Source organism: Gobio gobio (assembly GCF_949357685.1).
Source record: "Gobio gobio genome assembly, chromosome: 14".
Taxonomy (NCBI): domain Eukaryota; kingdom Metazoa; phylum Chordata; class Actinopteri; order Cypriniformes; family Gobionidae; genus Gobio; species Gobio gobio.
Genome location: NC_137107.1, coordinates 34,617,680 through 34,861,472, shown reverse-complemented (window position 1 = coordinate 34,861,472; position 243,793 = coordinate 34,617,680). Strand labels below are relative to the sequence as shown.

Here is a 243,793-nt window from a genome sequence, read left to right as displayed (position 1 = left end):
ACCTTAAATATATATGTATATGTATTTATATATATAGTATATAAGCATTTCTTCCCATATATGATCAGAGTGCACTCTCAGCAGCCCAGGATATGAGTCAAACATCTTCCCAGTCTAAGTATTTCTCAATGTCCTCAGCTCTGACTAGAAAAAAACCGTTGGAAAGACTGTAAGAAGACAAAAATAACTGTATAAACAAAGCTGTGAAATGTTTCTAGCTGTGGTGACCCGCCAGGCATTGTGAATCCAGCATCATGCATGAGAAACGGTAATGTCTATTACAAAAATACAGTCGACTGCAATCAGTAACTGTCATTGCTTCAGAGTGATGTGGTGTATAAACAGTCAGTATTGAAGATGGGTAAATATAATTGCTTAGAACAAGGCAGAATAATAAGAAAAAGATGCTAAGACATTGGGGATAGATGGATGAGAGAGGACAAGTAAGAGACGGTTACAATAAGAAACCCGTAGAATAAGTAAAGGATTACGCTTTTAGCAGAAAAAGTGCCAATAAAAATGAGTGACAGGATTCTTAAAGCACTTGGAGCGAGGGAAGGTTAAGGTTGTGACTCATGGTATCCCATGATGCCTCTGAACTGCAGGCAGCAGGAAGCCCTATTTGTGAGATTTCCACCACCTTCCTGGTATCAGCAATATTATTACTATCGCTATCATTATTATCTTTATCATCATTATCATTACTATTACTAGCTCAGGATATGCCTCAGAAACTGGTTACTTATCTCTTGAAATTCTGAAACAAAAAATTATTACATACTGTAAATTTGAAAAAATGAATGCTCATGTTTTGATTACTACTACCAATACATTTATATATATATAAATGATATTCAATACATGTGTGTGTGTACTGTGTATAATTATGTATATTTGAATACACACATACATAGATGTATATTTTAAGAAATATTTGCATGTATATACTGTATATATATTTATATAATTTATATTATATATACATTTTTTCTTATATACATGCATGTGTGTGTATTTATATATACATAATAATTATACTCAGTATACACACATATATTATGTAAACACAAACTTTTATTTTGGATGCGATTAATCGCGATTAATCGTTTGACAGCACTAAAATATATATATATTCTAATAAAAATGTTAGTGATGCTTGGCCGTGCAAAACACGCTGCCACAATGGCTGTTTAGACACATTTGTAGCATTTCTTATGGATGTATTCCAAATCACTGGATATTTTGGGTCCCAAATATGGCTCATATCCCTCCTGCAGGATTTTTTTGTTTGTTTTATTGTCGTAGGTATAAGAAAGTATCAGCACACCTCAATGAGTTGCATTTATGTCTGTAGCACAAATGGTGTGAGATAAATTATGTGCCAAAGTTTAATACTTGGGGTTAAGATAGCAACAGCAAGCATCACTAATAGTAATAATAATAATAATAATAATGGAATTTCCAGTTCCAAAAAGACAACAAAAAGCATCAACCTAAAAAAAAAAAAGTGATCCAATCCCTTTTTTGATTGAAGTGCTGAGTCCATTCCATCAGTCCGGTGCTGGCGAAAGGCTTTTTCAGAGCTTCTCATCACTCTCTTCACCCACAGGCTGCTGAATGTTCTGCTCCTTGAGTCTTTTTGAGTACAGGCCTGTGGCTCTGCCCTTATCAGAGAGGAGCAGAGGAGAGAGCGAGAGTCCAGAGTGGCGCTAACACCCAGGCGGGCGAGAGGGTCAGTCGCGACCCCAGCGGGGAGGCTGAGTCCGAAGTGCAGGAACAAACCTCGTAGCCATTTTCTGCATGGTCTGCGTGGTGCTGCCCGTGAAGCCTCGTGTTCGAGTTGTTCTGCATCTCCGGGGAGTCTGACTGCATTTCCGTGCACATCAGCCAGTCCTTGCCGATGGGACGCGGATAACCCACTTCAACCTCCATATCGCTGCCCGCCACGCGCCAGTACTCCTTTCCCTTGAAGAAATATGACGCACCTGGGTAGAAAGAGCAGAAAATACAAGGAAATAAAATACAATGGATTTTTCAGACTTGCTTTCATCTAGTATACAGATCATTATGGTTTCACTTTTTGCTCTATGGTTTTTGGCATCTCTATTTCCTGTTTCGAGACCACCAGGAACGATTCTAGGACTTGAGCCTTGGGGGGGCTTGACCCCCAATAATATTGTACAATGTGTTGAGCAGTGATTTTCACACTGTAGTCTCTGGACACTGGTGGTTTGTTTAAGATTCCTAGTTGATCTCTCTCTCGGTCTCACTCTGCAGTCGAATCTGGCCTTCAGTGCTGTCTATTTGAACAGGATACTGTTGCCAGCAGTTACACAGGCTTAATAGTTCCTCCTGTGGAGGCCAGGGACTGTCACTTTAGAGTGTGGCCTGCTCTCACTCCTCATTCAAAGCTCTTCCTGTGGGGCTAGCAAAGCCTCAGAGAACAACACCTGATGAGACAACTTCTCTGCCCCTCATCCTGCCTACAGAACAACTGCAGGGAAGAAAATCTGGTGCATCAAGTGGAGGGTCCGTTCACACCAAGAACGATAACTATAACAATCACTATATAAGCGTCCACACCAGTGGATGATGATTTCATTCTGTTTATTCTAAAGGCTTGTTCACACCGGGAAGATTATCGACGATGTTTAACGCCTTGTGACTAAACAAAGGGTGCCAATGTGAGTGTGCACACCGACACGCTAAACGACAGGCGTTCATAAATAAATAAATAAAAAAAAACGCCTGGTTCGTTTTTTTTGGGTTTGACAACAAGTTAAAAACTGTTTGACCAATGAGATTGCCGCTTTTGTTCACATGCCTGGAGCTGCTGAAGTTACAGTAAAACACGACTTGGTAGCGCTCAAACACAAAACGGTCTTGCTGAGCACACATTGATACTTGAAGAAGACGGCGAAGAGGAAGTAAGTAGACAAAGAAGATGCAACAAGGCAAGATGAATGTAGAGCTGCTGGTCTCTTTGGTGTCTGAACAAAATTAACTTTATGACAAACGCCACAGCAACTACAAAAATCTCGATAAGAGGGATTTGTTATAGAGAGAAATTGCGGATCAAATCAAAAACGACATATACACGTTCACTCGGCCCATCGCCAGTGAAAATCGCTTGGGTATGAACACAGATGCGTCGAAAAACTTCTAGGAAAACGCTGGCGATAAGCGCGCACGATAATCGTCCCAGTGTGCACGAGGCTTAAGAGCACTGCAGTTTTGTCGTCTGCCTCTTTAAATTCTTGAGTTCTTTAACGGAGTGTCTATTTACAGTAAGTCAAATAGCCTGCCTTGTTGGCAGAAGCTATTTACACTAACTCCGCCCACTGACGTCTGGTTGGGCCAGAAACAATTACGGAAGATGCTGGCTTTTTAACAAAGCAATAGTGTAGTGCGCAGAGGCATTTATTTTAAATGAAAATAAAGAAAATATTTGAAAATAAAGTGTCTAATGTGTGTTTAATAATAGTGTGTGTCGGTTAGGAGTAGGTAGGGCTTTATTGACCCAATAAGGCGGCATCCATTTAATAATTTTAATAAATATAATCATTTACATTGTTATTATTGCATACCGTTTAATGTACATCAACATTGGGGTGCAAATAGTATCTGCCACTATTTAGAAGTATAAATAGCATCTAACTACTATTTACACTTATTGCAAAGAAAATACTGCTATTTTTACGTAGTGTAAATAGCATATCGCTAAGAAATGCTGTTACTTTCACTTACTGTAAATAGAATCTATTGCTACTTGCACTTAGTGTAAATTAGAGCTTAGATCGGGCTCAAAAAAATCAAGCCTGACCCTACCCGAGCCCGTTGTGTCCGAGTCCGGCCCAACACATTAACTGTAATTATGAGCCCGAGCCCGATTTAAACCCGACCATTTTTTAATACGTGGGCGTTCTGAACTTCTGACGAGAACGAGCCTGTAATGAGTGAAGCGGTAAAATGACGTTCGCTCAAATCCCACTCAGACATGACATTTATCTGTACTGTAGCCTACTATACTTGTTGTAGCCATTAAACAATGTATTTTGTTTCATATTTATGTTTAAATATTATAATGTTATTTTTAAATTTCAACTGATTATGAAAAGTGCAAAGATGCGAGTGGGTCAGAAATGATTTTGATCTCTTCATTAAAGGATTAGTTCACTTTTAAATAAACTTTTGCTGATAATTTACTCACCCCCATGTCATCCAAGATGTCCATGTCTTTCTTTCTGCAGTCGAAAAGAAATTACGTTTTTTGATGAAAACATTCCAGGATTGTTCTCCATATAATGGACTTCAATGGGCTCCAAACGGTTCAAGGTCCAAATGACAGTTTCAGTACAGCTTCAAAGGGCTTTAAGCGATTCCAAACGATGAATAAGGGTCTTATCTAGTGAAACGATCCGTTCTGCAAGAAACCAAGCAGTATTTATGCTATTATTTTACCTCTTATCAGACGAACATGATCATCTCTGAGCTCTGGTATCGTTTAAAGCCCTTTGAAGCTGTACTGAAACTGTCATTTGGACCTTTAACCGTTTGGAGCCCATTGAAGTCCATTATAAGGAGAAAAATCCTGGAAAGTTTTCATCAAAAAACGTAATTTCTTTTCGACTGCAGAAAGAAAGACATGGACATCTTGGATGACATGGGGGTGAGTAAATTATCAGCAAAAGTTTATCTAAAAGTGAACTAATCCTTTAAGTTTTGTTTTGTAGAAAGCCTTTCTTTAAAGTGAATTTCGTTTTTTTTAAATTGCATCTTAATTTTAATCGATGTTTCATCTGCCAATTTCCTGGATTTAATAAATAAGAAGCAAATAGACTATAGCAGACAATAATCATGACATGGAGGCGCGGGAGTGATCACTTTCATTGCACATGAACTGGAGTTGCTGAAACTCAGCAGGCTACTTGCCTCACAGACATGAGAAATATGTGTATAGAAAGCTTGAAATGTCTACTTTTAAAACAAAACAATTTGAAATGAAAATAAATAGTTAAGCAAAGCACTCTGTTCACGCGAGCAGCTCATGACTGGCGTCTCAGAGCGTTTCTGTTCAGAATGCTGCGCTTTATCACTGCATGTGCTGTGAGTTTAACACACATTTTTAGACTAACCCTGACTTGTGCAACTTTGTACACATTTGTTTCTTAGTTGTAGTATTAGTTCTTACTTTGCTGAAAATATATATATTATTTCTGATTATGGCATAGCTTTCTGCCCACCCAATTAGGCTAATAAAGTAATGATAAAACCCCCCACAAATGTTTGATTAAGGGCCCGGCCCGGCCCTAGGATAGTAGCGGGAAATATCGGCCTGACCCGGCCGTGTAAATAGTATCTATAAATAGTGTCACGGAATGTCACGGATCTGTGAAGGATAGGACTCAAGCGCAGAATGAGTTTCACAAGTTTAATAACCAAACAGTTATTTAATGACAAATTAAAATCAGACAGGAAGAGTAGACAGATCTGAGGTCAATGGGCTGTATCTACTGATTCGAGTGGTGCTGATCCTCAGTGAAACCAGACAGAGAAATCCCACTCAAACAGGAACACAGACGGGAGACTGCTGTCGAAGTTTGCCGAGGATTACAGAGGATTCTGATAATCGAGTTCGCAACCCAAGTCTGAGGCACGTAGGTGACTTAGGCTACTGGAAATATGCTTATGACTACTGTTATTAAATAACATTGGTAAAAGTTTACACTACGGGTGTGCTAATATGCATTAATTCATGCTTAACTAATACACAGATTATTAATGTATGATAATGTATTAATTGTATGATAATGAGTTAATGTATGACTCATGAAGAAATAATGTGTAATGCCGTTTTCTGTACAGTAAATGCTTGCGCGCTCGCCTTCAATCATGCAATGCATCGGAATAACATGTTTCTTTGTTTCATAACTTAAGATTAATGTTGGGAAAGTTAACTTGTAGATACCCCTATTTGAGATTGATTGTATATGAATGCATCACAAAAAAATCCCGTGCTCTATGGGCACTGCCATTAATAGAGGACAAAGCGAAAATTGTTTTGCACTCCATGATAAAGGCAAATTTAAATATTTTGCGGGAAACATAAATCCGATCAGTTATCCAGATGGCGACAGCTTGATGTGAACAAATGTAAACTCGCCGTGTCCTGATTGACTGATGATCACGGTGATCGCATGTTAATGCCAAGTGTAAACGCAGCCAGAAGAAGTTACCTCTAGAGTAGATTATTTCTGATAACAAGCAAAATAAATAACAAGTAAATTACATAAGACATACAGTCTAAATTACATTAGACGCTGCTCTCGTATGACTGGATATTTATGAAGCATTTAAGGCTTTTTGGTGAGTCGCACTGTTTTTGCGCTGGTGTCATATTCTCTCTGCTTGATCGTTAATATTTATATCATGTTATCCAAGAATAGTACGTCAAAAATGTGTTTCTACAGAGTAGTGCGCCATACCCTTGCCAGACTGATAAACAAACACAGACCGGAAGTTAACTTCGGGCCAGGTGCGTAACCGTGGCAACGCGCGTGCGTCCGATGAAACCGTCTATAAGGACAATAAACAAGAGGCGTTTCTCAATGTCAAGGAAGGATCCTTGGAAGCCAGAATTCCGAGGATGCTACGTCATCGACGTCCGTCGAAGGGCTGTTCCAATGTCGAGGATCCTCGGAATTTCAACCAAGGTCTGAGTCCTTCGTTCGAAAAATATGCCATATACAGGAAAGGATGCATACGAGTAGACTTCGCGCACTTAGCGTTCTCAAATCACCCACAATCCTATGCGCGCAGCTTTGCTATCTTGTTCAAAAAATACAAAATATCGGACGTTGGCGGAGTCGGAGCGTTAACGGGGCAATATGCTTTCAAGTGTAAGTATTTACGTTACCAAACATTTGTTATAACCGTAGTAAATATAAGTAAAGTTTAACTTTTAAATGCCAGTACAAATTACAACCGTATTGATATTATACAAATTACGTTATTGATGGCTAACGGACCTTTTCACTGACGTAATGAGGCTGACGCGCACTTGCAAGCCTGTTCCATTTACTTGTTCTCCGAATGCTAAAGAGGAGCCTCGCCTAGCCTCTGAAGGAAGTGACTTGGAAGGACTAGTCCTGCAGAGGAAGGATCCTTGACATTGAGAAACACCTAAGGAGTTGGTTTACTTGTTCTATGGTATAAATATCTGCATTTGTTGATTAGTGCGCTGTAGTTGCGTAAATTTCAGTTGAATCCAGCGTGAAGGAAAAATAAATTAACTATTAACTATTCAATAATCAGCAACATGCACTCACGCAAATAACTATTTTCGACTGTTTCAATTTGCATTGACACAGATTACTTTATTTGAATGTTTCCTTGATATAACATGACACTAAGAAATGCATAAAAATGTAATCTATTAATCTGCTTTTTGTACCATGTTCACTGAGCCGAACTGTCCAAAAAGAACCGGTTCGCGGAAATTAATCAGACTTTGCATCACCAGATGAGAGAGATGACTGGTGGGAACAAACGACAAGACATGAACACCAAACAAAACAAATCCACTAAAGACTGTTCGGAAAGCAATTAAACAGTTGAGCACAAATAACACAGTTGCACATGACACAAGCAACGATCCAGCAAAGAAATGAAGGAAGCACAATATAACGGGAGGAAAACACGCGGGGACCTGGTGAGCACACTCAAGTTAACAAGGACTAAGGGAAACAAGGAGGCAGGACAACAGTAGCACATGGCCAACACAAACAAAGACAAAGCCACAAGCTCAAACACAAAACAAACATGAAGACATTAAACAAAGACAGGACAGACAGAGCTGTCAGGGCAGAACCCTAACAAATAGCTATTGCAAATATCTGCTGTTTAAATCAGGAAGGATTTTGACAGGCTGTCAATGTTTTTATTTTTCATCAGCTGGAAAAAATATTCTGAAAGTGATTCCAACAATACTGTTTCTTGGTGTCGTTATCATTATAGTTGTGGTGTGGACTCTGCTATTCTTTTATAACTATTTTTTATCATTATAATTATCCTAAAAACTGTTAAAACTGTGCTTTTAAGTGAACTAACAAAATGCAAAACGATACTCGGTTACTTAACGTAACCTCGGTTCTCTCTAGAAGAGGGAACGAGTATTGCGTAAGTTCCTTACGCTACGGGGAAAGTATTCTTTCTTCGAGATTTCTGAAAAACCCAAAATTATCCTTAATTTTGTAACATTGTCAACGCAGTGCGGCAGCCTGGCAGACCATAGCAGGCTATTCCAGCGTGCCATTGGCTGCTCTGCTGGCAACTGCAGCAGCCTATCGGTGAGCCCGCGTGACGTGGCGACCAATGAGGGCGCTTCGCGCCCACCTGGCTTCATTTGCCTACAGGTGGGGCGTGGCCACGTGTATATAAGCAGGGCTCACGGGCTGCATATTCGGTTTTCGTAGTTCTGAAGCGTAAAAGCCCGCGGGGCGCACGGCAAGGAACGCAATACTCGTTCCCTCTTCTAGAGAGAACCGAGGTTACGTTAAGTAACCGAGTATCGTTCTCTTACGAGAGGTTCTCTCGTATTGCGTAAGTTCCTTACGCTACGGGAACATATTGTCAACGCCGTGCGCGCCTCGCATACAGCATATGTATCCCAGGGAACCGGGGACCATAACACTGCTCGGGCAGGGTGGCCGGTAAAGGAAACGGGCCACCACATATACGGACACTTCGTTTGAACTGACGGGTGGTTACAACGGGTGGTTACAACACCCTGCCTTATGAATGAGGGAACGGCACCTGCCGGTCGCCTTCAAATTCACCACACCTTGTCTCATGAATGAGGGAACGGCAAGGCCGGTCGCCTTCAAATTCACAATATCTTGTCATATGAGTGAGGTAACGGCACCGCCGGTCACCTTCAAACTCACAATAGCTCTTTTCGTAAATGAGGGAACGGTACCGCCGGTCTCCTTCAAATTTACATAAGCCTTGTACCGAACTTACTACCAGTATGTGAGCTATGTCTGCGCAGAATCACCGGGCAGAACCAACAGCCTTATTGAACTGATAACACTTTCGCCTGTAAGGCAGGAACTTCCAGATTGTAAAATCTCACGAACGTAGACGGGGAGGCCCAGCCTGCCGCCACGCAAATATCGTGGATGGAAATCCCTCTGGCCCAAGCCCACGAAGAGGCCATGCCTCTGGTGGAGTGTGCTCTGACACCTAGCGGGCACTGCAGGTGTTTGGAAGCGTATGCAGTTGCAATCGCGTCCACTATCCACCTGGACAGGGTCTGTTTCGAGGAGGCGAGACCTTTAGCGCGCCCTCCAAACGAAACAAATAGCTGCTCAGAACGCCTGAAGGCGGCGGAGCGTGTGACATAAACCCTCAATGCCCTGACAGGGCAGAGGATATTGCCACCGTCCCCCTCGTCGGATGCTGGCAGAGCCGAGAGGGAGATAATCTGCGCCCTGAAAGGAGTGCCGATCGCTTTGGGGACATAACCATGCCTCGGTCTGAGAATGACCTTAGAGTCATTAGGACCGAACTCCATACACGTCGGGCTCACTGAGAGCGCGTGTAGATCCCCCACGCGTTTCACTGAAGCCAGAGCTATCAGGAACGCGGTTTTTAGCGAAAGGAACCTTGGTTCCACAGTCTCGAGCGGTTCAAAGGGATGAGCCTTCATGGCCTCTAGGACCAAGGCCAGATCCCAAATAGGAACCGATGGGAGCCGCGGGGGATTCATCCGTCTAGCTCCTCTGAGGAAACGGATGATGAGCTCGTTCCTTCCTAGCGTGCTGCCTAGCGTCGTCTGGGCGAACGCTGCTATAGCCGCTACATACACTTTGAGCGTGGAAGGGGACCTGCCCAGTTCCAAGAGCTCCTGGAGGAAGGAGAGCACCCGCTGGACCCCACATTGCTGCGGTTCCAATCCCTTGGAAGCACACCACTCAGTGAACACCGACCACTTAGAACTATATAACCGCCTCGTCGAGGGGGCTCTAGAGTGTGAGATCGTGTTCATAACCCCTTCGGGCAGGTCAACGGGTATCCGTTGGTCACCCATACATGCAGAGACCATCGCTCTGGATGGGGATGCCAAACTGACCCTCCTGCTTGAGAGAGGAGGTCTGCTCTCAGCGGAACTGGCCAGGGGGGTGAGTGCGACAGCTTCACCAGCTCTGGGTACCAAATCTGGTTCTCCCAGCGCGGCGCTATAAGGAGCACCGGGCGGCGCGTTTCCCTGATTTTCGCTATAACCTGGGTCAATAGGGAAATCGGCGGGAAAGCATACAGCGGGAGGCTGGGCCAAAGTTGGGACAGCGCATCCTCGCTTTTGGACAAGAACGTCGAGCAGCGGGCGTTCTCTTTTGTTGCAAAGAGGTCGAGCTCCGCTCTGCCGAATAGGCGCCATACCAGCTGGACTGTCTGGGGGTGCAGGGACAATTCTCCTGGGAGAATGAGGCCCCTGGACAGCTTGTCCGGGCCCACGTTGAGGTGGCCCGGAACGTGCGCCGCTCTCAGCGAGCGCAGCGAGCTGTGTGCCCACACGAGCAGGCGTTCCGTCAGATTGCCCAGACACCTGGACCTGACACCGCCCTGCCGGTTCACGTAGGACACCACCGTGGTATTGTCCGACCGGACCAACACATGGTGTCCCCGTATAAACGGGAGAAACTGCTTGAGCGCGTTCTCTACCGCTATCATCTCCAAACAGTTTATGTGTAGGAGTTTTTCTCCGCTCGACCAGAGGCCCGAGGCCGGTCTGCCCTCGAAAACGGCGCCCCAACCCGAGGTGGAGGCGTCCGTCGAGATGACTTTGCGGTGTGAGATGGCTCCCATTGTCACTCCCCGCTGGTACCAGTCGGCTACTAACCAGGGCTCTAGGGCTGCAACACAGCCCTGAGTCACTCTGATCCTGAAACCTCCGGCAGCCCAGGCTCTGTGAGGCACTCGGGCGTTTAACCAGCGTTGCAGCGGGCGCATGCGCATTAAGCCCAGCTGGAGCACAGCTGCAGCTGAGGCCATACGTCCCAGCATCCTCTGAAAAAGCTTGAGAGGTGCGATTTTGCCCGGCCGGAAGTACGCAGACATGCGCCGAACTTGGCGTGTGCGTTGTGGTGACAGGCGGGCAGACATAGCCACAGTGTCCAGATTCAAACCCAGAAATTAGGTTGATTGCGTGGGCACTAATGAGCTCTTGGTCCAGTTGACCGTGAGCCCCAGGCTGTCCAAATGGCTGAGCAGCATTGCCCTGTGGGCGAGGAGCTCGGCCTCTGACTGCGCCAGGATGAGCCAGTCGTCCAAGTAGTTCAATATTCGCATCCCCCGGTTTCTCAGGGGAGCGAGGGCCGCGTCCATGCACTTCGTAAATGTACGGGGTGCTAGTGACAGGCCGAACGGAAGGACGGTGTATTGATAAGCCTGGCCGTCGAAGGCGAATCGTAAGAATGGCCTGTGACGCGGCGTTATCTTGATTTGAAAATATGCGTCTTTCAAATCTAGGGAAATTAGCCAGTCTCTCGGGCGAATATGCGCGAGGATCTGCTTGGTCGTAAGCATCTTGAACGATCTCCTCAAAAGAGCTTTGTTCAGACGCCTCAGATCCAGAATCGGTCTGAGCGACCCGTCCCTTTTTGGCACGAGAAAATATCGGCTGTAAAAGCCTGACTCGCTCATAGAATGGGGAACCGGTTCTATAGCCCCTTTGCACAGCAGCGTGGCTATCTCCGCTCGAAGTAGATGTGCTACTTCTTCGCTCACTCTCGTCTCTATACGCGCACAGAAGCGCGGAGGGCGGCGAGCGAACTGCAGAGTGTAGCCGTGCTTCACTGTTCTCAGCACCCATTCTGATACACCTGGAATGGCTTCCCACGCTTTCGCGTGTGCCAAACGGGACAGAACGGCCTCTGGGCTCGAAACGCCGCGTTTCGCGGGTTTGACGGCCCGTATAAGAGGGGCGGGCGCGGTGCGCGCGCTCTCTGTGCTGTGGGCCAGCCGCTCGCTTTCGGTGGCTGGCCGCCTTACACACTGTGTCTCTACCGCTTTGAGCGGGGAATGTCTTGTGTGTGGCCCTACACTCATCGCTTCGGCCACCTTGGGCGGAAAACAAATGGTGTGTGGCGCGGCGTGTAGCGCCTGGGGCATAATGTTCGCGAAAATGTGTGAGCGCGTTTGAGCGGGCACAACTCTTACGCGTGGAACATGACCGGTTAAGAGTGGCTGTGTGACAGCGCGTGTGGTGGCTAGGCGTGGACGCAGACAAGCGGACACGTGACCTAACTCTAGCACTCGAGCAGCCGGAGGCCGCTTTATGTGAGTGGGGGACACGGGGTTTATAGTGCTTATGTGCAGGGGTGAACACAGAAAAGTGGGCACATTTACTGCATTTGAAACACATACGGCGTGAGCCGTGCAACCAGAAATAATGCAACTTTTGTGATTTCTCTGGTTCGCCGTAAAAACGGCGGTGGTTGACAGGCGAGAGGGCGTTTTTGCCGGCTCGTTGGCTGCGTGAAATTCCTCTGCAGCAGCCACAGTGGTGGGGGCTGACAGGAAAAAGAGTTTTGACGGTGGTCCGGCCGCAGCGGGACTTAACCGTCGTTTCTTGCCTCTGGCTAGGAGGGCTTTGGAGGCTCGGACTTCAGCACGATCCTAGGCCGGGGGCCCCGAGGGGGAGGCGGCTTACCGTGGCTGGAGGAGCGCGATCTGGGGCGGCCGCTCGGTCTTCGCTGAGACGAAGGGGGCCGCGCTGGGCGCTGCGCGGAGCTCGGTGCTGGCTGGTCGCGAGGACGGCGAGCAACGGAGCTACCGCTGGCGCCTGGGCGTCGAGGCAGGAAGAGGTTCATGGCCTGCGTCGTCTTCTGTACTTCGGAGAAACGGTCGACGATCCCCTTGACCGCTGGTCCGAAGAGCCCAGATGGAGAGAGCGGGGCGTTTAAGAAGGCCGCGCGCTCTGTTTCTCGCATGTCCGCGAGCGTGAGCCAGAGGTGGCGCTCAGCTACCGTGAGGGAGGCCATAGAGCGTCCGAGGGCCTGTGCTGCGGTCTTGGTAGCGCGGAGGGAGAGATCCGTCGCGCTTCGCAAATCCGTGATCAGCTCAGCGTCACAGCTCCTCTCGTCCAGATCACGGAGGAGATTGGCTTGGAGGATTTGCAGCACGGCCATAGAGTGCAGAGCAGACGCAGCTTGACCGGAGGCAGCGAAAGCGCGGCCGATCAGCGATGACGTCACTCTGCAGGCCTTAGACGGGAGGGCAGCCTTTGAGCGCCAACCAGAAGGCGGGCAAAGGTGCGCTGCGACCGCCTCTTCCACCGGAGGGATAGCGTTGTAGCCTTTCTCAGCCGCGCCGTCAACTTGTGAGAGCGTCGAAGAAGCCTGAGACGAGACCCTCGCGGAGAATGGCGCGTTCCAGGACTTCGCGAGCTCCTCGTGAAGCTCTGGCAGAAAGGGTGCAGTCCTGGCGGTGGGCGCACGGCGGCGACTGTTCAGGAAGCATCCGTCGAGCCGATTCGGCGCTGCCACCTTAGGCGGGGCCCATTCGAGGCCTAGCTGCTCGACAGCCCGGGTGAGAAGGCGCAACAGTTCGGCGTCCTCACCCGCTCGAGAGCGTCCGGAGGCTCGGACTGAAGAGGTCGCGGAAGACCATTCCTCGCTGTCGGAAGCCATGATGGAGCAGCTGTCGGCGCGTTCCGCGGCCGCATCCGCCTCATCCCCAGAGGCGGCAACAGAAATGGCGGCCTGGGGTGGGGGCGGGGAAGGCGAGAGTGAAGCGGGCGGGAAGGGTTCCGGCGAGCTTCTCTCGGCCAACTCCGGAGTCCGCTGCGAGCGGCGCTTTTTACTGCGCGGCTTAGCAGAGACTGGAGGGATGTCATCTTCGAACTGATCGAGTCGAGCCCGCAGGGTCGACATCGTTAGTTCTTCGCACTCCGGGCATCCGCCGGCGAGAAGTGCGGCGGCGGCGTGATCACGGCCCAGGCAGAGAGCGCAGATCACATGGCGGTCCCCGGAACTGAGCTGCGCGTGACACGAGCCGCAGGTGGAACGAGACATTTTTAGAAAAACGCTCGGCTCTTTTTGTGAAAGTGTGACGCAGCGGCGACAACACTGAGCAATAAAAGGATATAATGCTGCCGGATAGCAGAGCAGGCACGGATGGCTGAAGGTGGCGCGATGCTGCCGGCTTCTTCAGGCGCTGTCCTCTGCTTGCTCGTCTGCACGTTCAACGGCGGCGGGTTCCAGATCCAGCGATGCGAAGGGCTTCGCTGAAGAAAAGAAAATCGAATATGCAGCCTGTGAGCCCTGCTTATATACACGTGGCCACGCCCCACCTGTAGGCAAATGAAGCCAGGTGGGCGCGAAGCGCCCTCATTGGTCGCCACGTCACGCGGGCTCACCGATAGGCTGCTGCAGTTGCCAGCAGAGCAGCCAATGGCACGCTGGAATAGCCTGCTATGGTCTGCCAGGCTGCCGCACTGCGTTGACAATGTTACAAAATTAAGGATAATTTTGGGTTTTTCAGAAATCTCGAAGAAAGAATACTTTCCCCGTAGCGTAAGGAACTTACGCAATACGAGAGAACCTCTCGTAAGAGAACTGCAAAGATGATTTCTTAGAGGAAATAAAACCACAAACAAAAATTAAATGCGCCCTAATGGCTCCTAACTTGCCATTTTATATATTTGGCATGAGCCGATAAGGGAAAAACAGCGAGACATGACACAATGACCAAAAAAAACGGCCGGCTGCATGTCTTTATAGACAAACAGTATGCATAATATGCAAAATAACTGACCTTCACATTCATACAAATGAATGTCGTGGGTGACATTTCAAAAATGTTCAAAACGCTTCAATGCTAATTACAGGTGCTGGAAGTAATTACTTTGTTGGAATACCACACATAAAAAAGGATAAAATGATAAAATATATCACTGAAATATGTATCTTGATGCATCACACTCATCTATGTGACAGTCCTTAACTCTGGGGGGAGTGGCATGCACGTCTTTCCTATTAGAAATTAGCTTTCTACATGTCAAACATTTTGCATATTTGGATTTGCTAACATTGGTATGGTCAAATTGAATAAATGTGTTAAACATTTTGAATTATGTCATGCATTAACTCTAGCCCTAGTATAAATGCGAGAGACAAACAAGAAAAAAGAAAGCAAAGAAGGTGTGTTTTTAAATGAAAGAGCTTAGAAAGGTGCATTTGGAAGCATTGCGTTTATTTAACACAGGCTTCATGTGATCCACCACAACATTGCAATTGCCTGGTCTTCATCCTTGAGGACACCACGAGGAGCTCACTGTGCATTAGACACAATGCCGTGCATCAGGCATGACAGGACATTATGCCCCTTTCTCCATTCTGCTCACATAGACCTAGAAACTGCTGCTATGACAACTACACAATCAAAATACCTGCACAGCCATTTCTTCCAAGGCCGATTGGGGTTGTACAACTGTACACAGTGCCTTTATACGATGTATAAGGGCCCTATCATAGCAATGCTGCGCCAGGCCAGTATGTGTTTTTTGCTATTTCCAGCCCGATGCAGTTATTATTTTCACGTCCTGGGCCACGTTGTTTAAATAGCAAATGCACTCGCACCCATCTGTTCGCCCATAGGCGTGCAGGTGTGAAAACGAGGTGTGTTCAGGCGCATTGTTGGCGTGTTGCTATTTTGAGGCAACTGAAAACGACTGCGCCATTGACCTGGTCTAAAGTCAACAGTGCAGTATTTGTGTTATTTAGAGGGTACATCAGTAATATGTGCCAATAGGCGGATCCACAACTCTGCTTATTACACACACAGAGACGCGCAGCAACACACAAACTTTATTGTGGATTAAAATGTAAAAGTTATTATTATTGTAAAAATTTATTTATTATTGTGTACATAAATATAAAAATGCCTACATGTCATAATGGATAGTCATTGCATGTATCATAATTAGCCTACCTATTTGCAGTATAATGACGAGCAAGCAGGCGTCATTGGACGAGCAGATCAGTTTCCTCACTTTTTTTTCCCGCTGGCAAATTCCGCCATGTAAATAGCGATTCCGCCATGGTACAAGCACAACTGGCTTTTAAAGGGAATGGGAGATGAGACTCTGGTTTATTGCACGTTACGCCCAAAACACACCCATTACTCATTAAGAGAATAGGCACAACCCTTTAAGACCATGCGCAGGGCACGGCAAGCATTTCTTCCATCGTTAAACTAGCAAAAGAGGATTCGGACTTTAGACCATGTGCTTAGATCGTTAAAATAGCACCCTTTTGACGTATTGCACATGATGGAAGATATTAGAATCTATTTGAATTTTAGGAGCAAAGAGGTTAATTTAATGATTTTTTGAATGATGTAATGATTATTTCAGAATGTCTATTTACACCAAGTTCAAATAGGCCGCCTTGTTGGCAGAGGCTATTTACACAAAATCCACCCACCATTGTCTGATTGAGCCAGAAAAAAATTATAAAAGAAGCCCATCTGATAACAGGAGCAGTGGCGTGGAGAGTAAGATGCGTAGCGTTAGGTTTTGACATGCCGACCCGAGTTCGAACCCGTTTTTTTTTCGAACTCATTCTTCTCCCTTTTCCCATCAAATATCAGCTTGGGGTAGCGTTATTTTAAACTAAAAACTAAGGCCTGTTCCCAGCAGGCACACAACGTCATAAGATGTTGATATTTGGTTGCATTTTGGTTGCGACGTCAGGTGACCAAAATTCAACATCAGCTCAACGGGCCGGGCCCTATCTTGCACCCAGCGCAATTGACTTTGTACACCGACGCATGTGTCATTCCTATTTTGCACCCGCGCAAAGCGCGCTTTTCCCTCCACAGAAGCACGTCGCTAAACTAGTGAATGAACTTGCGCTCCCTGGGCGGTTCAGCGCAAAAAAGGAGGCGTGTTCCGGCGCAAACAATCCCTGGTGCTATTTTGCTGTTCCATTAAACAATTGCGCCACTGACCAGAAAAAACCTAGTCTAAAGTCAGTGGTGCGTTGCGCGTTGTTCAATATGCTATTTTAAGGGCGCATGCTTGACCATAATGTATAGCGTGGCCAACGCGCATACACTTTGCTCATGTAACCTACACAGATGCAACAGTTATTTTTGCAAATCATAAATTGTTACACTAAAAAAATATTAACACATGAGATGACGGAAATCATTGTGGTGTGCCACGAAGATGTGAAAAAATAGGCATAAATCTAGTGATTCAGGCTAATTGTAATAATTAAGGATAAGACCTGTTTGCCCAATAGTGGCAAGACATATATGTATATAAGGACATCTGACAAATTGGTTTGTCCGTCAAGAACCAGGAAAAAAAATCGACTAAAAAACTGAAAGACTGAAAAAAAAAAGACTGTGAAATCACCTTTACCACAATGTACAACATTACAACTTCACTTCTCTGTCTTTCACTGCTCTTACAAGAACATCAGTCTCCTCGGCTGTGAACCGCTCCTGGCGTGCGCCTGGTAAATACGCCATAATAATAGCAATCCATAATGGAACTTGTGCACCTGCTTTTAAAGGGAATGTTGGATGACGCTCGGATTGGTTTATTCACGTTACGCCCAAACCACACCTATGAATAATGAAGCTACTTCAGACCAACCCATTTTAGATTTGCGCCGGGCGCAAGAGCCATTTATCCCGCTGGGAAAATAGCAACAGCGCCGAGACCCGCCCACAAAGTTACTTGCGCTTCGCGCTTTGACACTTGCGTTTCAGATCGTTAAAATAGGGCCCATTGTCTCTAATGCCAATGTTAATTTGACGTCCAATACCAACGTCCGCTGATGTTGATATTTAGTTGTTTTTAGGTTGTGTTGTAAAGTAACCAAAATCCAACGTCGAGCCAACATCTCAAACCAACGTCATTTTGACGTCAGATATTGACATTTAGTCATGAGGTATGATGGCCAAAACCCAACGTCCACACAACGTCATAAAGGTAACGTCCACACAGCGTCAAATTCTAACATCATTAGACGTTGATATTTAGTTGGTTTTAGGTTGTGGTTTTAACAAATCAAAATCCAATGTTGAGCCAACGTCTCAAACCAACGTCAGATTGACATCAACATCCAACGTTGGACGGACGTTGCATTTTGGTTGAAAATGAAAATCGGGTTGAAGTCAGAACCCAACGTCAGTTTGACGTCAACATCCAATGTTGGACGGACGTTGCATTTTGGTTGAAAATGAAAATCGAGTTGATGTCATATTGACGTCGTCCGGTGCATGCTGGGTTGACATCAAGAACAATAACTATAAAAGATCACTATAATAGCTTCCACAGCAGCGGACAATATAGTTCTGTTAATTCTAAGCGCTTGTCTGATGCGTAAATGTTCAAGCTTGTTACAGCAGGATGGATTCTGATTGGCTGTCAATGTTTTTATCATTCATCAGCTGGATAAAATCATTCTGATGTCGTTTCTCTATATCGTAATCGTTACTGTGGTGTGAACTCTGCTATTCTTTAATGTAGAGAACGATTTTTAGAACCATATTTTTATAGTTATCTTTATAGTTATACTTGGTGTGAGCATGTTAAAGTGGAAATAAAGTGCCTAACGGGTATTTAATAGTGGGAATTAAGTGTTTAATGGATAGGTGTAGGGTCCATTTATGATTTTAATAAATATAATCATATACACCAAATATATCATTATTGCATACTGTTTTATGATATACTACAATACAGTGAGGTGCAAATAGTATCTTCCACTATATATACATAAACAGCATCTCACTACTATTTACACTTTTTGCAAAGAAAATGACAAAATATTAATAAATACTATTCTCAATTTCACCATTTACTCACCCTCATGTTGTTCCAAACCTGTACGAGTTTCTTTCTTCTGTTGAACATAAAAGAAAGATATTTTGAAGAATGTTGATGGACACCATTGACTTCCATGTATGGGAAAAACAAAATACTATGAAAGTCAATGGGGTCCATCAACTGTTTGGTTGTAGACATTATTTAAAGTATATATTTTTCTGTTCAGCAGAAGAAATAAATTCACACAGGTTTGGAACAACTTGAGGGTGAGTAAATGATGACAGAATTTTCATTTTAGGGTGAACTATCCCGGATACGGAAGATCATTCTTTTAAAAATCCTCAACAGTTTTTGGTTTGTCACAGCCTGGAAAAAAATATGATTTGCTACTTTCTTTTGCTAGTTTGAGGCATTTAAAAGCAGTAATTATTATTAATGAGACGCAATCAAAATATTTAATCTACTAAAAGTTTGTTTTGTCAACTTTTAGGAGTACATTTCGTATAGCTATGCTCTTCTACCTAGTTAACAGCTAACCGGTATGAACCAGCAAGGAAGAGAAACGATTCATTTTTGTGGCTCTAAAAAATAACATTCAGGAGAGCTGCTTAAAATTCAAGAGACATAATACGATTCACAATACTTACTGTCAGACCACCGCATGGCATCATCCAGTTGAGGTGGGATCCCTTTCCACAGCGCCGTGTCTTTTGGGTAGCCGAGGTCCATGCGACGCAGATGGTCATCGTAGCGCCAGTAACGGCTGTCTTTGAAGAAGTAGGTCTTCTCATTGTGCAGCCAAACAAATACTGCATCTACTCCTTCCGCGGGCAGCCCAAAGTCACTGACAGACCGCGGGTAGCCCTCTTCAACGTTATTGTCCTTGAACACCCAATATTTCCCTCCTAAAGAAGTGAGAACAACATATTGTGAGGTGGGAAAGTGGTAAAGGCTTTCTTTACTAGCAAACCAGATTAGAAAACACAGACCTGCTGTGAACTGCATTTTAATGCTTTAAAGGGTTAGTTCACCCAAAAATGAAAAGTATGTCATTAATTACTTACCCTCATGTCGTTCGACACCCGTAAGACCTCCGTTTATCTTCGGAACAGAAATGAAGATATTTTAGTTGAAATCTGATGGCTCTGAAAGGCCTCCATTGGCACAATGGTACGGTTTACTCTCAAGACCCTTAAAAGGTACTAAAGACGTCGTTACAAAGTCCATCTCACTACAGTGGTTCTAAAATAACTTTATAAATCGGTGAGAATAGCTTTTGTGCGCAAAAAAACCCTAAATAACGACTTACATAGTGATGACGATTTCAAAACAAGGCATCATGAAGCTTCGAAGCGTTATGAATCAATGAGCCAAATCATGATTCGGATCGCGTGTCAAACCGCCAAACTGCTGAAATTTGGCAATTCAAACTGCTGATTCGACTCGCTGATTCGTAACGCTTCGAAGCTTCATGATGCCTTGTTTTGAAATCGTCATCACTATGTAAGTCGTTATTTAGGGGTTTTTTGCGCACAAAAACTATTCTCGACGATTTATAAAGTTATTTTAGAACCACTGTAGTGAGATGGACTTTGTAACGACGTCTTTAGTACCTTTTAAGGGTCTTGAGAGTGAACCGTGCCATTGTGCCAATGGAGGCCTTTCAGAGCCATCAGATTTCAACTAAAATATCTTCATTTCTGTTCCGAAGATAAACGGAGGTCTTACGGGTGTCAAACGACATGAGGGTAAGTAATTAATAACAGAATTTTCATTTTTGGGTGAACTAACCCTTTAAATATACAACATTTTCTTTTTACCTCTGTGCTTTTTGAGCTTCAAAACACTCTTGCATTATATCTTTGAAGGACATTGCTCGCTTTATAGTCCAACTCCTTTTAAAAATGTCATTTACATAACTCGAGAGCTTCAAATTCCAATCATTTAGAGAATTTTTGTAAGAGAGAGTGTTTATGCTCTAGGGAACATTTAGCTTAAAATGTCTGGAATTAACTACACAATCAGAGGGTCTTTTTGAATCATTTTAAAGAGCCTTTGAGAGATGTTCTTGATCTCTAACTGTGAAATTACCACAGATTACTGACTGCCAAAAGCAACTAACACAGAGTAAAATTCTGCTATGTTTTCTGTTTAGAACATCACAACACCAAGGTGTTTTGTGGTTGCTATTTCTATCTATTATTTTCTATATATTTCAATTAAAATGAACAGCTGGCATAGCATACTAAATACAACTTATTTATTTTAATAAGATATAATTTCTCATATTATATAGTCAGTGTGTTGTATACCTTCATGTAGCCACCCACAGCCTAACCACAAGCACTACTCTTTAGCACAATGGTAACCACAAAAACTTCAACATAACATAAACTTATTTAAAGGTGCAATATGTAATATTTACAGCTAGCGGTGGAAATGAGTACTGCAGTCCAAATTCTAAATATTGGATAGAGTTGTTTCCCCCACTGACTCAACGCTCATGCAGGTTGTCAGATTGAGGACATGCAACAGGAACAAGCTCAATTGACAATGGAAAGCGACAAGCCTTACACTGGGAGTTGTTCAGCTAATGTATACGCTTGCAATGTTTTAATAGATGCTATTTATACTGAGGCTTTTTTCGGTTAAGTAGAATCTGCAATTTCTGACCCAATTAATTTGCTCGCTGCAATACACAACTTTCCATCAACTGTTGTGGAAATTCTATTGGGTTAACCGGCAGCGGGTGGGATCACACAGACCAAAACAATTCCAACACGGAACGCACATTTTATGTGCAATATGCGCAATCCCACGCTGAAAATTCAAGCCTTGTAACATCAACAATATTCATCTGGAGCAAATGAAATGAGTGAGTGAGGGGAGGCATGATTTTGTGTCAACTCGATGTTGGAGAGATGAGAGAGCGATTGTGTATCTATTCTGCAGAAAATGAGTATTGGAAGCTGTATTTCAGTATCAGAACGTTTCAAGAAAAATAATAATTTTGACAACACTACATTGCACTTATTTCAGATGCCTTTTAACAGACTACAATTGAAAAATATTTAGCCTTTATTATATATAAAATTCAACCCGCCAAAGTGGCTAGTAGGGGTGCGTTACACGCCACTGCTGAAATCCACCTGCATTTGGGGGGAATTAAATGTCAAGTACTGTTAAGGTGAGACAAACCAGTCAAAATGTAGTAACAATTATGCAAAAGGTTATATTGAAAAGGTTATATTAAATCATAATTTAATAGAAGGTTGAATCCAGGCATTTACCTTTAAAGAACACAATCTTATGGTCTCCAGGTCTCTCATATACAGCATCCACACTGTCCAGGTTGGCAGGCAGACCTCTCCAGAAGCGATGGATCTGAGCTGGCCTTAACGACACCAGGTGCTTTTCACGTGTCAGACGCCAAAAATACTTCCCTGACAAAAGGTTTGACAGTAAGAATGTGTGATTATTTGTGTGTTTATGTCAGCTTATTATGTGCTATCACATGATGTATAAAGGACATTGGTTAATAAAGCGAGGAATGCGTGCATACCCTGGGGCATTGAAGGGTGCCCAGCTGGCAGAACCAGCCAAACAAATACAACGCGCAAATGATAATTTATCAAAATGCAGACAGCGGTGGTCTGCAGACAGCACATTAATGGCTAAACAGGAAAACAAAACAAAGTTCCCCACAAAACCAATTTGAAGTTTGAAAAAATAATTATTTCTTTATCAAAATACTTCCAATATACATTTACTTAAGAAGCAAATATTCATTTAATAGAATCAAATAAAAAAAATAATATCTTGATAATATAATCTTGAATAGTTTTTTTCTTACCCCACTGGCAAACTTTTTCTTCCTTGTTTTAATAATTAACTCAAGTTCAAAAAAATAACCTCAAGATATGTTGCCTGACAACAAGTCGGAATATATTAATATCAATTTTAGTAATAATATTATCTTGTGCAATTATGCACTCTATTAAATACATTTTATTTGAACAATGTCAAAATATTAGAAAACCAGGCACAAACGCAGATTAAGACGTTTTTGTAGTTTATACACCCGAAAGGATGTATAACCTCATACATTGTCGATTGATAATATCTATTGATTTCACCCTGGACTTCTGCATGTTCTTACCTTTGAAAAAGAAGGCCTCTCCTCGAATCTGGGCAACAGCATCAAAGTGGCTAGTGCATCGGTCAGGTGCGTCACGGGCAGGTCTATAAGAAAGTACAAAGAAAAAGGAAATGGATAAACTTTGCAAGGAGTGTGAAGATAGAGCACAAGACGTTCACTATTAGAAGCATTTGTGTTTCTACATGAGTGAATCATTGGTTATGGAGGGAATCATTTCATTATTTAAAATGTATGCACATCCCAATGTGGTCATGCAATAAAATATTTCACTGCTGCATACTTTTAAATAATGACATGACCAGAGTCAAATATTTTGCCTACACAGTCATGGTCAGAATTATTGGCACCCTTGGTAAACATGGACAAAGAAGCCTGTGACAAAATAAATCTGCGTTGTTAATCCCTTTGACCTTTAATACATGTTTTTCTCTAATACACACTGGCCACAAATAATGGCAACCTTTTATTTGATACTTCTTGCAACCTCATTTTGCCAAGATAACAGCTCTGAGTCTCCTATAATGTCTGATGAGTTTGGAGAACAACTGACAAAATATCAGTGACCATTCCACCATACAGAATCTCTCAAAAATGTTGATACACTCTCCTCTTCAGTTTTAGGGTTCAGTTCAGGGGACTGGAATGGCCATGGCAGAACCTTCATTTTGTGCTCAGTGACCCATTTTTGTGTTGATTCTGATGTTTGTTTTATTGTCCTGATAGAAGACCCAACTACGGCCCATTATAAGATTTCTAGCAGAGACAGTCAGGTTTTGATTTTTTAATCTTTTGGTATTTGATAGAATACATGATGCAATGTGTTTGAACAAGATGTCCAGGACCTCCAGCAGAAAAATAGGCCCACAACATTAAAGATCCAGCAGTAGCCTATATTTAACAGCGGGCATGGGGTACTTTCCCATCTGGTAGGTTTACTCCCAAAAAGCTCTTTAAAAAAAAAAAAAATCATCTGACCATAGAACCAGGTCCTGTTTGAAGTACCAGTCATGTCTGACAACTAAATATGCTAGAGTTTGTTTTTGGATGACCAAGGAGTATTTTCCTCGAAACCCTCCCAAAAAACTTGTGGTGATGTATAGGTGCTGTTTGATATATTTTTTTTATATGTATATTTTCAGGCCAAGACTCAACTATTTTCTCCAGCTGTGATCCTTGGAGAGTCTTTGGCCACTCAAACTCTCCTCCTCGACTTGCATTAAAGGGATAGTTCACTTAAAAATGAAAATTCTGTCATAATTTACTCACCCTCAAGCCCTCAACCATTGACTACCATAGTAGGGGGAAAAAAATACTATGGTAGTCAATGGTTGCTCTATCTGCTTTGTTATAAACATTCTTCAAAATATCTTCTTTTGTGTTCAGCAGAACAAAGAAACTCATACAGGTATAGTAAATAATGACAAAATTTTCATTTTTGGGTGAACTATCCCTTTAAGACAGTCTAGATGCACATCCTCTTCCATGCAGATTTGTAACATCTTTAGTTGATTGGAACTTCTTAATTATTGCCCTGATGGTGGAAATTAGAAATGTCAATGCTTTAGCTATTTTCTTACAGCCACTTTCTATTTTGTGAAGCTCAACAATCTTTTACTGCACATCAGAACAATATACTTTGGTTTTACTCATTGTGATGGATGATTAAGGGAATTTGGCCTTTGTGTTACCTCATATTTATACTCTTGTGAAACAGGAAGTCATGGCCGGATAATTTCATGTTCCTACTCACCCTGGTGTGCTAAAGGGGAATATCCTTCAGAGATATTTTACTCATATGAATTTGAGTTTGAATGTTGAATGAATTACCATTAATTGTGGCCAAAGTGTATTAGAGAAAAACATTTATTTCATAATGTGATCCCCCACCCAGAGGACAGACATAATTGACAGAGATCAATTGCAGAGCGTAATTGAGAATGGAAAGCGACGAGCCTTACAGTATAAGTTGATCAGCTAATGTATAGGTTTACAATGTTATTATTGCAGAGGCATTTTAGGTCGGGTAGAATTTGCGGCCTCTGTCCCATTTCGTTTGCTGGCTTCCATCGCTGTGTTTTCCGCCAACTGGCAACCTAGGGTGTCGAAATACTATTGGGTAAACTGGCAGTGGCTGGGATCACACAGACCAAAACAAAAATGGACATTCCGACACAGAATGCACATTTCAAGGTAGAATAACTGGTTGTAGCATAGTTTTTCAGAGAAACAAGTATTTGAACTTCCTACATCTCTGGAAACATCTTTTTTTTTGATAGCGCACCTTTAAATATCCAGTAGATAAGTCAGAGTGCTCGGATATACTGTAAATGATGCATGCGGTGTTATTTTTTTTATACAGTTTTATGTTTTAGTCCTAATTTAATAATGTAGTCAATATCTGCTTTTTTTCTTTTAAAGCACTAGCCCTTCATATTTTATCGTAAGCCTGTATATGAATATTTTTTGCTAGCTATGTATATGTGCAACCAGTCCCAAATGTCCTTATTATGTGCTTGGTTTAAGATTGGGCAAATCAAAGATGATGTTATCACCTGCTTGCAACAGAATCTCTGAATGCGTTATCCCCTCGGCTAATGACTGACTTAGCACTTTGACGTGGCTGGGATGCTAATGATGGAGCAATTACGGTGACAGAGCTGCTTTTGTGAGCGGGAACTCGCCTGACACTTTATTAACAAAGATCTGCATTCACAGCTTATTAGCTGAGCTCTCTGAGAGGAATATATTACTGACCTTTGTCAAACTAAATCTACCTGTCTCGCGCGTCGGCCGTGAAGATAGAGAGAGAGAGGAAAATAGAGAGGTGCAGGCTGCTCTCGGAGAAGCTAAATGCTTGCTTACTTGGAGTCAGGTATTGAGTCTATAATTTGTGTCATTTTGGCATTTGCTTCAGGGAGGCTGAGTGTGGTTGTGGGTACATTATGAAGTCCATACATACTCTTCTCCTAAATGATGGATCACTACCTCTGCAATTCAAAACACTCGAGACACGGTGACCGGAGGAATGTGGGTTTTGTGGATGTGTGCTTGTTGACTCACGGTATTGTGGATCTGTTTGTGGGGAGGTCAAGCAGGACAGGAGGTTCGGCTGTTTGAGAGGGGTTACCTGTCTGCGGCGTGTGCGATACGGAGTCCCGAACACCTGACAAAACACAAGATAAGTTCAACTTGCACAAAAGCATTAAATGCGACACATCTCTGAGAGGAACACACACTAAGTGCATTCTTGACTTTTTGACAAACCTTATTAGGTAATCACTCAAAGATAGAGATAACAACCAGTCTCAGATTTGTAAAACAACTGCAGTAGGAAATTTATGTGCAAGTAAAAATTAAACTTATCTAATGAGCAAAATGTTTAATAACCAACAAAATGCACAAGTGTTTTCAGTTTATCATGTTCACTGTTATGTTTCTGAGTGTCATGTTCACTGTCTTGTTTCCTGGTCTTGTCATGTGACTCCCATGCCCTCATGTGATCTTGTGTCTTCTGTCATTGGTTCATTTTCTGATCATTGTTCACAGGTGTCCCTTGTCTTGTCATTAGTCCATGTGTATTTAAGCCCTCATGTTTGCCGTGTGTCTTTGTCTGTTATTGTATGTGTAACTGCTGATGGTGAGTTTTGTTATAGTGAAATCTCTTTATAGTTTGTTTTGCCAAGTCCTTGTTTTGATTTATGTTGGAATAAACGGCACTTGGGTTCTAAACTTGCCTCTCCAGTGGAAATCGTTACACTAACTTGGTTCCAAATCAAATAGAATTTATTTCAAAAGTATGCTATCTCTTTAAAGGGATAGTTCACCCAAAAATGAAAATTCTGTCATTTACTCACCCTCAAGTTGTCCCAAACCTGTATGAGTTTTTTGTTCTGCTGAACACAAAATAAGATATTTTGAAGAATGTTGGGAACTAAGCAGATAGAGCAATCATTGACTACCATAGTAGGGAAAAGGGGAAACAAATACTATGGTAGTCAATGGTTGCTCTATTTGCTTAGTTCCCAACATTCTTCAAAATATCTTTTGTGTTTAGCAGAACAAAGAAACTCATACAGGTTTGGAACAACTTGAGGGTGAGTAAATGATGACAATTTTAATTTTTGGATGAACTATCCCTTTAACTTTTAACCCTCATGTTCTGCTTGGGGACCCCAAGGCCCTTTTAATAGCTCAAAAACATACGCAATATACATACTTTGTGTCTGGTTGATGCTTAAAGGGTTAGTTCATCTAAAAATGTAAATTCTGTCATTAGCTAATTACTCACCCTCACCCGTAAGACCTTCAATCATCTTTGGAACACAAATGAAGATATTTTTGATGAAATCTGAGAGCTTTCTGACCCATCAATAGACTGCAGTTTACCACGTTCAAGGCCCAGAAAGGTATAGTAAAAACTTTGTTAAAATAGTCCATGAGACTCCAATAGTTCAATGATTTTATGAAGCGATTAGAATACTTTTTTTGCGCAAAAAACAAACAAAAATTAAGACTTTATTAAACAATTTCTTCTCGTCTGTGCCAGTCTCCTACGCTGTTGACGTAGTAAATACAATGCAGCACTTCCGAGTTCTAAGGCAGAATAGCGGCTCACCAATGGCCAGCTCCTGTGACCGCATCACACGCATACGTCGTGGTGCTCACGTGAACAGCATCGGCCATTGGTGAGCCGGCATTCTGACGTAGCGCTTCGAAAACGCTGTACTGTATTTATCACGTCAACAGCGTAGGAGACTGGCACAGAAATTGTTGAATAAAGTCATTATTTTTGTTTGTTTGCGCGCAAAAAGTATTCTTGTCGCTTCATAAAATTAAGGTTGAACCATTGGAGTCACATGGACTATTTTAACGATGTCTTTCCTACCTTTCTGGGCCTTTGAAAGTGTTAATTAAATTGCTGTCTATGGAGGGGTCAGAGAGCTCTCGGATTTCATCAAAAATATGTTAATTTGTGTTCCGAAGATGAAGGAAGGTCTTACAGGTTTGGAACGACATTAAGGTGAAGAATTAATGACACAATTTTCATTTTGGGGTGAACTAACCATTTAATGGGTTTTATAATCACATGAGAACTTATTATAAATGAGATTTTGCATTAAAAATGCACATGCAATGTCCTCCATATTTCTAATGTACACAGAAGAACACAACTGCCAATTCTTTGTTCACATCATACAAACAAGCAGTTAACATATATATATATATATATATATATATATATATATATATATATATATATATATATATATATATATATATATATATATATATATATTAAAAAAATGTTCTATAATATATGTAAAATATATGAAATAATTAATACTTTTTTCTCAGTTATCAGTTATGTCTCTTATTTATTAACTTTGTATCAGATATTTATCTTAACTAGAAGACACAAATTAGACTTTTTATAAATCAATTGTTAATATAAAAGTACTGAGCTATAAAATCGATGTGGATGGCATAGCTCAGATAATTTGGTCTCTGGAGAATGTTTAGTTCTGTTCATTCTGAAATGTCTGAACACAGCCTGAGGCATTATTGAGATCTTTACTGAAACACACGAGTAGACACTGAGATTACCGGGTTCTTTTTCTCAGGAGAAAAGAATTTGAATATAAAATTATAAAAAGGTTAATCACAAAATAGGCTACTATTATTATTATTATTATTATACGAGTAGCCTATAGTCACAGGGGTCTCTGGGCCTCAAAAATAAAGTTAATTTATTGGGGAAAAGGATTGGTATTTAACTTGGGGTGAGTGCGCTTTTATTATATTGCAGAAACTACACATGCATTTATTAAATGCTTGGCGCGTGTTCATCTACTCGAGTTCTGGCACTATTTGCTTGAGCCAATCTTGATCTTTCTATCCCTACCCCTAAATGTTTCTCTATCTCTTTGCTTCCCACCATTCTTGTTTGCAGCGCCGTGTGGCATTCTGCCTGTTGATTAGCAGGGTCCAAATCATGTTGATGACCAATTAATCCCTGTGCTCCTAGTCTGACTCAACACAGCCATGTAATTAAATCAATAGTGCCCCTTTACAAACCAAATCACTTCTGCTCTCTGTGCCACTCGTTTAGGGCTTGTTATTTGCTTGGTGGGATCACGCAAAAGGGCAGCCTGTAGAGGGGGCATGCAGTGCCAATCACTTTGTTTTTACAATTACAATGAGCACTTCATCTAAAACAAGATAATGGGAGTGGGGAGGGATGGAGGAAAAGCCGAGAACTGTTGAACCACTTTCATGTCTGAATGTGTAAGTCACTTTGTGAATGCACTCCTATAATTATTAATTTGATGAAAATTTATTAAAGTTGACAATAATAATAATATTGTATAATAATGTTGAAATAAAATTAAACTAAATATGTAATATATAATATATTTATATTATTATAATATGAATGCATTACAATAAAACTATAAAATACAATAATACGAATGTTTCAATATTTGTTTTAATTTTGCACACTCATTCCACCATCTTGCACTTTTAGTTTTTTTTACATAGTCAACTCTAATAATTTTTTTTTTAACAAAATAAATGAATATGACAACGAAATATTGACTTTTTTTTAAATTAGGACTAAAACAGAAAAATATAAAAATTAACACTTGCTGCATCATTTATATCCAAGCACTGAAATTACAGACTTATTTGTCCCATTTGCACCCCATTCTAGCTCTTTTAGTGAATACTAAAGTGACGGCGCTATCAGCAGGCACAACTCATTCTCAGTGTCATCCTCATGTGTTTCCTGTTGACAGATTACAGCATCTATCTGTCTGTATGTCTTGCAGAGAGACTGTGCCTTCAAGTTGTCGCTACTTGTCACTTTTTGCTTCTTCAACAATGCCAAGGCATCTGAGATTCAAACAGTGATAGCAGGGTGTCCGTGTTTGATTGAGCATCTTAGCTCACACAGCCTGCCACAGTGCCTGTTTTCAGTTAACTGATGGAGAGGGAGGAGGTACGGGAGGAAAAAAAGGAACCAGACGTGACCAAGGGGTGGACGTTCTTACCGTAAAGCTGCCAGACACGGACCTTGTCTTCGTACGGGAGGTTGTACTTGAGTGGGTCGCCCACTGGCCCCTGGTAGTAAGGGCGCATGATGGACTCAATGGCAGAGGTGTGTGCGAGCCCTATAGCATGGCCAAACTCATGCACCGCCACTGCGAAAAGGTCCATGCCATGGGAATCTAAAGAGAGAAAAAAACACAATAAAGAAGAAATGTTAGAGAGAAAAGTATTTTCTTCATAATAACAAACCAGTTCAATATAGTATTGCTTAGATCAAGGGTTTTCGAAATGGGGTCTGGATATAGGGGGCCACAGGAGAGTGAAAAGTTGAGAGAAATTAGACAAACAGACAGACCTTTCCACAAGGTTTAGGGGTGTGTTTATGGGAATATTTGACCTTTCTTCTAGAAGTGCATTTGTGAGGTCAGGCACTGATGTTGGACGCGAAGGCCTGGCTTCCGCTCTAATTCATCCCAAAGGTGTTCTATCGGGTTGAGGTCAGGACTCAAGTTTGGTCATCCATGTCCTTATGGACCTTGCTTTGTGCACTGGTGCACAGTCATGTTGGAACAGTAAGGGGCCATCCCCAAACTGTTCCCACAAAGTTGGGAGCATGAAATTGTCCAAAATGTCTTGGTATGCTGAAGCATTAAGAGTTCCTTTCGCTGGAACTAAGGGGCCAAGCCCAACCCCTGAAAAACAACCCCACACCATAATCCCCCCTCCACCAAACTTTACACTTGGCACAACACAGTCAGGCAAGTACTGTTCTCCTGGAAACCGCCAAACCCAGGCTTGACCATCGGATTGCTAGACAGAGAAGTGTAATTTGTCACTCCAGAGAACACGTCTCCACTGCTCTAGAGTCCAGTGGCGGCGTGCTTTACACCACTGCATCCGACACTTTGCATTGCACTTGGTGATGTAAGGCTTGGATGCAGCTGCTCGGCCATGGAAACCCATTCCATGAAGCTCTCTACGCACTGTTTTTGAGCTAATCTGAGGGCCACTAAAGTTTGGAGGTCTGTAGCTATTGACAAAATAAAGTTGGCAACTTCTGCGCACTGTACACCCGCTCTGTAATTTTACGTTGCCTACCACTTTGTTGTTGTTGTTCCTAATTGCTTCCACTTTGTTATAATACCACTAACAGTTGACCAGGGGATATTAAGTAGTGAGGAAATTCCACAAATGGACTTATTGCACAGGTGGCAACCTATCCCGGTAGAGTCTGCATGCCTAGGTGCTTGATTTTATACACCTTTGGCCATGGAAGTGATTGGAACACCTGAATTCAATGATTTGGAGGGGTGTCCCAATACTTTTGGCAATATAGTGCATCTATAAAACTAGCAGTTAGCAAATCGCACATCATTTTGTCTCTGAAGAATTTGATGAGATCTCTGATTCAGCAAATATGAGCGCAGTTTGAGGGATTATTGAGAAACAGACAAGGAGAACAATCTGAGAAGTAGAAGACCTCAGCATTTTGGGAATGTAAGATAGATATGAAACTAAAAACAGATTTCTTTTGTGATATTTCTGTCCTATTGAACATCAAATAACTTGCTTCGTTAGAATGAAGACATCCAGTGCAATTATGTCCTGGAAATCACTGATTAAATTGGGAATAGTTCAGGATGTCCACCCACATTGTCATTTTCAACACAATGAGCTTGTGATTGACAGGGAGGACTGCGCCATTAAACGTTACTCACCTTTTTTCATTATCTCGCTTTAGTACACCGACAGATCTGCGCGATGCAGCCAGCCATAAAATAACATTCACACATTTCTGTTAAATGGCCCTTAGAGATGGCAACAAAAATGCAGCTAGAGCCAGGAAAGTGTCATTGGATTATTTGGAATAGAGCGAGAGACAAATAGACAGGAAGAGATTTATAGATAGAAAGACAGAGAGAAAGGCGAGCAGGGCCCTGGGCTCTACAAACTGTGAAAATGCCAAAACGCATGACAGCTGCCTTGCGCTGCAGGTTTGTATAAGCAGAAGACAGCTAGTCAAGCTTCTCTGAGCAAAACCGAGGATTAAATCAGTGACTTGCTCATTAAGATTACGACTCAAAATGAGCCGTGTATCAATAACGGGGGCTCGACACCCTTATGTGGGTACCTGCTTTTCGCATTAGCATAATGCACTTCAAAGATTACACAAAACAAAAGAGGCTGGGACCTGGCGGATTTCCGCTTGGTGAGGAAACTCACTCAAGTTTTCAGCAGAACAATGCAAGCATAATCTTCAAGTGTGTGTCTTTCTCAAAATGTGTGTATGTTTTAAAGAAACAGCACACCTGAAAATGAAAATTCTGTCCTTTGCTACATTTACAGGCACACGTTTTGTCATATCTTTCCGATTGATGAATCTGAACGTAGTGTTACATGAACACTAAATAACGTGATCTGGGTTGATGTGAGTGTTTATGTCACAGGCTTCAAATCTGAATTGATCTTTTGGCTCCCCCTCCTTATCGCCAATGTTTTATCCTTTTATACGCCCTCAAGATGGAAAAGATTTGGTTCGCATTTTTGCTGAAAGTCTGGAGCCCTTTTCTGGAATATTTTAAGAAGACATACATCTTAAATAAATAAATAAATAAATAAATAAATATTTTTATTTATTTATTTATTTTACATTTTTAAATAATTTTGTATTATTTTTTTCTTTCTCCCTATTTTATTATTATTATTATTATTATTATTATTAATAGTTTTTTTGTGTGTATAACTATTCTTGCCTGGTGATTTCTTTTTTATTAATCTGAATTAATGTATGGTTGTATGTTATGTGTATATGTATCTATATTATTTATACTATATTACTATATTTAAGTTATTGTTACTTTCTGTCAGACCTAAGATGAACCAAATAAAAGCAAAACATTTTTTTTTGAATGTGCACACTTTATGAATATACAGAGTTTCCCTCTTTTGGCGCATACCAACCATCATCCTGCCATTGTTTATTTTCTTTGTTTTAAAAAACAGACTTAATATTTATCTATTTCATGTCCTGATTAGGAGACAATGAGCACATGAAGCTTTGTGCCGTGCTTCTTATACATTTATTAAAGTGCTCCTTTTATGCCATTTTAAAGGTTCAGAATTTTGTTTTAGAGGTCTCCTACAACAGGTGCATCAAAGGTCAAAAAACACTTTCCTCTTCTCATAATATACATTGCACATCACCACATTTTTCAATGATACTCAAACGACTCGTTGGATGAATCAGTCTCTCTAAATCCCTCCTTTCCACGAGCCTACTCTGCTCCTATTGGTCAGATGACCCAGTCTGTTGTGGTCTACAGCGCCTGTCGGAAGCTAAACACCCATTACCATAACTACACCAGTTTTGGAGGCCTTCCTCAGTGCTCAGCGATTGTACACACTAGGGCTTTGCGATAAATCGAAATCATAATAAAATCGCGATGTGAGCATGCGCAATTTCTAAACTGCAGAAAGCTTAATTTTTCCACGATCCCCCCACCATCCTGTCGCATCTAAAAACGTGTGGAAAACGCCGGCTGTGCCGCTTTCTTCTCCTTTAAAAAAAAAAAAGTGAATGGGAGCGTGTGCTTCCATCCCGTGGTGTCTGCCGTTGCTAAGCAATCATTTGTCGCATTCTCCATAGAAACGAGGATGTTTCTGCAACGGATAAATGGATTTACAGCCATTGAATGCGCTCTGCTACTAGATATATTTATGAAGATGAGGAACAAAACCCACCGTACAGCTATCATCAGCTGTTCGTCCATTTTGGCTGAGCTTTCAATGTTGTTACGGAAAGGGTGAAGCTGGTTCTTGACACATGACCTGCGGTGCGCTTGCGGCATTCTGAAAAGTTGAGATTTTTTTCATCTCACTGTGGTGCAGATAAAATGGGTACTGACTCATATTTCAAGAGCAAGCGTTTCGCGAATCCTGCGTTGTCAGTAAAATTACGTGTTTGAAGGCAGGTCAAATTGTTTGCGGGTGGACAACGTACAAGATGGGCATTATGCAAATGTCTTTTCCAGTGACGTAGAACCATCACGCATCACGTAAGATGTACAGACGACTCATTTAGGCGGTTCAGTGTCCATTTTCTCCTTTGGGAGTCAATAACTTTATTTATCGTGCACTTTTGACTTTACAACTTTGCAGCACTTTTACATTCACCAACAGCTCTATTACACACATATTCGAAAAAACGTAATTGGGGCACTTTATGCAGTAAAAATGCCAGTTCCAGCATCCAAAACAAGGCATTGACTATGGATGAGAGTCCAAAGCAAAGGACTGGTGGGACGTTGTCCTGCACCACTTCACAGACTATAAGTGGAAGTAGAATTTCTATGTCATTGCAGATGCACAGAACTTTCCAGTTTCAGTTTTCAATCTGATCAAGTGTTTGTTGAGCGGATTAGAAAAGGTTTAAACCACCCCTTACAATCCGAATGAAATTTTTATAGGAATTGGCCAATTCATTCCGAATGATTAGATCTGACTTTTTAATTGCGACTGTGCTACAAGTCTGATCACAAACAAATGATTAGGGCCCATGTAAACAAAGCATTTGTTTACTCACCCCTCATGTTGTTCCAAACCCTGTTTTTTACGCTGTTATTTTCCATACAACACCAATATGTTTGGAAGAAAGGCTTTGGGGGCACTGTCCCTTTAAGACAACACACATTCTGAGGAAGAATCATGACTGATGAGTTTCGCCTTGTGTCTGGTTAGCAACCGCCGTATCTAATTGCTAGAGGCTGATTTGTTTAGCACAAGCTAGCGATTCATCCAGATGAACTTTGCGCCGATCAGGGTCCAAAGGAGGAGACGCGGCGGATGACAGATGGATATGAAGCAATCTGATTAAGAACTTACGTACTGGAAACATCTGGTACATGGCAGCCTAAAGCAGAGAGCTAAAGGTGTCTGTCACAGATGACTGAAATAAATGAGTGTAAACTATTTTAAGACTGAAATTTAGCTTGTGCATGTTAACAACTTGGCCCTGGATTTCAAAAGCTTGTTTGAGTGAAGGCTATGGTATTAAAGTACCTTCTGTTCAGTAAACAAATACATGTGTTTAGGATTATCAGATCAGAATGGCTTTAATGGAATAGATCAACCGAAAATTTCAAATCTGTCATCAATTACTCACCCGCATGTCCTTCTCAACCTTCATGAGTTTCTTTCTTCTGTGGAAGTATTGTACTGGTCTGCTCTTTTGCATACAATTACAATGCATTTTGGTGGCTTTTTATATTAACTACCTTTTTGAAGCTTAAAAGCCACCAAAATATATTTTAATTGCACGAAAAAGAGCAGACCAGAACAATACTTCCACAGAAGAAAGAAACTCATGCAGGTTTAAAAGGACATGAGAGTGAGTAGTTGATGACAATCTTTTCAATTCATTGAAAAGATCTGTCTCAAAAGAATGAATACATCTCACTGATTTGTTCACAATTATGAGCCAATCATTTCATTTAATAATCACTCTCACTGTGGTAAGTTTCTGATTTAAAGCTTTCATAATGTTTTAGAAAGTATGAAATAGGGGTGAATTCAGGTTAATTGTGACACTTTGAATAGGGAAAGGCGTTCCAATCAACCTGAATTCCCCCCTATTTTTTAGAAACTTACATTATTCAATAAAATGATTGACTCTTAATTGTCAACAAGTCAGTGAGATTTATTCATTCTTTTGAGTCAGATCTTTTCAATGAATTGGTTAATCAGGAATGCAATTTCATTCATTTAGTTTTGCGTTCAACTCACGTTCAATTTTAATTAAGTTAATTTTCAATTCATTGGTTAATCCAGTTCACAAAACGTTCATGAATAATGTGGTCATGTGATTTCAGAAGACTTGAAATATAGCTGAAGAGTTACATAGACAATTTTATAATGGATTTACGCCCTATTGGAAGCTTTAAAAGCTCCAGTTCCCTTTCATTGCAACTGCATGTGAAAGAGTAGCCCCTAGACAGTTAATTGAACATTTCTCATTTTCTGTTATAGAGAAAAATAAATTCATACGGGTTTTGAAGGACATGAGGGTGAGTAAATAATGACAGTATTTTCACTTTTGGTTGAACTAATCCTTTAAAGTCACTGAAGCATAGGCAGAAAGTTGATGATTTCTTAAAATAACCTTCTTCATGAAGGTAAAGAGCACTCTCTCTCTCTTCCTCTCGCAGTGTGTTCGCAGAAAAGAAATCAACAATAGCCAATGCTAATGACTGGCGGCTCGGTAAAATGGACGATAATGGACCAGGGTCTTCTGCCTCATTTTGTCATACACACAAAAAGATGTGGACACGCACACAGACATTAAATTCAATGGTGAATCACAGGCTTGGGCCAAATTGGGAAAAGTTTTATCAAAAAACCACCTGCTTAATGAACCTTTTGTTTGGGCCACAACAATCAGTCTGCATTAGTGAGCAGCCAATGAAGGCATAATTAATAAAAGCAATCTGCCTGCTGTCATAACAACAGTTAGAGACGCTCCTGATTCCACTCTTCTGACCCATGGGAACATGGGACGCCTCCGCTGCTTTGCAACAAGTATGACGACACCCGCGATCTCAAATGGAGCATTTGAATTCTGTCTAGTCTCCATTAAGAGATAATTAATCTGTACACATAGCAGAACTTCCTCTTTCCTGTTTCTTTCCGCTGTTCCCTCACAGAGAAAGTTCTTGTTATGTCAAAAACAATATGCTTACAGTTCTCCAGACTGAGCCAGAGGGAGAGAGAAACAGGGAAAAGGGAAGTGCGTTTACTCACCCTCTGTTTGCATGATAACACTTGTCTTTTTTTAAACGGAGTTCAATCAGCTGAGCCTCTAAGATTTGTATTCAAAGATTTTTATCTTAAAAATAATTCATTTTAAAAGTTTCAATGTGAGAATGTTCATTTTTGTTTCTAATGCACAATGATTTAAGATTTAATTTGAATGAAACTTTCTAACTAAAGTGTCTAATATAGACTCAAATATACACTGAAGTTTTTATCTGTGGGTGCATTTCTATCTGGATCATATAAATTATTTACACCCTTTGGCGGGTACCCTGCTGTACAAACTACTAAACTCTCTTTCACGTTCTGCTGGCAGCTTAATAACAGGTTCACCCTCACCTCCGAAATAAAATATCCAGCTCTTTATTTTAGCATTACTCCATGTTTCGTCACTCTTAAAGGTATGGTAGGCAATGTTTTTTTTTTAAACACTTTTTGTTATACTGGTTGAAACTTTCTTCGCATCCTAGAAATCAATAATAGAAATTATCTAACCCACACATTTTCTTTAAGAATGAGCAGTGTTGATGAGTTTTTGGTTGGTATATGTAAAAAACAAATGTAACTGCACAAACTGAAAGATTAAAAGTTTTAGTTTTTTGTAAGGCTAAGTGTATTTGTAATACAAAGTCAGAATTGTGAGTTATGAAGTCAGAATTGTGAGATATAAAGTCAGAATTGCGTGATACAAAATCAGAATTGTGAGTTAAGAAGTCAGAATTGTATGTTATTAAGTCAGGATTGCGTGATACAAAGTCAGAATTGCATGTTATTAAGTCAGAATTGTATGTTATTAAGTCAGAATTGTGAGATATAAAGTCAGAATTGTGAGATATAAAGTCAAAATTTTGAGATATAAAGTCAGAATCGTGAGATAAAAAGTCAGAATTGCATGTCATTAAGTCAGAATTGTGAGATATAAAGTCTGAATTGCGTGATACAAAGTCAGAATTGTATGTTATTAAGTCAGAATTTTATGTTATTAAGTCAGAATTGTCTGTTATTAAGTCAGAATTGTCTGTTATTAAGTCAGAATTGTGAGATATAAAGTCAGAATTGTATGTTATTAAGTCAGAATTGTATGTTATTAAGTCAGAATTGTGAGATATAAAGTCAGAATTGTGAGATATAAAGTCAGAATTGTGAGTTATAAAGTCAGAATTGTGAGATATAAAGTCAGAATTGCATGATACAAAGTCAGAATTGCATGTTATTAAGTCAGAATTGTATGTTATTAAGTCAGAATTGTATGTTATTAAGTGTATGTTATTAAGTCAGAATTGTATTATTAAGTCAGAATTGTGAGATATAAAGTCAGAATTGTGAGATTTAAAGTCAGAATTGTGAGATATAAAGTCAGAATTGCGAGTTATAAAGTCAGAATTGCGAGTTATAAAGTCAGAATTGCGAGTTATAAAGTCAGAATTGCAAATTATAGTCAGAATTGTGAGCAATTCTGACCTTCTCGCAATTGCGAGTTCATATCTTGCAATTCTGACTTTATATGACACAATTCTGACATAGCAACATGCAATTCTGACTTTATATCTCGCAATTCTGACTATATAACTCGCAATTCTGACTTCTTTTTTCTCAGAATTGTGAGATATTAACTCGCAATTGCGAGTTATAAAGTCCAATACACAAAATACTTTTCCCCAGAATTTATATCTGATATCTAGCAATTGTGTGTTATGAAGTCAGAATTGTGAGAGGTAAACATTTAAAAAAGACATTTATAATGTTACAAAATATTTATATTTCAAGTAAATGCTGTTATTTTGAACTTTCTATTCATTAAAAATCTTTACAAAAATGGTTTCCCCAAAAATATTAAGCAGCACAACTGATTTCGACTTTGATAATAATAAGAAAAGTTTCTTGAGCACCAAATCAGGATCATGTGACACTGAAGATATTTTTTATATTCTTATGCTCACCTATGCAGGCCTTACCGACCCCAAACTTTTAAACAGTGGTGTATGAATATAAATTATTTTTATTTTTCTCATTAGATAGTCTCAGAGGGCAGATGGAAAGCCAAAAATAACACAGCAAATCAGAACATTTTTGGCTGATGTAGAAATCTTGGGCCTGTTACAACAGTCCATAATGAATAATGGCTGGTGATGACGAGTCAGGAATAATTGATGACCATATGGGAGGTCCAGGTGCAGGTGGTCATTAGATGGACAGCTAATGAAGTGAAAACATAGAAATGGCCGTGTTATGGTGAAGGGTCAGTTGAATACACACGAAGAGGTGGAGGGCTTGTCTTCAGCGGTACTGAGAAACGAAGGAGGGGTGCATCGCTCAGCTGTTTATATCGAGACGGTGTAAGTGGGTGGTGAAAGGCTTGTGATTTTTAAGTAGGACTTTTCCCTCTCTATTTCTCTCTCTCTCGTTCTCTCTCTCTTCATTCAATCCCTCATATTACATCCGCACCTGCCAAAGGCCTAAGCAAACAGCTGCTCATCTGATGGGGGGCCTAATTGGGGCAGACTCCACTGCTGTCCGTGAGCATATGGCCCATGGCCACAAGAGAGCAGAGTTGGGATGCAAAGGGTCGTTTGAACCAATCCTATTAGGGTTCACTCACTGGGCAGGCTGGTGTAATGGGAGCCCCACCTGCCCCCATGCTAATTATCAGCCTTGTGGTTAGCGCAGCCTCTCGGCAAACATGTGCACCTTTGGCTTGCAAGGAGGTGCATCATGGAGCTGGTCGAGCCAGGTTATGGCCCAAGAGAGAAGAATGAGGAACTGAGATAGACAACAGCATCTGTTGCTTTCAGACTGGCCTTGCCTCATGGGCTCCGGATCCCGTTTTGGAATACCACACAGAAAATATCTCTATTACCTGACAGAGTCAGACATCACTGAAAAGGTGTCCTGAGAAATAACACCTGCTTTCTGTGACAGCCCCAGACAAAAAAGAGTCAGGGGAGTGGAGATCACTCTTTTTTGCCTGCCAGACCCAATCAGAAACAATCTCTACCTGTCAACCTGTACATTTCACATCTTTGACATACTGTATAATACATATGATTTTTCATTACTCCAGTCTTCAGTGTCACATGATCCTTCAGAAATCATTCTAATATGCCAATTTATTATCAATGTTGGAAACAATTGTGCTGCTTAATAAATCTGGGATTTAAGAAAATATTTCCTAACAACATAAATCTTTACCATCACTTTTTTAAAATCAATTTAACAGATCCTTTCTAAATAAAAAATATTAATTTATTTAAAAAAAAAAAAAGAACGAACTAAATTACTGACCTCAAACTTTTGAACATTATTAGTGTATATTGTAACAAAAGATTTCAGTTTCTGTCAAACAAATGAATTGTATTTAAAGGGCATCTATATACAAAAAAAAACACTGTTGAGTAGAAAACAGGTATTTGAAGCTGCTTGTGTCTCTGAAATCTCAAGAACCTCTCCATGCAGGCTGGCAGTTGTGCGTAAAGTTGCATTTCAGACACCCCTAACCAAAGCTCACAAAGAGAAACAGAACATTGGGTTTAGAAATGTATTTTCAAACAGTTTTATTGCCGTGGTGTTCTCTCGGAATGGAATGGAATGCTTGAGCAATGAGAACGGTTTGGCCCGACGGTGGAAAAGCAGCTATTGTTACAAAAAAATATATTTCTATTAATGTTGTTCTTTTGCCCTTTCTATTCATTCAAAGAATCTTGAAAACAATTTCATGATTTCCACAAAAATATGATAATTTTCAACATTACAGGTTTTTATTTTATTTTATTTTTTACAATCTTTTTCAATACCTTCAACAATTTTCCTAAACTCTTAATGCAGCTAGCACAACATCTGTCTGTGTAGGCTATACAATTAACACATTTATTGTTGCTTTTAAATGCATATAGTTAACACACATTTAAAATGCTTGAACTTCTTTTACACACAAGCTCAACCAAGACCAAAACAATGGATTTTTACTGGCAAATTTACCAATGCTTTAACACTGCATGTCAGAACAGATAACACCATGTTCTAAACCTAACCTTACAGGCTAAAGTAAAAGTGAACAGCTGTTCATATTGTGAATTGAAACACAAATATATCCCCTGCAGTTATGCAAATATATAAATCACAGCTGATTCCCGTCTAGGAATTGTTCAGGTGTTCATGTTCTTTCAATCACATGGCCATATGGTATACAGTAAAAGAGGACATATTTGGGCTTATCTTGTGTGAAAAAGGAACAATATAGAGCAACACAAAGAAAGTCAGAAAAATGCCTGCAAGATGAGTACCAGGACAAGGGAGAGGATTGGGACAAGAGCAAGGGAGAGGAATGGTAGAGGTTGAGGAGTTAGAATACATGGTGGCGCTCAAAGAAGGGCCAGAATTAGGGTAACTGATGAAATAAGAGCTACTATCATTGACCCCGTCATAAACCACAGGCTATACAGAGAGGCTGGTGAACGAGTACAGCCAAATCTCAGCCGGGACACAGTGGCATCCATTATCCAGAATTTTCGAGAAACCAACAGGTAGACTATTGTACAAGGGCTTCTCCTACTGCAAAGTGTAAATACTTTTACCATGTATTACAGTGACTGTATGCCTCTGGTCTCTAATATGTAATATTTTGTCCATCTAAGGAATCAACAGCTACCTCCCTCAGGGGGCAGAGAAAAGCTCCTAAATGAAGAACAGGAACTTGCTATTGTCAACATGGTGATTGCTGATAATGAAATAAAACTGAAGGGCATTCTATAAAGCTACTCTGAGATGGGTCATTTCTTTTTTTGTATTGAATTTCTGCAGCAAAAGAAACAAAATGCATGCATTTACTAAACCAAACAAAACAAAAATGTGGAGAGGCTTCAAAAGACACTGTACTGTCCAGAAATATAATGTCTATTGTATAAGGGCAGACCTGGCACATACAATAATGCAGTTTCTGTAATTCCATCTAGTGTTAGTGTTTTTATGACAGTGTGCTATGATTGACTAAACGCTCCTGTTGGAAGAGAACACGTGTTAGTGTTTTGGTAGACATAGTGTATTGTGTTAGTGTATTGTTGTAAATTAGTGTTGGAGTTTAGTTTACAATGTGTGATTTTTTAGCATGAAATTAACCGTTTTGGCAATTGTGTGTTGTAGGTGTGTTAAGAGTTTAGAAAAACTGTTAAAAGTATTGAAAAAATTGTCATGGCGATTGTAAAAAACTATAATAATAAAAAGAAAAGTTTCGTGATCATCAAATGAGCATAGAAATATTTCTGAAGGAACATGTAGCACTAAAGAATGGCTGCTGAAAATTCAGCTTTGCCATAAAGGAATAATAATCAAAAAAAAAAAAAATGAACACAGAATAAAGACATTTTAAATTGTAATAATATTTCACAATAATATTATTGTATTTTTGAATACAATAAAACTAAAAATACATAAAAATCTTACCCACCGCAATATTTTGAACATTTGTGAATTGGTGTATATATTCGAAAACATCAACATTTATAAAATAAAAACAAAGATAGAGCTCCTAGGATAAGCACAAGGCAACAAACATTCCCACTCATTCACATATTCTATTGCAATCTTACCTGGCGACCTGAAGGTCCAGGCTTCATCATCATCAAAGTGTGTGTCGCCAGCTGTGAATCGTTCTCCAGGAAAGAAGGCGTGGGCTACTGTGCCACCAGGTCCATCGAAAGGGTATCCGTCATTATGGTCCGCTTTGGTAAAATCAATCTGAATGTCCGCCTCATTCCCCGCCACCTCATGGAAGTTGAGTGGCGCAATGTCACTCCACACTTTCAGAGCGTAGTACATGAGCGCCCGCACCGTATCTCGACCCAGCAAAACTGACTCCTTTGGAAACGTCCTTACCCTGTGAGAGCAGAAACATGAGTATATGTTTGAAACTATGGCTTGAAATAGACAAGAATCCCTTTGTTTGACCACCGACAGTGCAAGAAGATAAATTCAACACCGCTTTGACATTTGAACGCATAAATAGGACAAGCATGCAGCAGGTCGTCAAAAGGAGCTCTGAAATTCTGTCTCGTGGCTCTTTCTAACTCAGAGTTACTTCCACGGTAATACATTAAGGATACACAACAGTTACAACACTTCTTCCTATCTTCCTCTTTTCTGTTTCACTTAAGGCAATTCAGAAACAAGTAAGTGTGATTTGGGGGTCCACTACACCCCACAATCATAGTAATCACTTCTTCCAAGGGTAATTTGAGCCCTCTTTCCAAGTACAGACACAGATCGATGAGAAATTAATTTCAGAGAGCTGGCTCTGTAAGTGCCCACTATGAAGTGTGCCTTCTGCACAGAATACACTTATCCTTTCTGCACCGGGTTCAGGCATTCTATTAAATTTGCAGAACATTGGCTTTCCCAATGGAGTTATTTGGGCACTTTGGGTAATGGTAACGTATTTGCACTGGTTGCTCAAGGTCAGCATGTAAATTCAGTCAAGTTCTATGGCAGTTCAGGTGGTAACAGCTGGTTCTACAATAAGTTTACAGTCAGGTTGGTTCAAATGGAAAGGCAGGAGAGGCACAATAGTGCCGTGCCAAGGTCAACGCTACCCCCAGCTGCATTTACAATGAGCTAAGTGACCTCTTTGTGTGCTAACATTCTCCCTGTGATGTGCTACATGGTGTGTACCTTAATTCATCTCACCCTAAGGCTCTTCTGCTTGACTTGTGCTAGATATGCAGTTAAAACCCTAAGTATTTCACACTTTCACATTCAGCAAAGAATCATTTAAGGTGAAATAGTGTACAATTTAAGCTCATGTTCATGGTGTAGCCTAGAACCACACATACACACATGTGTGTTTATCAATTTAATCAATCAATAAAAAACTAAAAAAACTAATTGCACTTTTCTCTATTTAGTCGTGATTAATCAAGATTTTTGTTCTCAATTTCTGTGGATGAAATGAGTAATTATAGCCACTCAACATTACAGTATAATTGAAAGACATAATTTTTAACATTGAATTCATAACATTACATTTAAATGTACTTAAAACAATCTTCACATAAACTCATTAGAATAAATGTAATATTTAGCTGTGCCTTTAAAATAGCAGGACTCAACGATTTTTTTCTTGCTTAGAATTTTTTTTGTTGACCCATGCATCCTTGTATTTTAATAAATAAGTTTATGACGGCAACATTTTACATACCACAACAAAAACGATTAGCCTAACTAATATAAAGTTCAAACATTTTTAAAGACAAGTAAACAGCGATAGCACAAATAAATACAATAGAACAAACATCCAAATTATATAAACAGTGCTTTAAGATTTACAGGTATGTCTAACAGTAGCATTAGACTGGAGAAATGTAATAAAGTAACCAAATGTAAAATAATACTGCATAGTCTTCACTGTATAAATCAAATATAGATTAATCCTTATTAAAGGTACAAAAGTTATTCAGTCAAGAGCAGTGAGTGATTTTCTCTTTGTCTTTTGTTGTTTAATTAACATTACAGTTTTTTACAATCGCTATGACAATTTTTTCAATACTTTTACCAAATTTCCTCTAACCGAGCACAACATCTGTCTGTGTAGGCTATAATATTAACACACTTATTGTTGCTTTTTCACAAAATGCATACAGTTAACACAAATTTAAAATGCTTGAACTTCTTATACACACAAGCTCAACCAAGACCAAAACAATGGATTTTTACTGCCAAATTTACCAATGCTTTAACACTGCATGTCAGAACAGATAACACTATGTTCTAAACCCTAACCTTACAGGCTAAAGTAACAGTGAACAGCTGTTCATATTGTGAATTGAAACACAAATATATCCCCTGTATTTTATTCCATTCGTACTGAGAAATAGCCAATTGACGTTATGCAAATATATAAATCACAGCTGATTCCTGTCTAGGAATTGTTCAGGTGTTCATGTTCTTTCAATCACATGGCCATATGGTATACAGTAAAAGAGGACATCTTTGGGCTTATCTTGTGTGAAAAAGGAACAATATAGAGCAATACAAAGAAAGTCAGAAAAATGCCCTCATGAGGGAGAGGAAGATGAGTACCAGGACAAGGGAGAGGATTGGGACAAGGGCAAGGGAGAGGAATTCCTGGACAAGGGCAAGGTAGAGATTGAGGAGTTAGAATGCATGGTGGCGCTCAAAGAAGGGCCAGAATTAGGGTAACTGACGAAATAAGAGCTACTATCATAGACCATGTCATAAACCACCGGCTACCATACAGAGAGGCTGGTGAACGAGTACAGCCAAATCTCAGCCAGGACACAGTGGCATCCATTATCCAGATTTTTTCCAGAAACCACTACTCCTACTGCAAAGTGTAAATACTTTTACCATGTATTTCAGTGACTGTATGCCTCTGGTCTCTAATATGTAACTGTATTTCTAAGGATTCAACACCTCCCTCCCTCCCTCCCTCAGGGGGCAGAGGAAAGCTCCTAAATGAAGAACAGGAACTTGTTATTGTCAACATGGTGATTGCTGATAATGAAATAAAACTGAAGGGCATTCTATAAAGCTACTCTGAGATGGGTCATTTATTTTGTGTATTGAATTTCTGCAGCAAAAGAAACAAAATGCATGCATTTACTAAACCCAACAAAACAAAAATGTGGAGATACTTCAAAAGACACAGAATCTATGATCAATAAAATATACTGTCTATTGTATAAGGGCAGACCTGACACATACAATCATGCAGTTTCTGTAATTCCATCTAGTGTTAGTGTTTTTATGACATTGTGCTATGATTGACTAAATGTTCCTGTTGGAAGAGAACATGTGTTAGTGTTTTGGTAGACGTATTGAAAAAAATTGTAAAAAATACATTTACTTTTTTTTTATCCTCAAAAAGCCTAAACAGACACAATAATCGCACTGTTTTAATTTTCTGAGCAATATGATGTCATATTGACAGAATCATACCAACTTGTGGAAAATTATGTTTATTTAAGACTTTTCAACTCATTTAAAGTTGCAGTGTGTGAATTTGAGTGGCATCTAGCCGTGAGGTTGTGAATTGCAATCGACCAGTGCTAAGATGTGCTCTGTTTGACAGAAACCTGGCTAAAACCTGACGACTACATTACCTTAAATGAGTCCACCCCCCAAGATTATTGTTATAAACATGAGCCGCGTCTGAAAGGTAAAGGGGGAGGGGTTGCTGTAATTTATAATAATATCTTCAGTATTACTCAGAAGTCTAGTTTCAAATATAATTCCTTCGAAGTTTTGGTGCTTTATGTAACGCTATGAAGTGTACATGATAAAACCCGTTCAACATTTGTGTTAGCTACTGTTTACAGGCCACCAGGGCATAATACAGACTTTATCAAAGAATTTGCTGATTTTCTATCGGAGTTAGTACTGGCCGTAGATAAAGTACTAATTGTTGGTTATTTTAATATCCATGTAGACAACGGAAAAGACGTATTGGGATTAGCATTTAAAGACACACTAAACTCTATTGGAGTTAGGCAACACGTGTCAGGAGCCACTCATCGCCATAACCATACTTTAGACCTAATATTGTCACATGGAATAAATGTTGATACCGTTGAAATTCTGAAACAGAGCGATGACATCTCAGATCATTACTTAGTATCATGTATACTTAATTTAGCTAAGGTTGCAAAGCCGCCCCCTCGCTTTAAAAATGGCAGGACAATCACTGCCGCTACTAAAGATTGCTTTTTAAATAATCTCCCTCATCAGTATCATCTGCTCAGCATCCCAGATAGTATAGAAGAACTCGATGTTGCAACAGAAACTATTGACTCTCTCTTTTCCAGTACTTTAGACACAGTTGCTCCTCTGCGCTTAAAGAAGATTAAAGTCCCTGTAAAGGCAATTCTGAGATTTGTTTCTAAACACATTTTAAATGTTAGAAATGTATTGCTGAAACACATTACAAAGACTGTGAACTATGAAGTACTGAATTCAGAAGTTAGACCGTTAAACAGTTTTTCACTGTTGCTGTGTTCAGGATTTTCTGGGCGGGGCTAAAACGGTGGCTCGATGACGCACTGGAGCCACCGAGCCTGGCTCCTCCCCTAACACGATCATAACTAGAGCACATTCGCATCAGTTCGATCGCGAGTTACTGTTAGTACTGTTAGTTACTATAGTCAACAACTTACATAACAGCTTACAAAACAAAAACGATGAAGAGGTGGATTAATTTGTGAACAGCAACCTTGATGGAGAGCTGAGGATCATCACCGACACCTACCTCTGCAGTGACTTTACACCGGATCGTTTTACAAACTTTCACCGGAGACAACTGGGATTCACTGATAATCCGCTGCAGAACCGACTATCCCCCGCCCAGGTCTTCATCCTCCCGTCCCGCCGACATCTGGTGCGTCGTGATCATAGACGGTCGTGATCAGTGAGTGTTGTCTTGTTTTGCTACTGCCACTTTCCCGCGAGTGGGCGTGGTTTCGGCGCCGACAGCGGACACACCCCCAGTGTTTGAGAGCAGAGAATGCTGCTCATTTTTTCAGGTTTTTGATAAGCTATTTTATGTACTTCCCGGATTTTTTTATGATTCAAATTTGGCTGGGTGGTTAATAACACATTTATCTGTGGTGTGAGGAACTCAGAACACATGTTTAGTTTTGACTTTACAGGGACTTTAAAGAAAATAGTCAAACGCCGTGGTACAACGAGCACACCAGGGCCCTTAAAACAGCAGCCAGAAAAATGGAGCGCAGCTGGAAGAAAACAAAATTAGAGGTATTTCGTAATTCGTGGAAAGAGCACATGATCACATACAGAAAGGCCGTAAAAACTGCTAGATCTGCTTATTTCTCAACTCTCTTGGAAGAAAACAAACACAACCCAAGGTATTTATTCGATACAGTGGCTAAATTAACCAAAAATAAAGCTTCAACTTCTGATGATTGTAAACAGCACAGCAGTAATGACTTTATGAACTTCTTCACATGTAAGATTGATAATATTAGGAAAATTTTTTTAACCATGCAGCCGTCTAATACAGCATCACATCAGACAGAGCATTGTAGTGTCACTGAGGAAAAATTACACTCATTCACTGCTATAGGAGAAGAAGAATTGGCTAAACTCGTTAAATCATCAAAATCGACAACATGTATGCTCGACCCTATACCAACTAGGCTATTAAAAGAGATGCTACCAGAGGTCATAGATCCTCTTCTTAATATCATTAATTCATCTTTGTCATTAGGATATGTACCGAAAACTTTTAAGTTGGCTATTATTAAACCACTTATTAAAAAAACGCAACTTGATCCTACAGAATTAGTCAATTATAGACCAATCTCAAATCTACCCTTTCTGTCAAAAATACTTGAAAAGGCAGTGTCTTCACAATTATGTTCCTTTTTAGAAAGAAATGGTATCTGTGAGGATTTCCAGTCAGGATTTAGACCGTATCATAGCACTGAGACTGCTCTCGTCAGAGTTACAAATGATTTGCTCTTATCATCCGATCGTGGCTGTATCTCTCTATTAGTGTTACTCGATCTTAGCGCTGCATTTGATACTATCGACCACAACATTCTTTTGAATAGACTCGAAAATGATGTAGGTATTAGTGGAATTGCATTATCATGGTTTAAATCATACCTATGCGACCGTTATCAGTTTGTAGTAGTAAATGAAGATATGTCACACCGATCGCAAGTTCAGTATGGAGTACCACAAGGCTCAGTGCTAGGACCGCTACTCTTCACCCTGTACATGCTACCACTGGGAGATATCATTAGGAAGCATGGCGTTAGTTTTCATTGTTATGCTGACGATACTCAGCTCTATATTTCTTCACGCCCTGAAGAAACTTACCAATTCACAAGATTAACGGAATGCATAGCTGATATAAAACATTGGATGACCGGTAATTTCCTGCAACTCAATTCAGAAAAAAATGAATTTTTAATTATTGGACAAAAAAGCTCCACAAGTAATAACCTAGAATACTGTCTAACACTTGATGGCTGTTCTGTCAAGTCCTCGTCGTCAGTGAGGAACCTGGGTGTGCTCTTTGATACCAATCTTTCGTTTGAAAGCCACGTTTCTAGCATCTGTAAAACTGCTTTCTACCATCTTAAAAATATATCTAAATTACGGCACATGCTCTCAATGCAAAATGCTGAACAGTTAGTTCATGCGTTCATGACCTCAAGGTTAGATTATTGTAATGCTCTACTGGGTGGTTGCCCTGCTCGCTTAATAAATAAACTCCAGCTGGTCCAAAACGCAGCAGCTCGAGTTCTTACTAGAACCAGGAAGTATGACCATATTAGCCCAGTTCTGTCAACACTGCACTGGCTGCCTATTAAACATCGCATAAATTTTAAAATCTTACTTATTACTTACAAAGCACTAAATGGTTTAGCTCCCCAATACTTGAGCGAGCTCTTAACATATTATACTCCATCACGTCTACTGCGGTCTCAAAATTCTGGCCAGTTGATAATACCGAGAATATCCAAATCAACTGCAGGCGGTCGATCCTTTTCCTATTTAGCACCTAAACTCTGGAACAGTCTTACTAACATTGTTCGGGAAGCAGACACACTCTGTCAGTTTAAATCTAGACTAAAAACACATCTCTTTACTGTGACATACACATAAATCCAGTTCAGATGGTGGACCTGCGCCCAGAGAAGACCAACACAGGACCCCGAAGTGTCTGAGAGACCGTGATTAGACTCCCCCTGCAACTGCCTCATCGACACGGCATCTCAATAAACCCGTCTCCGGCGTGTTGACTCAGATTGTTCGAATATTACAATTAAATAATACTTAATTCGATATGTCATCCTCAATAAACCCGTCTCCAACGTGTTGCCTCCGATCATTCGAATATTGCACTTTAATAATTATTTAATCAACATCATCCTCAATAAACCCGTCTCCAGTATGTTGCCCCCGGTCCCTCGAATATTCTGATCTATTATGACCTCCGAGCTGTAAAACTGCCAGAATAATAATAATAATACGCTGTTTGTTAATTGGCCAGAGGAGAACTGGCACCCCGACTGAGCCTGGTTTCTCCCAAGGTTTATTTTTCTCCATTAGGTCACTTAATGGGGTTTTGGTTTCCTTGCCACTGTTGCCTCTGGCTTGGCGTGCTCAGTTGGGGACATTACATTTTTCAACTAAACATCAAAATACATCTAAATAATAAACTAAATTAACCATTTAAACTAAATTACTGATCAAATTATTGATCTAAAGCCCACACTGTCACTGTATGATACTTGAAATTTTTCCAGAATGGCTATACAGCTGAATAAAATTATGCTGCAATATTTTCCTGTTTAACACTGTAAAGCTGCTTTGAAACAATCTACATTTTTAAAAGCGCTATATAAATAAAGTTGACTTGACTTGACTTGACTTAAGGTAGCCAAAACAGGACAAAAATGTTGTCGTCGGAGAGAGCACAGAGTGACTAGCGCTCTGTAGAGCAGTTTGTCTGCTTAGGGCTACTGTAGACACATGACGGTGCAAAATGACGATTTCACTCTAAGGGGACCCGCAGTGTATGTAGATAGAAATGGCTCATTCTAAGGTAATAAAAACATAACGGTTCATTATGTAAGGTCTTTATACACCACTGAAAACATAGTTATGCATATTGCATTTCTGTCAATAGATCCTAATAAATACTACACACTGCACCTTTAAGACTGCTTATGAGGACCTGGTATTTTGTGTTTTTGTCTGTTCAGGTTTACATTCAGTAAGTTCATTCTGCCCTGTAAGTATATATACAATGGCCTAATGTGGTCACATGAAAATTGGGGAAGGGAGTATGAATTTCAAGTTCCATTTTCCATCCATTTTCACCATAATGTGCCCTCGACAGGATTTCAATAGACGGTCGGCATAAATTGGAGAATAATCAAGGCAGTTTTTTTTCTTCATGTCGTCTGGTTATTATACAGGCACTAGCAGTGGCAGCTAACCTGAAAGCCTGACAAATGCATCTGGGAAGATTGGCCATTCCAGCAGCATGTAAACGCTTAAATGTTGAAGTTTAATTTTCAGTCACAATCCCCTTTCTTTGTCTCCATGTGATACAAGACTGATTAGACAGACACGAGGGGAAAGGGATAAAAAGAGAGAAAATGGCAAATAGAAATCAGGAGGAGCAAGTTCAAAAGAACTAATTTCCTCTATTCTGTCATAATTCTCACAGCAGGTCTAACCCCTGCAGATCAGTGATCCAGACAGGACATTTACTGTATGGTCATAATCGCACATCAAATCAATCCTCACAACTAGGCTCTGAGAGTGATTCACAGTCAGACGGGTGTTTTAAAGCAATGATTCCTCAAATTCACATGGGGTTCTATATAGAACCCTAGGGTTCTTGACTCAATTTTAAAGAACCCATTATGCAAAAAGATTCTACATAGGGGAGATGTCTTATATAATTGCATAATACGTTCATGTTTAACAGGATATTTCAATTTATTCTAGTGATAAAGTATGTTTACGAGCTGTATAATTCATAAAATTTTAATTACAATTAAAAATGAATTAACAAAATGAATGAATTAAATCTAAATCCATAAAATGATCCCATGATGGGAATTTTTTTTTTTTTAAAGAAGTATCATTGTCCAATTCATCAATGAATAATTCAACCTTTTCAATGAATCAAATAATCCATTTTACAAAAATAATCAATTTCTTTTTTTTTTTCACAAATCAGACTGATTTGGTTCTTGACTCAATGATTCACAGTGGTTAAAAACTCACTGGAAGACAAGATTATAGGACTTCATGTAACCCCTCCTGTTCAAACCGCCCGCTGCAAGCAGGACTCGAACCCCGGTCCGCCGGCATGAGCGTCAAACACTCTAACAAGGAGGCTAAATGCTGCAACCCCTAGCGTCAATCGCTAAAGCGTCTCTTGACATCAGAGGAGTGAGGTTTACTCGCACAGAAACTACTAGCTGGCCTCCATTACATTCATATAGTTATATATTGATATTGGACAACTTTTATGATGCTTTTGCGTCCTTTTAGACGCTTGAAAGTTTTGTGCTCCATTTATTATAGCTGAAAATAATTTTGCCTTTTGTTTTTCACAAAAGAAAGCAAGTCATGCAGGTTTTGAACTACATGAGGGTGAACAATTGATAGCAATATTTTGACTTTTGAGTGCACTATCCTTTTAAAGATTCAGTGACATGGTTTTTAGTTACTCTCTCCAATCAAGCAGACACGCGCCATGAGGGATGAAAAGAAATTCAACCCTGACGGATTATCGTCATTCGAGCCCTTTGGACATGGGTGGGATTATCTAGCTAAACTACAGCGTGATGATTTACAACCTCCGCCCTCATTGTGAGCTGGCATCTGGGATAGATGCTCAAGCGAACACATAGATGCCCATGATACAGAAATCACACAACAGCTCCTTCACACTCTCATTGGGTATCGCCTGGAGCATATTGAGCAATTGTGAGAGATGTTCCCATTTTCAGCCGGCACGGAAAGGATTAGGAGCGTCAAGGGGTTTGATAGACAGAAATGTGATGGGAGTAATGGAGGGTGGTGAGGAAAGAGATGCTTATCATAAAGCCATTTCACTCTTCTCCCTACTAATCAGCTTGGGAAATCAACCCCATAGACACACAATGTGAGTCTGGGGGGGAAAACACATTGTCTTCAAAGCAATCACTCCTAATCTATTTGGGTAATTAATGAGAGTGTTAACGAGCAGGCGGTGGCCCTAGAGTATGGTGAGGGTCTAATGTGGAGTGATGGAGTCATGATGAGGGGCCGTTTCCACTTGTGACTGATGGTCCATGTGCTCCGAATACGTATGTAGACAGCTGGATCTCTGAACCTTGTTCTTACTGATCAATCATTTACTCATCAGCGTCCTGAGAGGCCATCCTACTGTCTGAACCAGAAAAATACAAAAAAAAGAATAATACTTTGTGCAAAGAAACTTTTTTAAGGTTTTGATGCCTGTGACTGTTCACCCAAAAATACAAATTCTTTCATCATCTACTCACCCTCATGTTGTTTAAAAAACGAAACCCAAAAATGAGGAATTTTTGAATGACTTTGTATGACTTTCTTTTGTGGGGAAAAAAAGAGATGTCTTAATCTCAATCAAATATATAGTGACTTTAATCATAAAATTAATCCACAGGATTCAAACATTACAGTTCAGGTCAAGAGCAACAGAACAAAATTGAGTCATTATTCACTGACAGTTTTTTTCCTCCACTGAGCTGTTAACCCAAGAACCCCTGAGAACAGACAACTGAGTCAGTGAGTTGAACTCTGTTTCATGAGCAAACCAGTTTGATTCAGGAATTAATCATTTAGTTTATCATTTATTGATTCTGATTGAGTCTCCTTAAAAGCATGAATCATTAATTGATTCAGTTCTCAAGTTCAACTCAATCCTTTGGTCATTAAGAACTGTGACTGCATGGGAAAAAAATCCTTTTGTTGCCAACATGACGGTGAGCAAAAAAGTATTTAAATGGAAGCTCAACACATAATTTATATGTTGTAAATGCCCATTTTTTGAGTGGAAGGAAAAACATGCTGTTTTCGTACATGTATCTTTAAATGCAAATCCAGAGCCAGTACAAGCTGTGCCTCTGTCCGAAACTCTTCCAAAAATGAACAACACATCTGTTTGGTTTTGATTATCATTGATTGACATTACAGTTCTTCGAGATCATGCAAGTTTTTTTATTTACATGCGTTTTAAAGCCATATCAGTTTAAACTTCTGATATACGATTTTCTGAGCGCACACACCTGAAGCACGCGCACAGAAAGCTGGCTGTCAGATGACGTGTCCCGTGAGTATTAAACTAATTTCTCTTTCGCATGTTATTGTGCTTAAACTATCAAATACACACAAGGATATTTCAAAAGTGAACAAAGTTCACAAACACAGTCAGTTATGTCTGTGAACATAAACAGCAGGAAAAGAAATTGCATGTTTATATGAGATCAGGGGTTTTCATGAACCCCCCTACGTTAATTTCACTCGCGCCCCCCTAACTCCCAAACAGTATGAACATCATTGATATATTACTTGATGGGTTCGGACATCATTGCTATATTACTTAATATGCTGCATATAGTGTCAAAATCATGTCTAAAATGGGTGTGACAAAGTGACCATTGCAAATCCATTTGTTCTTCATGTCAAAAGTTGAGCAGAAATAGAACGAGGCATCAGTTTGCTGTCAGTCAGGGATTTTGTGTGTTACATCGAACCGCTCGCGTCCCGTGTAGACAGGGTATTAGTTCAACTGAAACATTAAAAATATAAACAGCTTACCGAATTTTGTGTGACGGTTAAGTTTGTTTTTCATTCAATTTAACCGTTTTATGATCTCTTGTATTCTTGATTTTTTACAAGCCACCCGTCCATTTTGTTTTTAGTTGTTTTTGCTCAAATTCAAATCTGCTGTAACCATAGCATAGCCAATGATTAGCTGGGAGAAGAGTCAAATTGCCCCCTCTAGTGGATGACTAAAGATTTGCTAGTAAAATATCACATTTACAGCGGTTTCACTCAAGTGTATGCTTCTAAATTAACAGGTGCTCGCGCCCCCCTAGGAGCGCCCCACAGGTTGAAAACCCCTGTATTCGATCTGTGTATTAAGTGTGAGCAGTGTAATATACAGTACCTACTGCATATGCTGTTAAAATTAATCAAACAACAAAAGAAAAACATAAAATACTCACCGCTCTTGACTGAATAACTTGGTAGCTTAATACATTTCTTACTTGAATGCTGCTATTAAATACTCTGGTGGCGAGGAGATAAACATGGCGGGACTGGGTTTTTACAACAATAGGGTGGTTGTGTACACACACTGCAGACACATAAATATGTTAAAAAACTATATAAAAGTGAATTTTTCATTATAGACCCCCTTTAATTGTTAGTCAGAATATGATCTTAAAGGAAGTTTGCATTTGCAGTTGTTTTCATGTTTTACATTTAAATTGAACAAAATGTAATCTAATTGATGTTCATGCTTACATTTTTTCACAATGAATGTGAATTGAAAAGGCCTTTTCAAGGTTTTAAAAGGCCAACATTTAAGGTTGTTTTTACAGAATTGTTTTTGCAATGTAACTGCAGAGAGAGTTGCATCTCTTAAGAATCTTGATGCGTATAAAGAGGCCAAAACCTGTCAGCCTGTGCTGATCAAAAGCTCAGAGTTACAGTCTGTACATTTGCTGTGATATTGATTCTTCCCTTGCTCATACCCATTTTAAAAGCTCTCCTTACACAAACCTGTATGATGGTGCAGTGCAATAATCAGTCAAAATCCATCATAGTCCCCTCTCCCTTCCCGTCTCTCTGTCTCTTTCTGTACAGGCCTTTTCAATTGCCTTGGACAGGCTTTTTATCACTCCCTAAAACAAGCCATTACAGGCTTTATTACAGCAACTGGCTTCTCAGCTGGTGTACAGGCACACCTCTGTCGCTACAACTGAACCAGGGGTGCAAAGCTTCTGACATGCATTGTACAGGAACAGATCGAGTTCTCCCAGCACAGTTATAGAAGTCATTTCACCCCTGCCAGTACTAGGCGGCTCTGAGGAGGTCACCCGGCTGGGTCTGCCCAAACTTAACTCATCAACACAGAGAAGGTATAGGTTCAAGCTAAAATTAAGGTCACACAAAAACAATCCAAAAGCTGAGGGAGACAGAATGAGGATATCAAGGAAGCACAGATATCAAGTGGTAAAATGGATTGTTACATTCAATTCTATTTGACTCCAAAATGTTCAAGAAAAATACATCCGAATAGACACACAATATTGCTTCCAAAAAGCTCATTCTCAAACTACAACTAAACAGTGAAATGGCTTAGAAGTGCTTAGAAGTATTTTCAAATGTCAATAGGTCAAAAACGAGATTATAAATGCTAAGCTAAATGTTACAACAGATTTCTATCTCCATCTGTATCTCCGAACACTCAGTGAATGATGTTTCAAGCACTGTGAGTCATACACATCACATACAATTATCTCCAAAGGCCAGAGTGATAGTGTTGTGTGAATATATCACATTTTTATTCACTAAAACATTTAAAATGTACCCAGAGTGATTTTTAATATAGCTGTGTATATTATTGAGCTAAATAGCTATATCATTCATTGATAAACATATCATTGCTGCATTTCTGAGGATTCTTATAGGGATGCCGTGCTTCCTGTGTAGCCTTAAAGCAATCGCCACTGGTCAAACTCTCAAATGACCCTGCTGAGTCAGAAAGCCAAACATTTATTAAACTGCATGTCTTTGAGGTCAGATGTCTTGTGCAATTTAATCCGGACCATCAGGATATGTGTTAAAGATGTTCACCACACATCTGAATGGGTTTATCAGCTCTAGAATGTCGGAAATGTCTCTGCATTTGATAGTTCACTAGTTTCTCAAAATTTCCCTCATGTTGTTCCAAATCTGTATAATTTGCTTTCTTCAAAGGGACATATACATTGCATTCAAGGTATCCTGTGTTTTATATTATATAATATACAAATCGGTTGGTTTTGGGGTAAGGGTTGGACTACATGCTCAAATATGTCCAAATAGTGTAAATACATTTTTTTTATAAAATGATGATGGCTGATTACATTTAAAATCACATTATTTTCCATATGCATCTGCTTATATATGTGAACCTGGACCACAAAACCAGTCATGAGGGTCATTTTTTAAATTGAGATTTATACATCAACTGAAAGCTTAATAAATAAGGACAATATTTGGCCGAGTTGCAACTATTTGAAAATCTGGAATCGGAGGGTGCAAAAAAATTTTAATAATGAGAAAATCGCCTTTAAAGTTGTCCACATGAAGTCCTTAGCAATGCATATTACTACAAATAATACTTTTTTATATATATTTATGGTAGGAAATTTACAAATTATCTTCATGGAACATGAAATTTACTTAATATCCTAATGATTTTTGGCATAAAAGAAAATTTGATAATTTTGACCCATACAATTATTGCTGGCTATTGCCACAAATATACCTGTGCGACTTATGACTGGTTTCGTGGTCCAATGTCACATAGGAGATCGCTCATTTCTGCTTCTTTTTTTCCTATGTTTTGATCTGGAGATACTGTCAGGGTTGCCAGTTCTGTGCAACAAATGTACCCTAATGGCCAGATCAAAGTCACCTAAAAATAGCCCAATGCGATTTTCTCCAATGGGCGACTGAGGGTGTTTTGGGGGTGTTGTAGCACTTAAATCGTACTTACGGGGGTGAAAATCAACCCGCAGATTTAGTTTTTTTTACCCATGGCAACTACTTAAAGGGTTAGTTCACCCAAAAATGAAAATTCTGTCATTAATTACTCACCCTCATGTCGTTCGAGACCCGTAAGACCTCCGTTCATATTCGGAACACAAATGAAGATATTTTTGTTGAAAGCTGATGCTGAGAAAGGCTTCAGATAGGCCTCCATTGGCATTCAGTACATTTATACTCCCAAGACCGATAAAAGGCACTTAAAACGTTGTTACAAAGTCCATCTCACCACAGTGACTCTACAATAATCTTACGATGCGACGACAATAGTTTTTGTGCGCAAAAAAAAATCTAAATAACACCTTTATCCAACTTGTTACTGCCTTCCGTGTGTGCCTCCACGACGCATGTGCGAGAATATGACGCAGATCCGGCGTTCGGACAGATGACCCAGAAGAGATTTGTTTACAATCAGAGGAAGACACGCGTGTCTAAGCTGTTGGATTCTACATTGATCGTGCTTTAGGTCTCGGCGTAGTGCTCAAAATGGGGCTTAAGTGTGCATTTCATGGATTCCCGAACCCCGGCGCTATACGTCATATTCTCGCTCATGCGTCGTGGAGGCACACGCGGAAGGCAATACAAGCTGAATAAAGGTGTTATTTTGATTTTTTTTTGCGCACAAAAACTATTGTCGTCGCATCGTAAGATTATTGTAGAGTCACTGTGGTGAGATGGACTTTGTAACGACGTTTTAAGTGCCTTTTATCGGTCTTGGGAGTATAAGTGTACTGAATGCCAATGGAGGCCTATCTGAAGCCTTTCTCAGCCATCAGCTTTCAACAAAAATATCTTCATTTGTGTTCCGAATATGAACGGAGGTCTTACGGGTGTCGAACGACATAAGGGTGAGTAATTAATGACAGAATTTTCATTTTTGGGTGAACTAACCCTTTAAAAAAGTAGCCCAATTCCGTGGGAAAACCATAGACTTGGCAATACTGTACTCATTTAAGAGATGCGCAATAGCGCCCGCTAGTGTATTACAGTGAAAACACAGAAAGCCATAAAAACTGAATGACCGGGAAGAATTTTCTAATGAATGACGAGTCAACTCATCAATGGCAGGGAAAGAGTTAATATTGCTGCACTTACTCTAAAAAGTCTATTGGCTATTTTTGCCTGATTTTTTGCCAAATTTGTTTTAATAAGAACTCAGAAAAGAAAACAGCACTCACATGAGGTGTTTAAATGTCAGGAAATTACTACCACCCTACAACTAATGATGCCATTCAAATGAGGACATCGCCAATAAATGGAAAAACACATCCTGGTGATGCGGAATAAACTCTTAAATGTTCTTATCCATGTGTGGATGAAGAAGTAGATACATTTATCATTGAAATGCTGTATTGATCGCAAGACAACATATTTACCAGCACAGAGAATGTGCACGGAGACCTTATTTGCAGGTTGTAAAATAACTCTACCTACAACTAACAAACATGCCTAAACATTGATGTTTTACCAAATACAAAATAACAGGTAGTTGCAGAGGTGTATTTCATCCCATAGATAAGAGTGGATTGAGTGTAAGACTTTGTGATTGACAACACAGAGAATGTGAGATCACAGTGGGCTTCTATAATGAGAAACAGAAAACAACATGGCATGAAACCCAAGACAAGTGTCTGTAAACAAAACCCAATATTACACACAACCCCCACACACACAACACGCTCACACACTTCAAGAACAGACACATTCCCATTGTCAGTCTGTGTTCAAAACAGATAGCCTTAAGACTGGTGTTGAGGATAGTGCCACATGTCTGTCTTGTCTAGTGTAGCACTTGTCTTGTATGTAGGCTTGTTCGACTTGATACAGCGAACCTGAGACACCGCCGACGCCACGTGACAGTGACGTATGGCATCAAAGCACCACGAGAGCGATTCGAGAGCAGTGGGCTAATACAGCCGGTGCAGTTTCTCTAGAGTGGCTGCACCAGACTGCTCGGACTCTGATGACGACACAGCTGTTCCATGATTGGCCAGATTCACCGCATGACAGCGATCACGTGCGTTTCGTGTTCATTCTAAAACCTTCAGCTCCACTAATGCTCACAACTCCTTCAACCTCCTTTCATGTAGTCGCGATGTTATATTGTCATGTTTATCAAAATAAAACTCATAAAAAAATGTAGACCCCACTTCATTGATAGTGTAGACTTATATGTTGAACTTTATTCTTGTACAAACAGATGCTGTATTAAGCAGTGCATAAAGTATTACATGACAATAATGTCTCTGAAACATCTGTGTATTGCCAAATATTGCATTTATTTCCCTTCAGCTGTGATAAAGTATGCAAACACAGCACGAGCGTCACTGCGGGAAGCAGAACATTTCTGACTTCACGTCTCCGTTTGCAGCTCTTCCCCGCCTGCACGCGGCTACTCTCGACGATCGGTGACATCCAGCCGCAGCCGATGTCAAACACGCCTTTTGTCATTTCTGGTCATGTGCTTGTGTTTGTCATGTTTGGTGTGAGCACATGGCTCGTCATGTGTTCCTTGTGTCATGTGCTCTCCTGTCTATTGGCTTGACCCCACCCCTCTTGTTATCTGATTATTGGTTAATTTGTCGCACCTGCCTTCCCTCATTATCTGCCTTGTTTGTGCCCTATTTAATCTCCTTGTGTTTGCAGTCCTGTGCTGGATCGTTGTCTTCTGTTCCCTGTTTCCTTCATGTTCCTGCTCCTCGTGTTTAGTTTATGTCAAGTTTGGTTTCCCCCCTTGTGGGTGTTTTGTAGTGATGGGCAGACCGAGGCTTTGTGAAGCACTGAAACAGTTGAAGCAAATGTGCCATTTTGTTTCGAAGCTTCGAATCAATCCGACACCTGTCTCTACGGTAGAACCTAGTGGTCACTTGCATCTGCATCGTCTTGATCTGAAATAACCTTGACAATGATATTGGTTTTGTAATCTGTTGCCTCCTAATTGTTAATAACTATAGGGGTTTTTTTGGTCATGAAAAATGAACATTAATAAAATAAATAAAGCCACAATGTGTCACATTTGTTTCATAACATTTTTATTGAAAAATATTATTTGCTCTGCTGTTGAAGGACTTAGCCGACTTCTTTTTTTACATATATAATTTCTTCAGCCTTTGAAAAGATCCTCTCACAAGGGACACTTGTTGCTGGCATGCACAAATATTTTTTAGCAAGTACATCATAGGCTACAAATGAGGGAAAATGACTGCTCTCTCTTTCCAATAAATTAATGGATCATGCGTTCTGTGCAAAAACGCATCTTTGAGGTACTTTTTCACTTCTACTGTTGCATCAGCTGTAGCACTGTGTATCGTCCGGGTTACATGGATACGACTATCAAACAGTTCCCATAAAAAAGGCCTAGGTACAGGGAGAATGTTACCATCCTCTGCACCCTCCAAAATGGCTGTGCCCTCAAATGGCGCATCGTGATGTATTGTTGCAGTAGGCTAGCTGCCTATCACAATACACACATCTCACTATCTAGCTTATATATCACCTAATCTATATATAATTATATATATCTAACTTATGCTGTGCTATCTGTCACTATCTAACTTAGCCTATATTAATGTGTCACTATATCTATCCTAACTATATGTCACTGTCTATACCTATCAGTCAATATATCTAATTTAAATATAGCCTACATAACTAACCAAAGCGCACTATAAATCTCTATATCACAAAATCACTGCTATCACAAAATCTTTCTCCTCGCACAAAAACCCACGAGGTGAAGATGGATTAACTTTTAAACTTTTAAACTGTGGGGTATTATACAGATGTGTGACTGACTGATTGTGTGGTTTGTTCCCGCCCCTTTCAATCAAACGCAGTTTCGACAGGCGCCACCTGATGAAACACTTTGAAGCTTCATTTAGCCATAGTCACGTGTCATGGGTGTTTCGAATCACAGTTCGGAGCAGTGTTTCGAAACATCTGGGATCTCGGCAAAGCGCTGAAACGTCAGTTTCGCGTCAGCCATCCCTAGTGTTTTGTTTGTGTTTGTTTTATTTTTATTATCTAATAAAGGCCACTTATTCTTCTTGCACTTGAGTGCTCCCTCCTTTTCTCCCAACCGTTCCTGACAGATAGTTTCTGTGATGGAAATGGGAAAAGGGATTTCTGACATGGCCATTATTATCTAGCTATAAAACTAAAATACAACCTAATATTTTTAAGTTCGAGTAAGCCAATATTTTCACGACATAAAATCAGAATATAACCAAATGTGACCTGTGCTGGCAAAATGAGTTGTTGACTTCAAAATGATGTATGATTTGTTTGCATCGGACAAAAAAATGACTGAGCTATACATGTTTAACCCTTAAATGCATGACTGTTTCGCCAAACGTTCTTACATATTTGGGTCTTTAGCGACCCGGATCTATATCTAACATGGATAGATCTATACCTGTCGCGATAATATATAAAACTCCTAATATTAGAGCAACAATTACAGAAGAATAAAATAACACATATTTCGTTACCTTTTGGAGCTTGGAAGGGTTCAGTTTGAGCAGATGTTTTATACCATCACCACTGTCCTCGTCAGAACTAATTTCCCAGTACATTCAGCATCTGGATCATATTCGCGATCTCACGCATATTCTCAAAACTCATTTTCAACGTCTTGAAAATAAATATTTTGATCACTGACAGCTTCCTTCACCAGATCCATCATCAAGTGACAGTGACAGTAATATTTGATTGTGTTCAGTTCTTGCTCTGCAGTAAATCGCTGAGCCATTTCAAGTTTTGCAGATTATAATTATTATTGTTTCATTTTCAGTCTGCAGTATGAGTGAAACGTTACTTCATTATTGTGTATCAGACATTGCCACCTTGTGGAATAAAGATGTATTGCAGTTATTTCGTCATTATAGATTCATTTATTATTGTGCAGGGGAAAAAATACATACAATTATACAAACCTCGGGTGGTTAGCGACCCTATACAATTTTGACAAAAAACTAGTGGAAAAACAGGCATTCAATTATAATTTTATAATTTTTTTCTTGTTATATAGTTTAAAATTGATTGATTGAGGAATACTAAGAAGGTTGATGTCTAACTTTAAAAAATGAATGAGAAGGGGGGTAGTGAATGACGTCTCGGGTCGCTAAAGACCCGAGGTATGCATTTAAGGGTTAAAGTCGATAGAGTCAGCAAAGTCAGTTTCGAGAAAAATCGAGTTTTCTGAAGGTTCCAATACAAAATCACCAAGCAACCATCCCTTGAAATTAACCAAACGTTCATTTAAGACATAAAAGATAATAATAAATACTGCAATTCTGTGCATATCGGGATTGCACGCTGCCTGAGGCGTCTTTGTGCACGCGCTTTGGATCTGTCAATCAGCGCGAGTAAGATCGTTTTTCATGGACAAGGGAAAGGTACTCCTCTCAGAAAACGTACAAATAAAGATACTTTTAGATGTTTAATTGATATTTGGAGCATTGGGATCGCAAAATTTTCAAATTTTGTGAAAACCTCAAAATCTAAATTTTTCAATTGTTTTGCCTGTAGCTCGAAATTATCCCGTGCGTATTCTGACTCATTTTGCCATCACGGGTCACAAATATTTCCCAGATATAAAATATGAATTCCTTTATAGCTAAGAAGTTAGAATAAGCCAATATTTTGTAGCAATAAAATCAGAATATAACCCAATATTTCTAGCTACAAAATTAAAATATTCTGAAAAAAATCACAATATAACTTTAAAATCAGAATGCAGCCTGATATTGTCTAGTAATAAAATCACCAATATTTTCTTGCCCAGTATGTCCAGAATTTCCAGCCTTGGCCAAGAACTCTCATTTCATTGCATCACTAATTCTTTCTCTTTCCACCAGCTCTTACTATCTCTGAGGCTACAATTCATGTATGTATCAAACTGAAATTTATTGAATGCATCTCTGACATGCACTCTAAAAAAAATGGTGCTATATAGCACTAAAAGTGGTTATTGGCTCGTAATCATAGGGGAACCACTTTAAGTGCTGTATAGCACCGAATCTTGGTGCTTCAGTGATTCTTCAGCGGTTCTTCACCAGTTCTTTGGTATGACTGAACCGCTATGATACAGAACCTGTTAAGATATGGTGCTATATAGCACCAAAAGTGGTTCCCCTATGATTACGAGCCAAGAACCACTTTTAGTGCCATATAGCACCTTTTTTAAAGTTGTACAGCTGTCTGACAGGAATCACTCAGAGACAGTTTTAGATCCAATACAGTGAATGTACCTCCAAGAAAGATGCCTCTTGTTCCACTTATTCTGAGGAGCTGCTCGCTTTCGTCTTCCTGCTGACATCTCTGGCTCAGACACATCTGGCAGAGAGCAGCGAGGGGTCTTCATTAAGCCCAAGGTTGCTTGGTCTGCAGGGAAACACATACATGCATAAATACAGACCCAGACACATGTGCAGCATGCAGATAGGGTGATGATTTTTTGGTCCTGTAGACTGCAAAAGAGAATCTGCCAGCTGCAGTAAGCCAGATGGACATGAGACTACAAAAAAATTAAGAATTGCGTATCTCTTAAAACATCCAAAAATGCAAGGAGAACAACCAAGGACAATGTGGATCAGAGTTTTATTATAAAAAATTAAAGCATGTACTGACCTAGCACTCCCGTTTCCTCCAGCCCTCCAAACCTCTGCATGGCTTTGATGGCTCTAGTCAGAGCTTCCTTGGTCTGTAGCTGTCCATTCACAGGATCAGAGGGTGGGAGATACCCAAACTTGCTTAGCCAATCCTATAGTAAAAAAAGCAGGCATTGTTGAAGAGCATTGGGTCGAAATTTGTATGCTTTTACTAAAATTATACATTTCTGACAACTAGTGGGAACTGGATTTAATTGGCTAAAATATTAAACTTTTTCTCTCTATTTCTAAAGATGGCAATCTTATCAGTTTGTTTTCTTTTATCACAATATCATAATTAAGTTAGCATTTCAAGTGACAGATGTAGCATTTTTTGTCATGTCTTCAGATGCAACTTCTAACATAAAAAACCTGGCAATTTATTAAGAAATATTCCAGGTGCTTTTTCAGGTTTTACTCTAATCAAAAAGTTTCAGTTTTCTTGGAAAATATTTTTGTTTATAAATCTTGTCAGTCATTTATAAATCTTCAACTCTAAAGGGTTATTTCACCCAAAAAGGAAAATTCTGTCACCCTTATGTCATTCCAAACCCGTAAAACTTTATTTATCTTCGGAACACAAATTAAGATATGTCTGATCAAATCCAAGAGCTCTCTGACGAACCACCACCAGTGGTTCAACCTTAATTTTATGAAGCGACGAGAATACTTTTTGTGTGCAAAAAACAGACAAAAATAATGGCTTTATTCAACAATTTCTTCTCGTCTGTGTCAGTCTCCTATGCAGTTTACGTTGGCCAGGGGGCCAGGGGGTCAGAGGGTCTCGGATTTCATCAAAAATATCTTAATTTGAGTTCCGAAGAGGAACGAAGGTCTTACAGTTTTGGAACGACATGAGGGTGAGGAATTAATGATAGAATTAACCCTTTAACTAAAAAAATATACATTTATTAATGACATTAGTGACATAATTTTTGGTGAGCTAGAAACAACACAAACATCAGTAACTATTAGCAATGGATTTGATTAATTCTGTGATGTTTGGTGGTATTTAGTGTTTGTCTCAGTAAAACAAATGATAAAACTACAGAAATTGGTATGATAATATCGAGAACTTCAAGATGATATCCCAATCAATCAATCAATCAATCAATCAATCAATCAATCAATCAATCAATCAATCAATCAATCAATCAATCAATCAATCAATCAATCAATCAATCAATCAATCAATCAATCAATCAATCAATCAATCAATCAATCAATCAATCAATCAATCAATCAATCAATCAATCAATCAATCAACCAACCAATCAATCAATCAATCAATCAATCAATCAATCAATCAATCAATCAATCAATCAATCAATCAATCAATCAATCAATGAGCAATGGCTAAATACAAAGTTCTGTCATGAAACTCTAGATGGTGCAAGCTGGTAGGTTCATAACTCAATCTGAGTTATCATATCATTCTCTATAGGGCCCAGCTGATTGGTTCCTGCTGTTCCTCGCTACTCAACCTTCACATTTTTGGTCAGCAGTTGAGGCGCACATTCAGAAACCCTCAACCTCCCAGCTCCACCTGTATAGATCCGCTATGGTTAATTAATGTATGCTATTGTACAGCAGCAGCATGTCTTACTTGCTCACAGCAAAGTAATATGAATTGGCAGTCAGATATCCATTGTCAGTATGTGGATGATGAAACACTGGGATAGAACAGTGTATGTACTGGCAGTAGCAAGTCCCATATAGCAAGTCCCATAACACCCTAGCAGATCTATTCCATCAAGACCAAATATATCAACATTGTCAACATATATATACACACCATTGTGTTAATAAATAGGTTGTAATTAATTAATAGATTGGGGGCCTATACGTCCAGGTCCAGCATGGTTTATCAAACCTCAATCACCACACATTCTAAAGAGACAATCACCATCTCTTACTAGCACCCACTCACTTTAAATTGACTCAACTCTGCAGCTCATCTACTTGACATTGATGACTATTGCGATTGTGCTGAATGACTATTAACAAGCATCGATTTGAGTTGAAAATTCAGGGGGCGATATTAAAGATTCTGACAAACTCAAGCCTGTTTTTTTTCTCCATTATTGTGCGTTAAGCAAGACTATGTTGAATTTTAATGCTGTTTTGTCAGTCAGATTAATAACTGAGACCATCTCCTTACAATTCAAACGATTCCATTAGTAAAGTTGTTTTGTGCCAGCGCAGCAAACTCAGCAGAGCATGGAGGCATCCCAGCTGCATGTCAGCTCAGGCCTGCGGCCAAACTGTTTGCATATGGATTTAATTTCATATAGTATTGTGCTAAAACACAACGCCAGTGTAATACGGTTCATTAAAATGTATGATCTCTGAAAAGGTTCTCGCCTGATTAATCATGCCACCTTCATCGTCTAGAAAAACATCATTATGGCTACATTAATTATAAGAGCAAAAGAGAGTTATTAAAAGCGTCAAAGCTGGCTAACTTAAGACATTGAGGATGTGGGTTTTCCTTTAAGTGTCAATAAAAGACTGAGGACGTACTGTGTGTGTGGACGGACCAAGGTCTTTTTGAACAGGGGTGCAAACAAACCTCTTCACCTCAGTCTAACAAATGATGACACTGACAGGCAAAAGAACTAGAACATCAAGTACAAGAGCTAAAAACACCATCAATATTGCATTCATACCCCGTCTTTGAATCTGAATAACCGAAGGTTGAAAAGTTCACTTCTTGAAGCTAAACTTTGTTAAGCTCCACATTCAAGTTCTAGAGAGAAAGGAATCACTTCAAAATAAGGCAGAAGGATAAAATAAGTGTGTTAGGTACATGTGGATGAGTGGGTCAACAACATGGAGCACTAACAAAAATAGTTCACCCAAAAATGAAAAATAAAAATGAGATCAAATTTCCTTACTTGTATTTTGTATTTGATTCCAACCCATTTGACTTTCTTTCTTTGAAAACAAAAGATGTTTTGAAGAATGTTTACACTGCATAGTGTTCTTGCTGTCGAGCTCCAACATAAGTGAAATAAAATAAAATAAATAATTAAAAACGGCATAAAAACTGGAGAGAGTTAAGTGTAAAATTGTATTGGAAAAAACAGTGTGAAGTCTTTTGAGAATCTCCTTTTGAGAATAATAAAAGAAAGAAACTCATACAGGTTTAGAACCGCAAAAGATGGTAGTTTTTGTGAACTATATGTGTAATAAAATAAATCACAATAGGTACACTCTAGACCCAATAATATTTGAATAAAAAAAATTAAATACAATAGCTACATTGCAGATTTAATTATCTTTTAATAAATTAAAATAGGTACACTATAGACTAAATATTGAATTGTATCAAATAAAATAATATAAAATAGATACACTATAAACTAAATAAAATAGAACACAATTAAATCCAAAATAAGGTTATATGGTTATATCTGACATTTTTGTCCAAATTTAGTTTAGAACACTAAAAACAAATTTTTTAAATGATGTGATGTTTTTTTTAAAGGGTCATGAAACCCCCCTGCTGCAACGGGGTTTTTTCACACCTTCGATTTGAAAATTCTTCCAAAAAGGGGCGTGGTCGACAGCGAAAAGGTGGGATGGGTATTGTGTGGAAAGAGGGAATGGTTTGCATAAATAGGGGAGTGTCATTAGGCGCATTAAAATTAGCTAATTTGCAAACCGGCAATGCACAGACACAGGTGACATGGATAGCGATACCGATAACAGCAGTTACAGCGGTTCTGAGACATGTTCTTGGTTCACACGTTGGCAATGCTTACAACAGAGAGATGAGGGATGAGTACAGCGAATGAGAGAGCTCTGAGATCATAAGTGGCATGCAGCAGGAAGAACAGACAGAGATCGCTCGAATGTCATTCAGCTCTTCAGATCAGCATAGGCTAATTCAGTGAGAAATGAAAAGAAATGTTATTCTGTTTGACGAAATATTTTGCAAACGTGATAATAAATCTATATTTGTCCAAATATGCACTCTGTGCACTCATGAGAGAACATGAACCACCCACGAACACAGTCTCTACATGCTTGCGATGCGATAGAGGAGTGGGGGCCCACGGAGATGTACTCGGCAGGGAAGCCTCACTGTAAATCCTCAGGTCACCCAGGCTTATCAGCCAAAGTAGCCCCTTTTCTGGTGCACCAGAAAATAAACTAGATCGGAGTATAAGCGAAGAGACGCAGTAACGTCAGTGACTGACGACGTGCGCTGGGTTGCCCATGACAACCCGCGCTGTCCCAGCAGCTAGAATAAATCTATATTTGTCCAAATATGCACACTGTTTCACTAAGAGCCCGAACACATGCGGGTTAGTGCATGTCTGTGACCACAAATAAAACGGAGAAGACGTGGCTTTTGATTCTTGTTGATATTTCATTCAAAGTATTGTTCATTACAGATCGGTTATTTTGCACTCCTGACATAAATTAAGAAATTAATGTCAACTCTTGCAGGTTCGCCGTGCGATTCCTCAAGTTAATTTTACTTTACCGAACCTTTAGCAATGGCTTCCACAGACGGCTTCCCGGTTACAGCTCGCTCAGCGCCCTTACTTCGTATCAGCGCGACCATCCGCGATTGGTCTTTACCCACACGAAAGTAATCCAGGGAGCACCTTCACGACACGCTGAAAACAACACCTCACTTTCCTCCTTGACTTTTCCGCACGCTGCTTCCAAAACTTCCCCACCATGTCTCAACAATAATGATGGAAGACGAACCTGACAGAAGTGACTGTCTCATGCATAATAACTAAATTATATTTTATGCTTACTACAGCGCAGTGATTGGATCGAATGAGCTTTAGGTCATGAATATATGTGGAGAATCTCTCGAAACGGTTGACGTCAGCATGTTCGAGCAGCCCCATAGTTGGGCCTACGGTACACGCTGACGTCAGCTTCTGTGACGTTGCTCGAACTTAGCTTTTCAAACCGGAAGACAGAAATCGCTCTGAAAAATTTGAATAACATTAATGAGTACCTTTAGTGTTTTCAATGATGTGCAGCCTATACATATCTGTTTACATCTAAAAAAAAGTGTTTTGGGGTTTCATGACCCTTTAAAGTTATGTCAATTTTGGGACTTTTTATTTGGAAAACAAAAAGGTTCTACCTACAAAGTTGAATGGGATGCAAAAACTTTGAAGCTCAATATCAACAAACCGCTCAGAATGCAGATAGAACCATATAATTCCAAGAGGGCAATTTGGACATTAGACCATATTTTACAGAATGTGTTTTTGCAAGTGATTTCAAATAAATCACAAAAGAAAGAAAAAAAAAATTTACCCACAGCTTAAAAGAGCTGTACAAGACTATATTAACAAATTGTCATTACGTGGGTTGATAAATCATGGTCCTCTTCAGCTATGTGGCGCTGTGCTGCACTGACTGCTGCCTACTCGGTTTCCCTCCTCGCTGCTAGCTGACATAATTTGTGTGTTGACACACTGTCCAGCTGTGTAAAAGTGTGGAGAGGAGGCTAACTCTCTTTGTGAGTTATTTTCCCGCTGTCTGAAATATTGATGCACAACGACAAGCCACTGTGCGTACTCAATATCTTATATCTCCTATGCATACACACACAAACAAACAAACATATATACACACTCAAGTACCAACACATATTACTCACACTGACGCACCAGCACAAATATCCAAAAGGTGCAAGTGTCCACTGTTCTAGGGAAAAGGACAAATTCTGTGAGATCATTAAGAGGGCATCCTAATATTACTATCTTGTGTTAGCACACATCAGCATTGTTATTATAATTATCTTCACGCTAAAATCATCAGATAAGCGAGAGTGGTGGCTAAATCTGCCGTCGTATGCGCCAATACTAATAGGGTTGCATGCACCCATTTACATTACAGCCACAAAATGAAATTTTTCTATAGGTCGCTTATTCAAAACAAAGGCGTAGCTTGATGACGCTTTGATTTCACAGAGCTTTTATTATGTCGCAGGCGACCGCTTCCACTTCTTCCGCTCATGCGTATGTGGGGTAACGCAGTGCTGTTTTATCATATTAGATACATTTGAGTGTGTTGAAAGTTATGTTATAATGCTTCTCTGTGCGTTCACTCAGCGGCTACTATGAGACACTTCTTTCACACTGCAGTAAGCTAGATCGATATTAGTCATGGTAAAACATGGGACTCGCGGTAAATCAAGAAAATGAGATTTAAACAGTAGAACTAACTGCGTTGAGCTATATAACAATGATTAGTTTTATGTCGATGAGTGTATCCAAACAGTTGCACACCTGTCTAATAAAACACACAATATATTAAAGCATCTTTGGTGTTTCCATGGTTTCAGAAATCAAGGGTAACGCGGGTATGATGTCATTGATAGGCGACACAATATGCAGATATTTTAATCCAAAAATCCTATTGTGCCTTTGTCTGGCTATCACCAGACTAAGCTCAATTTAAAATTGAACATTGGTCTGGGGAGTCTGCTATGTATTTTCTACTGCAAAATTCAAATGTGCACAATTGGATAGTCCTTCAACCAATCAGACCACAAGAGTCGTGATCTACGGGCAACGACCCATCGCTTCTCTATCCGTCATCATGTTAAACCCGCCAATAGCGCTCCAGGTGGATAAGCCAGTCTGTGATTGGTTCCCGCAAAAGTGTAACAGAAGCAGTAGAAATGAATGTACGGGTTTCCAGACTGAGTTGCAGGGCGAAATCAAATCGCCAGCAGATCAGGCTGGGTTTACCCAGTCTAATTGTGCCTTTAAAGGTCCTGTTCTTCGTGATCCCATTTTTCAAACTTTAGTTAGTGTGTAATGTTGCTGTTAGAGCATTTATAATACCTGTAAAATTATAAAGCTCAAAGTTCAATGCCAAGCGAGATATTTTATTTGACAGAAGTTCCCTTTCAAAGCCTACAGCGAACGGCCGGTTTGGACTACATCCATGTATATCCTGCTTTAATGACGTCAGTAGAACAGTTTGTCGAATAACCTCCGCCCACAAGAATACGTGAAAAAGGGGGCGTGGTCTTGTTGCTCCCGCGTGGAGAAGAGGAAGTGCTGCGTTTGTATAGTGTTTGTCGCCATGTCGTCGAAATGCTGTTATTTTCATCCCAGAGTCAAATCACCTTTGTTTGGCTTTCCCAGGGACGCTGTACTTAGAAATCATTTAGCGCATGCATCCCCGTTATGGTAAGAGGCGTGATCTTTCCGGTAACGTGCGCTCTGCGTGCGCTAAGCTGCTGTCCAATCACAACACGGGAACCGCTGGCACAATCAGAACTCGTTACGTGTTTCTGAAGGAGGGACTTCATAGAACAGGGAAATCTTTCAAGCCGTTTTGAGGACAGTGAAAACAGTGGTATACAGATAAGTAAATTGTGTGAAAAATACTGTGTTTTTTTACACGTGAAACATGAACACATGTTATATTGCACACTGTAAACACAATCAAAGCTTAAAAAAACACGAAAAACGGGACCTTTAAGAATGACTTGTTTATAATAATAAATGTAATACATCAAGGGATGATTTAATAGCAGTTGGGGGCAATTGTAATATTTATTAAATTGTAATATCTATTTGCTAAATAAATATAATTAATAAAGAGAACACCTCAATGCCACTGTACATTTGTTAATGTAACTGAATGGGTTTTCCTTTCATATCTTTAAGCTGTCAGGAATAATATGTGTTTAAAACTAAATTGAAACCTACGTGATCATTACCTGAAATATTTAAAGACACCTAATGTCTTCAATAGCTTCACCCATACACATTAATGAAATAATGTTGATCACATTTCAACTTCTCAAATCATTCATACAATTTTTATATCATACAAGTGTTACAATTATCCACAACATCACAGCCAATATAAAATCATTTTACAGTAGCTAACTGTTATTCAAGCTAATCTTCAACCAACACACACACACACACACACACACACACACACACACACACACACACACACACACACACACACACACACACACACACACACACACACACACACACACACACACACACACACACACACACACACACACACACACACACACACACACACACACACACACACACACACACACACACACACACACACACACACACACACACACACACACACACACACACACACACACACACACACACACACACACACACACACACACACACACACACACACACACACACACACACACACACACACGTATACTCTCATATTCTATCCTCCTACACTGCCCCTGCCCCTAAACCTACCCATCACAGGAGACATTCTGCATTTTTACATTTTCAAAAAACATCACTTAGTCTGATTTATAAGATGTTTTCCTCATGGGGACCTAAAAATGTCCCCACAAGGACGAGGATTTCGGATATTGCCATCTCTGTGGGGACATTTTCCCCATAATGTAGGGATTACTAGTCCACTCACACACACATATATATATATATATATATATATAAATAAAATGTATAAACCATCTTTTCTTGCCTTTACTGGATACATAACTGATAGAGAGAAGGAGGTTGGGGTTGTTAGGATATGACACTGGCCAGCTATGTCCACGCACATACACTATCAGCCAGGCCACTTTTCTGACAGAGCTCTCAAATTTAGAGAGGATTGTCATTTCACAACCTTTAATGGTTAGAGGCGACCTAAAAAATGTCAGAGAAGTCGCAGGCTTTACTGAGGCACATTTTCCAAAAGATCAACTCAGCCAGGCTTGCTGGCTTTGATCAAGTGCATTACTGTGCTCTGAGGGGCCCGAAAAGACGTACCAGCCCTGGCAGTCCGGAGGTGATGATGAGTAAATGTGTTCAATGGTGAAGGTCAGTGTTCAGCGGTGCTTAGAATCCTCAAGCATGTTATCTGTCTTACTATGACCCAGTGGACAGCTAGTGGAAAGGTGAGGCTTCTCTTCACATGAAATCCAAAAGCCTCTATGAATTGTTTAGCATAGGGAGGTAAGAATGGTCAAAGGGTTATTAAACCTTCATAGAATATGAGCGGAGAATCGATAAACTTAGACAAAGTTGTATAAACCTGAAAATAAACTCCAGCGCAGCTGTTTATGCTTTGAAGAGCGCGCACGCACCAAGCGAGTCCCAGCTCGGTGCATCAAAGCCAGTTCCAGTCTCTTGGTTGCACAGAAGACTTTTACTACAGATTTATAGCCCTGACCTAACCGCGCCAAGCTCTGAGATTTCTCCCCAGCGTCTTACAGTCAATTCTGGCTCTTTGTTCCTTCTCATCTCCTATGAGGTGTCACGGATCATTATGCCACACAGAGAAAGGTTAGCAGACTAATGTGCCGCCGAGAGGCTAATAGTCTGGGACGTCAGTCATTGGCAATATGAATGAAAGGACTTTTCACAAGGAAAGATTTCAATGAGTGGTTGAGGGCTTGGAACAGGAAGAGCAAGTTTTGGGCATTAGGTGTGTTCGACATCGGCTGCGGCTGAATGTAACCGATCGGCGAGAGTTGCCGCATACAGGCGGGGAGGAGCTGCAAACAGAGACGTGAAGTCGGACACTTTCTGCTTCCAGTAGTGACGCTCGCGCTGTGTTTGCATACTTTATCACAGATGAAGCGAAATAAAATCAATATTTGTCAAATTTTGCATTTAAAGTAGGGCTGTCAAAATAACGCGTTAATTTCGATTAATTCATCTGAGGAAAAATAACGCGTTAAAAAAAAATAACGCAGATTAATCCATTCTGTGTTGGACTTTGACCCTGAGCTGTAAAATGAAGGAGGGAGACGAGAACGCGCTGCCTTGATCATCGATTGGAACATTTACGTAGCCTATATGAAAAAGGCCAGATGGAAGTGCCGATAAAAATAGTCGTCTGCGATGTCCTGCAATGTCCACTACCCAAGAGCGTGTCATATACACGCCATAAAGTGCGTATCATATGCACGCGAAAAACTGCGTAGCGTATACATTCCACGACACTGCACACTTGCTATTGATACGCAATCTCAACAGGGAGCGCGCACTCTTAAAGGGGCCACACTATATTCCTACTCGTTTCAATGTCCATGCATTCAGCAGCCCAAATGAATACCTGTCTGTCATTAATGTTAATTAAACAACTACAGGTGTTAAATAAATGTATACATATTAAATAAACCTACTGTATCTGTATATTTTTTTAAGAAATATATTATTGTTTTTCTTTGTTCTTTTATTTAGCCTATATTCAATTTCTCATATTTGCCATATTGCCCACCCCTTGCCCACCTGCACATACCAGCTGATATACAATGTAGTCTTGATTTGGGTTGGCACTCTGCATTGAAAGTTTGAAAGGGTTTTAAATCTTCTAAATCAAGTAAAATGACTCAAAATCTAGTAATTTAAGCATGCCAAATTCAACTTTAATCATATAAAATGTAATTTCCAAGCAGCAAAATTTTGGCCAGTGAAAATGCTGAGTGGCTAGTAACTTTGGAAAACCACTAGCCACAGTGGCTGGTGAGCAAAAAAGTTAATGTCAAGCCCTGTTTGTATGTGCAGTGAAAAAAATCTTCTTCCTGAAGCACTTTTTTATTTATTTTCTCAGCATATTAGGTCATATTGTTTATTGTTATGGCCAATATTTGAACAGTGAAAATAATAATAAAAGAGTTTTTGAACTTGAATGTCACTAATGCTGATTATTCATTGATTCATTTGAATTGAAATATTTAAAATACTTTCACAGCAAAAATTATGTATGCGATTAATTTAGATTAATTAATCACAGAGTATGTAATTAATTAGATTACAAATTTTAATCGATTGACAGCCCTAAATTAAAGACACTAAAAAATGTTTTTTTTTGGTTCTGAAAATTACTCCTGCATACTATAGAATAGCTTGAATGTAACTCCCTTGCTTCATTTATTATACACGGATCCATGATTATGCAAATTGGTCCCCGCCTCCGCTCAATCCCACTAGCTCAGAGACTACCTGATCCACTCGGTCAACTGTAGTAAACAGCAATTGCAAATGGAAATACTGGTTTAATTCAGCCATGTTTGAACCATAAACTGATTCAGAAGAAGAGGTAGAGCGAATTATAAGGGGGCATCTACAGGTTGTTGCGCTCTACAACGTCGGACACATAACGGTAAATGATATGATTAGTTTTTGGCTTGACTACATTATCAAACATCTAATAATGTGCTGCTAATGTTACACAAACCATGTTCCCATTCACCTTAGGGTCAGAAGCTAAAAACATCATCCTTAGAAACGCTTTTAACATCATAGAAAGTCAGTGGAGAAAAGCCCTGCCCTGTATGTTGAAGGGAATGGTTACATGTTTGTGCCGGAAGGAAACGGATGTTTTCAAACCATGTATTTGAGACATGGTTTGTCTTAAAGCACATTAAAAACACCACATAGTCATTTAAACAAAAAAAACTTGATTTTCACCACAGGGTGTCTTTAAGTTAACATCTTAATGCAGGATATAATTTATAAATGCAGGGTATAAATTAGATATATTTGAGGCTGTTACATTTCAACAGCATTAACATTAATAAGCTTATCAGATATAAAATACTACGTATAGAAATTTCTGAACCCAATCATGATGCATTTTTCATAAATGTGATAAAACATTAACTATAAACCAATTTTGAGATAATTTACAATTAAATATTTTTCAAAATATTTGCAACCTAAAAAAATGGATTTTAAGGCATTTCTGAAAAAGGAGGCAGGGAAAAATATTTTGCTTCGTTCCATTCTTGACATCGTTCAGAAATGCATTAAGATAAGTGACAAAAAAATCTGGCTTCTGGAGGGAAAAAAAGAGGGAGCCAAAAGGATGCTGTCTTTCTTTTTCCTTCATGGTCTTTAAAGCTGGCTGCTTCGTTTCTCTCGGAGTCAGGGTTTAGCATTTTTCTGTAGAGCAGTCAGTCATTGTCCACCATCCGCCTGCCTCCCGAAATCTGTCTACGTTACTGGGTATTTCTGAAAGGCTCAGCATGTCCGTTTCTTCTGCTTCTTTTAAGAAAAAAATTGCCTCAAAGTTTTATTTCTGAGAAACAGAAGAAACAGACAAGCTGCAGGCTTGGCTTTGGCTATTTTTGGTCAGAGGGTATGCAAACAGCATCATCTGTAAACATACTGAGTGTTGCTCAACAGAGCAAACCAGTGTTTCCTGAGCCATCTCTGAAGATACAGCTGCACGGCAAAAAAAAAAAAAAAAAAGAAGATATTTCAGCTTAGTTATGAGTTTGCAGTCTGTACTTAATGTGATGAGAGAGAAAACTGGGTTCCATGATTACAACGAAAAAAACAGCACATCTTCTAATACATTATCCTATGCATTGTCCTATTTTGTGCACTGAAGTAAAAAGTCTCTGCTTTTTAAGGATATAATTATTTTGTCCATAACTAGCTATATAATCACTTAAATGTTGAATGCAAAAGTTTTACTATGTATTAATATTATATTATTGTTTATATTAATATTATGTATAATGTTATAGTATTATTAATTAAACTAATAGAGGCAATTAATAATTTAGTAAAAATATAACATTATACAACATACACACTTTCTCTCAATAACAAAAGTTTATCACAACCAACATTTAAATGATTTTATCTAGAAACAAAATAATTGTATTAAAACATCTTTTTCATTCAGTGCATAAATAAAACTTGCAATTATTATTATTATTATTAATAATAATAATGCAAGCAGCAACTATCGGGGCCAAGCACAAAGAAATGATAAGTCATGCCACCATGGCTGGGAGCATCAGACCAACTGCAACAATGAGCAATTAAAGATATTTTAAGATGATTTTAGGCTAAATGGCTGAAAATCATAAATACAGTCACTAGTAATTTGATTAGTTTATCACTTTCGACCAATAGATGGCGACGTGACCAAATTGATGTTGTGGTCAGAGTGAGGTGACAATGACAATGCATTGTGCAAAGTTTGGTGTCAATATGTCAAAGCATTGCAGAGATACAGCCTCAGAGGACACATACCGAGTTTCGTAACGATACATGAATGTGTTCGACAAAATTCAAAATGGCCGATATGGGAAATTTGGGTATTGTTCAACTCCGCATGCTACACCGAATCTAGAGAGTGATTTTTGTCCAAAGCATTCAGAAGCAAAAGTAGTTATAAGCAAAAATAACAATTTTTCATATCTCCTGACCACTAGGTGGCACTGCGGCAAAACTCAGGTCATGGTTGTCATAACAAGTTTGGTCAGAATATGCTAAAGTGCTGCGGAGATATAGCCTCAAATTAATTTTGGTGGGCACTTCGTTGAATACGTTTGCACGTTATTTGAGAACGCTTTGCCGAATCAATTTGAATTCCATGACTTTTTGTCAGTATGGTCTGAAGATAATCTGGTTAAATTTTTGTGGAATTCAGAGCAACAGGTTTTTCGGAAAATTTAAAATGGCGGGAAATTTTTCATGACGTGATAGGGTGCAATCAAACTTCAAAAGTTATAAGCACAAACATAAGTGAAACTTTGGACAGTTGGTGGCGCTGGAGGGATTAAATTAGAGACTGCAAATTTGCTAAATTGACAGTTCAGACTGTCCTCTATCTTTGTGGCAAATTCCATAACTTTCATAAGAAGAAGAAACGGAAGAATAAAATTAAGAAGGCCAACAGATCCGATAGGTGCCTATGCACCTTCAGCCCCTGAAAATATGCTGTACATTTTAATGTGTAATTTAATGTGTAATGTGCTCTAATTCAACTAGAACCTAATTTAAAATATACATTTAATTTAGTTTATTTTTTAGTTAGGACCAGCTCTTCCTCTTCCTGCACACCACTCACGTCTCACACCAGAGCACAGTAGAGAATACAAGTTCAAAGGGGAAAACCAATCCTCTTACTGTGGCTCTGCAGATCAAACCTCCTAAATGTCACAGGTCACAGGTCAAGGACTGATCTAGAGCTGGACAGGTGGAACTTCCATGGGACTTAACCTCTAAAGTTTAAACCGACTTTGTAGCAGAATAGAAGATGAGGGCAGAGCAAACACAGGAGTGATGCTGTAATCCCTATATCTCAATGCCGGTGTTCTTCTCACTATAGCCACAAACTCATGAGCTGCCAAATCTCACCTCTGCAGTGTGTAAGTAACTTCATTTGGATTCTAAAACTGTCTCTAATTCCTTCATAAACCTAATCCCAGCTGCACTAATCCATATTGTCAGACAACAGGCAACTGTGCACGATACACTGAAAACAACAATACAGAGAAAAAAGGTTAATTCTCTCCCTCCCTCTCATTCATATCTGTGTGTAAAACCTGTGCACACATTTCTAACACAGGCCTAAACATTATGTCCTTTGACACACTTTACAAACATCTTACAATTGATTTTTAATAGTGTTTAACATTAGCATGTTGCTAGGCTAACCACATGGTACTCTAACAAGCAAAAAATGACCTAGGATAAACAAAGTATTTTTAAATATTACATTTTTGTTGTTGTTGCTTGTCAGTATTGAATTAAATAAATTCATTTTTATACAAATCAACATTTCTCTTACCTCGTCTGCCACCTTGGATTTAATTTGTCTCTGTGAATAATCCATAGGCTAATGCTTCCTTTGAATTTGGTTAAAATTACGTGTTTTAAAAGGTATCATAATTAAGACGCCCACATCTATGGACCAGCTAAACTCTTTTCTCCACATTCGTACCTGTAGAGGACAGGTTGTGTGGAAACACCCTTATAAAGCAGATAGTTTGGGCATGTGTTATGCTAATTAACGTGAGCATGAGCTCCGTCATCTAAAATGATCCAGATTCCTCAACATTAGAATGAGGCTAAGATCAAATTTATGTGCATATGGCCCTGTTTACAGAATTGTACATACGTTTTTTGAGAACACTTATCTGTTCACAATTATTAGTGAATGAGACCCATTGACTTTTGCTTCTTCACAGCTGTACGTTTCATTTAAATCAGCATGCTCTAATAAACAGCAGCATTCATTACGCCTGGACACAGAACTAAGATAGAGAGAAAACAATAGTGAGGGAAAGAGAGAGAGAGAGAGAGCTGTAAAGTATTCTACGTGTTGTGTTGAATGCTTATTTTATTAGTGGTGCATGATAGGCAAGCATCAGTATTATTTTATGATGTACAACTACATCAGATTATTGATAATAATCATAATAATCCTCGGCAGCTCTTTCACAGTGTTAACAGTCTACTGAAAGTAGACCGTGTTAACAATCTTATTGCGTCAGAGCAGTTATGTAATGATTTTCTTCATTTTTTCCGTTCAAAAATTGACAATGTTCGTAATGATTCTTCTGGGTTTCATGCTTCAATAGTTAATTTATCAAGTTTTTCTGCTACACCGTTTTCAAAATTTTCCTTGGGTAATTCTGAGTTTCTTTGTGCACAGGTATCTTGTATGAAAGCTTCCACTTGCATACTTGATCCCTTGCCGTTTAATCTATTTAAATCTTGTCAGTTATTTATACCCTGCTGTTCTCACCATAATAAATGACTCCTTATCTACAGGTGTTGTGCCAACAGCCCTTAATGGTAATTTGAAGTGCCAGTTTTACTTTATAATACAGTCAAACCTGAACATTGCATTAGAAAGAGAACAAATGGAAAGCATTTTGTTACCCATTGTTTTATTTGATTCATTGATTTTATTTCACATATTTTCACATTTCTCTGTTACAGTTTCACCAGTCTCATATTTCCCTATGTGTGTGTGAGTGTGTCTATTTTGCAACCTTGATGGCTTACAGTCTCATGCTTTCATTGCTGTGCACTTTATTTCTTACATTGATGAATAATTGCTTTTATTTCATTTCCCAAAATTAGCTTTTGGAATGACACGCGTTTTTGTGTGTATGTGTGAGTTTTTTTGTCTGTTTTGCACTCTTGATGTTTTAGAGATTCACCCCTTCACTGTTGAGTCCTTTTTTTCTGCATCCTGGCTGATTTGTAGATTGTATGCACAAAAAAACTCTGTATTTTCATATATTTGCCAATTTCCCATTCATTTCCTATGGGGGTCATTTTTGACAAGAAGGTCCTGAGTGTGACAATTTTTTTTACGACCACTTAGACTTTTCAAATCCTGTCCCCAATTTTTTTGGGTGTTCATATACCAAGTACCAATAAAGTCACCAAGTTTCGGACCATTCCGATGAAGTTACGATTTTTAACATTTTTTTATAAAACGCTTCGGGTCATTTTTGTGTCATTTTGTAGGGTAAACCAACCAAACAAGCAAAAAACTTGACAAAAATAGTCTTTGAGAATCTGTTATTATATATTAAAATCAACAACCTGAAAAAAATGGGCAAATATGTGCAAATATCACTAGAATTCACAAGCCTTTCTACAGAGAGCAGTAAATCCACTATAGTGGTAAAAATGTGCTATTGCGTGATAAAAATGGTCAATGTGTCCACCGGATGGCACCGGTCTCATTTAAAAAATTGCTTTCATGAGGCCTAGGCTTGACTCTAAAATGAAATACAGCTTTAATAATAATAATAAATAAATAAATAAATAAATAAATAATATATATATATATATATATATATATATATATATATATATATATATATACATACATACATACATACATTTTCTATTATATTCAATGGGAAAAAATGGGTCATAATTATTGCATAAATATTAATTATAAATCATAAAATTATCTCAAAACACCAAAAAAGAAAAGAAAAATGTTATTGAACAAAAATATATTTCATTGATTTTACAAATTTTTTTTAAAATCTTAATCCCACCCTCCGGGTCATTTTTGACCCGAAAGTCCTGAGTGTGACCAATAAATGAAGTACCCCAGAGGGTTAAAACTGCTGCTGTCACCACTGTGTTAAAAAAGCAAAACAGTGATTTAAACAACTTTAATAACTTACGTCCAATTTCATATCTTTCCTTTATGTCACATTTTTTTGAGCGAGTTGTTACTTTTCAATTAAACAATCATTTAATGGTTAACAATGTGTACGAGCCCTTTCAATCTGGGTTTAGGAAAATGCATAGCACTGAAACAGCCCTGGTGAAAGTCATTAACAACTTGTTATTAGCCTCCGAATTCTGTCTCTTTGTCGATTATTTTATTAGATCTCAGTTCCGCATCGTTAGGATTAAGTTGTGGATGTCTAACAATTTTCTCTGTCTAAATGGCTCCAAAACTGAAGTTATGCTCCTTGGCTCTCCCAATCACCTACGTAATACTGTATCCGTAGATTTGTCGGTTGATGGTATAACCTTGGAGTTACAAAATAAATTTAAATATCGATCCGACTCTATCATTTGAGCTTTTTATACAGAATACGGTTAAGACCTCCTTTTTTCATCTTAAAAACATTGCACGTATTCGACCTATGCTGTCTTTCTCTGTAGCTGAAAGATTGATTAATTATTTAGTTTTCTCCCGAATTGACAATTTTAATGCTCTCCTCGTTGGAGTATCTAAATCTTTAATTAACAGATTACAATATCTACAAAATTCTGCAGCTAGAATCTTAACTGGGGCTAGGGTTGGTGACCATATAACGTCTCGGTTACGTATGTAACCCTCGTTCCCTGAGGAGGGAACGGAGACGTACGTTAGTGACTAACGAATGGGGGTTTCGCTTAGAAGCCAATCATCTTCTTAGTATTCAACAGCGCCCAATGGCAGTGCCAATGCCATGGGCATGCGGAATTTGCATGCGTAACTCCGCCCCACCTCGTGGGTATATCAGGAAGTACGCTGGCAACATCGCATTATGTTACTGCTGCAGGAGCCAAGACTGAACTCCGCGTTCCAGGCAGCACAGCTGACGTGGCAAAGGAAACGTACGTCTCCGTTCCCTCCTCAGGGAACGAGGGTTACATACGTAACCGAGACGTTCCCTTTCGTTCAGTCACTACGACGTACGTTAGTGACTAACGAATGGGGGATCATATACAACAACGCCACTCAGCTGTCATCCAGTGCCCTGCGTAAGTGTGAGTACCCTGTCGTAAGACTAGTACGGACGAAGGACTCCCACTTATCACAGGAATACCAAGGTACACTGGGAAGCATATCCCAGTGAGGGAATGCAAAGATGCCTACCGTAGGGAGGGCTTAGAGAATACACATATGACCCGCTGAGGGCTGCATATGGAAGATCACTAGGGTACCAGCCGAAGGTGGATTTTTAACCCTAGGGGTGGCAGGGACTTGCCAAGGGAAAGACACCTGCTCACTGAGGAGGCTTACGGTGGAAATACTCGTGTGGGGGTCGCCGGAGGGAACCATGCACACGGAGCACCTGGCCGGACATGAGGGTCTGGGCTCGAAAGGGCAGACTGAACTGATGTCGGCGTAAGCAGTGCTGGAGGAGCTCAGGGCTCTCGGGGAGCTCACCTGAGGAAAATATCGCACGTATCCAGTCCTGGGAGTGGAATGGCGAGCAAGCGAAGACACCTGAGCCTGGCCCATTACCGGCCGCCCGTAGGGGCGAGTACATAGTCGGACACTGGCTCCACTCGGAGATTATAGAATCTGGCGAATGTGTTGGGTGTCGCCCAGCCTGCAGCTCTGCAGATGTCTGTTAGCGAGGCGCCATGCGCTAGAGCCCAAGAGGAGGCCACACTCCGGGTGGAGTGTGCCCTCACACCAAGGGGACATGGTCGGCCTTGCTGCTGGTAAGCCAAAACAATGGTGTCCACTATCCAGTGAGACAACCTCTGCTTTGAGAGAGCACTTCCCTTCCGCTCTCCACCATAACAGACAAAGAGCTGGTCTGAGGTCCTGAAACACTGCGTCATGTCTACGTAGGCGCGGAGAGCGCGTACTGGACAGAGCAATGCCAAGGCTGGGTCTGCCTCCTCCAAAGGCAGCGCTTGCAGGTTCACCACCTGATCTCGGAACGGAGTGGTAGGAACCTTGGGCACATATCCGGGCCGGGGTCTCAGGATCACGTGAGAGTTAGCCGGCCCGAACTCAAGGCACGCTTCGTCAACCGAAAATGCTTGCAGGTCCCCGACCCTCTTAAGCGAGGCCAATGCGGTCAGCAGAGCCGTCTTCATAGACAAGAACTTAATCTCGGCCGACCGCAAAGGCTCAAAGGGAGGCCTCTGCAGAGCACTTAAGACTACTGAGAGGTCCCAAGAGGGAACGAGAGGAGAGCGAGGAGGATTCAGTCTCCTCGCCCCCCTCAGGAACCTGATGATCAGGTCGTGCTGACTTACCTTTTTGTCCCCCAGGAGATCGTGGTAGGCAGATATTGCGGCCACATATACTTTAAGGGTGGAGGGAGACAGCCTTCGCTCCACCCCCTCCTGGAGAAACGATAGCACGGACCCGATCGGGCATTTCCAGGGGTCTTCTTGGCGGGAAGAGCACCATGTGACGAAGAGGTTCCACTTCAACGCATAGAGACGTCGTGTAGACTCAGCTCCAGCGGAAGTGATGGTAGCGACCACCGCAGGTGGAAGGCTACTCAAACCTACCGTGTCCCGTCCAGAAGCCACACGTGGAGCTTCCAGAACGCTGGACGCGGGTGCCAAAAGGTGCCCCGTCTCTGAGTAAGGAGGTCCGGTCTCAGAGGAATAGGCCAGGGAGGGGCTGTCGCAAGGAGTAAGAGTTCTGGGAACCAGGTCTGGCCGTGCCAAAGCGGGGCGACCAACATGACCTGCTCCTTGTCCTCCCTGATCTTGCACAGTACCCGTGCAAGAAGGCTCACTGGGGGAAACGCATACTTGCGTAGCCCTGACGGCCAGCTGTGCGCCAGTGCATCCGTGCCGAGGGTGCCCTCGGTCAGGGAATAATACAGGGAGCAATGGGAAGAGTCCTGGGAGGCAAACAGATCTACCTGTGCGTCGCCGAACCGTTCCCATATCAGCTGGACCGTCTGGGGGTGGAGTCTCCACTCTCCGGGGAGAGGCTGAAACCGTGAGAGCTCGTCGGCTGCACAGTTCAGGTCTCCAGGGATGTGGACAGCACGAAGGGACCTCAGGCGCTTCTGACTCCACAAAACGAGATGGCGGGCGAGTTGAGACATACGGTGGGAGCGTAGACCGCCCTGGTGGTTGATGTACGCTACTACGGCCGTGTTGTCTGTCCTGACTAGCACATGTTGACCCCTTAGCAACGCTCGGAAGCGGTGCAGGGCGAACCGTACTGCCAGTAACTCGAGGCAATTGACATGCAGAAGGCGCTGGGGTCCTGTCCAGGAGCCCGCGGCTGCTTGTCCATTGCACATGGCACCCCAGCCCGTGGATGATGCATCTGTTGTCACAACAACATGCCTGGAAGCTCGTTCTAAGGACACTCCGGTCCGTAGAAAACTGAGGTTCGACCACGTGGTGAGTGTCTGTAAGCAGGCCCGAGTCACTTGACCCGGAGCGTGCCAGACCGCCATGCCCATCTCGGGACTCGATCGCGTAGCCAGTGCTGAAGCGGTCTCATATGAAGCAATCCGAGCGGCGTTACCGCGGCTGCAGATGCCATATGCCCCAGGAGCCTCTGAAACAGTTTCAGTGGAACCGCACTCTTGCCCTCGACTTGTCGAAGGGAAGTCAGCAGAGACTGCGCGCGCTCGCTCGAAAGCTGCGCGCACATGGCGACCGAGTCGATATCCATACCGAGAAAAGAGATCCTCTGCGCCGGGCAAAGTTTGCTCTTCTCCCAGTTGACCCGAAGGCCCAGACGGGCTAGGTGATGGAGCACCAAATCTCTGTGTCCGCAAACCTGCTCTCGAGAGTGACCCAGTATGAGCCAGTCGTCGAGGTAATTCAGGATGCGAACCCCGTGCTGCCGAAGGGGCGCAAGGGCTGCCTCGGCAATCTTCGTAAAGACGCGAGGGGACAGAGATAGCCCGAATGGTAGAACTGCGTACTGACATGCCCGCCCCTCGAAAGCAAACCGTAGGAACGGTCTGTGTCGAGGCAAAATGGAGACATGGAAGTAGGCGTCCTTCAGGTCGATCGCTGCAAACCAATCGTGTGGACGAACGCATTCGAAAAGGCGTTTCGCTGTCAACATCTTGAACGGAAACCGGTGAAGGTAACGGTTCAAGACGCGCAGGTCCAGGATTGGCCGTAGCCCACCGGTCTTTTTGGGTACAATGAAGTACGGGCTGTAAAACCCGCAATTCATCTCGGCTGGAGGGACAGGTTCGATCGCACCCTTCGCCAGTAGGGTGGCAATCTCCGCTCGCATGACGGGGGCGTTGGCCCCGATCATGGTGGAACGGACTCCCCGGAAGCAGGGAGGAACCTGCGCGAACTGAATCGCGTAGCCGCGCCTGACGGTCCGCTCGACCCAGCGGGACAGCCCTGGAAGCTGAAGCCAGACATCCAGAAACTGCACCAGCGGGGTCATACGGTGTACAGACGTACCCGGTGTGGGCTTGCAGCGATGCAGCGTCACCGGCCCGGACATGGGAGGCTGTGGGGCGTCCCGGTGCGGGGGCACGGTTGACAGCTGCATCCTGACAGAGGAGACCAGGGAAGGACGCACGTTCCACTGGGGTCTGCTCTGCCAGGAGGCTGGCGACAGAGTGGGATGCGAGTGGCGGGACCCGTGGGTGGCGCGCACCGTCATCACCGGACTCTGTGGGCTCAGGGATGGGAGTGTTAATTCTTTCTTTGACCAACATAGGGTGCTGCTGACCCGGGGGCCAGCAGCTGAACAAAGGATTCTCCCCCGGCCCTCCACCGGGGGAAGGAGTGGTCCTGCTACCATCTCCTCGAAAGAATTTCCCATCCCTGAGCCGTCCGTCTCAGGAGCGCCGCTTGGCCTGGCGTTTAGCGGGGCGTGGGGCGGCCTGAGGGGACTTGGATGCCTTCCTACGGCTTCCTCCGCGACCCGGCCCGGGTGAAGGCTGCTGCTTGGACCGGGTGGGAGGGGCGGGAGCCTTAGGAGGGCGTCCTCGGCGTGTAGCAGACTGAGGCGACTGTGCCGGCGGCTGGGTGGAGGCAGCAGCTGGCCGCCGGGGCAGTACGTGTTTTATAGCCTCAGTCTGCTTCTGGGCGATTGAGAACTATTGGGCGAAGTCCTCAACCGCCCCGCCGAAGAGGCCGGCCTGGGATATGGGGGCATCGAGGAACCGGGTCCGCTCGGTGTCCCGCATATCGGCCAGGTTCAGCCATAAGTGACGCTCCTGGACCACATTTGTGGACATCACTTGACCCAGGGAGCGTGCGGTCACCTTCGTCGCCCGGAGAGCGAGGTCGGTGGCGGCACGCAGCTCATTTAAGAGCCCCGGATCAACTCCACCCTCGTGCATGTCCTTGAGGATCCTGGCCTGGTAGACCTGGAGGATCGCCATGGCATGCAGCGAAGCGGCAGCCTGCCCCGCGGCTCTGTGCGATTTCGACACCAAGGTTGATGTGAACCGACAGGCTTTGGAGGGGTGCTTAGGATCACCACGCCAGGTTGAAGCGCTCTGAGGACACAGTTGCATCGCAACAGAACGTTCAACTGGAGGGATCCCAGTGTACCCTTTAGCTGCCGCCCCATCGAGGACGGAGAAGGCGGAGGAAGTCACCGAACGGTCGCGGGAAGACAACGGGGACTTCCAGGACCGCGTGAGTTCCTCATGCAGCTCGGGAAAGAAAGGTATTGAGGGCGGGGACTGACGGTTGTCAGCGCGGGCCCCCAAAAACCAATCGTCGAGCCTTGAACGTTCGGGACAGGGCGGAGGGTTCCACTCTATCCCTAAGCTCGCGGCTGCCCGAGACAACATGGCTGTCAGCTCTGGATCTGACTCGGGCAATGCTGGCACGCCCGAAGGCGGCAGCACAGCCGAGTCATCATCTCCAGAGGACTCGAGCCCACCTTGTGATGCGGTGATCGACATCGCATCTTCCTCCGGAGCGCCAAACGAGATGCGCGGGGGGGCCGGAGCCGGCCCCGCGATCTGCGTCTGAACACTCGCGGGTTGCAGTGTGCAAGACGGGAGTGTGGCCCGAGGCATGAGCGTCGGGGCTTTGTTCCACACTGTAACCGTCAAGTCACCCTGACCACCAGCCGAAGTACTGGGCCTCTGGGACTCAGTAGATCGGGGTGTGGTAGAGGGGACTCTCACTTCTTTACAAAGGTCATGGAGTCTTGACCGCAACACTGCGATGGTCATGTTCCCGCAGTGAGAACATGACTCATCCACGAACGCTGTCTGAGCATGCTGAAAGCCCAAACATACCAGACAGTGTTCGTGCCCATCAGAGGGAGAAAGCAACCGACCACACCCAGAAGTACACGGACGAGACATCCTGAAAAGGACGCGCCACGTGTAAGCTCTTTTAGGAGAGGAAAGCCTCGCAGAGAACGCCGAAGCGCCCAGGGACCACACACCAGCTGTCTAGCGGACCACTGCGCAGATCAGCAGGCAGGCAGTATGATGATCACTGGAACGCGCCGTAACACCAACGCCTCTGGAAAGCTGCTCGTCTCGAAAGCTGTCGAAGACTCAGATCAGGCTTGTAGGAGTGAAGAGATCCTCTTGGCTCCAAAGCAGAAACATAATGCGATGTTGCCAGCGTACTTCCTGATATACCCACGAGGTGGGGCGGAGTTACGCATGCAAATTCCGCATGCCCATGGCATTGGCACTGCCATTGGGCGCTGTTGAATACTAAGAAGATGATTGGCTTCTAAGCGAAACCCCCATTCGTTAGTCACTAACGTACGTCGTAGTGACTGAACGAAAGGGAACTCCTATTCTGGAGATGCTACATTGGCTTCCGGTCAGGTATCGTTTAAAATTTTAATGCTAACATATAAGGCTTTACATGATTTAGCTCCCCAGTATCTGGCTGATCTTTTAACTCCTTACACGCCAGCTCGTCATCTGCGATCTTCTGGGTGTGGTCTATTAACTGTTCCAAAAACACGGCTCCGTTCCAGGGGTGACAGGGCCTTCTCAGCATATGCTCCAAAAATGTGGAATTCTCTCCCAGCTGACATTAGGGGAGCAAAATCATTGGAAATCTTCAAAACTAGTCTTAAAACTTTTTATTTTAGGCTTGCTTTTATATGACTTGTTTTCATATTGTGTTAATTTTGATTATTTTGTCTTTTGTTATATTTATATTATAATATTTTGTTATTGTTGTATTTGATCTTGTGTAAAGCTTTTATGTTAAGCGCCTTGAGAAATTAATTTTAAAGGCGCTATATAAAATAAATGTATTATTATTATTATTACATCTATTTAAATAGGCAAATGCTTTAGAGTCTAAGATTGGACCATTACTGCAGTGATTATTATGTTTCTAGCATGTTATATGTTTGGCAACAGTTCTTCTAACCCTAACTGATGGAGTGTGTAGCTTGACCAAAAATTGATGCAATGACAATCAGTTGAAATAACATCACAACATTCATTTCCATCAAGAGGTGCATCTATTTGTGCAAGATCTTGTATTGACAATGCAAGAGTCAAGCACTATGTAAAGTCTCCTCCAGCACATCCCAAAGACTTTCAATGAATTTAAGGTCTGGGCTCAAAGGTGCAAATTCATGTGTAAAAATGATTCCTCATGCTCCATCCCAACAATTCATTCACAATTTGAGCCTGATGAATCTTGACATTGTCATCATACATGCTTGTTTAAGAAATTAAAAGCTACACACTCCATCAATTAGGGTTAGAACTGTTGCCAAACATATAACATGCTAGAAACAGAATAATCACTGCAATAGCGATACGATCAAATTATCAAACATTTGCCTATTTAATTCCAAACAGCAAATTTTTTCTTTTGTCCGGGCAGTGTAAATCAATCAGTGTTTGTCAAAATCCCCTAACAACAAACAATTACTCATAAAATTACACAATTACCCATATTTTACTCACCCGCAAGCCATCCTAGGTGTATATGACCGCATTCAACTTACGAAAAAAGCGTAACTGGCGCGACGTATGCATTTTGAACTGCGAGAGGGGTTACACTTTCTTCCTAAGTTGAATACGGAAGGTGGTCTGGGTGGAGCTAAATATTTCACGGTAACACTTTACAATAAGGTTCATTAGTTAACATTAGTTAACTACATTAGTTAACATGAACTAATAATGAACTGCACTTATAAAGCATTTATTTATCTTTGTTAATGTTAATTTCAACATTTACTAATGCATTATTAAAGTCTTGCTGACATTAGTTAATGCACTGTGAACTAACATGAACAAACCATGAACAGCTGGATTTTTATTAACTAACGTTAACAAAGATTAACTAATGCTGAACAGAGATGTTGTTCATGTTGTTCATTAGTTCATGTTAACTAATGCATTAACTAATGTTAACTAATACAACCTTATTGTAAAGTGTTACCTATTTGACTTTATAACGTGTTAAATATGATATTTTTCTTACACAAATGCATCGATTCGCTTCAGAAGATCTTTATTAACCCCTGCCGTGTGGATTATTGTTATAATGAATGGATGCACTTTTTTGGACTTCAAATTTTGGGCTCCCATTCACTGCCATTATAAATCTTAGATTAGCCGTGACATTTTTTAATACTCCAATTGTATTAATCTGAAAGAAGAATGTCATATACACCTAGGATGGCTTGAGAGTGAGAAAATCATGGGGTAATTTTCATTTTATATATATACACATGCCACCCAAAACATCTTAGCAAATGGTTAGAACTGCAACCACCCAGAATGCCCTTACAACTTCCCTTGCAACCACCAACAATCTACCAACTACCTAGCAACGCCCTAGTAACCATACAGAACAACCTAGTAATCATACAGAAAGAACATTTCAGTCATATCTTATGAGATATGCAGAAGTTTTCTGAAATAAACCACATTCCCACCAAAATTACCCAGAACAATTTGTCCCAGGAACTTTTTTCCCCCAGACCCATTGCTGTCTGCATTTCCATCACGGTACCATGAAGAATAGGCGAATTAGTCCATTGATGTAGGACTGCACCCAACTTTCCAGTTCCCACTGGATTTTGTCCTCTGTATATAAGGTTAATAAAGCCTTAAGGCCTTTGCACACTGAGTACGAAATTTTCGCATGCGTTTTTTCGTATTCGTGATCGGAAAAATTCGTCACACACAGAGACCTTGCACACGGAGTCCGATGCATATTAATGAATGCGTTGCGAAAAAAACGCAAAACAATACAAAATGCCGTCTTCAAGTAGTGAGGATGACGCGCGCACACACACACACACACACACACGGTTTACAGGGACTTGGTGTGCTATAATTATAGCTGTGATATAATGATATTTGTAGTATTTTTGATACAATAATATTTGTATATATAATTGTAGGTATCTGAGCACTGGCGATTCATTCACCACCACTGCCAGCAGTTTTAGGTTGGGCATCAACACCGTAGATGGGAAAAACAGATGCGAAAAACGCAGAAAATTGAACCTGTTCAGAATTTTTTTTTAACGGACGAAAGTTTCGGATGCAGTGTGCAAGCGTGATTGACATAACGTGAGGTCGAATTAACTTTTTGACGTGCAAAAATTTTGCATGCGAATTTCGGACTCAGTGTGCAAAGGCCTTTAAACTCTTGTGGTTAGCGTGCCATCATATAGCGCACCTTGTGCTCCGGCGACCCAAGTTCGATTCCCAGCTTGAGGTCCTTTGCCGATCCCATTCCCCTCTCTCCACTCCATGCTTTCCTGTCAAAATCTCTGTCCTATCCAAGGCACAAAAAAAGACAAAAAATATAACTTAAAAAAAAAAAAAAGTGTCTTAACCTCGATGCCGGTCCATCAGTTGTATTTTTTAAACTCCATTGTTGATTCAAATAGCAAACAACTCTTACTGCACGCACCACAACATTTTTTAAAAATGGTGGTTGAAATAAAATGCTGTGTGGAGTCAACCGATCAAAATGCTGCATGAACTCAACCAATCAGCATGTTCAGCGCCAAAGTCCCACCCCCGAAAGTTCCTGAACTTTGAAAAAGTACTACCTCATGAGCAGGGACTTTCTGAGGGGTAAATTTCGACCCTGGTCCCTGCGGTAGAAACACACCGAGTACCATTAATGTACTGTGGGGTTTCAGTCAGGGCCTTTACTAACGATCAACACACCCCACGTCACCGCCATAACAACAGCACACACACAGATACATACAAAATACAATCATGCACTGTATGCACTACTGTTACGAACCCCACTTTCAAAGTGTTCGTTGGAAAGGGGACAAGCAACATAAAAAGACACGCGATACATTATTGATACCACTGCACTCACGTGTCACCGTTTAGGCAACTGGTGAAATTAATCAAAATCAACTCACTGGCATAAATACTCTTAAACAAACAAAAACACAGACAAACAAGAACATCAGAAGAAACACAAAAAAACACAGCTTGTCAGCTACCGGCTTGACATCAGGATGCACACAAACACTGCAAAAAATGCTCTTCTTATTTAGTATTTTTTTTCTTGTTTCCAGTCCAAATATAAAAAAAATCTTAAATCAAGATGCATTTACTAGATAAGTAAAAGGACATAAGATATTTTTTCTTGTTTTCTGGGGGAAAATTTTTTTTGCTTAAAGGTCCCATGGCATGGCATTTTTCTATTATTTTATAATATTTCCTGAGGTGTACTTATATTGTTAGTATGATTTTTACATCATAAAATGTCATAATTTAGAAATAAAAGGCATTTTTTCTATACTGCTGTTTGCCCTGTGGCTGAAGGCCCTCTTACAAGAGGCGTGTCTGCTGTGAGACTTCAGTAAAAACGCCCACTGTTGTGATTGGCTGACATCTTTGCATTTGATGTGAGCGGAGGGGGCGTGGTTTAACGAGATCTACGAGGCACGAGCAGGCACGAGCTGCTGCCAGAGAGACGGATGGACCGGAGTTCACTTCACATCGGTTCTGTCAGTCTCAGTTCAGTGAACTGTTTTAGTTACAGCATATACTTCAGGTTATTAGTCTATTTCTAGTCGGAGGGGCTGTCACTCATGTCAGAAAGTTAGTAACTTTAGTAAATTATGGATCAGCGCTGACTGGAGACGCGAACCGTTTAGAACGATTCAGTCCGATTTGGTGAACTGATTCGGTTCACTAAAAAGAACCGGTTCAAATGAAAGATCGTTCGCGAACCGGACATCACTAATGTACCAGAGACTGAGCTCAGCGATTGCTAACAAAGTTATTTATAGTAACTACTGAGTTATGAGAGCGCTGTCAGTCAGCGCGAGTTTATTGTGTTTGTATCTGAGAGTTCTGAATAAACACGAGTCCCAGTCACACCGAGTCTGTCTTCATCATTATTACCAACTTTGTAACACATGCAATGTACCATTACAGCTGTCGAGATGAACGAGTTATGAGTAAGTGTTGATAATACCATTATTTTTAGATATGTTCCTATCATATGGAAAGCGTCAGCGACGCGCATTGAGTACACAGCGCAAACAAAGACACAACAGCAGTAATCGAATGTAATCCAGTTTATTGTGGGAATAGCTGGCTAGCCTAGCCCAGATACCCTCACGCTTACCCCCCTTCCGCTTAATCTCGCGCCACGTTTGGTGCCTCCGCTGTGGGCCAGATGCAGTACTGGTGCAGATGTTGGAGGCCGACCCGTCAGTGCAGCCCGAGCCTCGGCGTGTGTAAGGTTTATCTCTAAAGATGTTACTCTGCTGATGTTGAGCAGAAAAGACTGTATGCACATTGTAGAACAGATAGACGCGACGAGGACGTACAAAAACACTGACTCACAAGATAGAAAACACGAAAACACCGCTCTGTCGGGAGAGAGAGAAGCCGCAGCGTGTGCACGAATAATAAATAATTAGCTACACATAAGAAATCACTGATCACAGATCAGAAGGAACTGAAAAAAAGACTTCTGTTTTCATTTGTACATCCAAACACTGAGAAACTGCCAGCGTTCACTCGTTCACAAGCAATGATCTCTCCAGCGCTTGCATGGCCAGATTCTCTGGGCGGAGGAAAGGGAGGTAACCGTTCCTGCTTGGACGTCAAACCAGGAGACTTCAGGATTGGCTAGTCTGGCCTGTCATTTTCTCAAAGGCAGAGAAAGACAGCCAGAACTCGGGTTTACACCGATCAACATTTCTATCCACTTGGGGACAATATTCAGGCTAGGGGAACTCATATTAATGTTGAAAAACCTCATAAAATGAAAATTTAATGCCATGGGACCTTTAAAACAAGCAAAATTATCTGCCAATGGGGTAAGAAAAATAATCTTATTTCTGTGTGGGACAAACAAGAAACAAGATTTCAATCAGAAACAAGATTATTTTTCTTACCCCATTGGCAGATAATTTTGCTTGCTTTAAAAAAACAAGAAAAAATGTCGTATGTAATTTTACTTATGTAGTAAATACATCTTCATTTAAGAATTTTTAGATATTTAGATAAGAAACAAGACAAAAAAGTAAGAAGAGCATTTTTTGCAGTGAAGCTCATTATAGTTTATTTCACTTAGATCGCTAACAACCCAACAAAAGTTCAAATGGCTGATGACATCAGCGGGGGGTAGCACCGACACATCGCTGGGCCTCTGGGGCATTCCATCACTACACATCAAAATTTGATTGGCTGTTGACACATCAGTCAAAGTTATGATCAAATGGAAAATGGCAGCTTCAACAGAAGGCTAACTATACTACTAGTGCTGGTCCACGGAGCTGTGATGCGTCTAGATGATGACATATTTCCTTATGTCATCATCTAGACGTACAGCTCAGCCTCACAAAAAATAACCACATTCTTTCTGGAAATATAATTGTAACGTACTGAAATAGGCAGTAATTGAATTAAGACACATTCAGACACACATTCATTTAATTTAATTATGAAAAAAGCCATTGACAGAGCCAGCAGAGAAGGCCCTAATGGCCCTGACAGCCCACCACTGCCGAGTACCACCCCAAACTCCTTATTTCCTTGGGAAAGTTCCTGCGATGGAAATGGCTCTGACCATTTACCCATTCACCCTCTGATTAAAGAGCATCTGATTAAAATACCCACATTATCATGTGATGTCCATAATTAAATTTAGGTAGAGCTGTCATCACAGAGGGCGCTTTCACACAAAGCTCCGAAAGGTCAAGCGGAAGAGTCAAATGGCAAGACACTTCCCTTGTCCTCCGTGGAGCGAGTCACAGCGGTCAGTCAGCTGCGTCTCTCCTATGAAGAGTGCCATTGTCTCTGACTTATAGGCAACATCTAAACACACAGCAGCTCATTGCAGTCTGTTGTGTCCAGTCAACAGGCTCATTTGACAAAGCCCCTTCATCTCTCTTTCTGAGAGGAAGTGAGTCATTAGTCGGGATCCCCCCCAGACACTGACATCCCTGTCAAGCTTGTCATCGTGTCTGCTCATGGATGCAGTGAATAAAGCTTGTTTACAGAGCTAAATGTCAGGGAAAGTGGCTGATGAGTGATATATTCAATCTACAAAATTTCCATTACAGTGACTTCTGCAGACCTGCCAGCACCACACACACACACAGTTCATGTTTCTTAACCTTGGGGTCGTGACCCCCAAAAAATAACATTTCTAATTGAACTGTGATGGCAAATCTGAATTTTCAGCATCATCACTCCAGTCTTCAGTGTAAACATTTCTTATTTTTTATCATGCTGCATAAAGGGATAGTTCACCCATAAAAAAGAAAATTAGCCCTCAAGCCATCCTATGTGTATATGACAGTTAAATAAAAAAATGTCCTGGCTAATCCAAGCTTTATAATGGCAGTAAATGGCAGCCCAAAATTTGAAGCCCAAAAAAGTGCATCCATCATTGGCGTCACTAGGCCCTTTTAGGGGGGCTGGAGCCCCCCCAAACTTCTGCCCAGCCCCCCTAAAAATGTTGATTAACCTTTATAACATATGAAAGTGGTGGGAGGCTTCGGTTTCATCCCGTCTTTTAATCAGCATGTTTTTCAATCCGCAGCAGCGTCGAGCAGAGCGCACGTCAGAAGCAGAGGTGTGTGCGTTGATCTAAGCCTCATTGGTCTGTCACCGCTCGTCAATGTCACAATATTTGAGAAAACCAATCAAATCAGAGTAGCTCACACAGAAGCTCCTGTGGCTGAGTGCAAATTTTAGCAGCACGACTCGACGTCAAGTGCAAGATATGTAGCTAAACTAAACATTTCATATTTGACAGCAGCTTCTTTAAGTCAGAAATGTTAAACAAATGACAAAAATATTCAGGCAAATTAATAAACATTTGTCTAATTTTGCCATTTTTAATTGAAATAGGCCTACTATTAACAAAGCCGTTTTCTTCAGATTAGGCATAAGAATGTGTGCATATTGTAAATTAATATAATTCCATTTGTAGCATTCAGTAAATAAAAAAGCTCAGCTTTTTTCAGCCTGTATTGGGCATAAGATTAGTAATGAATGTGTGCATATTGTGAATTAATTTAATACATTTAGTTACCTAGCTTTTCTGGTAGCCTTCAGTAAATTACATATAAATATCAGTTAAACATATGTTTACTGTCTTTACTGACGAAAATGGAAAAACTTTATCAGTCATATCTGCCCACTAACATAGTTTGCAAGTTATTGTTATCTAATTTTTTGGCATTCAAAACATTTTAAAATGCACATATGTCGATCATGGAAATCAACATTTTCTCAGGGGAGCAAGCCCCCGAACCCCCCTACCTCACATTTGGAATCTCAGTGATTATAAACATGCCTACATTGTATGATTAATGGATGTACAATATGGTCATGCAGAATAAGGCAATAATATTTGCTTTATAAGTATAATAAACAGACAATATCCTAATATGCATACTAATAAGCTACTAGTTAATAGTGAGAATTGGACCCTAAACTAGTGTTATCATTTTTTTCCCATACACTCACTGGGGGCTGAGCCCCCCTAAAATGAAAATTCTAGAATCGCCCCTGGCATCCAAACCCTTCGATTCACTTCAAAAGCCCTTTATTAACCTCCTGGAGAGTAAGGATTTCTTTTAAAATGGATGGATGCACTTTTTGGGGTTTTCAAATTTTGGGCTGCCATTTACTGCAATTATAAAGCTTGGAAGAGCCAGGACATTTTTTACATAACTCCGATTGTATTCATCTGAAAGAAGAATGTCATATACACCTAGGATGGCTTGAGAGTGAGTAAATCATGGGTTAATTTTCATTTTTGGGTGAACTATCCCTTTAATATTTTTGTGGCTACCATGATACCTTTTTTTCAGGATTCTTTGATGAATAGAAAGTTCAAAAGAACAGCATTTATTTGCAATAGAAATCTTTTGTAACATTATACATGTCGTTACTGTCACTTCTGATCAATTTGTTGTATCCTTTCTAAATAAAAGTATTATTAGGGGTTCAAGCACGAAGTGCTGAAACCCTATTGTATCTGTTAAATTTCCCATGATGCATCATTCTCCACCTTAAACTGATCGGGCAGACCAAACAAGTCGTAGAGACTTGAAACTTTCAGGGCTGGTTGCACTCACACCGACTACCAGCGTCACTGAGGCACGCCCCGACCGGCCTGACGGGGGCACTACAGCGAGCAAAAGTACAAAATGGCTCATAACTCCTAAACCGTTTGGCGTGGGCTCAAGTCCATGACGAACAAAACGTATATCTCCGATTTCATTTCCGCCATGATAGATTTTCCGGCATTTTGAATTTTGTCAAAAAACTACCTTTGCAAACTAGTCCTAGGGTTTTTGCCTGATCGGAACCAAACCAATGCAGAAATGTTCTCTGGAGTCTGAATATCAATAATTATTTTTAAAAAGTTGAAATTTCGATTCATGGTTGCTAAGGGGCGGAAAACGAATGTTGTGGGAGGAGCCTATTTTACTAAAATGGCTATAACTCAAGAACAAAATTAGATATCTTTACCAAACTAGGTACATGTGTATGGGCTGAGTCTTTGGTCACGATAAAAAAAACCGCAACGATTGAACACTTGGTGGCGCTATAACACGCTAGTCCGAATGACTTGAAAATTGGTATGCAGTGTCTTGGTCCAAGATGCCATGTATGTCTATGAGGACATTGGCATATCTCAAAAAACATGGCCGCCATTGCCAATTAAATTTGAGCACCTATTAGACAAGGTTAACAGAGGCCGATCGGAATGAAACTTGGTGGGCATGTTCGACTCATGGTCCTAGAGGTCTGTAAGAATTTTGAAAGAAATCGGCCACTAGTTGGCGCTAACGAGTTTTACGGCTATGTAATCATGTGGTGTTTGACTTATCCACAAAATATGCATATCAATTAAAAGATCTCTTCATGCTAAACAACTTTGCCTCAAGAACCACTGCTGTCAATCAAATCGTTTATTAAATATTTGCAATTATGTTAAAAACCTACTTTTGCAAACTAGTCCTAGGTTTTTTGCCCGATTGAAACCAAACTACTGCAGTATGATTCTCTGGACTCTCTTGATCAATAATTATTAACAAAATGTTGAACTTTACCCTTCGGGTAGCTATAACAGGGTCATTTAGAGAATGAGTGTGGCAAAAAATGCTCAAAAGCCTATTAATCCTGAACAAAAACTCAAAACTTCACAAAAATAGGTGGGCACGTGCAGCCTGTGACTATAAAGAAGAATGCAAACTTTTATGGAGATCTGACTATAACTGGCATAATAACTGTTAAAAAGCTTTAAAACCATGCATTTCCTATGGTAAATTGCCTGTATTGGCTGTAAATGGTCTTTTCCATATATGATCAAGATATTTATAAGCTTGCTAAATAAAACATAACTTTTTATGCATGTGTGCCTTAAAGGTCTTGAGTGCTTGAACCCCGCTAAATGCTGCTTGCAGCTTTAATTTTTATTTATTTATTTTCAAAAATCTTACTGACCCCAATGTTTTGTACAGTAGTGTATAAATAAAATATAATAGAACAATAATAAATATGCAGGGCCCCACTTCATATTAGGTGGCCTTAACTACTATGTACTTACATAAAAAAAATAAGTACAATGTACTTAATGTGTTCAAATTGTATTGCAAAACACCTTTGCTGATATTGAGGTGGGATACGGGTAGGGTTATGGACAGGTGTGGTTGTATGGGTAAGTTTAAGGGTAGGGTTAGGTGTAAGGGAAGTGTCAACTGTGTAATTACAAATGTAACTATAGAAATTAATTACAGATGTAATTACAAGCAGGTATTTTTTTAAATGTAAGTACAATGTATGTACACAATAAGTGCATTGTATCAAATTATTAATTAAAATGTTAGTACATAGTAGTTAAGGCCACCTAATATAAAGTGGGTCCATATGTGTCACAATTATGTTCTGTCTGGTCTTCACCTGTGTTCGTTTGTCTCTAATTAGTTTACCATCTCTACCTGTGTCTTATTAGTTCTCTCCTTCACCCTGTGTATTTATACTCCCTGTTCTGTTCAGTCCTTCGTCAGTTATTGTTTGTATACATGCTTGTGTTAAACGTGTCCTGAACTCTCTCTGCATGTTATTGGGATTAAAGACGTTTTGTAACCCTCATCTCCTTTGTCGTGCGCTTTCTAAAGCCTGATTGTAACAATATACAGCTTCTTTTTTTGCTTTAAGTATGAAATGAAGTCTGTAGTATGACCCAGACACACAGCAAACTGTCTCCTATTAAGCCAGTTTTCTTTTTTTAGAATAACTGCCAGGCAGCTGTCTTCAGATTCGGACATTGTGTCAGCAGAGGACAGATGGAATAGCAGAATATATTTAGTAACGTCATTATTGCATATAAACAATAATACAGACACAAGCAAATACATCTAGCATAAAGCTTAAAGTTCACAGAAAATCTTTCCCTCAAAAGTATCTAAAAAATCAGCAGTTTCATAGAAACTTGAGTTTAAGATTATGTTTCTTATCAAGCTTTAAAGTAAAAGTCATCTCTAAAAATATATTCAAACGGATAGGTTCCCATCTAATCCTCCACACACAAAAAAAATAAGTACTCCCTGGGCCTTTTGGAGACATGTAAATCCTCTTATAAATGTGCAATTAATTAAAAAAACACAGGCAAATGATGTTTATCTGTGAAAATACAGGGATTTTAGACATAATCAAATTTGCGTTTCAATGCAGAGAAAACAGAGTGCCAAAGCTCCATATTTTTTTTCTTGGCCCACTGTTATCCTGTATAAGATTTATGTAGGATTACAAAATGAGAAAGTGAGAATAAATCCTTGGTGAGGTCATCCAAATACCACCTCCATTCCCTTCATGAAACAAACTCCTGGCAATACTGAAAATACAGAGCAGTAAGGCCCTATTCCAATCGAACATTACTCAAGAGATAACTTCATATTGTACCTCCGAGAATGACGTCTTGATGCCACTGTTCAATGAATTTTATGAATGTATATATATTTAACAGCATGGTATTTGGGCATGGTACCATAAAAACATGGAAAACCTTGAGGTGAATGATATGCTTCTGCTAAGATAAAGGTTACAGGTTCAACTCCACACAAGAGTGTTTGAAGAAAAGGAGAGATTCTGATACCACTTTCCTGTTAAATCACAATTGACTCCGGCACTTAACCTCACTCCACTTCAGGAGTGATTGGCTCTGCAATGAGTATATTCAGTCTCGTTTTGGATTAAAAGTGTCTGCTAAAGCAAGATAGAACACCAGTCAAAAGTTAGGATTTTGTTCATGTTTTTCACATTTTGGAATAATAGTAAAATCATAAAAATTACGAAATAACAAATGGAATTATGGCAATGTTGAGGTGACCAATGTTAAACTGATTTCTTAAAGACCCCTCTGCGGTGAAAATCAAGTTTTTAATGTTGTTTAAATGTCTATGTGTTGTTTTTAATGTGCTTTAAGACAAACCATGTGCAAATTCATATGTCAACACCATTGCTGACTAGCCTGGATGCCAGCCGAACTTAGCCCCGCCCACAACATTTGAGGTCGGGCAGTTCGGTGTGGACTTGATTCGTTGTGGAGCAACTATGCCGGAACAGGAGCTGTTCGGACCAATGAAACTGTCAGGACGGGCTTTATATACGATGATGGACAGATGATAAATAGTAACGTAAGTATCTACGTCACCAAAGAGCGCTTGGGTTGAATTTGTTCTAATCCTAAACGGAGAACTTGTTCGTATATGCATTCGCCTTTACTATTTCTCTCAGAAATGATGATCGTGTTAGAAAGTACTCTGTGTATCCTTAAATAATTTTTTACAACACCGGCAAAGATCGTTTACACTCATCTTCTTCTTTTACTTCTTCCAGCGTGCGTGCAGACAGGGTTGCCAAGTTTTCACAACAAAACCCGGCCAATTGCTACTCAAAACTAGTCCAAAACAAGCCCAATAGCTTTCCGGGGGGGGGGGGGGGGGGTTAAATATGTGTTTTTTTGGCCGGGTTGCCTGCTATAATTCGCATTCCTGAATCTAAATATCACATAATTGGCATCACTTCAACCTGCGGACATGAAAATACAGCCCGCGGGAAAACCCTGTAACACTGTGTGCAGTTGACTTCTGTTGACATTTGACAACTAACGTTATGAGTCACTCCATTGCTCTGATTGGTTGTAGGTCTATCCAATAGAGGTCTTTCCTGGTTCGGTTGAAACACGCCCCATAATCACAGCCCAACGGAGCAGTACCAGACTCATATTCTGACTAGAATTGAGTATGACAACGTGAGGCTAATTGCTGACTATTTTATCTTTAAAACTGCAGTGAACCAAAGACGCGACACAAACTACCTTGTTGTAACCAATCACATCAATGTGTGGGCGGGCTTTAGCATATCATTAACTATGCTCTGAAGCAGGGGAGTCTCAAGAGAATCCAGGTTATCCCGGTATATTTTTCTGTTGATATGAAAAATTGGGACATTTAGCAATGCAACAAATTAATTATGTATATTACGATGTTATGATGAACTATATGCCTTTCTCCACAGAAATTCTAAATTGTTAAGGATACTGATTTTAAGAAGGGAGCTGACTGACTCTGAGGGTGCTTTCACACTTGGTTCAATTGCCTGGACCGAACCCAAGTTCGTTTGCTCCCCCCTCCCACTGCCCCTGCTGGACTGTGTTCATATTATATTATTTTGGTCCGTACCGGGGTGCGTTTCCGTCATCAAAGCAGCAGCTGTTTAGCCCATTGCTTGGTAATGACTGCGAGCAAGAAGGTGGCAATATGCATAGCGTTGCTCACCTCACTTTTATATTTTTTGTTTTTGAACCATTGCTTTTGTTACCAAAGCTTCAGTACGTAATTCCCCTTGCATCTATCTGCCACGAATGTACTGCAAATGCTCTAAAGAATGCTGAAGGCGAGCAGAAATGAGATTTACAGCTCTCTGCTTGCAGTACATCAGTCACGCTCACCAGGAAAAGGAGTGAAACTCACACAAACACACATTTTTATCAAATCATACGTCATTAATAAGGGTTCACTTCCGCAATTTAGTACGATTGCATTCACATCAGTAGCAAACCGTACCGGAGTTCACATGAACCGAGCCCCAGACCACCTTTTTAAGCGGACTCAGGTATGGTTTGCAGGTGCGCACCCGAGTTCAGAAGACAGCATTCACATCATCCAAATGAACCGAACTCTGACTTCAATCGAACCCGGGTGCGCACCAAAAGTACTAGAGTGAAAGCACCCTGAGATGGTGAATGGGAACATGGTTTGTGTAACATTAGCAACACATTAATAGCTGCTTGATAATGTAGTCAAGCAAGAGGCTAATCATTTTAATTACCATTCTTATGTTGTAAAGAGCGATACCATTGTGCAGCGCTTACTATAGTAAAGAGCTACAGTAAAGAACTCACACTTTGAGCTGGTGTGAGTGAGTGGAGGCGGGGCTAATTTGCATATTCATGATTCCGAAGCAAGGGTGTAGAGTTACTATTTTAAGGCATGAATACATTTTTTCACAGGATTTTTTAAAAATATGTCATTTTGGTGTTCAAAGATGAGTTTTAAGGAATAAAACTATTGACTACAGGGGGAATTTAAAAGTTCACGCTTTATCTACTGTAGATCATTCTGCACAATCTGGACATTCTCTTCATGAGATGCAACCTGAGATGCTTATTGAAGCACAGTATTGTTGTTGGACACTTATTGGCCGCTTTTCCTTCACTATATAGTTCAACTTTAGTATTTTAGTATTTCCATTTTATTATCTCCCTTAGGAGAAATTTATCTTAGGCAATCAAGAGAGCAGATAAAGCATACAAACAACAATCAGTGAAAAAAAAAAAAGAAAAAAAGAGAAATACACATATACACAACACTAAAATATTACACTAAAACATTTCATGGTGCCCATTGCATTACCTCCCCCAATTCATCACTTCTTATTCAATAATTTAATTGATAATGGAATTAGGGAAAATGTATACCTATTTAGCTTACAATTTGGAATCCTATATCTCCTGTCCAACTTATCCTTCATAAAAAAAATATATATAAAAAATTACATTAAATTGATTGTTTAGTTTAGTTGTAATAATCAAATAAATAAAACACAATAAACGTTAAAGTAAAATAAAAGTTTAGTTTAGTTCTCATGTTAATAATGTTATAATTGATTTGTAGGCACAATTTGTCAACAACAAAACCGTTCCACGCACAAGTTTTTAGACAGAAAGGTTTCTAAGATCACACAAGAAACAACATTTTGTCATGTGTGTCCTTGCTTTTCACTGGCATTATACATGAAGGTTTTGGGTACTGTTCTCCATCCAGATAAACTTTATAATCTATTACCTTGTACCACAGGGACTCTGCCAAAAGTTTATAATCGAGAGAGTAAGAGGACAGGAAGGATTTGGGCATCATCGCAGCTGAAGCAGAGAAACCCAGCCATCCATCAATCACAATGCCCAGCCCGAGCGACCAAGAGAGGATTGGGAGATTGTAAACAAGCCGAAGGGGAAGGGTGAAAGAGGAATAAAGTAATGCATATGAAAAAAGTAGGTTTTATCCACTTGCAGAATTCCAGAGTCAAACATAAACACACAGAGGATAAATCACACAAAGACTTATGGGGTAAGAAATTCACTTTGCTATAGAAATGTTTGCTGAATTTCATGAGCTGCAATGACAAAGCTGAAAGATTAGGTGAGGGAGATCGAGTGAGTGAAAGATGTGCATGAAAAAAGCAGGAGATAAAGCTGAGCTGTCTGCCGTTCCCTGGCCATCCATATTCAGAGTGGCAGCGCAGTGGCAACACAAACAGGCCAGCTAAATCAATACAGTAACAACTTCAAGCATTCAGAACAGAACTGCTTTAATACACAATCAAGAGACCGGTGATCAATCATCTCTCAGACACAGACCACCTACGACACCAGCATGCAGGTCTTTCGTCTAACAACCTGCCATGTTGCTTATATATTAATAGAGTGTGGCAAGAATGGAATAATAACGTCATACTTTACAAAGTCAAAACAAGTTGTTGTTTTTTTGCATCTCTGTGTAATCATCTACAGCACAATGCATCAATAACATGGAAAAACAAGACATCTGTACTGCATCTGGGGAAGACAGCGGCTGTGTACACAAGCTTGACACTTCCCCCCTGGGTTCTGTGACTTTGCTGTAACTCAAGTTGAGATGGAGGCAACATTTTGACACTTCTTTAGCACAGTATTATAGCATATTGGTTTAACTATAACAAAATCAATTTAAGCAAATCTGTCCAATCCATCCACCATGGCTAGGTGGCAGAAATAAGGTAAAGGGACAAACTTCCTGAACTGTTTGCCATGCTTACATTTCAGTGGTACCCAAAGGCTGAGATTTGAAAAGGTGGGATTTAAAATCTAATTTAAACCTGGAAATAAACTGGAGGGGTCTAATACTATGTCATGCATGCTGACTTATTTACACTGTTAAAGAGTTGGATTCTCATGCTAAACATGGACAAAAACAAAAAAACAAAATGAGTTGGACGTATGACAGAGTGTTTCTGTGCCACATACACTCCTTCAGGATTCAAACAAGTTTTGGAAAGTTTTTTTTAGAGCATGGCCCTGTATGACTTCATAAAGGGTGGAATTGCTTGTATGGGCATGCTCATCAACTTTGACGAGAGCAAGAGCAAGCTTTGTTCGGGTTACGGTAGCCGTCAGCAGCGCTGTCATTTTTTTTTTAGACCAAGACTCTTCGGAGATATGAAGGATGCAATAAGGCTCTATAGGTACTCAAGAGTAACATGAGACTGGCAGAAACTGTGTGTGTTATGAACCCTTTAACCCTTTAGGCACCAGAGTTTTTTTCCCAAAACGTTCGATTTTGACATCTTAATTTCAAAAGGCTATATCTTAAAAGTGATAAAAGATAGACACTTTCTGTAAATTAGAGAAATATTAAGGATGACCCAAAGTTTATATAGGGATTACATTTTCCCATCTAATTTGCATATTATGACGTCATATGGTGGTGGTCACCTTGGATTATGGAATTTTCATGAAAAGTCACATGTTAAAATTATAAAATGCAGCACTTCTTTCCCCCCAAAATGTCCCTCACCTTCTTTATGCTATAATGCACAATACTGAATGCTCAGGTAAAAAGTAAATAGTAAAAAAACTGTAAATCGTTACTAATAAATGGTAGAAACAAACCAAATGCAGGTAACGGTTGGCCTTTTACTGTAGAGACTTTCCATTTACTACATACATTAGGCACTCTGATTCCATGTATGGGGCACATATATATTATTCATATGACACACAAACACAAGTAGACAAGACCTGTTTAGTTCAAAAGATCACTTACCACGGCAAGGCAGAGATCATGAGTGAGATGACGAGACAAGACGAGAGAAAGCGCCGAGTGTGCACAGTTTGGACTACTGTCATTGTCATTGCGACTCCCCACCCTGTCTCCACGTTGCCCCCTAACTGTATTTGCAATACACAAGCCGCGGTTCAGCTGCGCGAGACAAACGCTGCCAGTGTGAATGCACAACGTGCGGCTCCCGCTCTCCATACGCACCACTCCTGCCCTGCCAACGCACTGCTTGCGCGTGCGCTGTGAAGCCGGCGTAACATGCCTGCTTACTTCGCGATGAACACTCCGACCCTGGGAAACACCACTGTGTTCCCACCACTGACATTGGGCAAAGGACCATCTACATTGGGCAAAGGATTCACCGTTTGTGCTTGGTGTAGGGCTATACTTTCATTTTCAGAATCGTGACTGGAGACGAAGCCATCACCAGACTCTGGTCGGTGGCTGGAGCCGTCACCAGACTCTGGACAGGGACAGGAGACGTCAACGGACTCTGGACGGGGACAGGAGATGTTAGCGGACTCTGGACGGGGACAGGAAACATCACTGGTGCTGACCAAAAGTCTATCAACCAATGGTTCTGAGGACTGATTTCCGGCAGCAGCCATCTTGGCTGAAGATTCTGGTGCGCTGGTCTCCTCCCCGCTTTCACAGATGGTGAAGGTGGAAACATTGTTGAGAACTACCCACTCCACGTGCTCCCTGAAAGTCCCTAGCGGCTCGTTTCCAGGCAAGCACATTCGTGTCTCCACATTGAGGCTTGTCCAGAAAAGCACACACAGGCAGTCATCATCATACGGGACACGATGGCAAAGTCCAAGGATTGTGAGGTAAGTTTATTCTGTTAGTGTCTGTGAAAACTAAACCGCAAAAAGACTGTTTAAATATGATTCCTGGTGCAACATAAATGTCATAGACATAAGACTGTTTAGACAAGATTTATTTGGCCTGTTTTGGACAGATTATTAAATGTTTATTGTAAAATTGCTTAGTGTCACATCAATAAAGCTTTTGTTGTTTTGTATTAAAATGTTTTTGTGTCATATTTATGTTTAAATATTATAGCCTAATGTTCCTTTTTAATTTAATCTATGTTGATTCGGAAAAGTGAACAGCATGAGTAAGATAGGACACATCATAAGATGCGCAATATGTCGAGAGACATGGAGTGGGTCAGACATGATTTTGACCACTTCATTGAGTTTTGTTTTGTAGAAAACATTTCTTTAAAGTGAATTCCGTTTTGTAAAAATTGTATCTTAATTCTAATCAATGTTTCATCATCCAATTGCCTGAATTTAATAAATTAGAAGCAAATATAGCAGACAATAGCCTATAATAGGCGCGATCATGCATTGCACGGTACGTATAATAAATGAACCAAACCTCAAAATGATTTACTAATATTGTGTGTATTGGACAGTTTACAAAATCAAATGATTCAGACATTTTTTGCCCAATAAACCTGAATTAACCCTACACTATATTTGAAATCACAATTGCATTGCCAAATATTTTACTTATAACATTCATCATTACCAATTATTCAGTTATTTGTATTTACTGAATACTGAATTGTGTTCAATGTCACAATATTACTGTTCTTTAGCATGAGACTTCTTTCAAAACATTAAAAATAGTAATGTCAACTTTTGATAATTTAAATATAATAGGCCTTTGTAATGTAACGTTGGCTCTCACTTTATATTGTTAACTATATTCTAAATAAACTACAACAAAATTTATTTATTTTGTCCTGTTCCTTAACTCCCTCTCACATACCTGACTCAAAGGCTCATTCATTATGGGGCTCATTATGTGGTTCCTTGTTCTCTCAGGTGTAAATCACAGCATTATTCATGATAATTCACACCCCTCCGCATACAGGCTTTGTAAAGAAAAAGTGTCTTACAAAATTTAAATCAATATATTGTTTTATATGAATGAGTAGAAACAATGATTCTCACATCAGTTTGAAGCAAAAACTCTAGGCAACAACACCCATTAGTCAAAAGTCTTGTGGACACATATCTATTGTGTGTTTTGTTTTTTCAAAAACCTCTCTCAAAAATACAAGCATGTACACTACATAACATGTTGCTAACATATTATGGTAGCCCAGTTTGTCCTGAATACAGTGTAATGACACTTTTTCCATTAATATGTTTATAAGCAACCGTGAATAGTGAATGAGGGTTTAGGGGGCATTTTCGGATTCAGCCAGGGAGAGAACGGAGGAGAACTGAACTAATCAACAGATGTGACAGGGATATAGCCAACAAACACATGGGCAAACATGAAAATAATACAAATGAAAACTAATCTAAAACTCACACATTAACTGAAAAGAAACATATTTCTAAACAAACTTAAAATGTCACACCTTTGTGCAGATGATCAGATGTTCTTGTTTCCACTGAAGGACAAGATGGTGTTTTCATCATGTTTTACACAAACTTGTGGAATTCATGCAGCTCAAGTGCTTCTTCCATTAAAGGAAAGTGGGACAAACCAAATACTGGATCCCCAATTCACACGTCGAACGTGACCGACTGAAAGGGAAGGTTAGTTCTTTTAGTCAAAATACAATCTTTATTTTCTACAGCAACCATGTTGTGCACTTTGTTCCATTCATTTTTCATTGAGTGGCACGTGTCCTCCTTATACCTTCTCTGACTATTACCACATGAAAGCACACGCTAATGTGATACAGCGACAAGGAAACACTTCCTAAAATGTTAGGAAGAAAGTTCTGCTATTATTTATTCATCCGCATGTCAAGGCTTAAATGTTAGTGTATGTGTATACACTATGTGTATAGTCTCATTCCTACATTTTAGTACAATCTGCTTACATGCCACAAAGGGTTAGGTAATATTGGCCAATAAATAATATGATGCTTTTAAAATGTATAAATAGTTTGGTAAATAAATTCATATGCAGGTGAAACTTTAAGTTTGTCTTTAATACATTAATTTCAAGCAGTCAAACTTCTGAAAGAGTATAGAACAAAACAAAGGCGACACCTTCCAGATGTTTTTCTCTTTTTAATGATCCTTGCAAATTTGTTTGTCAAATAATTAGGCTCATTTGATTATTTTTTTCCACTACCAGTAATAGTGCAGTATTCTCAGCCTCATTTAACATTCCATTCAGCTGAATGCCACAGATTTTGAACAAAACTACCACAGAAAATGTGAAAAAAGTTGGCAAGTTCCATCTAGTCCTACCTATGAGAGCTTTCTCCATGTACATTATCTATTTACATGCATGTCATACATGCCATCAGCCGGTTTAGCACACACACACACACACACACACACACACACACACACACACACACACACACACACACACACACACACACACACACACACACACACACACACACACACACACACACACACACACACACACACACACACACACACACTTCCATAGACTTAATGGTTTTTATACTGTATAAACTGTATATTGTCTCCCCTTACTCTAGCCCTACCCCTAAAGGTAACCCATCACACAAAACTTTCTGCATTTTGTATGATTTATAAGCTTATTTCCCAATAAGTGTGCATTCAGGTTGAAGTCCCCACCAGGATAGAAAAACATGAACACACGCACACACGCACACACACACACACACACACACACACACACACACACACACACACACACACACACACACACACACACACACACACACACACACACACACACACACACACACACACACACACACACACACACACACACACACACACACACACACACACACTGCGCTATTAAATGGGCAATCTGACATATGAAGGCTCAGATGTGCAGGCTTTCTGTGGGGCCTAAGGGGTTTCAGCTGATCAATATTGCACAGGTGTTGGATCAGTGGAGTATGTGTGGTAATAATACATATCAAAAACTTCTGCTTTAACCTCCTGCGGTGCCCATAGAGAGCAAAGGAGTGTTTGTGTCTCCACTGGTTTATATCACAGTGTTTGTGGATGTCTTTCCATATGAGCACTTTTTTATTTATCTTCATATATATTTTACATGCAGCAGAGGGGGGTGAGAGTACGAGAGATATATCTTTTAAAACATAAGAGAGGCACCTCTCCATCTCTGCCTTTCTGACTTCGGCTATCTCTCCCACATACGTGCACATGTTTTAAAGGCACTCTGGTAGCTTCAATATTAAATTCCCCGTGTTTGACAATACTGAAGATCTGGGGCAGATCTGTCCTCATCCAAACACTCACGCTTCACTCGTGGCTGTACTTGGAGGATAGACAAGTGGCATTCTGTCTACTCAAACTTCCACGCTGAAATGAAAAAGCAACTTCCAGAGAAAAAGTATTTCTCAGATGTGACTCTTTCAAAGCTCAGGAGGCTTAATAGAGATGTTGGTTATGTTTCACTGAAGTTAACTTTGTCTTAGAAAAAAATGGAATTGAGACAAATGTTGGCACACAGAGCTAACCAAAACTGATAGCATTTCTAAGAAACAAAAAAAAAAAGTACATTTTAGTATGTATTAATAAAAAATGGCTCATAAAGCAAATATAGCATTTTATTATTATTAATAATAATAAAAGACAGACTTGTTAAATAAATAAATAATTAAATGGTAACATTTTATTTAGATTGTCCACTTTATACAATCTACTAACTATAAATAACTTTGCAACTACATGTCAACTACCAGTAATTAACTGTTTCCTGCCAAACACAGAATATTCCGTTATTTGTGAAAAAACGCTTCCCTGCCAAACACATAATTTTCCGTGTTTTCACTGCAATACACTAGGGGGCACTATGACACATCTTCTGAAAGAGTACTGAATCTCCGGATCAAAACACAAGCGAAGAAGAAGCTGAAACAAGCGACGTAATCATATGCATATGTAAAATATAGTTATATAGTAATATATAAATAATAGTTGTTTTATACCAAAGTGGAAGCAATTGGGAACAACAGCAACTTAGCCACAAAGTGGTAAGTGCTGAGGCGCACAGTGTGCAGAAGACGCCAACTTTCTGCAGAGTCAATTGCTACAGACCTCCAAACTTAGTGTGGCCTTCAGATTAGCTCAAGAACAGTGCGTAGAGTTTGCAAGTTTGGTGTGGAGGAACTTGACTGGCCTGCACAGAGTCCTGACCTCAACCCGATAGGACACCTTTGGTATGAATTCGAGTGGAGACTGCAAGCCAGGCCTTCTCGTCCAACATCAGTGCCTGACCTCACAAACTCCCATAAACACATTCCTAAACCTTGTAGAAAGCCTTCCCATAAGAATTGAAGCCCAAATGGTGGGCCAACTCCATATTAAACCCTACGGATTAAGAATGGGATGTCATTAAAGTTTATGTACATGTAAAGGCAGGCATCCCAACACTTTTGGCAATATAGTGTATGCATGATGTTTGATTTGTCTATAACAAAAACTTGATTTTCTCAGCTTTTTGCTTTTAAATTATGCTTTTTTATTAAACTTACCCATATTCAAGTGTTGATAAAAAAAGAATGCATGAACCTAGAATAAAACAGGTTTTCGTTTGTTTAAAAGCATAGATTCTATTGTGGGGGCCATAACATTTTTGTGAAAATGATCAGAAATGCTAGCGGTGGCTGGCAGTTTTTTTCTCTCTTTTTAAACACTGGCAGGGAAAGAGTTAAGTATTAGTAGACTGTCTGCTTAATATCTGCTCACACTTTATTTTGATGGTCTAACAACAGACTGACTATAAGTATCTTTGTAAGAACGTCAACTTATTCTATTAAACCTAAACCCTAACCCTAACCTAACAGTCTATTACTCTAATGCGAGTTAGCTGCATATAGTTGCAAATTAATGAGAGTTAGCCGACATGTAGTTAAACGGTTACTTAGAATGTCCAAAGTGAAATAAAGTTAAAACAAATAAATAAAAAATAAATAAATACATACATACATACATAAATCCTGATTACAGTAAATATACTTACAATTGATGTAAACCAGGGCAGCATTCTGGAAGGTTTAAAAGCCCAAATGTGAAGCTTGTAGTTTTGTTAAAGCACTTTCATGAATTATTGAGGCAAAGCCCATTATTATCTGAGATGTAAAGTTGTCTAAATCATTCATTTTTATGTGGGACAGCTTTTCTAGGTGGATGAGCTTTTGGTTACACACTACAATTGCAATTCCTGCGGTGGAGTTTTGCTCTATGTAAACAGTTCTGTAATATTCAGATGCGTCACACCTCTTTCGGGTGTCTTTGCACATATCGTGTGAAAGTTACCAGGTTTACCAAAGCTGCATTTTCATGACAAATTTAAAAGATTGGATATAACTTTGCATGTCTCATGCTTACACATGTAAGGTTTGACTTGAAGATATACATTTGGAAAAAGTGTCATTTATTTAAAATGTACTGCTCGGTCATGTGTACTTCAATTTTAAGTGCCTTAACTGAAACTATGTTTTGTACTTTAAAAAAAACAGGATCATTTAAAATGACTTTCTGTAGTCATAGATATCTCATTTTCTGGAGCGAGACTACTATCATGAGTTACACAGAGGCGAGAACAAAAAGACAATAAGAGAGAAAGAGAAAAAGAAAGCGAGGATTTGTCAAATCTGTCTCCATCTGAAACATTACTGAGCAGAGGCTAATGGACGTCACACTCCATTAATTTTGAGTGGAAACCACTGGTGGACACATGCAAGCAGATTCATTAAAGCCTTGAAGGGGATCAATATGTCAGATCATTCAAACAGCCACCTTCTGTGTCAGGCTAACGGTCTAGGTTAATTTGATCTCCTTACAGCTCAATAGGGGTATAACAAAAAAATCATCCCAAGCGTGTTACAGGACTGAGGGGCTACAACTGAGGAAGCAAAATCATCCAAAATCAACACTTGCCAATTACCAAATGCAGGTAAAAAAGCATGGTCTTATAGTGACTGTAACGGTAAAGTAATACAGTTAGAATATCTCTCTTATTACAGTTTATGGATACACTTTATTTCAAGGTCTCCATGTTAGTATGCAGTATGCATTTAAGTGCTGGGTATAAAATAATAGTTAACTACAGTGCTTTTCACATTTGAAATATTCATAAGATGCTGTTTCACACTGCACCTTCCTAAACCCTTTGTTAAAGGGGTCATAGAATGGTACATGCACTTTTACAAGTTGATTATACGGAAATGTGTGTTGGCAGTGCCTGTACACAACCATCCTATAATGATAAAAATACATCCAGTGTTTTTTTTTAATCTCCTTATATATTTTCCCCTGTCTCAAATCGAGCCGTCTGATCGTGTGACGTTACACGGTGTACGCCCCTCCTAAGATTGTTGATTGACAGCAGCGTTTCAACACAGACCCGCCCTGAGCGAGCTGTCATCAGTCCGCCATTGTTGATACTCTGGAGCAGAATGGCGTCTAAGCGATTGTGGTGTTGTGTTGTTGGGTGTAATAACGAACACAGCAGTCATTTTGATGTTCCTAAATCCGAACCGCTGAAGACCCAGTGGCTGCTGAGTTTTGTTTTAGAAGGGAATATTCCCCCCGATCAACGTCAATGTTTGCGTGAATCATTTCTCAGCAGACTGCTTTATAAACGAGCGTCAGTATAAAGCAGGTTTTGCTAATAAGCTGCTCTTGAAAAAAGGATCGTGTTCCTGCTGCACCTCAGATGTGAGTGTAACGTTTTATTAACCTTTATATTAATCTTTGCAAATCGCTTGCACGCTTCACGATGAATGAGGCTAAAGTTTACAGGGTAAGTTACATTACGGCATGCTTTCTGTGTATGACGTTCTCAATATAATTCATAATCCCACGTTTATAATGAACGCGTTATGGTTGTTATTACAAACTGTGTAAGTTACTCGGGTGATAAAGTTAACGTGGTAACACTACACTAAGCTTACTTTTGTACATGGTTTATAACGGTGTCTGTTACTGATTAAGAAGTAATGTAAAAAAAAAAAATCTTATAACATAACATCAATCTGTCAATGAACTAACACATCAGTAAACACATAGCAACTACGCTACTCTGCCAGTACAAAGATAGATCAAAGTGACATGACGTTAACCAACCATTCAGAAACGTTCGTCATCTGTTCCTGGTCCGACTCCGGTTCAAAATGATAAGGTTGCTCAGATGTGTCCTCAGAGACTCCCGTTGCCATTATTTCTCGAAAATATACCCTCAAATGTTGTCAAGGCAACACTCCACGTGTGTTGTGGTGTTGTGTCGGGTCGAACCGAACGCCCCACAGAGCAGAGGGGGCGGGGTGAGCAAATCTCATTATCATTTAAAGTCACATACACTGAAATTACTTGCTGAAAACTAAGCTGGTTTTGACCAGGTAAAATGAGTGTTTTCTTACAATACTAATGAGAATTTTTAATTAAAGTATATTACAAACTTTTCATTTAGACACTAAAGAATCATATTAACTTGTACAAAAATGTCATTCTATGACCCCTTTAAAGTTCTTATTTATCATATTTGCGGTGTCAGTATTATTGACTGGACAAACGCAGCATGTGACTTCTTTACATAAAGTTCGGCATCGCAATGCACTTAACCCATTTGTGCCCAAATTTTTCTGAATGGTTTCATGCATATAGTCATGTTAATAGTGTCCTATGTGAACATGTTCTGCATTTATTCTCCTCAGGTTTTAGTTTTTTTTCATGAAAATCGTATTTGAATATGCGGCAACTATAGATGCCGGTGGGCAAATATGTTGTATGCACCTCTTCAATGTCCAATTTGACTAGGAGGAGAACATTTGGCATCTGACTCAAAATAACTGTTTTCAACAGATTAATCTTTATTCATAAACAAATTTTTTGTGTATAAAAGTCGAAGAACATTCGATGCAAACTCAAAAAAGCTGCATTTATCTTATAATCTGTTGAATATGAAAATACAACAAACAACAAATACATTTGTCTTAAAGTGGTGGAACATAATGGCTGCACTTTGTTCTGCACTAAGTTGCCGTAACAGGCCATTGTGTATCAAAAAGTTAAATGAAAATAAATTAATATAATGACGAAAAAATTACATCTATATAACAAAAATAAAAAAATAGTCCCATAGTATTCAATGGCTGACTGTAATAGGTGATTTCATATAATAATGTAAATGTAAACTCATTACTTCTGAGTCTGAATTCCACATTATAATGGAATTGTAAGCTACTAGTCATAAAAAGAATTAGGGTCCTTGACCGATGAGAATGAAACGCATCCAAACTGGATGAAGGGTCCTCAATATTTTGGCTCTTACAAGACATAATATCATAAAATATGATATTTTTCCCTATCGAATTAAGGTCTACTGTACGTAGAGATGTCAGTTAAAGGGTTAAGTTATGTTTTAGGTGGGATATTATGAAAGCAAAAAGCACTAAAGACCAAAAACCTTGATTTATTAACCTGTTAACACAGTATACCCCATTTCCCCATTATATGTACTTACAAGGCATTTGCCCACCGGCAACTATAGTTGCCGCTTGGACTTTTGACTAAGTGTACAAAAAACTATAGATCTGTTGTAAGAATTGTTTTGTTTGGATGATTCTAGAGACCTTCACGATCATGTAGATATATATATGCCAACAAAAAATGCTTATTAGTAACATGAAAATAACCTTTGTTTGGGAGGGTTTGCCTTCATTATACTTCCTGGAAGTAGGGGTAGGAAGGTGGTAGTCTCATGTGATAGGAAGGAAGTTAAACCTTTTTTTTTCTCTTGAAATCCTCTTTATTTGGTTGTTTTCTTGCATGTCATTGAGATTAAAAACATGGATACTATCTAGAAAAATACTTACAAAAGGAAAATTACAACTACACTGCGGCAACTATAGTTGCCGGTGGGCTTAAATGGGTTAATATAGGGTTAGGGTTAGTTTCATGTAGTTATGCACAATTTATAGTAATTTCTATAGTTACTACCAAGCCTGCAGCACTCCTCTCAGAAACTGAAACCTCCGCGCCTGGATCGCCCCCCCGGTGGTTGATCCCAGTATAGCTCCTAAACCCCACCCCTCCATGTATTACAATGGACGCGAGACAAACTAAACAATCAAATTACACTTCAAATAATTGTTTCCTAAAGATTTTAGGCAGTTTTTATTATGATGATTTCATTTCAAGTGTTCGTTTTTTAAATAAGTTTAGTTTTAGTAAGTTATTTGATGCTATAAAAACGGGGGGTGTGACGTCATGATTGACAGCTTCTCTGAGTGAAGTTGTCACTGAGGCACTAACAGACTTTTTTTTTTGATTCTCGGGAGGAGATTGGAGCTTTAGCTTTCATTTCTACATTTCCATAACTGTTTATTTCAATCCAACATAATGAATTGTTCTGCATTTGTGAGAGTGTGGGCGGGCTTTTGATAATCGCGCCTCTACTTCCTGCTCTCAACTGCGCAACTCCGGTCCCGAGATCACTACACTCTAAAAAAAAAAAAGGTTCTATATTGCACCAAAAATAGTTCTTGGCTCGTAATCATAGGGGAACCTTTTTTAGTGCTATATAGCACCAATTTTGGTGCTTCAGTGGTTCTTCAGCGGTTCTTCAGAGGTTCTTCAGCGGTTCTTCAGAGGTTCTTCACCGGTTCTTTGACTAAGGTGCTATATAGCACCTCTGAAGAACCGCTGAAGAACCACTGAAGCACCAAAATTGGTGCTATATAGCACTAAAAAAGGTTCCCCTATGATTACGAGCCTTTTTTTTTAGAGTGTACTGCGCAGACTGATGTCAGTGCCGGTTGCGGCCTCCGAAAGCTTCAACTCTCGTCAGTGGAAGCCAATGAAGTCGCGTCGTCCATATTTTTTTTTACGGTCTATGGTAAGTACATGTATTGTGTAACAAGGACACTGTAAAAATGTATTCCTTTGATGGAAAAACTGAATTTTCAGCAGACATTACTCCAGTCTTCAGTGTCACATGATCCTTCAGAAATCATTATGCTGATTTAGTGTTCAAGAAACATTTCTTATTATCAATGTTCAAAAAGTGATTATTTATAGATTTTTTGATGAATAGAAGAATGAAAAGGATGGCATTTATTTGAAATATTTTTTGTAACAATGTAAAAATCTTCAATGTCACAACTGCCAATTTAATGAAAGCTTGCTGAATAAAAGTATCAATTACTGTCCCCAAACTTCTAAATGGTAGTGTAAGCGATTCAAATTAAGACATGAAAACTTCCACTTCAAGTACCATTTATCACTTGCAGATTGCCAATGGAAAGTTTGCAATCAGAAGTATCAAGGATGCATAAAAGTGGCAGGTGCAATTTCACTGTGAGACAGCAGGTGACTCATCTTGTAAATGCTGAGTGACATGAAAACAAACAAACAAACAAACAAACAAACAAACAAACAAACAAACAAACAAATACTGCCATATACTGTATAAGGACAAATATAGAATTTTAGAATAATGCAAATACAGTAGTTAAAGGCCAGTATAAGACTAATATATAGAAGGTATAGGCCCGGTTTCACAGACAGGACTTAGATTAAAGGGGACCTATTATGCGAAATTTACTTTTATAAGGTGTTTGAACACAGATGTGTGTCCACAGTGTGTGTAAACAACCAGCTTATAATGGTAAAAATCAATACAATACATTTTTTTATAATCCCTGTCAATCATTATCAATCTCTCATAACAGGCTTTCATATTTCCCCCTACTCCTACGTAAGAGTAGGGAATCCCTGCCCATGACTGTTGATGATCTACCCTTTTAGCATAGGCACACCCCTGAGTGAGAAGCACAGAGGCCACCATTTCTGTTTACTCGCTGTATCAGCTAGCTAGAGTATTACAATATCTGCGGCCAAAAAATATTACTAATGTTCTGTTGTTGGACGTACCAACGAATATACGAGTCTCCATAGACTTCCGAGCCACTGAGGACACTGTGGTTGAATTTCATTTTTGAAGGAAATGTGCCAAAAAATGTCAGTAAAATTTTTTATATATTTGCGCAAATCATTTTGCGCATGGCTGCTTCACTAACGAGGGTCAGTACAGAGCTGGATATGCGGAAAAGTTGTTTCTGAAGGATGGGTCAAAACCAACGCTTTGTGGTCTAATTTCATATCCAGAACAAGTAAGAACACAAAAGGAATATTTTGTGAATGTTTGCAAATTTTCTTTCGGAATGATCTTTCTAGAATCCTGTACAACTTATATTGCTAAAGTTACCATAGTCTCTGACTGTATTCACAGAGACTAGAGCTATATCGTTTTATCCTGAAAATGCTCACCATCTGCATAATTCATAAACGCACATTTATTATGCATTTTATAGTCAGGTGATGGACGTTATCCTATATAAATGTATCCACTAACCATTCAGAAACATCCAGGTGCAGTCTAAAAGTTCCTATTCCTGAGTCTCTCCATCTGTGTCCAACTCCAGCAAGGCTGTACTCCACAACTGACATTTTGTGAGATTCGCCTGTTTTGTTGTTGATGGAGTATCCGAAGCTTGTGGAAATGATCCGCCCTCTTCTGGTGGCGGTGGGGAGCAGCAGCTCATTTGCATTTAAAGGGACACACACAAAAACTTCACTTTTTTTGCTCACACCCAAATAGGGGAAAATTTGACAACCTATAATAAATGATCTGGGGGGTATTTTGAGCTGAAACTTCACAGACACATTCTGGGGACACCAGAGATTTATATTACATCTTGTGAAAAGGGGGATAATATGTCCCCTTTAAACCAGGATTAAGCCTTAGTTCAATCAGGACAGTTTTTATAAACGCGCCATAGAAAAACATTACTGGCGTGCATCTTGAGACAAAACTATGGCACTGACATATGACAGTGCAAGTTGCTTTCAGTTAAAACAGCTAAAAGGTTTAAGCCTTGTCTGTGAAACCAGGGGAAAGTTTCTGAATTCACCCAGGTGTGGCAAAAAGTTCATTTCGGGCCCTAATCTTCTGTCAACACCTGTGAAAGATGGAGACAATTGTATTTAGGGCGAACAAGTTTCAAAGCCTTAACCTTAAACTGCAAAAACTATTTTTACATTTACCCCAAACAGAACACCAAGCACAATGCCATAACAAAACACCATTTGCTGAAAGACTTGAAAATCAATTCATATTCAATGGTGTGCGGGTGCCATTCGGAACAAGCTAGGCACATTTAAATAAGCTAGGCCTATTTTCCTTGGTATTCCTCGCCACGCTTTCCTGCTTCTATCACTTGACATATTCTCTCTAATTCCTATTCCTCTTTTATAAGTGAGAGAGTGAGTGAGTTGTTCAACAAAGCTCGGGCATCTCACGTTTACTCACATATTTCAACACTTCTGTGTGAAAATCCCTGCTGAAGTTAACAGCATTTGATCCGTCTGCTTCTGTTGGCAAAATTTACCAAGAAGGCATTTCCATTGCTCGTATATAGAGTTTCAAACAACATATTTCCAATCAAATATTTAGTCAGAATGGAATGATGAAATCCCACATCAAAGCAGCTTGTCACTTTTCATGTGCGCTCACGTTCGGGCTTCTTTTCCCAATGGGAAGCAGAGAATCGTAATCAAGAGCCGGCATAGGTTTTGAAAATAAACAAACCCTGACTCCAGGAACACATTTCTATTACAGTAGTTAAATTTAAGTGCCGTACTGAGCCCTGAAATAACCACTTGAAGTCGCATCCCTTTTGGCCACCAGTCAGAAATGGCAGTTAGCCAAAACCCACAAATAGGGGAAAGAATACGCCTGGAACAGAGAACCGACTGTGTTATTTATTACATGTTCCACATAGAGCACTGTGGGCATAAAAGTCATAAAGATACACAGCGCCTTCTGACAGACTCTCCAATACACTCTTAATAAAGCTCCAGGGAATTTAAGCGGGAAAACCAGCACTTCAAACACGAGAGTAGAGAGTAAAATTGTCAGATAAAATTTCAGTCAAAAGTTTGGAAGTAATTGGCTGATTTTTTTGTGATCTTTAATATCAAAATAGATATATAATTTTACTAGGGATGCACCGATTTTTGGGGCAGATAGCGATTTTAACAAACAATTATTGGTCTATTCCGATATTGATATTCGCCCTCTTATTTGAAATTTTCTCATTAAAATAGATAGTGTTTTAATCATGTTTTAAATCAGCAAAGTAAAAAACAAAACAAAAAACACATACATTAACTTATAGCCTACTAGCTAGTTTATTGCTGTATTATCAAATAATTTCTAATGAACATAGACTGGATCCATTTAACATTCAGCAGGCCAGCATAAATACAACAGAACAAGATACATATGAAATAAAAAATGCTTTTTAGGTAGGTTTAACAGTTTCCAGGTACAGAAATAAAGTAAACAAATGTTAAATAATGCTGCATATTCTTCACTGCAGTGCTTTAAGTGGGCCGGTACGCGCCGGTACTCAGTACCGCCACTTCCAAATATAGCTCTTGAGCGTACCGCCACCTCTCCGTGCGCCCAGAACGTGCTTTTAGCGTACCGGTACGCTCATTTGCGAGCAGAGACTACATTACCCATACACCCTTGAGTTTTACAAGTGAAAAGCATATGCGTCGCTTTTGCCGCTGTCAGTGTCAACAACTCAAAGTGGTCTGGAGAGGGTGTGTGAAACGCACAACCATAGCTGCTCGTTTACAATCTATGGTTAAAATACAAAGCGGTCACGGTCACAAGTGGTGACGAGGACGAGAGTGGCACCACTTCTACCGATGACAACAGCCGCATGTTGTAGTTGGGTCGTTCCTGTTATACAGTGACTTTTCTGTCTTTATGATTTACTTACTCATATTTTCTATAAAATGAGTCACATAAGAAATGGCTTAAATTATAAATGTAGGTCTTCTTTATCACTTAAACAGATATAATAGGTATTAAAAATACTATTTTGTATTTTACACACCTTTTTAATGATGCATTCAATTTTATCATGTCCTCAGTGCAAAGTAATCAACTTCCACAAGAACTATAAACCATGAAATTATGAAAATCTCAAAATATTTTTAGATTATGTTATAGAGTAGGCTAAACTACCTCTAGTTATACATATAAATCATGTGAAACTATAGTTATTTTTTTACAATTTTTACAATTTTTTTTTTACAATTATCTTCATTTACTGTGTCCCTGAAGTCATCTTCCACCCTGTTAGTATATTCTAATAGAATAAATCGTATTTAGTGTATATTGCAAATTCTATAAACACATATATGCATATATAATTATTATATATAAAACCATGTTATATAGGTGCCGTGCCAAATATTACAGATGTCAAATCATGCAGGACAATGAGGGAAAACTCATCCACTCTTATGGTCTTCCACCCTGTTAGGCGAGTCATTTTTAAATAATAATTTGACAGCAACGTTAAATGTTTTGCATACTTCTGTTTTATTTTGGGAGGTGAGGATCATTAACAGCATATACAATGTAGGCCTATGTGAATGCATGTTTTTTAACAAAAATGGGTACAAAAAGTACCTGTTCTTAATCATCAAGACATTCTATTCATTAATAATAGTTTTGTTATTGTTTCATGAATTAAAAAAAATCCCATAATGGCATAAGGGACATATACTGTCCAAGAAAAACGTGTTATTGTTTAACATTTACATTATTAACATTTTGTGATAACTATGTATATGTCCCTAACAGGGTGGAACACCTTCACGGCCCGTGTCTGAACAATGAATCTACCCATAATTATTATTTTTTTAGTCCCTGAGCTTGACCAATATGTATTTCGACTAGTTAAACATGTCACCATTTTGGTAGAATGCTAAAAACATGAAAATCATGTACTTTTTTTTCAAACATTTATGAAGCCAAAATGTTATCGCATACCAGGAATGACCCAGCTATAGTTTCTAACTGTGTTGCTATTTGATTAGAAAAAAGAAAGACAAAAGTGAACATTGGCCTGCATGGTAGCCTAATGAGGTGCCGTCAATGGTCTTGCTTTGTAAATAAACCCTTATTGTAACAAATGATATAGTTAAACAATTACAAGAACTATATGTAAGTTCTAAGGCTGAGAACAAGTTAGAAAGAGCTTTAAAATACGGACCTTCTTGAATTATTGACTAAACAATCCCCCCATAACCACGCCCCCAACAAAGCCCCGCCCCCTCTGGTGAGTACCGGCACTTTATTTTTTCCACTTCAAGCACTGCTTCACTGTATAAATTAAATACATATATTATTATTACATTGAGACATAGCTAAATTCTACTGTACAACATTAATATATTTCTGTCACAATTACTTTACTTTTTTGACTGGTTGCCGTGAAGACGAGAAGAGAGAGTTCCCTTTCGTTCAGTCACTCCGAGTTACGTCAGTGACTGACGAATGGGGGTTTCGCTTAGAAGCCTATCATCTTCGAGTTCTTAGAAAATGAGCCAATGACAATGAAATGCCATGGTTCTGTGGAATTTGCATAGCGTAGCCCCGCCCCATCTCGTGGGTATATAAGGAAGGATGCTGGCAATCTCGCATTATGTTTCTGCTTTGAAGCCAAGAGCCTCTCTTCACTCCTCAAGCCTGATACTGAGTAAAGTCAGTTCTTCGAGATGAGCGACTCTCCAGTCTGTGTTGGTGTGACGGCGCGTTCCAGCGATCGCACATTGCCTGTCAATTGGCTCGAGTTGCTGGCAGTATGGTTTGCTCTGCACCACTTCCTGGCGTTGCTCAAGAGCCAACATGTACTAGTCCGAACAGACAACATGGCCACAGTACTGTACATCAACCGACAAGGTGGTCTACTCTCTCGCCGTTTGTCCCAAATCGCCCTCCATCTCCTCATATGGAGTTAGAAGCATCTGAGGTCGCTTCGTGCCATTTACATCCCGAGAGACCTGAACCGTGCAGTCAACCTCTACAAGTATGCGTTTCCCCCAGTGAGCCTTCTCGCACAGACACTGTGCAAGATCAGGGAGGACAAGGAGCAGGTCCTTTTGGTCGCCCCATATTGGCCCGGCCGGACCTGGTTCTCCGAACTCATTCTCCTTGAAACAGCCCCTCCCTGGTCGATTCCACTGAGGAAGGACCTCCTTTCCCAGAGACGGGGCACCCTCTGGCACCCGCGTCCCGATCTCTGGAACCTACACGTGTGGGTCCTGGACGGGACGGGGTAGGTTTTAGTACCCTACCACCACATGTGGTGGCTACCATCACTCCCGCTAGGGCTTTGTCCACGAGACAAGCCTATGTGTTGAAGTGGAACCTCTTGATCACATGGTGTTCTTCTCGCTGAGAAGACCCCAGGAAATGCCCAATCAGGTCTGTGCTGTCCTTCCTCCAAGAAGGGTTGAAACGAAGGCTGTCTCCTTCCACCCTGAAGGTTTACGTGGCCGCTATCTCTGTGTACCACGTCCTTGTGGAGTCGAAATCAGTCGGTCAGCACGACCTGGTCATCAGGTTTCTGAGGGGGGCTAGGAGATTAAATCCTCCTTGCTCTCCCCTCATACCCTCTTGGGAGTTCAGTCCCAAGTCTTGGCTCCTTAGCAGGTTACATAATGTGAGATTGCCAGCGTCCTTCCTTACATACCCACGCTATGCTAATTCCGCAGACCCATGGCATTTCATTGCCATTGGCTTGTTTTCTAAGAACTCGAAGATGATAGGCTTCTAAGCGAAACCCCCATTCGTCAGTCACTGACGTAACATCTACGTTCCCTCCTCAGGGAATGAGGGTTGCATTTGCAACCGAGAAGTTTCTGTGTGTGTGTTTATGATATGACAATAGATTTTGTCGAATGAAACGGTAAAATGAGAAGTGAAGTGCCTTGCTCAAGGAAACACTGGTGGTGGCGACTGCTGAGATCGGACCAGCTTCCTTCTGCGTATCAACTCAGCAACTTTAATGTAAGCCTTTAACATGCAGTCAAGCCAATTGCATTTTTTTACTTGGCCAAGAACGCAAATACTGTGGATCACTCAAACCAAAAAAAGTTATTAATTCTGGTTTCAGAGTTCAATAACATCAAATCAATCAAAAACATAAAATCGCTGCTGATTTTTTTTCTCACATATGTAGCTGTATCCTAAACATTTTATTTGTGTAGGCCTATTTTTAACTTTTGTTAAATTGTCTATGCTGTCTTAACAATTCTAACATTTGTATAGAGCTTTTTGGATTCAACCCACTTTATTTTCCTAATTTGTTTGAAATAAAATTATATTACATTTTAATAAATTGCATTTATATATTTTTCTTAATTAGAAGTGTCATGTTTGTGATTTTCATTTGTCAAGTAGCCATCTTCTGTTTTTTGTTGCAATTAGCTATCAAAATATTTGCATCAGAATAACTTTCCCAGATTTAACTTAAGATAACTCAAATAAAGTTATCACTTAATACAACTTCACATTTTAAGCACACACATTTAAGGTGAAACATTTTTTAGTGTACAGAAAATAATTTGACTTTCATCTTCAGAGCAAAACGAATACATTTTAATTTGTTTTAAAATAAAAGGAACATCAAATTAAGAACTGTAATTAAGAAGATTTTTTTTTTAAATTACAAAAATACGGATGCATGATGTTTAAGAGGTAACGCATCTTACAATAATAAAATAATTTAATATACAATTTATCAATATGAATAAAACAGATTTAATGCAAAGAAATGGGGATTTAACAGAAGCAACCATGCACACGCACACCAATTAGCTAATTCTGTCATGTGACACCAAATTTATTTGCGTTAAATCCCATTTCCACAACATTTGAAGTATCAACATAGAATTTATGCACTAAAGTTAAACGGAAAAAGATTGAATCGACAGCTATAACCTATCAGTAAAGATTTTGATGCGCTAAACCTTTTTCCGCAAAAAATTCTTGGATGGAAACCTGGCTATTGTTCAGGTTTGGTTTGAAGAACATGAATATTTCAAGGTGTTGCCCTGGCCTCCAAATTCCTCAGATCTCAATCCAAGTCAGCATCTGTGGGCATCTGCTCCATCTCAAAACTTACAGGACTTGAAGCATCTGCAGTTAATACCACAGGACACGTTCAGTGGTCTTTCAGAGTTCATGCTTCGGTAGGTCGGAGCTGTTTTAGGCTTGTGTATATATATATATATATATATATATATATATATATATATATAGAATATGTGTGTCATATATACATAGACAGAGGGAGAGAGTAAATATTTCTATACAATCTAAGTTATATTTAAATAGTATTTTATATAATATTATATGGGAATTTTGCAACAATTAATATATCACATTTGGGAACTTTGTGGTAATAATAAAGAATGTGTCCAAACTTTTGACTGATACTTAACAAAAAAGCCTTTTGATGGGTTCTATCTGTGGTGGAACACCAATGCACTTCTAGAACAGCTGTCGCGGTCAGACACATCATTGTGATGAAGATTCACTCGCACACACACACACAGAGCCTGGAAGCGTTCTGTCTGAGACAGACCTGAAGAATGGTGGCAACTGGGGCTGAGTGTTGACAGGAGAATATGTGTATTCATAGACACGAACAAATGCCTAGGAAGATATGAAAAGTTGCAGTCAACTTCAACTTTCTGTTTGCACGCCGTCTTCTGCATTAGACTGACAAATGTCATCGTTTGATAAATACTGAATGCACAATGTAATAAGATATCACGTTTTGTTACTTGTTTACTCTCCATCAACCAAGGAAGCGTTTACTTTTACTTGAATAACTCACAGAAATACATTTCGGGAGAACTGTATGAAAACATTCGCACCGCTAAATCAGTCTTGGGGGAATCGAGAGACAATCTAAAAAGTAGACAATTGATTGCATTTCCGTTCTGGTAATAATATCTCAGCTTATCCCAAAACAAACAAACACACACAGTTGAATAAAGGGACTCAGTTAGGAAGGCGTAAAAATAGCTTTTGTGTCCTTGTCAGAATCAGTGAATCAATTTTTGCAGGATGCTCTGAACCAGATGAAATAAGATGTCTACTTCTTCTGTATATCATGCAGCGGGAGGGGGCGAACTTTTTTGTGGATGAGCCAGTGCTATCAGGGAAGGTCTGTTATATCATTAGAGAGGCCACAACAAAAGATGAAGTCCTATCCACCCTTATGTTCCAAATCAGCCCAGGGCCCTGAGCTGCTAACAACTGCTAATTAGCTCATACTTCCTATCTTTTCTGGGGCCAGACTCATGAGTCCTGTGACTCAAACATTGGGCCTCGCTGCAGGGCACTTCAACAAAGCAGAACCACTGATGCTCACTTTGAAGCAGATAAATGTGCAGAACAGAAGCACACAGGTGATTGATGAGAAGGCCACCTTGAAAATTAACGTGTTCTCTAATGTCGCTTTTGTCAACCAGATAAGTCCCGACCAGAGAAGGTCAGCTCTACAGTAAATTCAGTTTATAAAATTACCAAGAGACCCCAAAGGTTCTGTTGGGTAATGAAAAATGTAAAACTGAAACAAGAGTCTGTGACTTTACAATGCAAGACATTACGGTGTTTAAATGTCAACAAATACATCTACAAAACATGAGAAAGGGCAAAATTAAATTTGATTGTTTTCAGGGACTAGTATCTAGTAGGTTAGCTTTCACACTTCTTACTTCAGTGAACATTTCTCAGGGTAAGTCATTTTTGAAAGTCAATTTCTGCACATACCTATGGAAGCCTTTTCCTGCCGGTAAAAAAGTCTTGTTCTATTTAGTTACATATAAGAAATAAAGTTGTAATTTGGGGAAATACAGTCACAGTTGTGAGATACAGTCATAGTTTAGAGAAATTTGTGAAAAATAGTAACAATAGTGAAATATAAAATCACAATTGTGAAACAATAAAGTACCACAGTGAGATATAAAGCTACAATTATGAGAAAATGTCACAATTATAAGAAAGTCATAAATACCATGTTATTGTTTTACTCTGCGGCAGAAACATGGTTTCATACATATTGTAAAGTTTTAGCTATAAAAGAAAAGCTATTGAACATTGTATTATTGGACAAGAAACAAAAATTTCAGTAAATCCACATTGACATTTGGAACATGTTGTCTGTCACACACACTCATCACATGGACTTTGTTCGCCTCTATGTTGGAATTGCACCTGAGTAGATTATTAAAGACTGCTTAACTCTCATCTTCATCTTCGTGTGTGCACAACCTGAGTGTGACATTGTCAATGCCAAATGTGGTAAGTTGTCACAATGGAACCTGCCCTATGATTGGCATTTCAACAAAATGTAAATATTTATAACATTTAAAAACATTTGAGCTGACATTTATGAAAATGATATACTAATTCCAATTTGTTGAATGCACTAAAAAACGGGATTTCGACCTTACAAGACAACTGCTGGAGATAAAACACATTTGTCTAATTAAAAAACTTCTAGTTGCAGCCCTTGTGACAACGGTGTCATGGTCTCCTCTGTCTTTAGATTCAGTTTATATCTCATGTACTGTTGTGGCATTGAGTTACCTTCCAATATTTACAAAGATAACTATCAACAAACTAAAGGATTTGTTTTATACTTATCTGTGGAAACCGAATGGGCCCAAAGAGCAATAAAACTGTCACTGAGCACAGTACAAGCATCGCTTGCAGAAGATTTCTGACCTTCTAAATGAAAAGAAAATAGATATTGTCTGAGAAAATAGATATTGTCTGCTGACTATACAGACTCTATCTTATAACTTGCAATTTACTCAATAGATTTCTATAGTATGAGTAATGTGTTGGCACTAAGTTCTCAAAAGTCATCTGTTCTTACCAAAGACTTTAGATATACAAAGACTGTGAACTCATAATATCATGAATGGGAGAAAGTGCAACGCGCTATATGGGGGAATAAGGCCACATTTACACTGCATGGTGACCCAATTCTGATTTTTTCCTCCATTGTGGCACAGATCGGATATGACCCACGAATGTGTAAGCAGGCAAATAAGCACATGGATTCTGATATTCTCAGATCGGTGTTAGGCCTCATTCCTATGTGGAAATATGACCTGGAGACGTGCATTTGTGCCTGCTGTGTAAGCGGACAGATCGGATATTCCCGTAAATACGAGTCATCCGTCATTGAAAAAAGCATTTCGCCGTACAGATATATCTATAACAACTCACAGCCCTTGACTGGATCGGATGTTAACTTTCTAATAGAAAACAGAGATTATTTTATAATGGATCTTTTTCTGAGGCCACAAATACTTACTGTGGTGTTCCACAAGAAAGTTGTTAGGTCCACTTTTATTTTCTATTTTTATAAATATATAAATTTGCCATATGTGGTTGATAATGCTAATATAGTTATGTATGCAGATGATTCTACAATGTTTTCTTCAGAGGAATTTTAGTGAGGAGCTGCAAACAATTAATAACTGGGTTAGAACTGATAAATGAATTTTAAACATATAAAAAACCCCACATGTATAATTTTTAGTAACAAAAATAATATCACTTAGGTTGCTGACTTGAATATATTTATTGACGGAATTCCAGTGGAACAAGTAACAAATGTTAAGTTGCTGGGTGTGAAACTTGACAATATGCTGTCTTGGTCTGAACATATAGATCATAAGCATAATGGGGAAAGGTGTAACTGTGGCCAGGAAATGTTCTGCATTTCTTCCATCTTTGGTTTTAAAAGATGTTGTGCAATCGTTAGTTTTATCACATCTTGAGTACTGCCCAATGATACGGTCAAATGGATCCGAGAAACACTTAGCTAGGTTAACACAGCTAAGCTAGAACTTCATTATCCATTTCAGGCTAATGTTATGGATATGCATAGACAATTATCATGGCTGTTAGTGAAGGATAAATTACATTTACGACTGCTGGTATTTTTTTAATAAGGTGATCAAGTATCACACACCCTGTTTCTTCTTTGAAAAGCTTATATTTGTGGGTTTTGATTTGATTATATCAAGGGGTATGATTATAGAACTTGTCAAGTGAGTAAGGCTCAACTCTTTTTAGCTTGTCCACAAACAAATTTTATGAAAAAGACTGTGCTTTATCAAGGTTCCTTGGAATATGGTTCCCATAAACATACGGAAGAGTAAAAGTACATACAGTATGTGTTTAGATGACAATGTTATATGCTTAAATATGTAGATGTATGTTTGATGTGCTGCTACTGACTTGTAGTATTTTATAGTTTGGTGATTTTATTAGAGTAATTGAAGACTTCAGATGCAAAAGCCTCTAAGTCCGTCTGATGTTTTTCTTTAAAATAAGCATTTTTGTCAGGCTTCTATGTATGGTTTCTACCTAAGTATTGGTACATCTGAATGGGCAGAGGCTGGGATTTAGTGGGTTTGAAGTGGAAGTATTTTATTAACGTATACTATATGCGGAGAACATTCACTTAGAATCGTTATCTCATTTTTGACCGAAGTGGCTTTTAGAGGCTTTTGCATTTGAACTCTTCAATTGTATTTTTGTTTTTATTTTATGTTATTTGTATGGCTTTATGTTTTGCATTGCTTTGTGGACCCCAGGAAGATTAGCAAACACTCTGTGGAAGCTAATTGGGATCCAAATAAAGAATAAAGCTTCCATTCTTTCATTCTTTTCAATTTAATTCCTTTGTTAGCTTTGAAGCAATTTATATCCTGAACTAGATGTTTCTTAAAGGTAAAATGAAGCAAAACTATTGGTGACTTATGCTGCCTTCACGTGCTATCAGAATTATTGTAAATACTAGTTTCCTTGTTTAAAAATTGGACATGAACAAAATTGGACTTAAGTCAAAACCGATGAGCTCGTAATCACAACTTCAGAAGTGGGAAGTATGAAATTTCCAATAGCACGTGAAGGCAGCATTATACAGCACTATACAGCTTTTTGTCCAATCAGATGCTCTCTTGAATGACAACATCCCACCCTCTAATACCACCTGATCATGGATCATTAGCAATGCATTTCTAGTGTGCACACTAGTTGCAGATGTGAACATTGTTTGCAAGACTCAGTCTAGGAGCGTCAATTACAAGATCATTCTTCCTAACCAACAATACCACAACATCTCACACAAACTGATGCACAAAGTAACAGGAGACTATTCTTGACAATGTCATGTAACAACATGGAGGAAAAACTTTGCGGTTGTTTCTACCCTGATTTTCAAAGAACAGAAAAAAGCACATCAGCCAAAACTTGGTTTAGTTACTCCCCAACACTGTTAAGAAGTAATATATTCACCTTAGCTTGGCTGCTGTGAACTGTAATTTTTATTTGGCGCTTTGTGTGCTCTGTATTTCATCTCCCTGAGATGCTAAGAACAGAAATTATCATAAAAGCACACTTAAAACTGCTATTTTCCCCTCCCGACAGACCCATTGACCCAACTACTCATCGCAGCAATCCAAATGAGAAAAGAAATTGTGAAAAATTGCCCAAAGGCCCTCGTTTAGCAACTGAGAGACATTAACATGACAAACAAGTAGTCCAAAAAGGTTTATAACAGCCACAAGAGGCTCCTGATAAACAAACAAACAAACAGAAAAATGTGATAATTTGCTTCCTTGGCTACTAATGGTACTGAATCATATCCAATAATGATTCTACCTCATTGTAGGGCTCTGCAGGGATTACAGAATTCCTTTTGAGACATGCAAATTTCATGACAAATAATACAAGTGACTTAGCTAGTAGGGACAGACATGGATGTGTGCCTCCTGAATCCTTTCTTTTTTTGTCTACCTCCGCCATCTGTTGTATACCATCATAGCGAAGCTGCTGCAAGATGATGTGGGCATCATCCATAATTTGAACATATGCTGGATTCATTCTATACATCATTTCATCTGATCTTTGTAGTGATCGTTAAATGACATGATGGTGAAAATGTTCTCATCCAGCCTAAAGTTCACTACTGTCCACTACTGTCCACTACTGTCTTCAGGATCCTTGGGCCTTTGGGCAAGTTATGCAATACACAGTCTTAATAGCAAAGATGCCAGCATGCAGTCCTGACTCATCTGGACTCATCAGTGACTCATCATGAAATTAAGATAGAATAAAGTTTCAGCAGAAACCCCTACAGCAGTTCCCTGTTCCCCATTTCAAATGTTGTGGAAAGGTCAACCAAGGGCCATAAAGGTTTATATATAGTTCTTAACACTTCTCCTGGAGTTATTGTGCCACGAAAATCATAAATACACTGATAAAAAAAACTTTCACTTCTGCCATGATACCGCCAGTGCCTTTTGTCTGGGATTGTGCACCTGCCTATGGGCGCATATTACTAACGCGCCCTTTAAATAAATGAAAAAAAGAGAAATACTGCGCCATATACTTCAAACCATGTTTTTGTTGGTCAACGGCACAGTTGTTTTCAGTTGCCTCAAAACAGCAACGCGCCAACAATGAGCCTGAATACACCTTGTTTTCAGACCAGCACCATCATGGCCGAACAGATGGACGCGAGTGCATTTGCTATTTAAAACCCTTTCATGCATGGTGTCCACATTTGGAGACAGTTAATTTAACTCCATTTAGGGTTCATTTAGCTTGGTAATTTTCTCCAAACCACTTGAGGGCAGTGTCAGTAGATAGCCATGTGCCAAATGCCCCAGGCATATATATGAAAAACGGTTATATAAGGAGGTCAATTGAGCTAAAAAAAATAATTAATAGTATGTACAGTAAAGTATGATGAATATGTTAGTATTTTATAAACTACAATTTTGAGTAAAATGTAGTTTTATACGCCAAAAACTAACTGTCCACGTATGTGGACGTCATGCAACAGTGTAGTCGTAGATTGTATAAGGTGTGATTTCTGTAACCTGCTAGTATATCTGTTGTATTTTTGCAAATACGTTTTGAATTGTCTTATATTGTAATAAAACAGACATTTAACAAATATATCAACATAAATAACCATTCAAAATGACATATTACGGCATTAAATGGCAACTTTACACATACACGCCGAGACAAATTAGCATTTTGTCTTCCAAACAGGGACAGCACAGGTCAGGCACTGAGTAGTTATTAAAGACTGCTTAACTCTCATCTTCATCTTTGTGTGTGACATTGTCAATGCCAAATGTGTTAAGTTGTCACAATGGAACCTGCCCTATGATTGGCATTTCAACAAAATGTAAATATTTATAACATTTAAAAACATTTGAGCTGACATTTATGAAAATGATATAGTAATTCCAATTTGTTGAATGTACTAAAGACAAAATAATATAGAATATCCCAGAGGACAGTGGAAGTGACAGCGACAGCAGTGATGAGGAGTATGTGCCAGCAAAGCCCAGCCCATATTGCTATTAGGGTTCCACATATATGTAACTACCATTATAGTTCCTACACTATGTGTTTTATCGTTGTTATATTGTAATATTAATGTTTTTAATAACTGAGCTGATATACATAAAATGACGTAATAAAAACGCAAAGTTCCATATTGTCATCTGTGGCTTTTTGTCCCATTTTACGCCTTTGTTGCATGGTGTCCACATTCAGTACGTGGACAGTTAAATAATTGTTTTAATAAAACTGAATTTTGTACAAATTAAAATGGATTTCAATTTTAGCATCATATTAAAGTAATAAAAAGAATCTTTAAAAAAATCTAGATAATGTTTTCCATAATTTATGCATGAAAGGGTTACGTGGCGCTGGACGTGAAAATTATAAAACATTTGCATTGTGCCGGGTGTATGATGGCCTCTCACTAGAACACAAATATTAGAGGCCTCATTCATGTTTTAACAATAACATATAAACTTTTCAAGACAAACCCACCATGACCTCTGAGATTATGCAACGATATACTGTATGCTGCTGTAGGAGGAAATTCATTTTTTCAACACTGTTTGAACCTCAAATGATACATCAGTCTACCTACACTTACTTGTATATTGTATATCCAAATGTTTTCCAATAAACTTTAATAATTTTTCTGTAAAACCAAATCGGTACTCTTGTGATTCATCTGGGAATGGATTTGTTCAGTTCATGGTTTAGAACATTTTGTTGAATGTCTCTTTTTTTTAACGTTTATGGAAATAAATCTGACAAAAAACATTCCGGAACCACGGCCACTTAAAAAGTGGGCCATCACTGTTGTGCTCTATAGTAATTTAATCCTTCACTCTGCACTCAAAAATATTAGATGTTAGATTTACGTGGTTCTCCGCAACTATGATGGCTAAATTCAACTAAAGGGTGGTAATAAATGACATTTGAAGGTGATCCTTTTTATATAACATGCATGCATTAAACTTACAGCTGTGTTCAAGTAATGAAGGTTGAGTAGTAAAGTGGTTACTTAGCTTTTATCCTAAAAAGACTGTACAGTACATTTATTAATTCCTCCTTGAGCCTTGCTCAAGGGCACATGATGATGGATCAAGCCTCACTCCTTGCTACATCACCCGGCACTGACGTAAATAGACTGTACTAATATACAATAAATGCTGTGTAGGTTTATCTAGGCAACTTAAAAAAAAAAGTTTGAGTTCTGGCCGTGCTCCTTTCCTGATCCCATTCCCTATCGCTTCCTGTCTCTCCTTCAATTGTTCTGTCAAAATGAAGACAAAAGCCCCAAAAACATAATTGATATACAAAAACCAACTTAATAAAAATGCATTACTTTGAAGGATGGCAATAGCCAGCAGTGTGTTGTAGCAAAACCTTCACAAACCCTTGTGTTTTCACTCTACTTTCTTGTGACGCACAATCCCCATTTAAATCAATAAATCATGGTGTTCCGGCACCCTACCTCATTTTCTCCATGAAAATGTGTGTATTCATGAGGTCATTTAAATGAAAGCTTCATTTATTAAATCTAACAATGCTGATATTTCATTCTTTTAACTGTGGAAAAATTCAAATGCCGCCGCAACTCGTAAATTTTTGGTGAAACAAGAGAAAATACCTTATTATACTGCCTCTCTTATCTATTTGACCATGGCGAGGTCATGCATCTTGAATCTCTCTAAAACCTTCAGGTTTTATGTCCAAGTATATCTAACCAGAAAAGCCTTGCTACTGGCTCAAACATACATTTCTTTCTCTCTGCCATTTTCACTGGGACAAGACAGGAAAGGAGCCGTGTCATTTAAACTTTACAGTATCTTGATTTTTTTTTCCCCCGCACATCAAAAGCCTTTGCTCTTGCAAAATGATTTCTTTACATCCGAGAAGGCCTTTCTTCCACCCTACCCTGAGCTCGCTCTGTCATCTCGTTAGGAACTGAAAAAATGCAAATGAGAGACAAACCACAGGAGCACCTGCTGCGTGCCTCTGAAGACCTGGAAAATGAACAGACTTAGAAGAGACCATAATGGGTTTGTCACCAAAATCTACATGGTGCGTTTTTAAAATCATTTGGACTTCTGCCGACGAGTTTATGGTGGGGATGGCTGTTGAGCTAAGTAAAGAAAAACAACTCTCTTACAAACTTCACAGCAACTGTTTAAACAATTCTGCAAGCAATTTAAGACAAGCTCTGTTGTTGCTGGGGATTTTTGATGGTGCTTTATGGTCGCTTTGAGCTGCAAAGGAGCACGCCAACCCAACACAAAACCATCGTAATTATAAGAGCCAGTTGGTTGTTTGGACAACCATAGCATAGACGCCCTTGATCTCAGCCTGTCTGGGGAGGATAGGGGTACCCCTTGGCTAAAATAAGACCAAAGTTGCACATGGAGTTGATTTTGGGTTTTCTTTAGAGAGATTTGGACTAAAGCATTAATTCTGAAGTGCTGCAGTCGGTGTGATCCAATGGAAAGCACGTAATATTGCGTGCAGCTACAGTGTGTCCTTCTTACTTCCCTTACCACACAGTTTGATCTGTTACTACTGTTGGCGTAGGGTCCCGCTCTTTTCATTCCCTCATGCATTTAACTTATTACAGGGCACTATGTTTCCTGAGGTTTATCCATTGAGGCTTTCAGTATAATCACTACCCTGGCCGGCAATGTTCAGAGGGCCAATACCAAAAATACATCATTACCGTGCATAGAGGACTAGCTATTTTTTGCCAGTGTACATGTTGAGCATGTTGCTTGCACACTTCAGTATACATATTTCGGTAACACTTTACATTAAGGTTCCCTGTGTAAAGGGTTTATAAAGGTGTTTGTTTATGACTAATAACTCATTTACAAATGCATAGTAAATCGTTGATAAGCAGTTATAACTGCATGAATAAAAATGGTGACTTTAACCTTTAATTCCTGCCAAATAGTGAGCCATTTTTAACTTGCATGTTATAACTACTTAATAAATGTATTTATTCACACTTATTTAACCCTCTGAGGTTCTTCGTTTTCAAAAGTGGTCAAAAGTGACCCGACCACTGAAATCAATTATTATTATTTTTTCAGTAAAATCAATTACATGTATTTTTGTTCAATAATATTTTTTCTTTTTTGTGTGTGTTTTGAGAGAATTTTATGATAATAATTAATATTTATGCAATAATTATGATCAATTTTTTCCCATTGAATATAATAGAAAATATATATATGTATATATATATATATATGTATATATATATATATGTATATATATATATATATATATATATATATATATATATATATATATATATATATATATATATATATATATATATATATATATATATATATATATATATATAACATTTTATTTTTGTTAATGCTGTATTTCAGGTTTAAGTAGAGACTAGGCCTATAGAAAACAATTTTTGAAATCAGATTGGTGCCATCTGGTGGAAGCAGTGAGCATTATTATCATGCAATATCATGTTTTAACCTTTACATTTACAGCTCTCTGTAGAAAGGCTTGTCAATTCCAGTTGTTTTTGCACATATTTGCCTATTTTGTTTCAGGTTGTGGATTTGAATATATAATAAGAGATTCTCAAAGACTATATTTTTGTTATTTTTTGTTTGCTTGGTTTAAATGATAATTTGAAGTGCCAGTTTTACTTTATAATACAGTCAAACCTGAACATTGCAGTAGAAAGAGAACAAATGGAAAGCATTTTGTTACCCATTGTTTTAATTGTAACTTAATAAAAATGCAATTCTTTCAGTCATAAAAAATTGTATTAACCTTTTATAATAAACATTTTCAATAAAATAATTTTTTTGTACAATTCAATGAACAGTAACTCTTTTTATTTCACATATTCTCACATTTCTCTGTTAGTTTCACCAGTTTCATATGTCCCTATGTGTGTGTGTGTGTGTGTGTGTGTGTGTGTCTATTTTGCAACCTTGATGGCTTACAGTCACATGCTTTCATTGCTGTGCGCTTTATTTCTTACATTGATGAATAATTGCTTTTATTTCACACTTTTCACAAAATTAGCTTTTGCAATGACAATGAGTGTGTGTGTGTGTGTGTGTGTGTGTGTGTGTGTGTGTGTGTGTGTGTGTGTGTGTGTGTGTGTGTGTGTGTGTGTGTGTGTGTGTGTGTGTGTGTGTGTGTGAGTGTATTTGTCTGTTTTGCACTCTTGATGTTTTAGAGATTCACCCCTTCACTATTGTGTGTTTTTTTTCTGCACCTTGGCTGATTTGTAGATTGTACGCACAAAAAAACTCTGTATTTTCATATTTTTGCCAATTTCCCATTAATTTCCAATGGGGGTCATTTTTGATCCGAAGACCCTGAGTGTGACTATTTTTTTAACGACGATTTAGACTTTTCAAATCCTGTCCCCAATTTTTTTGTGTGTTCATATACCAAGTACCAATAAAGTCACCAAGTTTCGTACCATTCCGATCAAGCTACGATTTAAATATATCTTTATATATATTTTTTTTGTTCGGGTCAGAAATGACCGAACAGCCCTAGAGGGTTAACTCAATACCAGATTCCTGATTCCTGAAGTGAACAGGTTCACAGGTTTCCACTTTACATTAAGGTTCACTTTCACAGGTTATAAATGTTTGTAACTCATTAATGGTTTGCAAGTGTCCACCCTACATTAAGGTTCACAAGGGACTAATATTGGAATTAAACTATTCATAATTAATTAATTAATATCTCATCAAATTGTGCTCTTGTGTGTTTTTTTATTTTATTTTTTCAAAATAAAGTTTGATAGTTTCATCTTGATAAACAGTTTTTATACACTGCTTTGGAGGCATCATGAGCTTTTTGTGGGATATCATGGGTAAGACGGTAACTTCTGGTAAGGAACATTTTAAGAAAAGTGGCAGTCGTGAGATATTAATGAGAAAACCACAAATACAACACCCTTCAGTCTCACTATGATAGTCTATTTGCTGCATCATGAAATAAATCAGGAATCTGGAGTTAAATAAGTGTGAATAAATACATTTATTAAGCATTTATAACATGCAAGTTAAAAATGGCTCACTATTTGGCAGGCATTGCGTTAAAGTCACTCTTTTTATTCATGCAGTTATAACTGCTTATCAACCATTTGCAGTTATTAGTCATTAACAAACAGCTTTATAAACCCTTTACAAAGGGAACCTTAATGTAAAGTGTTACCCATATTTCAATATGCATTCGTTATATCAGGCAGAAATGCATACAATATATTATTTATCTATTATATATTACATCTACAGGGTAGTTAATATAAATGTTTGCAATGCCCCTGTTCAAAGTAAGGGTGTGTTCACACTTGGCATGTTTGGTTTGATTAAAAAGAAACCCTGGTGCGATTTCTCTAAAAGTGCAGTTCAATTGAATAAGTGTGAACACGGCCATCTGAACCCTGGTGCGCACCAAACAAGCGGACGAGACCGTTAAAAAGATGGATCCGCTTCCAAACGAACTCTGGTGCGGTTCGAATAAAATATGAATGCAACACGGACCAAAGACATGTAAACGAACCCAAAACGGGACATGACGTTACATGATGCAAACTTGAAAAAGGACAGAATGCTCAAGCACACCCGTTTTTTCTCACTATAGTTACGAGTTTGCCCATCACAGTTTGGTACAGGCGTCAGAACCGTATCTCCTCGCAGCCGATCTTAATTTGTGTGTTTGACGGAGGGATTCCTGCCCGTTTTGACTCCTTTACACATTTTATAAGCTCTTCATGAGTTCAAAATACCATCATATGTAGTCTACACACATACAACAAGCACATTTAGTCTAACACACAGCATTGTTTTGGATGTTCGGTAAGTTCCGTCATGAAATATACGTGATAAAAGATGACCAATCAGGTTGTGAACGGTGTATATACCTACGCCTTTAGGTTCAGTATCTTTAGATTCAGTGATAAAATGCCACTGTGAACGCTAAGCGAACCAGGACCAAATGGTTTTTTTTTTTGGTCTGGACCAAACAAACGCACCCTAAGGACAATGTATACAAGCTTTTACAAAAGCCATTTGGATTACACGTTTGCCACCAGGGATGGATCTCATTACAGAGCACTAACCATGTGCCTGACCCTGCATCCAGATAGACTACAGGGTCAGGATAAAGCACAAGCCCTGCAAGGTATTTGTCTCAGAGAGATGAGCCGTGCTGGGTGCCAATGAGAAAAAGCATCTGAGGCTCCTTAAAGGTCCGTCTATCTGACACTCTATATATCTAGAGACACCATCCAGGGATTAGTTCGAATGGGTTACAATATAGGAGTGTGAAGAGAGTTATGAGCCTCCATCTTTTTCTATTCCTCCCTGATGTTTTTCTCTACTCTGGGCTGGACACAATCAAAAACAGTGTGATAGCTTGGGATAAAGATACATCAGTGTTATTGCTACTTTGACTCCAAAACTTTCAACTAGATTTCCTGCTGCACTGTGCACCGTGACTTCTAGGTTGTGAGAAAATCTAGTTACGCAACATTCAAAAATATGACTATATAGACAGAAAAAAATCTTTAGCAGGTGCTTAATTCTATACATCGTACTCTCCTGCCTCAATGTGCCAAATCTATTCTCATCAACACCTCCGCCACCTCTCCACAGACCTCGTTCCTGAAATAATCTCCTCGTCCCAAATCCCAAACTCTGGATGCCTGGCAATGGACTTGAGGTCATGAGAATCCAGAACGACAGCCAAAACTAGGACACCAAACCACAGGCCCTGAACAGATACTACATCCTGTTGCATTGTTATATCTCTGTCTTAGCCGCATGAGGGAATGCACAAGGGAGCCGATTCCGACTGACAGGTACAATTAATGGGAGTTTTTTCCAGGAAAATAACCTGATCTACTGAAGCTGCAAATCAATCCACAGTACATTATTCCAGAGATCTATCTTAGCCAAAGAGAAATGCTATCGATTTAATGTTTACCAGTTCTCTAAATGCTGTCGCCCTTTTTAGTCTCCAAGGCTGTGCTCTTATACTCATCCCTTTCTCTTGATTACTCTTGCTGCGGGCCTGTGTTGGCCCTCAGCCACCTTGCTTTGGATGTCAATCGTTGGCCCTCCCCACTCATGCTTATGTCTTTCTGGGTAATTAGAAGTGAGAGCCAAAGCTCATTGGTCAGAATGACAATGTTAATGATGGACAAGCTCATGACGGCAAAGGTGGCTGACTCTCTTTGACTGCACTATAATGAGTATAGCATGGGTGAGTGGAGCTCATGCGTTGCTACGTGCATCTGTTGGTGTGTCCAGCTGGTGCTCTCATTAAAGACCAGTAGTTTGACCAGTCATTGTTTGGCAAGATATCTTATTATTGGGAGATACGAGGGTCCGTGACTCTACCAATGGAAAAAAGCCTCTAACTTGGATTACACGTACCTTGATAACCAGTCACATTACAGCCTTGATGTCATTGAAGTTGTGCAACAGTCGATCGCTCATTGAGGATACCATACAAATGAATGAGAAGTGCCGTAAACTGAATCATACCTGTCGCACAATTGACCTATCGGTAAGCCCCGCCCTCCTTAGTTACTGTTGCTTACTCGGACAAACAAACGGAGTTGCTATATCTTACAATGACAGCTGTCAGTGTGAAACCCTTATCCCAAGATGTTTTTGGACACAGAATGTAGCGTATATCCCGTCCGAATGATGGCCAAACTTTACTGATGGTTTATCAAGTTTATTATGTCCTTTTTTACTCCAAAAAATCATCGTAAGAGCTGAACAAACAAAGCATAAGAAGTGCGCATTAACGTCTCATTCACAAACTATCTCTCTCCGTTGCATTACCATTAACATAAACAGCAAATTACACAAAAACACTAATACAACTAACAGTAAACAAACATATACACTGACCGTATGCCTTTTCGAGGGTGCAGATAATAACTGGTAAACTTTGTATCTGCAAAACAACTCTGATAAACTGCGTGCGAGCTCTTCCTTTCACTACTTTACCCGTAGACTATAATACCCATCAAAATAGGAGTCCTACTTAGTAGGACAGATAATGTAGACCTTAAACATATCTAAAATTAAATTAATTTACATATAACCAGTTTAATATGGAGAGGCACTGAAATGTAGACCTTCGTGTTTTTGACCTACAGTGTTACATGACGTGAGAACAGTTAGTTATTTCGTTTTGTATGTTAGCAGGGACTTTAATCGTAACTTAACGAGAGTATGACAAACAGAAAATCCTCTCAGGATACCTGGAATCAGTGTTACAGTACCTCAGGCACTACGTTTTAGCATTTTTGTAGCATAAACACCATCAAACCAATGAGAGCTTTGGATTTTCCAATGTTTCTCTATGGCGCTGACACCTAAAGATGTCCGAGTTCCGGTCCCAGCGCAACTGATACTCACCTGCTATTGGCTCATCTGCGTTCGAGGGGAGGGGCTTACCGATAGGTCAATTGTCAAGTCAAGTCAAGTCAACTTTATTTATATAGCGCTTTTAACAATGTAGATTGTTTCAAGGCAGCTTTACAGTGTTAAACAGGAAAATAATGCAGCATAATTTTATTCAGCTGTATAGCCATTCTGGAGAAAACGCTGATGTCATCAGTTCATTTCAATTATCATACAGTGACAGTGTGGGCTTTAGATCAATAATTAGATCAGTAATTTAGTTTATATGGTTAATTTAGATTTATTTCGATGTTTAGTTGAAAAATTTAGTGTCCCCAATTGTCTGTGACTTCTCTTATAAAATAGCATTTTTAGTTGCTTTTCAAATTTAAAAATTGATCAATCCAAAACAAAAGTATAAGACCAAACATGTTGAAGATTAGCCAATGGGCTGTTTATTCATTAAATGATAAGCTGTTTTCCTACAGAAGGAGTTTATTCAGCGTAGTGAAGCCTCTTCCATTGACATCCATTTAAAAAAACGACCTCTGGTCTCCTTCCCTGCGTACCACAGCATTAGCAAGCGTTACGAGCTTGCCTTCAAGTGGCTTTGGTTTGACTTTATTTAAAAAAAACAGAATGTAACCTGTAATGCAGAATAAAAAGGCAAGAAAAACATCTTTGCAGCATCTTACACAAGCTTATCAAAAAAGAAGGGAAAGTTGTCATTACTGATTTGACCTATTTTGGTGATTCTCACAAAGAGGTGGACATTTCACCATCAATCAATCAATAAAATAAAAGAATATATATTTTGCACAAAAATGTTTTTTGCATTGTAACACTATTTTCTGGAAAATGAAGCATGTTACCCTCCCATTACTGCAAAGGAGAAAAAATATAAGATTAATAAGATATGAATTATGTTTATATATTTATACATGGTATTTATATTTGTCAGGATCATATTTAGATATGTACACAGTAGAATTTGTTGTACTGTATTTAATTATTAAAAAAATATTTAGTTTAATTCTAAAAACTGTTTTAGATTTAATTTAGTTTAATTATAAAATTCTTTAATTCTGAAAATGTGTGACCTGTAATGCAGTAAATACAGTAATGAGAACTGGCAGATAAAGTGTGCTTAAATATAGTGTTACCATGCAAAAATATGCTAAAAGATTCTAATAGTAGATTACATTTTCTTCATGCAAAATGAGTTTACATTTTTATAATTATGTTGAGGTTCTAAGAGAGGCATTGTTCAAGGGGATGGATGCTGACAGAGGTCCACTGTGTCACATGGGGTTTGCAGTCACCATTGACCCATTCTGTACAGTCCGTGCAACAGTCTTAAAAAACAATCATCAGCCACATGCCCATCTGCTCCATGCCAACGCCCTTACTTAACACCCGTCCACTCCAGCACAACAATACTCCGCCATCTGTGCCGTCACCCATGGCTTTTAGATCTCTAAAAGCATTGTCTGTGCCTGTCAGGTGTTGCTGTGCCAATAGCACACACAGACAGAGCCACGCAGCCTCCCTGGAAGTGGACGTGACTCCTTAAGTCTTCATTCAAGCATGAGTGCCACGTTAATAACAAGATTGGGGTTTCGTCAAATGCACGCCGCAAGAAAGGGTGGGGTGGGAGATGTCATTTGGACGAAGTGTCTTTCTGTAAGTGTCATGTTATAATCAGCTGCTGTCACAGAGAGATGTAACCCATCAGAGATCCTTTGCAGTGTGTCTATGCCACATTTAATGATCAGAGGTTTGATGACATGCCCTGTCACATGCTGGCAGACATCAACAGCTTTATTATATACACGGACCAACTGCTCAGTAGCGTCACATTTGATTTGTGAGGGTCATTGAAAAAGGCGGGTCAGAGCCTTTAAACTCACTGCCATTCATTTGCAAGTTTAAATGAAAAATGTATTGGACACTGCTGAAAGTTTCTACTACAAAGGGTTATTTATATAAAGGGATATCTGACCACATGTGATCATGTGTATTGATCACTTGTGTTCAAATTTCCCTTTATTTAAATAAAACTTTCAGCAGCATCTTTATGAACACTATGTTCATGCCAAGAAAGCTTCTAGGAAAGTTACTGGGTATGAAAGATAAAAGGATATTGATTGGGAAAATCTATTTCTTTGAAAAGAAAATCAAATATACAACTTTACAAGCAAGTATTGGTTTACTCTTGTTAAATAATTTTTTTTATGCATTTGTTGTTACAGTAATGTACTTGTGCACACAAGTATGAATGTCAGATCACAACCTCATGCCCATTCAAAGGCAGGGATACAGAACACCTGGGATTTTTGAGCCAAAAGAATTTTATAAACTTAAAAAAAAGTAGAGTTTATTAAGCACATCTATTAATGTCCTTGTCTATGCACATGACTAAATTAGGTCAGTCAAACTGAACTGCACAGTCTTCAGACTATTCTTTATTCAATTGCTCAGATTTCCCCCCTGCAGGAAATCAATCCGGCAAGTTTGCAACCCATTTTTTGAACCCAGATCTTTCTGCACACAAAATGAAAACTGTACCACTAGAATATTCTATCATACACAGACAGAACTACTTCGTTGTTAAAAAATTTTTTTTGCTTTTCTATAGTACACAAAGTTTTCTTTTTGCATCCTTACAAAACAAAATAGGTTTCATTGAAAATGTGGATAAAAGGATGAAAAAATTCAAGGGGCAGTTTGATTGCAACTATAAAATGAGTAAGCAACTTCTTTTCCCCCCGTTTGTCAGTGTCTGACCTCATTGTTGCCATTTAACATTTTTGAAGGAACTGCCAGTGTGATAGGCTACAATAAAAAAATACAAATAAATGCTTCAATATAGTTGAGCAATGGCCAAATTAGCTGATCACCCAACATCTCGTATAAACGACCATTTCTATATATTTCTTAGTCAACTTCTCTATCAAACGAACAGATGTGCACACAGTTCACGCGCTCTCCAAAGCTCAGTGCGCGTAAAATGTCAGTTCTGACTTCTGAGACCGCGCGAAGCATTAAAGTGTTTGAATAAATAAGTACCTAAAACGAGGTTGATTATGGTGCCAAAAACAGACAAACACAAAAATAGTACGTGTCTAACATACGCTACAATCTGGCATCTGGGTAGATAAAGTTTTAACATAGGCTACTGGCATTCTCCAGTTAGTACGCTATTGCGTAAACATACAAAATGTGTTTTGCAACCAGGACCCTTCTCGTCGGTCTTAGGAATATTGGTGAGGGTGCGTGTGTGAATGAGATACACGGTGTTTATGTAGGTTAGACCACACATAATAGGGTAACGAATGTAAAAATAAACCACAAGTGAGGGGCTCGATATTTAAAGGGATAGTTCGCCCATTCTGTCATCATTCACTCACCCTCGTATTATTCCAAACCAGTGTGACCTTTTTTTCAGTGGTAGGCTATGACAGTCTCAGAATCACCATACAATCTCATTGTATGGGAATAAAAAATGCAATGAAAGCGACCGAGGGCGTCAGTCTTACGTGTGTGACAGAAAGTCACACAGGTCTGGAACAAAAATGATGGGGAGTTAACGATGACTGGATTTGTATTTGTGCCTGAACTATTTCTTTAAAACTCTCACGCACGATTTGGTTCTACTGAATCGGTGCGGGTGAAACTTGACTTCTGTGAAGACATTAATGAAGTAAATCCGTTATGTTCCAGTATTCCTAAAACCGACCATTCAGACGTGTGGGAGTGTAAGTGCGAATTTCCGATTTCATAGACGTGTCTAATACGTGTAAATCTATAGGCTACCCACAGGCCACAGGTTTTTCTTTCACGCTTTTCCCCCAAACGATAATTATTAATAAAGACAGGCTTGAAAGAGCACCTACCACCCCCATATCCATCTGCTCGGCTGTTATAGACGGGGCCGCCCGAGTTTGAGATAAAAACCAAAGAACTGGAAAAAGAATCATCTCTGGGTAAATAATCCAAATGGTCCGGGCGGAATTCCACTTTCTGAGAGACTTCATATTGTCCCCGCTCCCGGAGATCACAGAACGGTCTTTCTTTCCGCCGCATCCACCGTATAGATCACCCAAAGCCGGATACCGAGCATTTAACGATCCGTGGGAACGCGTGTCAGTCAAACTAACGTTACCTCACTGTGGTGCGCAAACACGTGAAACACATATCACATACAACAGAGTGCAGGACAGTTAATTTCCTCAGGGATCTCCGTCTCCAAGCGAAATGTCATTCACAGTGGTCATCAGGATTTACCAAAAAGCTGCCTGAAAGATGAGCCGTGTAACAATTCACTCCCACAAGACCAAAAGTCAAACGCCTTTCGTTCAGTCCTAATCCGAAGCCCTTTGAGATGTGTGCGTGTTCTGTCAGTGAAGAGGTGCCGCGCTCTCGGCGCTGAACACAGCGGACTGATGCGCGGTAAGCGCGAGGAGAACTTGTATACTTCCCTGGTTTTGGGGATGGGGGTGGAGGGGGGCTCTTTTGCGGGGGCACTGTCGTCCAGCTGAGACCTTTGCCTTTTTTCTTTTTTTCTTCTTTTTGTTACTATAAAACACATTAAAGTAATAATAAAAACGTCAATAATAATTTACTTTAAATAAAAAAATATCACGGTTTTAAAAAAGAGGTAGTAAGGGTTCACAGACCTTCTAGTTTGTCTTTAACGTCACCAAATACGAAAGCTTACTTCATGAATATGAATTAAGTTACGCGCGCCAATAATTTAGCATGATCTTTTAATGTTTTGAGATGCAATTAACTTGTGACAGATTTAATTTGATAATTTCATTTGAGAATGGATGTATTGAACCTCTACATCTGCAGTCAGTTTGGAGGTCAACTGTCCTACGATAACGATTTATATGAAGAAACCAAATTTGCACTTGCATTGGCTAGTAAACAACAGACTATCCAGAGACACCAGTAAGTAAGCAGAAAGATATTTTGAGAGAGTTCTTTGTGTGTTTGTGTGTGTTCGTGTTTTTCTATCCTGGTGGGGACTTCGTCCTGAATGCACACAGACACATGGGGACTTAAATTGAGGCCCCCATGAGGAAACAAGCTTATAAATAATACATAATGGATTTGTTTGTATTGTATGATGGGTAGGTTTAGGGGTAAGGTTATAGTGTAATGGGATATAATATACAGTTTGTACAGTATAAAAACCAAGTCCCCACAAAGATAGTAAACCATGAGTGTGTGTGTGTCTATACAATGAAAATCAATGACCACCAAAACTGTTTGTTACCACCATTCAAAATATCTTCTATTGTGTTCCAGAGTCAGAGGCTTGGAAATACATGAGGGTGAGTAAGTCATGACAGAATTGTAATTTTTGCGTGAACTGTCCGTTTAACACCCTCAAAGAGCACAGTATTAAAAATAACAAATTTCAGAGCTATATTGCCAGTGAATATAACACACACTTACACAATAAAACTTAAGATACATCACTTACAAACAACATTAGCTGTGTCTAAAAGTGTCTGGCCCATCCTTATAATGCTTAGGGGCCAATAAGCAACAACCTAACAAGTAAGCACCTAATAGCAACCAACTTGCAATGCCCCCTGGAAAATAAAATGTTAAAAACACCCTGGTAACCTCCTACAACACCTTAAAATCTTTTTTTAAAGTGAAGTGAAAAGTGAAAAAAGTGAAAGTGCATGTGAAGGCCAAGTATAGTAACCCATTCTCTGAATTTGTCCTCTGCATTTAACCCATCCAAGTTAGTGCGCACACATTAGGAGCAACACACACACACTGCAAACTGTGGACACACACACCCAGAACAGTGGGCAGCCATTTTTGTGTCCGGGGAGCAAATGGGGGTTAGGTGCCTTGCTCAAGAATCTCTAACCATTAGGCCACAAAATTGTAATGTAAGTGTGACCATTAATTCTTTTCAGTTATTAAACTGTGTGTGCCTTCTCTAAATATCACAATATGTGTGTTTAAAGTACAAAACTTTTTGTAGCGTACAAAGAACAGTGCTGCCAAAAAATCTGTCCATGAGTGAATAATCTTAGGGGAGCTGAGGGTATAACATGTATCATAGGGAATGGCACAGACTTTAAGAGCTCTTATCACTTAATCACAAGTCTGCACATTACAGAGTTATGACTTTAAGCTTAATGCACATTTCAAGGGACCCAACCCTGAAATGTAATGCAAAAATATATGAAATATTAGGCACTGGCCTCAGGTAATGAAGGACGGGAGCAAATCTGTGTAGTGAAAAACACCATGTAACGGAGACCTGGCATGTGGGGACGTGATGCATAAAGGGAGACCGTGGTTAGAAGGCGGAAAAAGATTAATGGAGATCGTGTGGGAGAAAAGGACTGAAAGAAAGAGAGAGAGGACGGAGGATACCTGGTGTCAAGTACGTGACAGCTTTTCCTCCGCATGTGGATAATCAAATGCATGGTCGGAGTCGAGCCACAAACGAAACATCTGTCAAAAAAAATTCCAGATACATCAGTGTGAAGATTATCAAGGGTTCTTATTCAGATGAATAACTTCCCTTTATGCAGGTGTCCAATGATAACCGGCTTTAGACTTGACGTTTTGAAAAGACTGCTGAGCCTACACTTTAGGGAAAAAGTTAACTTAGCGTACTTAATTCTGTTAACATCAGCTTTAATGAAACATCTTAACAGCTCCCTGCATGTATATTGCTTACAAAGAGAGAAACAGCGTTGGACGTATCTGATTTTGCACAATTTAAATTTAGAATACCTAATTGTCTTTCTGAGGTATGTAATAAATTACATTTTGCTGTTCACGGTTGCATGGTCCTGTGACCAGAGGGGCTCTTTGGGCATGAGGATGTCTAGGGCCCTGTGAATTTAACCAATGGCTCACTATTATACCACCCTTTGTCAATGTGACAAGTCAGAGTTAAATTAAAGGAATACATCAAATCACATTAGATTCTAGTCATATTGAAGCTAAACAGATGATACAATAAAGCTCATTCTGATTCTGATGACGAATGGATGGGTTAGATAAGGTTCTCTTTTCAAAGAGGGGTCACAACTATGTCTTCACTGCTTAATAGGATCATTTCAATTCTACAAGAGCCCTTTAGACTGCTGTCATGAGAAAAGAAACTAATCAACATTCATGATACATGTGAGTTGAAGATGGATACAAGTTGAATGCAAAGATTAGATTTCGTGTTGACACTGTAGAAGCAATATAGTTGCAAAAATGCTATTGCTACTCTGACTAAACATGCAAAGTCAGTCAATCAATATATTATCTTTCAATTAATCAATGGGCCTAACAATCAATGAACTATTAACCAAGTTTATTGAGTAGTGCGGGAATACATTTGATTACCTTTGTCTTTAAAGAGTAACAGGATAAAATTCCACTAGTTCATTCAGAGGAGCAGATTGACAGCTTATTAAACATACATAGACCATAATTTTGCCTCAAGCAAACTCCTTGGACTGCAAAGTCTGTACCTCTGAAATATAAAGCTGTTTTTTCTTTCTCCCAAGCTCATTATAATTAAATTTCAAATGACAGCACAACAAGCACATCAGCGTTTCAAAGGCATGATCATCCCAACTGTACTAATCTAAAGTACTTACAATTCAACATGTCTATCTCACGGCTTAAATATTGTGTAATTGTTGTACACTTTGCCAAATGAAAAGGCAAATGAAAAACTATGTTTCAGACAGAATGAGCAAGAGATGTACCCCATTATAATGAGAACAATGGATCCCTGCACTCTTTGTAGTGGTTATTTTGTGGTTATACCAGTGACTTGAACCTTTTAATTCTGTTAACCAAAACAGTTTGTTATTTTCAGTAGTTACACCCAACCAGGGAAAGTCTTTAAAGACCCTTAAAGTCTGATTAAAGGGTTAGTTCACCCAAAAATTATTTCATTAAATACTCACCCTCATGCCGTTCGAAACCCTTAAGACCTTTGTTCATATTTGGAACATAAATTAAGATAAGATAGCTCCATAGACAGCAATTTAATTAACACGTTCAAGGCCCAGAAAGGTAGTAAAAACATACGAAGCGATTAGAATATGAGAAAAAATACTTTATCCAACAATCGCTTCTCGTCTGTGCCAGTCCCCTATGCTATGTATGCTCGACCCTATACCGACTAGGCTATTAAAAGGGATGCTACCAGAGGTCATAGATCCTCTTCTTAATATCATTAATTCATCTTTGTCATTAGGATATGTACCGAAAACCTTTAAGTTGGCTATTATTAAACCACTTATTAAAAAAACGCAACTTGATCCTACACAATTAGTCAATTACAGGCCAATCTCAAATCTACCCTTTCTGTAAAAAATACTTTGAAAGGCAGTGTCCTAACAATTATGTTCCTTTTTTAGAAAGAAATGGTATCTGTGAGGATTTCGTATCATAGACCGTATCATAGTACTGAGATTGCTCTCATCAGTTACAAATTACTTACAATTATCATCCGATCGTGGTTGTATCTCTCTATTAGTGTTACTCGATCTTAGCGCTGCATTTGATACTATCGAACACAACATTCTTTTGAATAGACTCGAAAATTATGTAGGCATTAGTGGAATTGCATTGGCATGATTTAAATCATACCTATCTGACCGTTATCAGTTTGAAGCAGTAAATTAAGAGATGTCACACCGATCACAAGTTCAGTATGGAGTACCGCAGGGCTCAGTACTAGGACCGTTGCTCTTCACCCTGTACATGCTACAACTTGGAGATATCATTAGGAAGCATAGCATTAGTTTTCATTGTTACGCTGATGATACTCAGCTCTATATTTCTTCACGCCCTGACGAAACTTACCAATTCACAAGATTACCGGAATGCATAGATGATATAAAAAATTGGATGACTAGTAATTTCCTGCAACTCAATTCAGAAAAAACTGAATTTTTAATTATTGGTCAAAAAATCTCCACAAGTAGTAACCTAGAAAACTGTCTAACACTTGATGGCTGCTCTGTCAAGTCCTCGTTGTCAGTGAGGAACCTGGGTGTGTTCTTTGATACCAATCTCTCATTTGAAAGCCACGTTTCTACCATCTTAAAAATATATCTAAATTACGGCACATGCTCTCAATGCAAAATGCTGAACAGTCAGTTCATGCGTTCATGAACTCAAGGCTAGATTATTGTAATGCTCTACTGGGTGGTTGCCCTGCTCACCTAATAAACAAACTCCAACTGGTCCAAAACGCAGCAGCTCGAGTTCTTACTAGAACCAAGAAGTATGACCATATTAGCCCAGTTCTGTCAACACTGCACTGGCTCCCTATTAAACATTGCATACATTTTAAAATCTTGCTTATTACTTACAAAGCACTAAATGGTTTAGCTCCCTAGTACTTGACCGAGCTCTTAACACATTATACTCCATCACGTCTACTGCGTGTTTTGGCCAGTTGATAATACAGAGAATATCGAAATCAACTGCAGGCGGTCGATCCTTTTCCTATTTAGCACCTAAACTCTGCAATAGTCTTCCTAGCATTGTTCGGGAAGCAGACACACTCTGTCAGTTTAAATCTAGACTAAAAACACATCTCTTTACTATGGCATACACATAAAACACTTTTTCAATTAAATGATTGTTAGGCTGCATTAACCGGGAACACTTCCCATAACACCTGATGTACTCGTTACATCATCAGAAGAATGGCATCTATGCTAATGTTAGTCTCTTTGTTTTATCCCGAGGTTTACTGCAGTCAGCCGGATCTGTTCCGTATCCAGATCAGATGGTGGACCTGCGCCCACACATGACCAACGCATGACCCTGAAGTGTCTGCAGAGACCATGTCAATTAGACTCCCCCTGAAATTACCTCATCGACACGGCATCCTGAATAAACCCGTCTCCGGCGTGATGACTCTGATCATTCAAATATTCCTATTTAATAACTGTTTAATCGATATGTCATCCTCAATAAACCCGTCTCCAGCCTAACTGCTCCGATCTTTCGAATATTGCAATTTAATAATTGTTTAATCAATACAGCATCCTCAATAAACTCGTCTCTGGCATGTTGCCTCCTCTCTTTTGAATATTCCGATCTAATATGACCGATGAATCTAATATGAATCGATCAATCGATCATCCGATCTGATATGACCCCTGTCCTGTAAAGTTGGCAGAATAATAATCACACGCCGTTTGTTAATTGGCCAGAGGAGAACTGGCACCCCAACTGAGCCTGGTTTCTCCCAAAGTTTATTTTTCTCCATTAGGTCACCTGATGGGGTTTTGGTTTCCTTGCCACTGTCGCCTTTGGCTTGGCTTGCTCAGTTGGGGACAATACATTTTTCAACTAAATATCCAAATAAATCTAATTATTAAACTAAATTAACCATATAAACTAAATTACTGATCTAATTACTAAGCTAATGCCCACATTGTTACTGTATGATAACTGAAACGAGCTAGATGACATCACCATTTTCTCTGGAGCGGCTGTACGGCTGAATAAAATTCTGTTGCATTATTTTCCTGTTTAACACTGTGAAGCTGCTTTGAAACAATCTGCATTGTAAAAAGCGCTATATAAATAAAGTTGACTTGACTTGTTGACGTAGTAAATACAGTGCACCACTTTCGTAGGAGTGTGTAGGAGTCTGACACAGACGAGAAGAAATTGTTGAATAAAGTCGTTATTTTTGTTTGTTTTTGCACACAAAAAGTATTCTTGTCGCTTCATAAAATTAAGGTTGAACCTCTGTAGTCACATGGACTATTTTAACAATGTCTTTACTAAATTTCTGGGCCTTGAAAGTTTTAATTAAATATCTGTCTGGAGGGGTCAGAGAGCGCTCAGATTTCATCAAAAATATCTTAATTTGTGTTCCGAAGATGAACGAAGGTCTTACGGGTTTGGAACGACATGAGGGTAATTAGTAATTAATGAGTAATTAATGACAGAATTTTAATTTTTGGCTGAACTAACCCTTTAACTCAAAACAGTGATTCACGGAATTTTTTTTTATTTTTACTTTATGGCTGCGTCCGAAACCTGGAGGCACGTCAAAGCATGTCCGAATTTAATGTTAGCTTCGCTTCCTGGCCCCTGAAATACCTACATCTGATCGATTTTTGAAGGCAGTATATCCTTCGCTGCCTTTGATATCCCACAATCCTGTGCATTCCATTCTGTGACAGTTGAGCTGGGGAAAGTTGTCCGAAAGTTGTGTTTGCTGGTCAGTTTGTGTGTAAATGTACGTTTTACCAACATTTTCCACTACTGATGTAATTTCTAGCGAGAAATTACTAATTTAGTAATTAAATGTGTTTAGTTCTCACCAAAGCTCTCTCTATTTAGCTGTAGACCATTAAACTGTTACACTGCCTTAGAAGTCTGTCCGAAATTAGTTTAGTGAGGTGCCTTCATGCACAAAACGCTGCCTGCAGAGTCATTGCCTGATAAGGCAGCGAGGCAACGAGTCTGCTGCCTAGGTTTTCGGATGCAGCCTGTCTTTATGAATGAGTCACTGAATCATTCACTCAAGAATCATTCACTCAATAATCATTCACTCATACTCATTCAATCATTTACTCATACTGAATCATTCACTGAATCATTCACTCACTGAATCATTCACTCAACTAGGCTTTTTCCTCCAATTTGTCATGTTCTGGGAATGATTTTAGGCTATAGAAAAAGGCAACAATAGTTTAAATAAATGCATTATGAGTCAATAATGTCTATTAATCATTTTAATAGTGTATATTGCCATCCGTAATTTTTACACTATCCTTGTGTAATTGACTCATGTGCCAAACTGAGTGAACAACATGGCTCATTTTCTTCAATCACTGTCAGTCAACAGATCCTCATTCCAAAATCCCCCAGTTTGTTTAGTTCATTCAGAACAGACATCAAAACTGTGTGTTTAAATCCTACAACCCCAAATCAGAAAAAGTTGGGACAGTATGGAAAACGCAAATAAGAAAAAAAGAAGTGATTTCTAAATTTACTTTGACTTGTATTTCATTGCAGACGATATGAACAAAAATATTTCATGTTTTGTCTGGTCAACTTCATGTCATTTGTAAATATGCATCCTTTCCTGTCATTCAGACCTGCAACACATTTCAAAAAAAGTTGGGACAGTAAAGCATTTACCACTTTGTAATGTTGCCATTCCTTTTCACAACACTTAAAAGACGTTTAGGGACTGAAGACACCAAGTGATGAAGTGTTTCAGGTGAAATTTTGTCCCATTCTTCCTGCAAACAAGTCTTAAGGTGGGCAACAGTACGGGGTCTTCGTTGTCGCATTTTGCGCTTCAAAATGCGCCACACATTCTCTATTGGAGACAGGTCGGGACTGCAGGCAGGCCAGTCAAGTACCCGTACCCTCTTCCTCCGTAGCCAGGACTTTGTAATGTGTGCAGAATGTGGTTTTGCATTGTCTTGTTGAAATATGCATGGACGTCCCTGGAAAAGATGTCTTCTTGAAGGCAGCATATTATGCTCCAAAATCTCTATGTACTTTTTAGCATAAATGGTGCCTTCACAGAAGTGCAAGTTACCTTTGCCAAGGGCACTGACACAACCCCATACCATGACAGACCCTGGCTTTTGGACTTGTTGCTGGTAACAGTCTGGATGATCCTTTTCTTCTTTGGTCCGGAGCACACGGCGTCCATTCCTCCAAAAAATACCTCAAATACTGATTCATCTGACCATAGTACACGTTTCCACTGTGTGATGGTCCATCCCAGATGCCTCCGAGCCCAGAGAAGTCGACAGCGCTTCTGGACACTGTTAACATAGGGCTTCCTTTTGGCACAGTACAGTTTTAACTGGCATTTGTGGATGTAACTAGGTATTGTGGTACTTGACAAAGGTTTGCCAAAGTAGTCCTGAGCCCATGTGGTGATATCGCTTATAGATTAATGACGATTCTTGATGCAGTGCCGCCTGAGGGATCGGAGATCACGGTTGTTCAGCTTAGGCTTGCGCCCTTGTCCTTTACGCACTGAAATTCCTCCAGATTCCTTGAATCTTTTAATTATGTTATGCACTGTTGAATGTGAAATATCCAAATCTCTTCCTATCTTTCTTTGAGGAACATTGTTTTTAAACATTTCAATAATTTTCTCACGTATTTGTTGGCAAACTGGCGATCCTCGGCCCATCTTTGCTCCTAAAGGATTAGACCTTTCTTGGATGCTGCTTTTGTACAAAATCATAATTACAATCACCTGTTGACATCACCTGTTTCAAATCACATCATTATTTAACCATTTTACCTCATTACTAGCCCTAAATTGCTCCTGTCCAAACTTTTTTTAAATGTGTTGCAGGTCTGAATGACAGGAAATGATGCATATTTACAAATGACATGAAGTTGACCAGACAAAACATGAAATATTTTGTGTTAATATTGTCTGCAATGAAATACAAGTCAAAGTAAATTTAGAAATCACTTCTTTTTTTTGTATTATTTGCGTTTTCCATACTGTCCCAACTTTTTCTGATTTGGGGTTGTATTTGTCTGTGCTATAAAGCCTAAAAAAGTATTTAAAATATTCTCAGGATGAATAGATAGTGAATGAGAAGGATTCATATTTGTTCATGACAAGCTGGGCTGGGCCTTGTGTTGGAAAAATGTCACAGTAACAGATGACTAGCAATTGCCCCATCTGCTTGGCGGCTGTCCTTGCTAATAATTAAACCAAAATACCAATGCAAACAATAGCCTTGAATAAACAAACAATCAAATAAATGTCAAATAAATCACTCAGGGAACTACAAAATAGCCATTGCTACATGTTACATAGCTTATTTAAATCAGGTGAAAGTTAACCAGTCTGTCAAGCATCTGACATCTTCAGTGAGAGATAGATACAGAAGAAAAGTAACACTGTTTTCTATTCCAAACAAAGATGGTATTACGTTCTTGGCGCAAGCAATATGCAGGACTTAAAATGCATAGTCAGAGACCTTTCCGAAATTCTATTGAAAGTTTCTTAATGTTATGCACTGCTGGAGTTTGATTTGGCTGAGGAGAGACAGCGAAAGGGAGGAGAGAAAGAGAAAGAGAGAGACCATGTTCAATCTGTGTTCTCTAGTAAGACAAAAAAGTTGCATAGATAACAAAATCTTACAGTAACTGAACAGTTGCACATAAAGACTGACAGTTAATCGCAAAAGAGGACATCAAACAGGAGGACACACCGTGTGGATTCCAGGCAATAAATCAATGACAAAGCAGCCATATTCACTTAAATCTAAATGCCGTTGCTCCTGGAGAAAACTGCCTGGAATCCATCTTATATTGGATATACATCTATCCTGATATAAAATTCTAATTCTGAGCTTTGAATGCAGCACATCGCACATATTTGTTAGAAACTCATCTTGGTTTGCTTCATATTTTCCATGCACAGCATTTTCATCCTGAAGCACAGAGAGCCAAATCCGCAGCTCTAGTAGAGGCCTAATGGGCATTCCCGTTGGACAGGTTAAGATTACAGTGTAAAAAAAACACAAACAAACAGACAGAAATGTCAGCTGGGCATTAATTAATCTCTTCCTGTGGCCGAATGGGCGTTGAGATGGAGCGAGAGAGAGAATTGAGCGCTAAAGCAAACAGCTCAAGGACAAAGGGATGTTATTTTGGCATGGAAAATAAATCGAAACTGGTCTATGAAAGTAAAAAATAACCACATACTACAGACTTAAAGAGACAGCCCGCCGGCCTCATTGATCAATAATATGGCCACTCTTCCCATTCGAACACTGTCAACAAATGAGAAAACGGCATGATTTTAGATAATAATTCAGAAGATAAGCATCACTTATACAAAGAAATTGCTTATTTATTATATTACTGGGAGATACTTTATCATGTGCCCCATAAAGTAAAGGGGTTAGAAAAGGATTTTAAAAGGTTTAAGGTTTTGAAATACTGCACTAATTCTGTTTTTAGCTTCAGTTGACCTAATCTGGAGACCATCTTGCCAAAGCACCTTCTATTAAACATATTTAGAGCATAAATATCTGCATTAATAAGGTTATTCTTTTATCTAGATATACAAATTCTGATATTTAAAGTCTAGAAGAAATTTTTAAAAATCTTTATAAAAACTATTTATATAAATACTACCCTATTTTCTATGTATTTAATTTTTTTTGCAAAATGTAGCTGAAATGAATTTACTGTTCGAATAACATCACCGATCCCTTTTACTTTAACTTCTCCCCTCCAAACATGTCCCATATCACTTTTCACAATCTAATCGATTGCTGATGGATAAAATATTCATGAAATACATTACATTAAAGGGATAGTTCACCCAAAAACGATGATTCACTGAAAAAGGCCTTGCCAGGTTGATAACAATACTTTCTTTCAAACTGCTGTGTGTCTCAAAAAAATCTAATTGAAAGGACGAGAGCGAGGGGTTTTAAGATAAGGTGTTTTAAAAAAAACAACATCACTGGACAAAACGTGAATGGCAGAGGAGATGTTGTGCTGAATAAAAGAAGGCATTGGGACACTCCAAAACAACAGCGGGTGAAAAAATAGCAATCCAACTACTAGAGCATCATGGGGTCTCAAACTTTTTAATTTGAGTCAGATGTGAGTTCAAAAAGTGGAGGAGAAAACAGGTCAACAATCACCTGTTGAAAAGTGTTTCAGTTCTTCCAAGTCAACAGGAATGTTGAATGTTTCACTGCCTTAAAGGTATAGTGAAAATTACCCCATGATTTACTCACCCTCAAGCCATCCTAGGTGTATATGACATTCTTCTTTCAAACAAATACAATCTGAGTCATGTGATCCTACCATGTGCTCCATTGTCATGTGATTCCCTTCCTCATGCTATGTTTGTCATGTGTTCATCAGTTCTGTTTTGTCATTGGCTCATTGTCTTGGTGGTTCACAGGTGTGTCTTGTTTAGTCATTTAGTCCTTGTGTTAAACCGTTGTTGGTGAGGTCTTGTCAAGTCAAGTCATTGTTTCTGTTTGCTCACTTTGGATTATTTGGCAATAAAACTTCACTTGGGTTCTTCAACACTTGCCTCCAGTGGACTCAATCGTTACTGAATAATCGACTTTCACTCTGGACCCAGCAGTTTGCCTTCTTATTTTTGCCAGGGGAAATGTCCCATGGAAAATTATGTCAAGGAGTTTTGCAGACTTTGTGATAAAGTAGATTTTAATGATAAGGCACTCAAGGACATTTTCCATTTTGGGCCCTTAATGAGCACCTAGCTTATTTAATGCATGAGAGCACTGTGCCGTGGACTCTGACCCAGTATATTGACCATCCCCTTCTGTTTGGCGGCTCACCATTCACTGTGGATTTTGTGGGCACGGAGCCCCACAATCCCACAGTGCCTGCCACTCCAGCGACGTCTCCTGTCCACGTCCAGAGCCCAGCAATGTCTCCAGCCCGTGTCCAGAGCCCAGCGACGCCTCCAGCCCGTGACCAGAGCCCAGCTACGGCTCCAGCCTGTGACCAGAGCCCAGCGACGGCTCCAGCCCGTGACCAGAGCCCAGCAACGGCTCCAGCCCGTGACCAGAGCCCAGAGAGGGCTCCAGCCCGTGACCTGAGCCCAGAGAGGGCTCCAGCCCGTGACCTGAGCCCAGAGAGGGCTCCAGCTCCAACATTCAAGATCCGCTCCAGCCCATGACCCCATAGCTCTGCCCCCAAAAAAATTTTTTTTTGGGGGGGGTGGCTGGCCAGTAGGTACCTGAATGGTCCCTTCAACTTCCTGCACCAATTTAATTAAATTACATTCACATTCATTTGTATAGCGCTTTACACAATACATATCGTTTCAAAGCAGCTTGACAGAAAATGCATGCGTCTACATTACAATTTAAAGTGATTTGACCATGTTATGTATTTCAGAAACACATATACAAAGCACACAGATTAGCTAACAATCTATTATTAATCAATATAATAATTAAGGCACAGAAATAAGTGAAATAAGAATACATGTTGTTAATGAATAAGGTATATTGAGATGAGCATGGGTGTGTGTTGATGCAGAGCTGCGTCATCTGAAGTCCTCGGAGGAGTTGAGTCATCTCTTCACAGGTGTTGTTCATCTGAAGTCTTTATGAGAAGCTGGATCCAGACTGGAGCTGACGGACTCTCTAGTTACCTCGGGATGGCCGTTCCGAGATAAAACAGAACAGAAAAATAATTAGCGTAGCTGCTGTTCAAAGGATGAAGCAAAGACAAACATGTGCACTGATATAACTGCAGTACAAGGTTATGAGATGCATCATGTGAATGCCTGGCTAAAGAGATGCGTCTTTAATCTAGATTTAAACTGGATGAGTGAGTCTGAGCCCTGAACATTATTAGGAAGGCTATTCCATAGTTTAGGTGCCAAATATGAAAACATTCTTCCTCCTTTAGTGGACTTAGATATCCTAGGTATTACCAGAAGCCCAGAAGCCCACCACCATGGCTTCTTGAACTTCCTGCACCGCCATGGTCCCGTGAACTTCCTGCCCTCCATGGGTTCCTGAACTGCCTGCACTGCCATGGCTTCCTGAACTACCAGGTCTGCCCATGCTCCACGGCCCAAATTGGTGAGTTCTTTGTTTTGTCAAGTCAGTTCAAGTCAAGTCATTGTTTCTGTTTGCTCACTTTGCATTATTGGCAATATAACTCCACTTGAGTTCTTCAACACTTGTCACCAGTGGACTCAATTGTTACACAATGCCTTTTTTATTCAGAGACTAAAACCCCCATGATGCTCTAGTTGGATTGCCATTTTTTCACCCACTGTCGTTTTGGAGTGTCCCAATGCCTTCTTTTATTCAGCACAACATCTCCTCTGCCATTCACGCTTTGTCCAGTGATGTTGTTTAAAAAAAAAAAAACACCTTATCCTAAAACCCCTCGTTCTCGTCCTTTCAATTCGATTTTTTTTGGACACAGCAGTTTGAAAGAAAGTATTATCAACCTGTCAAGGCCTTTTTCAGTTTAGTGACACTTCTAATGTCACTAAGAGAGAGAGAGAGAGAGAGAGAGAGAGAGAGAGAGAGAACAGTGAAAGAAGACATACTGGCAGTAAAGGAAGAAAATACCTTATGAAAATGGACCAGACCTTTACTTGCAGGAACAAATTCTTGAACATGTAAAGGCATACAACGAGATTGAGTTTGGGAATACTCCAAAATAAATCACATAAAGGCTGCAAACGCTCATGTTGAATTGGAAGAACAGAAATATTTTTTCAATGGATAATGTTGTCTCCTGCACTTTGCAAACTCATATCTGACCCAAATTAAAAACTTTGAGACCGAAATGAGAAATTACAAGCAAATCCATAACATCCATCCAAGTTGACCTACAAATTGACGTCATGACTGGACAGCGCTATAAATGTATTAAATCAAATTGTCAACTTGGCTGTCTGGCGATTACACAGAGTAAAAAAAAGGTGTCAAAATTGTACCTTTAGGGGTACAACAGCTCGTGACTGGGGCAGTACCCATATACCACAAAAAGGTTCATAGTAGTACCTTACAGTACGTATTTGTACTCTAAGGTACTAACATGCACCTTTTAGGAGTAAAAAAGGTACAAAGATCTCCTTTTAAGGGTACTGCCCCAGTGACAAGCTGTTGTACCCCTAAAGGTACACTTTTGACACCTTTTTTAAGGTGTCAACATTACCTTTCAGACATTTTTTATTTATTTAGTGACTGTAATTTCTTTTTACAGTAACATTAACTATAAAACTCATTACAATTCAGAAAGAACACAAAACCAGCCATAGACCACACATCAATGTTCAACCGAGTCATTTTGGATACGGAGCGTTTTACCTTAATTGCTGTCATTTATGAGCCATTTTCAAGCTCCTTCTATCTTGATGAGATTGTGTATTTCAATCAAAGAAAGGAAATTAAAAGGGCTTGAGCATGTCAGCTTGAAGCAGATTCGATCAGACACGTTTGTCTTTGCAACACCGGCTTAGAGATGATGGGGGGAGGGTGTGTTAAACTGTGCCAGACAGCCTCCTGATTTATGGTTGCTTAGACCTCTTCCATTCTCCTCTATATGTCACCCTGTAGCTCACCTCCGATAACAGGCCTAGTGGCTAGTACATTACATCAGGAACAATTGTTCAAAGCAGAATGGATACCTAGAATGATTGCAGTGAAGGGCCAGCAAAGCTATTGTTTTGGCATCAACAGCAGAAAGGCATGAAACATATTCAAAGAATCCCATTACAAGTATATTTAAGCAAAGTACTTAACCCCAGGGTCTCAAGGAGACAGTATGGTTAGTGTATTGTAAGTAGCTTTCTAAATGGAATGCGACATCGAAGTCATAAAATCAATACTGATCTGCACTATAACGGGACACATGGGGTCAAATATGTCATTATGTTGCTAGCTGGTTTTGACCCCTCTTACTTTGTCATTTTTAAGTCACCATCAAGACTACAGCTGTCTGATGTTCAGGTCTTCTTCTGACATAAGTGATTTTCTCTCAAACATGCATTTCACAATTCTTCTTTCTTTAAATTTCCTTTCCAGCTAATATTATAACAAAAAAAGTAAAGATCCTTAATAATTATGAAAAAATGTAATTATATCACTCACACAATAACAAATCAGACCTCATATTGAAAGAAATCTACTTGAATAGAAAAAAAATAGGATATTAAAAAATTATACTGCATTAAGAAAGCTATGCATTGATTGCGTGAAAAACTAATTGTTTGAAAGATTAATTCAATCCGCCAAATGAAGCTCTCACTGATTGTCGTTGATTAATAATCTAATTAATAATTTTAAACTGCAGGCATTTTTGTTGAATTGTGAACATTAGGTATGATGAATGGAGAGGCAATGTGCTGTGACCACAGATTCAGTTCCACGTTTTGAGGAAAACCTGAGGTTCGCATTAATCTATACAACTCTGAATTAATAAGGTTTCGTTAAAAAGAGATTTGCTCTTCGATCTGAATGTACAGTATATAACCCTTTTTTTGTGACTTGTGGCTCATAAAAGGTTGACCAGTACAATCTTGTAAAATAAAATGGCTGGTTGTCTGATTAAACTGCAGGGAAATCTTGCATACTGAAATCTGACAAGCCAACTGCAGTGATTTGAGATCGCAGGCATGCAAATTGGGAGCAGATATGCCCATATTTTACATATGTGATGCTTTGGAATATTTAAAACAGAGGGACATCAAGAAAGCAACCAAGAGACCATTTTCATATCTAGTCTTGTGTAATATCTTCAGCTGCCACTTCACAGCCAGAATCATCAAGTGGATCAGTTGTCGCTCTTCACTCGACATCCATCTGAGGTGTAATCTCATTCTGGGCGCATGCTACAATTCCTCATAGGATTCTTATGGGATAAGCACAGATTGTTTCAGAACTGTGAGATTTGTATGCATGTGCATTGAACGTGAGGTGCTTAACAGTGCTCTGGCTCTACAGAAGATATAACAAAACCGGCTCGCCACAGGGGAGCAGGGAAACGAATGCGTCTTGGGAATTGATGGTAAAGTCCGCGTCACTACCCCACATCCCGAAACACATGCCGCAATTTCAGCCGTCGATGTCGCATCATTACCAGAACTCATCAGCGGGGCGATGCCTGTGAGTGAGACATAAATACACGACTTACTCAATCTGCATTTGTAAACATTCCTTTTACAGTGAACATAATGGCTCGGGGGTTAGAATGCGGCCACAAAGCGAACAGCATTAATTAATAATAATTAATAGCACACCAATTAACCTAATCTAATATTAGGGCCCAATGCTTTGAAAAAGCTTGTGGGGTTAAAAGCATTTTAGCGGCTCGACTAATTGCTGCTATTTAGCCTCCTTAGTGTGACACTATAATGAAAAGAGTGGAAAAAGCAAGCAGGGAGGTGGGTGCTGGGAGGAGATGGGTGAGGAGGTGGCTAATTATATCAGTTTTGGCACAGAGTCTGGAAGAAGGACGGACTCTACTAATTCAAACCATTATTACCTTTTCCTCCTTGCTGCTCACATTTCTTTTATATGCTAGCCATCAACCTGCTTCTGTAAGGTTGCTCTAAGCTCGTTAAAACAGCATTGGCCCTGTCACTTGCTTACGGATTATTTTATTCCCAGTGCGGTGTGAGGGTGACAGGAGCATTGGCAGTGTGCCGACCCCTATCTTATACCGTGCTGGTGTGGCGCTCGTCCCACTCTGCCGACAAATCACCTGGGACCGTTTTTTTTTACCATCCTAACACACCCCTTTTTGTCCTGCGAGTTACACATTTAGAAAGGCAGGCTGGCTGGCTCTGGTCGCAGCGCTCTGGAAGCGACAATTATTTTCAATAATGAACCAGCGGCTGGAGCTACATTTAATATCACTGCCACATACTGGCCACCCTAATTAAAACTTCAGTGCACAACGGTTTTAATTAATTAGAAGTTTCCAGTCAAAGTCATCAGGAACAGTGCACAAATTAAGATGCCTGACCAGTGTTGTCTGTCGTCTCGTTTGAAAATAGCGAATATATGAGAGCAGTGTGTACTTTTTCACATTGAATAGATACAGTAATTACCACTAACCCCAGGAGTCTCAATTAAAAAACAATATCAAACTATATCCATCTCAGATTGCATGCTATGCAATTCCTGAGATTAGTATGATCCAAATGCAGCTTTCCCAACAAAGTGTTGGTCAAGATAGACAGATGTATAAAGTGTTTTATGCAAATGTATAAAACCACATAAAATATTCAGCTAAATAGTAATAGTGAGCTTACCCCGCATGCCCCTATATGACAAATTACTGCGTTCACAAAGCAACCAACACAACCTGAGACTTCAAATTAGTTTGCCAATAAACTCTGATTTCATTCCCTGAGGGTCTGAACTACAAAACAGACTTTAGCTACAAATGTTTCCTGGGAACCAAAGCGCTTCCCATCAAAGTCTGGAAACATTAGAAGCAGTGAAGCACCAACACTATCTATGGTGGCAGAATCTCAAATAGGCACAAATGAAGATATGTTTCAGTCCAGGCTAAATATGCTGATGAGCTTGTAATAGCAGAAACTCTCCTGCAAATTTCGCACGTCTGAGGCTTTGAAGACATGGTAGCACGGCCGGCTGATCAAAGCTCCTGGTCGCAGACACTGAATTTCATGGCTTTCTTCAAGGGAGACTTGCGCCAGTCTCCAGTTGCAGTTTAACAAAACAATTACAGTGTCAGTGAGCGGGAGCTTAGAGATATCAGGCAGCGCAGAGAAAATGAGAGATTCTCATTATAAAAACAAAATTCTGGCTCATGTAATGGAGTGAAATTCATTGGCTTGAAATGTGGGTCACTCAGCTGGGTCTGGAATCATCTGTGTTTATCACAATGTCATATTTCTGGAAAACTCTCCATTTTGGTGGCGAGTGTGTATAAACAAACAGAGGCCACTAGAGCCTTTTTAGGCTCCACTCTGAGATTCAGTATACAAGTGTGTCCTCATTACGTCCAACAGCACATCTGGAAAATTGCTCCGAAATTAATTACACCAATGTAGAAGTGTTGAACAATGTTTTTACAAGTTTAAAACATTGGCACGCAACTCACACTGTGCCATTTGTGCTACAGACATGAATAATACCTCAAATCATTTGGCTTATTTAAGAAAGCTGTACTATTACTTTTCTAAGTGATTGGATTTAGGGTGTTTAGCCTCTGACGGGTGATTAAATTAAATTCATATAATGAAAAAAGAGACTTGAGGCTGGGATTCTATTGACTTGTGCTAGTAAGAAACTTCCTTGCAACCACTCAAAACACCCAACAAAATATACAGCAATGCTCTAACAACCACTTAGCAATGTGCTTTCAACTAAATGGAAGCTCTAGTTTAAGATAAGTTTAAAATGCCCTATTACAGCTCTCTACCCATAAAAAAAAACATTTCACTTATTCACAAGACCTGGGACATTAAGGTGTCAAACTGTTGGGAATTGGGCTTCTGGACATTTTGACACACAATTTATTTTAACAACCATTGCCCTGTCCTCAAAACCTTTCGCCAAACAAATCAACCTTTAAGAAATGGCACCATAAGTGTATTTCTAAGGACAGTGAGTAAGACCACAATATTTGAAGCTCACAGAAATAAACCTGTGCTTAAATGTCAAAGGCAATAGATGGCTGAAAGATGCTCCTATCAGACCTTTCCTCTTCTCAGTGTGAGAGCCATTTAGAAATTACAACCTACTTTCTTAGTCATCACTGCGCAATTACTTTAATAATTTGATATTCCACAGTAAAGCAGTATTAGATGTTAAAGAACAAAACCTGTTTCAATCTTTGTAATGCAAACCATTACAAAATTGGGAATTGATGGTAAAGTCCGCGTCATTCACCACCCAACATCCCAAAATTCTTGAACTCATCAGTGGAGCCTGTAAGTGAGATATACAGTAAATACATGATGAAATAAATCTGCATTCGTTTTGCAAACATTCCTTTAACAGTGAACATAATGGCCCGGGGTTAGAATGTAGCCACAAAGCGAGCAGCATTAATTAAGTTAGGAATTATCGATGACGGGTCGTCGAAAAAATGCACACCGAGGTGGTAATGGGGCCACGAAGCAAAGTGGAGCGTTGCTAATCAGGTGTGCATTATTTTTCAATAATTCAACGGCCCGGAGTCAATTATTCCACTTAAAATATTGTTCAGATGCTGTATATCAAGACATTTGTCAGATTTTTGTCCTTTAAAAGCTCTTGTGCGTAGGACTAATTTCTTACGCATCTCATCCCAAGCCTCCGTTGAGGTACATTTTAGAACTAGTAACGGAGGCTTGAGCCATTGATGGCAGACTAATGCAGTTATTAATGCAGTTATTAGAGGGGGGGGGGGGGGGGGGGGGGGTGGGGGGGGGGGGGAGGGGGGGGGGGGGTGGGGGGGGGGGGGGGGGGGGGGGGGGGGGGGCATATGTGAATTACCTGAGTCTGTGCTTCTCTCAACAGTGTTCAGCAGCAGCGTCTCTACTAATAGCGAAGCTGTACGTTTATCTGCTTTATCTGTTTATCTGCTGAACAGTGCCATTATTTCCTCGCTTCTGAGAAATGTCATGTAGCTTTTAAGTTGTTAAACTATTTTACTGATAAAATCGTCAGAACAGCGCTGACAACACATTTCTGTGCGAGTGTGTGTCCGTACTGTATGTGTGTGCGTTTGAGTAGGAGAGAGTGGGAGAAAGTGAGTGTGTGCTTTCTGTATAATATCAAATTTTCTTAGCGATAATTGCTATTTACACCAAGTGTAAATAGCAATTATCGCTAAGAAAATATGCTATTTTCACTTAGTGTACATTTCTAAGTTTCACGCGAAGTGCAAATAGCTGTAGATGTTATTTAGTGAAATAGCATAGTGAAAATAGTTATATATTCTATTTACACCATGTAAAAGTAGCAGTTCTTTGCAATATGTGTAAATAGTAATATAGATTTATTAAAATGATTAAATGGATGCTGTCTTAATGGGATAATAAAAGCCCTACCTACACCTACCCCTCACCCCACCCAATACATGCTTTTATTATAATTAAATATTTCGTTAGGCACTTTATTTCCACTTTTAGAACATTTTCTTAATTTTTATTGAAAGTAAATGCCTTTCCAATGTGATATGTGATGGGAAAAGGGAGAAGAGCGAGCTCGGCAAAAGGCGGATTCGAACCTGGGTCGATCCCGTCAAAACCTTGTTCCACGAGCCTTACGCTTTACAGAATGTACCACTGAAGACATTGAAATATCTGCATTGTTTTTATCTTGTTTTGCACAACCAGGCATTGTTAGGCGGAACTAGTGCGAATAGCACTTGCCAACAAGGCATGCTATTTGCACTTGGTGTAAATAGACACTTCGTAATATAGGGCATTAATAGCACACCAGTCAACCTAATCTAATATTAGGCCCAATGCTTTGAGAAAGCATGTCGGGTTAAAAGCATTTTAGCGGCTTGACTAATAGTTGCTTGACTTAGTGTGACACTAATCAGAAGAAGGTGAGTAAAAATATTTCTAAAAATATTTTTTAAATATAAAAAATATATATTTCTAAAAAAACGTGTTATAAATTTACAAATCAAAGACTCAAGAAAAATAGAGGCCAAGATTTGATAGGCAGATGCTGTATCTATCATATAGAGGTATATTACAGCTCAGGTGATTGGCTTAAAAACAAACCTGGATATGGAACTCAATACTTCCTGAAAAAAGGATGGCAGATATCAAATCATGTCTGGAGCTGCTCAACCACCATAGAGATGAATGAGAATGCTAAAGGGTAACTTTCACCAGCTGAAAAGAAAAAAAAAGATTTAGACAACTAAAGTGAGAGAGCCAGAAAGAAATACAGACTTGAGTTGTTTGAGTAGAACACTTGTAGTGTGAAACAGAGATGATTTCTTTCCAAACACATTGTTTAAATCAATCCCGGGCAACCTTGGAAAGTCATGTGAATGCACAAAAAATGTGTTAGAATTTCAGTATTTCCTTGTACGAAGGGTGTTGTGCAGTGATCTTCTCTAAAGAAGATTATGTCCCAGGGAGGGCCGGGGTGTAAGTGAGAGGGGCAGATTTACGGCAAGCTCCATCCTGCCATTTAGAGCCACAACCAGCAAGAAAAGAGACAGATATTTCTGCAAATCATCTCAGGTTTCTAATCACACACCTTGCCAGAAGTGACACCCACAATTTAGGGACACCAGCCACACGTCAAAGTTGGAGACTTTAACAAGTGCATCGTGCCTGCGGGATGTGACCATTTTTGAGGTAATAACCCCCTTTAGATTCCAATAGTGCTGGTTTTCAAAACCAGCCAGTGTTACCACTGATATAATACTTACTATGTTACCACTTAACCTGCCCACCAATAAATATGTCACATCACAGTCTTTGTTCACAAATCATACACATTTTGAGAACACATTCTAACATCCAAATTAATTTACACTACTCTTCAAACGTTTGGGATTGTTCTTTTTATGGTTAAAAAAGTCTCTTATGCTCACAAAGACTGCATTCATTTGATAAAAAATATAGTAAAAAACAGTAATATTGTTAAATTTAAAATAATTCAAAAACACTTTTAATAACTTTATTTTAATATAATTTAAAATGTAATTTATTGCTGTGATGACAAAGCCAAATTTTCAGCAGCCATTATGTTCAGCAACTCTTCACAGTCTGCAGTGTCACATGAATGTTGCTCAAGAACAATTTTGTATATGCTCAAGAAACATTTCTAATTATTATTAGTGTTAAAGCCGTTTCAAAAGTTATGCATCTATATATGTGTGACCCTGGACCACAAAACCAGTCATAAGTCGCACGGGTATATTTGTGGCAATAGCCAACAATACATTGTATGGGTCAAAATGATAGATTTTTATTTTATGCCAAAAATCATTAGGATATTAAGTAAAGATCATGTTCCATTAAGATATTTAGTAAATGTCCTACTGTAAATATATTAAAAAAAATATTATTATTAGTAATATGCGCTGCTAAGGACTTCGTTTGGACAACTTTAAAGGTGATTTTCTCAATGTTTAGACTTTTTTTTTGCACCCTCAGATTCCAGATTTTCAAATAGTTGTATCTCGGCCAAATATTGGCCTATCCCAACAAACCATACATCAATGGGAAGCTTATTTATTCCACTTGTTTATTCAGATGTATACATCTCAATAATAAAAAAAAAGACCCTTATGACTGGTTTTGTGGTACAGGGTCACATACATATATATATTTCAAATCTTTTAAAAACAAAACTGTCAAAATTCTTGGAAATTAATTTTGTATTTTCTAGTTAAAAGTTATGGTTTGAATTACTTCTGTACATTGAAATTTGCAATTGTGCATGCTGTTCGCTACCTTATTTCAAATTCAGGAGTTTAATTGGAATTTAACAAGCATTTTCAGTTCAGTTCTGTGCATAACCCTGGGAGGAAGTTCATGGAATGCTTCCAGATCGGGGACACTTGTTGTGGAAAAAGGGCAACAGAGTCTCAGTGTGGGTGGTATACAGAGTTGAAAGGTTGAAAGATCCCTCAGTGGGAAGCTCTCAACATGCCATGCCCCAGTTTGTGTGAAACTAGACAAAGGCCAGTCACCGTGCCAGATCAGTGAGCTTTCCCATTCAACACCCAGTGGACAACACTCTGAGGTATGAAATATGCGCCTATACTTAGCCAGCTATGAGCACATGACCCTTCCTATTTTTAAAGGGTTTCAAAAGGGATACTGGTTTAGGCAAAGCGACAAAACATTCTGTCGTTATCGCAAGTGCATCTGGTGGCTTTGCAGGAGCTTTAAAAATATCAATCCTAATCACTTTAACCATTAGTGCACATGGATCTACCGATGGATTAATGTAGACAAATGGAGATGCATTGACATTCACATTTCTCATTTTAACTGGATTATCTCTCTTACTTCAATGACTTGCTGAGGCCACCACTCCAGTGCTGTACAGTACATTGGATTTTTTTGGTTCCTTTTTTTTCCCCTCTTCAGTGTCGGAAACACTTTGCTGACCTTCCCTGAGTAATGAAGGCCTGAGAGAGCATAACTGTCCTCTCTGAAGTCTTCTCGCCTCCTTTGGGCTTTCTTTTCTTTGTGTCCAGACGTCCTTCGTTCTCTCCCTACATCCATTTTGCTAATGGGTTTGGGCTCAAATGAGCCTCATGCGTAGTTCTATGTGAATGAGTGACAAGTTTAGGGTGTGCCGGCCTCTTTGCATCCATCCTGACATCGGATCTATAAGGAAAGTGTGCTGGAGAAAATTCTGATTTATGGATCCCTATGGGCTAACAGCTAGCCCTTTCAAAGTACTCCATTAATTAGCCACTGGATCTTTGCAGGAAAGGGGCTTGGTGCTTTTCCCTTGATTACTGAGTCACTGTCTCCTTTGTGATTAAAAAACAGGAGAAGGGAAAAGGGCCTCGGGTCAGTCTTATCTTTAGCAAGCCACTATGTTCTCCAATCCCTTCGGCATGCCGATGTGAACATGTTTATGCATAAAACCTGTGCGCAAACACAAAAATCAATGATAAGTTTAAACTTAGAGTGTAGAATAAAACTGAGAAATGAAGCCATATCTACATAAAAAAAACACCCACTATTGCTGGCCTTCGAAGTAAAAATGTTGTTGAATAAAAAAAACAAGGCTTTTTCTATGTACATTAGTAATTTGTATACAGTGCCTTGCGAAAGTATTCAAAGCCCTTCATTTTTTTCCCACATTTTTGTTATGTTGCTGCCTTATGTTACTTGTCTTATGTAACTACTTTTAATTACTTTAAATTACTTTTACTTTTTTCACATCAATCTACAGTCCATACACCATTATGAAAAAGCACAAAAAAACAAAAACAGATCTGTGACAATTTTGAAATTTATTCAACTGAAATAAGTACATTACATACGTATTCAAACCCTTAACTCAGGACTTAGTTAAAGCACCTTTAAGTCTTTTGGGGTATGATGTGACAATCTGCATTTGGTGATTTTCTGCCATTCTTCTCCTCAGATCCTCTCAAGCTTTGTCTGGTTGGATGAGGACCGTTGGTGGACAGACATTTTCAGGTTTCTCCATATTCGATTGTGTTCAAGGCAAGCCCAGGGCCACTCAAGGACATTCACAAAGTTGTCCATAAGCCCCTCTTGCATTGTCTTAGCTGTGTGCTTAGGGTCCTGTTGGAAGGTAAACCTGTCTGAGGTTCTGAATGCTCTGAACTAGATTTTCATTAAGGCTAACCCTATATTTTGCTGCATTGAGCTTTCCTTCTACTCTGACAAGTCACCCAGTCCCTGACGCTGAAAAACACCCCCACATCATGATGTTGCTACCACCACACTTTATTGTTGGGATGGTATTGTGCAGGAGATGAGCAGTGCCTGGTTTCCTCCATACATGATGCTTGGAACTGAGGTTCATCAGACCAGTTCATCTTGTTTCTCACAGTCTGAGAGATTCCTTTACGTGTGTTTTTTTCAAGTGGGTTTTAATGCGTCTTCACTGAGGAAAGGCTTGATGAAAAAAAACATCGAAACACAGCTTCCCAACTCACTGCAGAATTAAAATGCACACCATGACTCAACTGTTTCCACCAAAACTGTGCGACAGAGTGAATATTGATGGTCGGGCTGCTATAGCCAAACCTTTGGTCACTCATGTCAATGCCAAATGTCGTTTTCAATGGTGCCAACAGTGCAAATCTTGGGCTGTGGACAATGTGAAACATGTATATGTTATCTGATGAGTCCACCTTCACTGTCTTTACCACATCCTGGGAGTTACGGTGTAGAAAATGGGTTGATGGGTCTTCTTTTGGTGCCCCCCTACGTACAACGCGTGGTGGGAGCGGCGGCGCTGCCCAATGGTTCAAACATTTTACCCTGAAAGGGGTTCCGTGTATCAGCATGATAATGCACCAATACACACACTAAGACTTGTGACAGAATGGTTTGAAGAACATGGAAGTGAAGTTGAGCATCTCCCAAGGCCTGCCCAGTCACCAGATTTAAATATGTTTTGGGCTATTTTGGAGGAGCAAGTCCAGAAAACATTTCCTCCACCAGCATCACAGTGACCTGCAATGTCCGTGAAGAGAAATCACCAAAATCACTCTGGCCACTTTAAAGGACTTTTATCTATCATTCTCAAGGCAAATTGATGCTGTATTGGCTGCAGAATGAGGCCCTACACCAATAAAATATTGTGGTCTAAAACCAGGTGTTTCAGTTTCATTGTCCAACCCCTGTATGTATGTATACAGTATGTATGTATACATAATCAGTGATAAAAAAAAAAAAATTGAATAACTAAGTGACCCTACAATATGTCTAATTTCAAAGTTATATAAAAAGTATGCAGCTTGTATCCAATTATTAATAAATGAGACCCAGTGTCACATTTCTTTAACCCAGCACACAAATACAGGAACATGGTGCCCTGAATTAAACATGCCACATGCGGTGCTTCGTTCCGCCCCAGATTTTGTGTGTAGTGAGATAACACCAATGTGAAATGAAGAGAAGCAGAAGATCTGTCAACGCTTGGCAAGCACTTTCCTCAGACTCTGACTGTACCATTTGAGATGCCATGTAATTTTCCACATGAAAAGAGAGAGCAGATACAGATATTCCCTTGCCAGGCGCCTAGTTTTAGATGAGGCGTTCCTCCCCATATGTTATTTTGAAGAGTACAAAGATGGGATATTAAGTAATCCCATCCCAAAGATGTCATCATACAACTTCAGAATGACAAGAAATCTGTCTGACAAAACCCAAAATGTTAGTGTGAATCAATCATCCAGATTTGTGGTAACAGTGCGTATATCCAAGCTTCTCATCTGCTGCAGTCACACGGTTTTCTCTTTCCAACTTACATTGTGACATCACTTCACACACTGTCCAGCGGGTTTTCTTGTGCCAGACGCCTAATAAGACAGCTGCATTTGACATATGGCTTTTTCTGGTGTATTTCTGTTATCATTTACTCTTCAAACAGGCTTCCATGGCACTCTTAGAAAAAGAGAAGGTTAGCGTCTGGCACAGCCACTACAGTCACACATGCCAGTATTGTTACTCGCTGATCTCTAATTTGATCATTTTCATCAGAGCGCCTTGGGACGCAAACAGATGGCTTCAGTGGCATATTTAATGACGGTTTCATACACAAGCCTTCTTGAGAAGTTGTCCAATTTAAAACGTCACTGTACTGAAAATGAGCAATGTTCCTCTGCCCGGCCGCACACTTTTGATGTTGCTCCTGTGCAGATAAGAAAAAAAGTAAATTAAAACATGGGCAAAGGCTTTTTTGAATCTGAGCTAAAAGAATGGCAGCCTTTCAACTTAAGTCCAACCGCATGTGCCCTGACTTTCTTAAACTGAAGCTTTGACAAATCATATTGATAAATGTGCAGCGATGATTAATTCACAAGATCAGAACCGTATCCTACAACAGTATGGAGGCCATTATTATTATGTTTGTGTGTATATATATATATTTTTTATATAGAGTATATTATATTTATTTACATAATAAATGTGTATAAATATATACAGATATGATATACTTTACGAAACGATTAGCAAGTACAACATATAATATATATATATATATATATATATATATATATATATATATATATATATATATATATATATATATATATATATATATATATATATATATATATATATATATATATATATATATATATATATATATATATATTTTTTTTTTTTTTTTTTTTTTTTTTTTTTAAACAATGATACACAAGGTGCTTTAAAAAAAGTGAATATTTGGTTAATCATGCAAAATACTTAAAAAAAAAACACTTTAAAAAGTGATGAAAAATAAAAAATGCTTGAGGAAAACATCAAGAGAAAAGATAATCAAGAGATAATCTGATCCATTAAGAATGTCATATTTCAGTGGTGTAATAAAGACTTGGGGGCCAAACTGACCTATTAATATCATACACAAAGGACAGGAAGCACTTCTTTTGAAGTGAATGAAAACCACCCACCTTAATCAAAAAGGAATCTACTGACATTTTCTTGGACGGATATCTTTTAATCTGCACCCAAAGGCAAGGGGCCATTGAGCCATATCCAGCAAATTAATGATGAACAATTTGGAGAATGGGCTGTGTGGTCGGTGAATAGGATTAAGCTGGCAGCTTTGTCAAGAGCAGCTATACATCAAATTAAGCAACAGTGACGCAGCAGAAACAGCACAGAAAAAATGATGCTGACGAGACCTGCTGAACAAAAACATGATCAAAAGTCAAAACTTCTAATCTGGGTGGAGTGGATGGAATAACATTGCTAAATTATAGATATGCAAAGCAACCAACATTTTCTCAATTGAAATCATATTTTCTAATTGTGCCTTTTTAATAATGCTGCTTGATGGTCCTCAAAGTGAAGCGCTCTTCATCTGACAGTGAAAAGCTCTGCTGCTCTTCGCATTCATCAACTTGAGAGCGGAGCAATCACTACTAAACACCTGAACATATTTAACACTCACAAAAAAAAATCATCATCATTTTACTGCAACATCACATAAAGCTTGTTTCTGCCACAGAATAAAACATTTTAAAAGAGAATTGCAACTTTTAATTTCACAATTGCGAGTTTACATCTTGCAACTCTTTTTTTTTTTCTTCTTCTCAGAATTGTGAGATATAGACCCGGTTTCACAGATAGGGCTTAGACTAAACCAAGATTAGGCCTTAGTTCAATTACACTGAGAGAAGAAAAAAAAAAGGTTTTTACTGCTTGTTCAAATTGCTTAATTAAAATGAGCTAAAGCAAAACAATTGCTATACATTTTGTCCTTACTTAATTTGATTGTGTTCAATCCACTTAAATATAAGTCAAATTTAAGTTTACTTAATCCGTTTGTGTTGAGATTACATGAATGATTTGTGTTGCATTATCTGAAACTGGATGGGGCTTGTTAGTTCCCAGCATGCTTTGCATATGGCTAAATCAAAAGAGAGTAAATGTTGTTATTTTATATGTAAAAGTGTTATTTTATGTATTTTTGAGCAAGATGAGAAAGGGGGAGACTTGATTGTGTTTAATAGTCAATTATGTTGGAATTAACCATTTAAATTACAGTGGGTTACCATTGTGGAAAAGAGTGGAGGATTTGCTTGGGCTGTGGACAAATACAACTAATGTCATTACGGTTTTGCTGAAGGTGCATTTAAGATGCTAATGTGTGCTGTTGCTAGTCAACTACCCAGCGCAGTATTATATTTCAGTTGTGTAACATTAAAATATATGAAATTGAAGTAGATGAATGAATATATGAAACTGAATTCCTGAATCATGTCAGGAAGCCATATTAAATTTACTTTGAGATTACTTAATTGGTGGACGGGGTAAACCCAGCCTGATTTGCCGGCGATTTGATTTCGCCCTGCAACTCAGTCTGGAAACCTGTACATTCGTTTCAAATGCTTCAGTTACACTTTTGCGGGAACCAATCACAGACTGGCTTATCCACCTGGCGTGCTATTTGCGGGTTTAACACGATGACGGATGAGAAGCGATGGGTCGTTGCCTGTTGATCACGCCTCTTGTGGTCTGATTGGTTGAAGGACTATCCAATTGCGTACAGAGTCATTTGATATATGCTCGTTTATCACGCCTCTTGTGCAGTAGAAAATACATAGCAGACTCCCCAGACCAATGTTCAATCTTATATTGAGCTTGGTATAGTGATTGCCAGACAACTTAATTGGGTCACTTAAAATGTATTCATTCCATGATGTTGAAGTTACATGAACAAATTATGTTTGTTTAACTTAATTGATTCATGTGGGACTGATGTACACAATTAAATCATGTAAATCCAACACGCTTTTTTTCCTTATAGGGCATTTAAGTAGCTTTTATAAACGTGCCTTAGAAAAACACATTACTGGTGTGCATCTTGAGACAAAACAATGGCACAGACAATTCTGACTTTATAACACGCAGTTGCGACTTTATATCACGCAATTCTGACTTCATAACTCGGAATTTCAAGCTTATATAACACAATTCTGAATTGTTTCTCACAAGTATGACCTTATATCACAATTCTTAGGAAATAAGTCAGAATTGCGAGAAAAAAGTCAGATTTGTTTTTAATGTGGTGGAAACAAGCTTCCATACATAACACTTAAATCAAAGTAAACAAAAATCTGATTTACAACAAAGGGGCATATTTTTATTTTATGAATTTGTATTCTCTGTTTCACAGACTATTTAGCTTGTGGAATCTACAAATTTCATTGCACAGGTGGAAAAAGAAGAGAAAGCTGGTAAATCATTAGGATCAGAGGATTTGGTTTAAATCCAATGCAACTGAGGGCTATCATTACGGGAGAGTGAAAGGGAGGATTGATAACTTGTCATTGTCATAATGTCTCTCAAGAATTCAAAGTTGACAATAATGGGATTATGTTTCAAATGCAATGTGTGAATCTCTGCGTAAACATGCTAACATTGGCCTGAGCCTGAAAATAATTGTAAGAAATCCAACCACAGTGTGGCTGACAATGGGCAATTGCATTGCAGAACCTCCAAAGGACTGCTATCTGAATCTTGAGCCATCATTTAAAAACGTAATAAAATGCATGGCTGAAATACTTTGAGTTGAGAATTGCCAATAATGCTGCCACAAATAATCCTTACAATTCTCTCTCTCTTTATGGTGAATATCCATCTATCCGCTACCAAAACTGATGTTCATTACTGGCACATCAGCTCTCTTTCAGGACCAGTTTAATAGCCTCGGTTCTCTCAGGACTGAAAGAGGCAATAAGCTCATGCCAATACTCACATTCTGCCCATTATGTTTTGATTGCATTAGCAATTGAAATAGAGAAAAAAAAATCCATTGCTTTACACTGGAAAAGGCGATGATGACAGCAAATGCAATATTTCAAGTGCATGTGCATATGCGCATGTGAGTGTCAAAGGAATTTCTTTATGATATTATTTGAAATAAAATGTCATATTGCCAAGTGCTTTCAGACCAGACTATTGTAAGAGGAAGTAGAGGTGGAAAATGCAGACAGGTCCTTGGAGACAGGTACAGGATGTCATTCACTGTTTTACAGTTCATGCAGTTTTACGTCAACTCATTTCACTGGTAATGAAAGCCAATTGTTTTATGATTATGCCAATATTGAAATAGCATCTTATTGATGATTAAATGGGATGTAACAATTGCAACATTTTGCATAACATTCTGTCTCATTCAGGCCTTGAAGTCTGCTCATGCCATCGGGTACCTGAATCATTGGGGAAGTAGAGCACAAGGCATCGGTCCCATGATAGAGTACTTAAATTGGGCCGTTCGTTGAGCACTGAGGAAGAATCTTTATGCCCAGTCGCTGCATCCTTTACTCTTTCCTCTTAAGGGAGCAAAGATCCAAAATGCGTTCGAGTGTGGCGAGGTAAGACAGAAGACAGTGATTCTCTCAAAGGCTGACAGGCCTAAAGAGAGTTCCTAAGTATCTGGGGACGGTAGCCAAAAAACTTCACAAATAGAGATTGTAACCGCGTTCATTTAATGTATGGTTCTACTTCTACATTGATGCTATTCAATCTAACAAGAACCTAAGGGTTTATTTTTCAAAGATAATCTACAATAAACAACAATTGTAGCCCTCTTGCGTTAATTAGACACAGCAAACAGCAACACATTTTTTTTTACAGAACAGAGCTATGAAAAGATGGAGCTTTTGTTGTTTCAGCTGAAGGCTGAATGAAACCGGGCTTAATGGAATTATTTTTTTCTACTGACAACTCACTTTCTGTAAGATAAAAGTACAAAAACAAGTTTGAGAGTTTGAAAACATTTCAGGCTCTTCAGATGAGTCTTTGTGCATGTGTGTTTGAGAGTAATATGCTGTTAGCTACTCTTTTTATAGAGAGCGCTGATCCATCTAAGCCTGGTTTAAAAAAGTCACAAGTGGCTACACATGCTTCATCCACAGAGAAAAATGCTATTTCCATTTGGGAGATGTACAGGTTTAGAATGCGGTGAACAATGGGGCTGGTTTGTGGGATGTCGGGCACAGAGAGACGGCTGTAGAGTTTCCTTTGCTGAACGGCGGGGCAGCAAAGCCGCTCACAAGCTACTCTGTAAAAAGCATAAAACAATGGTCAGTCCCAGAGTCCCAATGCATCTCAAAGCTCCTGCTTTTGTGAGGAAAGAAAAGTAGATCAATTTCTCTGCCTACTGGAGTCCATTCCGTCCAATGTGCCAACCTTTTGAAATGAGAAACGACCAAAAGTGGCTGAGTTGATGCCAAAGCATCTTAAGAAAAATACATCCAGAGCAGGAAGTCAGATACTGAGGTAACTGCAATGATGAAAGACGATTAAAATGGTGCTTAAAATGCAGAGTGTAGCAACATTATCTTTTTTGCATGTTTTATCCACATTGCAGGCCAAAGTCCACCTACTTAACCCGAAGAGACCATTTTACTGACGTAAATTAAACCAAACCGAATTAAGTTTGCTTTTATGTGCCATCAAGTATTGGGACACCCCTCCAAATCATTGAATTCAGGTGTTCCAATCATGTTCATGGCCAAAGGTGTATAAAATCAAGCACCTATACATGCAGACTGCTTTTACAAACATTTGTGAAAGAATAGGTCGCTCTCAGGAGCTCTGTGAATTCAAGCGTGGTACCATGATAGTGCATAAAAGTTGGCAATTTTCTGTAGAGTCAATAGCTACAGACCTCCAAACTTTGTGTGGCCTTCAGATTAGCTCAAGAACAGTGCATTGAGAGCTTCATGGAATGGGTTTCCATGGCCGAGCAGCTGCATCCAAGCCTTACATCACCAAGTTCAATGCAAAGCGTCGGATATAGTGGTGTAAAGGACTGGAGTGACGAATCACGCTCCTCTGTCTGGCAATGGACGAGTCAGGGTTTGGCCATTGCCATGAGAATGGTACTTGACTGACTGCATTGAGCCAAGTGTAAATATTATGGTGTGGGGTTGTTTTTCAGGGGATGGCCCCTTAGTTCCAGTGAAAGGAACTCTTCATTTTTCAGCATACCAAGACATTTTGGAAGATTTCATACTCTCAACTTTGTGGGAACAGTTTGGGGATGGCCCCTTCCTGTTCCAACATGACTGCGCACCAGTGCACAAAGCAAGGTCCATAAAGACATGGATGAGTGGGTTTGGTGTGGAGGAACGTGACTGGCCTGCACAGAGTCATGACCTCAACTCGATAGAACACCTATGGGATGATTTAGAGCGAAGACTGTGAGCCAGGCCTTCTCGTCCAACATCAGCGCCTGACCTCACAAATGCACTTCTAGAAGAATGGTCAAATATTCCCATAAACATACCCCTAAACCTTGTGGAAAGCCTTCCCAGAAGAGTTGAAGCTGTTATAGCTGCAAAGGGTGGGGCAAATCCATATTAAACCCTAGGGATTAAGAATGGAATGTCATTTAAATTCATGTGCATGTAAAGGCAGGCATCCCAAAACTTTTGGCAATATAGTGTATATATATGATGGATATTTTTCTACTTAATTTTTATTTACCTGACAGCAACTGCAAGAGGACTTCACATAAGTACAGTATGACATTTTTTAAATGTTATAACAATTTAAAAATATTCATAAATAAATCAAAGATATTATAGTTAATTTATACAAAATTATTTATAGATAAAAATATTTATTTATAAATGTATCACTGATAACAAAGACAGACAGACAATACAAACAAATAAAATAGTAGAAACATATCCATCTAATAATATTAGTATTCATTAAATTAAAAGCTAAATATCTATTATAGTAAAAGCTAAATATATTTATCTAATAATATGTGTATTATTATTTATATAAAAAGCTAAATATGCAAATCTGAAAATGCATGATGCCTATACATACCTCACACTCGTGTTCACTGGATCAAATCACTAGATCAAAGGCTTCAATTGTCCGGACTGTGAGACAGGTGTCACGGTTCATACCCATCTGCTGTATGTGGCACATTCTTAGCTGCACTCAATACCCCGTTCACACGCATCTATATGCATGCCTCCAAAAATGTCCAAAGCACATGCCAGAGAAACTTCTCTCTGAATGTACACGCACCACAGGAAAGTCTGGGCTGGATCAAAGTTTCATGCATTGATTCCGCCTGCTGTTATGTTTAACCAGAAATACAAGCCACGTTTGTGAGGCAGATTCTAATTAAAGACGTTGAGGTCTGTTAAACGACAGACCCTTCCTGCGCTGATATGGCCTTGACGGCCCCTCTGAAGGGGAACATTAATTTCAGTTTCACTCTGCTTCACTGGTTCCCCCTCCGTAACTTATGAACAGATCCTGAAATGTCTCTCGATGCCCTATCCGTCGCTAGGAGGGCACATTTCAAAACTGCCGTCACACAATAAAGCATTATGAATGGAACCTCGACTCGATGCCAGTAATACTGTGAAAACAAGAGCCTGTCTGGCTTCAATGTCACAGCACTGCTATTTTTCCCCTGTTATCCTTTGCATTACCGTTAAAAGGATTATGCTGTTACAAATTTGATACAGGGTTGACTGACAGAGAGGCAGCGGTGCTGATTATCCCTGCCAGTCAGCACAAAGTCCTGACCCTTAGTATTTATTTTATTTATTTATTTAGTGTAAAGCTCAGACTAGAGAGGAAATATAAGAACAAAATGAAGGTCAATGTGTGTGTTCAGGGGGAAGTTTGCTTTGCTAGAGTAGTCTCCTGACAGGAATGAAATGCTGTTAAAGGATTTGTTCAGCCAAAAATGGAAATGCTGTCATTGTTTATTCACCCTCACGTCATTTCAAACCCATATGGCTTGCTTTCTTCTGTGAAAGAGGAGAAAAAAACGAAAGCCGTAAAACAAATTGAAAACCTTTGGTTTAACTTAAAATAAAAACAAATACACTAAAATACATTTTCATGACTAATAAAAATGGTCACTAATTTTAGTTTATGCAAGTAAAAACTATGAATAACCATACTTTTTTTTTTTGGTGAAAAACAGTAAACGAGTGAAACTGAAAACATCCATTTCGGGTCAGTACTTGGGGTCCACTCTTCATACCTCACTTAATACATCTAAGATGATTTGACAGATGCCAGATCATATTTGTGATAGGCTAATTTGTGATAGGCTAACTGATCTCTGGCTAATTTGGTTCTTCAAACGAAATCTGCAGATTTGATTAATATATCTGGATTAAGTTGAATTTAAATTGAGATTACTGCATGTTCTTATGTTCATTGGAAAGGGCAGATATATCAACAATCAAAACCATGATCAGCAATGCAGCGATTGACTGCCGTCAAGACACCAACGTAATGACATCATATTAAAAAAAGAACATTACACACCTGAAGAAAATTTGTATTATTGTTACATAATTCCCAATTATTTCACGATTTCTAGTAGTTTGTACATGCTTTCCATTTGTATTCAAATTCAGCATTTGACCTATTCCCTCATAAATAAATCTCTCAATAAGTGTAAAACTGCCTGTGCCTATATGATGATAGAATACACAACATTATAATATTATTTTCTAATTAATGTTTAAATTATTATTATTATAAATTACTATTGTTCCTGGTTCAATAAGGTACTATTGTTCCTGGTTCAATAAGGTACTCTTGTAAGAAAGTAGCAGTGGCTGGGACAGACTTTAAGTATCACCTCTGCTTAAAATGCAATCTATTCCAGTTTAAATGTAATATGCTGCTCCCGAGTAGGTTTGAGCTCAAGGACCTGCCATGACAGCAACTCCGGGATGATCTTCGAAGAACCTAACAATCCTGGATCATGTCAAATCGTCAACAGTAAAATCCAGATAACTGAGTAATCCATATGAAGAATGGGCCCCTGGACAGATTCCTCTTGCGTCGACAGTTGGATGTGGTTCGTCCTTTGTGGTAGTATGCCAACATTACCCTGGACACCATAGCTCTTGATAAACTCTGATTTCTCCTATTATGTTGTGTGGATTGCATTTTTTTTATGTACAGCTGTGCTATTGCTCTGCTAATTCAACCTTCATACTCTGCTCTTAATGATGGAATGTAAAATTGGCCATGCACCAGGCCGCACATATATAGGCGTGAAACCTCCAACACTGTATTGGCTATTGTTTCAGTTTCATTGTCCAACCCCTGTATGATAAATATTTTTTTTAAAATGTTTTGTGTGTTACACTTTGTTGTTTTCTTAATGTTTATTGCATTATGTTTTAATCTGTTACCCTGACGGCACTAAATGAAACTAAATGAAAAAAATATATATATTTAAGCTTTGAGGGAAAAACACACACAAACCAAAACTAATTCTACCACTAATATAGCTTGAGCCTAACAACCCTTCACAAATTCACCACATACAGTCAGACAGGGTGGGAATGACATAAGGGTGAGCAAATAATGACATTTCATCTCTTTAAAAAAGGAATCTCACCAAGCAATAGTCTGTCTTATACATTGATGGAAAATACAAAGCAATAAGGTCAAAAGGAGCAATATTACATTGACATCCTAGACTCTCCAGACACCCAAGTTCAGCGTACAACACAACTAGACAAAATTAAACCATATAGCTTCAGACAGACCATAATATGATCCGATAGTGTCCCTTCTTCACTAATGTCACAATTAAATTCCCCTGCAGTAATCCACTTAAAGGGATAGTTCACCCACAAATGAAAATTGTATCTCTAATTCCTCACCCTCATGTCGGTCCAAACCCGTAAGACCTTCGTTTATCTTTGGAACATGAATAAAGATATTTTTGATGAAATCCGAGAGCCCTCAGGCCCCTCCATAGACCTCTATTTAATTAACACTTTCAATGCCCAGAAAGGTTGTTAACCCTCTGGTGCTCTTCATTTAGGGGTTGCATTGGTTGTCTTCCCGGTCATAAGTGACCGGACACCTAAAACTTAAACTTCCTCCACCCCAGTAAAACCAATGCAATTTATTTTTATTTATTTTGAGACGATTTGATGGTATTTTTTAATATTTATGCAATAACTATGGTCTATTTTTGCCATCGAAAATTATACAAAAAAACTTTTTTTTTTTATTTTTTTTTTTATTATTGCAGCATTTCAGGTTAAAATAGAGACTAGGCCTTCAAAATATATATATTTTGAATTATTTAAGAAATCATGCAACCATGGGTGTATTCACTAGAGGTCTCTATGGAGAGGCTTGAGAATTCCCTAGTTCTGTTTTGAACACATTTAATTATTTTTTTTGTTGTTGATGGATTTAAAAAATCTCAAAGACTATTTATTATAAAGTTTTAGATTTTTTGTTTTTGATAGAAATATAGATTTTTTTCTGTGAATTTGTGTTTTTGCTGATTTCCCATTAAAGAAACACTCCACTTTTTTTGAAAATAGGCTCATTTTACAAGTCCCCTAGAGTTAAATAGTTGAGTTTTACCGCTTTTGAATCCATTCAGCCGATCTTTGTATCTGGCGGTAGCACTTTTAGCATAGCTTAGCATACATCATTGATTCTAAACAGTCCATTAACATCTCAATAAAAAAATGACCAAAGACACTTTCAATATTTTTCCTATTTAAAACTTGACTCTTCTACAGTTACATTGTGTGCTAAGACAAACTGAAAATGAAAAGTTGCGATTTTCTACACCTATATGGCGAGGAACTACTTTCTCATTCCTGCGTAATAGTCGCGGATCTTCGCAGCCGTACCATGGCTGCAGCGGCGCAATGATTCGCTGGTATTCTGTGAAACATGGTGGTAGTATACACCTTCGACTTACTATCACAGCCCTTTACAACACACAGAACCATGGCTAATCACACAGGTAAATCCACAGCACAATTTGTCGGCTGCAAGCCTGAAACTTTCTCTGCAACTACACGAACTTAGTGCCGGTCACATTGAAAGTTACCTAGCTGGGGGCTACTTTCAGGCGCTGTAATATCATTGTGCTGCTGCAGCCATGGTACTGCCGCGAAGATCCGCGACTATTACGCAGGAATGAGAAAGTAGTTCCTAGCCATATAGGTGTAGAAAATGGCAACTTTTAATTTTCAGTTGGTCTTAGCACACGATGTAACTGTAGAAGAGTCAAGTTTTAAATAGGAAAAATATTGAAAGTGTCTTTGGTCATTTTTTGAATGAGATGCTAAAGGACTGATCAGAATCAATGATGTATGCTAAGCTATGCTAAAAGTGCTACCGCCAGATACAAAGATCGGCTGAATGGATTCAAAAACTGTAAAACTCAACTATTTAACTATAGGGGACTTGTAAAATGAGCCTATTTTCAAAAAAAGTGGAGTGTTCCTTTAAATTCCTATGGTGGTCATTTTTGACCGAAGAGCACAAGTGGGAGTATTTTTTTAACTACCACTTAGCATGCTCGAATCATGCCCTCAATTGTTTTGTGTGTTTACATACCTAATGCTAGAAAAGTTTCATATCATTCTGAGGAAGCTGTGATTTTTAAAAATTCTAAATGTGGTTCATAGGTTCAGTTTTTCATAGGTGTGTGTGTGTGTGTGTGTGTGTGTGTGTGTGTGTGTGTGTGTGTGTGTGTGTGTGTGTGTGTGTGTGTGTGTGTGTGTGTGTGTGTGTGTGTGTGTGTGTGTGTGTGTGTGTGTGTGTGTGTGTGTGTGTGTGTGTGTGTGTGTGTATAAGTGTGCGTGTGTGCATGTGTGTGTGAGTGGATGTGTCAATATCACACTCTTGATGTTTTAGAGTGTCACCCCTTTACTGCTGTGCTTTTTGCCGATTTCCCATTAGAACAAAATGAATGTTCTAAGAATTTTTGCCGATTTCCCATTCATTTCCTATGGTCGGTCATTTATGACCGAAGACAATGAACGCTTTTATTTTTTTTTGACGACCAATTAGCATGCTCGAATCATGACCCCAATTTTTTTGTGTGTGTTTACATACCTAATGCTAGAAAAGTCACCAAGTTTCATATCATTCCGATGAAGCTGTGATTTTTTAAATTTCAAAACAGAAAATTTTCCGGTCAGAAATGACCGAAGAGCACCAGAGGGTTAAAAAGGCGCAAAAAACTAACAAAAATAACGACTTTATTCAACAATTTCGTTCTAGCCTGTGTCAGACTCCTACGCAGTTTCGGTGCAACGCTTTTGAGTTACGGCAGCTGATGCTGTTCACGTGAGCACCACAACGAAATCGTGTGCTGTATTTACAATGGAAACTGCATTGGAGACTGACACAGGCTAGAACGAAATTGTTGAATAAAGTCGTTATTTTTGTTTGTTTTTGTGCACAAAAAGTTTTCTCATCGCTTCATAAAATTAAGGTTGAACCACTGGAGTCACGTGGACTATTTTAACAATCTTTTTACTACCTTTTGGGGTCTTGGAAGTGGTGATTAAATTGCTGTCTATGGAGAGGTCAGAGAGCTCTTGGATTTCATCAAAAATATCTTAATTTGTGTTCCAAAGACGAATAGTCATGAAGGTGAGTAATTATTGACAGAATTTACATTTTTGGGTGAACTAACCCTTTAAGTGTGGCTGGTTTCTGTTGATCTGTCTTTGCAGGGCAGGTTGCTCTATTTTTTCCTCACAAATCCCTCCATTTAATTTCCACCAATCCACAATGAAGTAAGAAAGCGGCATTTATGCATATAAGGCCTAACATATTTATAGTGGAGAAAGTCTTGATCTCGAGCACAAAAAGTGGGGTATAAAGAATCAAAGCACTTAGCACTGTCTGTTTACAGAGCCACAGGAGGTAGAAACCTGCATTATGTGATTCCCCAGTGAAAAGTTAGTCTTTTGAAGCCACTTTTCTCTCCACAGCTAGCAAACAGCTGCAAAGGCATGATCAAATATGGCCCCCAACGCATAATCAGGCTAAGCCCCGACGGTCCTCCTCTTCCGATGCTTTAAAAAAACAAAAAAAACATTTCAAACAAAATGCCACGAGTCCAGCGGAGTCCTAAAGGGAATATCCTCTCAAATAAACACTTGAATACTAGGAAACAAAACACAATAAGCAATTAAATGAAGTGGCCACTCCGGTTCGCCTACTCTCAGTTCCCCTTCTCCTACGGAGATGATGGATCAGCCATATGGACACTGATGTCCACGAGGGACGCTGAGAACATCTGAAGTCCGACCGCGCATTTGTGTACGAGTGAGAAAAAGATACAGAGAGGGAATGGGAGAGAAAGCTGACAGGGTGTAAGAGAAAAAAGAAAATGAAAGGGCAAACATAACAGGAAACGTTACTCACACCGAAAATGATTATGTATCTAAGTGCCCTTCAGCGTAAATGTAGAAGCCAATTAGGCTGTTATATTCAGTTTGGAACATAGATATATCAGCTTCCCTATGTTAGGAAGATAAAGGAAAACTATTTTTGATAGTGGCAGTGCCCGAAGGTGACGATGCAATCTTGTGGGGGAGATGCATGATTTCGAGACGTCGAACATGCCTCATCACATGCCCTAACAAAATGCCTTTCTCTGAAATGATACCGTATCTTCCCCTGCTATCTGCCCCATAGAGTAAGGCACGTTCACGCTTGTGCAGAGGCAAGAAAGACGAGAACTGATGAGGCCATTATTCTCCCTGATAAAGGGTGGATGTATGCCACAGGACAAACACAATGGCACAAACTGCAGGTAAATTACGCTCCTCGCCGCATTGTAATCATGTTGCAATCACGTCTCGTCTCAAAAACTGCCGTTCGCTTGAGAGATCACTTTGCCCCCATGATCAGCTGGTTTACTTCAGTTTTTCTTTGTTTCATAAGCAGGTTTGGTGTCTTTTAACACCAATAGATTTGTATTGAGTGGACAACATGAGTGGACTGTTATTGAAGCCTGAGATCTTCATCAGACTGTGTGAGAAAACAGAGGCAAAATCAGAACCAGACGCTTTGAGGTTAAAATGTCATGGATTCACCTACGTGACCTCAGTCTCTCTAGTTACTCCGCATACAAAACCCAGACCAGCTAAGCTCATATAAAATGGAATAGTCGGATTGCCTTGGGAAATAAAACAAGAGCATTTGTATTTTACGAAGGTTTTGTGCCTTTTGAGTTTGACACGATTGCCTCTCTGCAGTAATGATCTCTCTTCTTACATTCTTACAGAAATGATTTACAATAAAGTACACAAATCAGAGTACAGATAGCTGATCGCACACAATGAGTGAGTGGCATATTCATGGTTGCATGGTGATTTATGCACATTAACATTTGCTAAGACCTTACAATGCATGCACACTCTTTTCCAGCCTTGTCGGCACTCCTATAAAGAAAAGAAAGAAAAAGATCTGAATTGGACAAGTTTGAGACTTGTTGTGGCTAACAAAATACAAGAAATGGATTATTCTTTGACATTGTTTGTACATCCGATTGTACATCCGATTATTCTTTGACCAGACGTACATCCGCCTACGTCTAGCGTGACCTTTCCGACGTGATTGTGCAATCCCTGGCACGTCGCGGAGTAGCGCAAGATGAGCAATTCAGGTAAATTTTGTTATTTTTTTTTATGACCAATCGTTTCGCTAGATAAGACCCTACACTCTAAAAAAAAAGGTTGTATATGGCACCAAAAATGGTTCTTGGCTCGTAATCATAGGGGAACCTTTTTAAGTGCTATATAGCACCAATTTTGGTGCTTCAGTGTTTCTTCAGCGGTTCTTCAGAGGTTCTTCACCGGTTCTTTGACTAAGGTGCTATATATCACCTCTGAAGAACCACTGAAGAACCACTGAAGCAGGAAAATTGGTCTATGAACAAGTCTATGAAGCACCAAAATTGGTGCTATATAGCACTTAAAAAGGTTCCCCCATCATTACGAGCCAAGAACCATTTTTGGTGCCATATAGAACCTTTATTTTTTTAGAGTGTATTCCTCGTCTGGGATCCTGCAGAGCCTCTTTGACAAGGTTTAGTGTAGTGTAGTGTAAATAAATCAGGGATGCATGATACATTACCGTTCAAAAGTTTGGGGGTTTTATTCAGCGAGGATGCATTCAATTGATCAAAACTGAAAGTAAAGACATTTGTACAAAAGGCATTTTCAACAGTGATAATAAAAACAATTTCTTGAGCAAATCGGCATATTAGAATGATTTCTGAAAGATCATGTGACACTGAAGACAGGAGTAATGACTGGTGAAAATCTAGCTTTGCAATCACAGAAAATAATGACATATTGAAATATAAAACAATTCTTTTAAATTGTAATAATCTCACACTTATGATTTTTTACTGTAATTTTGATTAAAAAAAATGTAGCCTTGGTGAGCATAAGAGACATCTTATCTTACTGACCCCAAACTTTTGATTGGTAGCATACTGTATATTGAAACCATACTGTATATTGAAACCATTGTGCTAATCATAGAAGATTTCAAGAGGAATTCAATTGGTCATTATATGGAGATTTAATTGTGCATGCTCATTTATTCTATTTTTACATTTAGGTACCTTTGCACTTAGATACATCATAATTTTTGGTGCAAAATAATGTAATACATTTTTAATCAAATGTTATCAAATATGAACATTAGTTAATGCACTGGATTAACATGTACCAAATTATATCTTTCTATTATATGTAATAATTTTCATGTATTAATTGTTTTTTATTGCTTGTAACGAATCATCTTGAAAACGAGATGACTTCTCTGACTTCATAGGTTGTCTATGAATGCCTGCAGACTGATTTTTGTGTGAAGGACTCGTTGGGCGGGAAAAATCAAAAGGATGTGACTTTTACACACTCACTCGAGAGCCTCTCTTCTGTTCTATGACACATGAAACAAATGTTCAGGGTAATATGTTCTTAACTGCGGCTTACTCACCGCTGTCATTTTGAAGTATTTCTGAAGTGAACTGTGCGTTTTTGTAAGAAAAATATCCATAATTATAACTTTATAAACTGTTATCACTTGCTTCCGGTAACAGCCGTACATGAGTTCTGGAGGAAGAGTGACCTCTGACCCCCGCGCATTGACAAACATGGAAGCGCAGAGGATAGAGCAAAACAAAACTCTGGTAATGAATTAGAAGTCTAAAATGAGAATTTTAAAGGGAAATGTCGGAGGAGCTTGGGTTTGTTGCCCAGTCCTATTTGTTTGAACCACGAGAGGTGTCTACTCTCACCTAAGCTTACACCACGTCTACGTCCTACACCGGAACTCAACTCTCCCGTGAACGTGCGGTCAGCCGTACCAGAAGCTAGTGATTACAGTTTATAAAGTTATAATTATGGATATTTTTCTTACAAAACGCATTGTTTCGTTTCAGAAGGCGTTTATTAACCTCCTGGAGCCGTATGGATTACTTTTATGATGGATGGATGTTCTTTTTTGGGCTTAAAAAAAAATGAATATATTATTCACTCCCACTATAAAGCTTGGAAGAGATATTTTTTTAATATAACGGCAATTGTGTTTGGCTGAAAGAAGAAAGTTATATACACCTAGGATGGCTTGAGGGTGAGTACATTTTGGGCTAATTTTCACTTTTGGGTGAACTAGCCCTTTAACAAACATTAAGACATATTAAAAACTGCTGTTATGCATGTTGCTCAGTAGTAATGTTAGAAAATGCATTAACTAATGATAACAAATTAGAAATTGTAAAGTATTACCAACACTAATAATTTAACAACACTTAAATGTAATTTTAAGCAAATCTCAAAATTTAATTGTGTAACTGTACATTATAATGTTATGATGTATAACTTCACTTGCAGAATTCTAGCTTTAAGTGTTTTATTTATTAATATACAAAATAGTATATCATTGTAATATCAGTCATTTATCAGTTACTAGATAAGACCCTATTCCTCGTCTGGGATCGCGCAGAGCCATCTGAAGACCTTTGAAGCCCTTTGAAGCTGCATTGATTTGGACCATCAAAGGCCATTATGTGCCATCAAAGTCCATTAAGTGGAGAAAAATCCTGGAACGTTCTCCTCAAAAAAAACGTAATTTCTTTTCGACTGAAGAAAGAAAGACATGAACATCTTGGATGAGATGGGGGTGAGTAAATTATCAGGAAATGTTCATTTTGAAGTGAACTAAACATTTAATATGGTCTTGTTGAATCGTGGTTTTGGCTAACATCCGGTCCTGAGATCACAGAGTGATGTAGAGTCAAGTCTCAAGTCTTTGAGGTGAGTTCTGAGTCTTGACTTAAACTGATCCTTTTGATATTTAGAAATTGGCTTCTATTAGGGATGCATTAAAATTACATTTCTGGCCAATATTGATAAGTAAGCTGACAGTTGTTTTTATGTTGACTGATAACTGATAAATGACTGATATTACACAAACACCTTGGATTAAAATATCAGGAAATTTAATTTTTGAAGTGAAATAATCCTTTAAGCATGCCTTTTGGAACAGGACCTCCCTTTATCCATGCACTGCATACTCCAAAGACGTGAGAAATGGAGAGTGATATTACTTTTTAAAAGTCTTCCTCATCCTCTATTACACTGTGAATGAAAAGAGCCAATGAAGTCTCATGGGTCACCTTCTCCAGTATCACCTCTGAGTATCCGCCTGTAGGGCTGTGAAAGAAGGTGCAACAAAGCTCGAGGCACTCATTCACTCTCTCCGTTCAATCAGTCTGAACATGCAGAGCTGAAGAGAGAGCGAAATCAGAGCGCAGCAGCTCGAGCTCAAGAATGTGATCGAACCCTGTTAAACGCTCTTTTCTCTCATTACACAAGAAAACACAAAGAGTACAAGATTGAAAACATCCTCTCAGGATGCTGTGGGAAGTTAATGACAGAAACAAAGAAATCAAAAGAAAAGCAAGTAGATATTCCACCTCGCTGTGAATCTTCACACCCCGTGGAGGCAAGCGCTTGTTCGTATTCATAAGAGGATAATTAGACAGCCGCAAACTCAAACTGATTTGTTTTGATTGGGAATTTCTTTTTTTTTTTTTTGCAGGGCAGCCAGGCAACTTGTTCCACAGGTGTCTAGAGCCTCGCATTCTCCACTCTCACGTTACATAGTCCTCTACCGCAAGGTCATAAGTTAAAATGACATTTAGCAGCATGCTGGGCACACTGGGCAGGAGAATTTATGAGCATGGAGTTTGGAGCGGGGCATTTGATTGAGTCCTCAATCTAGTGAGGTGGGGCAGTGCCAGTAGCCATCATTAACCTTCACTTTTGCAGACGTCCATGTTTAAAGGGACAGTTCATCCCCCCAACCCCTCAAAAGAAAATAATTCTGCCATCATTTATTCACTCTCATGTCGTTCCAAAACAAGTTTAATCCAATACAACAGCAGTGCATCATAAATGACTTTAGTACTCAAAGGTGTAAACAAAAAGTCATTTTTCAAGTCATTTTCTTGGTTTTAGTGAAAACCAACCTAATATTTGAGCAATTTTACAGAAAAATGGCAACAAGCCATTGCTTGTCTTCACTGAATTAAATTTAATATTTATTTTGTGCTCTGCAGAAGAAGAAGAAAAGTCTGAATTCAAAGGGGATCTTTTTTTTTACATTTATAATGGCCATTTTTATACTTACCTTATTAAATGTATCTGTATTGGCTTTTATGCCATATACTTACTTTTAACCAATCACTTACACAGCAAAGCTGCATCTGACATGGCATTTATGCTTAATGCAGCTTGATGTATTTATTGTATAACTGCATAATATACAGGTGCTGGTCATATAATTAGAATATCATCAAAAAGTTGATTTATTTCACTAATTCCATTCAAAAAGTGAACATTTTATATTATATTCATTCATTACACACAGACTGATATATTTCAAATGTTTATTTCTTTTAATTTTGATGATTATAACGGACAACTAATTCAGTATCTCAGAAAATTAAAATATGACTTAAGACCAATAAAAAAAGAAAGGATTTTTAGAAATCTTGGCCAACTGAAAAGTATGAACATGAAAAGTATGAGCGTGTACAGCACTCAATATTTAGTTGGGGCTCCTTTTGCCTGAATTACTGCAGCAATTCGGCATGGCATGGAGTCGATCAGTCTGTGGCACTGCTCAGGTGTTATGAGAGCCCAGGTTGGTCTGATAGTGGCCTTCAGCTCTTCTGCATTGTTAGGACTGGCATATCGCATCTTCTTCTTCACAATAAGGTCAGGCGCGTTTGCTGGCCAATTAAGAACAGGGATATCATAGTCCTTAAACCAGGTACTGGTTGCTATGGAACTGTGTGCAGGTGCCAAGTCCTGTTGGAAAATGAAATCTGCCTCTCCATAAAGTTGGTCAGCAGCAGGAAGCATGAAGTGCTTTAAAACTTCGTGGTATACGCCTGCGTTGACCTTGGACCTCAGAAAACACAGTGGACCAACACCAGCAGGTGACATGGCACCCCAAACCATCACTGACTGTGGAAACTTTACACTGGACCTCAAGCAATGTGGATTGTGTGCCTCTCCTCTCTTCCTCCAGACTCTGGGACCCTGATTTCCAAAGGAAATGCAAAATTTACTTTCATCAGAGAACATAACTTTGGACCACTCAGCAGCAGTGCAGTCTTTAGCCAGGCGAGACGCTTCTGATGCTGTCTGTTGTTCAAGAGTGGCTTGACACAAGGAATGCGACAGATGAAACCCATGTCTTGCATACGTCCGTGCGTAGTGGTTCTTGAAGCACTGACTCCAGCTGCAGTCCACTCTTTGTGAATCTCCCCCACATTTTTGAATGGGTTTTGTTTCACAATCCTCTCCAGGGTGTGGTTATCCCTATTGCTTGTACACTTTTTTCTACCACATCTTTTCCTTCCCTTCGCCTCTCTATTAATGTGCTTGGACACAGAGCTCTGTGAACAGCCAGCCTCTTTTGCAATGACCTTTTGTGTCTTGCCCTCCTTGTGCAAGGTGTCAATGGTCGTCTTTTGGACAATTGTCAAGTCAGCAGTCTTCCCCATGTCTGTGTAGCCTACAGAACTAGACTGAGAGACCATTTAAAGGCCTTTGACTATTTAAAGTTGCAATTTAAAATTTGCAACTTCCTCCACGGAGTCGAAGCAACCACGCAAGCTCATCATTTCTTCTTCAATCGATGCAGAAGAACTTGATCGCCACTTCAATGCCATCGGACGGAACCAACAAACTTTCTCCTGCGATTTCACCTCGGACGGTCTTCTACAGCTCAGGCTAAATGCAAGTAAAGTACGAAACAGGAATCGCTGTGTAGTTAGTAAAACTGTAAACTCTTTGTTCAGACAAAGAAGTTTTTTAATGGTGGTTCTTCCAAAAGGTTCTAGACTTTCTGCATAACTTCATCAATCTGTTCTGACCCTTTTCCCTCCAACCACTTTAACCTTACCTCTTTTCATGTATGAATTGTGTATGTCATGTATGTATACTGTTAGTTATAGTCTTGTTCCGTGATTTAGTTATTAAAGTTTGTGCACAATATATGTTGGTCCTGACTCCGTGCCTGCAAATATATTGTCCCTTAAATGATTGATCTTGCCATGCGCTCTAAGCGCTTAGGTAAATTCAAAGAAATTATTTTTCTGTGGCCATGAAAAATATCCTTTTCTAAGAATTAAATACTGAACGTCATTAGGACTAACTGATTGAATGATTGTAACGATAATGTAGTTACATCAAGTTAATCTATTTAACTGATTCAAATATTCACAATTAATCATAATGAATAATCATAATGAGTTATGATATATTTATTAATATTTCCCCTCAGAGCTAATTCGCTACAATAGCTTATAAATTAAATTAAATTAAAACTTTATATAGTAGACAAAGCAATTTGCTTTATACATGTACACCAAAATCAGAGTACAAGCATTTTTAGCTAAAAATTGAAAAGATTAGCTAAAATAACAGCAGATAAATATGAATACCATGCTGAAAATCAACCTATTTGAAAAACATTGTTAGCTGATGCTAACTAGCTAGCTAGCTGGTGCTAACTTGAGGTAATTTTTAAATATAGTCCAAATATTTGTATTCAACCACCCTCATATTCAAGCCATTCTTTCATAAACTCAACATAAACACGTGCTGGTTATAATGGTCAATGCTGCAAATGCGTAAAACCTTTAATTCATTTTCACATTTTACTTCAAATGCAACAGCCGTAATATGTTTAGCAAAATTGTGCAGGTGCAACTTAGCTTGAATGTGGGGGGCATTTTTGCTCCAAACAACCATTAATTTCTTTTAATAGATGTGAGGTAGTTCAGCCAACTGGGTAGGTCTGTTGACATTGTACAGCCAGAGTCCTTGAGCTGTATGATAAGACTAATATACAAGTCTATAATTCTCAACAAAATCTCCCTCTTCAAGATTAGCACTGAACAAATTATGCTTTCTGGACAGGGACTAGCAGACGAATAATACATCTATAAACAAGACAGAAGAGAGAAGAAACAGAGCACTTAGAGGAGAGCTACTTCATCCAGCGGCTAAAATAACAATGCTTCAGGTGTTTATAAAAATGAGAGAAAAGTCTCGGTGCCAGGAATGGATTTACGAGGATTTATGAAGCCTTCCCACTTAAATCAACCCTTTATGAGTTGAAGGACCTTGGGGACACACTTCCTCAAACACAATGCCATGGGTAAGAACCAAGGCTTCATTTGTGCTTTTTTATAAATTCTCTCTAATTGATGCATCAAACCAAAGTCGTTGCTGTAATACGAGGTCGAGGTATAAAGCATCAGAATAAAGCAGTTAAACATTTCCCAAGATTCCTGCTCTAGTCAAGCTCCTTGGTCCCACAGACTATTTGACTTGCAAATGTCCACTGAAACATTTCACTCAATGGCTTTGATAAAGTATTCCCTTTATTCTCCCTCGACCCCACAAACCACTGTCTTAACACCACAAAGGACAAGCCGGCTTGACTTAGCAGGTTACGGGGAATCTTTAAGATGGCCCCAAGAAAGAAAATTAGATGGTAGGCAGAGAAGAGACTGTTGCATCAAACCAGTTAACACTCAAGGGACATTATTAACAGCAATGCATCTCATGTTTTTGGAAAACACACCATAATTTAGAGAGATAGGGGTCGGCATATTTATTGTAAATTATTGAAGATGAACACTAGATGAACATAGCCTACATTTTGGCCAGCAGCGCTGAATACTAACACACATAGGCTTATACTAGTCATTATATTATAAGTCATTGTGCCTTATTGCATTCTACGTAGTCCAGTCGATTGGTCCATAATACCTAATGGCATTTGCCAAACTTGATATTTAAAAAACTGTACAGCGAAATCTCGATGGCCTTTGTGCATGTGCCGTCAGCTCACGTCAAATGTTCGCATCTTTGCGCAAGAACTTGTTGCGTAATTCAGCAACAACCCGATGCTTCGTTCATGAACGATCCGAATAATTTGTATTCGTTTTCCCAAAATGTTTATTTTTCGAAATCAAAATGCGGACGATGATTATAATGGTTGTTACGCAGCATTATGCATAAGATAAGCTAACTTTATACAAGATCACTGAATCTATAGCAAAATTAACTAAAATGTTATTATTAGTCATTTTGTTCATTTAAGCCAAATTCACCAAATGCGCAATTTTTGACCACAGCCCGAATTAGCAGCCAAAGATAAATTATGATAGGTATTCATGTCACATTCATAAACGACCATCTACAGCTTGCACACCCAGAATAGCCTATTTTTTTACTCTTAGTATGGAATGTAAATGCACCATGTAGTAATGAAAACTTAATACACTGATTATGTATTTTTATAATCATAATGACTAATAATAGGCCTACTGAGCCATTCCACCGAGTGGGTGCCATTTCTGTCCCCAGGACGTATGTATAAATATTCATGAAAATTAACTCTGAAATACACTTTATCATTAAGCAAAGTGTCCTGTACATTAATCTAAATGCAAATTTAAAATATAATATTTAAAACGTTAATAAAAACTACTGAGAACACAAAAAATTGCATTTGTTATATGTCCCAAGTACCTAAACTTTACCATGGAATATATTATTTTATGCATTGTTGTGACTCCATACCCCATCTATGCTTTACATATTTTTTTCCCCCATAAGAAATCAATATTTTATATTACATACACATTTTAGTCGTGTCCCTAGATTTTCACTCAGTCCCGTTACCCTCACACATTGCCCACTCTAAATAAGAACAGAAACATTCCACAAGACAGATTTTCAGCAGGAAGTTGCATCATCTGGACAGTCTGAAGGCCATGAGAAGGCCATAAAACCAGTCCTCTTATTTTAATTTCTATATCTAAACGTACTGTCCTGTTACCTAAATTATTTCTTAGATGTTGTTTATTTAAAAAAATATTACATTTTGGTAAGTCACTTGTATTTGTGCTATTAGCGTGCTATTAGCATGCTAATAGCATGTATGCGATGTGTCCATATGTCATGTATTTGCTAAATCTCAATCCTGTTACTTTCAGTCCTGTGTAAAAATGACAGGAGTGAGTGGAGTCCTCTGGTTTGCTGATTTAATAGTTGATATAATACTATTCACCTGATTTCTAAGTTTTACATTTGAAATTACTGAAGTTGTAGACATTTATGATTAGTTTTACAATGCGAATACCATACTATTACAGGGAGCCAATCCACCAAGTGGCTCAAACTTTTTGTCTTTGTCTTTCTTATCTATTGTAGAAGATTGAGAGAACCCATACTATGCAGGTGCCAGAAACACCCATGCTGCAAGGGAAGGAGCGAGAGAAACCCACATCCCTCTCGTTTCCCCTCTTTTTGACTCTCCTTCCCTCTCCCTCTCTCTCTTCTCCTCTTTCTTCTCCTTTCTCTTTTCATCTCCTTTGCTGTGAAGAACAAACACATAGCACATCCCTTCAACACAGAAATCTCACACACGTGCACACACGTATGGACACTCATTCCTGTTACCAAGTGTTCATTCCTGTTACTAAATCACACCTTTTGTATAGTTAAATATGTGTTATTAGATTCAGTGTTGAAAAAAAAAAATATATATATATTTTTGAAATGACAGGTTGTCTCTGACCGACGGCTTGAAACTGAGGAAACTAGTGCTCTTTAAATCAAGACTACTTTTATAGAGATAGACTTTCTGCGTCATTTTTAATAAGTGAATGCATCTATGTTAATACAATAAGTAAAAAAAATTTGAACTGAAGACAAATAACATGTTACTCTTTATTAACTCAACAAGTAGACTGTGTGTGGAAAAAAAGAATGTATTAATGTAACAAAACTACATTAAACTGTAACCTTATACCGGAAGCTGGTGATTTCATCTCACAAATCTCTCACATCTGCAGGATAAATCTGCAGCTAGAGTGATCACATGGTTTCGCCACAGGAGAGATAATGCAACCCATTTCCTGAGGCTGTGTGGGATTGAATTGATACTTGAAGGACAAGAGTGAGACTTAAGACAGTCTGCGGCACTTTAATTAGGACACCTTGAATATGATGACAAACACTGATGAGGAGGACTAACTGTGGCACTGGATTAAAAGAACACTGAATACATAGGGATTTGGTCAGTCATGCTAATGCATCCACTTCACTCTTTCTAATGTCATACATTCGATTTGTGTTATAAAAGAAGCTCACTGAGAAACTGCCATCTCTGCGCATCACAAATTCCTCCTCCTACTTTTGTAGGAAGGGATATAGGGAGAGAAAACATCTCTATTATTACCAAATTAAAGTCTTTAGTTTTTAACAGTAACACGGCACCTACATCGCCTAAAAGGATGCCTATGAGGATTAGGTTTTTCAAGCATATTCTTCTTTTCAGCTCAGAAAATATTCTCTGCACTTTCTATTTCATAAGATCCAGGATATATCACAGCTGAATGAGATTTTTTTTCGCCCCTTGTGGGAAAATCAGCAAAGCTGCTAAAGGAGTTCAGGCCACAATTTTGAAAAGCGCAACAACCCTCTGCTGAATAACCACATCAAGAGAATCACACACATGCTTCTGGATTTTTAATTTTACGTACTCAATTGGGTCCAGCTTGGATTTTCCAACGTGTCGCCACATGGCTCCACAGCGGGGTTTCCACTGTGGCGGGAGGCGAAGGGACATAAAACGTCAGAACAAGCCATTAAAACGTCATTCCCAACCCAGGTTCATCTGGATTTCGATGATAAATTTTGCATGTATTTTCCTTTGAACCAACAATAAGATCAATTGACAAACCAACAAAACTTCTGCCTACAGGAGGATGTTCCTTCCAGCATTTCATTGTCACTGGCTGGACCAGATTGAAGCCAGTAGTTCTCAGATCTCATAAACTAAAAAAAATAAAAATAAAATCACCTTATCGGCCTCTTCATTCCATCCTGTGAGTGACTTCTTGGATACTACACAGCCATTTTATTTGTCATACACGAAAACTCAGACAGCGTGAGTGGGCGAAACCTTGAATGCAGCCCTTGGGAATCAAATCGATGTTATGAGGTGCATTTAATTGCATATAAATCCATTATTTAATGCTATACGAGGCAATCCAGTTATTGGAGGGAATATTGCGGCCATTACGGGCATGGAATGAGTGAAGCCTTGGCCAAAAATGAGATATGTGTTTACTCGCAATGGCTGAGCAGATTGCTGTTGTGTAATGATGAACAGAGGCTCTTGGGCGAGAAGAGAGAAGCCCCATACTCAACCAATCTTCTGTCTACCGGCTCTAACAGCAGGTCAATGTCAACGGCAAAAACAACCCTCCAGAGGGGGCGTCTTCCGTTTCAATCCAGCTAATACGGTTCCATTTTATGATTATAATTAGTTAATTGCCTATAAAGACTTGGCCTGGAAATTGCCCTGAACAACCGTGTCACACTGAAATATTGTACTCCAGCAAACAGCGACAAATGAAATGGAAACTCTAGCAAAGCTTTTCATTTCCAAGTCTCAGTATGTGGTGATAAGAGCAAGTGAATTCAATAAAAGAATAAAAACGAGATAAACAGAATAATGAAAAACTAGAAGGGACAACAGCCATCAGGAATAGGCATTCAGGTCTGTTTTAAAGTCAGTGGCTTATTACAGGCATCGTGCACAATTCTTTTTTTCCCCATTATTCTCTGATGAATGGAATAGATTCGAAATAACAGCATTTATTTAAAATATAAATCTTTTGTAATATTAAATGTTTCTTGAGCACCAAATCAGGATATTAGAATGATTTCTGGAGAATTGTGTGACACTGAAGACTGGAGTAATAAAGCTGAAAATTCACAGGAATAAATTCATTTTTATATACATCATTTCATTTTTAATAAATTCATGTGTATATTTATATATAATTTATACACACACACACACACCAAATCAGGCATAACATTATGACCACCTTCCTAATATTGTGTCAGCCCTGACCCGTTGAGGCATAGACTCTAGAAGGTGTGCTGTGGAATCTGGCACTAAGATGTTAGCAGCAGATCCTTTAAGTCCTGTAAGTTGCGAGGTGGGGCCTCCATAGATCGGACTTGTTTGTTCAGCACATCCCACAGATGCTCGATTGGATTGAGATCTGGGGAACTCGGACGCCAAGTGAACACCTCAAACTCGTGCTCCATTCCTGAAACATTTTTGCTTTGTGGCAGGGCACATTATCCTGCTGAAAGAGGCCACAGCCACCAGGGAATACTGTTTCCATGAAAGGGTGTACATGGTCTGCAACAATGCTTAGGTAGGTGGTACGTGTCAAAGTAACATCCACATGGCAGGACCCAAGGTTTCCCAGCAGAACATTGGCCAAAGCATCACACTGCCTCCTCTGGCTTGCCTTCTTCCCATAGTGCAGTGGTTCTCAAAGTGTGGTACGAGTACCACTAGTGGTACTCAGGCTGCCTCTAGTGGTACGTAGAGGAATCACTAAATAAAGTAATGTTAAAGCACAATAAACATTTTTTTTTTTACATTTAAGTACAGTACAGTTTTAATTGAACTTTTAGGTACAACACATTTTAATTTAATCATTATTTAATTATTTTATTTACCTGTATGTAAGAACAGTGCATTGTTAATGTACAAACTGTGTATTTACAATGTTAAAGTGGTTGACAACAAATATTCTTATTAGGAATAAACTGCCTCGTTTTTGAACTGTGCAGAGATGTAGTTGAATAGCTACTGTATTTTAATGTTGGTCATTATAGTGGTAAATATTTTCTGAGGTGGTAGTTGGTATCAAAAGTTTGAGAACCACTGCCATAGTGCATCTTGGGGCCATGTGTTCCCCAGGTAAGCAACCCTGATCTGTGTGTATAGTTTACAAAGTATGTAGAAGTCTGTAATTTTTATCACAGGTACACTTCAACTGTGAGTGACGTAATTTTAAACAAAAATCCAGAAAATCACATTGTATGATTTTTAAATAATTAATTTGCATTTTATTGCATGACATTTGATCACCTACCAACCAGTAAGAATTCCGGCTCTCATAGACCTGTTTGTTTTTCTTTAAGAAGCCCTCATGCTCTCCACTCATTACCTGTATTAACTGCACCTGTTTGAACTCATTCCCTGTATAAAAGACACCTGTCCACACACTCAATCAAACAGACTCCAACCTCTCCACAATGGCCAAGACCAGAGAGCTGTGTAACGACACCAGGGATAAAATTATAGACCTGCACAAGGCTGGGATGGGCTACAGGACAATAGGCAAGCAGCTTGGTGAGAAGGCAACAACTGTTGGCGCAATTATTAGAAAATGGAAGAAGTTCAAGATGACGGTCGATCTCCCTCTGTCTGAGGGCACCATGCAAGATCTCACCTCGTGAGGCATCAGTGATCATGAGGAAGGTGAGGGATCAGCCCAGAACAACATGGCAGGACCTGGTCAATGACCTGAAGAGAGCTGGGACCAGTCTCAAAGAAAACCATTAGTAACACACTACACCGTCATGGATTGAAATTCTGCAGCGCACGCAAGGTCCCCCTGCTCAAGCCAGCACATGTCCAGGCACGTCTGAAGTTTGCCAATGACCATCTGGATGATCCAGAGGAGGAATGGGAGAAGGTCATGTGGTCTGATGAGACAAAAATAGAGCTTTTTGGTCGAAACTCCACTCGCCGTGTTTGGAGGAAGAGTGCAACCCCAAGAACACCATCCCAACCGTGAAGCATGGAGGTGGAAACCTCATTCTTTGGGGATGCTTTTCTGCAAAGGGGACAGGACGACTGCACCATATTGAGGGGAGGATGGATGGGGCCATGTATCGCGAGATCTTGGCCAACAACCTCCTTCCCTCAGTAAGAGCTTTGAATATGGGTCGTGGCTGGGTCTTCCAGCATGACAACGACCCGAAACACACAGCCAGGACAACTAAGGAGTGGCTCCGTAAGAAGCATCTCAAGGTCTTGGAGTGGCCTAGCCAGTCTCCAGACCTGAGCCCGATAGAAAATCTTTGGAGGGAACTGGAAGTCCGTATTGCACAGCGACAGCCCCGAAACCTGAAGGATCTGGAGAAGGTCTGTATGGAGGAGTGGGCCAAAATCCCTGCTGCAGTGTGTGCAAACCTGGTCAAGAACTACAGGAAATGTATGATCTCTGTAATTGCAAACAAAGGTTTATGTACCAAATATTAAGCTCTGCTTTTCTGATGTATCAAATACTTATGTCATGCAATAAAATGCAAATTAATTACTTAAAAATCATACAATGTGATTTTCTGGATTTTTGTTTTAGACTCCGTCACTCACAGTTGAAGAGTACCTATGATAAAAATTACAGACTTCTACATGCTTTGTAAGTGGGCAAACCTGCAAAATCGGCAGTGTATCAAATACTTGTTCTCCCCACTGTATGTATGTATAGGCTATACATATATATACATACACACACACACACACACAGTAAAATAGCAAACAACTGTGTAATGAGAATTGTTGAAATTCAAATGAGTAATACGAATGCAGGGTCTATTATTAAATGTAGTTCAAAGCGGGTCTTTTCAAAAGCACATAACATTACAATTATTATGATTTGTGCTATTATGGAACATTAAGCATCAATTTACAAACGGGAACATTCTTTTATATAATGCAAATCAAAAATGACTTGAGTATATTAAGTGCCCTGATTACACTGTGCAGGGTTAGCTGAACATACAGGACAGAGCGAACAAATAAAATAACAGATGATCAATAAAATGCATGCTAGATGGACATTTAACATTTATTCTTTGGCACAAAACAATTCCTCTGTGCCCCAGACTCCGCATAATCTGAACATGGGAAAGCGTTAAGTTCTCCATGTCAAGAGAGTTTGGGAGTGAGCGTAAATGGGTTTGGATGGGACAAACCTGCTCCAGGGATCTCTTACCAGTCCATTTTGCTCTCTCGCAGGACCAAATGAGACTCGCTGCTTCACATCTGCGGGCTGAACCGCCATGAGATTAAAGACTCTCTTAAAATGAACCATGATTCCCACCATTCTCTCTCCCTCTCCGGAGAGTGCTACTCATACGGACCCTTCAGCAGAACATGGGGCCTAATTATCATGCAGAGTGCGTGCTGGGATGCAGTACATGCGCCGACGGTCGAAAGGCCAAAGCGCGCAGGTGCAGGAAATGAAAAACAGGCGGAACATGACGAAATGTCATTTGTGGCAAAAAAGGAAACCAACACTTGCATTGGATAATTCATACTTTATTGACGGTTTTACAAAGTAGCTTCAAAATTAGGCCCGTACAAACTTAGAAATGAAAAACCGAAGGCCACATATAAAAAAAAAAAAAAAAAAAACAGAAACAAGAAAGCAGACGACTTCATATAGGAAAGAGCTCAGAGAGAGAGAGAGAGAGAGAGAGGGAGGGGAAAAAATTAGATAGGTGAGAAAATAAACAGTATTATCCTTCACAGAAGGATATAACCGTGTCCCTCTGCTAGACACATTACAAAGGAAAAAGCTCAGTCATCAGAACACAATTTAAATTTGTTTTTAGTTGCATCCAAGGAATTACGCCTTTAATACTTCTTTCTTGTTGTTGTCTTACAGCTAAAACACACAGCAATACCAAGGCTCCACCATCTGCTGCTGGTTTTGTGTCTTTTTACACCTGCTTGGGGGGTTCCACCTGCACCTTCAAAATGAAGATCTCCATGCCTAATGCTAATCTGGAGGCAAAATAAAAACATCTAACTAGCGCAAGGTCCAAACAGGCATACGTAAAGGGATAAAAGCGCCCGGCATTCCAGTAGTTGAACGGAAAGCTGTTGCTGCCGTGCGAGATGTAGATCGATCCTTCCTGGATGTTGTGGAACTCTCTCAGGAGTTGTTCGGCTGAAGGCCTTTGGAGGCAGCAAGCATTGCTCGCACTTTCGCCATGAGGTCCTACAAGGAAGAAGAAATGGAGAAAAAGTTAGTACAGTATTCGTATATTACATAAATTACAGCATAGTCACAGGACAAGAAAACAGAAACACAAATTCATAAGCTTGCAGACAACTTTGCGCAATTTGAAATTCAGATTGGCTTCTGGTTTTGTATGTATGAGGATCCTTCGTGCTAAATATGGATACGGATGACTTGTGGCGTCCTAAAGGAAAGAAGGCCATTGGCAAACTGGATTCCTACTCTTCAAACGCCTCTCTTCATTCTAAGTGGCTCAGGTTACCTTACCCATGGCTGCTTGCATGCTAAGAGCCCATAGGGAGAATGTGACACCAGAGAATGCAAGGCTTGGCACTTGAATAAACATTTGCTTAATGAATATGCACATTAACTGGTGTCAGTGATTTCATACCAATTTGCATCAGAGAAACTCCAAAAAAACAACAACAACAAAAAGAGTTAGAAGTTCAATATTAAAACCTGCATGACTTGAGCTGTAAAGTTCTTCTCATTTGTACGGTTGTTTAAGGGTTTTAGGTGTTACATTGCCGTAACGAAATTGTACAATTGAATACAGAATAGGTTAGTTTGCCATTTATTCAAACTAAAATAATGTCAACATGCATTGAGGTCTTGTGGCTTGACCATTTTACCATTCACAGATTGGCCACATTCACTTCCATTGTAAGTGACTTACTGTAACCCAGATTTGTGTTTTAAAGAAAAGGGACAAGTGGGTATTCATTTTTGTGGTAATCAACTATGCCAAAAATGTAATAGATCGAGCTCATCTGTATTGAACCCACAAAAATATTCCAATGAAATGTAATATTACATGCAAGAACATTTCAGTTAATAAGCTACAGTTACAGATACATTTCAGCCTGTTTTTCTGGCGATGACGCCTTTCTCTGCAAACGGCATACATTTACTTCAAGGTTCTTTACTTCAGCTCAACTTGCCATTATATATCAAATCAGTAAAACAATCTTTCGAAGCACGTGGCTGAATTGCACGGTTGTCATAGGAGCAAGGTTTGCTCATTGACGTTCACAGAATTAAAGGCACCGCTGCCTTCCGCCCCCACATGCAGTCGAAGGAAATTTATTAACCCTGAATTTCCAATAAAGCCCCAGCAGAATTAATCATTAAACAAACAAGTGGTCAAGAAAACCACAAACAACACAGGCAAGGACCAGCGTGTCTCTGGAGAGAAGGGTCTGCTGTTGTCCGTCGCGGGGTGAAATCATTATGAAAGTCATTTTGGAGGAGAGAAACCACAAAATTTCATGGATCGCATTAAATAGTGTACAGAGGCTGACGACTGTGATCAAAACGGACTAAATCAAGGATTGGAGACCACACACACCAGCATTGTGTGCCATTCAGAATATAATTTAGAATTCCTATTCAATTACAGTTTAATTATTGAATATGAAATTAGGCAGCAAACAGGATATAGAATTACAATTCAAATTTGAATTAAAAAACTTCAGAACTTAAATTCAAAGAAATTCAAATAAAGTTTTGGGAAAAAGGTTCCTGTGGCCTTTGAAACATATCATCAACATCCATCCATCCATCCATCCATCCATCCATCGAAATATAGGGAGTGCAGAATTATTAGGCACGTTGATTTTCTGATCATATTTTTTTTCCAGGCACATTTGACCAATTCCAAACCACAGTAATCCTAATAACTACTATTGATTTAGAATTTAATAATGTATAAGTGATATATAATTGTTCATGAAGGCTGGAAATGAAAATCACCTTATATTCAGGTGTGCAGAATTATTAGGCATGTTTTCTTTTACAGATAAATTGAGCCAAAAAAGAGATTTAACTCAGACTGAAAAGTAAAAAATTATTAAATGCCAATGAGAAGGATGCAATACTAATGCAATACTAGACATTGCAGTGAAGGCATGACCATTGGACAGTGAAATGCTCGTTGGGTCAGCAGGGTCAGACAAAAACATGTGGCGGAGAAAAGACACCTATTAACCGCAAAAGAATTAAGAATTAAGGTGAAGAATTAAGGGTGAAACCATCAGGAACCCTTTAGTCTCCAGCGCCACCATTTTCCAGAGCTGCAACCTACCTGGAGTCTCCAGAAGTGCAAGGTGTCAGGATCTCAGAGACTTCAGTTAGGTAAAGAATCCTAAAAAATGACCCCCACTAGATAAGAATCATAAGCTGAAGTGTTGTAAAATACATGAAGCCTGCTTTTTTATAGGCTTATAGATAGATAGATAGATAGATAGATAGATAGATAGATAGATAGATAGATAGATAGATAGATAGATAGATAGATAGATAGATAGATATGTAGATATGTAGATGGATAGATATAGACAGACAAGAGATAAATACAGAGATAGATAAAGATAAATACAGTAGATGTAGATAGACAGAGATAGATAGATAGATAGATAGATAGATAGATAGATAGATAGATAGATAGATAGATAGATAGATAGATAGATAGATAGATAGATAGATATAGACAGACAAGACAGACAGACAGACATAGATAGATAGATTGATAGATAGATAGAAAGATAGATAGATAGATATAGACAAACAAGACATACAGACAAACAGACAGATAGATAGAGTAGATATAGACAGACAGACAGACAGACAGACAGACAGACAGACAGATATAGACAGACAAGACATACATACAGACAGATAGATAGATAGAGTAGATAGAGTAGATAGAGAGATAGATAGATAGATAGAGAGATAGATAGATAGATAGATAGATAGATAGATAGATAGATAGATAGATAGATAGATAGATAGATAGATAGATAGATAGATAGATAGATATATAGACGACAGAGATGAGATGGGTAGATAGATAGACAGAGATAGATAGATAGATAAACACAGATAGATAGAGTGGATATAGACAGACAGAGAGATATATAGATACAGTAGATATAGACAGACAGAGAGATAGATGGATAGATGGTAGATAGATATATAGATAGATATAGACAACAGAGATGAGATGGTAGATAGATAGGCAGAGATAGATAGATATATAGATAGATAGATAATTAAATTAAAAATCCAACTCATGATTTTAAAGAGACACAATTACTGATTGACACTAATTCTGATCTAGACAAGCATGCAAGTAGATTGCACCCCAAAATATGTATTGCTATAATTTCGAAATGCATGACCACAAAACACATATACCACAACTTGAACGCATGTACATGCTAAAAAAACCCCCGAAGAACCAGTGAGAATATGACTCTGATCATAGTGTGTTGATCCAGTACATTAGAGTGGCAGGACTAAGCTGGGATAAAAGGCTCGCTGAGCTTCCAGCTGACCCGAGCAGATTACTGCAATGAAAGGAGGACATCTTCAGTATGATTACAGCTCATTATGAGACCACAGCTGGCTGAAGTGTGAGGATATCTGAGGATGTGGCTGCCCAACTCAACTCTCGCATGATGGAAGCATAAGCGCTGTTGCTTTCTGACGAAAAACGACTAAACAAGCTAGTCGTAACTGTGACTAAGAACTGCTTTTTGCAGTTGGTTGGTTTCTCTGTAGCTATTTGGGCCCAGACCTCGAAGCAATTTGACAGATAACCCACATTCGTGCCCACACTTTCAGAGTTCAGAGGATCACCTCACTTTGAGTTCAAAGAGGTGGCAGTTCAATCAAAGGCCCAGGCCATTTAAAAGCTATTTTAAAATCTCACACTCAATATCACTCTGAGCTCACTCCATTTTTTTGTGCGAGTCAATAGCCTTGCAATGGTTCCCGAGTTCCAGTCCCGACTTGAGGTCTCCATGCTTTCCTTTCTGATCTGCATACGGTCCTATTCAATAAAGGCATGAACAAACTTATGTCTTTCCCCCCCCAGTCACAGCGGGGGAACTTTGGAACCGCAACACTTTTTCGGTGCCTTATCTTGCGCACAACAGTAATGCACTCATAACCTGCCAGGGTGCATTTTGCAACCCATAAACGCCTCCTGATCAAACCATCATTCACCTGCCATCCTTAACGTGCCACCCATTGCTAATCAGTGGCAAATAAGAAAAGCAGCACCAAAATTTTAAGGATGAGGAGGACGGCACAGAGCCCAAGAAAAGAAAAAGAGACTATTATGTTCCTCACGGAGGACCATAAACCAGCCTCCCTTGTTGTTCGGCTGACAGGCAGATAGAGGGGTTGTAAAATCCCAGGGGAGTTGTGCTAAGATCGAGAACACGCTTCCCCAGCCTTTAATGTTACAGCTTTTCATTTGCCGGTTGTAAAAAAAAAACCGTCTGCACCGGAGCGCCTCATGAGAGCACTTCTTCCTCTATCAATAGTCAGGATGTGCATGTCAGAGCTGGAACATTCTCCTCTGGAGGATCCGATCAGAGTTACGTGAGGTAGGGCTGCGGGCAAGGGATCAAACTGAGCTGAGCTGAAACCTGCTTCCCTACCACAGGATCTACGGGTGGTCCGTGCGGCCCGGAGCTTTCACTGCTTGGGCTAGAGGGGGCAACTAGGGATGGAGGGACTTCCTCACGCAACTGAAATGTAAGCATGCACAGGCCTGCAGAAGTTCCTGCCGGTAGTTATTTGTCAAGGTGAACCATGCTTCCATTGATTCGAGCAGCAGTTGCTGGTTTTAATAAGAGCCAACTCGTTTTTGCAAGACATTGCCCCCTGGAAGTCCTGCCCCAGTTGTGAGGTGTCAGAAATGATTTCGTACACCGGGAGAAAAGGGAAGTGAATTAGGTTTCCAAAAGATCTGAAACCATGTCAAGACCGTAGACTTTTTTTTTGTAGAACAGAGAGGGCTAAAATAAAAAGACTTATGCAGCTGACTTCTTTTTGTTGAGGATCAGATGGCTGCGAGCGAAACTCAGTGCAGTGTACTTTGTTTATCTTCTTAGGCATTTCTCGCAACCTTTTCTCTGACACAACTAACTTTTTTTTAAACGCATACAGTAGCTACCTTTGTCTGCTCTGTATAACAATAAGCAAAGGGAAGGAAAGCGAGCGTACTATGCATTTCATCCTCACCGCACAAGGCCAGAGATCATAACAGAGCTGCAGAGACTGACAGCTGCATTGAATCAGCATGCGATAGCGACAAGCTCCCTTTTTCCGTACATACACACATACATACCCACGCCTGGCGACAGGGTCATGCAACCAAAACACTGGATTTCTCAGTTTCAGCACGTAGGGCTCAGCAAACACAGACCACTGAGAGCGTCTGGCCCTAAATTACATATATTAAAGCCTTACTAAGCGTCTAAGGGTCTCCTCAGCTCTGCAACACAATTTCACAGTTTCCCCTTAGGCACTGAATTAAACAGGGGTAGCAAAAGTTTTTTTTTGTGCTTATTATAGTGTTTGCAAGGTAGCACTATATTGATATTTCTCAAGCATTCTGGATGAAGGTTTATTCTAAAACCTCAACCCTACAATTGAATTCAGCCCGAACTGCTTAACGTACAAATTGCAATCAAACTTTTAGTCAAAAAGTATATTGTTATATTTTAGTCACCTATTTTGAAAAACCATGAAAAAAGTGTTTTGTAGAAAGAAGTGGCACGTTAAAAGTAAAGAGTGAATAAGTCAAATATAAATACAAATGTTATATTGATGTATAATTCCATTTCTAATTTAAGGAAGTAGAATTAAAACGAACTGAAATTCATTTTCAATTCACTAGAAAAGCAAAGTTTGTCAAGACACATTTTGACATTACAAATACCTGTTTTGGAAAAAAAAGCTTACAATTCCTTGAAATCTGAAGGTTTATGGGCTTCAATAACATTTAATATTATATAAAATAACACAATTTATATACTATTAAACTGCTGCTGAAAAAGATGCAAAATTATCAATTTCGACTGTCCAGAAAAAAGAAACAAAATGTAGTCCTGATAAATCCCCAATGTTCTATATAATAAAAAGGAAAGAGCGAATAAATAAAATATAAACTGAAAAAATTACGTCTTAACGAATATCTTCATTTGATGTTAGTCCTCTGCAAATATTGATGTATGAAATTGTGATTAAATTTAAGCGGCATTTCGTAATTATTTCAATTTAACATATTGTAATCAATTGAAAGCCCCAGTTTACACAAAAGTGATGTTGTTATATGAAAGTTTATAATTTCTTAAATGACATACCTGAGTGATTTTGGTTTGCACGGAAGAGACAATAGTGGAGGACACTTGCTTGTCTTTCTCCTGAGAGCCATCCCTGTTTAACAAAAAGAAGTAAAGCGTTATTTAAAAAGTCTTTACAAAGTGCTTTACAGAAGAGAAATACATGTGTGCATTCACAGAAAAGAAAGGAATAGAATTCCATAGCTTGGGACCGAAATGACTAAAGGCTGACTCACCAATTTTTAGCTGCGTTTTTAATACAACCAACAAGTTAAAGGGATTATAATTATAATTCACTGCCATTATAATGCTTGGATTATCCGGGATATTTTTTAATATAACTCCGATTGTATTCGGCTGAAAGACGAATGTCATTTACACCTAGATGGCTTGAGGGTGAGTAAATCATGGGATCATTTTCATTTTGGGTGAACTATCCCTTTAATATTGGATGTTTGAAGCAATCTTTGCTGGAGCATATTTATTCAACAAATTAGAAAGGTATATTAGGGCAGTACCATAAGGTAATTTAAAAACTAATAAGAGGATCTTGAATTGAACTCTGAATGATACAGGCAGCCAGTGAAGATATCGGAATGCATTTCGGATCTTAGAGCAAGTTAACATTCATGCAGCTGCATTCAGAATTCTTTTGTAAGTGTTTTAATAGAGCTCTTTGGTAACCCAGCAAAAACGCTATTGCGAAAGTCAAAAAGAAAAACAGGGGTCTGCCATTTGGCCAGGTTTGTAAAAAACACCCCAAATACAGTATTCATGATGACTGGTGAGTATGTAACCACCACAGACATCTCAGGCTGAAACGGAGCGACCAGAAGAAGGTCATGAAATATTCACCCAACGCCGGAAGAGACACAACAACTGCACAAATAAAAACAAAGTTTGGAGAGAGACTCACAGTGGGAGGTAAAAAATTAAGCAGCAAAAAAACAACTGAAGGCTGAGGGAGTTTAAAGCAACTTTTTTGATGAAACTTGAGAAGTTGTGAGACAAAAGGTCAGTCCCTGTGTCCAATAACCACGTTCAGTGTGTTCTTTTAGGTTTTTGAATCAAAATCAATCCATAATGAAGAAAATCTATGACAATTCTTGTAAAATTCATGCATATTATGCTGTCAAACAACTTAATTAAAACGTCACAATGGCTGATTTTGAGCGCCAAAGACTTTCATGCTTCGTTCAACAATTAATCAAGTTGTCACATCATACCTAAAACCATATCTTCCAAATCAAAAAAGCTACAGCACAGGCCATCTTTGTGTCTCACACACTGTGCTCCTGGCAAAGCTTAAATTAATATTGCAACAAAGTGGGAAAAAATATGCTTGGAAATCTATGATTCTGACTGAAGCAGACTGAGCTTCAGATGGTGGGCGACACTCTTGCGAGGTTCACGCTGACTGGTTGTTCACTAAAGGGACCAGAGAGAGATGCCCTTTACCTGGACCTCCCCAAGCTGGAGGCGGGGCTTGTGGCAGGGGAGGGGCTTGCGGAGACTCTGGCCACAGCTCCACTTCTGTCAGGGGATGCCGATGGCGAACAGGAGGAACCCTTTAAATGGTGTGATGGCTTTGAACTCTTCCTCTTCTTCTTTTCATGAGGCGATCTGAAAAAGAGAGTTAGAGAAGTAATACATCAGCCCAAAACATGCACATTAAAATTTGATGCATCATGTTTGGTTACACCACTGTGTATGAAATGTACTGCTTCGTAAATAAGCTTGCCTTGCTTTGCCTTATTTCTCACACAAAGTTATTATATGGCTTCAGAAGAGTTGGAATATTACACAAGATAAAAGTATAGATACTTTCATGGTGCTTTTTTCCTTTCATGTTCCACAGAAGACAGAAAGTCATGGGTTTAGAACAACAAAAAATAAATTAACTATTCCTTTAAATTCATATGATAGAGGTAAAAAGCCGTGTTTCTCATGACTCTGGGGACGGTGCAGTGAAGTGAGAGTCACTGTGTGACAGGAGGTAACACTCTGGCCCAATGTGGAGTCTTAAAACATCCAAACGCCCCTTTACCAAGACCCATGATCCACCACTGCATCAGCAAGGGGACTCAAATAGGCCATCCACACATACATAAGTCAAGTGTGTGCTCTCTCTCCAGAGAAAAAGCACACACAGTCCATATCAAGGGGACTTTATCTCCAAGGCTGTCCTTTATGAATATTTTATTTGAATACATTGGGTATGTCCTTTAGTGGGAAAAATAAATTTTTAAAGGAGCACTAAACTTCCGTTAATGGGCATAGTGACCTCTAATTACCTGTGGCATTGTAGCAAAATAACAAGACCTGTTTGGAGAGTGGACACAAGGTTAAAAATGCAGACGCGCCAAGAATTCCACAAGGGGCATACAGTATTACGACTAATTGAATCAATACAGGATCAACACAAGTTCATCTAAAATAGACAGAAACGCATAATACCTCTCACCTACTGTATCTGATTGGCAAGGTTAAGATGACCTATTGGTTTATTGTACAGGGGAGTATGGAGTGTGGACTTTAACAGTGACTTCTAGATGTACTTCTAGACGTATTTTTCTGCATTCATTTTCTCAAACTTAAAATAAAAATAAAAACTTAAGATACAAGTAAAGCTATTCAGCTCTGAGATGAATCAGAACAGTAGCAACTTATAAATAGTTTATAAATATTAATTTAATGAAATTCTAAAACTCTAATTCTAATTAAGAATTATGTGTTGAATTAATTGCAAGGCAAGACCTCATCATCTAATCATAGTTTAATCATAGTACCATGTGTGCATATTTACAGTATAATATTCAGATATATTCTATATATAAATGCATAGGATACAGATTTTTCTGACTTCATGGGTAGTGCAGTTTTTTTGTTTTTTTTATTGTTTTTTTGCAGTTAAAATCCCAGTCACTTATGGTTTCTACAGAAGCCTAAACTATTGCTTAACCTCGTGGCTGGTCTGTCGGGAAAGGTTTACATATTTTGTTAACAATATATGATCCTATGGAGAAAACAAATGATTTTACTGTCATTAAATTATTTCTTTCCTACCCCAGCTGTTGTGTTATATTTCCAAGACAACAGCTGCTGCTGGGTCAAAGGCAGACACTCTGGCACTCAAACGCCCTCTGCTAGTATGTACAGTAAGCGAGGTTTTGGATCCTAGATGCTTCTATCATCACTTCAGCAAATCAAACCAAACCTCACTGAAACATGCAAGTGATCTAACCATCTCTCTCTCATCCTCAATTCCTCTCTCGTTTCAAACCAGAAAGGGTCGAGGGTGTAATGAAAGATGCAGAGCTTTTTTATCCCTTTGAAGGGAATGTTTAAAAAGTGTGTCCTCGCTTTCTGCAACCTCCACGGCAGCAAAATATGGAGAAAGAGTACTAGAGAGAGTGGGCCGCACAGATAAAGACCAGGTGACATAAAAGCCGGGTGAGATCTGAGAAGTCGTCACGACCATCTCTTTCTGTTGTGCTTTAGCACCTTATAGGTGTTGGTAAGAAAATAATGGCAAAGTAGAGGAAATGAGAGAGAGGGATAGGTGATGATAGCAGTGTCATGGAGTGGAGTCTCACAGGACTCTTCAATAGAAGGATTACAGCGAATGAAAAGATCATGCTTGGTGCAGACTCTGGGGAAACACCAGGAAAGCACTTTTTACCCACTGTGAACAGCAGCAAGCATGCTGACAATCAGCCAAACCTCTCCTTGAGATGATATACAGCTAGAGGGTTTAAAAAGAGACCCCATCACAGCTGCCGTTAAAACAAACACATGTTCTTCCTGCTGTCATTATATTTTGTATTCATAACATGTGCCAGTGTAAATAGACTAAATATGTAGTATTAACATAATAATAATAAAACACAGAAAAATCTTTCTGCCACATCTGGAGTAGGTAGGATTTTGTAATGTTTTTCCAAGAATTCTCTTATTATTATTACAGATTAAAATAATTGTTTTCTATTTGAATATATTTAAAATGTAATGTATTCCTGTGATGGCAAAGCTGAATTTTTAGCAGCCAGTATTCAGTGTCACATGATCCTTCAGAAATCATTCTAAATATGCTGATTTGGTGCTCAAAAAACTATTATTATCTATGTTGAAATCAGTTGTGCTGATTAATATTTTTTTGGAAACTGATACCATTTTTTCAGCATTCCTTGATGAATAGAAAGTTCAAAAGAACAGTGTTTATTTGAACAGAAATCTTTTGTAACAATGTCTCTACTGTCACTTTTGATCAATTTAAATGCATCTTTGCTGAATAAAACTATTATTTATCTTAAAAAAAAAAAAAAAAATCCTGCTGACCCCCAAACTTTTGAATAGTAGTCTATAAAATGCATTTAAACAAACACATTACTAAAAAATTGTCAGGTAAAAAAACAAAAAAAACAGTGATCCAAAAAATGTGTGATGTGGCCTAAATGTCAAACCCACCTTGATCTGGAGCGCTTCCTGCCAAGTGCTGGGTTGCTGCCAAGGCGATAGGTGCTTGCACTGTAGCTTTCCTTCTCCCTCTCGTCACGCTTCCTCTCTGAAGAGCGAGCTCGCCTGTCTCTGCGGCCGGGGGAACGAGACTGAGACCTGAGCCGGGGGGGAGAGATTGGAAGGAAAGAAAGAGAAGGCACATAAAAAAAACATGGTCAGTTTAGAAATCAGCCCACACGTTAGACTCATCAATGCTGGTAAGTTAAGTGACAGTTGATGATGGTTCTCTGCTCTCCATTATCTCTTCAAACCCCTTTTGAGAGATGGAGAGAGTTTGAAAAGACAAGTAACTGAGGAGTTGAGCTCATGAACCTTGTGTCAAGGTTATTATTGTAAACAGAAACTATTACCATGAATAAAATATCAGTAAAAATGAAATGGAAATTAAACAAATAATGCAAGACTTTGTGTGGATGACATTAATACCAGGAAATATAAATTATATAGTTAAATAACAAGTTTTACTTGTGAGTGAGATTTCATTGTTAATCTTTGATAATACATTTTCTTTTGAAAACCACATATAAAATGTCCTGCCAGTATCTGATATGAATCACTGAAACAGGTGTGGTGAGAAATCACGCTTTTATCATCGACAGTCATAGACTTACACTAGACGTACACGAAAGTAATCACTGTAAACACTGCAAGACAATGAAGAAATGTTTGGGCAAATCAGTGAGCATTGTTTTCCAGTGCAAGCTGTCTGAGACTGATCTCAAACAGCACATTTTAAATGCCAAGAGTGAAGGTAGCTACAATCTACAGTTTACAATAAAGATACAATTGGCACATTTATAGTAGATTTCACTGACAGCAAGTAATAATAAAATAATAATTAATTACATTTATAAAGCGCTTTTCTAGGCACTCACTCAAAGCGCTTTTACATAGAAGGGGGAATCTCCTCAACCACCACCAATGTGCAGCATCCACCTGGATGATGCGACGTCAGCCATATTGCGCCAGTACGCCCACCACACACCAGCTGATTGGTGGAGAGGAGACTGAGGGATGATACCAATCGTGTATATATATATATATATATATATATATATATATATATATATATATATATGGGGATGATTAGGAGGCCATGATGGACAGGGGCCAATGTGCACATTTTTTTTATATTTTTTTATTTTTAAATTTTTTTTTTAAGTAGTGCATTAAGGACTGGGGCTTTCTATGTCTGCAGTCCACACAGCTTTCAAAGTATACTCAACTGAGCGCCAATGGAGGAGTCTGACACGTGAGCAGTACAATTGCTTTTCTATACTTTACAAGACATCAGAGGGCAGCACTGAGTCATGCCATTTACAGGACATTCCCTCGGAAGAATAGAAGAATAGAAGAAAAGATCCGCCATTGCATGCAAAGTTTAGAACAAGAACCAAAACAAAAAAGATGGAGGATGATAAGTTGCTTTGTTTACTGTTCTTGGAGCAGCGTGTCGTTATGTATTGCTCTTCTTTGAGTACTACACAATACATCACAACTGCGTATTGCAACCTAGTGGACTCTTACATCTCAACCTTCACCTTGTGCTAGGCTGTTGTATGCACACCGTCCATACCAGGGGTGGGCAACAGTTTTAGTCTGAGGGCCACAGTTACTTTGGCAAAGTAAACGGAGGGCCACACTTTGGACAATTGCAATTAAACATAGTTACATGATTAAATCGTACAAATTAATTAAATGCAGATATGTATAATGCTACAGTTACTTTGACTTTTACCAGCCTATTTCAAGGCCTGATATATATTTTTGCTAGGCCTGTCTGACATAGTCTACTCTAAGGTTACAATAACTGGATTTACTTAAAAGGATTAATTTACACTACCCTGCATATTGTTCAACTGTCATTCATATCAGCTGTAGCTATTCAAGATCGAAAACTATTAACAAAACTGCAAATGTATGTGTGCAGGTTACATTAACATACAGACTTCAGGCAATCTGGCTTGGAATTATCAAATTTAATTGGGGATAACTTCATCACTGAATGAAAAACATATTCATCTTATTTCACTTGTTATTATTCCTTTTTTTGTCATTTCTTTTTTTAACATATGTTGTTTAAATCTTTTATAAAATAGAACACAATTTAAGTGCAGATCAACTTCATCACACGTATGTTTGCTTGAAAGAATTAACAACATGGAATAGTCCTATGCGTCTCACAAAATGTAAATTTGATGTAGCTGTAATCTGTATCATCATCACCACCTACAGGACATGCATAAGAAATAGCAACATGAAACTGAACAATGTTGTTTAACTTTATACCATTAATGATCAATACACACTGATAACTAGCTTAATAAAAAGATAAGCCAGCGTCCCCAGTGAGTTTTTTCAAGGCGATTCCTATTTTAGATTGTTCCCCCTTAATGTTTCCATGGCGATGCGTCATATTTGTCACGTGACACCGCACCCACAATAACACTATTACGGGCGTTACAGATGCATCGCTTTTATTCCGAGAATCAGGGTCATCAGTTTCTCCCGAAATACTTGCAAGAAAGTGGCCGGTGAACTGTAACAAGAATAGAGTAGACTTAATAGTTACTTCCACTATGTTTGTCTGATATAATATCACTTCGGAAAAATTATATTTGAATAGATTGTTATTGCTGCTTCCACAGACATCAGTGTGTATTTTACAAACTCTAAATGTATTGTTTTACTCGTGCTAATGTGTATTGAAATGTCTGAAACCTAAAATAAACATTATGAGGTAGGAAAAAACTGCATAGTTGTGATATATGACAGCGCTGACGCTGAGCTCGTCCGTCTCTGGCTCAGCGCCAAGCCGCCAACCAACGCGCAACAGCACAGTTTGAATCCGGTGTTCTGTCGATTTGTCCTACCTTGTCAGATTTTGCTACCTCCCATTAAAACAGTAACGTTAGGTAGCACGATTCGACAGCAAAAAATGCTGCCTATCAGATTGTGCTACCAGCATCATATTCATCTGATTTGAGGCTTTATTAATATCCATACCTACTCCTACCCTGAACCTACCCTTAAAACTATGTAAATATTTTAAATAAATAAATATTAAATATGGATGTAAAATGCTTCTTATCAGATTGTGCTACCAGAATCATATTAATGTGATTTGCTTCATTAATATCCATTAATATCCATACCTACCCCTATCCCTACCCTAAACCTACCCTTAAAATGTAAATATAAAAAATAAAAAATATTGATGTGGGCATGCGCAGTAAGCCTTGGTAGGACAATCTGACGGGTAGGATGAAATGTCAGGACACCGGCAGTCATGCGACGTCACTGAACATTCTAAATAGCATGTGGGACCGTCTCAGGGGCACAGAAGTAAAAATCCCATATATGCGACCATAACGATCATAAGCTTAAACATTTCATTTGTAATCCTGAATACAAAAATTCAACTTTCATCCAAATTGCCAGCACATCGAGCGCATCGCGGGGGCCGGATTGAAGCACTATGCGGGCCGGATCCGGCCCCCGGGCCGTATATTGCCCATGTATGGTCCATACAGACACAAAAATTGGGCTGCAAGCAGTAGGTGTGCGGATATCCGTGGACCCTCTTAAAGGGATGGTTCACCCAAAAATAGTCATCATTTACTCACCCTCAAGTCGCCAAACCTGTGTGAACTTCATTACTCTGCTAAACACAAAATATGATAGTTGACGGGCCCCATTGACTTCCATGGCATAAAAAAAATACCATGGAAGTAAATGGGGCCCATCAACTGTTTGGTTACCCATATTCTTCAAAATATCTTTAGAAATTCATACAGGTTTGGAACCACATGAGGGTGAGAAACCGATGACAGATTTTAAATTTTTTAGGTGAACTATCCCTTTAATGACGGAAATTATGTCACACGGACAGTGTGCGGACTATCGCGGTGTGTGTATATGTATATGTATATATATATGTATATGTATATGTGTATATATGTATATGTATATGTATATATATATATGTATATGTATATGTATATGTATATGTATATATATATATGTATATATATATATGTATATATATATATATATATATATATATATATATATATATATATATATATATATATATATATATATATATATATATATATATATATATATATATATATATATATATATATATATATATATATATATATATATAAAAAAAAAGCAAAAACTAGTGATTTAAAAAAAGTATTGCATATTATAAACATTAATTAAATGTTTTAATTTGCTGCAGAACACGGCCGTATAGTTAATGTTCAATAACAGTACAAAATGAGCCTCACTGAACCTTGGAAAATCCAATCTAATGTTGACGAACACATTCCTGTAACAAAATGGATGGGCCGTTATTATAGGTGTGCGTGGGTTGAAATGTAATCACACATGTATAGACCCACACAGAAGGATAATGCGAATTAAAATAAATACCTTGTATGCACACACACCCTTTAAACTAAGAATGTACTGAAAAGTAGAAAAGCAATTAAAATGTGGGGGTCGGGAACAGAGAGAGAATTTTTTTTTTTATACAGACACAAAGAAGAAAAACAGACATTAAATCTAATCATTAATAATCTGATGCAGGGGCGTTAAAGATATTATTTGATGAAGAGGAAACTACTTTCCCCCATAATACATTTGTCTTAATTTATTATAATTGGGACTAGGGTGAATTACATTTTTCTTTCCCTTTTCCGCTACACTGGACAGATATACTCATTACGGATAAATGTTAGCCTGGTCTCTGGTGTTGATGTGCCGGCTGGAAACGAGAGATGTCAGGTGTCAGGAGGCAGCAAATAAAAATGAGTGAGTAGCTTAAATACTGACACCGTTATTATTAGCGCTGACAAAAATTAGAGGCACAACACAGGCCATGTTTGATGTCAGAAAACAGGAGCTTTATCATTACTTCAGGCCCTAGTATTACTAATTTAATGTCCATGCTCAGTGTCAGAGTCACCGACTGAGATATGGGGCTTGTTATTAATGAAAGCTATAATAAAAAAAACCCAGACACATCGGGCTCAGGTTTGTACTAATGTTTGTTTTAAACCACTTATTAAAGCTGCATCCAAAGCAGTTTCTGGTTTCTTTGTTGTATTATAATTATGATGAAATAAAAGCTTAAGCTAGATACTTCACTAAATAAGGTAAACTGACGCAAAATCATTGCTGTAGTCACTATTAAAAAGATAAAATGGTGTTAAAGTTAAAACAGCCATTTCACTGTAATCTTACTAGGCATTTAGAAGACTTTTCTCCTACCTTGATTTGCATTTGGTGAAATAAAAGTAATTAAAACATCTGTTTTTTTATACACATATATTAAAAAGTTTGGAGTAAGACATTTTTTTTAACACTTTTGAATTCAGCAAAGATGCAATACATTGAGCAAAAGTGACATTAATGTATTGTTTCTATTTCAATCTGACTGACCCCAAACTTTTGAACGGTAGTGTATATCCAATATAAAAAATAAATAAAAACACACATACATTTGTTGATGTATGGTTTGTTAGGATAGGACAATATTTGGCCGAGATACAACTATTTGAAAATGTGGAATCTGAGGGTGCAAAAAAATCGAAATATTGAGAAGTCCTTAGCAAGGCATACTACTACTAATAAATTTGTAATATATTTACTGTAGGAAATTTACACAATATCTATATGGAACATATTTACTTAATATCCTAATGATTTTGTGCATTAAAAAAAAACACACACACACTCACACTCTCACTCAACAACAATTAAATTGAAAATATTACAATGATACCATCACTGTCGGTTAGATTTTAAAACAATTTCTACCCATGCAAGTCAAAAGGTGATTTTCAAAATCTACAGAACAGTTTAAATTGAATCTGTAGTACATTAAGAAATGTAATACTTGAAGGGTATCAGAAAAAAAATCAGTTCTACACCTAAAAACACTCTTTAAAAACCTGCTTCCTAGTATTTGAAAACTTGACGTACTATAGCTCTTTACCTCAGTATTCTCATGCCTACATGATAAATAGTTTATTAAATTCCTCTCGAGCTAAAAATAAGCTCGCAAAGAATGGCAAATTACTGGGGAAGAATACAAAAGGTGACAGCTGAACACATTTAATAGTAATTTTCTTTGCTAAAGTGGCGATGCTCAGACACTCTTGACCAGGACTCAGTCCAAACACGAGCTGACCTGCTGTAAAACAAACACTCATGGTCTGAAGCCCCTCCAACACTCGACAGCAATCAGGGAACAAGGTCAAAACCACAGGGTCACATATCTGGCTTGAGAAACGTACGTGTCCAGGCCTGCTAATGACATGGTTGTGGAGGGAAATGACAGACAGGGTGAGTGTAGACCAAGGTGTAGTGCCACTACAGACGCTTTCATTATCTCAGGTCATCTGAGGATTAATGGGAAAGGGCAACACTAGAAAGCCATGATGGAGCCATACCCGATGAGAAATTAACTTGGATGTGGGACGATCTGGATTAGAAGAAGATGGGATTGTCATCTAATGCAGACGCTGCAGTCTGCACAGCGGTGCGAAGCCTATGGAGTAAGCGGATGAACTGCAGTTCAATAACAGAGGAATAAGAAAACCATCAGGGATAGGAAGCTGGAGAACATGGCTAAGGCCAAGGCGATATCTACAGAGCCCCACAGGGGCTCAGCCAAACTAGATTAGTAGTCTAAGAAGAGCTTCTGCCCAAAACCATCTCAATCTCTCTTTTACACAGACAGATTTACTACATACATACACACACACACACACACACAAACATAAACATTATATATATATATATATATATATATATATATATACATAATTTTCTTATCTGGTATTAGAGGAAACCGTTTTACTCCTTACAATATTTCACCTAGCAGGTTCATCTGAGTTATAGCCATACTTTTTGCCCTTATTTGGCAAATTTGCATGGAAATATAACCAAGGAAAAGAGCCAGAGAGTGTGAGAAATGGAGAGAGAGTGAGAGAGAGAGAGACAGTGAGACTTTTTACACAGTGTAAGTGATTTAAATCCTGGGGCCGAAATGATTTAATCTCTAGAAATTATATTATGGCATGTCAGGACGGTCGTGATGAGGGGACTGTAATTACTGCAACTTCAGCCCCGGATAATGACAAATCAGTCTTGATTTCCAATAAAGAAGACAAATTAAAAAATGAGGGCGGCTGAGGGGTGAACAAAAGTTTAGAGGTGGGCTATTTGGGGACAAAACTTTTGACAAGCCACTCTCCCCACGTGTTTTTACTGAATACAGATGCAGGAAAAAGTATGTGAACCCTTGGCTTTACCCTTGATTTCTGCATATACTGGTCATTAGTTTTTAGACATTCCTCCTAAATTCTTCCAGAAATCCTATGTGAAAATCTGATCTGCAATTAGAGAAATTGTTTGGTGAACACTGAGACCCTACATAGTTCACCCAAAAAAGGAAAATTATGTCAATTTAACAAAACTATATCCTCATATTGTTCCAAACTAGTATGACTTTCTAATCTTTTGATAAACATAAAATACATAGAAGTCAATGGTAATAAAGAGCTTGGTAACCAGTTTTTTTATTCAAAATATATTTTGTGTACTGAATAATAATAAAAAAAAGAAATCAGGTTTGGAACAACACGAGGGTGAGTAAATGATACCAGAATTCAATAAAACGCCTCATTGTTTGTGTTCAAGTAGATTGTGTTTGTCTATAGTTGTGACAAGATCAGATCACATTTTAGGGCCAATTTATTCAGAAACCCACAGTAAACCCCAGGGATCACATACTTTTTAATAAGTAAAATTTTCTAAAATTCATTCCAACTTTTAAGCCCTAAAACCACATTTTACATTTAACTTAAAAGGCCACTTAGATTAACACATTTTGGATGGATGAAAAGATGGAAAAGGCAGTTTAAAAACATAATTACGTTTCAGTAAATGTAGCCAGAGGCATGGGGCATTAGCAATTAACAAGCTCTTTTTAAAAGTTTAAATCGTTCATGGAAACATGTTACCCCAGCGGATACCTGGATCTCCTGAAGGTGCGGTAGGCACTGGGCAAAGAGTGCTTGGTTTTGGATTTGGATCTGGAACGTGAGCGGGACCTGGACCGAGACCTTCTCTTGTGTTTCTTCTTCCTCTTGTCCCGTTCTCGATCTCTATCCCGGTCCCTTTCGGGCCCACGAGAGGTAGACGAGGCGGAAGAGGTGGTCACATGAGAAGCAGGGGTGTTTGCGCTCCTCGATAGTGCGTTTTCCAGGGGCTGATAGTCAAAGCCTGGTATACGAGAAGCGTATTGAGGGATACCGCTCATGTGAAGGGTCGACACCAATGGCTGTAGAGACACAACACAGGAAGAGGGATTAGACACACGAGACCTGAAGCGCAACCCAGATGGGCACATGAAAGAAAACTGGAATTTTAATAAGCAAAATCCAATCAGGCTGCTTTCTCTGGACAAAATTGAGATGAAAGGTGGTCCCAATGGCTTTCTAAATTTGCGCATCTGCCCCAATCAATAGAGCCACAACTGGCTTTGAGTGGTCTCGGGGACCGTATCCAATTTAGAAAGGTTTTCACCATCAGTGTATATCTCCATGTGAAAGGAAGCAGTGTTAGTATGTATGTGGACGGCTCCCCAGAGCCATGTCCGAGTCTTTTTTCTCAGGTCCTAATAGCTCCTCTTCACTCCTTCCACCCCAGAAATAGCGCTAATTAAAAATACTGGTTGTTTCTCAGTATAATACGGGTCTGGCAGAAACATAATTGGCCTTTCTCTTCAATCGTAATCACTTCAATATGTGTCTGTCTGGTTAAATGTGATCCCCTCTGCTGTTGGATTCACATCAGAAATGGAATTTCATCAATCAGCGTTGCAGCTCATGCCGTCAAAACCACATCTGCGGGTCTCGGTTCATCACACGCGAGGAAATAAAAAGTCAATTTTATCACAAGGCAGAAAAGACGAGAGAAGACAGTGTGCGCTGTGCTCAATAAAGTCAGGCTCAAAATTGAAGGGCTACAGGTAATTATATTAAAAAAAAAAACAGTTCTGGAGCACTGAACCAGAACGCAATATCATCCTAAATTATTTTTACATGTGCCCCAATTAATCTCAAAATAGTGTTCTTCTCTCTATCTCGCATGGGAACGTCTCTTATGTAAAAGATAGCGCTGCTCAGGGCAAAAGGGTGCTGAAATAGGTGGTGTAGATGGGAGATTACAAAGTGTATTCAATTTGATAACACCCTAGCTGGAGTTACATAATGGGATGCAGGGTTGGGTTTGATTTCAAGGGTTGACATTTGGCTAGATAATCCCCAAAGGAGAGTGTGGCACGAGTGTCTGGCCTCTCATTTCTGTTTTCGAGAGATAGGGACAATGTGTCCTCTGAAATATCTTTAGAGTCCATGTAATCGGGCAGGTGTAAATTTATTTTTATATTTTAAGAAAAAAAATTGGTTGCTAGTGCATTGCGATGCTGTTGCTAGGGTGTCCAAGTCAAAGGAGGAATGCCTCTATGATATTGGTTACAGGTTTGGGTGTCACCTTTAATGCAAATTTTGGGATTTTTCAACTATTTTATTGTTTAGCATGCTTTTAATTTCTTCGAAAAATAATAACACAACATGCCGCATGATTTGAGCAAAAACGTCATAGGACAGATTGCATAAGAATAACTTAAGAAGTTTAATACTTAGGGTTAGGGGTTTGTTAAAATCCATAACTCAAGGTATGAGCGATTGCAATGCCTTCCTTATTAAGTACCACTAATACACACTCACAGAGAGGAGTTGAGAATGCCAGGTCAGCGAAGTTAGAGCACTTAGTCATTGCGCATGTTAATAAGGAGAAAGTATTTGTCTAAATCCCTACTGTACGGAAACCAGCTGCTGTTCCACTATTGGAACTCTATTAAGAAGTCCAAGTGAAAGGGAGAGAGTGAGAAAGATTGAGTGGCAAGGCAAACGGCAAGGTCTAACCCTCTCATTTCTTTCGTAAACGTTTTTATTTAGGTGCTTCACACACAAACATGGCACAAATCGCTAACCAATTGATTGCTAAAATGCTGAGAAATGTTCACAAAAGATAAATTATATATATATATAGAGAGAGGCAGACAATAAGACACTCTAACAGAGGGCATAGTTGAAGCTTCTAAGGGGTTGTGAAGTAAATGGAATGAGATGGTACCTAGAACAACAAAGAGCAAATATACAAAGTCATTAAAACCCTGATGCTAAAATCATCTGCTCCGCCTGCAGCAAAAAATGCGCAGCATATTCATCTGTTCATCATACTTAGAGAAATATATAGAGAAAAACAAACGTAAACGGGGTAAATTGCTGCTATTTAGTTCACATTCTCCAGAGACACTACCAGAAAGCAAAGTTTTTACCAAAGTAGGTTTTTTTTTTTTTTTAAACCATCTCTACTGGATCGATGTTTGGGATGACAGCTTGTAGAAAAGTCATGGAGGAAGTGCCTCAGGTGGTAGTGTGCAATTACAGCCAGAAGCCATTTTCGTGTATATATTTTTCACAGAAAAGACATACACTCCAGGTCACAAAGGGCAGGAAAGCATCATCAGAGGAGAGTCAGTAGATCCATCTTACTCAACTTTTGACACGATCACCTCAATCATACAGATTTTCCCCCAAACATTGACTGCACAAGGCAGATTTGGCGTGTGTTATGAGAGCCATTTAAATGCATGAGCAGCAGCACAACACTCTGGATAGTCAATCCCTCTCTCTCTCCTAAAGCCAGCAAAAGTAGACACCTTTTTCATTCAAATAAATGACACCTAGAATTAATCTCTTTGATCTTCGCCACAGTTTACTTCGCTCTCCCGGGATTCCTCGGATACTGAGGCACAGTGACTCTGGCAAAGACATCGAGCTGACACTCAGCGCTACGCTAATTAGTTTGGGCTTCCTGGAACTAACCATTATTTACGATTCTCTTTAGCTTCTCTAAATGAAAGGCTATTGTTTTTCTAATTTTCTAAGGAGCAGCTGGTGAGTTTGGAGTTTAGGACAATTGTTCCAAAGGTACTTCAGGGAAACGGGAGTAGAGTTTGTTTACCATTTCTCTCTGCGTACAATATGTCACATCTAATGGGAGTCTAAAAAGCTATTATCTCCGTAATTACGAAAGAATGGTCTTCATATTTACTTCCAGAATTTTCTTTGCCGACAAGGAAAAAGTTTTTCCTCTAAAACACAAACTCAGCATTTTTATGTGCATGATCTCTAAACCATGGTAGTAAATCTTTGAAGCATTTTTAACATTGTTGCAACTCCACTAAAAGGATTGTTGTGGTGGTCTTGGGGACCATGGGGAAGCTTTAATCTTGACATTAGTTTGAAGCATTAGGACACTTTCTTCCCACAGGATCTCTGATTGAGATCAGCTAACGATGAAGGGATTTTAAAGATTCTGATAGCCGCAGTGTGCATTCTTACTGCTCTGTGCCCACGAATAAGTACCTGCCAAATCGCTTGACATCCACTGGACAGTGAAAATGCAAAACTAAATAAAAGCTGCTGGAAGAAGTATGATTTATGAGAGTTGGAAGAGAAGAGAAGTAGTAAGCAGTTGAAAGGAAGCGGTAAAGCCATTGTATCATGTTGGATGGCAAATGAGGAATTATGGGGAAAAAATGACTAAGAGGTTCAGAGTAAATAAACCAGTCTCCGGCATGATGACTACGATTTTTCAAATATTCCTCTTTAATAATTGGTTAATCGACACGTCATCCTTAATAAACCCGTCTCCGGCGTGATGACACCGATATTTTGAATTGCTGCGTGTAAAAATATGGGTTAATATGCATTAGTCTGAACAAACCAACTGATGCGCTGGAAATGCAATTTCACTCTTTGACAGTAGATGGCGCTTATGGAACAGCAGAAATATATTGGTTTCCCCGGTAACCTCTGTAAACTGTGCTTAAAAACACTACTTTATTAAGTGTTTTTCGTTGGAACTTTGATAAACCAATTTTTATGTAGCTCAACACTGAGCCAAGCATCACTGAATTTGCACTTCCCTGGCACTAAAAGCTCCCCGTTATGTGCTCATTATGCAGAGTTGCCTGCATGGGGTCACAAAATCCACCCGCTCACACAGCATTTTTCAGGTTTTTCCCGCTTCCTCCCCAATCAGTAGCGCTGTTTTTTTTCTGGCTTTGGCAGCGCATAAAGGCCCATTTTTGTAATAGCACCATGCTACTCTAACAAAATGTAGTTCACGCTTAATTCAAGCACTTTCAAGGACCTATGTTTGTTTTCAAAGACTATCCAGGCCTTGAATCCATGTGTCTGAAATTCAAGGACTTTCAAGAAGCATGGGAACCCTGAATGTATGATAATTTAAATGAGCTGATGATATCTCCGTTTTCTCCAGAGCGGCTGTACAGCCGAATCAAATTCTGTTGCATTATTTTCCTGTTTAACACTGTGAAGCTGCTTTGAAACAATCTGCATTGTAAAAGGCGCTATATAAATAAAGTTGAATTGACTTAAATTCCTTTAGTCCATGCAAACAATGCAAGCTGGTCACAATTTTCAGTTTAATCATTTGAGTGATGCAGCATATCCTGTCTTTAATAAAAGAGATGCATGGAAAAAGTATGTGAACCCTATATGTAAAGTATGTGATTTAACTGGATTTTTGTTATAAAAAGTCATAAATAATAGACAAATAGTCTACTTAAGCAAATAACACATAAACAAACATACATTTTTGTGTCTCTATTGAATACACCGTGAAAATGTTCACATTGCAGGGAGGAAAAAGTTCACATTGCAGGGAGGAAAAAGTATGTGAACACCAACAGTAGGCTAATGACTTCATTAGCCTACTGTCAACTAACCTTGAGTTCAATTAATGAGTCAATATTGGAGGTCTGTTGCCCCGTTCTTAAATTGGAATTTTGGGTTTGCTAATCACTAAAAGCACTGCCTTATGTGAACCATACCACAAGCAAAAGAGTGCTGCGAACATCTAAGATTGAGAACTGTTGACTTGCATAAAGCTGAAAGGGGTCTCTAAGGGCGTTTTTTAGATCTGTAGTTCGTTTGCTTTGTTTCCAAAAGAGGGACTTAATTTGTTACAATGTTGCATTTTCTTTTTGGTTCGGTTAGCTTTCACAAGGCAACATTTCAAAACAAACCAAAATGTGTTTATGCAAGTCACATGCGAGTAAAACTGTCATCTTATTGGTCAGTTGGCCTCTGCGCCATCCATCAAGTTGATTGACAAGTTCGCTCCACAAGCTTATTATGTAACTGTCAACAGACACACATGCAAACCAGGGATGGAAATTAAATTTTTTGTCCACCGGCCACTGTGGCTGGTGGATTTCAAAATCTACCAGCCACTCAATGTTTTTACCAGCCATTTCTTGTTTTTAACAGACAATGTGTAACTGCATGTGAAAATTAATACTACAAGCTCTACAATACTTCAGCAGTTTATTTAATCTCAAGTCTCAATGAAATACTGGCATTTTCTCTTTCTCTCTTATACACACACAAACCATGAACTGATATTAATTTCATTAAATGAGTAGGGCAGATTAATGGATGTGGCATTTGGATGATTCGTGGTCTTTTATGGCTTCCAGTTTTAGGTTTTTAGTCCCAACAATGAAACTATTAGATTTGGCATCTTCTGAAGCGTGTTGACGACATACTAGGGTTGCCACCTTCAGTGTGGCAAAATAAGGGACACCCATTCACGACAATGTAACATTTTTATATTATTTTACATTTGATTATTTAATTTATTTCTAAAGCCTATTTGGTGCACTTTAAAGGGATAGTTCACCCAAAACTAAAACATTCTGTCATCATTTACTCTCCCTCATGATGTTCCAAACCTGTATGAGTTTCTTTGTTCTGCTGAACACAAAAGAAGATATTTTGCTGAAAGTTTGTACCCAGGCTGCTTTGGGGGCACCAATGACTTCCATAGTAGGAATGAATCTTCCAATGTGTTCAACATAACAAAGAAATGTGTACATGTTTGGAACAACTTGAGGGTGAGTAAATGATGACAGAATTTTCATTTTTGGGTGAACTGTCCCTTTAAGCAGTCATTCTGAACCACTAATCACTTTTTTGACAATTCTGAAATTCAAAATTGTTAAATTTTGTATTAATTTACTTAAATTTTGACTGTTATGTAATTATTTGTCCAATTTTTATCTAAATATTCTTTTAATAAAGGGCAAACTTTATATGGCAGGATTATTTATTATGTATGATTAAAATTATACATTAATAATAACATTAATTAGGCTATAATCTATTAATTAACCGGTCTAAAAATATATAATAATTCTGTCTGCCAAGCTCTGATAATGTATGGAATATTATATAAATATATTATCCATTTAAAAAAACAATAGACCTATACCTTGTAACAAGTACAATTCGGTGCTGCTCCTTTAAGGGGGAAGGCACTTATTTTACTCACTCGCTGAGTGGGCAGTCCTTAGATGGAGCACGAGCTGTGAGCTGCATGTATGCTTTATATATTTCTGTTGCTCTTTATCGTTTATTTTTCCATTCAATAACGCTGTTGTCAGTGAAGTGTTGCAAACTAACGTTACCCCATTAGTGCATGGGAATGGCGCTGATAATAAACCCCATGTGAAACGTCAGATAGCCTGCCTACGTGAGTTTTGCTTGCACTTGGCTGAAGCCATTCGGTCCAGCTATCCGGTCTCTCTCTGTGTCACTGCTGCTGCTTTAAGTCAGTCAGTCTGAGCAACTGAAATGCTTCTCATAAAGTGTGCAGTTCGCCTGAGGTTCATCACGAGTTACTGGACAGACCCATTGATACCTTTTTTTCTATTCAGCTCTATATCTGGAGATCCTCTTGCGTTCAAACGGTGGATGCGACGCGAGCTCGATATGTCTTTAAAAAACCGCGCACGTTTCCAGCGCATGTTCTCGGGACTCCGCCGCTATGGCAATAAAGCCGCTTAACGCAACCACGCGCAAATTAACTTCTCTACTGCATATTGTGAATTTGATTTGTAACGGCACATTTCTTTTTGAAGGTGTGACTCCTCTAAAAGTGTCCGCCGTCCAGCTGAAACAGTCGGCTATGCTATTTTTATTTACCCGCCACGGTGGCCGGTAGGTGAAGCGAATCTACCCGCCACAACACAAAATCACCCGCATTTGGCTGGTGGCGGGTGCTAATTTCCATCCCTGATGCAAACACTATACGAATGTAGCCATCATTCCCCCATTATTATATAGCCTATATAACTTCAGCTAGAGCGGGAAGCAAGGCTTTTTCAAAGACACAACATTTGCCGCTATGAATTATGATACCGCTTGGTTCATTGGTCCGTTGGTTCAGATTGCTTTCTCACCTCAACCGAACCGCTCCAGAGTTCGTTTACAATGGGGCCCAAGACCACCTCATTCAAGAGATCTTGGAGCGATTGTTTTGGCACGAATCCAAGCGTGATTGCAGTGTTCATATATGCCTAAATTAACCGAACTAAGCATGAAGGCACCAGGTTCCGAAACCAACGCTCCAAGATTAATTACTTTTCGAAAAAAAACAGCATCTAGATGTTCCAACGTTCTACTGTGCAAAATATTCTGTGGACAGATAAAACTCAAGTTGAGTTGTTTGGGAAAGACAACAACACTATGTGGTTAGAAAAAAGGCATAGCACAGCAGTGAAGGGGCCATCATGGATTTGGGCTGCTTCATTGCCTCAGGGTCTGAACAGATCACTATCGTCAATGGAGAAATGAATTCCCAAGTTTATAAGGACATACTGTGAGAGAATGTAAGGTCATCTGACCGCCAACTGAAGCTCAAAGTGCAGGAGTAAAAAAGAAAGCCTTCAACAGAAGACTCTTGACCTCAGCCTGATTGATATGCTTGACTGTGTCCTCAAGAGAGTGATTTATACAAGACATTCCAAGAATACTGCTGAACCGAAATGGTTTAGTAAAAAGTAATTGCAAAATTTCTCTTGAAGTTTGCGCACGTTTCATCAACAATGGCAAGAAACATTTGATGGAGGTTATTCCTTCCAAAAGAGGATCAACATGTTTTTAAATCTGATGGCTTGAATACTTTTTCCACCCTGCGCTGTAAACATTATGTTCAACAAAGACACAAAAATACATTATTTCTAGTGTTATTTGTAGAAGAATATGTTTTATCTATTGAATGCATTTTCTATTTATGAAGGGTGCACATACTATTTACCAGTAACTGTATTACATCAAGTCTTCATCCTAAATAATAATAATAATAATAATACAAATAAAAAGGTTTTAAAAGTGAGAGATTACAAGTTACAAATTCCCATCAAATACGGATATACTGAACATCTGCGCTTTAAATCTAAAAAGCTGCATTTCAACAAGTCAAGATGACAATTCAGTCCTGTCTTCTGGTCAATAATGGTGGATGAGCAGTGAATGACAGATGTTTTCATATTAATCAAGTAAACAATGAATAATCTAAAAACCGGCTAGTCATTATGAACAATCCATGAATGTTTCAATGCTGGTGGAGCTCTTATCTTCAGAGGGTTAGAAATACCGCTTTTAAGTCCAAATAAATGGCTTGTTTTTCTGCCGTATGCCAATATGATGAATAGACATCTGTCAGAAGCTGCCTGATAGAGTAACAGCAACATAAGGGGTTCATAGCCAAATTCTGGAAGGTTCCCACCAGGGAAGTGAACTATAAAAGAAACACACTGATTATTTAATTGACGGGCAATCATGAAGGGAACTATTTTAACAATGAAATGCTGAGAAGCAAATTTGTTAGGAAAAAAAGAAGAAAAAACTTGAAATGACATGAAATTATATGGAACAAAGCGAAAGATTCAGCCATTCAAAAAGGAACCAAACGAACACACAAAAAAAATTTTTTTTAAAGGGATACAATAGTTATTTCAATAATGAAAATTCTGTCCTCATTTATTCCCTCATGTCATTCCAAACCTTGGTAACACTTTACAATAAAGGTTGTATTAGTTAACATTAGTTAATGCATTAGTTAACATGAACTAACCATGAACAACTCCTATTCAGCATTAGTTCATCTTTGTTAACGTAAGTTCATAAAAATCCAGCTGTTCATGATGGTTTGTTCATGTTAGTTCACAGTGCATTAACTAATGTTAGCAAGATTTTAATAATGCATTAGTAAATTTTGAAATTAACATTAACAAAGATGAATAAATGGTTTATAAGTGCAGTTCATTATTAGTTCATGTTAACTAATGTAGTTAACTAATGAACCTTATTGTAAAGTGTTACCCAAACATTTCATCTGTGTAACAACAAAATATATTTGAAGTGTTTTTGTCCATACAATGAAAGTCAATGAGGTCCAAAAAAGGGGTGAAGTTAGTAATTACATTTTTAAAATAACGATGACAAAATTCTACATTGAAATTTCACAATTCTCAATACCAATATTGATACAACTGCAAACACTTATACTAGCCTAACAAATATAAGTAAAATGTTCTCAAGCTTATCAAAGACTAGTTAACAGTCAGTAATAAAATAAGAACAAAAAAACTTTACGAGCTAAAGGTCAAATAATTACAAGAGATAAAAAAAAAAGAAAAGAAAAAGAAAAAAAACATGAAATAAAGAGTGCTTTAATTTTTTCAGGTAGATCTATCTAACTGAAGAAATACTACAGAAACGAATGGATCCAATATATTCATGTACATCAGATTTCACAACTGTTCAGGTAAAACATAACTCAGGGTATCTGCAGGTTTCACCAAGTCAAATTTAAGACTTTTTAAGACTTTTTTAAGACCATTATGAATTAAATTTAAGACCTATATAACGCAATAAAAAAAACGTTCAATAGGAAATGCAGAATCACAAAATGACTTGCAAAGCAAATTAATTTATTCAAATTGAACAAAGTATTTGTAAACTTGCACTTCCTCATAGCTCAATCCCACCAGGATTAATATACAAACACACTACCGGTCAAAAGTTTGAGAACGGTAAGACTTTTTAATGTTTTTACAGAAGTCTCTTCTGCTCACCAATGCTGCATTTATGTTATTAAAAATACAAAAAATCTGTAATATTGTGACAGTTCTGTTGTGACTGTTCTCTATGTGAATATATAGTAAAGTGTCATTTATTCATGTGATCAAAGCTGAATTCATCATCATTACTCCAGTCTTTAGTGTCACATGCCCCTTCACAAATCATTCTCATATGAGGATTTGATGATCAACAAACATTTATGATTATTATCAGTGTTGAAAACAGTTGTGTAAAACATTTTTTTTTAGGATTCTTTGATGAATAGAAAGTTCTAAAGAACAGCATTTATCTGAAATAGAAAGTTAAAAAAAAAGGTTTTTGAAGGATTATGTGACTCTAAAGGCTGTAGTAATGATGCTGAAAATTCAGCTTTGAATCACAGAAATAAATTGCATATTCAAATATAAAAAAAGTTATTTTAAATTGTAAAAAAACAATAACAACAATCACAATAAGTGTTTTTGCTGTATTTTGGATCAAATAAATGCAGCCTTGGTGAGCAGAAAAGACTTCTTTAAATACCATTCTCAAACTTTTGACCGGTAGAGTGTGAGTGTGTTTTTTAGTGCTATCGGGAATATCATACTTTTATTTGGTCATTATGCGAGATGGCAGGTAAGAAAGATTCGCCTTCGCTTTCACGATCGCGTGAACTGGAAGAACTGGAGAACTGAAGCTGAAGAATAAAATCCGTGTGATGTGTGTCTGTGGTACAATCCAAAAGAGCCTTGCGTCAATAACATGAAAGCTGATTGGCTGCAATATAAGATGCATGCTGGTCTCATTTGTAGTTGTAAAACAGCGAACTATAGTTGGACTAGCAAAAGAACGAACTACAACACACACACACACACACACACACACACACACACACACACACACACACACACACACACACACACACACACACACACACACACACACACACACACACACACACACACACACACACACACACACACACACACACACACACACACACACACACACACACACACACACACACACACACACACACACACACACACACACACACACACACACACACACACGGAGCATTTCAATGACAAGAGGTAGCGTTACATGGACGTAGGAAAATTAAGACCCGTTTAAAATTATTTAAGACCTAGAACTCAATACTTCAGTGAATTTAAGACTTTTTAAGGCCTAAAATTTTGATTTTGAAATTTAAAGACATTTAAGACTTTTTAAGATCCCGCGGGTACCCTGATAACTGACTGAGCTGTTAATGTGAATATTTGCAAAGACAAACATTGTGAACTGACTATGTGTGTATGTTACAGACTAAGTGCAATAAAATGTGACCCCCCATACTATGGAAGTCAATGGTTTGCATAATATTGTGCTTGAATGGTTTAAATTCGATTGAAAGTTTAAATGAGCAAGGCTTAAAAATGCATGAAAAGGATAAACTTGATGACGCAACATTGCAGTCACTTGAGCTTATCCGCAATACAGACAATAATCCAAAATGTCTACTGGTTTATCCTGTCTATGTATATCGCCCACTCATAGGTGGAAAACAACATTTGGCCACATTGACATTATATAGACAAAAAGGCATTAAGGCACTAAGGCATTTTTCTAAATATGTTCTTTTGTGTTCCAAAGAAGAAAAAAAGTCCTACAGGCTTGGAACGATGTGAGGGAGAAAATTATGACAATTTGCCAATGGTCAGAACAAACAGATAGCCCCGCCACAAATTGACACCATTGGTTGACTCACTGTTACCGTGTTGGGCTGATCGGGATTCTCAAACAAAGCCATGTTTTGAAAGCACTAGAGGCACGCAGTCTATGATTTCTCTGCATATAAAGCTGGGATAGGAGGAAAAACTGCATGGCCTACAGATTTTCAGAATTTCAAATAAGCAAAGTTCACCTACAGCTTCAGAAATCTCTATATCACCCATGACACACCACACGCTTCAGTGACAAACCTTCAATCCCGGCATTCTCGTTTAACACAAAGAGAGGTGCAACAGCACTGAGTCTCACCTCCGCACCCCTGCTTTTGTCACTAATCAGGAAAGTGTTCCCTCCTGAGTAAAAAAAAAAAAAAAGAACAGCTCGGACACAAAGAGCCCAATCAATTAAATGGTAAATCAAACATCAGAGGAAGAGAAGCGCCACAGCCCTGGGGCAGAAGTGTGTGCAACTGGGAGTGTGAACATGCTCAGTTACACAGACACACACAAAGGGCACATCAAAAAAGGTCCTGACAGCCTCATATCCAGGGTAAAAACAAAAGAAAGAGAGTATAAATGTGGGGAGGACCTTAGTCTTAGGCCCAAACCCAATTCTATTTTATACCCCTTCGCCTTCCCCATACACCTACCCGTTCCCCTTGCCCCTTGAAACAGAGTGGCAAGGGGCAAAATGGGACACCACTACTATACCATTACACGTCATCACACATCATCATACCCTGTTTCTTTTATTAGTGTCCTGTGACATTTAACCAGTATGAACAGCAATGAAGTGCGTAGGCTATATCTAACAGAAATCAGGCGCGAGCACGTTTAACAAATTACTCATTCCCAACAGAGTTTTGCGATGTATTTGGACGTAATACAACGGCGCTCGTTTTCAGTTCAAAAACGAATGAGCCTTACAGTTTCCTAAGACGATACAGAATGATACAGAACATACAAGATGATAAGTGAAGCTGCTTTTCCATCGGACCAAACTGTTCTCTTTGTTTATTAACCGTTCCATTCCGTGCTGATCCGAGCCGGCCGGTACGGATATGGTTTCGTTTTCTACTGTGGTGCTGCGATAATGTTCTTTTTTTTCATCATCACTCAAATAGTGCGTTTAGCAAGCAACGGAGAAACTGTCAGCTAGGTGACACACAAGTGATCGATCCCGAGTGGCAACATACACACCTTCTAGCAGCACGGAAACTCCTTATACCCCTTCGTTCGAAGTGTGGTTGTGAAAAATCTTTGTTTGAAGAGTTATCTGGCCCTTCCCCTTACCCCCACCACTCCAGCCAAAAGAGAATCAAGACACCCCTACCCCTTCAAGTGAACGTGCAAAAAAAAAGGGGTAGGGGAAAGGAAAGGGCTAAGGGAAAGGGAAGGGCTAAGGGGTAGAAATGGGACTGGGCCTTAGTGTCCGCTGCCTGTATACTCACTATCTGATAAATACTGCTTTAAACCGAAAGCACGTTCTTAAACTGGCAAGCTCTAATCTGACTGGCTGACCTGGCAAGAACTGCAACAGAAAAGTTTTTTTTTATCAGTTTGCTTAAATAAAAAAAAAGTCATGTTTACAAGGTACCGGGCCGATACAGCAACGCTTTTGAGGATGAAATTCTCATTGAATTTGCCAAAGGTTGCCTGGTTAGTGGAATCAAATAATTTAAAGATATTAACAGATCTTTGGGGGTATTTGGACAAACACACTCCTAAATGAACCGAACTGTGGTTGGTTGTTTTAGTCCAGCTATACATGACATGTTAAAGCATGCTAAAGCTCACAGGAATAAATTACATTTTAAAATATTGTAGGATTACCCATGAACAAGTATCGATTCAACGCAAACATCTCATTCCAGAGATCCGGATGTTGCATGTTTCTTTATTTTAGGTACAAGAAGGAATCACCAGAAGTTTTCTTAAAACGTGTATCGACGCATTATGTGTGTTTCATATAACCTATGAAGTTTTCTGTATGCTAGACATTTATCACCTCTAAATCATTATTATCTTTCGCTTCATATATGGGAAATATATGCTATTTGGTGTCGGTTGATGGATAAATGATTTCCAGTATTTTGATGCAGAGTAGATTTATGTAGGATACACTATATTCACACTATGAAAGTTAGTTGTTTAAAGTGTTTGCCAGAATGCGAAAGAGTTTGCTAGCATGTTATCACATGGACACTATGCTATATGATATGCGAGAACAGGAGAAGTGGAGGACCCGCCCACGACAATACCTAATTGGCTGGAACACCTATGAGAACGGACCCGAGGGACACGCTTAAAACTAAGGATCTTTAAGAAGCTTTGCTTCTTGCCGTGGGTTTTGCAGTGACCCTTTGCTATTGCTTAATTCGTGCTGGCCTTGCCATCTTACTGCCTGCACGTTTCACTGCACTTAGAGCTACCAAGAGCTCTTTCCGAACTCATCAACTCCGTTTGAACCTCGCTGAAGGAACTCCCTAGAGTAAGTGCATCCAGCCGCACACCGAGACGCAGAGAGAGATAGCCAGGCCAGCGCTACCCAGGAACCGACAGACGAGGCTCCTCCCGGCGAAGCAAACCACCCACTCAACAACCAAAGCGTTGTCCCTTTAATGCAACAGCAACCTACCGGCAGCCAATCAGCGCCGCAGCACCTCGATCCCGAGAAGAGCCCGCGCTCCCAGGAGCATCCAAACGCAATTCTTCATTCTGGCTGAACTGGTGAAAATCTTGTCGAGCAGACAAACTAAGGTTGAATTGCTAGTATATTGATTCTCTCAGGTTGCTGTAAAGAAATCTAATCGGTAAAGAAATCTAGTCTAATGCTAGACATTTGGGACTATCACAATATCACATTTTCCTGCAAACTGTATGAATGAGTGCGTGTGGGTGTTTCGCTAGATTTTAGTGAGTTTAGAGATTGTGTGTCTTACTTAGAGTAGTTCAATAAAGTCTTGTATTCATTTTTCATCTATACAAGTGTCTTGTGCTTTGTGTTTATAAGTTATTGCCTTAAACTGTTTGATTTTGGTTACCTCACTCGCAGTGAACACAAATGTAATGATATTACCATTGGCCATGGAGTAATACCTGATCAGAATTATTAAAATACTCTGATATCAACGTATTGGTTAGGGCTGCACGATATGAGGAAAAGCTGCGATGTGCGATAACATTGTTTAATATTGCGATGACGATATGACTTGCGATAAATATTCAAATGTGAATGTTAGCTATACTGTTCCCATGTCTTAGTGCTTTAATAGGTCGTGTTCAGTGTTGGGCAGTAACGGAATACACGTACTGGCATTACGTATTCAGAATACATATTATGAGTAACTGTATTCCGTTACAGTTACAATTTAAATAGTTGATATTTAGAATACAGTTACATTGTTGAAATCAATGGATGACATTAACCATACTTCTCTGAGTTTATTTGCTCTCTAAATAAATTAAGGCAACTCAATGCATTTCTCAGAACGCCCCAATATGAAAACGAAAAAATGCATGGTTTGCGTGATCAGTCACAATGTAGTCGGAGAGGAGCAGCGGGAGCTGGAGGTAGAGATGGAGCCAGAACTGAACAGAGCCAGGGCAAGAAATCGTTTCTATCTTGGAAATTCAAACAGCATTTCATATTAAAGAAAGAGAAGGGAGAACGAAATATAACACAGCAGTGCAACCGTGCAGTGCCGCGGTGGTTGGGGTGGCGGCTATACACGCACGCACGCCTATATATTTTTTTTATATATAGCCTATATTATATATATAAATTCGTTATATATTCGTTAAATATATTATTCGTTTATATATATTTTTTTCAAAATGTAGGCTATTTAATTGAGATTGACATTTATATATAGGCTACCTCAATTAAATAGCCTACATTTTAAAAAAACAAAAAAAACTAAACAATGTATATATACATACAAGTATATGTATATATATAATGTATATATATAATGTATATATAAGGCTCAAACATGCGTGTTTATTTTAGTAGGCCTACTTCCGTCAGTGAAACAACAAACTACAGTATGTAAAACATTTAAATAAATATCTGTAAATAATCGAAATATAAATAGTATAAGTTAAATAGTAGTTAAAGAAAAAATTTGTTTATATTTCCCCACAGACGTGTGTCATGCCTCTTTGCGCTGAAAGGGAAGACACGAGCAGGAAAGAAGCATCGTTTTCTAATATCTTCATGTTTTCTCTTGATGTTCCAAAACTGATAGGCTACTTGTAGTAAAATGTGAAGAACGAAATTATCTTCCGCAGGGTCAAGAACTGAGGCTTTGTTTGATTATGCGCTGTGAGAGAAAGCGAAACTAAAAATCTCCGGCGTGTATGAAATACGCTATACACATAAACTTGACCAAGTCTAATAGCAAGCACAAACTGTGTTAAATAAAGTAAAGTTTGAAGTAAAATGTATCGGTCCTACTCCGTTTTCTACTTTACCACAGTAAATGATGCGAATATAGCCTAGGCTACTCCTAAATTAATCAAACAAGGAAGACACGTTTAATCCCCTGTGAGAGACGTAAATGAGGATTTGGGGAAACAAATAAGAGATTCCATGTCCAGTAGAATAAAATGGAGTAAGCCTAAACCTATTGTTAAATTCGAGGAAAATCGTGTGACCAGATCGCAAAACGCAAGCAATCTTAAATTTGTCTCACCACACAAAGCTTCCTCTCTCGTTCGGCATGAATCCTTATGTTTCCATGGCTGCGATGTAACATTTAATTGCAAACCTATTATTTATTTTGTAAATGAAGCTTTGTGCTTCACTCGTGTCATTAATATTCACGTAAAACAGCATTCACAAACAAAAAAAAAGTGTTTTGGCCGACCACCGCCGGTGCTATATTATATTTTATAATATATGTTTAGTAAGCAGGATTTGATGGCTGCATTTATAAAACGCAATTCAATGTGGAAGGAATCCAAGTGTTCAGAATACGTTACTCAGATTGGCGCATGTAATAAACTGTTTTCCCTTATTCATCGTGTCAAGGCTGTCGGTTGCGATGTGTTCATCGCGCGGGTTCATATCGCGATGACGATGAAAATTCGATGTATCGTTCAGCCCTAGTATACACGGGTTTCCTGTTTACAAACATTACAGGGTGCGTGCGCATCCTGGAGGCAGAAAGACAGATCGCTGAGCTGGTCCGCTACTGCAACAACCTTAAGTATTGAAGCTTTCCTTATTGTTTGTATATAACTGCTGACTCAATAAAACGTGATTTTAGTTGGATCTGTTTGTCTGTCTTTAATTCTGCAGTGTTGCTGTGATACATGTATGAATGATCATGTTAGGCTAGTAATGTACTAGCCGCATCTACTGGACAGCGCAAATTTGTTTTTATTTACGTGCCACATTTCATGACTGCACATATATACACAAAATACTAAACTGTAAATAAAATATTTGACAATGGATTACGTGGGAAGCCTTAGTACCTCCGACCGTGCCGATTATATATATAAAAAAACTTACTCTCAGCAATGGTGAGATCTTGCCAGATCCTTACGCTATACATGACGATCTGTGGATTGTGGATTACAAAAAATGGCCAGCAATTGAATCGCCTGATATATACAATTATCTAATTCAGACACCAAGTGTGTATACTAGAGAAAGTATTAGAGCGTACAAATCCCTCGATGCATACAACTACGTGCGGTCATGTGCAGCTTGTTAAATACTTTGATGCTGCACCGGATTTTTGCGTGTTGAGGTCAGGTGTGCTCCCTAGTCAAAGGCAAGGGATTAAAGCCAAGCCTTATGCCTGGGTGTATGTCCACAAGGCCCTTGGGTACATCCTCACGGCTAACTGCAAATGCATGGCAGGGTACGTCTACCTATCAAAATGTACCTGCAATAACAAAAATAATTTTTTGGCAAACGCATGCTTCCCCCTAGGTATGTTAAACATCAGGCACCCAGCACTGGCTCTGTTGGTACAATTAACCACGCAGCAACTCCTTGGCATTTTGACTTACAGACACGCCGCTGCCAACCTACAACACGAGAGGTTTCTTCTTTCTGCCTCTCGGGTGCGTGCGCAAGCAGTGATGACGTCGCCGAGAAATCCATGTATTGGTGGACGAATAGTTGATAAAGTGTTAAATATTAATTCTGAATTATTTATATGTAATTCGGTCCTTTTTCACTGCAATTCAATCCCCGTTGAGTTATTTGATCTGAAAACAATCTTACAATATATTAAGATTATGATTAGACAGTTACATTAATTGCAATATTATTTCAAAATATCACTGTTTTTACTGTATTTTTGATCAAATAAATGCAGCCTTGGTGAACATAAGAAACTTCTTTCAAAACATGTATAAAAAAAATTACCAACCCCAAACTTTTGAACGATAGTGTCATTTATTAGGGAGTTAAATTATATATAATTTATATTTAAAAAAATAGATATTTTAATAACAAATACTAAATATTAGTTCATATTAATGTAATATTTAAATACAAGAGAACCCAAAGGTATTTTAAATACAAAAAAACCAACAACAACAACTGTAAAGTAAATGTCTTAATATTATGCATTTGGTATTCTGAACTAACAAGAAACAACACTCACAGAATTTATAAATCTAGGGTAAAGCAACTTTCTGCATATACTTATAAATTTTGCACATTTCAAGCTGTATAAATTATGTAGTTACAATATGCATTATGGACATGAATTAAAGGAAAAATAGAGTATATATTTAAAAAAAAAAAAAACATTAACCTAGATTTATAAATGCTGTAAAAATACAGAAAACTTCTGTTTTCTATATCTCACCATGGACACCAGGCTGAAAACCCTCACACCAAGGACACAACCTGTACTGGAAAAGGCAGCAATGCTGAAAATAAAACCAATTGGAATCTTAAAATAAAGACAAGAAACGCATAATAAGGGAGGTGGGAACTGGCCTGGTTTCAATTTCAGCCGTTGTGAGATCTGCAGTGGCTTCTGGGTATTGTAATTCTTAAACAGTGACAGTTTCGAGGTTGACTCAAATGGCATGCACAGACCTAAACGAAAACACTAAATCAAAAGTGAAGGTCAACAAGGGTGGTCATATTGTCACATCTGATGTTCTTCTCTTTCAAAAAGAACAGAAAGATACGGCATCCTGTAAGCGCCTCCATTCTTGTGTGTTCCATTTAATAATGAAAGGTCAATAATAAGAAACAGGATTAAAGTAAAAGCCATAGCAATAAAGCAGTCAATCTAAGACTGATGGCACAAGGGTCGCTGGAGAGTTGGCAGTCCACCATGAACAATTTACGGTGCATTCGTCAAAGAAAGACGGCAGAATGACCAGCTGGCACAAAGATTTTCTGCAGGCTGGAACATTTCCTAATTAATCCGAATACACTCAAGGTGAAAAATATGGCTTTAATGATTACATGCCGCCTGTTTATTTAGCACCCAGAATAAATCTCTGCAACATACTGAGTGAAAACCTGAGACGCATCTAAATCGTCCTGTCCAGCAGCCAGGAGAATGCTAAAAATATGCCAAATGCATAGCAAATATATAGTTTTCCAGATAAACAAATATTCAAACACATGCAAACATACACAGCTATACTGATATTGCTGTCAGAGCCTTAAGCCTTAAGAGCTCCGTGTTAAAATGTCAGCAACCTCTCCTAGCTTCTCTTTGACATCATCTGCACATGCCCTCAATGAAACATACAAGAATGGGAGAGAGACAAGTGAGTAAAAATTCATTCCATAGCCGTATGACTTACTTTCTTCAGTTGAGAGGTGTTTAGCAGAATGCCTGAGCTGCTCTTTCCCATACAATAGCCCCTTTTGCACTGGGTGGTGTTGTGACTTTTATTTTGTGTTTTTAAATATTTTAAAAATTGGCAGGAAAGAAAAACGTTTCTATAGAATTGAAAGTAGACCAATTTTCTTCAGTGGAGAGATATTTAACAGAATGCCTGAGCTGCTCTGTCCCATACAATTGACCTATCGGTAAGCCCCTCCCCTCGAACGCAGATGAGCCAATAGCAGTTGAGTATCAGTTGCGCTGGGACCGGAACTCGGACATCTTTAGGTGTCAGCGCCATAGAGATGCATTGGAAAATCCGAAGCTCTCATCGGTTTGATGGTGTTTATGCTACAAAAATGCTAAAACGTCGTGCCTGAGGTACTGTAACACTGATTCCAGGTATCCTGAGAGGATTTTCTGTTTGTCATACTCTTGTAAAGTTACGATTAAAGTCCCTGCTAGCATACAAACCGAAATAACTAACTGTTCTCACGGTCATGTAACACTGTAGGTCAAAAAACACGAAGGTCTACATTTCAGTGCCTCTCCTTATTAAACCGGTTATATGTAAATTCATTTAATTTTAGATATGTTTTAGGTCTACATTATTAATAGGAGGACTCCTATTTTGATGAGTATTATAGTCTCCGGGTAACGAAAGGAAGAGCTTGCACGCAGTTTATCGGAGTTGTTTTGCAGATACAAAGTTTACCAGTTATTAACTGCACCCTCGAAAAGGCATACAGTCTGTGTATATGTTTGTTTACTGTTAGTTGTATTAGTGTTTTTGTGTAATTTGCTGTTTATGTTAATGGTAATGCAACAGAGAGAGATAGTTTGTGAATGAGACGTTAATGCGCACTTCTTATGCTTTGTTTGTTCAGCTCTTACAATTATTTTTTGGAGTGAATAACGAAGCAATAAACTTGATAAACCATCAGTTAAGTTTGGCCATCATTCAGACGGGATATACGCTACAATCTGTGTCCAAAAACATCTTGGGATAAGATTTTCACACTGACAGCTGTACATTGTAAGATATAGCAACTCAGTTTGTTTGTCCGAGTTAGCAACAGTAACTAAGGGGGGCGGGGCTTACTGATAGGTCAATTAAAGTAGATGGGGACGAAATATGACAAAAGTACCACAAAAGAATCATAAAAGTAGTCCATGCGACTCTTGTCTTCTAGTCTTTGTATAAAGAACAGATGGAAATTTAAGTTGTTACTCATTAAAAATCATCCATGGTCAACTATGTTAAAACATTTCAATCTAACCCTTTTCTACTAATAAAGAACATTTTGTGCAATGGAAATGTTCCATTAATCTAAAAGGTTCTTTATGGAACCACTGATGCCAATAAAGAACCTTTATTTTTAGGAGTGTGTAACTTATTTGAGTCGAACAGGTTTAAAAAGACATGAGGGGGTGTAAATGATAACAGGCTTTTCATTTATAGGTGAACTATCCCTTTAAAAAAAAGTTTCTCTCTTTCGAATGACATTTGGGATTTGCGACAAATGGTCCACTGGTGAAAACAAGGTCTTTGTTGAGGTAAAAATGTGTTGAGCTAATCCGTAGCCAATTTACTCCATTTAGGTCAGAATAAAAGTTATAGTGGGTTCTTAAATCTTTGCCATGGATTTATGTATAAACTAATTGGAGCAAGCACAAGCACAGTTGCAGAGAGCCTCAAAAATGTTTCAGATCGCCTCATTTCCTCTGGGTCTATCGATTCCATTTCCCTTTTTGATTCTGTCTTGTGACTATGAGCAGGGGAAAAAGGATGACTCCAGTAAAATATCTGCCCTCTATTTCATCATAGTAGGTTTTTAATTCCGCCAGTGTTTTTATTAGTCGTCAGCCTATACATTTGTGACTTCTCCGTGTCAGCACCGTTTTCAGCCGAATCAAATTCTGTTGCATTATTTTCCTGTTTAACACTGTGAAGCTGCTTTGAAACAATCTGCATTGTAAAAAGCGCTATATAAATAAAGTTGACTTGACTTCTCAAAAGTGTCACATAAAAGTTTTTTGGGGGGATTTAAGGATGCAATCAGGTAGAGGTTGTAGCAAATAAATGTAATAACTGCACAAAGTAATAAGTATTAGATTATTATTGTAATAACATTTTCATAATGTAATAATTGTATTAGCATACTAATTGTATTTATTAATTTAATAATTTTCTCAAAATGTAATAAAATTGAGCTCAAATGCAATAACAATTTGTACATCATCTACTACTACTACTACTACTACTACCTACTACTACTAATAATATGGTATACTTACTGTTAAATGACAAACAGCATTAAATAACAACACTGTTAAAATGTAAAAAAAACAAACAAAACTATCACTATACTAATGTGTGTGTGTGTGTGTGTATGTGTATATGTGTATGTGTACAGGTATATGTGGTTTATGAGGACACAAATGTGTATAATGACATGGGTATTACAACGTAAACAAGGTTTATGAGGACACTTCCTGTGTCCTTGAAAACCAAATGGCTTAAAACAACATATGAAAAAATGCAGAAGTTTTGTGTGAAGGGTAGGTTTAGGGGGATAGAAGATACAGTTTGTACATTTAAAAAAAAAAATCAGTCCCCGTGAACCGCATATTCAAGAATGTGTGCGCATGTGTGTAAGTGTGTCAGCGTGTGAGTTGAAAAATACACTACGACACACCCCTCCTAAAACTGTTGGGTTTTGTGATGTAAAAAAGATAAATTACTTTTACACCTTTAAACTGCTACTAGTAGTAGTAGTAGTAGTAGTAGTAGTAGTAGTAGTAGTAGTAACAGTAATCTGGTGGATTGTAGGCTGGTTAATACTGGATTTAGATTTTTTTTAATGTGCTTTATAGGAATCATAAAAAAAAAATAAAAAAAAATAATATATATATAATAATAAAAAAATATAAAATAATTGCATGAATATTTAAATCTGTTGCATTTCGCAGGTAGTTTAAGACTATTTAGATATTTAAAAATGGACTGTAAGGGAATACTAATCATTTTAAAAGCTATTACAATAATGAAAATATTTTTGGTGACTTTATAATGCAATACTCATATTGTAAAATTTGTTATTACACTGTTTTAACCATTAAAACAAACGTGAACCAAATGTTTAATGTCACGATTGTTACATTAGTTTATATCCATCTGGCTGCTTTTATGCATTCGTTATGCAGCAAGTTGCATATTTAAGGATAGAGAGACAAAAATCTGTCAGTGTGCGTACAGTGTGCACGTACACTTCCGATGATGCTGACCCTCGCGTACACATAAATAGTGAAGTATACTTTGGCCTTTAGAAATTCACACACAGCAATGTTAACTAATATTCTGAAATTGATTGTCAAGGTAATAACACAAAGTATCATGTTTCAAATGTACATTAAATTTAAAAACATTTTAAAAAACAAAACAAAAAAATTTAGATTTAAAAGCTAGATTTATGATTTAACTATGGAAACGCATCATCACAGTCTGTGAAAAAGGTCCAAGTCCATTGGCGAACCACGAAGCCACGGGTCCAACAGCAATCAGAGCTATTTAAACTAGATTTCCAATTAATCCTGGCCTTATGGCAACCGATGAAGAGAGCCCTGATGAAGGTTAGTCGGTTCTAGTCAGAATAGTGGTCTTTTTAACTGTAATCTGTCTGAGCCCATCAATCAATGCTAAGCTAACGTATGGCTGTGAGTGTTAAGTGGGGGATTATACTGCAGAGAAAACTATTTGTTTAAAGGAAAAGAGCACAGAGGCGTGAGGTTGCACACGGACACTACATAGAGTGACTACAGAATAAGCTCTGATACCCCTCTCATAGTGACAGACAGATCCATAAGCACAAATCCAATATGGCTCTGTCTTGTGCTCGATCGGCTGCTTTGTTTTGCCAGTAAACATGCCAATGTCTGACACTGGAACAGTGGTCAGAAGACACTTACTCCAAACCATATGTTGGCAGGCCTGCCTTCCTGAAGCTGTACTGCTATTGGCAGAACATCCTATGGCAATGAAGCATAGAAAAGGACTGCACTGATTTAACCGTTTTTCTAAAGTGCTAATTTGGAGTATTTTGTTCTTGTCTGAGGGGAAAACACAAATGGACTGTTGTTTGGACTGCACCATGCAGAAACTGGCAATAGGATTACAAAAATAATGGCAGAACATCCAATGTACGGTTAATTTGGGGCTCACACTTGTTGGTGTCGTGGTCATAAACGACCAAATATCGTGTATGCAATATTTTTTTTAATTAATATTTAATATTTTGAGAGCATTTCATGCTACTACACAATATTTTACATTTTGTTTTGTTTGTTCACATACAAGTGGGACAAAAGTTACCACGTTTCGTATTAATTTCCATTCATTTAGAGTCAAATATTTAAATCATTTTTTGGGCCAAAAATGGCTGAACAGTAGAAAATGTTAAAATAATAAATTGGCATGAAGTGAATAAAATATACAAAAAAATAAATAATATTAAAAACTCTATTTAGAGTTTTATTTCCAAATGGATTATTTAAATGTACGTGACATGCTCACTTTGTTTCGCTTTTCAAACCCTCGGGCTACACACTTACAGAAACGCAGGACAACCCCTGCTTTTCTTGTTGCACAGAAGGTGCATTTCTGTAATACTGCAAATAGCAGCTGAGCAATGCAGACACAGACAAAGATGCTCTTTCTTTGTCTAGTGTTCTCTTCTGAGGCCTGCCATGTTCTTTCTACGATGCTTCCTGAAGACGCAAGCTGACTCACAGGTTCTGCCTTTAGTCTCATTTTAGATCTTGAACACAGAGTTGCAAAAGTTAATATCATAATTCTTTCATGAAGGCAGTGCTTGAAGGCAGCCTCCTGACTCAACATGGGTCTCAAACTCTAGTTGCCTGCTACAAAAATATGTTTAGTGGACTAACGACATTTGAGATTGTATTCCTTGAGAACTGCCTTTTTTCCTTGCATATAAGCCACAACACTGAATTCACTATATAGCACGTTGTAAACAAGCAAACAAGCGAGAGATTGCGGACACAGCAACTGTCAGAGCACAAACAGAACCAAACTTTTTTGACAGTTTCAAGCATGTAGGCTTGCTTATATTTATATACAGTATACAACTCCTTGCCAGAACTACAGCACAACATTGA

The 243,793-nt window shown here is 39.0% G+C and overlaps 2 protein-coding genes across 4 annotated transcripts in view; both read right to left on the bottom strand.

Annotated features, from left to right (window-relative positions):
- Positions 1–1,298: 1,298 nt before the first annotated feature.
- On the bottom strand, positions 1,299–143,825 carry mmp17a (matrix metallopeptidase 17a). Of its 2 annotated transcripts, none has more exons than XM_079835322.1 (10): positions 143,247–143,825; positions 63,837–63,969; positions 63,458–63,590; positions 42,446–42,732; positions 30,059–30,235; positions 26,067–26,169; positions 23,007–23,089; positions 22,138–22,290; positions 19,495–19,752; positions 1,299–1,985 (listed from the first exon to the last, which is right to left on the bottom strand). In XM_079835322.1, exons 1-10 carry the CDS (start codon positions 143,385–143,387, stop codon positions 1,669–1,671), a joined length of 1,785 nt encoding a protein of 594 aa, XP_079691448.1. In that variant the 5' UTR covers positions 143,388–143,825; the 3' UTR covers positions 1,299–1,668. The 2 variants fall into 2 exon arrangements, with proteins under 2 accessions (XP_079691448.1, XP_079691449.1); XM_079835323.1 differs by lacking the exon at positions 143,247–143,825 and adding an exon at positions 66,754–66,827.
- A 56,244-nt stretch (positions 143,826–200,069) lies between these two features.
- sfswap (splicing factor SWAP) overlaps positions 200,070–243,793 on the bottom strand; it is a 118,932-nt gene continuing 75,208 nt past the window's right edge. Inside the window, exons 14-18 of one of the 2 annotated variants that reach the window (XM_079835320.1) lie at positions 219,019–219,338; positions 210,926–211,072; positions 207,917–208,081; positions 206,480–206,552; positions 200,070–200,300 (exon numbers count right to left, since the gene is read on the bottom strand). In XM_079835320.1, the coding sequence (XP_079691446.1) occupies positions 200,235–200,300; positions 206,480–206,552; positions 207,917–208,081; positions 210,926–211,072; positions 219,019–219,338 (771 nt within the window). In that variant the 3' untranslated portion in view covers positions 200,070–200,234. The remainder of the gene's footprint in view (positions 200,301–206,479; positions 206,553–207,916; positions 208,082–210,925; positions 211,073–219,018; positions 219,339–243,793) is intronic. The other variant, XM_079835321.1, reaches the window with a different exon arrangement.

Excerpts from the sequence above, each read along its gene's own strand:
- mmp17a (XM_079835322.1), bottom strand. The coding sequence starts at position 143,387 with ATGAAGTCTCTCAGAAAGTGGAATTCCGCCCGGACCATTTGGATTATT. Across the intron at positions 22,291-23,006 it reads AGAGGCCTTCTTTTTCAAAG|GGAAGTATTTTTGGCGTCTG; the intron begins GTAAGAACATGC and ends ACCTTTTGTCAG. Across the intron at positions 1,986-19,494 it reads TGCCATGCGGTGGTCTGACA|GTGCGTCATATTTCTTCAAG; the intron begins GTAAGTATTGTG and ends CTTTCTACCCAG.